Here is a 288,358-nt window from a genome sequence, read left to right on the forward strand (position 1 = left end):
ACAGGAAATGCAGCCTGACTCATCTACCCCGTGATCAGATGAACTCCCCGAAAAAGTGCAGGTGGCTGCACCACAAAGGCACATTAGCCAAGGTGCAGAATGTGCTCCTGACCAAAGGGCAGATAACGGCAGCTATAATTTCCTCCACTGATATAATGTTAAAAAAGCAGTATTTCTGACAGATCTGGCATATGGCTGAGGTTGGAAAGTCAAGCAGTCATTTTCTTTCTCTCTCTTATCTCACTCAGGGGAAATCTGTAATATGCACAAAGCCTTGATTTATTTTTTACACTCTGGCATATTACTGGAAAATAATTACAAAGCAAAATTTCATGAAAACCAGAAGATATTCAGGCCTGTTTGCTGTATAAGTTATACCTAGACTGTGATTCTTACTGAAGATATTTGTTTCCTGTGTTCTTTTCTGCTGCCAAGTTCAGCCATATATCACTTTTATGTATCTGAAGGCCATGGTGTAATGCAATATGAAGCTATGAATGGGATAAAGTTTCATATTCTCCATTGATTTTCCATTGTATCCATTATCTTTAATGCTGGAATGCAGGTTAGTGCGAGTGCCGGAAGCCTCCGCACCTCTGTGCTGGCTGCTGCCCTATGAAAACCATCCCTGGGGGGCAGATAAAATCAGCTGCAAGCTGCAGAGAGGAGACAGGAGTTCCCCAAAGTGTCCAGCTTAATGGGGGAAGCCATAGGAGAGAGGGAGGAGATAAACTTGGGGATGGGGACATGAGAGGGGCTGGGAGGAAACCAGAGAAGGGCTGGAAGGGAAAGCAGAGGAAGGAGAGAATGGGAGCAGGACCTACTGCAAGGTTTTCTATCAGTGGAAAATGCTTTTTGCATGCTTAACAAAGAAGGAAGAGAAAGAGATTTGTGGATTGTGATGGTGCTGCAAAGCCCCACAGGCACTGCCAGCACCACTGCCCAGGAGAGCAGAAAACAGCAGGCACCAGGGCTCAAGTGCCACTGCTCCACAGTGCCAGATCATGTGGAGACCAAGCTGAGGGTTCAGCTGCTCACCCCGTGGGTCAGCATGGGCAGGGAGTGTGTTCCCAGGCAGCACTGGAGCTTGCCACCATGGCAGGTCAAGCAAGGCTGATGAGTGGGACAGGAGGATGCAGCTGGATGGGGAAAACGGGATGCTCCGGAGGCTTGTCACCCAGCTGGGCCCAATTGGGACTAGATGTTAACACTAACTCTCTAACAGGCTTCTCAAATCACATTTTTAAGGCCATGTGTTAACAGAAAACAACTGTTCAAATTTAGCAAGTTCCAGCAGCACTTTCACCCTTGTTCCGTCTGGGCCGCAGGAGTACGAAACGCCACCGCCACTTCATTTTTCATCCCTCTCACAAAGGGGTAGAGCTGTTAGTCATGCAAGTGGTTGCCTTGGACGATCCCACACAAGCAATGCCAGCAGGATTTCTCCATGTGTGACTAACTGCTCCTCCTGGGAGGCCAGAGATTCACACCAGGAAGGTAAAGGACCTCCTTTTTTCTGTAATCTTAACTCTGCAGTCACTGCTGCTGCTGCTGTAAAGTGTTTTTAAGATGAAAATCCTTCTTCAGGGCAGGTGACCTGCTCGTCTCCGTCTGGCCTTTACTGTTCCGGCTACTTTTGTTGAAATCTGTGACTAATTCATGACCGATGAAACCAAGCTGTGACCAATACAAAAAATCTTTGTTAAAACCCTGCCAGGTTAATCAGCAGGCATTCCTCAGGAGTGTTGATCAGAAAGAGCTAGCTCTGAATTCTAAGTAATCCCATGGGACAACATTTCTGGAAGGAGCATGTCACCCAGCTTACTTTGAAGCACATCCACCACGGACAACATACCTTGTGTCACCTACAACTGGTTGGGACATTTGTGCAACTTTTCCTTCAATTATTTGTCCTGGTAGAGAAGAGGCTCAAGCTGACATGGAGCAAAACCTTTCAAGCTGGTTCAAGAAAAATCTGGTACCCTGTTTAGTGTGAGCTGAGCTCTCGTGTATGTACGTGCATGTGCTGCACAGCAGGACCCCTTTTCTCATTTAAACAGGCAATTAAAGCCTACTTTGGCACTTAGCACATGACATCAACTTGCAGTACTTAACCTGCCTAGCACAGTGTGTATTTAATTTGATAAAGGGGCAACTAATAAAGATCTTGGAAGGCTGGTTAAAGTTCATTAAGCCTTTCCCTTCAAGGTATACTTCCCTCCAGTGTAAAACCTCGCATCTTTTTTTCTTTTCCTTTAAAGCTATGTTGTATCCTGCCACCAGAAAAAGGTGCCTGTGTCACATCCCGACAGGGTATATTTAAAGTCTCACTGTCAAAGTCATGGCAGGCCTTGGTTCTTTGCCCAGGAATGTGCAGAAAGAAAAATAAAAGCCCTTTTCCCTGAGTGTGGGGCGAGGAGTGCGGTGTGTGTTGGTGCAGGCAGGCTCCTGGGAGGGCAATGGGCTTCTGTCACACTGAGCTGCATTCATCCTCCTTCTCCTGGGCCATCCATGATTCCAGATGGATTTCATAAACAGATGAGGAGGCTCCTCTGAGTTCTCTGCTTTAATGAAGCCCGTATGGCTGACTCATGTAATAAGTATTTAATCATGCTGATGAAAATCGTTTTTAAAACTTCCACCACACACAGCGCCATTCCCTGCGCAGCCGTGGGGCTGATAACAGTGCAGCCAAGGCACCTCCATCTTCCACAGCCTCTCCAGGTGCCTGCCTTGGCTTTCACCAAGGACTTTCAAATGTGTGTGTGCACTGTGCATTGCCACCCTCTGACAAGGGCCCGTTCGTCTCTGAAAATACTCCTCAAATCACCCACTGAAGTGCCACAAAAGGAGGGCCTTTTTAAGCCCCACGTTCCCCATGCAGCTGTTTCAGAGGTCACTCAAGGGTTAACACTTTGGTGTTTATATCTTCTTATTAGTTTCTGTTTGTGCTCACAAGTGCCCATGCATTAAAAATTTGCTGAGCTTAAGTGGTCTCCATTTGTAAACAGAGAAATGCCACAAAGCCTTGCAAATACTGAGTCATCTTGGGTGGAAATTGTTCTTGTCAGCAGAAGTCATGACTGATGCCAAGAAGGACATGGGCCTTCATCATTCCCAGACATGGACCTAAAGGAACGTAAGACCATCATGTGGCAGCCAGTAGTCCAGACAAATTCAGTATATTTTAAGTTAGCTCAGAAAAGTCAGGGCTCCTCCTCCTCCATTCAAGGTTGGATTCATATTCCTGATTGTCCTTTTACAACTCTCATCAGCATTCAGCAGCAACATTCTTCTGAGAGCTCTGGGAAAAGGAAGATGAGTTCCATACTGTCTTGCACAGTATCCCAGCCACAGACAGAGAGAGGAAACCCTTGTTTGATCACATGAAATTTTGTGGATCAATCCAAATTTGTTGAATTAATTTTAAGTGTTGTGGGCAAGGCGACATGAGGAGCTCTGATTTGCCAGATAATGTTTTCCAAACTGTAGAAATGTTGAAATCTGAAGGTGTGCTTGCAGTATTCTACCAGTTCCAAGGCTGCTCACATCGTGACAGGGAAAATTATTTTCTGTCATGAGACCAGACAAAATCTCCACTTTGTGTCATTACCAGTTTCCTTTTGTAAGCAAATTATTTTCCAAGTTCCTGAAATGTAGCAGTGTTGATGGATTCAGAAGCTGGGTTTATAATAAATTCCATCCCTTCATTTTACAGTAGCTTTTTTTATTTTTCATTTCTAAACATGTAGATGTATTGAAAAGATACCAGTCTAGGCTGAACAGAAAGTTGACTGTGATCTCATCCAGTTGTAAAGAGTGTGCCCAGGAATTACCCCATGCTTTCTGAGATGCCCCTCGTGCATAGTAGTTGCTGCTATAGATAGCTGTGCTTCAGTGGTTGGTATTTAAACCTTCAAAATTGGGAAGTTTTTGTGACTGGAAGGTCTTGAAAAGACTGGGAAATCTTCTGGTTGTGTTTGACTCACATTTCTCTGGCACCAAGATTTACACAGCTCCAAGTAATGGGAGCATTACGGTATTTAGAGGCTTGATAACGAAATCCAGAGTTCACTTTACATAAACCCTTCATCCTTCCATTCATGGTCTTATGAATTTTGGTGCAGCAGCACCAGACCCTGAAAGTGCAGAAATTCTGTATCTCACTTCAGAGCACCTAATGCAGATGTTGTGACCCTTCAGAAGAGCACCTTAAACAGAAAAGCACTGGAACAGTGGAGAAGTCTCAGTTTCCTTGTTTATGACTTCAAACTCCAGAGCTAAAGGACACCAAAGAGACAGTTTAATGCCCATAAATCTTGCAGTATGAACTGATTCATGACTCAGACAAAGCGCCCAAGCCCCTAAGAGTCAGGAGAACAACCCTTTAAAATACAGTTTGCTACTATTGCTGGAAACTTTAACCCGCTGGCTTCACACTCAGGAGGTTTAAGCTGCAAATGGCAGGAGAGGATTTATGTGCTCCTCTGAACAAAATACATCAGCGTAGGAAAACTTGACCCGACAGTTTTGAGCCGTGCCTGTCATAAATAACCAATTGATTGGCTGGGCTGCAAAGCCATTAGCAGGCGTGAGGAGCCTGCTGAGACTCAGACACGGCGTAAAATGCTGGAGGTGCCAGAAAATGGACACGGCCATCAGCTACGCGGTCACCGCCCAGCAGAACTGCTCGGGAGGGCTGGTGAAAAACGGAGCAGCTTTTATCTCCCCCATTCCACAGCACCCTGGAAGAGGGATCCAGTCTGTGCATGGGATCCAGGATGTGGTGGGCCAAGGGGGAAGAGAAGAGAGATAAAATGACCACCTTGTGCTTGAGCAGTAAATCATCTGGAGGAGCAGAAGTATTTCAAATGAAGTTGGAGATCATGACTTGACAGGTTGCAGATGAGCCTTTTCTGCTGTAAATTACCACAGCTGCCAAGTGGCACTGGAAGGCCTGAGCTAGCAGGGCTTTCCACCCCCAGAAAAGTGGCAGCAGTTACAGCAGAAGGGAATTTGATGACTCAGATCACAGATGTCAGGAGAGAGGGCCAGAGGTCACTTTAACCTCTGAGAAGGGGTCATTTTTACCTTTTCCCTCGCAAAGAATGCATGTGATGCTCCCATCTTCACTCTCACTGCCACAGACACACTTTCTGGACTTGGATTGATCTTTTTGCCCTGTCCCACCCTGATGGCAAGGGAAAAGGTGAGAGCAGTGGATGTCCCATGGAGCAATGCCTGCCAAATTTTTCAATCTGGAGAAGAGCAGGCAGTAGGAAGCAGAGCAGACATGATGCTGGTCTACTCCAGACACTCATTTACACTTGAGACGCTGAAAATGAATAGGAATCTAGGTGTGAATTTAGGAATCTGGGTGTAAATGACTACATAAACAGCAGGGTAATGATGAAGCAGAGCCAGCTCCTCAGCAAGGCTGCGGTTCTGGGCATTATCCCCAGACAAGCAAAGGTGGGACCTTATTCCTGTATCAAATGTGAGATGAGAAGTGATGACTGGCAGGTGAAAGGCCGGAAGGAGGAATGTGGATATGTGAAATTCACACAGAATCACTAGGTTGGAAGAGACCTTCAAGATCACTGAGTCCAAGATTTGAGTCGAGTCCAATTCCATTCAGCCTGATCCTGCTCAGAGTCTCAAGTGCTTTCCCTGCTCAAGGAGATGAGTGGGACAGCTCTCAAGGACCAGCTCCTGAGGTAGGTATCTCCTCTGTCCTGGCACTGACATCACTCAAATCCATTGGCTCTTCCAGAACCAGGGGATTCCTCCACTACGTAGGACTCAGTTTCCATGGACAGTTTTTCTTTCTTTTAGATTCTTTTTTCTCTTCAGGGAGCAAATCCCCACAAGAGAGGATCCAAATTGTTTGATTGGTTCCAAATAATGGTATTTACACAATATGCAAACATTCACTGGCCAAGTATTGATGTGCTATACAGGTGGCTTCCTGGTGGCTCCTAAAACACCAATGGTAAAAACCAGGAGCAGATTCAGCTGCTTAAAGGAATCTGGCCCATTCCTATGAGCTAGAGACCTGTGCAAGTGTGACTGAGCCTTGAGTCTAACTGACTAAACTCAGATTTTATTTTAACACCCTGCTAACTCAGTAACTTCTCCCCTCATTTTAATGCCACATGAGGTTATTGATCCCCATCCCTGGAAGTGTTCAAGGTCAGGCTGGATTGGGGTTTCAGCAACCTGTCTATTGCAAGGTGTCCCTGAACTTTGTGTCTCTAAAACACAGAGGAAAGTGCTGCCAAATATTTTGAATTTATTACTCTTTTGTTGTTGCTGTTGGTTCTTTTTTGAACTGAAATCAGCTTTAGTCAAAGGATTGGTGGCAAGAAACTGTTGAGATCTTGCTTCTGTTTTGCAAGTAGTAGCTCCTTAGAATTCATGAACTTGTATAAGTTAGGGAGATAACAATTATAATCTTTAAAAAGAACAAGACCTCATCAGCACCTCATCTCTGACAGGAGACAGTAATAAATGCTTTGGAAACAAGTATCAAAAAGGGAAGAGCAGTGGTCCCACCCACCCAGCCCAGAGTAGTTCAGGGTCTTTTGAAGACAGCTGCTGTATCCAAATGGCTTCTGCAGTGAACAGGCACAGTTTGTAATCCTGTGTAATCCTTTCCTTGGAAAGCTTTAGCCACCACACCACCATTAGTGAGGTGTTCTGCAGTGCCCTGAAGCCTCTTAGATAAGAAAGCAGTGGGACAGGTACTGATCTCTTCTCTCTGGTCACCAGTGTCAGGACCCGAGGGAATGGCTGGAAGGGAAGGTTTAGGTTGGATTGTCCTGGACTGTGCAGGCCAGGAGCTGGACTCCATGGTCCTTGTGAGCCCCTTCCACCCCAGGATGTACCTATAATTCTATGACAGTTCCTTTTGCTGCCTTTAACTTTGCTCTCAGGCAAGTGCTTTAGGCACCATCTGCTCCTGGTTTTATGGGATAAAGTGGATAGCAGCTCCATATTCACTTCCTAACCACTGAGGGCTCAATCCACATCCCCTCCTTGCTCGCTTCTCTCCAAGTGTCCTACTCTCTTTGAACTGCCCAGTTTTTGGAAGCCTAACACTACATTTTGGACAAATGTTTTGCTACAGGAGAGAAAGTACTTGCTTTTGGAAGTGTCATTTTAGTGCACGCAGCACAAATGTTTATAAATACATACCTGCACACAGACAGGGCACTTGTCAAAACACATTCAAAGGATACCTAGGTTCTTTCATGTATTACATACTCAGAGTGAAAATAACCAGCTATATTTAACCCAGATCCAAGCCCAGACTAAATTATTTCAAAGGTCAATTAAAGAACAGAAAATCTAGCTAGCTAGTAGATAAAAAAGCTCCCATTCATCTGCCGTTCCAAGAGCTTTCACAGAACTAAAGCACAGGATGAGAAACTGTAATTAGTTACCATTTCATATAAAAATCATTGACAACTCCAAGTTTCTATACCTGCCAAGACCTGAATTCAGATGACTGCATTTGGCCTACAGCAGTTGATGGAAACTCCATCACTCACCACGCTGATGCAGTTGTTTGGAAACCAACGGCTCTTGGCAGAGAAAACACATTTCAGCTTCTGTTGAATGACTACACATATGAGGAGCAGGAGATGAGACAGACCAATAACCACTGCTCAGATTCAGACTATGTTTTGCCTGGGGCTTAAAGTTCAGGTCTGAGGCCAAGTGCAGGCTAGGATTTAGCCTGCAATGTAATCCTGGAATCACACGGTCTTTCCTCCTCAGGTGCTGGCCTGGGTGGCAGAGACCTGGGGGTGTTTTCTCCCTCGCCATGGTGAGTCTGTTGGTTTGGCAGGCACTGCTGTGCTCGCTGCATTCCTGTTCTTTGGCCCCATGTGAGTCAGTTCTGGAAAACTCTTATTTGACCACAACTGGAAAAGAAAGAGAGAGAAAAAAAAAACAAAACAACGAAGCCAAAACCCACAGATCAAATCTGTAGGATGGGTTTGAACCACAGAGCCCAGTTTTTTACCCTGACAGGCTGCATGATCTCAGCACAGACATAACCACAAACAGCCCAAGGAAGCACTCGGGGAGCTGAGCCCCTGCTCCCATCAGCCAGCCCGAGCCAGCAGGCGATAACAGCCCAACCAAGAGAGCAATGAATGCAGCCAGCCAAATCCCTGAAGAAACTCTGGGATTTGCTCTCTCTGGCTGATTGGAAAAGCTGTTTCCAGAGCTCAAGTCAACACCTTCCTTCAACCTCAGAACACCTCCTTGGGTAAACATTATCACCTTCCAGGTTTGGGCCCTACTCAGAACGGGATCACTCCACATGGGAATCATATTTAGCACAGATCACGGTTTAAAACGCCATCAGAAATATCTGCGAGGGCGTTCATGTTTCAGCTTTGCCATCAGCCCTAAGGTGAGAACACCCCAGAGTGGATTTGTGATGCGCAGCAGAACATTGGTGCAATAAAGAATGATGGCCCAGCTCCATTTCTTGTGGGGTCTGCAACTTCCCAACGTGTCTGACACATTGGGAACCCACGCGCGACGGTGATGGAAAACTCGGAAAGCGAATGGAAGCAAAGAAAAGCCCTTGGTGTAACTTTACAGTGTGTGAAAGACTTAAAGCAAGACACACAACCAGATGCCACAAGGAAACTACTTTCAATTAGTTCTGCTTTGTGTTATACCTACTGATGAAAAATAAAAACAAATCCACTCTGTCAACAGCTCTATCTATAGCATAATCCTTAAATGAACTCATCCGTCAAACTGGTCTCCTCTGGCAAAACATATTACAATCCCTGTTTCTCAGCTGTGGGAATCAATCATCTGTTTCCAAGACCAATTGGTCAACATCTTAAGAACCCAATATATTTTTATTGCACTGAACAAGCCGGTCACAAGGCACCAACCTCACCACACCACCTATGTACAAAGGCCTCATGTATTAGCAAATTCAGCAATTCCAGGGGAGCTACTCCCCTGTCAAGGTTACACAGCAAACATGCCTGACCTGGAATAAAAAGCAAACCTCAGCCTTTTTGTCCCAGCAGGATCCATGGGATGTGCTGCTGCTCACAGTAAGACAAGGCAGGAACACCGAAGAACAAACCAGATTTTTTCTGGGTGGACAGTTCAGAGTGTGATGTTTGAACCAGGAGATCAGAGGTAGGGACGTGAATTTTTAAGCCAAAGCTGATGGTTCCATTGAAGCAGCAGCAGAGTCACCCCACCAAAGCACTGGCAGCATTCAATAGCATTTGCAGTGTTTCTCAGTGGTGAATGTTCCCCATCCTCCGTGCAGGAGCCTGAAGAAGGGGTCTCTTCCCAGCACTCCAAAGGTTCCTACAGCCCAAGAGGACACCCTCCTCCCAACAAAGGGATGCTGTGGCAGAGAGACCAACTCTCGTTCCTGTGTTATCCATGAGAATACAAAGGCACAGCCATACTCCATCCTGGATGTACAAAGGGATGTAGTTGTGGGGTTTCCCAAGGTTTCAGTGCCCAACCTCCCTTGCCAGGCCAAAGGGTAGAATTGGCCAAGCTGATATGATATGGGAGAGCAACTTTTCCATAGGCACATAGTGATAGGACAAGGGGGAATGGCTTTGAAACAAAAGAGGTGAGACTTAAAATAGATATTGGGAAGAAATTCTTGACTGTGTGAGTGATGAGGCCCTGGCACAGGGTGCCCAGAGAAGCTGTGGCTGCCCCATCCCTGGGAGGTTCCAGGCCAGTTTGGATGGGGCTTGGAGCAACCTGGGATAGTGCAAGGTGTCCCTGCCTGTGGCAGAGGGTTGGATTGAGAGGAGCTTTAATGTCCCTTCCAACCCAAACCATTCTGTGATACGAGCTGTGCTCTGCATGAGCCGCATCAGGATGGAATGGTTGGAGAACAACTTCAGCCATGCTTACCAGAGACTGAAATGCACCACAAAGTCATTCTTGAAATCCCATTTCCCAGCAGGACTCACTCCTGTCAGCAGACACTTATGCAATTGGTGCTCTCGGCCTCACAACATTGGCTGATAGAAAATATTTACTAAAAGTGAAATATAAACTGAGGTGTTTCTCACAGAGTCGTTGGCTTAGACAGGCAAACTGCAGCAGTGGTTTTACCTGCTCATTATGTACTTGTATTTTAACTAATGAAGTGGGAATTTCTATGAAGTTCACTGGGGATCCTTTAAAATAACATTACACAGACACGAGTGCAGACAACTAAGGAATTTTGAGCAAAGCAGACATATCAAGGACACCCTGGTCTGACTGTTCCAGCAACAGTACCAGATACTCTTGGCATTGCAGGAGCAGCAATATCTGACTGATTATGCACTGCTTCAAGATAAACTTCCATCATTTCCCATAGATTTCAGTCCCCTGGAATATTTGAGAAATTTTTGCTTCTGGGTTTGAAATGTTTTGATGCAAGCCTTCACAAGAAGCCAAACCTATAAGAAAGGTAGCATTTTCCTGAATCCTGGGGTTCAATCAGAGTGGCAGAGGACTCTCTCCACCACCAAGCAGATCTTGCAGAGGTCTGTTGTTGCTTAGCTTGGATCTACAGGAAAAGTGCACAGACAAATAACTCTGAAAACAGGAAGCTGGCCAAGTGATGAGGTTTTAAGAAAAAAAAAATTAAAAGTAGAGAAAAATAACATTTTACCCACATTTTCAACAATATTGGAGTTTATGAAAAGACTGGGCTACCAGAAGGCTGGAGAAAAGCAAGGTGTGTCCACAATGTGGCAACCTACCTTTTCCTGGATGGAGACTGACCATGGCCAAACTCAAGGGAACTGTGTGCCCACTCCAGCAGGTGCTACACCTCCAGGGAAACACTGACATGGGCCATTGGTGTACACAGATTTCAATAAATTACACTGCAGAAAGCAGCAAAAGCAATAGGACTCACAGCTTGGTGTGGATTTTGACAGCTCAGAAATATGTGCCCAGGGCTCCCAGACCCAGCTAGTCCTGGAGTTGGGCCTGGCAGCCTGAGGAGGAGGAGGAAGGGAGGAATTTAAGCTGAAATCAAAGCCAGACGTCCCCAAAGAACAAAGCCGTGGCTCCGGATGCGCGTACACCGGGGGAATCTTTGGGCAGACAGGTGCCTGGCACACAGGGACAGACAGGGAATTTTGTCAGCCAAACATCTCCTGTACCCCTTCCCCTGGGAGGAAAGAAGAGTTGCCAGCAGAGCTGGCCAAAAAACAAAGCGAACAAGCGGAACACGGATCTCTGGAGAGTTAAATAATCCTCACACAGCAAAAAGGAACGAAACCTCGCGGCTGTGGCTGCTGAAGGCACGAGTGCTGCAGAACCGGCCTCAGGGGAGTTCAGCTGTGTTCATCTTCCCTAAACCCAAAACCAACCCCCCAAATCCCCTGGCATCACCATGGGGAAGCAGCCTTGGTATCTTTCCTCTGTCAGAGGACACAGACACAAAGCTCCCTGCAAGCAGCAGGAGGGGTGCTGAGCTCTGCCCTGTGCTCCCTTCTCTGCACAAGGCCCTGCTGGAATCCCCTGCCCTGCACCTGAGGCAGTGAGGCACCTGCCTCTCATGCCCTCACTGGCTCTTCATTCACAATTCGTATGAAAAGGGAGCTGAAAGGCCTCACCAAATCCAAGCATCCAAGCCCCTGAGCCAGCATTGAGCACCTTGAGGTTTTTTGCAATAATATATTGAGTGCACATTGGTTGTGCTCTTGTATTTGTCAGATCCACTCTACAATCATGAGAAGTAAAAGGATTTTTTTGTTTTAAAAGATTAAATTCTGGCTGCAGTTGCAACCTTAAAGCAGACAGTCTCTATATGATCAGGCAGGGCTAATTCTTTTCATTCCTACCAAAGTGGTGAAAACTGGTGATGTGGCACAGTTCTCCTGCTTACCCAGGGACTCTGGAGTCAGATTTTGGAACTGACAGGTGATCATAAAAGAAAACTGACTGAAAAACAACTGTATCAATCAGACACTTGAATTCTAAAGAAGATAATCTGTTCTGTCCAAGGAAAGGTGAAAATTATTCTGAGTATCTTCAGAAAGAAAAAAATATATTTATTGAGAGAGGCAAGACACAAAAACTAACATTAAATCCAGTCACTGCTGGTCACTTCCCAAAATCTCCAGGGGAAGGGAGCAGATGCCCAGGGCAGATGAAGGCCTGGCTGCAGGGCTGGGGCTGCTCTGGACTTTTCCCACCGTGACGGTGCCAGGGGCCAGGGCAATGTTTCTCTACCTCAAAACCTTTGTTTTGGTGAGTTTTGAGCATAACCAAAGCAGCACAATCCAAGGGAAACTGTGCAATCCTCAAGAACAGCTTGGATATAGAAGAGGGCAGGGTCTGAGTGTGTCACCAAAGTGCTAGCCCGGAGCACAGAGCTCTAAGGGCACCTGATGAGCCCAGTCCAAGCCAAAGGATGGCTTTGGTGTGACCTGGGGTCACCCACTGGGCACTCCTGGGTATGAGCTGTCCTCCCAGCCCTGCATGTTTTCTCCTGCTCTGCTTTAAATGATGGAGAGGCTGGGGGCTCTCCCCAGCAAGAGATGGCACTGCAGAGCCCTTGCCCTCACTGCTGGGACATTTGTGCTCCTGATCCCTGCATCCTGCTGTCCTTGGGGAGCTGCCCTGAACACTTGTGCCCTTCACATCCTTGGGATGGTGATTACCCCAGGCCCAGCACCGAGACAAGCTATAAATATTCCTCCAACCTTCCCCCATCACTCAATCCCCTGGCACCCCAGCAGTGGCCACAGCCTCTGGGGAGCAGCCCAGAGTCCCAGGCTGGTGTGGGGGGCACCAGCTGCTTTCCCCTCCCAGCGGGATGCCCGCGGATGCTCAAAGCCCCAGGGGTGACGGGGCATCCCACAGGCTTTCCCAGAGGCACCAGCAGATTAGCAGCTCTGTTTTTCAAGCTGATCCTCTCCCACCCCCCTCCAAATTCATTCAACTTACAAGAATTTAAGAGAACTTGGCAGGACAGGCAGGATCTAAATATAAACCCCGGTGGCCATTTCGTCAAACAAGCCCCGATGAGCAAATGGCCTCTGTACCTGGAATGTGGGTTCGTGGAAGTGACAGGTCAGCAAAGCAGCTGCCTCTTTCCTCCCAGCACAATGGGGATAGCAGAGATGCCATCAGCACGAGTTTTCCTACCCTGCTGTGCACTAAAAAAATTATTCTTGGAACATTATGGCATGGGGGAGTAAAAATAGATATGCAGGTTCAGCATACGGCTCTCTTCGCTCCTTGTGATTCCACCTTGTTTTGCAGAGAATAGAAGGAAAAACAGTTGTGCCACCCTGTTAAACTCTGCTTTCACTTGCTGCTTTCCAGGCTTGTTTTAGAAATCCTTCCAGCAACCCGGGTGTCTCTGTGGTGTCAATTAAACCAGACAAGATGAGTCTTTAACCAGACCAGCCTGGGTGGGAAAAGTCAAAAACTTGCTGCAACATCCTCAGGTGAAGCTCAGTTTTGCTTGTCACTGTTGGCAGCAATAGTCACCATGTGGAAAAGGAAGTTGGGAGCAAGGTTGGGATCTCTCCTCTTAGAGATCCATCCCTGAGCCCCACACATGTCCCCACACCAAGGCTGGGTGGAAGACAGCTCCCACAGCTGCTCTCCAAAGATTTTTTGGCTCAGTGAAGCTCAGTAGAGACCAAAGCAGCTGGAGCTGCTGGGATGCATCAAAAGCCCTGTGGCTGCTCTGCCCATGCAATGTGCCCGTCACAGAGGGTTGTGATGGCCAGCTTTGGTCCCCAGAGGAGTGACAGTGGTTAAATAATCCCAGTGTTAATGTTGGTGGAGTCATTTCAGGGATGCAGCCTGGGAGGGGCCATGCTGGTGCTCAGAGCATCTCCCACCCACTGAGCCACCTCCTGTGGCTTTTTCGGATCCCTGGGGACAGGAGAGTGTTTATGGCCAGCTCAGAAGGGGCTGGGTGACAGGCTGTGACCTCAGGCTCTCCTCTGGTTTCCTTGAAGGAGGAGGACCAGGCTCCAAGATGGGTCACCACAATGGGACCATGGTGGGGGTGAGGGGAAACCAGGCAAGGATCCCAGGGTGGCACAGGCAGCTGTTTCACAGAGGGTGACAGAGCACAGGGGCTGGTGTCCCCTCCCAACCCACAGACTCCCTGCACAGCAGGGATGGTGCCATGTCCTTTTGAATGGACACTGCTTTTGCGTTGGCAAAATGCCACAATTTCAAGAGACAGCCCAACAAATCCTTCCTCACCTTGCTCCCTCCTCCCCTCCCCTCTCAGCCACCTTCCTCCTTCCCTGGGGAATGGAAGGGCTGGGGAATTTTCCTGCCTTGCTGATCTTTAGCCTTGGCCTCCTTGCAGCTGCAGCAACCCACAGCAGTTCTGTGGCTGCTCCAGAACCAGCCTGGTTGTGTCAGAGCCCAGCCTGGCCAGAAGAACCCGGATCCTGAAGATTCCAGCAATCACTGAAAGCCCCTGGCATTTGGGCTCCTAAACACTTTCTGAGCTACAGGATGCCACCAGGAAAGGGGACTGACACTCATCTGCTCATGCCCTTTATCATCACTCTTCCCTGGGATGGAACAGGACAACAAAGAGTTTGTAAATTCACCAAATTACCAACAAAACCTCATGTGTTTTTCCAGGTAACATTTCCAGCTTTTTCAGTCAAGCACATTCCCTCTGCAGCATAGAGAGGGATTTCAATCCTCAGTTTCCCAAGAGGTCATTTAACAGCAAGCTGGAAGGAGTGGAGAGATGACAGGGAATTTTAATAGAAGGCAAATTAATCTCTTTATAAGTCACTTCCAAATTGATTTATATAGCCAAGGCTGCTCCACTACTTTCACAGTGGAAAAACCCCTTAAGAAAACACCTTCAAAAGACGGATCCAACTCTCCTTGAAGCCAGGAGAGGCAAATTATGCAAGTCAAGACTGGGGCTAAAATGTGCACTAAATCCACAAAACACTCAAAATCACCATTCAATAGGTTGTTCCACAGTCCCCTGAATTCCAAATGCTGGAGCCTAATGGATAATGCTGAGCTATCAAAACATGAATGTACATGGAGTTTCTTTATTCTCAGCATTACGACTTAATTTCTCAGCATTAATGTTCATTTCAAAGCAAGGAATTTTGCTTGGCCTCCCCTGGGACCCCTAAAACCCTGGTGTTTGTATTCCACCCCTGCAGCGGGAGCATGGGGTGGCAGGGAAGTGCTAAAGCCAAATGTTTCCCCCTTTGCAGATGCTGGAGAATGTGCGGCGACACCTCTGCTCAAAGGAACGGCCTTGTTTAGATAAGCCGTGGCAAACACAAGGCACAGGCCCTGTAGGAACAGCTTGAGGGGCTGGGAGAAGGTGGAATATCGACTTTCAGAATTTGTGGGTGGAAAAAAAAAATCAAATCTGTCCATGGTTTCCATGCAGTTTCAGCCTGAGGCTTTGCATCCCCTGGGGAAATGGGGAAATCCTTGGCTTGCGACCCACCAAACTGAACTGTCAGATTAAGGAATGGAAAGACAGAAGTCTTTGGCTACCCAGGCCAAGACAATGTCTCTCCACCATCATCAGAGAAATCTCCCCTTGGAAAAGGACCAGATGAATGTTCCCATTGCTCAGATGATTCCAGAATGTACAATTTGCAAACAGCAAAGGAAATTGTGCCAGCAGATACCAAAAGGAAAACGGTACCATTTCAACAGCAACTTTTGAACTGGGTCCAGCAGTGACATTCTGAGGAGCACCTTGTTGTGGCATGGTGTCCCTTGAGACGTGGGCCTTTCTCCCTAATCCCATCTGGTGATCATTTGTGCCTCGTTGCCCTTGATGGTATCACTGGTTGTGTAACAGCTGAGGCTGTTCTTGCTCATCCCCACCTCAAGTCCTTGGGAAGTGCTGTGCTGGCAGATGGCAACCCCAAAGTGCTCCTTTTGTACTTCACTGGTGTCTGAGCCCACCAAATCCAAAGCAGACTAATTTCATGTGACAGGGTTAATGAATAAACATGAAATCACATAATGAAAGGGTTCTTAGCTCTCCACCTTTCCATTCCACTACTGTCTGGCAAACTGCTGTCTGCAAGCAGGACCTCACTGTGCTGCACTGCTCCCCAGAAGAGCACGCATCTAGGAGGGGAAAAAGAACCAAAATTCTGAAGATGCAGCAATTTGGGGGCATAAATTCCACATACTACTGCTGAGATAAATGTGTGCAGTGACCCGGCACTCAAACTTGTTGATAACATCAAATGGGCAGTGAAGGCCATAACCCCCTGCTGGACCTGGGCAGAGGAAGGGACTGAGGGAGAGTTGAGTCTCAAATCCTTTCTATTGACCTCAGCTTTCCCTGTTTGAGCAAAGCCACCTCCAGACAGATCTTCCATCTGCACCTCTCACCCACCCCATGGGATTTCACCAAAGCTCCCTGCACCTCTGCAAGTGCTGAAGAACTTGGTCAGCCCCTGCTCAGTGAGCAACTAATTCCCCTGCCAAACCCAAAGCTCAGGGTGAGGAGCCTCCTATGACCAGACAATGAGCAGCAATTGAAATGCACCAAGAGGAGGAGGTTGGTGTTATTCCAGAAGTTTGCCCCAGTGCCATGCACACATGGGTTGGCAGGGATCCCCTTGGCACAGCTTCTGCCCAGGCCCTGTACCCATCAATATGCAGCTGATTCTGCCTCACTGCTTTGGTCCAAAGGATCAAATATTGATTATTATATTTGGAGAAAGAGAAGTGGATTGTCATGGTGTGAACTGAGAAGTGAATAAACCCCACATGTTCACTCATCTTTCCCTTTAACAAGGATGGAAGTTGTTCATCAAAATGGGGAGCAAAACATTAAAAGTGAGTCCCACGAGCCATCCCAGTGGCAGACCTGTAGGAAGCTGTAAATCAGAGGCTCTTTAACCCCTTCCTACAGGATCCACGAGCTGCACAAACCCAGCTGGGGAAATGCTACACTAAAGCCCCACTATTCAGCCCAAAGCACAGTGAATCAGCCAAGCGTGACCAGAGGTGAGAATAAGGCCTGAGATTTTCAAGGCCCTCAACTCCAGCCTGACAGGTTCTGTGCTGTCACAACCACATCCCAAATATTTTCTCCATCCCTGCATGTAAATCCCACTATCAAATGGAGCTACCTGGGAGGGAGGAGAAGGGGCTCCCAGGAACCCTGTCTCACTTTGGTCTGTGGAGTGGTGAGATGGGCTCCTGAAAGGCAACAAACTGGAACAACCACCCCGAGCCTCCAGGGCTCGTTAACTCTCCTTGGCCACATCTGGGATCTGCTACACGATGCACGGAGCAGGAATTTCCACCCTGTCTCCAGAACACTAGTCCTGCACCCCGGGCTGATCAGGCACCACACCAACCTCCCCGTTCATTGCAGATACCTGGTGACTTCAATTAAATCATGCCTGAAATCTGAAATGTAAATCAGGTGGGGAAGGCATTAATGGCAGCAATGTAAAGGCTCCCTGCAAACCTCCCAAAATGAACTGTCCTGACCTTGGCTGGGCTGACAATGAAAGTGTGACATCATGTGCAAACGAGCTCTAAATTCAAACCAGGTGCCGGGAGCTGCTGCCTGGCGTCGTGCGGCTGCCCTGAGTGCGAGCAGGGATGCTGGGGGCAGGAGAAAGGCTGAGCAAGGACAGGACACGCTCAGCAGCAAAACAGCCAGAGCAGCACAGGACAGAATTCTGCACTGCAATGAAAATGCTGGGATTTGTGCTCTTTGGTGCCAGTTCCACTTGGGGCTAGCAGTGTTAAGTAGTTGCTGATATTCATGTCCAGGTGTGTGAGTGTTCCTACAGCTCTGGAATCAAGCCAGCAGCACAATAATGAGCGTTTTTTCCATGTTTGCTTATAGTCAGGACTGCCTTGGACCTTGCCATGTGCTTGGAGCTGCACTCACAGGACACAGCTATTGGAGAGCACGGTGACTTACAGCCACAAAGCACATCCACACTTCAGAGCCCCTCCTGGCCAGCCACTGCTCCTCTGCTGCTGCCCCTAGGGAAATGGCCTGCTCCCCATGACTGACCCTCACCTTGCTGAACAAGAAGGCCCTTCCCAAAGGGTCTCCAAGAGCAGTTTCTCACCCCATTATGCACTGCCAGGCCAGCTACCCACCCTTTCCCCACATCCCAGAGGCAGTGCTGGCACAGAGCTGTGCAGGCACAGCCCCCGAGATAAACTCTGCTGGTTCCTGTTCACAGGGGGGACCAGATCAGCGCAGAAGAAGCAGGTTTGCTGTCCATGAACCAATTCCTGGGAGGACAATAACTGCATTTCTCATTTTTTTTGCATCCTGGTGTTTTGGAGAGCACAGTCCAAAGAGTAAAATCCATCACTGGGAGCAGACTGGCCCAGGAGGGGCACCTGGGAACATTTCAAGATGTGCTGCAGAGCATCACCTGCACAACAGAGTGGGGATCACACACAACTGTGTAGAGAGTAAACTGTTCTTTATTTCTTGCTGGTCATTTTTTGGAACATGCCCTGGCTGTTCCACAATGATCCTGAGGCAAAAAGAACTCAGAAAATCTGTTGTACAACACACAGGTTTGACGTGAGCTGGACAATTTTTTCATCCAAAGCATTATTAATTTCTTTTGGGAATTCCATTTCCACATGAAGCGTGGCTGAGTGAACACTGCTGAAGCACACAAATACCAAGACCACCACCACAAACAGCAGAAATTACACAGCACTTTTATAATACTGAAAATTCTCTCCCACTGGCAGTTAAGAGTAAACATGTCCAAAGGTTTCTTTGTATGGAGAGCAGCTACAATGAACAGTCTCAGCATCAAAATCAACTGGAAAACAATGATTTCAGGTAAAGTGTTAAATGAAATCTAACTAGGAAAGGAGTTCTACAATAATCCTAGTTTTGAGCACTCTTGTTTGGCAGTCTCCTTCCTGCCAGGCTGGTTACAAAAACCACTCTTCACACCCAGCTTACCACAGTCCAGCTGAAACTTGAGCAGCCTCCAAATGGACAAGGAATGGAAATAGGAAAAAAAGAGAAAATAAATCAAAGTACACCAATTAAATTTCATCTCTCACATTGTTCTTCCTGCTCAGCTGGGGAAAGGGAACATTTCCAAGTGAGTTCAGAAATGCTGTGGGTCCCTTCATCCATTCCTGTCAAGTCTTCAGTGAAGAAGGCTGGAAAATGCTGATGACAGGCAATAAAGTAGAATCACTGAAATTCATAAATCTGAAAATTTGGAAGAAAAAGTATCTGTAGGCAAGAATAATGAAGAAAATATTTTCAGCATTTAAATTAACTGTTTCAGACTGGAGGCCTCTTCTGCTCAAAAACTTCATGGAAGTGCACAATTGTAGAAAAACCCTTGAGAGACACAATGTGCAGCACAGCCATGGGAGATGAGAAGGATAAATTATTCTGTTTTTCATTGTGGACAACACTCATACCTTCTAAATTTGGGAACAAAAATTCTTTTTCTGCCCCTCTCTTCCTCCCTCCATATTTTAAGTTATGAACTACAGAAACTCTGAACTAGCAGCTTTTCTAGTTCTTTTTCAGATGAAAGGTAACAGGCATTCTGTAAACCCCTGTGCTCTCCTTTCTGCACCACAGCCAAAATGTAATAATAGAGCTCAGCAGAGCTGTGAATTGCTTCCATTCATCCTCATCAAGTATTTACTTCATACACTGGAATTCATCATTCCAAAGTCTACCTATCAGGAGAGTCAGTCTATAGCCAGGCTAGTTAGGATAATACCCAAGGATTAAAAACAATACTGTAGTGATTTCTGCAGCACCACAGGAATCCACTGTAAAATTAACACTGTATTTCAGGTATTTTTGCAGTCACATTTTCAAGATGATGCACACAAACCAAACAGCCTGAGGGCAACAGAGCATTACACTGCACAGTAAGACTCAGCTTTTCCAGGGAAAGGAGGGAAGAGCAAAAGCTTAGCAAAGCTTTGCCAACTTTCTGTCCCTTCACAGATAATCTAAGTATTCAGACTTAAACGTTATTGGTTAGAGTTTAAAATAAAAGTGACTGCAGTAATGACCTGCCAGTACTACTCAACAGTATGTTACAAGAGCAGATAATAAATGAGAAACAATTTCCATAAAATTTCTAATAAATACGCTCCCTAAATTCTAGTGTCTGACAAAAATCCCTGAGTTAATTCTCATCAGTGTAAGGTCTCCTGTTTTACAAAGAAGTTTTGGTTCAGTCAGGCAGAAAATCACTTCCTGATGTGCAGCTGTCAGTGCTGACTCAAGGTACACTTTCACAATATATATATTTATTTCCACAGCAGTGCCAGATATTCCATGAGCATCTGAATCCTTGCAATGTAACAAAGTCTTTGAGACTCAGCTATCAGAGAGCAGCCACAGGCAGGAAGGCACCTACACCTGGTTAGCAGGAGTTTAAATTGGAAAAATAAAGTCAAGTTCATCTTTTAGGCAGGTAACATTACATCTTGTGGTCACATTGATTTTCTGCAGGGTAACCATGCTGACAGGAGCTGCTGACAGGAGCCACTGCCAGTGCCACAGGAGGGGCTGGGAACTCCCAGCCAGGAGTGGATGTGGTGTTTCTGGTGCTGCCGAACTATCACATGGCTCACCTGAAGTCAAGAAACCTCTGCTAGAAACTTTATTATAAAAATAACTGCAGTCTTTTCCAGGGATCTTTTTCTACCAAGTTTCTGAGTTAGTTCCCTGGTTTCACCACATGTGTTTGTATCGAAATTAAACTCCTAGGCAGAAGGATACTTCCAAGCAAAAAGGATTTCTGAAGCAGTACTAACCTGCACCATCTAGGTGCCTTCAGGCCATGCATCAAAACTGAAAAGTAACTTCTGAGAGAGCCAACTGATCTGCTGTCATGAGAAATCCTGGTCTGTCAGCTCAGGACTAGAGAAGGTGATTCCAACTCTGCTATTTGCTGTTCCTCCCCATTAGACAGGAGAGAATCAAGCACATTCAGTCAGCCTTTGCTTCCTTAGGGCATGAAATCTCTGAAGAGATAAGGCCACTTTAGGGCCATCAGATCCCACCTGATAGAAGCAAATGCTAAAAATCTCACCTTGGTCTCAGCCACTGCTTTCAATCTACTAAAATATGGAACTTTTCTTGTGGGTACCCAAGACCATCTCAAAAAAAGCCCTGTTGGTGTTGAAAACTGCATTCTCATTCAGGGGTCTAAAAAAAAAGGAATTATAAAAGACTACATAGAAGTTCATAGACATCTGAGGTAAAATTAGGGTTCCATAAAAATGAAATTTCCCCTTGTTTTCAACTGATGCAGATTTTCATCTTCTAAGACCAAATCTTCTCTGAGACAGAAATGAACATAAAATATAGAACCACTTTAGTTCAAACATGAAACATTTGTAAAAATGGGAAGAGAGAAAAAGAGAATAGTCACTTGGAGGAATACTGAGGTTCTTTGAGTACTACTCAAAAGCAGATATAAACTGAAAAATTTACTATTATTAACTGCAAAATGAAAACACCAAAATGAAACGCTACTAAAAGCTATTATGCTTGATGGGCAAAGCTTGTTAATTTGAAAATTACATCAGGATGATTCAAGTGTGCTGATATAGAAAAACTGTATTTTAAAAAACAATTAACAAATATTATCATGACATGCCCATTAAACTGAGCTAAGGCAGTTGGTCTCTGGATCCATCTTAGGATAAATTAGGGTAAACACTTGGAATCAACAAGTTCTTAATGTGAACTGGCTGAAATTTTGGAAATTAAGCAACAGCAGTCTTTCAAGGATTAGGACAATGTGCATTATCTTATGTGTATATGTCACATTATGCAGAAAAAGACTGATGTAATGTCTATTCACCTTGCTGTCTTGAAAGGACAAGTTATTTCAAGTTTCTGCTTTGTTCACCATGTGCCCTAAACTATTTTTGCATCGCAGATATTCTCAAGACCTTTTTATCTGTCATTTTTACATCATCAAAAAGTCATATTTTAGAATGGCAAAGAAGAATTGTCCAGTAACTGAAGAGAGTGACTCAAAATTAAAGAAGGATCATCAGTAATGGAGCTGAAAAGAACATTACTTCTTCCACTGGCTGCTTTGGTCAGTGTTCCTTTAGGATGCCCAGCACTCATTGCAGCAGTGTTGGCACCTCTCTGGTTCTTGCTGTCCTCCTGAAGCTCAGTTCAGACAGTGCCAATAGCTGTTATTGAGCAACCCAATTGAAAATTATTAGAACCAAACTGAGAAGGCCAAGACAAATGCCAAAAATAACCAAGGCACATGCCTGTGAAGAAAGAAAAGCAAAAATTAATGTTCTGCTGAAAAAAGCATTTTACATGTCCAAGGCTTATGAGAATCCAAAAGAACAGGTATAAATAGTATCTTAAAATTATCTGTAATGTTTCAAATTACTCAGTCTTCAAACACAAAGTATCTGCTTAGTGGGAAGCTAAACCAAGCCTGGGAGTTTCACTGGGAGCTCCTGGATGAGTCTGGTTTCCCTGCTTACACTATTCAGCTGCACAAAAAATAATTTGCCCTTTACAACTCTAAACAAATTGAGAAACTGATTCATATTTTACTCAAAATACAATTAAAATTACAATGGATTTCTTACATTTTTGAATAGTCAGATGATAACAAAAGTGCTTAAACTGCAGCTTGCTGATTTATAACAAGCCCCCAAATCTGCTGGAACTAGTCATGACTTTAGACAGTCAGAGGGCATCATTATTAGATTTTCTTTCAGATTCCCCATTTTGTCAATACAAGAGCAGCCCCATGAATCATAAGAATGGCAAAAAGACTGTGTATAAACAGCTTGTCAGCATTTTGGCTGCTGCCATGAAGCTGCTCCACTGAGCAATGGTTAAAATGAAGACATTTAGTTGCAGTGCAAAAAGCAGGCTCCTGCACAAACTCCAACCCAGATCTTAACCTACTACAACAAAAGAGAAATCACAGAGGAGAAAAAAAAAGTGCAAAAAGGAAGAGAAAAAAAAAAGAAAGAAAAAAAAATTTACAAAGTCTTTTATAGAAAACAAGCACAAAACAGGAAAAAACTGAGCAGAAACTGGATTAAAAGTCAACATCTGAAAACTATAGAGAAAAGCACATACTCAGATCAATGGTCCAGTACTTGGACACACTGCCTGCCAAAAACCTCTGGTGAAGAAGGAGTTTCAGAAAGACCAGAGCTACCAGGAAGGATGAAAGAAAATGCTCAGAGATTTTGCGAGCTGCAATGAAAACAAGAGCTCTGCCCCTCGCATTGTGTGCTCCACTGTGTATTAAAATGCATTCAAAATGAGCCTCTTTAAATATTATTAGTGCAAATGAAAAAATAGAAAACATACCCCAAGTTTCTGTGGTGATATAAAGTCCTCTCTGTTAAGTTTAAGATAAAATAGTCCAGGATATACAAAAAGCAGGCATGTTGATGTGGTTGAGCCTTTAAAAACCAGAAAGTAAGATTTTGTTTAGAGAAGACTGAAGTACATTGCAGAATCATATATGAATTTCTTGAAGTTAAAATAAAAACCAAGACAACCAACCACCACAAGAACTTACCAACCACTCCAAATACATTTTTAATGTCTGGCACGTACATTGCAAACAGAACAACAACTGCATTCAGTGTTAAGGTGACAAGGATATGGCAAATCCACGACCCAGGAATATGAGAGAAAAATACCATCAACACAGCTTTCCTTGCCTACACAATACAAAGACAAACATTGTGTGGGTAAATACATACAGACACACACATATTTTTTGATCTTATCTCAATTTCATAACCTTAAGAATTACATCATTCCAGATGTGAAAGAACCTTTTAAAAATCAAAATGCCAGAAGCTTAGTAATAGCTTAATGCTTTGTCTTTCTGTAGTGTAGAATGTAATTTATTACTGTATTAAAGCAAGATTTATCACATGGCCATTAGTCTTAAGAAATTACTGGTCCTTTCCTTTTTTGGAGAGACAAAAGAAGGCCTGGGGGATAGTGCTTTGTTTCTTTGAAAATGCCTGGTAGCAAATGTCAGCATGTTGCAAACAGATACATAATCTATACAGTGCTTCCATACACAGAGTTTTACCTGCACAATTTTTGGTCCTAAATGAATGAATTTCAATTCTACCACAGTATTGATAAGCTAAACTAGGATTTTGGGGTTTTTTTTGTGAAATAGGTCTGTATGTGTTTTTAATTTACAACTAAATTGAGTTTCAAGTATAAGTGTGTTTGTGTGTGGGTGCGTGCATGTAGAAAGGAAAAACCAAGTCAGCAAAACTCAATTTAAGAGAAAAAAAAAATCAAACTAAATAAACTTTGGAAGTTCTGAATTCTCTAAATTAAAAACAATGCTGTGGGCTAGTTTTAATCTGAAATCTGTCTCAAGAGCACAAATTAGCTTAGTGGTTAGTTGTTATTTTGGAGCTTTCATGGAACATATGCAAATATGTGGTCTTTGATCAATCACTTGACAAGTGAATAAGATACACAAGACTAGATGTGACTCAAGAATTGCAGTCTGCAAAACATTAGTGACCAGTGCTCACTGCCAGCTCCAGAGCTCTCAGGAATACTCACTGGGAAATGGATTAGAGGGACTGTCAGGAGCACAGAAAACAGAATGGCTGCTCTCACAGTCATGATGACGGTATCATGGGGCAGGTACCTGGAGTAACCTTGTAGCAGCTCAGAGTCCACTCTGTCTGAAAACAAGACAAATTAATTGCTTTCTTAATCACTAGAAAGCAAAGGTAATTAGCAAGGAATATTAAGGTGAGATTCAAATGGATCTATCTGCTTGGGGGACACAGATACACTAGGATGCAAAATCTTCAGGGAAATGAGAAACTTCAGGAGGCATGACCAGGCAGAGCCCCTGCTGAAGCAAAAGATGCCTAAAGAAAAGACACAAACATGAAGGAAACAGCATAAATAAAAAAAAAGAGGAAATTTAACAGCAAAACTCAGAGCACTGAGAGTGGTCTGCTACCCTGATTTTTTTTTATTTATTTTTTTTTAATCTTAACTCTGCTTTTTTGGACTTCAGAATGGACTGAAATTTTCAAAGTCTGGTCATCCTGTGAAGTTTCAAATTCACAGAAAACAGAAGAAACCATCTGAACCACAGAGAGATGAAACACACCTCATTTCAAAGAGGAAACTCTTCTTTTGTTTCCAATTTAAAATAAAATGTTTTACATTTTCTCAGACTGGTGTTTTAGGAACAGGGAACAGACTTTCTCTGTTTAAAGAAGTAAGTTAATTAAAGAAGACAACCAAAAAGTGAAAAGGAGAAGCAGCTTCCAAGGGGAAAAAAACAAACCAACCAAACAAAACAATTCTCTTACAGAGACACCCACCCTTGATTCCAGCATTTCAGGCTCCTGAGTCTTAGAGTTACTAAAAGAAATCAAGCCTGCAGAAAACCAAAAGCATTCCCAGTGAAACAGACTGAAAGGCCTCAGACAAGACAGGGTCTGGTCCCAAAGAAATCATGGCAGTAAAGGTAATAGGAACTGGGATGGCTTCCAGGACTATTTTTCTTTCCTCTTTTTTTTCCCCCTCTTCTTATTAAGATTTCATCTGGACAGATGATTACCCTGCACTGCCTACTGAACCTTTCTGAGCTGCACTTAAATTTATATTCTCCAACAAACCTCATGGAGACAGTCAGGAAACAGCAATAGTGGCCAGTAGACTATTAGGGCCTTTGAGACCACCTCCCCCCCATATAATTTTTCTAAGGTTTCTGGATATCTAGGGAATATTTTCAGACATGCTTACACTTGGGGGTAAAAGGTACAGAAGTCCCTAAAAATCTGGAACTATTAGATGCTGAAAGCCAATATTCATGGTGTTTTGTCAGCCACCATCTCATCCTCACAATCAAGAATTATAAAACACTTGAAAGGAGAGAAAATCCTACTCAGAACTTTCATCTTGCTGTACGAATTTTTATTCATTCCAATCAATGAAGATTAGCATGTGATCATCTCATAATAATGAGTTTCCAGAAGATATCAGAAGGATCCTCATGGATGACTGCGATGCATTTATGTGACAGCACTGGTATGAAACTACAACAGAATCAGCAAGTAGAGGAAATTCAATAAACCAGTTGTGTTATCATTGCTGTATGAAACAGACACTCACCTACCTCTGCCAGGGCTGTGATGGACCTTTAAAAAAGGCCACTGTGTAGATAAGGGGTCTGAAATCTTTCTGTGCACTTGGGAAGTACAAGAATGCCAGACAGAAGAAGTCATCTATGTTTAAACTCTACTAAAAATCTGTACCCAGAAGTATTTACAAGTGCAAATGTAGAGTAATTAAATTGGTACTGCAGCACACTGTCACCTAAACTCTATGGCAAATGAAAATGCCTGTAGAATTTGGTAGGCCAAGTGTGATACCCCACCCACTCTTTTGATTGGTAACAAAAAGGTACAGCTACTTCATCAAATATCAACATTTCTAAGAAATGTGCACTTCTTGCTTCAGTTCATGTATCAAACAGACACATTTCTGGCTCAGGAACTGCATGTGCTGGAAAACCCAGCTCAAAGCCTATCCTTTTGATTTTCTAAAATCTGAGGGTTCAAGTGTACTAATGCCTGAAGCATCTCAAGCAGAAGACATTAACCATTTATCATGAACCTTTGTTCTAAGGAATATTTGAAGAATACTCTTACCATAAAATGTCAGGTACCCAAAGAGAGCAGACATGAAGTAAATTAGGAAACTCAGACCAATTCCTGTGACAGTTACGTTCTGCATTCTCCTTTTGGATGGACTAAAATGGAAAAAGAAAAGGAAATCGGTGTTGTATTTGTATTGAGGATGATTAAACACAGCACAATCTATATAGTACCTTGCCTTTCATAAGGAAGTATTGGCTTAATTTAAGGCCACTGAGTATTTGCTGAGGTCTGTGCTCTCACTGATATTTAGGGGATTTAAAAGTATTTTTAATCTGGTAATTAAAAGGACACTTTTCAAGCAGACAATTTAACACTGACACCATCTTGTATGGAATTCAGACATTCCAGTGTTTCTTTTAAAAGAAAATTGGGATTTACACAGGATGATGCCTATTCAGAGCCAGGAACAGAATCTGTCAAAAACCCTCATTGGATCAGATATGGCCAAATGCAGATTAAGTTACTGCCATAAAAACTGACTATTAAAGTACCTTAGCAAATTACCTTTTTTTTTTCTCCAATTGTCCAAGGCAGGACAATATCCTGACATTGATGATGGAACCGCATTTGCTACTTTTCTCCCCTTTAAGAGAGAAAGAGCCAGTAGAGACTAAAACTCTACATTTCCCAAAACCATGAAAGCTCCTCATTCTGCAGTGTTTGATGGCACTGACTTAAAAATAAAAATTACTCAGGATAAATTTGGGGAAAGTATTGCAAAGAATGGTTATAATTATATTTCAATATTGCATGTGTTCATACATTACCTTTGGAGCTCACAATAGATTGGCAAGACTGAGGTATGGCACAGGAAAGAGAAGGCCATAGTTGGTATTGCATAAGCACTCTGAAAGAAAACATCTTGTAAGTTGCTTGCTGTTATTACTGGTTGGAAAAGTATCTGTATGAACTCAGAATTCAGTTCAAGTGTTGGAAGTCAGTGGAAATATTTCCAGATGAATACTTTGAGATAAATCTTCACAAGGCAGAAACTGCATCTCTGAATCAGTTCACAAAAATTCAACCTTTTCAAGTCACGTAAGTTCAAGTGGACATAGCTCAGTTTCATCATCAGGAGAAGTCATGCTGCCTATAAGCCAAAAACTGGAAGATTCTTTTTTGACTATACTGAAGCCAAGTACTTATGTAGAAAGAGCAGGATGTGTCCCAGAGCCAATGCATCATTTGTGAAATTCTCTAAGAAGTTTTCCAAATTCTAATATCCATGGCTATCTATCAAATTACTGATTCCTTCACCCTGACCTCACCATTGCATTACTCCTTCAGAAAAATTTGGATAAAACAGAAAATATAACATGCTTTGGCATCTTAAATTTTAAGACAGTTATGTAATTAAAGATGCAGCCACACAATTAGTAGTGTATTATTCTAAAAATCTGTAATAAAAGAGATGAGTCATCTAGTACAGCTTACTGTAATTGCCAAGTAGAATAAGATGAACTACTACAAACACTTTTGTGCTGAAATAAGCAGGCCTGCACTGGTAAGGACATGCCACTTTTTATTGAAAAAGCTAATTTTAAAAAAAGAAGCAGAGATGAGTCCCAAGATTCTTCAAAGCACAAAAGGCCAGAATCTCACAGTTGACATTTCTGGTCAAAGCACCATTTTTTCTTTGATCTACAGGTAACATTTGTCTGATGTTTGCATTGCCCAAGCCTTTTTTTTTTCCCCCTTTTTCTTGGGGGAAGTAGGATGGACTTTTTTTTTTACAGACAAATGCTGCCACATCCATCCTGAATCTCTCTACAGGGCTATCCCGGATTTACCTTTTTCCTTTCCTTTTCACCCCACAGAGACCAGGGCTCTACATGGCATCTCCTCTTCTGCAAGTTTTAATGGGTGGTTACTTGACTTAAACGTCACATTAACTAACAAATACCAGAGCTGGCACCCAACAGATGCACAAGATTGCATCAGGCCTGAAGAATCCACTTCAGGTAAGGGAAAACTAAGGTTAGGTCCAGGCAGTGTCAGTGCTCTACCCTGCCAGGAATTAAGAGCACACAGCCAAGTAGCACCAACTTCCAGCTGAGGGCACATTAAGTTGGCTTGATCTGATTGCATGATGAGGCTGACCACTACTCCATCTGTTATACTTTCTTCTTTGGTCATATTTCCAAAATATTTTCATAAATGCTAACTTGGACAGTCAGGCCTCATACAGAAAAAAAAAAAAAGTGAGACTGGATAACACTTGGCAGCAGGTACAGAAAATATTTCAGCAGCCCATAACGAGTTTTATACAAGGACAGCTTACCCTAGGTAAGGTTTAAACCCCAATTTTTTAAAAACCACCACCCCCCTTTAAGTTTGTGTATTGTTAATAGAGATTACCTCTTTTGAAAGATGAAAGAGCTTTGCTTTACAATCCCCAGTAGAATTGGAAACCTGCAAAACATAAATGAAAAAAAGAAAAAAGGCATAATGAAAGAATAAGCCCAAACCACAGACATGAAACTTTTCAGATTGTGATGATTAATAAAAGAAGGAATTTAAATTGCAAGCCATTCTGAAAGTGTTAATGTAAAAAAAGAATTACAGTTTACTAGTAAAATTAGAACTTCAAACCAGCATGCACTTTACCTGTAAAGTCTCTACGGCACTACTCAGAGGTAGAGGACAAGGGATCGACCATTTTTTAATCATAACCTGCAGAGACAGCATATTTCATGTATGAATGATATCCTAAAAATCAGTTTTCAATTTAGATACACATAGCTGAAGTATCAGCCTGTTGGAACACACAGCAGGGAGCTACACCCCCAGTAAATTACCAGGCCTGCCTGGCAGACAGGCCACCAGAAGGAGACTGGACAGAAAAGCCTGTCAGTGCCATTCCACCCAGCTGCTCACCCTGCACAGCTGGCAGCCTTATGGCCCAGGGATCTGGAGGTGGGGCACTGCAATGGGCTCTGACATGAGCTGAAATACAACCAGCCCTCCCCAGCCACTCTCCCTGGGCTCCACACCAAGGGCCTCCCGGCTGCAATTGCTGCTGCGTTAGCGATCCCAGGCTCGCGCCCGGAGCGCACAAGCCCTCAACAGAGATAGAGCAGAGCCTAGGGCTAATCTTAAAAGGCAGAAACATATGGTTTGGACTAGAAAGCAAAGGAAAAACAATAAATGCAATTATTGTCCCAGAATGTCATTGGGCCTTCAGCTACACCCTGCTGGTTTAGGGACTGCCAAGTAACAGGGCTGAAAATCAAAGGGAAATTAAACTAAGAAATGTTACCTCCTTTTTCAGGAGCCCAGTTTAAAATGATAGTTGCATTTCTCTCCTCACCCTAATTAATTTCCTATTGTAGTTGCCTGGCTTTAGAGGTTATAATTCTTTTGAAGCCTAGAGCAAATAATTAAAAACTTAATTAAAGACTCAGATTCACGAGAAGAATAACATGCAAGGGAGCTCTTCTCCTGGCTCAGAGAACTGTGCTTTGCATGCTGCCAAGTGGTGTTTCCGAGAGGATTAGATGCTCCCTCTTGTCACCAGTGCCAGGAGAGGCAAACAAATGTTACCTCTGGCCAAAATGTGGGGAAAGAAAACTGTGGGTACAGGGCAGGCTGAGTGCACTGTGGCAGTAACACATTTTAAACTGCACAAGAGCAGCTCACTCTAGGTATGGAACTAGGTGGGAGCCTGCTCAACAGCAGCCTGCAAACACCAAACACTAAAATATTATTTGGGCCTGGGTTGTATTTAAAGGCACCCAGACAGAGGAAGGCTTTGAAGGCTCCAAAGCAGTCAGCTTTGTGGGAACTCCCCCACTCCAGTCTAAAGCTGGAATAGGCACTGCAAAGGAACATGGAGCTGGAGGGCAAGGTTGGGGAAAGTAAAATGTGCCTGGCAGTGGTGAGGGGAAGTTTTCCTGCAAGCTAAAGAGCAAAGATATATATAAACATTGCAGAGGGAGGAGCGGACAAGCCAAACCTAAAAGGCTGGAGAACATTTTTCTAAAATAAATGTAAGACAGATTAAGAGCAGACTGAAGTGGAAATAAAAGAAGACAAAATAAAATGTACTAGGTGTGTTTAAAAGATCCGTATTTATATTTTCCCACCTGTTTAATTATTCAAATGTATTTGGGTTGAAATCTAATGAGTTTTCCCAACAGGAAAGGATTTTTAAGCTGGCAGCACAGCCCAGTGATCTGAGCAGTTGTACAGGCACCACAACCCTCCTCTAGAACTTTAAGTCTATTTAATTTAAACATTCTTTTGAGTGTAACAAATGTTTGGTTTTAAGTGAAAAGAATTTAAAAATCAAGAGAGATTCTAGTGGAGAAAGGGTATTTTAAGCCCACACCAAAAACGCTGGTAAAGATAAAGTGTTCTCAGTGATTTTTGCTATCCTGCAGAGGGAAAAGAAGAATGCCTTTATTCCAGCAGTACTGACAGCACTCAGCAAAGGAGCTGTCTGTGCAAAACATCATTCATTGCATATGGCAGGTTCCCAATCTGCAACATGTTTTGTTCTGGGAACATAAACAAGAGATTTAGATAAACACCATCAGCAATCATTAACACCTCTGCTGAACAAGCTACCAATAACGCTGTCTCCACACACACAGAAAAAATACAAGCCTGTCTTTACGCTTCACCAATATTCAATAGAGCAAGAGAGGAGGTAATAATAAAAAAATTTCTTTTCCCTGAGTATTCAAGTCAGGGAAATATTCAACTGAGCAACAAAAGTGCTCAGGACCTCAGAGAATCTGGCTTTGAATTAATAGTTACACACACTTGTTTTTCTCCTAGATCAGCTCATCTCACTGTTTGCAGTATTTTTGCAAGTAAAGCCTAGAACCAGTTTTTTGGCTTTAAAGGAAGAGCTATTGAGGCATAGAGAGGACATTTGAGACCCAGAACAAAGAAGTCTCCAGGCCTTTGCTCAGTGCACTCCCTGACCAGACTGACCAAGACGTCTCTTTTCTGCAGGCTGCAGTAAAATTGTGGCTTGCTGGCAAAAAGCTGAACAGATGGTGTGCACTTGAAAAGGCACAGAATTACTGTATATGCAAAATATAATTATATCAGTTCCATATGACTAACACAGTTCTCTTCTGGAACAAATTAAAACATATCTGCCACACAGAAATTAACAGTGTGCAAACTAAAACACCATTTCAACAGCACATATCACCCACTTCAAAGCAATTAGATATGAAAACGAAACCATATTTAATGCCTTTGACTTTCAGGGCCTGAACAAGTCAAAGGGAATATTCTGTCAAAGGTATTGGTTTTCTGGAAATATCCATAATGGCTTTTAAAAATTTTGACCTGAGTTAGATTTACTGTGGCTGCTGCTTTGCCATTTAACAAGAAAGAGTAAGCACTCAAACTTAACCATTTCATAAAAAATCCAGCAGTCTGTACTACTTCATTAGCACTTTCTACCCACTTTTTTGATAGAGAATCACAAACTAAAATCTAGTTTAACTCATCCCAACTTGGCATGGCTGCACACAACTCTTACTTACACATTTGCTTTTTCAGAGACTGAAGTTGTTTTCAAATGCATCCACCCATTACAGCAGCTTTCCTCAGAGATCCATACACATTCCCTTTGAAATCCAGGAGCTGAACAGGTTTTAAAAGCCTTGCAACTTGCTTCAGCCAAAGGCCTATGTCAGCATTATAGCTAGTGCTTTTCTTTACCTTTTTTTTTCCTTTTTTTTTTTTCTTTTAAAGATAAATTTTAGGAGAGAGGTCAAAAGTTAAGGTAATTTATAAATATTACAAATGAATTTCCATTAACTCTGGAGAAGCTGTGGCTGCTTCTCAGTGTTCAGCTTAAGAAGAATACTTCCCAAGGTCCTACAAACACTGCAGCTCTCCAGGGATACCCTAGGGAGATGTTTTGACAGCTTTGAAGTTTGGTTTTATCACATGGTTTAGTTCCTAATGGATTGCCTTGGTCTCCTGGATGGCATGTTTGTTCAACTTGCCTTCAACTCTGTTTATCCCTTTGTAAAACAGGTATTAAATGCAAGTCAATGCAAGCCAGAATGACAGGGCAGAGGGGGAACATTTTTGCCAGGCTCCCAAATAAGATTCAAATAGATGACAGAGTGACAGTAGCTCAGTTGTAGCACATATTACACATATGCATTAATACACTTTTTCCCTGTAAAAAAGAAAAAAAGTGCAACTTAAAGGCAAATTTTCTCTCTTAGATCTGCCTAGCAGGTCTCACTTTTGATATTTGGAAACATCTACCTCACAGGGGCCTTGAGAGGGTGAACATCAGGGTCAAAAACCCCCATATGGCTCAGAGAAAAGAACTTTTCCTTTCAGCTGGAAAGGAGAATAAGGTCATTGACGTATTAATGAATCTTGTAAACTGCCTTAATGAAGTTCTAGTTTTCTTTGCCTTTTTCTGAACTCTGTCACTCCATTATACATGTAAATTTAATTTATTTTGGAGTATATTAAATTTTCTGCTGCACTAGTTGCAGTAAGTAATAGTTAGAAGTTAAGAAAACAGAATTCCATTCCTCTGCTAGTAGGGAAACACAAATATATGTGCCAGCTCCCTTTGCTGCACCATCAGAAAAAAAAAAAAAAAAGGAATTGTTATATTTACCAGCCCAAAATATAATTATTTTAACTCTTTTCACATGCTTGGAAGTTCATACACATTTCCCAGCCTCAGCAAAACAAATGCAATCTGTCCAAGCAAGCACATACTGAACTTGAAGAAAATTCTAAATTTCACATAAAAAATTGAGGGGGAGGGGAAGACAATTAATTTCAAAACAGGCCTATGAAAACATTCAAACAATAAGGAAAAAAAAAAGGTAAACTGTGCAAAGATTTTTAACTTACCACAAGAGTAAAGTACACCGTAAAGAAAAATGATAAACTACTTGTGTAGCCAAGAAAGCCTGTAAAATAACAGTAAAAATAAAAGGGAATTTATAAGGAAAGTGATCCTAATGTACAGCTAAAGCTTTACATTTTAGGCATGTTTTCTATTACAGTGCTTGGTATCTGGGGCTTAGGACTCAGAATAACAACATTCCAACTGCCTGTCACAGATCATTTATGTAGTTTTGTAGGGCAGAATTAGAACTGGCTTACCACTAATGGCATGCTGTAAGTAAATGCAGCTCTTTAATGTTCTGCTGTAAAGATTTTATTTTAGTATTGCAGACAAAATACTACTGCAACCCAAGTAATAGGTTAACTAGGCAGGGCTGGAAGGCAGAACACACTACAACTTAAGTAATCACCACCACCAGCAGCCCCCCGCCAGTTTAAATAAATAAATAACCCATTAAGGTTTTAAAGTCTTCAGCTGTAATTGCTACTAAAGTAGAATAATATTCGCTTCTCTCCTTTAATTACTCACCAATTTTAGGAAGAAGGGCAAGAGGAAAAACAATGCAGACTGAAGTAAGCAGCAGCAGCAGTCTCCCATCGAGGTACCAAGACCTGTTGGAAATTTGATTTAAGACTGATACAAAGCTCAGGAGTCCTAAAAATATGTTTAATTTAGAACTGAGATCTTAGACAAAGCAACCACTAGGACAAGAAGAAAACAATTTCCTATCTCACATGCTATTTACATGAATTTGTACTCGTAGTTTCTACACTGATATAAAACAGCACTCCCAGATAATGACAGAGGAGAGCATCATTCTGTAAGAAACCAGCATTGCAAGCACTGTTCCACAGGCAAGTGTCTGCATGGGTCAGGGGCCTGATGTGTGCCAATTAATATTTCTCATCAGCACAATATGCAAATCCCTGCCTTGATTCACAGCAATGGTCAGAGGGAAGGGTATTTCATACTTTACAGATTTCCAGCAGAAGTACTTACATAGCAGTGTGTATCTAAAACTGGACTACAATGAGCTGCATATTTACACACCTGAAGAAACAGCAACATCATTTCCCACTCACTGCTGAGCTTCCCTTCCTTGCATACATCCATGAAAGATGTAAAGGACAGAAGGGATAAAAATTATGCTGATGAAATCTGGTAGAATGTTTATACATAAAACCACACACATTAAAAAAGCACTGTAGAGGCACATGAAGTCCTCACACATTTAAAATCTATTTGAAGCATCAAAATCCCATGTCTGAAGTGAGGAAAGCACAGATGGATAAGTTGTTAAGTAACAGAAACATCTTGAGGGTGGCTGCCCCGACTTGGCAATAACCATATCCTGTACTGATAAACATCTTGCACATCAGCCTCCAACTTTACCACCTATAAACACCTTGACTTTTGACCTTCCAGTTTATTTAGTCCAGGATATGGTTAGCACCTAATAAACAGGCAGCACCTCAAGTTATCATGAGGGAAGTACCATAACACCTGTGTTAAAGAAGAATCATCATACAGGTATATTAACTACTGCTATACATCATTGACAGACATTTGTATCACTTGTTTGAAAAGAAGATGTAATGTAAGTAAACAGAGAAATTTCAAGGTTAAGGGCATCTTCACTGTATCAAACCCAAAGCAACCATTAGGTGACAATGACTATAATAAAAACAAGTCAAAATACATCATTCTTCAAAAAGTATATTATTAGTTATGTCTGCTACTGCTAGAGTGAAGAAGCAACTTTGCCAAGATTGGCTTCTTGCTGTAGCATTTATTCTTCACATTGTTATTATTTAGCATTCATATATTTTTAAACTTTTCCTTTCTTTCCAGTCTGGTGGATGTTCAGATTAGGAGGAACAACATCATGGCAGAAAACATAAGGATCATGCATGATGTGTAGATGTGGAACCCCTGTTTAAATCTCCTGACTCTAAACAGGCAGCAAACCCACAGCTGCCACCAAGGTTCACAAGCTCAGCAGAACAGACAGAAAATTATTTTGGTTACTTTATGGTAAATGAAGAAATGTTTCTGGGTGAGGGGAGGAGCAGAGAGGAAAACAGCAGTGAGGAAATGAAGGAGAAAAAGTAATTTTGTACATTGCTTCATTTTGGAATATCAATTTTTATACTTAAAAAAAACCTCAAATTGCATAGTGGACTGGTTATTGGAAAATGTGTCCATTTTCTCCTCAAAGTACTGCTGTAAAAATACACTTATTTTCCAAAGGCAGAATAAATGTTTTGATAGTGCCTTTAAAATCAATCTGATCTGTAAATTTAATCCTCCATGATAAAAGCATTCAAAATATGAAATACAGAATATAAATCCTTGACTCTGCTGAAAAAGCTTTGGCATGCAGATGTTTCTATTCCCACCCCCATTTTTTTAACTAAAAGCAGACATTTATAAATTGCTTTAATTTCATTCCTGAATTCAACAGAACAAGATACTCATATGTTCTAAATTAGGATCATACTCTCAGTTCATATCAATTATACAACACACAAGCAAGACAACTTAATTGCATCAATCACATCCTCTGACAGGGTCATTAAACGTTAACAGAGGGCTCACAAATTACAACTTTTTAACACAATCCTCATTTGAAACTATGTTCATGTCATCAAAACTATGTGGAATTCTTGTTATGCAGACAAAAACATCTCCACTCAATATTAATAAGTGTTCATATTGTATGGTTTTGTTTTTTAAAAAGGCATGAGGATGTGTTAGACTGGCTCTGAGCCTTTCAAACACATGCACACCTGCTAACCTCTATCTATAAAAATAATTTAATGCACAGAACATTCTTTAAATGGCTTTCCCAAATGTACAGCTCAGAAGGGTTTATGCATATAAAATACTTTCACAGATAGTTTAACTGACACTTTTGATACATTCTAACTACAGTTAAGATAAATTCTGCACCAAATGAAAGTGTATCAGATGCCATAATGACTTAACAAAAACAGGACAGTTGTGCAATCCCATCTGGAAACAAGTGGTCCAGGTAAAAAAGTTGAATCAAACTATTCAATATTTATGCCCTTTGAATAAATAAGCTGCTTCTTAGGCTTGGTATTTGATTACCTGTTTTTGTTGAACAATTTCCTACAATTTAAAATGTCTGTTAGTAAAAATGTACACTCAATATCTGCAAAAAAATACACAGAAACAAAAGATTGTGATATACCACAGCCATTAATATGGCAAAAGAAATTAAATATAGATGTAGGCATGCATATGTGCATGTTCCTGGAATACTGCTTGACCACTGCACTTGAACAATTTGCTAGGACAAATACTAGAGGAGGGAAATTGTGTAAAATAAACATTGATTACGCAAGAACTCAAATTTACAGAGGCAGAAATTGGATGAGACCAGGCTGCCAATCACCTAAGTACTGGAGCTGTGGTTAGGATTCCTAATCTCAGCTCTTTCTAAATGCCAAGCTGAACTTCATTCCCATCTCCAACTGTAATTTCAGCTAAGGAAGAAGTGTGGGTGTTGGCAGAGCTGACAGATGACTGAGGATTACAACAGCTCAGGTGATTTGTAATAAGCAATTCAACACTGTAACCTGTCTGAGAGCTCACATCAGATCCAAGGTAGGACCCAGACAGACAAAGCTGTTGGGAGCATTATCCCACAGGCACCTTAATGAAGAAGTTTTCACAGTGCCTTTTTCAGACAGAACAACCCTTTGAGCAGCACAGGGTACCTCCAGGTTCTACCTACAAGGAGTTTTCTTAAGCTGTTTGTTTCAAAGTGTATCTTTGCTGAAAGAAAAGTCACTTTGCATAAAGAGAACTGACATAAAATTAAAACCAGTTGTAAGAGATGTTAGATGCTGAATTTGGGGTTGGACAGATTGGAACACATGCAGCAGATACAGCAGCAGCTCATCACCACTGTGTATGGAGAGTGAGGTTGAAGTATGAGCTTGAAGGAGAAGGTTACAGCACCCAAATGAAAGGCTGGTGACTACCACAGCTGGAAGAGATGCATTAGCAGAGTAAAAATAACATATATACATAAAATGTAATAGTTTAGGAAAAAAGAGAAAACTGACAAAAAACCCTACTAAAACTGTGAAGGCCAGGAGGGCAGAAAGACAGAAAGCAAGATTACAGCCACAATTAACTTTTCAAACTCATTATAAAATCCAGAAGTTGTAAGTGATAAAATGGAAAATCAACTAAAGTACCCTTTAAAAAACTGATTTCCTACTTAAAATTCACCCACCACATCCAGGAATAATACAAGCATCACACAGCCTTGAGACAATTTCACCACATTTCAATCCAGAGCAAGTTTTCAGCTCAAAACATCTGAAAATAGCAGTTTGGAAAAACAGTAATGCACTCCAAGATACACTGTTATGAATGACAGCAACACTGGAACAACTCAAACAAGATATTTCAGTGCTGAAGCTGCAGTGTTTGCCTCAGATTTCTTGTGACAGTTCTGATGGAAATGTGAGGGACACACTCCTTACAAACAGCTTTACAGCTCAACTGCAAAAAATAACTTCTTTACTGGGAGCCAACTTTAGGAATTATAAACCAAGTCTGGAAACCTGGCATTTTTCCCAAGACAAGTCCAATTACTAGAGCAAGACAACAAAATATTTCAATATAAATGCCTGCCATTTTTTGTACTGTGATTTTGAATTATGTGAAGTGCAAACATGACAGCAGTGGAAATGTTTCTTCTCCTCTCCCTCCCAGTACCTTCCTGCTCCCCCTTTTAAAATATTACAGAAGGAAGAACTCCTGTAGATGGAGTTTTGCCACTGACTTTAAGGTCATAGGACGGGAAATTGCCATGAGGAAAGAATCATGCTTAGTGCGTGTGTGCTGCAAAAGACTCGCCAAATACATTTCATATTCCAACAACTCATGTAAATGACTATTTATTTGCACATGTAAGATCAGAGAAGTGTCAGTAGCCATCTCTTTCAGCAGTGCTGAGCCCCTTTTTTCTTCACAACGAACACAGAACACACAAGCAATTTTCCTTACCCACTCTCGGCTCCGCTCAAAAGCCCCGCAACAGCCCCAGGAAGTTCAGACTTCACAATTAACAGATAAGATGACATAGCTGCAAACAGAAGCAGGACAGATTTAGCAGAGGAACAGCAGCATCTCAGCCAGCACGGCTGGACCAGCAGGGTTACGCCTGGAACATCTCAGCTCCGCGTGAGACACCGCGGCACCAGAACCAGAATTTATTTTCTCATATACTTCCTTTAAAAATAGCTGCAAGTATTGCACTGATGTCAGCTAATGCCTCCAAAGAGACTCTTACAATGTGAGTCTTGAAACAAGGAAAACATAATCCAAAGGACAAAAAGGCAAAATAATATAATATACAGGTCTGCCCTTCTACCTGGGAATATAGACCTACAGGCCAGAGATGGACTATAAGGCTGCAGCACTCCTCCTTCCTCTTTATGAGACATTATTCACAATGACAGTAAATAATATTTGTTTCTCTCAATACACTAGAGTTTTAAAATACTCTGTTTTGATAGTTGTTCAATTGCTGTTGTACTAAATAAATATAAGACAGAAATTCAAACACAAGTATATGACTTTAGGGGTTTTTTTATATACTGCAAGGTTTCGTCCTCAGAGCTAAGAGGTTTATCAGTGACAGATCCCTGCTTCTCATGATAAATCCATCACCACCAAGATCCCAACAATAATTACAAGTGAAGAACTGTACAGGAACTGTGAAGCAGAACAGAAATTATTAGCTACTCTTACAGGAGTATTGACTTGGAATTAATTTTTTAAAATTTTATTCAGCAGAAAGCAATCCAAAACCTCCTTCACAGCATCACTTTTCTCCTTCACTAAAAACTGTGATCAAACGAATGCATGAGAGGGTTTTTAAATCCCAATTTATACTAGTCTGATACCTTCACATACTGTTCATGTTTTTTTATGTAACCAGCAGAGAATTACTCAAAAAATCAGACTTTACAAACAGCTTCAATGAGCATCAAAGCCTATGTGAAACTAATTTCCATCCTGCAGCAGCAAGTAATTTTAGTAATGTGTCAGTAAAAGCTTAATTATATTCAATCCCCGACAAAAATTCATCTGTTTTACTCAGATTTTACTGTTCTGTATTCAGTAATTCTTTAGAATTTTACCACAGTCTATTTATTCATGCTTTAAAATTAAAACATACATTTTGAAAAGGCAAACCAGTAAACTTTCATAAGCTGATATTTAAATAAGTTAGTGTGGGTTTTATTATTAAACAATTTTTTTGAATCTTAAAAGAAAAGACATGTGGACTCAGACACTGCTGTACTACAGAAGTTACTGTTAAATTTTGAAGAAAGGGTAAGGTGGTCCCTATAAAGAAGGAGAATTTTATTAATACAAACTGACATCTACCTACCACAAGGTTAAATTAAAACCATTTGGTAAGTCACTAAATAATAATAATATTCACTTCTTCATAATTAAAACCTCTGGTTTTTTTCAAATATTTATGTATATTTAGTGACATGTAGCTGTTGATTATGTGTGCTGAGGTATTTATCTGCTGTCCTGATTTACTCTCCTCCAACAGAATGTAGGTTCAACCAGAGAAAATTACAGCATGAGTATTTCTAAGTCACTAGAATCTGTAAGTAAATTAACCCAATTTTTCATGCTAAGTTGCAGGCAGCTGCATATTTCATTCTAATTTTTAAAAAAAACTAAGTGGGGGAGAAGGGAAAGGAAAATTCCTCTAAATTGCAATTCAACCTTATTTATCCATTAGCCTTCTCTCCTGTATGATACTTTATACACAAGCAGGTCAGAATTTTCATATACTTATGTCCTTCAGAAAGATTTCAAACTAGCTTTTTTGCAGTCTCCACTGCAGAAACCTTCAAATTAATTTCCAGATCAGATTTCCTCCAATATGCAATCTGTCACTCTGCCCTTGCATTCCTATTAGCCTCTGGCTAATCACTTGATCGCTTATCCTTTGTTGCTCACTCTTTGTTTTTGAGGAGTCCTATTTCACTGAATTCCACTCCTAAGGAGGGAGCCAGTCCTGTACTGAGAAACTGGTGCATGCTGAACATTTGTATGCATCTTTCTTCCTCTCTCTGGGCATATGGGAAACAATCTCACATACTAGAATATTTTATATTCTCTTGTTTGTACTACAAGATGAATAATGAATATTAAATAATTTTATTTATATCTTAAAACATGCTTAAATATGCTTAAACAAGACCTGAATATTTTGCATGCATCTGAGCAGGATGCCCATACTTAACACAGTTTAAAAAGCCAAATTCTGCATTTAGTTCTTTTGCAAACAATTTTAATTCTCCTCAGGAGAAACAACTCCTTGTAGCTTTACTTGGCATGAAGACACGAACCACAGTGTAACTGCAACACACTACAAAGTGAGCACAGAACATGGTTGGTTTGTTTGTTTTTTTAAAGATGAAACTAAAACAAGGAAAACTAGAACAATGTGACAGTCTTTTTCTACGTGAGGAATCGAGAGCATGGAATGTGACAGACAAAATGTCACATACCCTTTGCTCCAAATACCAATGTGTACCTCAGTTCCCTGACACCCCAAAGCCACGTCAGGGTGTGCTGTACAAATCAAACCTCAGCTCTCCTTGGCAGCCTTAATGTGCAACGGAAGGAAGAGATTACACAGCCACGAGACCGAGCTGTGACACAAGCGAACACAACAAAAAGCACACCCTTGTGCTCTGATTTACCCCACTGTGAAATACTGACTCCTGTTCCAGCAGAGGGACACAGGTTTCCTACAGAACAATCTGTGTGCAATGGCCTAGCCTGAGGCTGCAGCAATAGGGGGAATGTCACAAGGGCTGAACTAGAACTACTTGCTTCACATGGTCACTTCCTAATTTTCAGGCTCTGAATTTGCATTTATTATGCTAGTTTTAGGTAATTTTCAGTATGCATGAAGAGCTACTTGATGGGGAACAGTTCTGAACTTCTCAACAGGCCTTTACACACCAGAACTCAGCAGAAATCTTAATTATTTGCTTATTATTCTGTAGACTTACACTGTGTTGAACGCAGTAAGAAATATTGCTCTTAAAATACCTATCACTTTGCCATCATCTGAAAACTTGGTATTAGCTCTTTGACAGAAAAAACAAAAAGTTTTATTAAAATATGAAATAGAACAATTGCTTTACACTTCCATTACTACAGCCTGCAGTGCCAGCATGAGCTGTGCCTCTCTATAAATACACACAGCATGCATACATTATTCAGAATGTCTGTGCTGTGCTACTAATATTGCTTAACAATGAGCACATGTGCCCTTATCTGAGAAAAGGTTGTTTAAATAGTCCCCAGAACACCTCTTCTGAGGTAGCCCAAACTTAAAATAGGTGGGTGGATGTTTGGTTAGCAGAAAAAAAGTGTAACTTTTCCTTATTATCCTATCCAAAAAGAGACCAAGTGCTGAAGTCCACAGCAAGGATGTCAGAGAATGTAAAATAAAACTTATAAGTAAACATAGAATTTATGGTGATAAATCCCTTCAAATCATTTCATTGAAGGGACTGACTCTTCTGGTTAGCTTTTCCTCATCTACCACTGTAGATGATCATATTAGAGCCCTATAAAGATGTCTTGCCTTTTTAAGCACTGTGCAAAGATGGAAACAAGCTCCCCTCCAAACTTCCCACAGGAGAAGAGAGGGCAGGTATTGGTTTTAATATTTCCTCTTAGTGGAAGCTTAAAAAAAGAATGTTGGGATAATTTATTTGGTTTTAAATACAGATGTAGAATGGAGTGTGTGACAGAAGATGTAATCCTTGTTCATATGGAAAAATTCTAAGAACTGAAACAGGCTGTCAATTTCTTTGTCTTCCTACTATGGAGACCCACCCTGATGAATTTCTGCTCCCCTGCTTCCTTTTCCTTCTAGCTTTAGCTTTTACTTGAATTAGTCTGGAACTTACCTATGGCAAGCTTAAAAAATAAATTAAAAATCCTTCTTATTGTACACGGAACACACAGATTTATTTTGGTAAAAATTCATTAGGTATAAGTGTACATTTATGCTAAAAGAATAGAAAAGTTTCCTACACAGCTCATCACATATTCCATTCTGTAGTACAGCTGCAGGCTGGTATTTCTTTTTTTTTTTTTTTTCCTATTACTTAAAGCAAGCTTAATATTCTTTACAATATAAAACTTCCCAAGAACCGTTCACTGCAATAGGAAAACACAGGAACATGGGTCATCAATTGTTAAATTAGTACAGGAGCTGACAAACCTGCCCTTAATTAAGGCAGCTCTGCACTGGAAATCCTCACTTTGAATCAGTCAGGATAATTAGGCTTTCAGGTCAAAAGTAAACCACACTGTGAAAACAAACATTCATGTTTGTTTGAAAACAGAATTAGATTTCCCATACTTAAAGGAACCACAGTAATTTCTTAAGGTATTAAGGATGCAGGTCTCAGCATGTAAGAAGCTGCATTTTATTTTATTCCTCCGTGATTTGCACCATTCATTCATTTTCAAAGTTTCTGGAGTATATTTCTCACTGATTACACAAAGGTTATTCCCATCTGCCCCCTCAGTCTGAAAAAACATTTGCTTTATTTAAGTTTGAAACAAGTTTTGCAAACACGTTTAGAACTAAACTGCAGAACAGATGAACTTGGGAAGAGGGAGGAAAAATAAAGAAAAACACAAAGGAAAATAATTTGCAATTAAAAAATGCCCAATTAGTTTAACAAAAGTGGGTTTTTAGTCTCTGCACACCACCTCTAGGCAGGCACTCACAGAAAGCACACACATATATATATATATAAATATATATATATATATATTTACATGGGGGGGAGGTAAAAATATTTCACTTTTTACCTCAGAAAAACAAAGGGGAGGGGATGTGGAACCCAGCAGGAGAAGCTGGAGGTTCCTGAGATGTCGGGCTGCTGGTGGCTCTCCCGGGAAGGCAGCCCAGGCCAGCAGAGGGTGGTGCTGCTTCTTTAAAATATCTGCTTCACACAGCGGCTACGCCTCTCGATTGATTCCGGGATGCTTGAAAAATACAAACCATGCGATTGTAAATACATATTTAGGGTGTCTTACACTCACAGCAGGGTCTCTGTGTATTGTGTACAGTCTGTCACCCTGACTGTATTAACAGGCCATAAAATCTACAGAGCAGCATCACCCATTGGTATAAATCCTGTTGCTCCCAGTCACTGCCTGCAGCATTCCGGCAGTGCTGAGGATAAAAATCGCTCCAGGGATACTGAACGAGCTTTTTTCCTCGTTACTGATTCCTACAAAGGAGAAAAGTGTGTACCTTTGAGGACACATTATCTCCAGACTATGGAAACAAAAAAATCAAAAAGCACCAGTTATAGAAATCACACTGAATTAAACCATATTTATATGAGAAAACAAATAATTATTTGTAAAATTAAGACAGCTGTCAGGAAAGTTTAGTTCCAAAGAATGACTGCAATGGCAACCTGGGTACAAGCCAAGGCAGGTTATCTGAAGAAACTGAAAAAAAATATATTGCAAAAATCCTCACAGAGACCACCTAAGCTACGTGGTGGTACTGCAGGTTCTACTGCAGCACTTAATCCCACTGCTAATAAATTTTAAATGATTAAACTCCTGTTCTCAGCACTCAGGACTGATGTTTGTGTGCAGCACAGCCACCAGGCCCTCTGGACCCAGCCATATCTCAGCCAGCAGTGACCTTCAGCTGATGGCAGCCCCAGCCCTGGGAAGCACGCTGGAAAACTCCGCATGCTTCCTGCTAGACCTCAGCGCTGGGACTTGTTAAGTGTTGGCAATGGGCTGAGAGCTGCTCTTGTGCAATACTTTATTGTGTTTGTCTCCATTTTTCCACCAGCCCTTCTCTAACTTTATTACACGTGCTTTAGGAGTCCTAAAGATTTTCTCTTGGCTACACAGCTGTGGACTGTCCTCCTTTTCAGTCACATCCACAGAAAGGACAATTATAGAAGGAGAAATTGCTGTCCTACTTCTTCCCCTGCTTCAGAAAGCACCTAGGAAGTTCACAAAACTTCCCTGGCAGGGGAGAGGGAAGGGCTGAGTGATTCCCAGCCATGGCTTTGGCCCACTGTGCCTCATCCATCACTTCCTAGAAGCACAACACCATTAAACAATAGCAGGGAATCCATCCAACTCCAGCTGCTCCTGGGAAGGATGGCATGAAGAGCCAGCAGAGCCACGGAGCTCAGCATTTCCAGCAGCAGCCTCCCTCTCTCCTTGTGTATCTCCCGGCCTGCAATTCCTCAAGGGCTCTCTCCCTTCTTTGAGGGCACCTGACACAATCTGGGACCCTTCAAGATCCTCTTCTTTACAGCAGGTGAGAAATGGACATTGGGAAGATCCCTCCAGAGAAAGATGTGTGTGCCAGGAAAGGGTTGGGAGGAGCAGATGAACAAAGCTGAACAGCCTGGGAAGTGCAGTTTGGCAATTCCCTTTTCCATGTGCTCTTTGCACCCACACACACCAACCAGCCCTTTCAGGAACAAGGCAGTACATGTGAAACTAAGCACTGGTTGTTTACATAAAAGGGCTGCTGGAATGGGTCAAAAAACTGAGAAATGGAATGTAAAAATTAGTAGCACTGGTCATCCCATTCAATCTTTTGTTTTCCCTCATTGACAAATACCTATATTGCAAGAAGAAGAACCTACTCATTACAAGGAAAGCAAGGCAAATGTTCTCCAAGTTCAGTCAATTTAAGCCCTACATACCCTACGGAGTCTTTTGAGTTATGGTATTAAAATTACTCTAATTTACACTTGGATATTGAAAAGTTAACTCAGTGTCCTGGTGCATCCTTAGTTAATCTTGGCACTTTAATGGATTTTGGTATTTGATTTTCGTTATGTGGATTAATTAAATGCCTCCCAAAGGGCAATTAGAAGTCTGCAGGAAAAGTTGAGTACTCATGTTAGAGATGCATGTTAAAATTCCAAACAATGTACTTGAAATCAATTTTTTTTAACCTTAATTTGACCAATCAATGCTTTCCTGAATCTGTATAAAAATGTTTATGTTTTTCCTTGGGTATCCTGGTAATAGAAAAAGTCAATTCCCCTCTCTACACAAATCCCTAAGTATGCAATTAGAATGTCAAATTTAAATTTTCACATTAAGCTTTCTTTTAAAAAAAACATGAAGATGACAAATTGGAAAGTATAACTATTAAAATTATTACTAAAATGTTCTCTCCACCACAAATTAATGTAAGTCACTTCTGCACTTAAAACTATTTATAGAAGAGATCAGAGCAAACTTTAAAAAAAGCCCAGACTAGATGCAGATAGCGACAATAACCCTGATAAAGTTGCTTAATCACAAGCCATCTTTCTTTATCTCATGCTCTCTAATCACTTCTGAAATAAGATACCGTATGATGCAACCCAGGTCTGATGATGGAAGAGGTAACACAAAACAATTTTATTTTTAGCCTTCTTCTGAAAGCAAAGATGTTGACAGAGTCTGGATATTTGCCCAACAGGCATAGTGCTCCTGGTTCCTTCAGCCAGACAGGAAAACACAAAGAGGGGAACACACAACAGCAGAGCCCAGGTTTTACACTAAATCCCAGCATGGATCCCATTCAGGATGGGATCAAACTACACTTCACAGTTTTCACATGTAAAATCTGCAGAAGGACCAGAAAGACAAGAAAAATTCTTTTCTTTCCATGCATCTTTTTTTTTTTTTTAGGAGCCTGTCAGCCTGCACAGCCAGTACAGTCACCTTCAGAACTGGTTCCTGACATGGGGCACTTGGATTCCATGCACTGGTTTGGGGCTCTAGAGTTACTGAGCTGAATTTTATTAAGAATGGCACAGAGGAATTTATGAACTGTGATAAGGAAGAAATGAGAGTGATATTTCCTTTGACAAGAGTCCTGTACATGATCCCAGAATCTCCAGAACCTGCTCTGTGTATCCCTCCTTCTCTTGTACTGTTTATTTAGAGGTCTGCTCAAATGGGAAAGGAAATGAAAAGCTTTGTTCATTGCTACAGAACATCCTCTAAAACCTGTATGAATAAATAGTCCTTAATCTTGGAATTGCTATGGTCACTCCTGCCTAAAACTAATGCTTGGATTTTTAAAGCCATTTCATTTGGGCAGCCTTTATTATATTGGAACTTTTAGTATAAGAAAATATTCCAAGTTTATCATGAAAGCAGAGTTATCTAGTTCTAGGTGTTTACACAGTGACAAAAACCAGCAGTCATTGAATTATCCAGACTTGACAGGCAATCTTTTAGGAAAGAAGAACAGCAACAGAATGCTATTTCCTTCTGGTTGATGTATGTGAACATGGGTATCTGCCTGGTGGTAGGGAAAAAGCAGGGAGCTTTCAGATAATCCCTTCATTTACGACAAAGCATCCAAAACATTTACAATAAGAGAAAAATTGAAATTGTTCTATTAGACTTCAAATTGTTCTGTCTACTTTCAGACAAATAATTTCTAAATACTTAGTGACTATCAAGCATGTGAGCATGCCTGAGTAAAAGTTCAAGTACAGGAACAGGGAGTGTTATTTTATTACGCCATGTAGCAAGAAAGACAAAATATGAACAGTGGAAGTCGACAGCCCACATCATGTTAAGTCAGGAAGATAAACAACTCCCCCCAAAAAACAAGATATTGAGCTAAAAAAAGAAAGCTCCCATTAATGCAGAACACATGAAACATCATAGCTAAGTAAACATTCACTTGCTGCACAAATCACTAAAATGCATAAGCAGGTTCCAACAGAGAAACCCAAAACACATGAGCTGACAAAATGCAGCTACCAGATATAAATGTCGAGAACAGCAGAGAGGAGATGCTGCTTCCTGAGCCCCTTTCAATGAGCAGTGCAGCTCTAATGGATGTGCTCCCATCCTGGCATGCAGAAACAGGCAGGGAATCCAACCCCCAGAATTCCTCCATCTATCCCACAAATACAGCCCTTCTGCTTAGCACCATCACAAAAGCCTCTCCCTTAAATTTTCTGTCCTTTCAATCAGTTTCTTAAAAACACTTTAATTATTGCTTTTGGTGCTCCTGGAGCTTTGAAGCCTGTCACACAGTTAATATTGAGCATATGAAGTCTCTTACCTCCAATATTCTGGATAATTATTGTAGTTGCAACAAGGACCTATAAAAAAATTTATTTCTTTAGAAAGGGTAAGGATAACTAAAATCATATGTCTATAGCAGGCATAAACCACATGTGTATTATCTTAAACACACCAGATGTAGCAGTGATAACTAGTTCTGAAAGGAAGGGAATCTTCTCCATAGTGAGGAGTTTAACACATGGAAACCAGTACAATCTAAAATGAACATGGAAACAAAAATCCTTCCTGAAAATATCATATTTTTATTCTGAGATAAAGCAGGAGTAATTATGCAGTGAAGCTGCTGTGCAGAAGAAAAGGTTTTTAAATGACCAAAAACATAAGTGAATTTTAACTGATATCAGGTGAATACAAATGAAAATTACCATTTATCTCTGAAAACACAGACAACAGAGATTTTTAAACTTGTAACACAGATAGACTTTTCCTTAGCACTTGTGATTATTCATACTGGACTGATATGGAAGCAAAAATTATCACAGGCTATTAAAATATTTGTCTGAATAAAAAAAAAAAATAATTTCCAACTGAAAAAAAAACAACCTAGAAGTGGCTATAAAGCTTTTCCAATGTTTTCTTTTGAGTTTAGTTCTAAAATACCATGATCATCAGCTTCAGTTTTCTTTCTACCCACTATTCTTCTTGATATAGGACATTTCCTAAGTGAGTGCTGCCATCAAGTCAACTTGGAAAAAAGTAATTTCAGATTTTAAGTTAATTCAAAGTCAGTTCAAAACTCACCAAGGAAAGGAAAAAAAAAGCATGGAATTTGCCAGAGATGGAAACAAATAGTTCACATCTTTGGAAAGGGAGAATCAGCAATCTTCCAACAGTAGAATATTTCCATTCTTACAAATCTCAGAAAAATACATTTGAAAGGAAATCACCAGGTTGAGTAATTGCTCTACTTCAAGAGTAGTTAACCAATAGTTTACTCACACTAAGCTGCCAGTTCAAGCAAGGTTCTACACTGGCCTGGCAGTATCATTCCCTATGAGGGAGAAGTAAGTACTGCTGCAGAGAAAAAAAAAACAAACCAAAAAAAAAGTCATCTGTGCCTGACTGTAGTGAGAAGTATTCAGGGACAGATGGGGATTCAGATTGGTGTGGTGAAGTAGAAAAGCCTCAAAATCAACAAGATCAGTTAAAATCAAGGCATTCAAGAAGGAAACCTCAAATACATGACTTAAGAGTTACTGGATTGCAAAGAGAAAACAGTCTGAGATAACACAATTGGAAGCAGCAAAGCCTGTCTTGCAGGCAAGTTTTAAGAAAAGTGTATCAATATCAAAGATGCTTCAAGCAACAAAGACAACTGTTCCAGAAAACATCAGTTCACCAGGAAAGCTTGGTGAACTTTTGATTATTTTATCAAAGGAACAGCTTCCCACCATAGATATATTCCAGCGCTCTCCATGCACGCTGAAAAGGTCAGATATTTTTGAGCATGGATTACTTAAACTGCAAATTATGAAACAGTATATTAAGAAGAATTAAAAACAAAAAATACAGATGTTGACTATGATGTGAAGCTGTTAAATCTCCTTCACATAAGCTTTTAAATAACAGATTAGACAAGCATCTGCCAAGAATGGTTTATGCATGTTCAGCCCTGCTTCAGGGCAGAGTAAGTCACGTTTTAGTTTCTTCTTAAGCTCTACATTTCTATGACTTTTTCAAGTCATAATTGTGATATGTTATAGCATAGTTATAGCTCATGGCTAAAGTGTACAGAATAGCTCCTGTAAAAAAATAACTGTCTTATACCCTGCTATTGTCAAGGTTTATTATCTCTTGAGGTTGATCACTTCTTGATTTGATCAATAAATATTGATCCTCGGACTATACTCATCTGCTTATTAATGCTAATGGAAGCCTTACAAACACCTGATCGCTCAGGTTTAATTCTCACTGACATTTAGATATAAGAAAGCAGCCTCTAGCCTGTTAAGCCAAACTAATTTTTAAAAAATTGCATTCTTTCAGTAAAACATTAAAATCATATTTGTGTGCAGTAAAAACTCATTTTCAGTAAGGTGTAACTGGAACGTAGAGCATAGAATTCATAACATTAAATGTGCTGTATTCACATGCAGTATTTATGTGCACCCACTGTTACTGCATAACATCACTATTAGGAAAAAGATTCAGAACACACTACCAAAAAAAATAATAGCTAATATTTTGATTACCCTTATATCACAAATGGTTAAGTTTGATGGTGGTTTTGTTTGCTTCTGTTTGTTGGTTTGGTTTTTTGAGATTTTGTGGGGTTTTTTTTAATCATGAAATAAAACAAGTAAGAAACAGTCATGTGACGAGCTTATTAAACAAAAGGAAACAACATTCATTATATGTACTCTTAGTTATTCCTGTTGTGGAAATGACAAGAAAAGCCATCCCTTATCTTAGATCCCTATTAAATGCTGAAACACCAACAGCAAATCCAACACTTACCTGTCTCTTAACACTTTTACAACAGAAGTAGGACTCCATCAAATCTGAACCCTGAGCCAATCTGACAACAATGCCAGTGAGCAGATTTGTACAGACAACTAAAAGTGAATACTGACTGGAAAGCAGCACAAAATCCTGCATTTAGGGAATATAAATTTAACTAAAGTTGAGCTTCCACAGAGTAGGCACATGAATTGAAACCAAGTGAAAAGCTCCAGGATGTGATGGATTTTTCAGCACACTACAAGCATCAGTAATACACTACTTATTTCATTTATGTCTCTTTCCTGTGCAAAGAACAGTTGCATATCGGATGCATGAGACCAAGAAGAAAAACAGAGGTGAAAAAGAATACTCACCCTTCCAGCTGATCCAAATGCAAACAGGCCAAGGTCTTCATAAGAAGTGACAGCTGTTGGTAAGGGGAAAAAAAAAGAGCTAAAATAACATGAAAAGCTTGAAAGCTATATTTTTGGCCCTTTTTTTCCCCTTTTCAAATTAATAAAATTCAGAATTAAAAGAATATTTTATAGTATTTTTTTACTTACAAAATATCTTTTATATACATCTGTGCTCCTGCTACAAAATATGGCTCTATGCTCAAACATTCAGAGACTCTTCAGAAACTCAATTTAGTATTTGCAGCTGCAGTATTTAAAATATAACAGTAGTACATTAATGGCAAATTGGCTTCTCCCAAAGATTTTCTTTGTAGGTGAAGAATTATGAAATTAGCATTAGCAATTAGATATAAGATATTTCCATATTTTATTTCTTAAAACAGCAGGTTTTTTAAAATTAGGATGACAACAGAGGATATATCTTCATCTTTCTACAAATACAAACATTACCATCTTTCCAGCTTTTAAGAACTAGGCCCTATGCATTTTCAAGAGAGGTGAAGGTAGACACTTTTTGGTTGAAATCTATTATTTAAAAAACCCAAAAGAAAACCCAAAGCAAAACAAAAATCCTGCCCTTACTTGCACCCCACTTACATAATTACATTAAAACAGCCTGTGGTTTCCTGTATAATTTTGCTGTGAGCTGAAGCTCACATTGCTGGTAACTCAAAACAATCCCTTCTCAGAGAGAAGGAAGTCATATTAAAGTCTTTCATTGTTATTCTGTATTTTGTTATTAGAAACTCAAGCAGTATCAAAAAGATGAAAGTTTTCTGAGAAACACCACTCACTTTCTTGGGATATAATAAAACAGCTGTGAATGCCTCAGAGGGTAAAATTAATCTCAAACCCACATAATTCTGTTGTCAGGACACTGGGTTTCTCTTCCTTGGTTCTGTTTGGTACAATACTGCTCCTGCTCCTGTCACATCTTAATTGAGGGTGCAGCTTTGCAAGCTGAGCTTTTCACACCTGAGTGAAGCCCTGTTCCCTGAAGTAAATGACACAGGACATGGGAGACACAGGCAGCTCACAGAGATCAGATGACAGGACTGGAGCCTAAGACTTGCCCAAGCTTAGGTGATTTTATTTCACTGAAGTTCTGCACACAATTAGATCAGTGCTCCAGAGGGGGAAAGAACAAAGCAAAAACAAAAACCAAAACTAACAAAATTTCATAAATTTCCTCATATGATTTTCTCAAGGGCAATGTTTCCCCATTTTGCTCTACTACAGTCACCAGCACACTATGACAATATAAATGAAATAACAAAATTAAATGAGCCAGAGTCAGTACTTGGCATAAACCTGGACTATCTCTAGCAGATATAATTAAACTAAAAATATGTCTTACTAGATTTTATCCTAATTAGTGTTTTTCCTAATTTCCATTTATAAAGTAGCTGATCACAAGGGAGGAAAAAAAGCATTTTAAGTAGCCATCTTCACTGCCATTAAAAAAAAACCAGAACAGTAAAATAGTAAACATATTTAAGAGCAAGTTGTTTTCACCATGTGGTAATAAATATACAGCACACATGTATGAGGAGTTATCAGCAAAGAGAACAAAATTTTCCACACAATTCCAAAAGATCAATATGAAACCTTAGAGTATTTTTTGTAGTAACTGTTTCTATAATCAGTTTAGTCCTGTGAACATTGGGAAGCCCTATTACTCGATCACATTACTTCTGTACTTTCAAGAATATATGGAACAAAATATTTATTTAGTGCAATTTATATAAAGATAAACAAGTTCTGCCTGATCAGCTTAATTTTTATCGTTATTAACACTCTATGGAAATTATCCCTTCGCATGTGAAGGGGCAAGTATAGTACCAGCAATATTTGTGACTAACTCCTAAAATGAAAAGAAAAAAACAGCCACAAAACTTCAAAGTGCATCCCACTTAAATTCCCAATTCCTCTGCTTTACAAAGTAAGCTTAGTCTTTATCAGCCCAAAACAACACAGGTCATACTGAATTAACACTAGGACAAACACTGACTAAACTAATCTCAGCTGAACACTTGACACTTGGGAATATTTTTTTTGCTAAGCCTTTTGGTCTGCACAAATCACTTGATTTTGTCAAAGTCCAGACCAACGTAACTGAGTAACTGAAGACATTTCTTTATTTTTCAACTGCAACCAAAATGCCTGTGCTCAATAAATCCTGGCCTCTGTCTAAAATGGAATTAGAATTAGTGCTTTCTTTTCAGAAGGTGTTTTATAGGTCATCTCTTTCCTAAATAGTAGTTTACAAAAACTTTCAGCAGTTTCTCTTCATCACCCTTTAAATTTTCCTAGCTTGTTTTAATATAAAAATACTAAATTTTCCCTCCAATTTTTTTCCTTTGGATTAAGTTTAATACTGTAACACTGTTTACAAATTAATATAGACTTTTTAAAGAAAATGTTTAATGACCTGCTTTGGAATCAAACATGCACAGAGATTTTACTTTGTCAAGGTACAACAGGCTGTATTTCCCACTTTTTAAACACAGTGTTTCAGGAAAAACTAATGCTATCTAACATTAATTACTTCAATAACTGACAGAAATTATAGGAAATACAATCTCAACTCTTATTTAAAAAAAATCAAAACACAAAAGGTCATAAATCCAGCAAACTTATCCAGACATAGTTCTGATGCAAGTCAGCATTAGGTGATAACTAATTATTAGTTTCAGACAAGAGAAATTCTTCATCCTGACACTGCAGCTGTATGCATTTCAAAAATGCTTTCCTGAGGTGGACTGTTCCCTTTGGACAAGAACTGAGGAGTTAAACCCTTCTTGCATATCAGGCCTCTGAGTTCAGACCATCCAAATTCTTCTTACTTCAATAGACTTAAATCCTTATTTCTCCCCCCCACCATAATTCTTTTGCAAGAATCTCTTCAATTATTTTTTTACTAGACAACAGCTTAATATCACTTAATGCCCATAAAATACAGAACTTTTCAGGCTGAAGTAAGAGGTTAAAAAGGCCAATAAAATTACCCCAAGTCTCCCCTTTTTTCATGTACCTCTCCAGCTACGTGTTTGAGTTTCTGATTCCTTTCTAATAAGCAGCATTCCAAAAGAAGAAAAAAATAACCAAAGACTTAATCCCAAATCATCAAGCAGCCAACAATACCAACCATAAAAGTAACCCTACCTCAGAGGGGTGTTTTTTAAGAATGTATGAAGATCACTCAACAGGTGGGGGCAGGAGCAGCAGATCTAAGAAGAATCAGGAAGCAATCATCTGAGAGACCAAAGGCAGCTAAAGAAAACAAAGCCAAGGAGGAAAGAAGCAGAGGCTTTCTCCCACCACCTTTGAAAAGACAGGAAAACAGATGAGAGGGAAACAATAAGCAGGGAGACTTCCTGCTGTAACATGATCTTTGTGTATGAGAAGTCAAGGAACGACTCAGTTGTTTCAGCAGCAATTAAAAGAAGCAAGAATTAAAATACGAGCAGGTTTGCCTGCAGGTATTAGAATGGACTGTTTGAACTGTCTCAAAGCACTGCAGTTTCCAAGGACTGCAACATGACTTCTCATTCAGCATCAAAAATGCTTTATAAGCTGCATCCATAAAGCAGCATGAGAATAATGATAATCCAATATGATTGAAAAACTTGAAAGGTATCCATTTCAAACCATGGACAAAAATATATGTACTACTCCTAGGAGAATGAAAGGCTGCTATTTTATTGCTCTTAAGCATTCACTGAAAGCAAAAGCACACACTGATGTAGTGAGGTTCAGCCAGCACCAAAATAACTTTGCTGCAGAAATACAGGATCTCTCTGGAAAGATAAGGGAGGCACTTGGGAAAAAATAAAATAAAAAATTTAGAAACCAGTCAGTTTGGCATTGGCTTTGTATAAAAAGACTCAAAATCCTGTTCATAAATGGCAGATTTTAATTGTTATAAACATTACATATTTCAAGGTCAGTCAGTCAGACACCACTGTTAACTGCAATCTTTATACTGGGTGATGTCTCTGTGATAAAACTGAGGAAATATTTCAGAGCTCACTGTTAGATAAATCCTTTTCACTTACCAGTCTGAGTGCACATACTGAGCAGAAGAAACACAGAGTAAGAAGCAAGGCTGGCAACAATCAGCAGCAAGATACTAAAAACCACAAAATATTCACAATTAAGCACTTTTACATTACAATGCATTTCTGTGCTTTCAAAATGCTACACTTGCAAGAACTAAGCTACAAGATTTCCTCATTTTAAGGCTTGTATCTGCTGACTATGGTTCACGTGGTCTCTGATCTTCCCAATACTTGCCAAGTTGCCCTGATGTATGGAATACAGGATATTCATAACCATGGGAGTTCGTGTGTTTGTGTATATGTGCACACACATTCTCCACTGAAGTGAAACCAATGCTTAGGAAATGGTTAAAGTGACAATTCCAGTGACTTTTTCCCCATTACCCACAGGTTAGTATTTGCAACAAGCAAAAGTACAAAAAAAAGCACAAGCTGATTCACAGTTTTCAGCCACATATCCATCCTATTCCACAAGGCCCATTCCTGGAAGTAAAGGAGATTACAGTTTTGGAAGGAAAATATAAATCTGTCAGGAGTAATGGCCAAGAAATTGCCACCCTGTGGCAATTTAATGCAATGTCTTGGTAGGACTTATGTTAGGCCATATCTGAACAACTAAATCAAAAAGGGGAAGGTCTTAACCAACAATTCTGAAAGGCACAAGCTATTTATTTCTTCCTCAGATTTGTACAGGAGTCTCAGTAATCCAGTTTTGTTCAATTTAATCCTACAAAACGAGTTTAAGAATGAATATATGTAAAAACTGAAAACTTACCTAAACCCCATGATCCCTGTGTTGGCCATGGCATAGGATAAGCCAAGTATCCCACTGCCCATGATTGCATTCATTAAGTTAAACACTGAGAAAGCAAAGGAAGAACCACGACTTGAAGAACCCTGTGAAAAGGACAGGAAAAAAAAAGTACAATTAGTGGAAGAGGTGTTTTGATCTTTCCTAAAATGAAATTCAAGGGAGCGGGCAAAAGTCAACTTTTCCTTCTTCAAAATCTCACTTCTCATTCTACAACGACGCACACACGATGTGCACAGGCGATGCCGCCCGGCAGCCCCACAACCTTTGAACGAGCAAAACGAGCACAGCAAGATTTACGGCTCGGAGCAGGCTCTCCCCGCCTGCTCGCAACAGGGGCGAGGGCATATGGCAGCACTTCCAAGCGCTCAGCAAGCAGGGAATCGAAGGGATCAGGAGCACCGATGGGACCAGAGGCTCATCCCCCCTCTCCAGGTGATTATCCCCCTCCCAGGCGCTGCCACCCCGGAGCCGCCCCGCACAGCCCCGTCCCTTGAACCCGCGCTCCCCGAGCTGCTTCTCCTCAGCACCCAGCGCAGCCCCCTCAGGGCGCTCCCTCCCCGCCGCCCCTCACACGCACGCTGCCCGGCGGCGGCGGCAGCAGCGGGGCGGTCTCCCCGTCCTCCTCCTCCTCCTCGTCCTCCTGCCGCCACTCGCGGGCGGAGAGGTACCAGCCGCGGGAGGGCAGGGGCCGGACCTGCCCGGACCCCCAAGGCGGCGCCACCGCCATCGCCCCCCGCGCCCGCCGAGCGCCACCGAGGGGAGCGCCGGGCGCGGGGCCAAAGGGGGCGGGTCCTATCGGGGGCGTGGTCAGCGCTGAGGGGCGGGGCCGTCACGCCCCGTGCCCGCCCCGCTGAGGGGACATGGGGCGGGTCATTGTGAGCGTGACCGTCGCCGTGGCTCCGCCCACCACGGCGCAGCGGCGATGACGCGCGCGCGCGGCGCGCGGGGCCCGACATGAGGTGAGGGCGGGGGTTGGGGGGGGGGAACTGAGCCAGGGGAGAGAGAATTCCCTGAGGGGAGAACGGGATAAACGGGAATCGTGGTGGTGACGGAAGGGATGGCGTCTCTCTATTGGGGAGGTGGCGGCAGGGACCTCCAGCCAGATCCAGCGTTGCGGGCGGCTTTATCCTGTGTGTTTAATCCGGTACCGAGAAGCGGCAGGATGAGAGGACGTGGCCCGAAGTTGCGCCAGGGGAGGCTTAGTTTGGACATCAGAAAACATTTCTTCATAGAAAGGGTGATTAGACATTGGAACGATGTCCAGCAAAGTGGTGGAATCGCTGTCCTGGAGGTGTTTAAGGAAAGACTGGGCGAGGCACCCCGTGCCATGGTGGTGGGTGTTCGGTCACAGGTCGACTCGATGACTCCAGGAGTCTTTTCCAGCCTATTCGATTCTCTCATTCTGAGAACCACGCCACCCATTTCCACCCCCAGGAAAATGTCCCAGGAAAAGCACGGGGGTGCTCAGGCCTCTGGATGAGGGGATTTCTCCTGTGCAGCAGACGTGAGGAATGCAGTGTGTCCTGAAGAAGGTGTGCTCTGCCAAAACCCTGGCTTAGGGAAGTGGCGTGCCTGGGAGATGTAAGGAGCTCCCGGCGAGGAGCTGGGATTTGGGCGGGGCGGGGGATGGGAGCAGGACCAGCTTTGGCAGGGTTTGGGCACAGCAGGTTTGTGAAGGAGAGAGAGCACACAGCTTCTTGTTACCCCGGAGAGAGGCAGGGCTGAGGGAGGCAGGCAAGAGAACCAGTTTCCTTGCAGAGCCTCTCTCTCAAAGCAAGATTTAAAAAAAGTCAGGAGAAATGCCAGACTCCAGCACCATCTAATCCATTGGTTCCTGCTTTGGAGCAGCCATTGCCAAGGCAGAAAATTGGGTCCTTTTGGTCCGTCTCTAGTGGAGGAAACAATTTTGAGAAGTATAAAGCCACTTTTCAAGTTACCATCCCGTGGATGAACCAGGGCGAAGTGGCAGGAACAGACATTACTGATATTTCTCTGGACCTTATGCTGAACATTGCATTTAATTAATGACCTTTCTGGCATGCACCTTATGGAGTAAAGATCGTACAGAGCATGGAACCCCTTACACTGGGGCATGGGAGGCAGAAATCACCAGAGTGATCATGACCACTGTTGCTAATAACTGTTTTCTAGCAACCACTGCTTGGTTATGAATTTTACCAGACACAGGAGGAATCCAACAGGAGTAGGATCAAGACAGTAGAAGTCTTTCCATTTGGCTTTCTGAGATTAATATCACATTTATTAGAACAAAGAGAGGTCATTGTTTTTTGGCAGGAGGGGATTATATCGCTGCTTGAAGTCAGTTAATGTTTGAGTCTAAAGATACACTTGCAAAATAACAGAAATTTGCAGCATATATTTCATAATAAAGAGCTTTACTAAATGATTGTGGATTGTTTGGTACAGATGGAAATTCTGGTTTAAGAGAACAGCAAATCCATGTGATTTGCAGCCTTTTAAATGGAATGATTACATAATGTCTATAAAATGAGTAATTTCTCTTCTAGGACTTTGTGGAGATTGGGATACTATGCCAGACTACTGAAAACTAATCATTTTAGGACAGCTGCATCAAATACATCATTTCCAGCAGTTTGGATGTTATTGGCACAACATTCTGGCAGAATACCTGGGCTCTTTGTAGTAGTTAAAAAAAATACTTTCTTCACAATGCCTGAAACTGCGGAGGATAAAACTAATCCAGAACTGTATTTGCCACATCCTGGAGTGCGTGGGATGACACTGCTCAACAGAGAGGCTTTCAAAAGGACAGTGGTTGTTCCAGCTCTTAAAGTCAAGAAAGAAATTGTGCATAGTGTGCTGAAGTCTCTAAAACAATCAGTACTGCAACGTCCCGGCCTCAAACGGGTGGTGGAGGATCCAGAGGATGAGGACAGTAGATTTGTTATCCTGGATCCTCAGAAAGTTCCGGAATTCTCATTAGGAGAGTCAGAGCAGCAGGTTTTGAAACAGCTCAGTGTCCATCCTGAAGTGACCAAGTACCACCTGGAGCTGACCTATGAGAATTTCAAGTCAGAGGAGATCCTGCGAGCCGTCCTTCCCGAAGGTCAAGAAGTCACCTCTGGATTCAGCCGTGTTGGCCACATTGCTCATTTGAATCTCAGGGATCACCAGCTGCCCTATAGACACTTGATTGGTAGGTGAAACAGCTTCTCTCAGGAAGGTATTTGTGCCATTTGTATATTGCTAAAAAGTTACTGTACTGAGGGATACAGCTCTCTCACAGTTTGGTGCTCCCACTGCACTGAGCCCTGGGCCAGGGTGAAATGCGTGCCCTGGAAAGGCCACAGCTGCAGCCCTGAGTCATTAGAGGGAGGTTGTTCCAACACACACTTACTTTTGTTAATTTAGCTGTAAACAGCAGGTTTGTTATAGCTGTTGCAGAACATTAAAAGGTCCTGGTCCCTTAACCATAATTATCTCTCACCCTCTCTTTCAGGCCAGGTTATAATGGACAAGAATCCAGGAATTAGCTGTGTAGTGAATAAAACCAGTATTATTGACAGCACATACAGGAATTTTGAAATGGAAGTGCTTGCTGGAGAGAACAACCTGGTGACCAAGGTACAGGCCTTTTCCCTCTGGTATTTTAAATTTAATGTGCTAAAACCCAAAGGCTTCTTCTGGAGAGATGTGATGCAGGGATGCTGCTGATCCTTTGCACAGTGCCCTTCCTTACACCTGTCTGAGCCTAAGGGTTGGCTCTTACCTCTGCATTCCTTTGTCCTGGTCTGCCAAGGGCAAACTCAGCCATGGGGATCAGGAAGGCATGTATTATTCCAAGTTCACAGCCTAGATTTAATGATGTGGCTTTGATCTAAGAAAATCCAGTTTCCTAATTTCACCAAACCTTGTCCAGTGGCTGGTACAGAAATTTCAATCTCACCAGCTTTGCAACTTAGGCAACATTTTGCCTTTGCCTTTTTCCTCTCCTGTCAGCAGTAAGACAAGCCTCCTGTCTCCTCTGCTCTGACATTTATCAGGTGTAATCACTGTGTAACTGCCAAGTGTTCTTCACATAGGGTTTCTTGTCTGTAGCTGGAAACTTGGCCCACTGCTTCCACAAAAATATTTTCTCTTATCTGTTAGCAACTTTATATTTTGAAAGGAGAAAACATGAGATTACCAAATAAAAGGCTGAATAGCTTGGTGGAACATCCTGTTCATGCAGAGAGAAGGCTGTTAGATTGTCAAGGCAGCAGTGACAATTGAATATTATGCAGATGGTGTCACCGCACACCTGGCACACCATGTAGCTGCATCCAGGAGCACAGAGACCCTTCAGGGTGTTTCTTGCTGGCAAAGCAAACGTTGTGGTGATCTGGATCCCAAGTTACTGTACTTTGGAATCAGACAATTCCACGTGCTGGTGCAAAGAGAGTATTATCTTGCATCCCATTCTCATCTGAATAAATACTATTCCTTTTCAGGTCTGTTCTTAAGACAGTGGTAATCCCAAAGCTTGGGTTTGGATTAGTTTCCAGACTGTCACCTTGGGAGATGAAATACAGTATTTTTCAAGCTGCAGGACTGGCTCCCAGCGGCTTTGAATTTGGCTGACGGTTCCTGTTCTTAGGCCTATCATTCTCAGACGCTTATTTACTGTGTGCACTCCACAAAGGAGGGCTTGAGGCATCTTTCCAAGGTCTGCTTTCAATAGAGGAGTTGTCAGCCAGCCACAAAGCTCTTGAAAACCCTCAGGTTTTTTTAGGGTCATTTTAAGTTGCTGCTTTATTTCCACCTGGTGATTGAGACCTGCATAAAGCCAGCCGTTGGGATTGACACTGGGGACACGGCTCTTTCTGATGAGTTGATCTGTTGATTTAAGATCTGTTTATTTGATTGCTTAGTTGATGTGTTTATTTAAGATTCCTGTGTGCTACCAGTGGGACAGTGCTGATGTACATGTTATCTTTTGATAAGGCACCTTGGTTTTTCATTTTCTTAGTTAGTGATAATGCTTAAATCTGCCAGGCATTTGAACACAGAGGCTTAAGCAAACCTTTTGGACTTCCAGGTCAAAGAAAATAACATTGCCTATGAACTGGACTTTTCCAAAGTGTACTGGAACCCGCGCCTGTCCACAGAGCACAGCCGTATAGTGGAGCTGCTGAAGGCCGGCGACGTCCTCTTCGACGTCTTTGCTGGCATCGGACCTTTCGCCATCCCAGCAGCCAAGAGAAAGTGCCGAGTGTTTGCCAACGACCTCAACCCCGAGTCCTACACCTGGCTCCTGCACAACTGCAAGCTCAACAGAGTGGACACCAAGATAAAGGCGTTCAACATGGACGGCAGGGACTTCCTGCGGGGGCCGGTGAGGGAGGAGCTCAGCAAAGAGCTCCCGCTCCTGAAAGAAGAACAGAAAACCGCTTTCCACATAGTGATGAATTTGCCAGCTCTGGCTGTGGAGTTTCTGGATGTTTTCAGGCACCTCTTGGTCGGGGAGCCCTGCAGCCCTGCTGGCCTTCCCACTGTGCACTGCTACGGGTTCTCCAAACACAGCAACCCAGCCAGAGACATTCAGGAGCGAGCAGAAGCTGTGCTGGGAACCTCCTTGGCTGGACGCTGTTCCACTTTCCTGGTCAGGAACGTGGCGCCCAACAAGGAGATGCTGTGCCTCAGTTTCCAGATCCCAGCAGATGTGCTCTACAAGAGGCCCTGTCCTGACGAAGGTAAGGAGCAAACCTCCCACGTGGCGTTGGGATTTCAGGCTGCACCTTGTGCTGCCTCAGGCTGGTCAGCCCCATGGGCCACCCCAGGCGTGTGACAGCGGTGTGGATGTGGCAGGCAGGACGAGCGCCTGCACGTGTGCAGCAGCTGCAGGGCTTTCTTGCTTTGGTAACAGCAGCCTGCTCCTCTGATCCCAGCACGAGCCTCCCCAGAAAAATGGACTGGACAGGATCACCCCACAGGCCATAAACCAGACCTTTATGCCTCAAGTTGTGCGCTGGGGGAGGATGGGGTCTCAGTGACCCTTGTGGGTCCCTCCAGTGCAGGATATTCAGTGGATCTGTGATCTAATGCCAAGCACACATCTCTGTTAGCTCAGTCCTTCAGAACTAGAGCTGCATTTTTGCCCAGATCAGTACACTTCCAAGGGACTGGTCCCAGCTCTGACCTTCTTATGCTCACACAGATTCAGTGAGGCCTAGAGTCACCACATCAGCAGAATCAGGTTCTGTACCTGGTTCAATTTAATTGAGACATAGATACCCTTAGAGATCTTCAGTACTGAATTTGGTTGTTTTGTGGGTTTGGTTTTTTATTTATAATTGTTCATTTGTTCTTAAAGTACTTGTAGAAACTGGTTGGTTTCAGTGGTCTTGGGCTTTGCACTACATGACAAAGACAGCAGAGGAAAGCTCTCAGCCTGCAGTTACACGAACTGGAGGAAAGGAGATTTATATAAAGCTTTAATGCCATGAATTATTTTTATGCTGTTGTTGGGTAGCACTGAAAGGTAGGTCAAAATGTAGCTCCATACAGGTTTTTTGGAAGTCTTTTTTGGCATTCGGTAAAGACCCCCCTTTATTGCTATAGGAGTTTTCATTTGTGACTGTTAATCCTGATTTAAACTCTCATCTCTTCTTATTAAATCCCTTAACAGAGCTTCCTGCTCCAGAGCTTGTGATTCGGTCAGTCTGTTTACTGTACGTTAAATAACTTACTTTTTCTAACCTTTTCCAGCAAAACCAGCCTCGAAACGTCTGTGTACCAGCCAAGATTCTTCAGAAGAGAAGCTACTGAGTTGAAGACCAGAGCTGTGGTGACTACCTTAATTTGTGTAAAGGATATTTGGGGTTTTATTCCATAAGTTATAAGGAGCAGACCTGTGTTCCCCTCAAGTTGCAGCTTTCCTCTGCGAGTCTTGCTTCCTGCAGTCACCTTTTTTTCTCATTGTGGGATCGATTGAAATTGTTATTACTACAAAAAATTAAAACTTTATTCTCTTATAATAAATGTGTTTTGGTACTTCCCTGCTCTCTGTTGTTTCATATTCTGTGCTAACTCAGTGACAGGGCCTGGGGTTGTTTAGTAGCATTTTGATAATGCGCAAGTTGTGGGGAAGAACAATTTTTTATGTCTTGTCGGGTCTAGGAAGGTGACTTACATAACCCCTGCCCTGGATTCTCCAACAAATGTTTTGGTTTGAGAATATTGGATTATAGTTAGCAGATGCATAGCTCTTGAGTAAGCAAGGTAACCTTTCAAAAGCTTAATTTGAGATACCAAAAGGCAAAATAGCCCAATATCCTGAGGTTTTGAGTAAAAAATGCTTTTTACCACCAAGATTTAGTTAGGGATTAGTTGACTCCTACTTCGTGTTTGCCCATGGTCAGAGCCAGAAAGACTTTAATGTCTTTTGCACATTTGCAGATGAAGTTCATGCTTGCATTGCAGTTCCAGGCTGAAACCAGCACCTGAAAAACAGTTCTGTCCTGAAACCGTGTCCTCCTGTGGCTTTTGTGACTTTGCCCTCTCCCAGCTCTCCCTACCTCTGCCTGCTCCCCTGCTGCAGTCCCTGGATGATCTTTGTGGCTGGCTGCTTGTACTCTGTAGGGATTTGAAAAGCCTCTGTCTTTGATTTCCTTTTCTTACCCATCCAAACTATTGTTGGGCAATGTCAACCACAAATAGTTTATTTGGCCAGAGAACTCGGCTCGCCCTCTCAGTTTCAGATATTTTCCCTCAGCCCAAGCTCTGAGCTCACGCCCAGCAACCAGATGTCTGTCACCCTCCTGGCCCTGCTGCTGTGGCTCCAGCCCTGAGCCTGCAGCCTGCTGCATTTTTGGTTCTCACCCAAACACCACCAAGGGCCATGGATTTGTTTTGCTCGTGGCTCCGTGTGACAGCCTTTCCTTCCCTTGGCTGCGCAGCCGGTGTTTGGAGCGAGCCCTCGCAGCCTGGTTCCTGCAGGATCACATTTATCAATCCCCAGGGAGGCCATCCTGGCTCTCCTGGGTATCCTGATTCCTCCCTGGCCCGCACTGAGCCCGAGCACTCCTGCTCAAGCCTTTAACACCAGTCCCTGCAGCTCCAACCTGGGAGTGCTCTCCTCCCAGGCACTGCTGTGCTGGGATTCTGCCCCTGTGTCCTGACCCCTCTGCTGCTCTCCAGCTGCTGCCCTCTCCATAAACATCTGAAGGTGGCTCCTGTTCTCCGGAGCCCACCACAAACACTGCCAGAGCCATAAGGCTCTCCACCACTCTGGAATGGTGCAGCCACCCTGGGATCATTGCCTGACACAGACTGCAGGTCCCTGGGACTCCACATTGCTTCACAGCCCCAATTTAGGGCTTGGCACCACTGCACCAACAGAAACCAGGCTTTGATCACCATTTCTGGGTCAGGCCTGTAAAATACGTAACTGATTTTCATTAAAGCGTCCCAGGGCAGGGAAGGGTTTGAAATGGTAGAAGTTTTTTTCCCTTAAGGACTGAATGCAAGCGTTATTCCAGCAGCAGAACTTCAGTTTAGATGCCAGTCTAGCAGATATATCACTGTACTCATAACCAGGGGGTTTCCAGCTGTCTGTGAAGCTGCCAGTTCTGTGTACAAGAAATGACATAATAAATGTTATTCAGGCCAAGTTAATGAGTGTATTGAAATTAGAAATATTAATATGCATATGCAGTTCTGCATTCCTTAGGGCATGACCTGGGGCTTTACAAAGTGAATATAAAGAGATCATTGGTGAGGTGCATCTTTGCCAGTCTGGGTGAGCCTGAGAAAGGGGAGAGAGGAGGGAAGGATCTGATCTCTTCCACACCTCTGCCTTCTGTAACATTCCTTGTCAGCAGCTGTTCTGAGCACAACCAAGGGGATTTCAAAGGGCAATGGAAATTTTGCCATCTCCCCCCATTTTCTTTAATAAGAAAACAGCAAGTCTGGAACAGATTTTATTCTTCTCTTTATTACAGCATAAAAAAAATACATCCATCAAGTGCACTCCTCAGAGCAGGATTCAATAGGTATGAGCAGGTGGCCTATAAAACATGGTCCAAGGTGGCTGTCCTGAGCAGGTTCCCATCTCCTGCAGTTGGTTAATGTTCCATTACAAGGAGCAGGCAAAGGAATACAAAAATGATCACATCAGGTAGCAGGGATCATCCCCAAAGCCAAAGGGATGTTCCCACCTGAAGAAGCTCCTGAGTTTATGACAAAAATTTGCAAATGGAGATAAGCAGCAAAAAACAAACATAAAAAAGCAAAACAAACAAACAAACCCCAAAAGGGAACCCCACAATTGTGACTACTTCAGTGACTTTGCCTTGTATCAAGGTTTCTTAGATGGCTTCTGGAGCACCTCAGCTGAAAGCCCTTGAGCTAAAGATTTGTTTTCCAAGCAAAGGTAAGAACCAAGTGACACACGGAGGAAGGATCCCACACAAGAGTTGTGTCAGCATATTTCCAGAGTTTCTCATCTCATCTAGCTGGCAGGAGGAAAAACCCACTTGTCTAAACTGGGGAAACTAGTTTTATGGGAAGAAAATGTAGGCTTGAATATTGACACTAAATGTTATAATCAAAATGGCATTTAAATGCTTGTGCAAATAAAACCCTGCAATAAGAGTAAAACCACAAACTTTATTAAAGTCTGGCTTTATTTAAAAAAAATTTACAAGTGTATTTCTTTAAGCCTCAAACGTACACAGCTGAGTTATTCACATCTTCCATTAGATGTGGCTTATTGCTTCAGCCTCCCTCAGCAAAGTGCCACATGACCAACGAGCTTCCCCCTCCACAAGAATGTATCTACCATTTCACAAAGCTCTCGTGAAGACGGGGTTTGTTTTCTCCCTTGAACACTTAAACGCAGCTGGTTTTGCACCAGAGGGGTGCACAGGGCAGTGAGTGCAGCCTGGCCGACGCAGATGGCAGCGATCCTGCCCCACCTTTGCTGGCTTGGGTCGCTCCTTGCCCCGCTGGGTGTCCCTTGGCCACAGGCTGCTGCTCCCTGGCTAACTGGGGTGCCAGAAGAGCCCGCTGAAAGCGTCCTGCAGGGCCCGGTGACAAGCCAGGGAGGACGCGTAGCCCCCAGCCAGGTCCTGCGGAGAGGCAGCTCGAACGTGGGTGAGGTACCTGCAGCAAAGAGCGGCGTTATTTTAGAGCAGAGGAAACACATCCAACACCCTGTAGTTCACAGGACAGCGAGGCTGAGGCTACTTTTTAGGAGAAAGCAAGGAGATGGAACTGCCCACTGCCCGCTGGACACATCAGGATAAAACCTGCATGAGCTGAAGCAATGACACCTTCAGGCAGGCTGCCCCAACCAGTGCTTTGGTGGCACAGGGTTGAGGGCGCCCAGGGGTTTGTGCTCTTCTGTGCTCGCTCTGGGGGTGGTTCATCTCCCCACTCCCACAGGTCCTGCCAACACCAGATACCACCAGAAGCTTTCCTGCACTCCCACAGAAACAGGAGTGTTTCAGCTCTGCTACTTAATGCCAGACACCCACCAAGCTGACGGCACCAGTTGCTCTGATGACCACAAGACTTCCTTTGCTTGCTACCTGTGCCTGGAGCCCACTGACCCTGGGAATTAGATCTGTGGGAGGCCACCATCATTTTGGCTAAAGAAGATTCTAAATTTCCCCATTAATCATCACCCATTTGCAGAGCCATTTAATTCTACCCCAAACCTTCCAGAGCGATGAGTTGACATGGAAGTAGGAGTTGACATGGAAGTAGGAGTTGACACGGAAACACAAACACGCTGCCTGTGCTGGCACTGCCACTCTTGGCTGCCCTTGGCTCCTTCCAACGGCTCCACCCCAGCTACACACACCGAGAGCTCCTGTTAAAGGATGGCTTCATCCCACACTGCAACCCCACAGCTCTTGCACCCCATGAGACAAGTACAAGACAGATTCCCCACTAGTTTTGCACCAAACCCCATCAAACAGACAGATCGCCAGCCCAGCAAGACCAGCCCGAGAATCATCTCCAATCCTGAGCACCAGACACAAGCCCATGAACACAAAGTGCTTTCCACAGGGGCCACACTTCAGCTGCTGTTTTGATTCCTCACTTGGTACATGTTGCTCCTGGGAAGGTTGAGTCACTCCACCCCTGGCTTGGCAATCCAAGCATAAACTTGCAAAATGCACACAGCCTTTTTATAATGTTATCCTGAGAAACCTAAAACAGCTGCACTTTTGGCAGGAAAATACAGGACCACCAGTAAAATATCCAAAACAGTTGCATCTTTTAATTTATGACTGTACACTGTTTCCATAAAGAGTATATAAAACAGGTCAGATTTTATAGGTAAGACATAATAAACAGTCATACCCATTGATGCCATAAAAGCACAGAAAAAGATATTACTGAGAAATGATTAATTACAGTTTTAAAAACTGTATTTCTTGTACCTAATAACCACAATGCACAGACATGAGCAATGATTCTGAGGGATTCTTGGTGAGATGCTGAAGCTGAGACTGAATTTACCTCCTGTGAGGTGTTTTGAGGTGTTTTGTACCAAGCTGTGACAGAATCTGGCTCTCACTGCCAGACACTGGTTCCCATCAGCACAGACACAGGCAGGAACATGAAATAATAATAAAATAAACCCTCTTAATAGTGCTCAGTCCAAAAGAATCCACAAATACAGCAACAAAGCTGGTCCCATCTCTAAATTTGCAAGGGGGGGTTGTCTGCAGAGAGCTCCTGGTTTGTGGCACAAGACATTTTATGGGTTTTAATTTTTTTTTTAACATTGTTGATACTTGTCCCTCAATATTTTAAGAGGAAGATCTCATCCTTCCCAAAGGACTTTTAAAACTGCTGTGGGAAACAGGAGCTCCTTTCCCCAGCCAGGAATGATGGGCACTGACAACAACAAATAATTTCCTTCAAAACACTGGTGTGAAACTACCTCTACCCTCCAAACCAGAGAGTCTTATAAAAATCAGATTCCATCTTGGATTTCACTTCTATCATATTTATTTCATTGCACAACTTCATTGGAAACCCTCATGCATGAAACAGTCCAGTGAAAACGGGATTATTTTACATTTTAATATTAACAAAGGTTGGTTGTGTCTTTCTCATTACTTTTCTTATCTTCTCTTACTTATATATCACTGAAAGGAGAAAAACAGAGTCTATTGTTTCCCTTTTTCTACAATATCTGAAATTGGAGAGTTAGTTTCATAAGACAGCCTGACTTCCAGCCACTGCAGAACTTGTAGTTAATTGGAAGGTGATCTCTGAAGCAATACAAAATCACTGCCAAACGGGCTCCCATTGACTTTTACTGCACAACCTGCCCTAATTCTCCTTATTCCTGTGAAACGAGCATGGCTTGCTGCTGGCTGTCAAGTGAGGTCTTTATTTTCTTGTTAAGTATCTGAACTTACTGCTCTTGACCCATTTAATTACTGTGGTACACCAGGCAATTGCAAAGAATCTGCCACGCTGAAGCCACACAATGAGAAGCGAATGTGTTTTGCCGGCTTTTCCACACCGGTCCCCATCTGTGCTGCCTGATTCCAGCCATCCCCTCCACAGGAGAATCTCTCTGAACTGGATTCCTGGGGTTTCTGGCAGAGGTCAGCACATCTTTTCATGTACACCTTTACAACAGCAGCAGGAAGAAGCGCTTGCCAAGTTTTATTTCCAAAAAGCCGAGCTCCGTTAGGTATTGGGACCTGGAGGTAATTGCTCTCACTAGTTAGCAAATTCCAGCACACTGGGTCTGTTTTTCATAGGTTTATTTTAAGTACCTGTAAATCTTATAAGCAGAAACCAGGAAAAAGAGGTTTGCTTTTTCTGGTGCACAGTTTTTTAATGTAACTTGTTTTTACTGAGGGCAGACTAAACTCTAAACTTGAAGTTAAAAAAAGCCTGCACTATTATTTTTGAGCGGGGCTAAAGGGCTGTGTGTTCCCTGGCCCACCATTTCACACTTCCCATTCCCAGCAATGCCTATGCTCTGCTTCAGGCTCTGCCCAAACAAGCCTCCTTTCCTTGGCTGCAGCCTTTGGATGTTGATCTTCCCCGTTAACCTTTCACGTCAGTTAAAACACGTCGTATTTCGTTCTTCATGAGCCTTGGGGGGCTCATTCCTGACCTCCAGTTTCTCATCACCATGGAGGGGGTGGGAGGAAAAAAAAAAACCAAAAAAACCCTCCTGTTTTCAAGGAAAGAGGTGTAATTCACACTCGGTGTGGAGGCTCAGAATCAAGCTGGTTGTTCCTGGGAGGGGGTTTTCTTCATGTTTTCTCTTTTCCCGAGGCTGTGTCACAATCACTTGACCAGGAGGGGCCAGGGCTGTGAGAGCTACATGGGCTCAGTGTGGCAGCGGATGCCATCCCCCTGTGCCTTCCCAGCACAGCCCAGGAGCCCCAGTCCCCCTGGCACTGCTGCTGCTGAGAGCCAGAGGACCCAACAGCAGCTCAGCAATGCCCAGGGCCACTGGCAAACATCTCCTCACTGCTCAGCAGGGTGGTCTCGTCCCAGAGAAATTCAGGAAGGATGTCAGAAACAATCAGAAAGAATGGAGAAACAGCACAATCAAACCTGGCTAAAATAAACACCAACCAAAAACCAAACAAAGCTTAAAACCCCTACCTAAAAAAAAACCAGAAATAACCAAACATACAACCAACAAGCCCAAACCACCCCACAGTATGTCTCTCCACCCACCCAACTGAAAGTATCAGGGCTAGGGATTGTTTCACACAATCTTCCCTGCTACCCAAGATAAATACACTGCCAGGGGTGTTTCTGCAGATGCAACACTTATGCATTACATATGGAATAACTGTGTATTTGGCATAGAGAAATTTTTTTCTTTTACCTATTAGGTATTTTATGGGAGTGAAGAAAAGAAAAATCATTCACAAGTTGACAGGGAAAAATAAAAAAGAAATAATTTAATTTGATTCCACAGAGTAGATTTATTGCTCATCTGATTATCTGCAGTATCCAAGACAGAAAGTAATGGGGCAGACATTAGATCTGGGAAATTTTCCAGATTCATCATTTAAATAATAAATAGTGGTTGCATAAAGCAAGCAGAATACTCTGGTCTGGAAAACTGTGTGAAGCATTAGCAAGGCAGTAGCATAGGCTGCTGCATTCCTGAGCCGTTCTGGAGACAGCATTTCCATTAGATTTACCAATCCCTAGGATGAGCTGTTGCTGTGTTACTCAGAGTGAGCTGCAGAGACTGGGTCTGGTCAGAGGAGAGAGACATGTAAGGAACTGGACTGAGTCTGCCCTGGATCTGCTCAGGAATGTGTGGCCTGGGTTATTCTCTGAGCAGGTACAAACTGAGCTCCTCTGCTCAGCTCTGTTTTCCTTTCAACACAGTTGGTCCATGCAGCCAAACAGAATTTGTTTATAAAATGAGCCAAGTTCATTGCTGTTCTCCATTAAATAGTCCCAGGAAATGCATTTGGGAACAGGCCTTCACTGGGTGTTATTCAAATACAGTGTGGTTCTCCCTCTCTCAGACTAATATGACTAAGGCAGGGCAAAAACACAAGGCACAAAGCTGCTCCTCAAATCCAGAACAGCAATTCATCATTCCAGGGAGTACCTACAAGCCTAATCTTCAAATTAAAAAACAAAGAAAGAAACAAACAGACTTTCATCCATTTTAGCAGACACTATCTGTGCAATATGATTGTATTTAGATGTTAAACCCACCAGCAATATTGGTATCAGAAGTTCCTGCTGAACCCCAGCCAACACAGCCTGCTCTGACACAGAATTCAAGTTTAATGCAGCCATGAGCTCAGCAAGGGATCCTCATGAGCCCAACCCAATCCCTCCTTGCCTGAGGTCACACTGCCAGCCCTGACAGCAGCTGGGCACCTGCCACCAGCCTCTCCTCTTCTCCACCCTCCAGACCACACAGAGAAAATGGGAGAAAATCTATTTAATAGGTTAAATCACTGAAGGAGTTCTGTTACTTTTTTGGTGGTTTTTTCTATGTTTCTCTGTATACAATTGCAGCAATCAGTGTGGCTGTCAAAACAGGGCTATGCATGATGAAGTCCAAATATGACAGATCCCAGAGCAGAGAGAGGAAATACATTTTCACCCAGATTATGGCATCTTATGCACTGAACACAGCCCATAGTGCAGGGGTACAAGGAAAAGTCACTCTAAATACCACAGCAGAGTTCTGGCTACTAAAAAATCCTGCCAAAGACAAGTGGTCCAGCACAGACACTGCCCCTGCAGCTCCAGCAATCCCACCTACAGACAGCAGTGCTGTGCACATTCAGTTTAGTAAGCCAGGCTGTTTTGTTATTATTAATAACCCTGTGCTGCTTTTGGAGGGCTTAGTGAGCAGAAATTGCTCTCTGAGGTGTCAGATGAATGCCAGACCCTTCTCCATGCCACAGATTTGCTCAGCCCATTTCACTCACCCAGGGACCTGCTGCAGAGCCATCACTTACTCATCACAATTCCAATTTCCAGCAAGGAAATTTAGTGCCTTCATCTTTCTGCAAAAGCAGATGCCTTCTGTCTCTAATGGATCTCTTTTTGTTACAGTTAAGGATGAAGAAAAAAATGTAATTGAGAGTTTACACATCTAGAACTTTTATTTCTCCACTTTAGGTTTTCTGAGTGAAGAACTATGCTCTACCAGAAATAAACTTTCCCAGTAGAAAAGATAGGAAATGCCCCTGCCCAGCAAATCAATAGAAGAAATACAGGACTCCAAGTGATTCTTTCTAACCTCTTTCAGCTGCTTTTTCTAAACAGCAATTTGTTTCAAACAGGGTCAGTTTTCTCAGGGCAGGAGTGTGTGTAACTACGTGTGGTGAAACAAAGTACTTTAAAATTAAAACAAAACAGGTCTGTCTCAGCACACTTCAGCTAAGATGGAACAGGACAGAGTTCTGCTACCAGACACCAAAAGAGGCGAAAAAAAGCCTCAAAATGTGATATTAGCTATGAAACAGCTGTCACTGATAAAGCCAGTTCTGACTCCAAAGGTAGAAATTAGTGATGAGTTATTCCCCCCTTTCTTCTCCCTTAAAATGTCCTTTATATAAGGGGCAAACATTTTGGATCCTGGAAACCCAAACCTTGGGGCTCAGTGCTCCCTCCCAGTCAGCTGCTGCAGTAACCAATAAAGACATTTCTGAGGGTTTAATGTAAAAACTACAACACTTTTATTTGATGTTTCACATAAACTGTTTCCTCTGTTAATGGTGAAAACCATTACCTGTAAGATATATATCTAATGACCCATCTCAGAGAGTTTATTACAGATTACCTGTGAACTGGTGAGTGCAGTTGTGAACCCTGGAATAGAAAAACCTTTAAATGCAAAGACCCAAAGTCACAGAAGACCTCCTTGGTGGGAGATTTTCCCATACTACCTTCCCTAAAAACTTCCTCTTTTTGTGATGAAATCCAGAGACCAAACATTTCCACTGAAAAGCTAATACACTGGGGAGTGGAATGGAGGAAACATTCCTCATGACAGCTACCTCAAAATATACCTTCAGTGCTCCTCATAAAAACCCCAGCTCTTCTACTGGCAAAGAAAAGAATTTTAAAGGAAGAAAAGTCTTAGAGACCACCTGGTTCTCCATCATTTTCCCAGCACTGCAATTCTACTGCTGCCCTGGTTTTTAAATAGATGTGAGACCAGACTCAAGTACTTGCATTTATTTAACACATAAACATTTGCTTTTGGAGTAACTGAGCAGCCAGTGCTGTTGCCTTGAGGTAAGATGAAAAGCTACAGAGAAATTGAGATCAAAGGAAAAGGAGAAATGCCTTCCGCCTCCCAGAAACTGATATAATTTTAAAAGTGGATGTTTTAAAGTGCAAAGACAGGAAACTAACGATGAAAAAGGTTTTATAGAATAAAGGAAGCTTTGTACTCCTCTGCCCTGATATGCATTTTGCACATTTCCTCTGCTGCAGGCTGGATGCAGCCCTGGGACAGGACCTGCAGGCACTGCCAAAAAAACGAGGTTTGGACAATTCCAGTCCCACTGCAGGGCCTTACCCAAGAAGGCACCACCTTGATATAACTATTTCATGCAGAAAAGTCTATAAACTGCAAGTACAATGGACTACAGACTTTGAGACTATCAACTTAAAGCACTGTCAATTGTAAATCTAAAAACTACTTGGAAAAGGGACATAAACCCCTTAAATGGTGCAAGCTGACCTATTCCCACCTTTAAAAGGAACTGTAAATCCATTTACACCTTAGATGTTACAAATGTTAACAAGTTAAATAAACCTCCTCTTTTCACTGAGGAGTTATAGAAGCTAGAGATTCACATTCAACAAGAATTCCCATGTGTAAATCCAGTGCATGTTTGAAAAACACATTTTGCCCCTCATATAAGCCCATAATTCACAGTGGATGTCTGCATATTCCCTTTGATAACAATCAAATGCTACATTTAATCAGCTTCTCTTAGCATTTGATCAGGCAGCATCACTTCAGATGAAGTATAACAGTTCCAGGCTTAGAAAATGTGAATACCAGTGCAAGAGAGCAGCCAATGGTGTCTTTGGAGCACTCAGTGATTATGAGCTAATGTGGGAAATCTTGAACACAGTTTCAAAAGTTAAAGTGATGACAAAGGTCATCCTGTTTTGGTGGGTTTTTTTAAGTTGAAAAGGAAAACAAACAGTCCTGAAGCTGCTCAAGTACATCACAACCCCACTAAGGAAGCCTTAGAGAAAGGAGGCATATCCTCAGCAGGTCTAAGGCAACATGGGTTACAGGTTTCTGTGCCATTGCAGGGTGGCTCCAAGACAAGGATTATCTGACAGTTCTCCTCATTTTAGCACATGACTGCCTATTTTAAAATAAAAACAGGAAATGGAAAGCAGAACCTGCAAATACACAAATCCTTTGCAAGCAAAGGAAAACTAAAGGCTATGCAAGTTCTTTTTGGTCATGTGTTTCAACTCTATAAAGGATATTTTGCACAAATTCTATGCCGACTTCTCTTTCTTCACTTGTTGGGGGGCTTCCTCACGTCTCACTTTCCTCCCAGTAAAATATTTACTTGTTTGGATGGCTCCACACATGTCAGAGAAGAGCCATCACTGACTGTGCTGTGTAAAGAGTTTGCTTCTTGTTGCTCACCACGCACCTCCACACCATACATTCCTGCCAGCTCCAAAATATGCACAGGCATTACTGTTTGGATTTATTTTTTTTTTTCCTTTAAACTGCAAGGATTTCTGCTTCAATTCCTTCCCAAATAGCTGCTTGGATTCCTTACCCCCATGCACTTAGCTGTAACAAGAGGTTAGTGTTTATTTCTAGAAGCCTTGCTCACAGGAAGCCTTCCTTCAGCGCCAGTGACTTCCGTAACTCCAGAGGGGCTGGGAGCGCTCTCGGATGAGCGGGGGCACCTGGTCCCCCATTTGTCATCTTCCTGAGGTCACCCGCCAGCTGTCTGTCCTCTCAACACCCGGCCTCAGCACCGCGCTCAAGGCATTCTCCCTCGCTCGGGTTTCCAGGTCTGCACTTCCAGATACAGTAAATCAATCAGCCCCCGCAGAAAGTGCTCAAACAACTGCAAGTGAAGCATTTTAACACCCTTGAGCGGCCCCGCTGTGCACAAGGACACTGCGGTGCCCGCTGGAGCGGCACAGCGCTGCTCTGCAAGACTGCCTTGGATTACACTCGGGAGCGCTGCAGAACTGCAGCTACATTTAGTCTGTGACTAAATCGGGCTCCGCTCGTACTTGACCCCGGGAAGAATGTCGTTGAACACAAGGGCCTTTGCTCAGCTGTGATGTTGGGTTTTTTTTTCCTTTTCAATGGCTAAAACAACCATTAAGCCAGCATTTCTGTAATTGCAAAGCAGCTCTCTTTTTAACGTGTTGTGGAAATGTTCTGGCATAGGCTGATCTCCAAATTCTTCATCTTTCCCTCTGTCCTCCAATTCCACTCTTCCTCCCACACATTGTGTTTAGGACAAAGGGCACAAGACGAACGTGGATGTGTTTAAATATTTATTATAACTCTGAGGAAGTTAACCACTGTTCTGTAACTTTCTACCTAAGTCAAGACTGCTTTCATAGGCTCATCTTCTTTTATGTAAGGACAGGGTAAGTTCAGTTTTAAAGACACCACTGCATCTTTCCCCAGGGCTGGGGAAACACTTCCCTGGGCTGGACTCTAGGAATACAGCATCCCTTCTGCAGGCAAGAAGGGAGAACACAGCTTTTATTCTGATAGACAGTTCTTTTGGACACACAAGCTCTTCTTTTAGGATAAAATTCCTTCCTGTTTCTCCTGCTTTGCCTTTTTTCCCATGTTCCATGCACCCCACTGAGCACCATGAATCCCCCAGCACACAGCCAGAGATCCATATTGATGAACTGGGGCTTTGGGAGAGCTACATGAAAGAGATTCCTCCAGCACCAGCTTCCATGTAAATTATGCATCTGTAGACAAAGTGAGCCCTTTCTGAACAGAGCACTCAGTCAGGAACACCTACAGAAGGAGGATGGAGATGCACAGACACCTTTTTCTCCCTCTTTTTAGCACATTTTGCTTGACACACAGTTCTGAGGCAACAGACAAGGACAGTTCTGATTGTACCATAGAATCATAGAATGATTTGGGATGGAAGAGACATTAGAGATCATCCACTTCCAACCCCCCTGCCACGGACACAGGGAAGCCACCCACAAGCTCAGGACACAACTGCAGAGTCCAAGGTGGCTCCAAGCAGACAGGAGTACTGGTAAGGACTTTGATTTTAGCCCCAGGAGTACTGGTAAGGACTTTGATTTCAGGCCCAAAGCTGGAAAATGAAGCAGCAGAATGCTTTTAAAGTTTTTCTTGCATTTAAGGACTTGCTTTAGTCCCAGCAGGGAAGAACAGAGCCCCTGGATCACTCATGTATCAGGCATGGCAACAGGCTTTGCTCCCAAATCACTGCTGATGGAAAAAACCATATGAACAAAGAAAAAGTGGTTATAACCTCAGCTTTGAAATACAGTTTCCCCAGTCAGAAGGTCAGTTCTGTTTTCACTGTGACACAGCATCCTCTGTTCTGAGTAGCAATGAATTCACATCATATGGCAATTCCAGTTTAATATGACTCAAAATAACACAAGAATTTCTGGAGGGTTTTTAGCCGCTGATACTGATCAGATAAGTAAGCTGCCAAACCTAACAATTATCTCAAATGAAAAACTACAAACTCTCAGTTATTCATTTCAGATAATAAGAACCCAAAGTTATTTTCTTTAGGCAGAATGTGGAAAGTGTAATTGTTGAAAGCAAATATTGCAGTTTGAATGACAGTACTTAAAGCAGATGAGATTGTTCAGGTCAAAAGAAGGTGAAAACCAGGTGGATTTCTCTTGCAGCTGACTTGTGCTCTAATGAGCCCCTCGGCCGCCTCAGGTTCTGCCTGCTGCTGGTCAGGTCAGCATTTCAGGCTGATGCTGAGGATCATGTTTACAGCTCTCAGCCAGGCTGGCGTTTGCTCCTCAGGAAGGCCTGGAAGAGGTGGGAGGGAGCAAAGAGGGCAGGAGCTCGGAGAGGGGCTTGCCTCACCACCACGGACGGGTGAAGGATGAGAAGTGTCTGCCCCAGGCTGGTGCAGCCTTTGGGCTGAGCTCTCAAACCCCAACTGCAGAGGAGCTGCACAGCCCCACTCTGGCACAGGGCAGCCACAGCTCCCACAGGTGGGGGAGGAGGGAAAAGTTGCCCTGTTCTCCTGAAAATATTTTTTACAGAGGAATGAAGGGGGAAAAAACCACTCCTTCAATCCTAGGCAATTTCTTCCTATCTGTCAGCGTATGGTAGAAGCTATTATTATTTGGCTTAAATATAAAGCATCATTAAGACCATTTTTCTGTTTTAACAGCTTAACAATTCTATTGTGAAATCTGGGTGAAATTCTCTGGATTTTATTGTCCTTCTCTATTGTGCCCTGGTAAAATTTCTAGAGGGGAAAAATGCAGTGATGATAGGAGATCTTTCTTTTACTCTCCTAAAAAGACAATGAGTTAAGTGTCTAAATTGAATCATTCTTTATATGATTTCTGTTGAATTAATTTTATTTTTCTGTTGCTTTCAGTCTAATCCAATATCCTGAGACAGGAGAAGAACAGATATCAAACAGGAGTGTGCTGAGTTAGACAGAACCCTTTAGTATCACTTGGGAGAGAAAATACCAACAGACTTGTTACAGAGCAGTGACATCCACAACTGCTGAAATTCTCCATGGATTATTTGTTAACAACTCCACTCAACTTGCAAACTCTATCCCCAAAATCTGTCTCCAAAAAAGTTGTGCCTACTGACTGAACTGATTCTGCAACTGGTGCAGAAAGTGCCTTTTTAAACATTCACAAAAAGTGCCCAGAAATTAGTGGGGATCACTAATAAAAATGATATTTAATAAATTCTCCTGCTGAGGAGAGCTCTCAGGATAACACTAGGTGGCAGAAGGCTCTGTCACATTGAAGACACCTGCAGACAGATACACTCCCAAAGCTACTTGAGCTTGATTTTAGAAAAGCTAAGGGGAAAACAGTTGAAAGCAAAACAGTTCTAAGATCCCATTTTCCATCCACTCTTCCGGTTCTAATTCTGGCTCTGATATCCCCAGTGCACATTATTTCACCATTTAAGCTATGCCAGAATGTGAATGCCTCTTTTAAACCTGGACGTTCAATCACATCGTACTCAATTCAGATGAAATTCTGTATGTGACAGGGGATTCTATTAAGCTTTTATGTTATTAAAAAGAAATTCACTGTTCAAATAAATAAATGGCCACTAGGACAAGTACACAATGAAAACATACACTGTGAGTTACCTTGAAGCAAACTTGAAACCCAGCCTGGAGTGCTATACATTTCTGCAAACACACTTCTGCAGCTGAAAGAAAATCAACAACCTACAAACTCATTCAAAACTGCTCAAGACTCAATGTGGAAAAGATCTGATAAAAATGCCAGCTGCTCCCTCATGGAGATGCATTTTCAGGAATACTTTTGTAACTACATACAAAATTCAACTGCTTGTTTCTAGATTTACGTATTTAACCCTTTAAAAAAACATCTATGCTCCATTTTCCTTTATTCTGGCCACTCTCTTTTCAACTCCTCTAAGTTCCTCTCTCATTCTGTATAAATCAAATACGTAAGGAAACAAAGAAGTGTCCCTGCCCTGGTGATGTCAGGAGGAAGCTGCAAACACACAGAGGGAAAGCGAAAGCCAAGCACTGTCTAAATGCAGAAAACCAAACGGCAGCAGGGGGAGAATGACACTTGTGTTTCCTTAGACATGTAAGTTTGAGCTGACTGAAGATTTCTCTGAGATGCCCATGGCTGCACTGCTTTTCCACTTGCCAAGCAGTAACACCCCAGACTTACAGCACTTGAGGGGTCCTTCCCAAGTGTGGCTGGTGCCAGCTCAGAGCTCAGTGCATTGTAGAGGGTTATTTTGCACCTCTAGCCATGGAGGCTGTTTGTGTTTAAATATAGCATGTTTTATCATTCACAGTTGTCAGCAGTGGAAATTGTCATCTAAGCAGGAAAAGATGCTGTTGAAGAAACAGGACAGGGTGGTTAGAAAGTAAAAATTATTTTGGCCGTGACAACTCCTCTCACTGCCCAATTTGAGGGTAAGGGATCACACCACCCATTGCAAATTGCTGCCTGAGAGTCAGAAAAATCAATAGTAGGTAGGAAAGCCAACTTGCCAAGGCTAGAGCCACTGCCAGCAGATTATTAATGCATCTGTCCGCATTCTTTAATGTTTCCTAAGAAGCAACTATGTTAACTGAAAAGGTGCGACGTGTCACCAGCCCTTCTCTTCTCTCCTCTTCATTTTCTCTCTATATTAAAACCTTGGCTACCAAAGAAAACAATCATGCTTCACCTCATCTTTTCCCAGCTTTTCTGAAGTTCAGTTTCTGCTCTAGAGCAATATATACAGTCTAAGTACTACCCCTGACAAGCTGTTTGACAGCCCTAAGTTGCACATCTATTTTACTCCCTGAGCCTTGGAGTTGGTAGGGCTTAGATGGGAAATGGAGGCCAATTAAAATAAACACAGACAATATCAACGAATTCTTCAGAAAGGCACAAGACAAGCAAAATGAAACACTACTGGCTTTTGCCCACAGTTAGAATTCAGCTCATCTCACAGGCTGAACGCTCTGGCTGAGGTCCAGAAAGACACTTAAGCACATGTCTTATTTTAAGCATGTGAGCAGCCTCATTGATTTTTCACTCATGCCAGGAAGAATATTCAATGCGCTTAAAGTTAAGCACATTGTTAAGTGCCTTTCTGGACCAAGGCCAGGCTATTTAGCCCTTGCAAGAGTTAGTCTAGAGAACATTTACCATTATTTTACTTCTCAAGACTTTCTTTGAGATAAAGTTTTATGGTGTATGAAAATATTTCATTCATACGAGCAGTGACTGGTTCACAGAACCTTCAGGGACCAAGTATTCTTCCCCTTCCCACATCTTCTAAAGTAGTAACTGGAAGGATTAAAGATACATAAGCAAATACACCGATAAAGAAAATTAGTTTTGAAAGGAAAGCCAGCAGTCTCACTGATCTGGAGAGCAAAATGAGCCCCACACTGAAAAGCTGACAGACATATTAATTTTCAGTGAAAACTAATAAAGTCATTTGTCAAAGTCCCATTCCAATACCGAGTCCTGTGCAGGAACTTTGAAAAGCAAGCTAATTGTTGACTGAAATTAATTATCACAATAAGCACACATTCAATTCCATTTTCCCTTCTTCCTTTTCATTGAGTTAAATACAAAATTCAAGGAAAGGCCTGTTAGTGCTTCCTCAAGATGACCTCACCACATCAGAGCACTTTAGAGATCAAAGGCACGACAAACACTTTGCTCTTTGCTACAACAAAGTGATGCCCGTTTGCTATGTTTGCTACAGACAATTGGATTTTTATCTGGTTGGTGTTATCCAAGCTCAGTACCATGCCCTGAGTAAGAGCTAGAGAAAGGTGTTTAACAGTACAGCTAAGGAAAGCTGAACTGGGTCAGACTTGCTCCCTCCAGCCCAGCCATCCTTCTCCAGGAGCCTGACCATTCCAGTGGGACCAGCAGGACACTGACAATTTGCTCCTCTTTTATGAGCAGATATATCTTTGTACTTCAGTATTTAAACTCAGTGCTGGAAGTACACAATTGACAGGGGGATACACAAACAGAAATGCAGTTTAGCACTCGATCACCTCTGAAATCTCAGGTGACACAGCTGTACCACTCATCTCTCATGTCTCACACCAATGCAGCTCCCCTGATTTCATGCCACCAAGCCCTCATCTGATGGCAACTCCAGCCTCAGCATCCAACACTCCACTTTAGAAGCTGGTGGAGCAACCTCTGAGACCTCTGGAAAAAGGAACTGAGGAACTGAGATTATGAAGGCAGCCTGCAGACAAACAAAACACTTCCTAGTGGATTCTGCTGTAGAAGTCATCATTTTGAAATAAATAATATCTTTATCTAAAAATATCCTTTTACATATCTTTTTGCTGAGATTATTTGGTGAAATTTTCTCACCTTGCCATGCAATCAGAGCAGGACAGTGACACTGAGAAGGTTGAGGCTGGAAGGCACATAGGGAGCCCACCTGGTCCAGCCTCCCTGCTCAGCAGGGTCAGCTCAGGCAGGTTGCTCAGGGTTGTGTCCAGTCAAGTTTTAGTATCTCCAAGGAGGAACACTCCACCAACTGCCTGGACAACCTATCCCAGTGTTTGACCTCCCTTGCAGTAAATGCATTCCAGTGGAATTCCATGTATTTCCATTTGTGTCCCTGACATCTTGTGCTCTCACTGGGAATCACTGAGGAGAGCCTGGCTCTGTCTCCTTCACTCCCTGCCCTCCACACACACATCAACAAGGTCCTCCCAAGCCTTTTCCTCTCCAGATGGAAGGTTCCCTCAGCTTCACCTCACACAACTGACACCCCAATGCCTGCTTGCTCCAGCATGTCCATGTCTGTGTCCCTCACCAGTGCTGAGCAGAGCTCACCACCACCTCCCTCTGCCTCCTGGTGACACTGCCTGGCACAGCCCAGGAAGCTGGTGGCTTTTCTTCCCCACAAGGACAGGCTGCTGGCTCCTGGCCACCCTGGGCTGCTCCAGGCCCTTCTCCAGGAGCTGCTTTCCCAGCAGCTCGGCCCGTGCTGGCACATGGGGTTATCCCAGCCCAGGTGCAGCACCCTGCATTTCTCTCAGACTGCTGTGACACCGTTTCTCCAGGCTGATGAGGTTCCTCTGAAGGGCAGCACAACCTTCTGGTGCACGAGCTGCTCCTCTGGCCTGTGCCTCACCTGCACACCTGCTGAGGAGGGAGCACTCCTTCACAGCCAGGCAGGAAAGAAACTGCTGGTCCCAGTATCGACTCCTGGGGTGAACACTGCCTCCTGCTTTGCTTCCAAACCCACAGATAACAGGTTTGTTAATGATATTAGATTGTATTGGTTTCACCAGTTTCCATTGTTTAATTTAGGTGGTTAAATGAGTGTACTATTTTAATATATGCAAGAATTGATTCTGTTTCTGAACAGTATCTGCTGGTTCAACTTGTCCTTAAAAGTGAACTTTCTTCAAGAAAACTTCAAAAATAATTTATGATTTTAGAGGGAGAGACAGACTTCTCTTTTTGAGCTGCTTTAGTATGTAACTAACCCAAATAGTGGATTTCCTAAAAAAAATCATTTCTGCAGACAAAATTGCCCCTTCACTTGAAGAATCCAGAGCAACAAGAAAGCTGTATTCCAGAACTGGGATTACAGCCAGTTTATGATGGATAAACATTGAATGCTTATGGCATAATTATAATGTCACAGCATTTGCTGCCAGAATTACAAAAAATATTCTTAAAATGATGCTCTAAATAGAATGGTGTTTAGTTTAGCTAAACTGAAAGCACACTCCAAGAAATGCGAAAAAACAAACACCATGATTCCAAATCTCAATTATGCATACTAAGGGCTTGTTTTAATAAAAGTATATTTAGTGGCTGAATAAAGTTTCTCAAAAAATAATTTTAAAGATAATGAATTCCCGATGTCCAAAAAAGTGTCACATGCAATTTCATCACTGAGTCATGTAAACTAACCTCAGATTTAACCAAATGCAACTGTGATCAATATTGTGTCAATCTGAAAGTATCTGGGGTTTAAGGCAACAAAAGCAGATGCAAGGATGAGTAAAAATTTGGAACCCACAAACAGAACAGAGTTCTTGGCTACTGAAAGGTCTGGAACAGTTATACTGACAGGGAGAAGCCAAAAGAATGAGAAGTTTTGACAGTATTGCCACATTTAGCAGGAAGAGTGTCAAGTGCAGGAAGAATAAAAGGGAGATAATTTGCTACCATTGCACATTATTTAACTTTTTTCTTTTAAAGATGGCATCCTCCACTCAAGGCAGGGACTGCTCCACACAACTCTGAACTGTTGTACAGTGTCTAGGGATGGGCTTGCAATTCTGTTCCTAGGCACTTTTGTAAGGCAAAACCCAGCAATAAACAACCAGAAAACCCAGCCACATAAAATATAAATACTGTCAGATTTACCTGTAACAGTTACTGAACAGTGAGACATAAGAAAGCCAGTTATATATAGTAGATTTGGGCCACGAAAGAAAAGGACATTTGAACTGATTCTACCTTCACTGTGAAACAAAACTGAAGGGTTGTGCATGACCTGCCCACCAGTGCTCTGCCATCCATCACAACCTCACAAGAAGGTGACAGAGAATAAAACATTGTCTACATCAATCCCTTTTTATTATTTATTCTATTTATTATCTCTTGTAACACTTGTTACGAGTTGCAGTGGAAAAACCCATGAACCAAAACCAAAAACGGGGCTGAGAGGGGAAAAGGTGTCAGTGTGGAGAAAAGGGGAGTTTTATTGCTCCAAACAATAACCCCTACCATGACAGCCTCCCTGGCTCCTTCTCCACTGACAGGAAATTTTTGTAAAAGAATCATGTGGTGCTGGAACACAAAACTGCAGAGGTTCATATATGAGACAGGCTATAGGTGTGACATGGGACCAGCAAACAAAGTCAAAAGCCCAGTCCTCTCCTCTGCCTTCCAAATACTAAAATCTTAGAATGTGACAGAAACCTGTTGATTCTGACAGAGTTTAAATTATGCCAATACAAAGCCAAAGAAGCAGAACACCTAACATTGGCAGAAAAATAAGAAGCCCTGGACTTCCCTGCTTCACAAAGTCTCCTGAAAGTTTTTATCTCCACAAAACCTAGGCAGAAAATCCTAGAGGACCACAGAGGGGCAATGGATTTATGAGGTCTGAGAATCCCCAAACAAAGAGGTACTTGAGCTAGTCGGTTTTATTATTTTATCCCTGAAAGCTTAAATAATAAAAAAGTTAAAAATAAAAATAAAGCTGAGCAAGCACCTACTAGAAAAGCAGTGTCAGTATTGTCCTTTAGGCATGTTTCTCTCCACGCCTCTGGAACGTTGTCTGGCATTTGACATAATTGGGAGGAAGAATTTTCTCCCCTGGCAAAGTCAATTAACTTCACTGTATTTGAATCATCTGTCACAGCTGAATCTGCTCCCTTCTTCAAGTCTGACACAAGCTCCTACACCTACTTGACAGATCAAACAGCTTATATAGAAATTACTGTGCTTTAAAGGGAAGTTCCATGACTATGTCAAGTCAAAAGCTGCAAGACAAGAGGTGAGTGATTATTCTATTAGTATACACTCCCCTGGAATATTAAAATACAGTCAAACTTTGTACTGAAGTTTAACCTCTTTCATGCAATTTGCTATTTCATTATGAAACTCCTTTAGTCTTCAATCATCAGAAACATCTGTAGAAAATTAAAGCAAGTCTTTTTCCTGCTCTGTGTTCTTGAACTGCTTAATTTCTCATACTATTAAGATATATAAGCTCCCTGCTGTAACAAGAAATGTAAGAAACATTAAGGGCCATTGCTTTAACATAAAACCTTTAACAGGTTTATGCATTGAGTGTTATAACCAACCTTTTTTTCTTAAGACTACATAAAAAATTAGTGCTCTGTGAAACATCATTCAATGTGATGTCACTAGATTGCATGTCATGCTGCTCTTTGGCATCATAAGTCAATTGCCAGATCTCATCACATTTTATAGGTATTATAGCTCAAACCCATCTCCCATTAGCTCCAATTTAATATTTGCTGTACATCAATGTATAAACCTCGCAATTAAAGGCAGCAGAGAAGGGTAACACACACAATGTGCTTAATGCAGCTCTCCAGTTAAAACGTGAACACAAAGCAGCGTGGTGGGTAATGCCTTCTTTACTGAAATGCCTTTCCTTGTAATCAACTCTTGAAAGCAGCCAGACCAGTAATGCAGCTCTCCCAGGTGGCAGCCAGGAACTGGATGCATAACTGGGAAACAACATCAAGGTCTCTGTGGACCTATGCTCCACAGTTTTATGTCTCTGAGCAGCAATGAAGAGCACATCACAGAAAAAAAATATCACTTCTATTTGGGCACAGACCTGTTCTAAAGTAAAACACCAAAGGTACTCAGACGCTCTGTTGAAAAAGGAGGTTTGCTCCAATAAAATCTCTTTCCTGCCAGAATCAAGCTGATGTTTGTATTGAGCTGGTGGAGCAGTGCTTCACCTCTGACAGGCTGTTGATGTGATTGAAGGGCAGAGAGCACAGGACTGTATTGATCTCTCAGCAGCAGGGCCAGCTCTCTTTGAGCTCACTTTGAAGTAGCCCCATACAAGTGCTGCATTATCTGCCTTGCGAGCGCTGTGCAGGTTTTCAAAGGCTTAAATAATATTATGGCACATAAATCTACTAAAGGCTAACCTGATGCCCTTTGTGAGTGAGAACTTCTTGTACTACAAAGGTTCTACCAGTTGGAGCAATGGAAGAGCAAAAACCACACGGGAAGCAGAGCTGGCTCTTCCCAGACCACCTCTGTGCTACTCCAACACAGGCTGGAGCCCACGTGAGCCTGGGCTGCCCAAAAAGCATCTTAAATAGAACCCCACACACAAACTTTCCCACAAGTTTTGTAGGATTTTCCTGAAACTCTTTATGGAGGTTAAATCTGTATCAATGCAAACTCCTCGTTTTTTGTACAGAAGACATTCTATTTTTTCAGGGAAAATCATCTGGTAATACTTTCAGAGGAGTCCTGTGGAAGTGTCCTCATCTTTCTGAGTTAGCTATCCTTCTGCATCAGAATTAATATATATATATATTACATATTAAATGCACTGCCACTGAAAATATTCTACACTGACCTACGGACTGATTCAATATTGATCTCAAATTGCTTTATCCCAAGAACTAACACACCCCAATGAAAAGCTCACGCTCACCTTTAGCTTTACAACAAAAACTGGCAGTAATTTGCTTTTTAAAGTACCATATTCAAATTAGTTTTCATAGGTGCTATGCAAAAAAAAAATATTTAAGCATGATTTACACTGATAGACCTTAGGAAATAAATGCAAATGGGGATTCATCATCCAAAGAGGTATTTTCCCTGCAGGGATCTCATTTTATCCTAGTGATACTCAAGAACTTTCATCTACAATTTGAAAGAAAATATAGAATTCACCCATTGCAGAATGTACATCTGTCAAAAAAATCTGAGGGGGCTGGGGAAATGGATAAATGATTCAGACTAATCTGTAGCACTTACTAACATGGACTTTTTCCAGCTAGACACGGCTTAATAGCAAAGGTCACACAGCCAGGAGCTACGAACAGTTCACACAAGCACAGCACCACAAATTAATTAACACTGGAAACATGGAAATAGAAACAACATAGATAATGGTGGCTTACAAAACCTGAGCTCTGCTTTCTTCTGGAGGTAAGGAGGTGGGTACAGACACAAAGTAGTATCGAGCAGGGGAATTCAGAATTCACCCTGGTTTTCTGCAGTGAGTTCTCTGAGTGTTACCTTTTCTTTTCTGGGGCAAAACACTGAGCTTCAGCTGCACTTGCTGAAAAAAAATCACTGCCCTGCCAGACCTACAGAACACCTAATAATACAAGAGCAATAACAGCAAGGAGTTACCACATTGTAAATATAAAATGATCCATAACAATATCTGCATACACACACAGGCATGCACAAATATATGTATCAATAAAATAATTCCAGCAGAAACAACAGCTTCCCTGGGTGCACAGATCTTCCCCTCAAAGCAGTTACTTCTGGTGCCCCTCTGCTTGGAAAAATTAATGGTACCACAGCAGTTTCTTCACCACTTTGTCAGGAAGCAGAGTTTTGGGGAGCTCTCATTCTCCCTTATATCTACCCTCACTATGTGGCAGCTATTCTGGGAGCACCCAAACCTTTTATCAGAGGAAAAGCAAATTTCTTGGAAACAGCTCATTAAGAGAGAATTTAACCAATGAATATATGTATAGGCTGGAGAAAAGGTGAAGGGAATTAAGGAAAATGCCTGCTTATTTAGATGTCACTTTCCTATTCAAGAAATCCTACTAAATTTAGCATGTCTTCTTAATGTTTTTTGGTTTGGTTTTTGGGTTTTTTTACATCAGAAGTAATTTGAAGCCTCTCCTTTATTTGTATTTCTTGCTTTTCATATTGTTTTTGCTTTCTCAAGGAAACTGGCAGCTGAAATGGTGTTCTAAAAACAAGTCACAAACATTTAGCAGTGTTGCCATTTCAAACACCAGGCTCAGCTGAAACTGCCGTGTGGTAAGACGATGCTGTTTCAGCTGCTGGAGCCCTCAAAGGACAAAAAAAATGCTGAATAAAACCAAAATATAAGTCATGAGTCAACAAAAACTCTGGGATTTGTTGCAAATAACATCCTTCAAAGCAGCCCAAAATAGAGGATGCACTGCTCTTTGGAGACACCAGGAGACTGTAGTATCACCTCCACCCAGCCACTCCAGTTTACGTGGCTCTCTCTACTGGAAGCAGCAAATACTTCCCAGAACCCTCATGCTGATATGCCAAATCAGATAGTTCTATTTTTCAGATAACCAAAGCACCAGTGGGAGAAAGAAGAAAAAAAACCAAACACTTCACATGTGCATGAAGGAAGGCGTGAAATGGACCCATACACGAGCACTGAAATCCCATCTATTGGCTAGCCCCATTCATAGTCTTCTAAGGAGATAAAAAGAGCATTAAAAGAAAATACATTGATTTTCTTTTCTTTTTCTGGTCTTCAATTCCCAGGGCAGACAGCCTGTAAAACCTGCTGCTGCAGTACATATAGGCAGCTGATCTGAGCAGAGAGCTCCAGGCAAGTTTTCAGCTTTTGTTTCGAAATACAGGAAAATCAACCAGCAGCCAACAGCTCCCAGAAAAGCCAAATGTCCATGAACTCAGGGGATGAAGAGCCTGCAGCACCAGCACAGGGCTCCAGTGCCCATCCTCTGTCCTACAGGTAGCTGCATTCCTTTGCTCCATTTGCAAACATCCCTGAGCCATGTGAGCACACTCCTCAATGATATGGAAGAACCTGTGAGCACACACAGTTCATCCTCTGTGCTGCAAAAGAAAGTATCCACCCAGACTGCCCAAGGGCAGGAACATTAAAGGCACTTCTGTAAGGTCTAATCTGTTCCCACTGAAGCCACTACAAATTCCGGTGCCAGGGCTAGGAGCAGAACTGGACCTGCGTGGAGCTTTTATTTATTTTTAAACCTACCACCCTCAGCACACAAACAAGTTCAATGGGAATTTTTCAGAGTAGTGTTTTGACACCAGAGCCAAAAACTAGTCATGAAATATGTGACTTCCTAGAGCTCTTTGGAGAAGGCAGGGAAGGAGTCTGGAGGTGTTAACTGTGAGAACTTGTGAAAATGGTGAGGCAGGAGCTGCACTGAGCTGTCCTTGCTGTCATCTCCAGGGTGTGTTATGACACTGTCATTGCACTGATGTTTCTAGAACTGGACAGCACCAATTTTGTATGTTCTTCTGCTAGTCCAAGCTTTTCCAAAGCCTCAATAAATTGAGTAAATACAGCAGACCTAAAAAATCTATAGAGCACTTCTGGGTGAGAAAAAAGGAGAGGTAATAAATGCAAAATACAAAAATAACAACTTCAGTAACTGCTCTTAGACAAAAGATCAAGAAGGATCCTATGGCCCAAACTGCTCAAGGCAAGACACTGCTCAGTCACAGCAGACTCCTGAAAACAAACTCACCACTGCACTCTCACCTTCCCAACAATACTTGCCTTGCATCTGGGGAGAAAAAGAGCAGGATGCACCTACATCACAGAACAAGGGAAAAAATAAAAAGGCAATATATAGTTTCCATATTTCAGATTGTTTGCAGACTCTGTATCTGTAGGACTTTTCATTCCAAACTAAACTGTGTGCTGAAGAGAGTCTGGAACAGCAGAGCCTTTATGCTTCCAAGTTTTGAGATGGCCTCAGAGTGCAAAATCTCTTCTCTCTCGTTTCTGGAATAGTTTTTGACAATTAGTAGAATCAATGACCACAGAGCAAGAAGTCTGCCCAATCCATCAGGGCCTAAATGTGAAAAGAGGGGGAAGAGAGAGAGAGAGAGAACCTTCTAATGACAGGAAGGGGAGAAGAGGTGTAGAATTTTTTTGGCTTTATTCAGGAGCATTTCCTCATGAATTCTGGAAGAGAGTCAGAAAATAAAGATAGCAGCCAGCACTCACCTCCTGCATCTTTTTAAGGGAGAACTAGACAAATGCAACAGTAGCAAATAAAGGAAACCATAAGTAACCTTCTCTATGCAAGGCAGACACCACCCCAGTAGAGAGGGCTGGCACAAACCCAAGGTATAGAGGCTGCTTGGTAAATTCTCAATAAATATTAAAAACACAAGTATGCTGATATCGGCATTTTTTCCAAAGTTGATGGAAAAATTGCAGCATGGGTCGATGCTCCTGAGAACAGAGGAGTCAGTAAGATTCCCAGGTTTAGAGGAAAGAACAAAGAGATGGAGAAACTATTATCTTGAATCTCAACTAATGTCAACAGATTCCAGAGACGAGAGAAAAGCGCTGCACTGGAGCCAGGACCTTTTCCATCTTTCCAGAAAGGCTCACCCAGCTTTCAGAAGTGGAGAGCAGAGGTGCCTGGACTCCAGGCTACTGGAATGATGCCAGCAAGACATGGGACCTCCTTGTTCTACAGGTTTCACCCTCTTCTCTCTCCTCATCACAGGTATATCCATTGTCCCTATCAAGTCTACAAGGACAGAGAAGGAAAGAAAAGAAGCTACTGTGTTTTCCACAGAAGGCAGTTCTCATGCTCTCTGGTTTTATATATATAATTTTTCTATGCATGTATATTCCTCTGCAGAGGAATAGTGGAGACCAAGTGCACAACCATCACCAGATATCATTAGGATGTTAAAGAGTCTGAAGAATTTGCTCACCATTAGCATCATCTTAGAAGAAACACCACGAGGGCAAGAGCTGACTTGATCCCTAAACAAAACAAGCTATACCTGTAAAAAATCTGGATTGATGGGTCATTAAAAGCAGTGACTAAAATACCTTTTTATTTATTTAATTTTTTTTAAAAAAAGAAATACATAAAATACAGAATAACACAACCACTTCCCAGATGAAACTAACCAAGCATGATATAGCAAGTGTATTACATCAACCTCCATAATAAATCTAACCTGCTAGTATTTTCAACACTATATTTGTTCTTGCACACTTTCAAATTACTCCAACACTATTTTAAACAAATCCTTTCACTGAAGAAAATGTCAATATATCAAAACTATTTTTTAAACTAATGAGTTTCCTTTTTCACAAAGCAATTACTTCAAGTACTGAAAAGGTTTCCATGGCATCCTCCACTTTCAGCTGACAAATATCAACAATAGCTGTATTTAAAACAAACAAACTGAAACGCCCAAATCAGCAGTGTTTGACTCAAGGAAAAACATTAAATATTTTCAAGCAGAAGCATTGAAAAACTTATTCCTACCGAAAGAAAAAAGTATGTACGCACACCTGCTTTTCTATCAATCTAAGCAGGAAACCATTTCACTGCTGCATCATAAGTAGAAGAAAAGTGCTTATTAAAACATTAATCACAGTCCATTATATTCTGACTCCATGCCAGAAGTTCCCATTACATCACTGAAAATATCTATTAACCAAAACCTGATTCTGACAAGTTACAGAAGTGTAGTGTTTAGGATTTAGTAATGTAAAAGTCAGTTTCAGAAGAACAGTTACACAATTGATTTTGCAGTGGCAAGCAACTATAATTAATTGTTTTTGTGACATTTATTACTGCAGTGGGGTTGATTTAACTGGTGTTTCTACTGTAAAATTATTAAAAAATTATTTCAAACTTCATCTACTTTTATTAAACACATTTATTGTGAAGCTATTTAATACCTGGGGCTGGCTAAACAATTTTAAAACGTGCTGGATATACCAGTACAAGTTAAACTGTATTGTCGTGTGTAAATATGGGCCTTGTTTAGAACCACGTCTCACAGGAAATTATGCCAAATGAAAACCATCTCCTCTTCTCCTCTCCCTCTGAAAAGGATTTATGATTTCACATTTAATACCAGTTAAAGAAACAAAAATATGGTGGCGTTACCTTCAAGCCCGAGCAATAGTTCAGCTGTGAAGTCCCAGTATGTTCAAACCTCTGCTTTGTTATTAGAAACACAGCCAAACTCAAATGCTTCAATTTGGAACAGGCAGAAGTGAACAACCCAATTCTTTCTGGAAGCCTGGCGCTACATGCCTTGTTTACCTAGAACAGTTTTCAAATAATACTAGCAAGGCTTTAAAACCAAAGCCATGAAATTGGTTCCTAAATGTGTGTACATAATCTCCAGCCAACCATTTTAATTGTGGGTACTTTCCTCAACCCCCTGTAAGCAGCACTACTAACAAAAAACAAATCAGAAATAGCTATAAGGCATGATAGGAAACCCATATTATGTATTTTTCCCCCTTGACACAACATATATCAGTCTCTAACTTCAAAAGGCACCTGAGATAATAACCTTTAACTTGTCCTTGGACATTTTCCAATTTTAAAGATCCAAAGAATTTCAGTCAAGGTACTTTTGGGGTCCCCCCTCCATATCCAACCACTTCCTCTTCAATACAGCAACTCTGGTCTCAGTTACCCCTAAAATCTCTGCTCTTCTACCAAGTGTGACAGCCATCAGGGGCAGATGCACAAACTGCTGGAATGGAAGGAGCCAGAAACTCCAATTCTTATGGGCATGGAAGACTTGGATGTTTTGGGTTTTGTTTTTTTTTAAGGAAACTGGGAAAAATACAGAAGTGAACACACCTGTGATGGGATACCATTACCTCTTAAGAAAAGTTCTCTGGCTCCACTTTTCCCTCCAGTGTGATCTAATCTGAGGGACCAGAGGGTCAGTATAAAAGTAAGAAAACAGAGACTGCCAGCCCAACCCTTAAAAATCATGTCATCCATCATAATCAGGATTGAGAGCAGTTACATACAGAGGATAAAGTTTATCAATGGAATTACTGACTTTGGCAACTGACCTGCTCCTGCAGGAAGAGACCCCTCATTCCTACCACTAAGCACTCTTCAGAGAAGCTTTAAGCATTAGAGACTCCTTCAGCAAAGCTGTCTGAAGGGGGTTAAAGAGTCAGAAACTACTGCTTCAAAAGCTGCAGAAAGCTTCAAGCAAGACACCCCCCCCCATGCTTCCTTCTGCTGTTTAAGGAAACGCATAACTCATCTTTTCTGCCATTTGATACCTGAACAGAATTTTCATTCAGAATGCTGCTTTACAACCGTATTGGTGTCAGAGTCAAGATGATGCATCATTTCTGGCTTTCTTTTCCTCTTTATGGGTCTATTTTGCTGGCTGTCTCTGGCTAAATATTTTCATTTTGCGTAATTAAAACAGTGTTGAAGGGCTTAGGAAGCCTCTCCCTCTTTCCACACTTCCTTTCTGAATTTTTATTGCAATGAATTTTTGCAAATGCTTCAGAAGGCAAATTCAAATAAGATGCTCATCACCTTTCTATTCCAACAACATCCGAGACCAAATAGTTTAAGATTACTATATCCAAATAGACCCTTCAGGAGAAAATGCCAGGGTTTTCTTAGACTGCCATGAGCAAGTCCTTGTTGTGCCATCTCTCCTGACAGCCAAGCAGAGAGCAGGAGCAATGCCCAGATGTTGATGAGGAGGAGGAGCTCAGCAATGCGCTTCCATGAGCTCCCATACGCTCCATCAGGCAGACTTTGCTCCCCATGGCTGTGTTCCTGCCTCTGTACCCTAACACTGGGCTTAAAGAAAGCATCTCGGGGCTCTGTCCCAGGAAGAACTACAAAAACTGAGGCCCTGCTGTTATTGAAGTGAGAGATAATCAGGACAGATGTCTCCTGCACGTGCAAAACATATTGTTTTTCTTGTGGCAGCCACATGATTCCCAGTGCAATTATCCATCTGGCTGAGGAGCCAGAGAAATACTCAAAAAGGGCAACATGATGGAGTGCAGGAGAAGCAAGGGAGGAAAAATGGAAAGAAAAGCAAAATATTGGGCACAAAACCCACTGATCTCAAATTCACCATGTAATTTCAGAGATGCAACAGAAGTCCTAAAACTTCTACCAAAATCCAGCAGCTAAGGAGGAAAGCCTGTGGACATACAAGGTCACAAGAGAACCAGACATCAGCAGCAATAGCAATGCAGGGGATGGAGGGAAGGATGAAAGCAAAGAAGGGCTTTCAATAACAGATAAGAACTGTCACAGACAATCAGGTCTTTTTAAGTGGCTGGTAGTAACAAGGCTTTGATTTGCTGAGATACAAAGAGCACGGAAAATAGGGCATTTGGCCCACACAATTGCTGGATGCCTCCTGACACATTATAATCCATCAGCAGACAGCTTTGCCTGACACCTTTCAGCTGCCCACTTAGCAGCACTGCCTCCACACCTGCAGTGACAACTCAGGGTTTGCCTCCTACAAATTCTCAATAATAAAGCAAATATTACCAAACTGATTTTTTGAAGCAATTTTAAATATTTACTGCTTGCTCCCATAGCAGTTTGCAGACAAAATGCATTAAGACTCTGATTTTTATTTTTTTTTCCATCTTCATATTGTAAGTATTTTAATAAATGTATGATTTAGCGTTCGGCAAGCCCACACTACAGAAAGACTATTCTGGAATAAATGGTATAATTACATTTCCTACAGCGACCTTGTAATCTCACGAGTATTTATTCTAGACTAAACAGCCTTACTCAGCTGCCCTGTGTCTGATTGTCGATGAAAGAAGCTTGTTTGACAACTGCTTCGAGCAGAAACATATTTTTTCCATGATTGCATGAAAAAGTAAAAAAACATCACCAGACCGGTATTCCGAGCACAGAGACTCATGTTAGATCGATGAGTTAATTTTGAAGCCAAACGCCAACAAAAACAATCACCATGGACATTCTGCTGTCAGGGCCAGCTTTTGAGGTTAATTTAGTGGTACACACACAGCTACAGCCAGCTTTACATATAAGAAACTGCGTGGTATATGCAGGCTTCCTTCTTTGTTTCTTTATATATTTTCCATATTCTCTGCTTTTATAACCCTCCTGAGACCTTTTACAGTTACAGAACCCACACTATACCCGCAGGTGGGCGGGCAGGAAGTAAAACTCTCCATTTCATAAGCAGTCCAATTTTAATATATTCAATTGCTAATGACCTTGACAGAAGAGCTCCATGCAAAACACCATATTCTGCGGGGTGTCGTTTGAAATGCTCATAGACTGTTTTGCCAGAAAGCTGATTCCTTAAACAGTAAGATTTCAGACTTACTGAAGGCTGCACTCCTTGATTTTCATTCAGCTGGAAAAATTGGTGCTAATCTACCTCCCCTATATTAAATTTGCGTCCTTCCAAAATCCTCAAATGAAGGCTGTAGTATTTCTGTGGAAGTCTACAGCAATACCAGACAGTTTCTATATCAAACCAGGTTAAGATGGCTTACAGGCAGTTCTGTTGCCCTGTTCCCTCCTGCCCTGAGACAGAACACTTAGCCATATTCACAATTCCAAAAAAGGGCACCCACACAGTACTTGTTTTGCCACCCACAGGTTTTTATTCAATTATTCATGATCAAATGAACAAAAAATAAAAGGCTGTATGGAAACGTAGCTGAGTCTTTAAAGCAATAATCACTCCTTACCTGCCAATTCTCATTCATTAGATATCCAATGCAAAACGCTTTGCAGCAGACAAATCTCTACTGAGAATCAGGCCCTGCAACAGGAGACTCTGGGAAATTCAGACCATATGCCTTGGTAGCCAAGAGAATTCCTGCAAGGAGTGCAGCCCTCTATGTGCCCTCCAAAGTAAGACAAGCTTCCCTTGCTCTTAGTCAATCTTTTGACTCTGACTACTGAGCTTATTGAGAGACTAGATTCCATTAAAAGGAGCAGAATGAATTCAGTGTTCAAAACCAACAGGCCAAAGCAGATCAAATCAGCCCTTCATTTGTGGCTTTTCTCCTTTTCCAAGATTCAAGAAATATCTGCATACCCCAGTGACAGAGCAGATGTGAAAAATCACCTGCTATGACTTTTAAAGCCCAGTGGTCCTGTCACCCATTCAAAATCAATTCTCAGTTATTTCACTGCCTCAAACCCTACACAGACACTGACAGGGTTCTAGCAGAAGCTAATCCAGCCAAAGACCAGCTCAGCTATGCTGTAAGAATAGTTTGGAGACTATCCTGACTATTGCCTCACTTTAAAAAAAAAAATCGCAATGACTGACAGCAAAGAAGTTACACTAGTCATTTCTAGATTAAGTGCCAGAACTCTACATGTGTTTCAAATTACACTACAACACTGTACAACAAAGAAATATGCAGAAATTTTCCACTTGAAGTGAAGGTTAAAAATTAAACACTAACAAAGCTTCTAACAGATATGAAACCCAACCTCATCTTAATGCGAAATTTAAAATGCCTGAACTGTCCTTCACTAGGAAAAAAGGAATGAACCAATTCAGTTGTTCATAAGAAAAAGCAGTGGGCTAAAACATGTTCATTGTATGTACAGATTTTCACAACATTCCCACTCTTCTTCACTACTTAGCCCCTCAACTCTTAAAATGACATTCTGTTAAGATTTACCTTTTAATTTATCAAAGTATATTACCTATCCTCATTAGAGTACTGTTCACTATTGAGCTTCATTTTCTGCATCTTATTTAAACAAAACATTTATCAGGGTGCTCCTAACAATGTGGTTTTACATGAAAACAAGTTGATAGATCAAAGGGAAGTCACAGTTTTCCCCAAAGAAAATATTTTTGGAGCAAAACTGATTTTTTATATACACATACATACATATATATACATATATATATATATATATATATATATATTCAGGCTGTATCTCTCCAAAGCTAAGTAGACAAACAAATTTTATTTTAAGCAGCCCAGGCTTGACTTGATTACAAGGTCTGCTGCAAAGAAAAATTTTTCACCTGACTTGTAAATTATCTCTATTTTATGAGAATGATGAGGATACAACTGGCATTGTATTGAGTATGATCCACTTTGGATTACAAGAGACTGTTTCTAATCCTTGAGTCATGAAGCTTGCATATCTTTACCCGAAATGCTAATCACATAAGCAGATTTTCAATTTATAGTCAGTTTTTAAGTAGCTTGTGTATGGCTCTTCACAGCTGTAAAACTTGGTGGCCGCTGTGTGGCCACTCCTGTTAGACAGACTTACAATTACTGCCAGGAATGTCTTTACATTCTTCAGGACCTCCAAAAAAAAACATCATTTAGATCCTCAGGGGCTTTTTTTTGTTTTGTTTTTCCTTTAGAATCAAAACTACATATCAAACATACATTTTTAAAGCAACTACTTTCCATCCCCATCCTGGGTTATTCTTTCTCTACTTGGCATGTCAGTTTGTTATATTTTTCATTTCTTTTGTTTTCCAGTAAGAAAAATGCAGACCTCCAACCACACAAATTCAGCATGCTCAGCTAAAACATTAGGAAGAATAAAAAAATAAAATTAAGAGAGACAAGCCTTTTTTGCCCATCTAAGAAAATGTCCAAAAACTGGCAGCAAGTGCCCGAGCATCCAGGTGCTCCTCATGTTCTCTTGCAGCCACACAAAAGGCAACTCAACAGATTTGCTCCAATTTGAACCAAAAGGTGACACTTCCCATTTCAGTCCAAACAAACAGTTTGTGGTGACAGCAGAAGTGCCAGTAGAGCCCTTGATAAGGCAGGGATCTCTCTCCAAATACATCAATAGGTTCCTCTCAGCTCCATGCAGAAACCATTTCCCATCCCATGTCACCGAGCACTTTGGTAACTGAGAGCAGTGACAACGCCACACAGACCCAGGGCTGTTTGTCTTCGGGGAGGGACAGGCAGCTGCAGAAGCTGCCCCCCAGGATGGGCATGTTCCAGTCATCCAAAACCCCATTTTCCTCCAACGGCAGCACCACATGTTTGGGAGATGCTCTCACACATCCTCTCCCCTTTTCCAAGTCACGTTTCTGACAGCTGAGACAGGCATGAGCTGGTCCTCGAGTCTGAACAACCAAAGTGACCTTCATGGGGAGCTAAATACAAACCCTTACACATTATATCAATCACTTGTTTTGGCAAAAAAAAAAAAAAATCATCTAAATCTTTGTTATTCTCAGATTTCCAACACCCCAACAAAAAATGCATAAGGATGTAAATGCTTTTCTGCAGTACTTAAGAAAAAATAAGAAAATTTACATCCCCAAGGGAAACTGAAAACAAATCGGTAAGAACAATTTGAACATAAATTTCCTGTTTTGCAAAATATGCAAACTCCACACAGAAGAGAAGTGGAAAAATGCAAAATCAAGTTTATGGTCTGCTCATGAAGTTTTTTGAAAAGCCTAATAAGCAAATAATACAAGTAACCTTAAAAAACATTTTTTTCAATTAGAAAAGATTCCTTACGAATGTTCTACATGACCCCTAACTATTCATCCTTTTTCTTGCTCTTTGCTAAAACCTTCTTGCCAGCTGTGTCCTTCATTACAGCAACTCACGAAGAAAAAGAAAAAAATGCTGAAACCCAAAACACGTCTTGCAGAAATCAGGAGGTTAAGGAATATTCAAAAAACACTTTCTACTCAGTGTTTTGAAGATATAAAAACCATATCTTTAAGAAAAAAAGGTCAAAAAATTATGCTCCCTGAAGTGAATTCAAAGTCATGAGGTTGACCATTGTCTTTGCAATAGTTCTGGCTCCAGAAACTCAGACAACAGCCTGCACATTTCAGGGAATTATTTAGAAGCAATAAATACCAGGTTACGAAGTTATTAACAGGAAAATGAAAAGAGGGAGAAACTAAAATTTAAAAAAAAAAGAAAAAATAAAACCAACTAAATATATTCAGAATCATAGAATGGTTTGGGTTAGAAGGGACCTTAAAGACCATGTAGTTCTAACCCCCCTGCCATGGGTAGGGATGCCACCCACTAGGCCAGGTGGCTCCAAGCCCCATCCAGCCTGGCCTTTAATAAGTGCAAATGAACAGGAAACTAAAAATCTTTAGCTGGAGAGGTTTACATTGTGCCCAGCTCTTCTGCCTGAGCCAGGCAGCTGTATGCAGCTGCCTGAAAAGCCCCAAAGCAGGGACAGAGGCACATTAGTTAAGCATTCATCATCAACAGGAAATGCGCATGAGTTCATATAAACACAGAAACACAAATATATAAAGCAACGGCCCTGCACGGTTTAAGGTATTTCAGACACCCCATGGAATAGGGTTAGAGCTGTACTGGCTGGGAAGCCACAGCATGGATGTATTTGTTTTGGAATGGCAAACAGCCTCGGGACTCAGAAGAACTCTCTTCTGGTGGGCACCACCAACCCACCCAGCCAGCCGCGAGCTCCCCTTGCTGCCGCAGCCACCCCGCAGCCCTCAGCTCCTGCAGCACCTCCAGAGCCAAGCCCAACAAGCCCGGCCGTTCCTGCTCACAGGAGGAAAATGGCACATTTAAATGTGTCTCCAAGGAAAGACCAGGCACTGTTAGCAAACCCTGCTCTGAATCCACTCCCACGTGGATGCTGCAACACAACTGCAGGGTTTAAAGGGTTTTGTTCTGCAGAGTGTTGGGCTGCCTCAGAACCAGTTCCACTGCATGCAATGGACACAGTGACAGTGCTCCTGATGGATTTGGACACCAGCACTCATTGGGCAAAGGGAATCCTCCCTGCACAAGCCATCTTTTTCTTGTTTCTGACGAGGCTGAGGGGGCCTCCAAGCCCTCCTCACACTGGAGGTCCCTCACAGCTGTGCTCCATCCAAACAGGTGGTGAAGGCTGAACCAGGCTCTGCCCAAGTTTAAACTCCTAATTAATACTTGGTCACAGAAGCTTGATACCAGATCAGGAGAACACAGAAACAGTAAAAATGGAGACAGCCTCAATTCCAGACAGCCTTCAGTTTTCTGAAGCACCATTAGGTTGCTTATTTACCTTACTAAATCTACCTACCTCTGTCATTTCCTGGATGAGAGACAACTTCTCCCATGCCAGTGAACTGGATGGGATTCCTGTTTGGATTTCAGTGGTCTCTGAAACTGCACGCTAAATTGCCTCAACTTTCTTCAGCACTTTGTGGCTTCAGTTTTCCCAGTTTGCACAGCCAAACATAAACTGTTATTTTTCAAACTCTTTCTTGCCTTGCCAGCCTGCACATTCATTCTGCCACACAGTTTTCCAGGCACTGGAAGTGCTGATGACCTTGTGGGTCAGGCCATGATGAGCTGAGTGACACTCCTCCAGTAACTACAGTTTTCAGGTGGTATTTAAGCTACAAACACATCTCTAGAGAGCAGACACATCACTTTTGGACTTCCTAACCTCCCTTTCCCAGGCACAGAAGGCTCCCAAGCTCCCCTCCAAACCTGGCTGCACACCACGATGCCGCCAAGCTGCTGGACCAACCCTGCATTATATTTTTTGACAAAGTTAAGCTCTGTGCTTCATTTCTCACAAACACAGTTTGCCTGTAGACAGCAGCCGACAAGTAAATCTACCCTTTTCCATGGCAAACAGCCCAACTTTAATATTTTTACTGGCTTACAGCTGGGTAAATTAAGCCCCAGATTTTTATTTATTTATTTTTTAATACCGTGCAACTGAAAATGAACAGCTACTTCACTATGACTGCCAAGGACAACCTTAAAAACACTAATGCAATCCAGTCCAGCTCTCAATAGATCTATAAAGGCAAGAGGACCAAAAACTTCAGCTTATCCACCCAAACAAAATGTTGGTTGGGCAGGAAGTCTAATATTTCGTTAAGATCCCTAAAATAAAAAATAAAAATAAAAAAAAGATCCCTGGCAATCTGAGGATGGTAACAATACCAGCTATAATGCCAGGAAATGGGAATTAAAATGCGCTGATTTACTTACCCCAGCCTTCCCAACATTTCAGGCTCTGGAACTTGTGGTCCATATGTCTCCACTTGCAGAGGCTGATATTCATACAAAGTTTCCTCTAACTTCTGAATGGGAGCTAATGAAATATGCTGACCCTGTTGAGAAAAAGGGAGAAAAAAAAGGAAAAAAAAAAAAAAGTAAATATTTCTACGTAAGGCATATGGGTCAAGGTTTTGTTTTGACTTTTTTTATATCCAATATAAGAACAAGCATTAACTTGGTCCAGACAAACATCTTCCCACTAAGAACATACTGTTCACTGTTATCACTCACTTCTTCATGATTTACATTTTTTTTTACTGGGACCTACAGATTGGAAGTGGTGTTTCATCAGCTGTAATTGTTTGGAGAAGAAGGAAGGGGGGAAATTTTATTCAGGGCAAGTTTACCATTAGAGAGTACAGCTGCTTCCAGTGTCACTAGCAAAATTATTATTAAGCACTAATTTCATTTATCTGAAGTACTATCAAACAAATGTCTCTGAACAACCCTACTTGATTCTGTAATCAATGATTTCCTGAAAGCCCTAATTAGAAAGGGAAGCCACTTTCCTTTCTCTCCACAGGCTCTGTAAGCTCCCATATATAATGGCTCTCAAGATAGACTTTTACAGAGCAATACAATTAATTCATTCAGCAAATTCCCATTTGTTTCATAACTAAAAATACAGAAAGACACAAACATTAAGCTTTCACTCCAGATGGTACTTTTGCAAGCCCTTCAGACCACTGAGAAGCAGCGAGACATTTCCACATCCCTCCCCTCCAAGTCCCTATCACTCGGAGCTCTCACAAAACAGGAGACTTGTGGCTGGGATGGAGGGGGTCAGGAGGATATGAGATAGAGCCAAAGTTAACAGATGTTGCTGCCTGACATTCTACACTGATTTGTTGATCTTTCACACAGTTTCAATTTTCTACTGTATTCTATGGTGCTCACAAAAATTAGCAGCAGCAGCAAAAAGACAGAGCGCCGTGAGCTGCCCCAAAACAGCCTGGCTTTCCCTGTAGAAATTGAGCTTCCCATCTGCAGAATGCAGGAATTTAGCAAAGTAGTAGTATTGTTTTTGTAGACATTTTGTCTGAAACAGGAGATGGGAAGCTTTCCACGGTGTAATGCTGTGCATAACCCTGGCTCCCACTGGTGATCTCTTGCTGAGCTGAGCTTCCCTGGGGCCACTCCTTCGAGCATCTACTCCCTCAAGTGGAAAATACAGGCTCCTAATGTGGGACACTGGGTTAAAATTAACTAAAGAGGGGAATGAAAAAGTCTGTAGAAGGGGATAGCTATTAATTAAATTTGTGGTTGAAGACAGTGACCTTTCTGAATTTGGAGCAGAGATATTTTTGTTTAGGGAGTTGCAGAAAATAGCTAAGAAAACTGAAGACGTAAGTCCTTGAGAAGTGTTATCGTGGATCTAAGCCGATCCCTATGGAAATATCAGCGGCTCAAGTTTTCCATTGAAACAGCCCTGTGTGTGTGATGAAAACAGAGAGTTTTAGGCTTTTTCTGCACCACCTGGGGGACTGGAGAGGTTGCTGCTGACACTGGTATGGGGACAGTGTCCTGGAGATGAGATGTGAAGGAAGTTCTCCAGTCAGCCATGCACCACTCCAGCTCTCATGGTCAGCACATTTATTTCAGGGCTACAAACTATTGCTGCAACATTAAAAGAAGGCTACTACACATTTTAAATAAAGTAGGAAAAGAAGGATTAAAAATTCAGCTTTAATCCCACTTTATAATATTTTAGGACATAAAAGCAGGGATTTCTATTTTCCTGGAAGTTGTCAATTTACAATCTACTCAAGTTAATTAAAATATAATATTTTGTAGCTACATTTATGTGGGCCTCTCACACCCATTGCAAGAGGTTAATGCTTAAATAAGACTCCCAGATCTGAATTTTTAGCAACATCTTTGTCTCTAACCAAATCAAATGGAAAGTCATACCAATGTTTTACATGCGTACAACCTCATCTGGTGAGTGAAGAGTCTCACTCTTTCCAAATCCAAATTTTGTTCCAGCCATAGAAAAGGAATTTCAGTTTTGGGCAAAGATCAAAACCATGGGAAATACTTTGGGAAATTAGCTCTGTGCAGAAAAAGGGAGAATCTCAGATTGCCGGCATCCCATCCCTTGGGGACACCACCAGAACAGCTGCTCAGTGTCAGCAGAGATGCCACTGGTGCCTTCCTGACACTTTGTTAATGAGAGTGACTTCTGCCAACATTGGCCAAGAGACACGGGAAGGCTCCTGACACATGGACTGGGCTCATCACTGCTCTCCTTGCCCACCACCATCTATCCTGCTACAGATGTCCACCTCTGGAAGCTCCTGGGAGGACAGGTTGAATATGTTTCATGTGTCTTCCCCTCTTTGTGGGGTTCCCAAGGTGCCTGAGGTCATAGGGGATCACGATGGTCGTTATCTCTCAGATGACCGAGCAGGAACTATAAGGGAGCTGCCCATGAATGGTGGGAAGGCTGACTGGTGAGCACCCCAGGGGTATGGGGGGGTACACAGGTCATGGGGAAAGACCTTTCTGTGTCGAATTGTGTCACCAACTCACTGTGGTGTCCTGGAGAGCAGCAGAAAGTCAGAAGAGGAGCTTCATTATAGAAACTGTCCACCCTTGAGCTGGTCTGACATCATGTCCAGCACAGACCAGGACATTCTGTGTTCCTGTATGAAGCCAAAGGACTGGCAGTTCAGCCAAAATACCTTTTTTTGAAAGGCATCCAATCTAGACTTATTTCAGATCACAGAGGTACAGGCACATCCCCTAGGTAAGTTGTTGCAATAGTTAATTACCTTCACCATTAAATACTGGCAGCTCATTTCTGGTTCATGAGATTGACTCTCTCCTATGTCCTGCTCACCTCCCTCATGGGCCAAGGTGCAAGTATTAGGAACCAGGATGTACTTTTGCATGGCAAAACAACTGCACTGGTTTGTGTGCAGCCAGCAGATCTGCACCTCAAGGAGATTATGCAGCTGTATGAGACAGCTCATTTGTTTTCATTTCCCAAAATCACAACTTTAGCTGACAGGCTTTGGCAACGTGGATTACATTCCACTTAGCAATGGGTAAAAAGCCCCATGATCAGCTGCTGTTCCTGCCCTATGGCTGTCTGGCCTTTAGGCTCCTGAGCTTACAGACTTTCAAACTGTTTAGCCCTGCACAGGTTAGTGAGGTCCCACAGCTGGGTATGGCCCAGACTGGTGCAAAAGGCTGGGATGCAAACCAAAACCATTGCCTTTCCTATTTCCACTGCTGTTGGGATAAGCTGACTCACAAAAAAATCCTTGTTGAAGTTAAAAGGCTCAATTTGACCACTATTATCTCAGTTAAAAGCCATTTGACCAGAAGCATCCCACTTTTGTCTCTCTGTCCCAAGTGGTCCCTAACCACTTCATAACAGACTGGTAATAAAAGGGAAGCTGCTGTGTGACTTCAGAGACGCCACAACAGACAATAACTGTTACTTTGGACTTACACAGCACTTTTACAGATCCAAAACCCATTTCTAATCTATGAGGTAAGACTTTTAAATTTCCTGTATTCCACCTAGACAGTCAGCCTTACCTCTTTCCAGCATTAGAAAGCATTTATCAGCATGCTGAAACCAAAATGAAAGCAGTGGGGCCAAGGCTCTGCTTCTGCATTGCTTTCTCCTGACAAACCTAAAATCTGATGTGGTCATGGGTAAGTATTTCTAATTCCCCTTGGATACTGTAATGTTTGTGTAAAAGTAGCTGACAGTATCCAAATGAAGACAGAAAAGGCTTCCAAGAACACAGACAACACTTTTTCCTGCCTCCTCTCCCTCCCGCCCCAATCTTCGCGGCATACGAGTGTTTTCCCTGGGATTATTTTAGGCACCGGAGCAGTCTATTACATATTGGAATGTATGGAACCACAAAACATGCTGCTAATTAGGAGGAAGGCATTTGCTTATCCTTAGGACTTTGTTTATATAAAAGCCTGCACAGCTATGGATTTGTGAGCAACTGACATTCTATTCATGTGCTGTATGGGTTCAGATGAGAGACATACAGGATTAAATTGGGAGGGAGGTTGAATAATGTCTTTGTATTAGAAGTAAAACTCACTGGCTGATAGACTGTTTGAGACAGCTCTCAGCTGAAAAAGAAACAAAAGCAGTGGCCAGTTTTGGTTTCAGATTGTGATACAACATGGCTTTGATAAAAGAAAAGCCGTGGATTAAACACAAAGAACTGCCCTTGCAGTAACAAGGAGCTTACTTTAAACAAAAACAACACTCTTTCAGGAACAATCATGGCTATTAGAACATCAAAATTCTAGTGTATCAGTGCACCTTTCACACAGGTTTGGGGAGGGAGTCTTGGCAGATGCCAGGTACATCAGTATTTGCCTGCTAGCAGAAAGAGATTATTTTAGCACAGAGTACAGAAATAGCAGCCCAAGTTGCAGCATTCACACTTCTTCCCGTCCTGCCCTCTTCTCCCTATACCTGTGTCCAAAATGACACTGCCTTCCTTCACCTCCTTCCCTCGGGAACAAAAAGAAACAACTGACAGCCTTCCCAGAAATCTTTCAAGAGCTGAGAAGGAGGAGAAAGGAGACTGACACCAAAAATGCACTAGTAGGGGAAAGAGGAGGAACAGCTATGCCACAAAAACATCTCCAGGCAAGAGACAGAAGCCAGAGACTGGGGTCAGTAAAACTTGTCCAGACAAGGCAAGTTTCTGTACTAGCAGCAGCTGGACTAGCTGCTGGAGCCAATCTTTTTGCTTTTTTAATTTCTCTCTTCTTAGGAACTTACTAGCTCTGCTATCACCCCACTTCCACAGCACACGTCAGAGAACAGAAATAGTGACATTCACACTAAGTCTCATTAAGTCAGTTTGCAGCAATGTTATTTTTATTTAACCCTTTTCACTGTCAGGTCACTCTCCTGAAGCTGGTGAAAGGAGACAAGGAGGAACCAATGGCTGTGGGATGCCAGGACATGATGCTGCTAAAACACATCCCCAGCACTGCTTCCATTGTACATGGCAGGACAGAGAGGTTAACAAAGCCCCTTTTAAACACACCATCATCTGAGCGTGCAATTACCCAAATGCTTTCAAGTGAACATCAAAACAAAACTATAAATTCCATTAATTTTTCAGTATAAGCACTCTTATGAAATTATTTTACTGTTAAACTCGTAACAATTCAGGTTAACACAATTTCTTACAGATATCAATGCAAATATCTTTGGCAATGTGGTGTGAGCCACAAGCTGGGTTGTTGTGGGCTTTTTCTCCCCCTCCAATTTCCACCCTTTCAATTCACTATTGACAAATCCACGTCAGCAATGCTAATGTGGCTTTCTGATTCTGGTTAACTATTTTGACTACAGTAATACCCAGGAAAAGGAGAATGAAACTGATAGATTTGGAGGGCTCAGTTAATATTATTTTAACCTTTACACTCTGTCTTCCACAGTCTTTTAAAATAAACACAAAGTATGTCAAACTAAAATGCATAATTCTATTCATTGGTCTAAAATTCCTGTGCCAGTGAAGCTTTTTCAAAGACTTAAATATCAACTGTTCTCTCTCTGCTCTTGAAAAAACAACAACAAATTTAATTTATTTACTTGAAAAGTAAAAGATTATGAGGATATCTCAGAAGCGAAACTGAAAGAACAAATGATCTGACAGAAAGCTACAGAACCAACATTAAGATTTTCTGTTGATCTCAAAACCAAAATCTGACCACAAATGGCAAGATCAGAGACACATGATTATCAACCCCCCTTCTCTGTGTGGTAGATGATTTCAGATGCCTAATAACAATCTCCCTAAATTTAGACCTTTTTTTTTCCCCTCCACAGTAACTTTGATTTTCAAATACCAAAACAGATTTAAAAGATGTGCTTTCTTTAGGAATGACAGAAGTAAGGCAGGAGATCAACAGCACTGAAGAAGCTATTAACAAAGACAGTCAGATATATGCGATTTGTTCCACAAACAGGTACCTGGGAAATTAACCATGGAATAACATGGGTTAAATCACACCATTAGTTCTACTTTCCTCCAAAATTTTCCTTTACAACTTTCTGACATAAGTAATTACCTGACCAGACTTATCTTTAAGCTCCTGCCAAAAAGCCCCATTTCTCTAATCTCCCAGAAGAAAGCCTGTGTCCATCTAACAAGCCGAAATACAATTCTGCTGGGTCAGAGCCAGAGCAGGATTTAGTGCCTGCTCTCTTCACAGAAAAGCCTGGTGCCCTTTCCTCATGCCCATGGAGCGCAGAGCCTGCTTGGGGCTGTCCTCTCCAGCACTGCCTGCTGCAGCCCAGGCAGGATTCAGGGGATAGTCTGCATGTTTGCTGCAACAAGTCACTCTCTTGTTTTCAGCGGAGACCCCGGAGTTCTGGCAGGATCTGCCAAGCTTTCCTCAAAATTCCCACCACTGTTTAAAGGATAACCCAGTACACAAGATAGCATTATTTTAGGGAATAAAGAACTAAAACACAACATCATTTTCACGTCACTAACAAGCCCACGGGTCACACTCCTGGTTTTCAGCACTGGTTTTTCAATTTTGCTCCCAACTCTGTCTCAACTCCTAAGAAATTAGTTCTGTGCATGGCTCAATTGCTTCTGCTCCTTTTGCTCTGTCCCCAGGGCTTCTACCCTGCACTTGGTGCCTGTCTGGCCACCTTCAGCTGGACTGAAGAGCCATGCCATGAGCTGGGGGCCACTTGGACACCCTGAGAATGCCAGCTGCATTTGCAAACCCTCTCTATCAGCTCATGTATTTTTTTTTTCCTACAGCAACTTTTACAGGGCTCTACACAGCCCTTCTCAGGGTACAGCTGCAGCTTCTTCCCATTTTCAGAGAAATGTTTAATTATACAGGTGACCTAAAGTTCATGTTCTGTTCAGTTTGTTTCACCAGTCCTCAGTGTGCTATGTTGGTAATATAGCACTAAACAGAACTGAACAAACTTTTGTTGCATCTCTACCATCAGACTTTTGGAGCCTTGGTCATTTTGGTTTGGCTATCAACAAAGCACAGTATCAACTATCAACAATAGGCAGTCTAATTACAGGATTTAAGGCTTTAATATAACATTGTTTTAAATACACACATTAAAGACCTAATTTTTCAAGGGGCATGAAGTAGAAATAAATGACAAATGCCACTTTGTGTATCATGAACACAGAGAGGGACAGACACAGCAGTGGAGGTCAGAGCACAAAGCATCGCTCATCATCCAGCAACAACTGCCTGAGTCTCGGCACAAGTGAATCTATGGTGCTCCTACTTTGCTGAACTAAAACTGTGTGTTACACTGATATGATCTCCCTATTATGCAAGAAAATTATCTAGGATTTCCTGGAGAACAGTGGAAACTGTAAAAACCAGCTGCTGTGTTGGAAGAACAGCAGCTAATAAAGAACCATACATCACTGTACTCCACTATCTGCTCCTTCCTGGGATTCTCTAAAGCAGCTTCCCCCATCCAAACAGCCACAGCTCCACAATACTGCTTTTGAGGAATGCAAAGCCTGATGGATGATTTTAAAAGAAACACTGCTTAAAGTAACAAAGCCAAACAGAAAGCTGACCTCAGACTGTAGAAGATGAGAAACTCTGCATGTGTGTGTGTATGGAAGTCAGAGCCATATTCTCTGTTTTACTCAGCATCCAGCCTAGACCCAGATAAATGGTGATAAAGATGCAGAAGATCACATTCAGTATGGATTATGTCTGTCTGATAAAGGGAAGAAATAAAGTGAGATTCCTTGAATAGCTAGATTTTAAGGAGGGACTGCTAAAGGTTGATGATTGTCTGGCAAGAGAAAGCAAGGAAGTTTTTATAGCAACAGAGACCAAAAAAAAAGAGTAAAATATTAAGAAAAGGACAATAAAGGCAGATGAAAGGAAAAGCATGAATAGAATAGAAAAACAGGAAGGGTGAATTATTAGAAACAGGCAAAAAGATAAAAAGAAGGAATTTAGAAAAACTGAAGCCAAAATTTAAAAAACAAAGAAAGTATCAGACGTTAGCAGTACGTGATATACCTTTACAATATTTGTGGGCTGTATTTATTACAACATTTTAAATGAAAACTGAAAACTGTTATCAATGTACTTAGAAATAATTACTTAGAGTAAAAGTGGTTTATTTCTAGCCTTTTTCCATTTCCATGCAGGGCACACAAGTAAGTGTGAACCAACTATTCCAGGGCAGGAGGGAACCCACTGCAAACATAACACACACTTCATGGCACTGCTTTGAAAATGCACATTAATTCTCTCAAACTAAACAAAAAAAAAAAACTCCCTAGAGCAGAAGAAACTGCATTTTTAATCTGCACAAAATTTACTCTTTTGTCCTTCCAGAGAGGTTCAGTTTCTTTCCATGCAAGTTTCCATCTGTGTTTTAAGTGGGTATAACAAACCAGTGCTTCAATCTGAACCACAGACACATGACAGCTTTTCAAGTTGCGTGTACTTACTTCCCATGGCACCTGAATTTTACCTATCCTTTGGAGAGGATTCACAGAACTTCACAGGACCCAGAAGCCTATTTGTAAGCCTTACCTGATCCTGAGAGAGGTGCAAAAAGTCCTCCTACGAATGAACTACCGTGGCCTGATGCATTGCCCTGGTTTCAGTGGCTACAGCTTCCTAACTCCTTGAAACACAACCAGAAATATCTAAGGCATCTTTAACACAAAGAAAAAGGAATGGTTCCTGCCATGAAAAATCTACAATCTTAGAGAAAACAGAAGCTGACAGCAAAAAGCAATAAAATTGCATGACAATTTCACTCAGTCCCTGAAAAACTGTATTTATCTGTTTACAAAATAAAGAGATGCCTCATCTCTTTTATCTTGTTCACTGGCTCTGCTGGGAACCCTTTTGCTACAACACTTGTATTCAAATTTAAAAAAAGCAAGTGTTGCCACGGATTCTGAAAGAGGAGACTGCTGCGAAAGCAACTGCAGCACAAACATCGCATTTCGAGCAAGTTGGAGAGGCTGCCTGAGTGTTTCCTGCTATAGGCTTACAACAGTTTTGCCTTAAAAACAACACTTCCATTGTACTAGGGAAGACTCCTGTATGCTCTGGCACAAGAACTGGAAGAAGACACATCAGCAGAGTGCCCTGACATTTATTAATATCCAACAGGGGAAAGCCATTGCTCAAAGGCAGCGTGCTGGGGATCAGGGATTGCACTGACATCCCATGCCATGGCCACTGGCTGCTGCTTGGGAAACACAAACAAGCTGCAATCCCAGAGAAAAGGAAGCTCCAAGAACAAGCATCAAGAACATTTGTTAATCAAAGGACTAATCATATAGGGAGGTCTTAATTTCTTTGAATTTCACATATTATTTCCAATCAGTAAAATATGTACCAGGCTCTCCACAGATGATGCAAATGCTTACCCTGGCTCAGGGCAGCTGCTGCCTTGAGAAACAAACCAACATAAGCTGATCATTTGAATCAATTTAAAATTTTTAGTATTGGACCAAATAAAGCACAGTAGAGCTTACTACACAGCTTTATAAGCCATGCTGAACATCTTTGTGCACTCAAAAACTATTATTTAATTAACTTTACCTGTAAGCTTGGGGAGGGGGGAAGGGTGCACGAGGGGGGAAGAAAAGAAAATAAAATACAAACTCCTTTCCTCCTAAACTCTGAAAATAGTTCAGGGTCCAAATCCCTATACAAGAAGTAATAAAAATAGTTTGGTTTCTGGTAGCAATAACAAAAATGAGGGCAAGATTAATTCTTACACTTTTATGGCAAACAATCTAAAGCAGATGTTTGAGAATAAAAGCGAGATGTCAAAGTAGTTAAAAAGTGCTTTTCAAACTCAAACACAACAAGACAACTTACAGCTTTATGTGCTTATATAAAACTCTAAATCATCTCAATCAGCTTCCACCCTTCACCCTTCTCTAGTCTATGAAGCTTCACAATTACCAAAAATGTTATATTCAAGTCTAAACCACCAGAGATTGGTGTCTCCTGAACAAAAGCACATGCAAGTGAGCTTTGCTGATTAGAGATCAGCTCCTGAATCTAGGGCCTTATGAAGAGAAATAGGTTTCCATGGGTTGTATATCCAGGATCTCTGGAATAAAGTCCCTGTTTTCTAGACACAGAGCACACTGTAAAGGTACCTAAAAAAAGTTTAGACTGTATCTACATTTCTGCTAGAAAAATGCAGCTTTGAGACAGAGATCAAACTTCACATTCTAAGGTCAAAATCAACATAAGCATTCCTCAGAATCAGACTTCAAATGGATATTTGAAGTTATCCGTACTTTCTTGTTTGCAAGTTCAAAGAATTGCTGATCACAAAGCAAATTTTAAGATATTAAATCCTTCAAGTAGAGACTTCACAAAAGACGATGTGTGTATGCAGGAGAATTGAGTCCCTCCACATGTAACACGGCAGAAGCCTGTGGAAAGCAACCCTAAGCACACCCTTTTCCAATGAAACTGCCCTTTATTGTGAACACTGTGTTAACTTAAAACACCGTTCACTTAAATGTGCTTTCCAAAAGGCCTCAAGCAGGATGATACTGATTTAAATAAAGAAAATTAGGCAAGTTTTTGCACTCGAGCTTCCCACACAACGAGGATTTGCCAAGCCTTTCCAGCTTAATCAGCGCTACAATCGCCCCGGTATATAAAGAGACTGACTCAGCGCACACAAACACTTCCAGACTCACCAGCAAGAGCTGATTTTTTGGCTGATCACAGCAAACTGCCTCCTAAGCTGGCCAGCCCCAGTGTCCATCTACCTGGAAGCCATCCATCCAGCCACACTGGGCTACTGTGCATCTGCATCGCTGCTCCACTTCATTCCATGAAACACAAACCCGACGCTACAGCCATCGCAGTAACTGATACCGTATCACTCAAGTCAATGGGAGCAAATCAGAAACTCTACACTACATACGAATAATAATAGGTTTTTGTGTTTCCTTTCCCAAGTGCTGACAGTTTGGAAGGTTATTTTCCCCACCACCACCACGGCTGGACTACAACCACATTAATTTCAGCGTGCCAAGGCAAGCTGTTCAAGAAGCTTTCACGGCACATTTGGCTTAATAATCCAGGGTGGGGTTTTGGGGGTTTGCTTTCAATTGTCCAAGGTTTGACAAGAAAAAGAAAGTTAAGTTTAAGATGTATAACTCTCTGGAAAATTATATTTTCAGCAAAAGATGGCAAGCTTTAAAAAAAGGTTTAACAAACAAATTTAAATCACCCTTTAAATCACCAGCAGCCTAAATAACTTGGCCCTAGCTCCGGACATAAACTTTTATCAATGGTAGTTGACTGAGAAAACCATGTTTTCTCCTTCAGTTTCACATTAATCTCAGGGCACAGTTAAAACATGATACTTCATCAGCTTTTTTCTCCCACATCTCCTGTTCACAGCCGTTGCTGTGTTGGCTGAAGCATTTATTGTCAGGACAGGGAGCACTGACCAAGAGGAACTACTACAAGGAACAAAAGCCTGCCAGAGCCTAAAGCAGCTCACCTAACCCCCAGCCCAGCTACTCCAGCAGCTGCACTGGTCTGTTCCAGGGTATTAGCACAAGTAAGGAGCTGCAGTGACTGTTTGCTATCAAGTCAAAGAAATTCAGACTTTGTTTAATCTTTTCTATCTCAGATCTAGACCAATACTAAGAGGCAGCCCTCAAGCGCTACAAAGAGCATTCTATAATTTATACAATAGTTAAGTCACAGCAAACCAGCAGCCTGGCCAGGATTATGCTTCACTGGATGTACCTACATTTGCTTCTGTAAAGGGTTACAGTTTGTTTTTAATTATTCATAATGTTCTACAATGTACTTGGATGCATATACTGTATATACACACAGCAGTTTGAGTAAAATAAACACACCTCAGTACTTAGCTGATTGCAGTGCACACATAGGGCCATTTTTAATGAGATGCTCTTTGTGTGCATGGAGGTTTCTGTTCTGTGTACACACAGATACACCCAGATGCAAATAATCCAGGAGCTGCAAATAATCCACATGAGCTAAACACTTTTAAAGACTATCATAGAATGTTTGCACAACTCTGTAATGCCCCAATGATGCACATTTGCACATGGGAATTTATTTAGAGGCATGTCAAGCTAAAAAATTTATTTGCCATCAGAACATTTTATCATACTCCTACCTGGGGCTTAGACCCAGAGTTCAGCAAAATTGATTCAGCTTAGGAAACCACCCAGCTCTGAGCACACAAAGAGCCACTCGAAGCCAAAGGAGCAGACACATTCCGATTACTTTGTCTGGATCGTGGCCTACAAGTCCAGCCCAACAAAGCCAAGCAAGCCTAAACCTGATGGCGTAAACTGAGCCCATCCGCTGCGCTGCAATTACCTATGGCAATAAACACCACGCTCTAGGAAGCAGAGGCTTGCACAAACAGGCCTCCAGAGGAACAACCAGCACCCTCACAACCCCAGCCTCCACTCCTCGTCCTTGCAAGGACTGCTCCAACAGCTGGGAAGTCGAGCAGGTTGTACCCAGGTATTAAACACCAGCATGTGCCACTGCACAGATCCACCACGAAACACAGATGGGCCCTAAGGACTGAACATGGACCGAGGCACAGAGCTGAGAGTTAAACCAAGAGGAGAACAGGCTTGTTTCATTTCAAAGCACATGCTGAAGGGTTTTCTGGGTCAAAGCCAGAGTGATCCATATCTTATGAGATCAAGCACCTCCGTCAGGCTTGTATCAAAAATTTATATGACTATTTCAGCAATACCATTAGCCCACAAGGGTAGACTTTACCTCAATACCTGAGGTGCGTGCAGCCAGATGAATTTTACCAGGCTAATCCACATGCCTGATGCATTTCCAAAGCAAAAACCTACCAGTATTGGTGTGAGGTTTTTTTACCAATTTAAATGGATGTTTGACCATCGTTTTCTTAATGAAGGTGTGCATCAGAAGACTAATACAATATTATTAGGATAGATTTTAAGAAGTGTATCTGGCTTCCAAGTAATATCTTAAGATTAGTTATTTATTATATAAATCACCTTAAGCTCATTATCTGGGCCCCAATCCCATGGGCCAAACAAGCTGAGAAAATAGCCCCACTAGGACTATTAGGACTATACTTAATGGGGTCCATTATCCATACCAGATAGATCAAACCTCTTTAAAAAGTTAACCTACAGAGAAAGTTTCCAAATTTCTCTAGTCATGCATTTAAAACTTTAAACGGACGAGAGTAAGGAACTATAAATCATGCAGACACACATATTTAGATATCTGTATAATTTTTAAAAGTGGACTAGAATTCTAACAGCTTACTGCAATAAGTGTTGAATTGTCCATAATCATGTTGGTGTCTTTTTAGAATAATTCTTATCTTAGATTTTAACACTTCTCTTCTTAATTAAAAAAAAAATTTGTAAAATGCACTGCAGACAAACCACAATCCCTGTAAACTGATGTTCAGGGGCATCACTTTATTCATGGGGTGCACCTCAACTTATCAATACAATACAAGAAAACTTGCTTTCTTTCCAAATGCACACCAGATTTCTCTAATCTGTGCATTTACCAAACTGCATAAACAGAGAACTGGTAGTTTGATGCAATCAGCATAGTGCCATTTAAAGCACAGCACATCACAGCACCCTTAAGTCTTTTTGGAAATACCTCTGCTGCTCAGCAGCACCAGCTTTCCACCAGTTGCTGCTCCACATGCTATTGCCAATCAGCTGCATTTGCTGTAGCGCATTCCAAAGTTTACTAATTAATCTCTGCACTAAACCCCAGTGATGGCCGGTTGCCATTTGAAATGATCATCATCTTTTATTTAAAGACATAGCAACCGTATGGCCAAACTCAGACCTTATTTGTAAAAAAGAGGTGTGCCAAATTTCAGGTAATTAAATCCAGTATCGTTGTGGGGTTTTCTTTAACCTGGACAGAGGCAATTATTAATTATTTGAGGATGTTTATATTAGACACACTCAGTTATTTCAATGTTAACTGTCAGGAAATGGGCACACTCTTGCTTTCTGAGCTCAGAGCCACATTCAGAGCAGAGGGTACAAGACACAAACTACGACAAAAGAGACCATTTATTTCTTGCAAAACAGCCTACATGCTTTGAAGCAGTGTGTTTTAAGGATTCCAGCTTATTGCTACATTTCAGATGAGGTTTTAAACAGTGGTTTCAGGCAGTCCAACCTCTCACACCATTGTTCCAGGCTGCTCCCATTCAGCGGTGCGTACTGGCTCCATGACCTTCACCATGACCTCTACAAAAGCAGTTGTGCATTTCACTGTGGTGTAAATCCTCACAGACAAGTCAAACCTGTTCTTTTTGGCATCCAGCCCTTCAGATGAATACTCTGCAGAGATTTATTATGAAAGGGGAATGAAGGGGCATTATTGCACAACATTCATCCCTCACATACAGCTAAGTTCTATCTCTTACAATTTCTAAAGACTTTTAAATAAACAGATTGTCTTAATTACACAAATCCCTCTTGCCTCTCACCAATTTTCTGTAATTAAAATTTGCTGTTGTTTACAAAAAGGTAGACATGCCCAGGAAAAAACATGTGTGTGAAGGTGTTTTACATTATTATTAATAAGTAATATTCATACTTCCTGTTACTCTACACAAGGGATTAGTGTTTCCTAGCATACCATTCACTTACAACACTGAAGTATTATTCCACATTGTAGAAACACACATTGCCCTAAAAGGGTCCATTAATTATTTTTTAATGCCATGAAGTTGCTGCAGGATATTAGACTGTCTCCATAAGAAATACACTCCTACGGTAAAATGATGAATGATGGAGTTTGCAGGTTTTTAATTAGATTTCAGAGCAGTAAGAATTTACAAAGTTATTCTCCATGGCCTTAGCTTAATACTTTGTGTGACCTTATGCAAATAATTAAAAAGAGATTCAAGATTCCATTAATCAGAAAATATAAAAGCACAAAAGAATACTGAAAGGGGTAGATTTTATAAACTCAGTGAGTCCACCAAAGTGGTCAGAGTAGTAACCCTCATTCACATCATCCACACTCCTTCAGGTTTTCAAACTGATCCTTCAGCAAAACACATCCTGCTAAGGAAGGGGGAAACCATAACAATAAAAACACCCAGCCTAAGTTGCATTGATATTCCAATCCAAAAATCATGTTGCAACTAGCTACAGTCTCTTGGCATTAACCACAACTGAAGCATTTTGACTGAAGCTCACATTCCCTGATCCAGATCTCGGAGCTCCCCTCAAAAGCTCCCTCCCACCACTGTCAGCTGTCGTGGCCAGTTGACAATGCACACACACATCCCTTCCACTGCAGAAAGAAAGACCTGCTGTGTGTGTCTCTCCCTGTCACCCACCAGCCATGGCAGGTAGGGGTTCTCTATCCCCTTCCTCTCTAAGTGTCAGCTGCTCATTCCTCAGCTTTCCGGCTTCCTTTTCTGCCAGCAAAACCAAAGACAACAGAATGCACAACAGCAAAAACTTCCCTGTGCAAAAAATATAAGAAAACACAGCCTCCTCCCACGTTTCCCAGGTACAGACTGCACTTTCACAGCTCCAGAGCTGCAGGCAGAAGTTTCTCCAAACAGAACATACAGCAGTGGTTCTTACCGTCTAAATTCACTTTCCTCTGTAGGTCCACCTCCACCAGAGTCCACTCCATTTCTAAGTCTGAGGCTACCAGTGAGATGGACTGAAAACAATAGAAGGTGAGCCAGCTGAATTTAACAACAAAGTATCTGCAGTTCTAAAGGAGCTTTCTTCCTTCAGTATTTTTTGAAAAGCTGCAGTTGCTATGTACTTCGCCTCTTCATAAATAAACTAAATAAAAATTTAAGTACAGCTACATTTATGTTTTGCTCTTCATAACAAACAAAATAACCCTGTTCCTTCCAATATTTCATTCAGGATTTAAAAAAATTAAATCCAAAGATTTTTCAGTTAGATGACAGAGAGACAATGCCAATGTTACACTGGGCACCTACAGCTCAAATTGGTTACAATTTAAAAGAAACAAACAGCTAAATGGGTACAACACTCTTCAAGAATATTTATATTACTTTAAAAGTGACACATCTGTTTAATTTTGTATTTCGAATGCACTTAACTATCCAGACACAAAACAGGCTAAAAATTAGCACACAGCAAATGCTGTACACAACACTATCAATGAAACTAAACTGACACAACATTAAGTTTTAATAGAAATTGCACCTTGAGGATTGGGATGGGGGGTTTTACCCCATATTCCAGACAGATTTTTAGAAGTGCCTGATATGAGATAAATTCTTGGCCTAACCCTGTCTAGGTTTCAGATTCTACCTAAACAGGAATTCAATGTGGCATCATCCCACCAAGTGGCAGATTAAGGTGCATAAGTGAAACCAAATGGGTAAAGTCAAAAAAAGGATGAAACTCTCACTGCAATCCCCTTTATGTTCTCCCATTAGTTCTCAAGCCAAGCCCTCTTTTTCTCCCCCATAACAAAAGAAAATCCTAATCATGTTTTCTTGTAAACAACCACAAAGGGGAATGCTTGGTATGCAGGCAAGGCCAAGATAGTGCCACCCCTTCAGAAAGGCAGAAAATTCTTCAAATATTTACTAATCGATCCTTCCAACTTCGCTTGTCTGAACCCAAAGGGCTATCACAGGGAGCCATTACAAACTGGAATCTATGTGGCTTTTTTGCTTTATGCCAGCCATGTAGCACAGGTACCAAACACAGGTACCAAACACAGGCAGCCCCAGCCCCGGAGTGCCTAAGGATGGTGAGGATGAAGTGCCCACATCCCACCCCTTCAGATCTGTCAGCACTTCCCCACAGCCCAGACCAGCAGCTCCTGGTTACTGGAGCACTGTCTCTGACTGACTTGCAGAGGATCACGTTTCTGTGCTCTCTCTATGCCTTGGAGAAGGGAATGATGCTCTATTTATTTATGCCTCTCTTTCAAGAGATGAAACAGGAGAATGGGCCTCAGACCTAAATATATATATATACGCTGCTTTCCTCCTGTGAACAGCCCTCACTTTTAACTTGTTCCTCCCTCCAAACTACTTACCTTTCCAAAGTCCTCCAATTCCACATGCACCACCTTTAAATGTACCAGCTGTGTCCTGCAGGATCTACCTCACTTGCCCAGAATAATACAAGGATCATTATTCTTACATAAAACCACCATTTCATTTTCTACTAATCATGGCAAATGTTGCAAGTTCCAGTCTCCTGGCCCCCATCCAGCTAATTTAGATAGATGGTTCCACATGTGCTCTCTGTCCTTCCATTTCCTGCCCATACCAAGGCACACATTTGTCTAAGTGAGTCAAAGCAGCTTTCTCTGTAGTCACAATATTCTTTAGTACTTTATATTTTAAAAAAGAAGCCTGCATAAAACACAGCCTATTACCATGCTGTTACTGACTTTGCAAGAGACACAGGATTTTACTGCTTTGCAACACATTCATGGAGTGTAATGGGTCCCAAGCTACACTCGAGCCTTGCATTTCCCCCAAATACAGAAGTTATCTGTGCAGCAACTGTGTTCAGGCAAAGCAAAACAATCAACTAAACTAGTCAATTCTCTACTTCAATATACTCCATTATCCATGATTTTTGCCCTTAAAATAAAAACTTCAACAAACTCAAAATATTAAGAGGAATGAGGATAAGCCAAACTTCCAGAGACCACAGCACTTCTTCATTAAGGTAATTTGTTTCCTTACTAGTCAATGCTATTAATATTCCTTTCCAGAGACAATCACTACACATATATGGGGACATCCACCTTTTGATGTCCAACACCAACTGCCTCAAACAATATTCCTTCTTCTCATCCTCTGCACCTGAACAAACATTTTTAAGGAAAATTACTTTTGAAGTCTCCCTACAAAACATTGTCTCTTTGATCCAACTATCTCTTTCTTCAAGCACCCTAGGATGATACAGATGCACCTTGGATGGCAATGGTGACTGTTGAAAACTAGAGCCCTCAAGAGTTCCTTTGAAATACATCTTAACTTTTAAATGAATTTTTGATTTACAAATGTGCCCTATGAAAGCTCAAAATTTGAATTCTCAAGACCCTGTAGCAAACATTCATCTATTTGCTGTGTGCACTTACGCAAGAGCTGAAGTGCAGAAAAGGTGGCACATGCACAAATGCGCAGCACAGCCCCAACCAACACGCTGGTGATTTTTTATTTTGTAAGAAATCAATATATTAGTAATTAATTTATCAGTAAGGCTGATAATTATATTTTTTTAAAAAAACCTGAAGATGCTGCAGGAAACAAGTCCTGCCTGTTCGCTCCTGCCTACAGCCAGTACCGTGGTTAGCACACGTGTGTGGGTGTCACATTGGGAGCCACACAAGTGCACACACACCACCCCAGCTGACCTTAGAGACTGGGATTCTTACACAGGAACTGATTATGATGGATGAGTACCAGAATCCCCAAGTCCCCAAATCTTTCTATCACAGAACTCTCCTCTAATTCCCAAGTTTGTGCAGAAACCACTCAGGCTACAAACTCCCATCCCACTCACACCCAGCTTTCTGCCAAATCTGGCCCAAATCTCCCCCCTCCGAGTGATGGTGCCACATCCCCCACACGTTCTCCCTAAAGCACCTCAACATCCAAGTCCCCACATCCTCCTCTATCCATCTCCTCTGCTGCCTTGTGCTTCCCCACCCCTAGCAGCCCTGATTCCATTGCTCCAGCACGGCACCATTGCTGCTGCCAGCACTTGTTACTGATTGCCCTGCCATATTTCTTCCAGAAACTGCCTCCCACTATGAACATCCCTCGTCCTCCTCTTGGCTCTCCTTGTATGACCAAGTATGCCAAGAATTTCAGAAAAGCCGGTTGTAGGCTGTGCTTACCCAAAATTTGTCTGAAGGTGGCCCTGAGAACCAGGAACGAAGAAAATAGAGGCATACGGGAGATCTTTTAACTGTGCTGTGAGATCAACACACTCCACATCAACAAATAGATTCTAGTTCATTGAGAAATGTAATAATCAGGCTGTGAGTTAAGTCTGTACACATGTGCCTTAATAGGCAAGTCTCTCAAAGCAAGACAAACAGACACAGCCCAAGTGAGTGCTGATTCAGAGGAATCTGCAAAGCCATTATCCCTGCTCTGCCATTCCAGGTCACCAGTGTTCCTCCAGGTACACAACAGAGAGGATGAAGGAATGACAGAACTGCTTTGATCAGCAGCAACAGAAGAATGGATTAGAAGACGACATGTGATGTTCTCACAGATGGGGACAACTGCTAAGGAAAAAAAAAGGATCACGGCAGAAAGGTCACACATACTTCTATGCATGCACATATACAAATGTACTACAGCTTCCCTAAATGGCTTCAAATACTTCATTGATTTTACTACAGTTCTCTAAATGTTCTTGCTGCTCTCTTTAAAAAGTCTTCAACTGAATGTCATTTCACATCCAGTCTGTAAGAGTGGAGACAGTCTACCAAACATTTGCAGAAGAAATCAATGTTTTTATTGTTAAATGACAATTAAGGTGCCTGAACTATTTTTTTTTTTAAGACCTAAATTCTAAAATATTTAGTTCTGTCAAGTCTACTTTACATAGTCAACTTCAAGGACATAAGAAGCTCCTACAAAGAGGTAGAGAACAGCCTACTTTTGGCATGCACCTAGGGAGAAAGTGAGCTTGTATCAGGTCAAGGAAACACAGTGAATTTCCAATAAAATGCAAGGGCAGAAAGCGCTACCAGAGGCTGCCAGGAGAATGCAGAGCCCCCCTCTCCAGTGGTTCTTCAGAACAGGTTACAACAGGTCCCTGACACAAAGTACCCCTGGCTCTGCCTCATGGCAAGGGGAAGGACCCCATGACCTCTCAAGACCTCCAACCAGCACCATGATTATACAATTTCACAAGTACCCACTGCAATATTGGCATCACAGCTTCTCTTCTTATTAATTTTTCTTCCATTATTTAAAATTCCACCCTTACAGAGGAACTTTGTCCACTCACATTTTTTGATCATCTCATTCAAGACATAATGTTTATACTCACAATTTTGGACAAGTTATTTCTTTCTGCTTCACTCCAGCATTACTTTCTTATGCATTTACTTTTAAACAGTGCATCAAACAGCACTGTTTAACAACATTTTGCATTTAAAGTGTGGTTCGATAACTTTGCTACACTCATTTAGCACAGACTCTAATATTTAATGTTTATGATGTTTGCGACTCTTGGCCAAAGTACAGCATCAAAAGAGCATGTATGCACTGAATTGTATCTTGTTAAAAAGAACAGCAGCACTGAAAAAAGTTATATTGGAACAATCTATAAATGTGTTTACATTATATGAATGATTTGCTGTTCCTTCACAAGGCATGTAGGAAGTCAGCACTTCTCAAATGTGTAAAGTATTTCCATGTGCTTAAAGCACGATCTTTCCAAAACAAACAATGATTGAGAAATTTTTTATTATTCTTTATTTCCCTGCCAGCTGTTTTTTTTGACTCTCCTCTCAGCCACCTTCTTTCTTTCAGTCAGATCTCTCCTTATTGCTCACAGTAACACCTACTCAAGCAAAGGTACATTCAGAGCTGTAAGACTCAGAAACAGGAGGATCTCAGGCTGATGTAAATGGCATTTTCTTTAGATTACTCCACAACGTGTCTTTGTGCTATCTTAGCTAGTGGCAGGTCTGGCTGCTGCTTGGGATGGAATCTGGGTACCCTACATTAGAGCCTGAAGCCCATTCCCCTGCTGTTCTGTCTCAGTGCCTGCTCCCATACAGGCAAGAAGGCAAATGACAACCTGGCTGATGTCTTCCAGCAGCCTCCTTTTCCCTGTGAGCCTTTTCATGGGACGAGAACATGCTGCATGTCACAGAGGTGTCCTCTGAAAACTGATGGGGAAGAGTCAGGCATGCAAGTAAGCTCTTGGACAACTCCAAAAATCAAACAGGACACTAAAAATCACAAGCAAAACAAAACAAAATGAAAACCCAAACCAACCCAAACAAAAAAAAAATACAACAAAGAAACAACACATAAAAAAAAAAAAAAAAAAGAAATAAAATAATTAGAAAACTTCCTAACCCTAAGAACAGCTCAATTCCAATAGATCTGCTCCACTGCTGGCCACAGACACTTTAACTAGCAAGCAAGCACATTGGTCATGCCATTCACTCCTGTACAATTAACACTGTTGGCACTATTTCATTTACTAAATTCCAGTCATTACAGCTGTGCAAACTTATGGGTCTAATTTGTATTTATACTAATATGTGTACATAAACATGTGCTGCTTTAGCCATGTAAAGGAGCCTTAAAGCAAATGAACAAATATTATTTTAAGAGAGCAGTATCAGAGCCCAACCATAAAAAAGAATCAAGTCAAGCAGTTCTGATTATGTCTGTCCACCAAACAGCTTAATTTCAACTACAGCATATTTCCTAAGGCATTCCAAACTAAAATCCTGCAGAGAGCTATGGGGAGACATAGCACTGCATTTTCAAAATACAGTCTCCTTTTCCAAGAGCATTACTGTGTAAATGAAGGGAGGGGAAATAACAAATACCGTCATTTACTTTGCTTTTTTTCCTCCAGAAACATTTCTTACCAACATAAGGAACAAAATTCATTAAGTCAACATCATGTGCTGAATGTTTATGCACTTTGATATAACAGTAATTACTTAGTAAGGCCAGAACCCAATTAATATTTTAGACTTCAGTCCATGGGCTGGAGTGCACAGGAAGCATTCTGATGATAGATCACTTAAATAAAGTTTATCTGGCATACACTTCAAAACCAAAGTTCAGAAACTCAAAGCACTGTTCGGCATGTACGTGCTTGACTCTTAACAAAACATCTTTATTTAAACAGAGAGCTACAGATTTAGTATGACAAATGTATTTACTGCTGCTAATCATTCTCCATCAAGCTACTCGGAAGTTGCAGTCATATTGTATTTATAAACTTATGAGATTTAAGGGAACAGTAGGTGGGTCACAGGACTGTGGACCACTTTTTAAATCCAGAATGTCAGTCCTAACCTGACATATCACCCAGCATGTTTGATGTCCCTCAGTTTATATATTTGAATTCTATATCCATGTATTGTCAGAAATGGTAGAGATCCAGCAGCCACAATTTATTTTTCCTCTCTTCTTTTCAAAAATAGTATCCTTCTTAGAAAATCAATGCTTATTGTTAAAAGCAAGACACTGTTACTGATGACAAAAATTCAATGCTAAAGCAATATGCTATATACATTCTGACTAGGAATCAGGAAATGGTGCTTAGCAACTGCAGAATCCCACCTGTCCCAGGGCTACAAGCACCCCCTGTGAACCTCTGCTCCAGGGAAGCTGCTTGGCAGGAACACTGCCTCCCTGAGCACCTCCATCCAGAGACACTCTGGAAAGTGCTGTGACTCCCCTGACTGGGGCATTTGGGTTTCCTCTGGAAAGGGATTCTGCTTCGTGGCACTGACACTGAGCCAAAAGAGTCTGAGCTGGCACCACACACAGACACAGAGATACAGAATGCTCAGTGCCACTGGAACTTTTACCTTTATGTGCATGTTGTTTAAACAAATATGTCTTTCCCAAAAGGATCTATATGCCTAAAGACACTAGTTATTTCTGAAAATAGGTGGTGTGATTTTGCTGTGATTCTAAACACCACGAGTTGCACAGAGGGAAATATTCCACCCAGCTGTAAAAGAGAAATGTGCATGGTATGAGCCAAAAGAAGATTAAAAACAAAATACCAATTAAATTCAAACTGGCATTCATCTCAAAGAAATCAATTCCATCTGAAGAGTTTCAGTCTGAAGATAGACCAGCTGAGCTAACAGTGAAGGAAGCCTTGATTGCTTTATTTTATAACTTGAAGCAAAAAGTAAAAGCACACAAAAAAACCCACCACAACCCCTCCTCACACACTGAAACACGCTGCACCAAAACCAACACACCAACCAACCAAACCAGTGCAGTAAGAATTGGCAGAGTAAGGACCCCTCAGGAGCTGCAGAAGAGCTGTAGCCTAAACCACGGTTGTGACATGCACCTCACTTACCTCAGAGTACCTGGCATATGTCTAAGCAACTTTGAAGGAGCTCAATTGATTAAAAAGGTATTTTGACAGACTTTTTTGGGTTTGGAACAGGATTTTGGATAATTGCTCCATGAGCTATAAAAGAAGCAGACTGAAAAACAGGAGCAGCCGCTGAGCAGTTGTTTTCACAGGAAGCAATATTGCAGGAAAACGCAATAATAAAGAACAGTTAATTTGACCTGAGCTGATGAGGTCAATGTTTTAAAAGAAATAGCTCCACATAAAGTAAAATAAGAAGGTTATTTCCCATCAGAATAACGCTGCAAGTGTAACACTGCACAAAATCTCTTCCTTGACACTTGTTATGTGCAGCTTAGTGGTAACACACATTCCTGAGGTGTCCTAGACATCCTGTGTCTGACACAAATCCATTCCTCTGAAATATTGGTTCTATGACTGCTCCCTCCTGCAAGCTCTGGCTGCTCCAGGCTGCACACTGCTCTCCCCAGCATCCAGCTACTAATAACCTGAAACTGCAAGAACTGGAATAAATCTGGGCAATATTCAGAGCCACAAAGTTAAATATAACACCGCTGCTGTGATTTGGACAGGGAAGCAGTAGCTGGAGCAGATATTTCACTCTTAATTCACTGCCATTCAGGGGTGCTGTTGACAGGAGATGGAGCCCAGCTCAGCAGAAGAGCCACGAGCTTAGGAATTCAGTAGGGCTGGATCCTATTCCTTCTTCCTCCACTGCCCTGCTGTCTAATCCTGGGTGAGAACATCCCCTCTGGGCATCTGGATCCCCTCCCTCCCTGACACATCTATTTAAACAGCAAATTCACTGGGGTAGGGACCATCTTGGTAATGATAAAGCATGTACAGCACCCCGCACTAATAGTTCTATTAATAAATATTCCCACTGCTATTAAGTAATAAAACAAAAATGATGGTATGAATTGGAAGGTCATTGATGCATTACATTAATTCTGAGGTATCTGGGTATAAAATGCAAGGCAAACTCTCCCAAGCAGAAGCAAGCTGGGGGACACCTATGTTTTTTTCCAGCATTTTTGGGCTATACAATTAGAGGTAATTAAATTTTTAACTGCATGAGATTACTCCAAGAATACCACCACTGGAGGCTAAATGTCCTGGGAAGCTGGGGGAAGGGAGAAAAGAAACATTACAGAATTGGAAGGAACAGAAAAGGGACAGACAGCCAGCCTGAAATGTGCTGGAGATTGCATGAGCTGAGCCAGTCCAAGGCACTTCAATTTTCTACAAATATGGAAACAGCTGGGCCACAGACTCAAAGATTCCATGTTCCCAGTTCAACAAATTCAATAAGAGTTAAATACATCCATGCTTCTATGCATTTTTAACCACGATGGTGAGGTAAAGCACAGACCTAGGAAAGCCTTCTACAGTTCTATAAACACCAGAGACATAAGAAGGAAACAAAATCCATGTAACACAATTAATTCCTGTTGCATTTGTAAACTGCCATTTCTCTGCAATACATACGAGCATCTCTTTTACACCTTAAAATGAGCTCCACTTTAAAGCTACCTGACAACCAGAAATGACCATTTCATTCACCAAGAAACTGAAAAATGGTTCTCCTACCAGACCTTAGATTTGTTTTACACCTCCTGGCAAACCCTACAAATGCTGGAAACATCACTCATTTCTGACAAACTTTGGTCTTTTTGACAGCTACTGAAGTCTGAGGTACCACAATTGACAGGAAATCTCATTTTTAGCACTACTGCAACAATTAAGATTACTAGAGTTTCTTTTGTGGCTTTATCCTGATTTGATATTAGATTTAATAAGACTTTTTTAAATATTCAGATGTGCTGAAAGTATGTTTCTTAGTATGAGGAGCATGCTAAGGAAAAGAGCCTGGCAGCACTGTCTCCCCCCACCCACAGAGGTAAATCAAACGGATTGATTCGGAATGTAAGCTTTGTGCACAGAGGATAGAATTTACTGACAAAGTTAAAGAGCAGACTACAGAGGAAAAACTGCTTCCACTTGAAAGGAGGAAAAAAAGAATTTCAGGAGAGAAAAAGTAAAGGAGACCCTGTCCCCATGAGCTAATTGTCTGTCTCATGCTATAGGGGATGCTCTTGCTTAGCTTACAAGTGAAAGACATTCCCTCCTCCCCCTGCAAGCAGAGGAACTCACAGCACTAATATGACACCTTAAATGAGCCAACTTCCTTCAGCATTGCCCAGGAGACTAGAATGGACATGCTCCTAACTCAGACACCAAGAAACGCGTCTGATTAGCAGTCGGGCAGAAGAACATCTCTGACCAAGGAAAAACACTCATGTTCAAGCAGAAAAAAAACCCAGTGGATTGCCACAAGTGGCATATTTTCATAGCCTTTGTGTAAACACCAGCTCCAGATCAGCCAGCATCTCAGCTAGTTCTATCTGGCTTCCCTTCTTCTGAAACAAAATTAAGGAAAACACCCATCAGAAAAGGTCAGTGGCCAAACTATTAGGAAAAAATAAAAGGCATGGGGAAGGACATACATAGTAATTCACTAAATGTGCACTGCTAAGCCTCTGAGAGTGGGCACAATCCAGACTTTTCACAGAAATGTACTGAATTTGCAGAACTGTTGTGCCAGAGCATTAATTAGAATTTTATTTCTTACGAAATTCTCAATACTCCCCTACAGCTACCCCCACCAATAGGAGTGGTGTGAACCCCATGGTTTAGAGGGAAACAAAGCCAAAGCAGCTACAAAGAGCACAACAAAAACTCCACCCACTTCACGTGGACACCTACGCAAAATGAGAGGACTGAGCGTCTCAGGTTCTTAGAAAAACACTCAGCCTGGCAAACAAGCATGTCCTAAGGTGAGTGCCAGGTGGGAATTCACCTTACACTGACACTAGAACACACCTTCATGGATCATGTGCAATGAGCAGAACTGCTTCTCACAAAACTAACTCTGCTCCAAAGCCAGCAAATTTGCATTTGATAACTACAGTAACTTTCCAAGCCTGCACCCCAATCCTAATCTGAAAACATCAAGAATTTGATATTTCATTACATTCCAGAGCCAATTTTAACAGTGAGGCCAATTAACCAGCAGAACATTGTGTGAACTTTAGTTCTTATTCATTCCTTCAGTTCCTATTTAGATGGTATTTGTTTAACTAAGGTTACTGGTTCTTGCTACATTAAATGCTGTTCTGCTCAGATTTGGCATGTTCTGTGCTAAGGAGGTACTTGGTGTAAATTGAGTCATACCTGAACCATCTCCTAAACCAGAGGCAGAATGCAGCACACAGAGCAGATCTTTCTGCCTCTGAGTGGACTTTTGTGGCTCTTCTTTGCCTACTTTCTGTTTTTTGCACTCAAAATGCAGCCAGCAGAACTCTGCAGTCCACGACTCTTCCCAATATTGCATTCAGAAGGAGAAGTCCTTTCCTATTTATTGCTGCACTACTCACATACCCAAGGCCCCCCCCACACACATGCTGTGGCTAAGGGTCAAACTGGTTTACTTTCTTAGCTAAACTTCCAAATCCTCTTCCCAGAGCCTGTTATTTACTCCTCTGTTGCTCATTTTGCATTTAGCTGTATCAAAACACATTTCATTCAAATGAGGCCAGTTTGTCAAAGCGACCCTGTAAACTGCCAATTTGCACGTCATCCACAGAAATTCAACATATGCTTCCAAGCACTGAGCTGCCTCCTAGCAGAACACCCACAGAAACATTCCCAGGCTGTGGAACCAACTTCTTCAAAAATTACAAAGTTAGACAGTTCATTCATTTATTGTGCAGAGTATCAATATTGTTTTTATTGTGAAATATAATTTCTGTTTATTTTTTTTTAAATAATGTCATGTAATAAATAAATCAAGCACCTGTAAAGGAAATAAGGAAACATTCATCTTTCTAAACAAAACCCGCAATTTTGTTGGTGTAAAATTTTTGATGCAATCCATTTTCCATAAATAGTAGTCACCAACTCCAAATGCTTCTTTCTATCCTTAACTTTACCGTTTAAAAACATTAATAAAAATAAGTCCAGTTAAACTGTTCTTTTTCAATTTAGGACTAAGATCAGTCAGGGTGAGGTATTTTTTGTTTCCTGGGATTGAACAAATTAAATTATGTGTCTATTCACATTTTCTGAACACTGATGAATTAGCAATTAGTTATCTGGCATGTCCCCTGTTATTCCAAACATTAGGATTTAAATGTCCTGCTGCTGGAAATCTCTTCACCCAAGTCTTTCACCATTCCTGGATGAACTTTACTTAGGGCTGCAGATCTCAAATGTCCACTTCCACATACTGCACTTAATATTAATTTTTAAATGAATTAGAAATACTTCCACTGTCCTCCTCACATACATAAGCCAATCTTCCTTTTCCCACAGAAAGGCCACAGCTTCAAAAAATTTTGACAAATATTTTAAGAGAGAAAAAGGCATTCAGAGAAAGAATTTTTTTAAACAGAACAACAGGCATTTTCTGTCCACTGGCTTTTCTACACAGATTGTGAGACAGAAAATATCTCCCCCACACTGCTGTATTTTAAAAGAAGTAGGAAGAAGATAAATTTACACCACAGGAAAACAAGAAAACAATCCGCACAGCTTTGCAAAAACTTACACTGCTTTTGGAAAAATAAGCTGCAAATGCTTCCACACTGTGAATACTTTGAGAGATAATGAACGCAGCACAAATATGCACGGCAAAAATAAATCAATTACTAATAGGAAACTAGCTTGATGCACAGATTTTTGCTTTGCTGACTTCTTCATTTGTTAAGGAAAGAAGAGTATTGGTTATTTTCAAGACATTCAGTTTACCATTATTAATTCTAAAATACAAAACCTAAAAAAGTACAGAGATTTAAAACAATACAAAGCAGAAAACCAGTAAGGTGCAGAAAAGACCAGCCACTCATGCTCCCACCCCCAGCTTTACATCTATGTGCACAGGCTGGTGTGTATTCGTACCATGTCATGACACAGAACAGGAATGCTGAAAGATCTTCAGCTGCCACCTCAATGGTGACACATTTGCAAAAATACCTGCTGCTTTCTAGAGCCAAATAGCAATGAAAATCTTTAACAACTCCTTAACCTTGGCATCATTTCCTAGATTGTCTGTCTCATACTCACAGATTACTCCAGTGCTCAAAATAAATCTGAAGAAAGTGCAGATAATTTTTGAACTTGCAAAATTTCAACTTTCAGAATTGGTACACAAACGAGAAAAACAATTCAAGGACACCACAACTCCACAGGGAGAGAGGTATAGTTTGTTTTTTGACAACTAAGTAATGAAAATGTTCCATATATTTGTGACGACCCTTCTGGGTGGTTCATCATAATATTTCAGCTAGCAGGGTGATGAAATTCTTCAATTAATTCCTAATTACTTATTCAATTGGAAGAGAACAGTCTATTTCATGTAACATGCAACTCAGGTTTAAATGACCTCTGAATTTCATATGAGGAAATCCTTGATCTTCTGAAAGGCATTAAAAAAATACAAACAAGCAAATCTTACCATTTTGATGCCAGTGGAAAACGTGACTGGTTTGACAGGTTTGGGTTTTTCCAGCTGCATTTCTAGCTGAGTAGATCTGTCCTTATGCTGAGCTAAGAGCAGAGAGGCAGGAAGATCAGAGCTTTCCTGTAAACATATGAGGAATAAATTTGAGCCCAAAACAAGTATTAATTAACACTGATATTCTTCCAAACTGCAAGCTGTAACTGCCAGGCCATCACTAGAACAGCAGAATGCCAAGTATCCTCTCCCTCAGAAACATTTACAGAAAAAGATCGTTTTCTGTAATAAGAAAAAGCTGCAGCAACCCCATAAATCAGAGTAACCTGCAAACAACCATTTTTATAGAATCCACATTAAAGACAATATAACAGGCTCCTTATTCCAACTGGCCAATGCAAGAATATTTATTAAAATAAAAAAAAATTAGAACTTAATCAGAGAAGGAATAATACTGAGTAGTATAACTTGGATCAGATGTTTATCTAAGACACATTCTTTCTACCAATGAACTCAGACCAGTTTGAAATTGTTTCCCATTAGATTTCACCTGAGGCCGTTTGGAAATGATCCTTGCTCTGCTTTGCACAATGGAACTATTGTAAGTGCAACCAACAGCATATTTATTTTCTCCTTCAGCAACTTATTTTTAGGGAAGCTGGCCAATTTTTAAGCATATATATATATATATATATATATATAGATATGTATGTATATGTATGTATATGTATATATAAAAAGTAGTAAAATAAGTAGTTAAGCAAAAGAATTACTTAAACTGTCAGAACAGAATGATTATTAACACACATATATGTAAGTGCATTTTTGAGAGAGTCAGAAAATTATTGGCTAAGTAATTTTCTAAGAGACTAATGTTACTATCCACATGCACACAGAAATCCTTGAGAATTCCTGGCTGTAATTACCATGAAGTTGAGAGCAGGGAAGAAGTGCAGACAGATTCTTCCTGGACTGCTCTAGCACAGTATTTTTTTCTGAAGACCCTCACACGTAACATTTACTTCTGTTTCAAAAAGCCAAGCAAATACTGAACCATGAACTATATTTGTTACCCACAAAACCACAGATTTTATTAACAGGACTGTGATTTTTTAAATTATTCAATTCAAGGCAAGAAGTTGGATGTTTTTAATGCCATAAGATGCCTTATTGTTTTCATGGTACCTAGAAAAATCCTCTGAAGTGATCATGAAGAATAGTCACGTTGTACACTGACTTTTCCTATCACTCTCCATCTTTTTCCCTCTCTATATTTTATTACACTCCTTTTGTCTTACCACTAAAATGCAAGACAAAAGCAGAAAAATCTCACACGACAAGATCTGGTCCAGAATCACGAATACAACAAGTAAGGCACAGGTTCCTACTTGCATTTCTGTGATCAGCTGGGAGGAAGGGAGGGAAGATGCTAAAAACCTAAATTGTAGAGACATCTAATTTCTGTACAACTGGGAGAAAATCTGGACTACAAATGCACTAGTTTAGTGCTTCTTTCAAGTGCTGTACATCTCTAACCAGCAAGCAGCAGCATGTGCTGCCAGCTGTCAGCAGAGGTTAAGGATGTTGAATTCTTTCAATCACCAGATTTAACACGTTGGGGAAGAAGGGAAGAGTGGAAAGCATTCTCTTGTTCATTTTGTCATTCACATTCCTCAAATGCTCACTGCATTTCTAATAAAATGATTCAAGGAAGCCAATTTTTAACCAACTTCTCAAGAGCTCACACAATGATCAGTAACCAGATTACACAACTGTGGGAAACCCACACTGTGCCAGCAAGGCACCACATCCTGATTGTTTGTCCTTTTGAATATGCACAGAACCCTTCTGTTAACTATTAACACACGTGGAAGTTCCAACCCTGTGTTTATCCATACCAGCAATTTTCTGTATGGGAAAACAAACTGTCTACACTATGAACAAAGCTGGTTGTACGCAACAATTTCTGGAAGATTTGTCTCAAAACCCTTGAGGTCCTGGTAAAAGTGTGGATATGACGTCTTTAACGCCTTTGCCTGACTCCAAGCTATGCCACAGTCCAGGGAAAACCTGCTCCTCTGCCACGTGCTGCAATCCCATTGTGCTCATGCCTGGGAAATATGGGCTGTTGAAGAGGAGAGTGCAAGTGCCATGGCACACAAGACATCGAAGAGATCATCTTAGAATCCTCTGCATACATGTGAGGAAGCTTGTACAGTACATAAAAAAATACTTTGATATTTTACTCAGACTGGATTATCCAAGACTACTGAAGGTTTAAAAAAATCCCCAAACAAAAGCCCAAAATAAAACACTCGTATAGCTTTTTCAGCATAAAGTGCATTTGAGACTGCAAGTCTTAATTACAACAGGGTATTTTCCTTTAAAAGTGAGAGTTTTTATTGTAAAAGAGGTGACCTACAATGAAGGTAACATAGAAATTGCCTAATTAGTACTGGGAGGCCAAAAGGACCAAACTGCTTTTCCAGTGGGCTGCAGAGCCTGTGTCCCCCCTGAAGACTTGCTGACCTCTCCAGCACTTCACACTGGCCTTCTCCTCCCTGATTCCAGCCAGGGATGGGTTCATGGAGCCTTGGCCCCAAGGTCCAGCCCTTCCTGCATGAGCCCCTGCACTCCCCAGGCTGGCCAGAAGCCAGGGCCCACTGCACAACATTTTAAATACCAAACATTTCTGTGCCTCTGGACTACCTAAATTATCAGCTCTTTGAGGATGATACAGCATTCTCAAACACTCTTGTACACAACTGAGACCTTTACTCCACGTGAAAGCACCATAAGTAACACATATAATGACTTAGATGATGAGGGAGAAGGAGCACCTCTTTCCATAAGGAAAGGATGAGGGCATTGGGATTGCTCAGCCTAGAAAAGAGAAGGCTTTGGGGTGACCTAACTGTGGCTTTCCAGTACCTGAAGGGAGCTGGAAAGAGATGGAGAGAGACTATTTACAACAGCCTGGAGTGGCAGGACAAGGGGGAATGGCTTCAAGCTGACAGAGGGCAGGTTTAAATTAGACGGTGGACAAGTTCTTTACCAAGGGTGGTGAGGCCCTGGCACAGGTTGCACAGAGAAGCTGTGGATGCCCCAACACTGTGAATGTTCAAGGCCAGGTTGGATGAGGCTTTGAGCAATCTGCTCTAGTGGAAGTTGTCTCTCCCCATGGCAGGGGGTTGGCACTGGATGGTCTCCAAGGACCCTTCTAACCCAAGCATTTCTATGATTCTATGAGATTTGCAGCTGTGTAAGATTTCATCACCAAAGGTAAAATTCATTTCTTGACAAGGAAAACACCCAACATCTCCACTTGTACAACACAAAAAATGTGTCTTAAATTTTTTCTTGCTGCCCAGTGGCCGATGAAAACTTGGAAAAAAAAAATACCAAGATCCATTAGGTCTGGGCTGTAGGATGACCACACCAGGTGATCTGTCCAAAGGAGAAGATTCAAAACCATTGTCAGGTTTCCACCTTCCCCTGCTCTCACAATCCTGCAGACTCAGTGGTAGTAACCACTGGTATCTCTGTAGCCAGAAATTAATCCTTTTTGGTGTAGTACTGAAGCAGCAACTACAGATATAAGATTATTTTTTTAAAGTTAATTCTTTACACTGCTGCTGCTTATGCTTGGCTCTTGCTCATGATCAGTTTCATTTTCAGATTTGCAGCACAGAGTTAGAGGGATTTCAGAGACCATAGGAAATGTTTATTTTAACAACCCCCGGTTTTCTAGAGACTTTGTAAGTCATTATACAAACACTTCAGTGTTGGTTTTATAAACCTTTATTACAAAACAAGTTTTGGCTCAAATTTAAGTTGACACTGCCCCTTCAGAAACAGAGACACAACTTGAAACTGTCCAGTTTCCTCCCTCAGCCTTTAAAAATCACCTTTATGTTGTTTTTAGAATATTAAGATATGTTTTAATAGCTATACATATGCAATCACAGTTAAAAGTACTTATCTTAGTCATGTTTTAAGGCTTATTTGTAGCTATTCTTTCTGCAAGCCACCTGGTGAAGGTTTCCAGTAAAACCAAATGCTGTGTTAGAAACAACTCTGGTCAGTTAGGAGTGTGTCTTAGAGCAGGGTTTTAAAAAGTCAGAAACTCAAAATCCGTATTCTGAGGTATTAAATTCAAATTCACAATGCTGTTTTTACTGATTTATCCACCATTCCTAACTGGGTGGATAAATTGGGTGAACACATTTACCTTTAAGGTGAAAACAGACTGCTGGATGGATACAGCCTTGACCTTTTTTTAAAGAACCTTTCTGCTCATCTCTGCTTTTGTCTACAAAAGGAAAACCAATAACAGGTTGCCAGGAATCCTGGCTTGAAGAAAGGCATCTCTTCAGGAGGCCCTGAAACTCCTAAACTTCACTTAGATCCTCTCTCCATGTCAGTGCCTTCTGTACTGGCCCAAAGAGGAACACTACTTTTTCAGGAGAAGTAGAAAAGCATCTGAATAAGAACTGAGACCATAAAGCAGAAATTAACACTGTGTTAGTGTGAGGTGCACTGTTATAAGACAGAAAACATGATTTAGATATGCCAAGCAGCTTTAAACCACACTGACACAGCTGAACACATATATGCATGCATATGTACTTCACTTTTCTAGTTTCCCGCAAGGTTACACAGACTGTGTGTACACACTGTCCTCATGGGTGTTAAACCTGTGAATGTGTGTGTATGCATGTCTGTACACACACTTGTATTGAAAAAATTGAGACATGAACCTTGTTTAAGTAACACATTTAATGAGTTTCTCTATGCCCACACATTATTGCACTTCAGATATAGAAACAGTAAATTAATTGAGACTACCACGATTTACAAAAGTAGTCTGAGTTTTCCTGTTTGTCTGTACAAGCTTCACGCACTTCAAAAGGAGCAACTTGTACAGGGGAAATTCCAGTAAGAGAACACAACTCACTCAAGGTAAGTAAACTTTTTGTTGTAGTTTTTGCACACAAAGGCACCACCAATCATGCTCTGAATGAGAAAGGGCTGACCAATGCTTGGATAACTCATGAGGTTCCTGTCCCCTGCTCTCCACCATCTCCACTGCAGAGGTGACTGAGTCTAGAAGCACCTCCTGATGACCTCTTCACTTCCACACACCAGCCCATTTCAGCCACTACTCAGAACTGCTTAACAAGCCAACAGTGGTAGAGTCCAATTAAGCCTACAAATCCCAGAAGCATTCTTATTCCAGCCCCTAGCTTATCAAAACCAGAGTGGTTTGTAACATCGAAATAAGTAACAGGTGAGAAAATGAAAACATAAACCACACAAAACAGGGAAACAGGGACAGATCTGTTAATTTCATGTAGTTAGCAGTGATAGAGATGAATGTCAATGCTACTGAGCACTCAAAGCCTATGGTTTTGTTACTCACCAGGTCATCCAGGAGTGCCTGTTTATTCTTCCTTTTTATCATCTGTTGTAGCTGCTCTTCCTTCTGGATGAACAGCCGCCTTTGTTCGCTTTCCTGCCGCTCTACCTCCAGAGCCTCCTCCAGCTCTTCCTGCTCCCGTGTCTGAAAGGGAAATCAGAAATCAGCTCACAGCAGCCCCACAGCTCCACTGCCCCCCAGGGGACCCCGGGCATGCCATGCAAAGGGAAAGCAGAATTTTTAGTGTCTTTTAAAGCAGAATTTTAAGGTGATTACGGATGATTATTCTACCTCCTCATTGTTCAGCGTGAAGTTAAAATTTTTAACTTGCTGCTCACTGGAGTCTGGATCTGACTGCTTACATGTTTGAGAATGGGTTTTCTCTACACTTTCACTCTAAAGTGAGCCCCTCTCAGCTCCCACACATCCAATAACTCAGTGATGTAAGTAGGGTGAACAAAACGATCCCACAATATTGTTCCTGATCATGCCACTCATCAGCTGCATCTTTGCAAAGCACACTCTGTTTATTAGTGCTGTAGAAGAAAAATGAGAAATTAAAAATATGTGAACATTAATAGAGAAGCCTATAACTTTAAGTATTTTAAGCATTAACTGTGAAAATGTCATGTTTTCAGAAAATAAGGAATTCTTCCTATAACCTGATTTATGTGACATGAGATGAAAAGAAAGATTACTAGTACAAAATGTCAAGTTTTTGTTAGAAATCTATTTCTTGGCAAGTCTTTTTTTAACCTGCAAACTATTAGGTAATCTGTACTTGAAAATCACAGTGAAAGAATAAAAAAAACAGAAGAGGGCTCAAGAGACAGAGGAAAATAAGAGGATTAAACTATTCTGTAAATAAGGTGGATCAAAAATATGTCAGTTTGGTTGCAAGAAGGTACAAGGAAAAACATGCAGGAAACATTTTCCAAATCTTCTCCATCAAATATAATAAAGCAAAGGGAGATGCAGTAAAAATGGCAAGATAATTAAAATTTTATAAACTTAAATGGATAATTTATTGATGAAAGGAGTTTCAGCAGAACATCATAGGGGAAAACACTGATCTCTTCTCTGTGGTGCCCAGTGACAAGACTCGAGGGAATGGCCTAACATTGTGACAGGGGAGGTTTAGGTTGGATATATATAAATATATATATAGGATATATAGAGAATATATAGGATATATATGCACCAAGCCTGACAGAGTTCAAGGAGTGTTTTGACAATGCTCTCAGGCACAGGGTGTGACTCTTGGGGGTTGTGCTGTGCAGGGCCAAGAGCTGGACTCAATAATCCTTGTGGGTCCCTTCCAACTCAGCTTATTCTGTGATTCTGTGATCACTGAGGCCAAGACCATAGTAAAGTTTGTTCTAATCAAAGTTATATCATAAAGCACAGCTAACTAATAAAAGCCAGAATATACAAAAAAAAAAAGTCTCTTTACGAGATAGATCAAGCCAGTGGGTCCCAGTGAGGCCCAGCTGCCCCTGGATGCAAGAGCTGACAGATCTCATCACCTGCCACTGAGCCAAAAGAAGCTGCTTCCATTTTGTAACTGGTGCAGTGATACTGATAAAAAACTGGTCACCAACCAGCAACCACCTGGAACTGGGCTCTCTTTGCATTTAATGAAAGGAAAAAAACAAACAAGAAAATCCCCAAACATCTAACTGAGGTTATGTGTGAGAATTAAGGGATTTAGTTAGTTCAGTCAACAGAACTGAGGAGCCCAGGGTACTTTGAGACATTCCAAGGCTCTTCCACATTTATCTCTAAAGACTGCCTGGAATTTGCACTGAAACAGAAGAAAACTTGTAGGGAAGTGTTGACAGACCTAGTCTGAAGAAACAGCCCAGAAAAATTATGGTCTGAAATAAGTAAACTGATAAACAAACCTAAAACAGAGCAGACTACAGGAAAATGGAAGAATTACCATGTGCCAGATCAAATTCTTTCTGAAAGGAAGACCAAATAGAATAGTAAAATAGAAGAAATTAGTTCAATAGGTAGCAAGGGTTGTGTCCAGACTAAAGATAATCTAAACACAGTCCTAATATGTGAAGGAAAAGATGATGACAGTGAAGCCTGGAGTAAAGTCAAGCCTACAAGTGAAGAAGTAAATAGAAAGTAAAATCACGTTTCACCACATTGAGGAAAAGATAATCAAGAAAACATGCACAAACACATCACAGAATTCAGACAAAACTATTTCAAGACTGCACAAAGCAGCAAGTGAAATTAAACATCTAATGATAAAGTAGGAAGCAACAAGTTACCCTATGGCTGCAGAATTGCAAATATTTAAGGGAGAAACACTGGAAAAGCTGTAGTTCGCTCAGGGTGCAAGGTTTTATAAATAAAAAGTGTGTATAAATATCTGTGTATAAAAAAACAATTTATAACTACAAGAACACCAAGATCTTCACTTTTTTTTTCTAAATTGCAAGAGAAGAACAGTCTTAGAATCAATGTATTTCCAGCAGAGATGGGAAAACAGAGTTTCTTTACAAGAGGCATTAAGATCTCTGCATTCAATTCTGGCCCCTTCTGCTTGCCAAACACAAATTCTAACTGGAGCAGGCAAAGGATAACAAAAACAACAAGAGGGACAGAAGATATCTATGTCCCTCAGAAGCAACCTATTACAGTGGACAGAAAAATTTAAGTCAAGAATGTAAGGACAATGACCAGCCATAAGAAGTTTACAGAAGAAAGTAGGACACCTTTTACCACACATGGAGTAAAGACGTTCCAAAACTTGCTAAGAAGAGCTGGAGAGGAAAAGCAACCCTTCTGCTTTTAGGAGAGGGATAAATTTATGGGCAAGATCATGCAGTTTTTGTAATAACCACTCTGTAAAGTCTATTATTATGTTTCAATTGTTGAAAAATAAATTATGAATGTTTCAAATGTTAAAAAGGAAAAAAAAAGAGAAACGTTTCCAGCTCTCCAGTGAGTCTGGATTCACACAGGCTTGCCCAGCTTCCAGCAACCAGCCTCCAGCACAACAGGACTGTGGAGCACAGCAAACAGAAGTCCTGGGGGCTTGAGTGGGTACAGGGTATTAGAGAGCTGCTTGACAGCATCACACAGCTCCTGCACAGGCTGTCAGAGCCACTTCCTTGAAGGGAAGGTGGGCTGCAGGCAGAGCTGTTCTCACTGTGACCCCAGAGGTTGCAGCTCCATTGTAAAATAAGACATGCAGCCAAAGCTTTGGCAGGTCTCTTCAAGCTCTGAAGCAGAGGATATTGCACAGTGTCAGAGACAGGATAACAGATCAGAGATGGACCCCTAGGGAAATTTCCTTGCCTTTAAAAGGAAGAGGTTCAAACAAACATTTTTCAGATTCCAATCTCCTCCTGTGAAATCCTAGAGCTAAAGAAATCACTCGGAGTTTTGCCACAGACTTCAGGGGAGTGAGGATTTCACCCCTACTGATTTGAAAGCAAGTCCTTAGTGCAACTGGATTACAAACACAAACCCTTGTTATGTCACACTCTGGGCAGACATTTTCCTTCAAGAACTGATAACAATGTGTATTTTTATGCTGAAAAAATATTTAACAGATTAAACTTTTCTTACAGGAATAAATGTATGCAAGTTTATTTTTAAAGAACAAAATGATATGTGAGCCATAATTTAATGAATGAATCTTCAAAGAACCCTGTGTTTTGCATACAGATCATATATACAATATCCCTGACGTTACTGTTATCAGCTCTTGAAGAAAAATTTGAATGTTTGTTTCAACATCTTTCATTTTGAATTTTGCATAAACCAGGCCTGGGCTTCGCCTCAATTTTACAACTCTCTCCTGGGAGCTTCATAATGTCTGAGTCTGGATTCCTTTTTTCCTTCAGATGAGAAAGAAACGATTGTCCTGTGTAGGAATGAACTTCATCTCTCCTGGATATTGTCCAACGACACTGCCAGCACACATGCCGTGGTGATGTATTAGACACAGGCTCTACTGCCTGCCCCTCTTCTCAAGCCCTTCCCAAAATAAAGCATTACTGCATTTCAACTATCAGCTTCAACATTTAAATACAAAGAACTCCACATAGTGCTTGCAGCTTTGATTTGTTTTAAGAAAGAACTCCACAAATCCTTTAATTCTTTAACAAATGAATAAAAATTGTAGGGGAGAGAAGTTAACTAACCAGTTTTAACTTATTCTTCTGAATGACTTCTTTGTTATCCTTTTGATACAGCTCCATTTTCTTTTTGGTGTTCTCCAAGTCCACATTGTTGGTCAAGTTAAATACTGTATAAATATTATAAAGACAGAAAGCAAAAGTATTAGGTCAGCATGCATGACTATGACAAAGAAACACTATTCTTATGCTCTCTATCCCTTCTAGCCAAATATAAACACTGCAGTAACAGAACTTATTTAAACATGCCCTATAAAGACAATCTGCTAAGTCACTGCACTTCAACAAAAGCCAGCAGAGTTTTTGTAGGTTTACACATCTGTAGGGGACTAAAATTTGAATCTTGCATCCCATTTTGTGACACTGGTAATGATATGCGTGAATAATCATCATACTATTCATAAAATATTGATCTTTTCAAGTAGCACTTATAGCTAAGAACATGGTGATTCCTGTAAAATTAAATTAGACCAAACACAGGCATATGAAGACAAGGTTAGAAATTAAGTCACTGTTCCATTTCACAGGGAATTTTTAATGCACAAAGACTCCAGTGATTGTTTGAATTCTCAGGTACACAAAAAAAATTCACAGCTTGATAACTTAAAAGGCTCCAACATACAGTTACCTTTATCATGAGGAATCTGCAGATGCTTGCAGATTAATAGGTCAGCTGACATTCTTTTGATGTCTCTCAATAGTGACAGACTATATCTCATGTAATTATGAGCAAGCAGGGTCGGCCAGCAAGCTCCACGGTTTAGCACAACATTCCCAATTATCTACACATGGCACAGACGATATCTCAAGAAATTGAACAGTTTCTATAATCAACAGCTTGAAAGATGGAGATGGTTTGGATGATTTGTAATTTGATACAATGCCTGAGCCCTTCACCTCTAGGTCACTGGTTCACTTGTGGGTCAAGTGAATTCCAATGGAAGGCCGTTATCACTGGGACGTCTCTTGGTGACCTCCATCCAGAGTGAATGCTGGGCTCATGCCCATGGCCTTAAAGCTTCTGAACACTCAAAGCACAGAGCACTCAAAGTCTGCAAGAGCTCTGTCACGTGGCTACAAGAGCAGTAGAGAAATTTGTGCTGCCATTGATAAATCCTTCACAAGAAACAACCGCACAGCGACTGAGCTACGTCAGAGCCTGTGGAAGGGAAGGAGGTTCTTGTGGAAACACCAGCACGGGACTTCGGAGGTTTTGGTTCAGCTCTCTCTTCCCAGGCTTTTAGGCAACAGGGCCAAGCTAACCTTGGGCACAGCCACCACTGCCAAATCATTTGCACCAGTGAGGCGTCTAGAGAGGAGCAGAAGGAAGCAGCATGAAGCCTGCTGTTACTCATCAGGATAACACACATCTCAGTCTGGAGAACATCATACCCCTTCTTTCATCCTCTCCACAGGTAACACAGCAGAAATGAGCATTTAGCTGGGTTCTAGGCAAACCAAACCAAGAGTAACCCAGACTGCCACACCAGCTGAGAGCAGCAAAGAAAATATCAAGAAATCAAAGCCAAGAGGAAATGGAGATAAGAAGAAACAGGAAGGTCCGAAATGATAGAGCTGTGGGATGCAGCTCAGTTCCACCATTCAGCCCACTACTGCCAAAAGAGGCATTCCTGCGGTTCTGCCCCTCTCCCCAAGCACAAGCCTCACTCTTTCCCCTGCTCTGATTCCAGAACTCCCTTGGATGCTCTGCAGTGTCAACAGAAATTCTCCAGTAACCTGAACTAGCTCAACATAGGGGCAAGGCAAGTGCCAGAGAGGGCACCAGGGAAGTAATAAAAGGGTACAGGTGGGAATAGGAATATTCTCTTTCCAGGAGTACCAAACCACCATATCATCTTACTCTTATTAAAAATACTCAATTTCCTCAAACTGCAACAAAAAAGGGCTCAGCAAGATAAAGTTTAATAACTTCCTAAACTTAACTAAAAAAAAAAAAAATAAAAATAAAAAAGTGTGTTCTATTTATTTTTCCTCTTTTCCAAATAATAAGCAGTATCAAGAGGAATGAATTTCAATTCAGTTTGGCTCCTGAATCCTCAGTTCAGAGGGAAGATCTAAGATGGCTGAGTCTGTGCTTTAAGAATTTCAGAATCAAGACCTGATTGAATTTTTGAACTTTGCTACTGTTCCTGGGCAGACCACTGGGCCTCTGTACTGGAGGTCTCCCACTGGCAAGAAGCAGGAGAATGGGAATAAAGGTTCCTTTCTCCTACACATCACCTGCTGTATCTCCATGCTATAGCTTCAGGCAGCACTTCTCTCTGTGGCCTTGATCTCATCCCAGCTGGAACTTCTGGGCACTGCCATAACCCAAACACGCCATTCAAATTTCAGCTCCTTGGTTTTTGGAAGCCAGCTACCCATCCCAAATGTTTTGGGTTTTTTTCCTCTGCAAAGGCATAATTTTCCTATTTCATATTGTGACAAACACACACTCTTTGGTTGTAGCAACCATTCCTTAGTAAAACATTATTTTAGTCTAAATCTTTAGTATTTAATGGCAATCTGACCACCAAATTTCCAAGCAACAGTTGCCCACTGACAAGAAGTTTTAATATTTGAGTATTAGGGCAGAGAAGAAGTATCATGTGAAAATGCTGGCACACAATCAGCCCAGGGCTCTGCAATGACAGCAGCTGCATGGGAATGTCAGCACTTCCTACAACTTAAATCCACACAGCAGCTCTCGAAACTCTTCAATGACGACACAAGAAAGAAATAGCACATGAGCCATGCTGTGCTAGCAGGATGCCCAGATGCCACCTTCAGGTGCACGAGGAGATGCCAAATTGCCTTTAGGCAATTGTGAATATTTCTCTAAAAATAAATCCAGTAATAAGCTGATGATCTCTGTTTTGCAATTATTGCTGCTTGAAACCTTCAGGGTTTGTTGGGGTTTTTTTGCTTCTTTCTCAGTTCTTTAACAGGTTCAACTGGTCACAATTTGGTCTGTAAAACAAGAAGCTTAAGATTTAAAACCATACTGGGGAAAAGCAGGCATGTTTTAAATATGTGCAGATACCTACCTTTATTGAGAACTGTTTACAAAAATGGGTGTATTTTGCTATTTCATAGGAAGCAACATTTCTATCAAAAAGAATCCGTTTCTGGATCAATGTTTGGGAAATTTTCATCAGCCACCTGCACAGTCACCCTAAAAGCCCACTGTTCTGCTCATGGTGAAAGTGTTTATCCCTCCCTTGTTCTCCTGCTGTGACTGTAACCAAACCACAGCTACAACCCTCTCAGCAGTCAGATGTGCTCACATCATGTTGACTCTGTCTATCTTATTCGGCTTTGTCACCCAAGGATATCGTAGGACATCAGAGATCCAAACTTCCAGCACCCTCAAAAGACCTGAGCAAATTTGTCCCAAAGAACATTGATACACAGCCATCGATGAGGAACATTGTCCTGGTCCTAAGCATCTCCTCCTCAACACTGACTCGTCCACATTTCAAGAGTGGAAATACTTAAGACATTTTGTTGCAAGACTGGAAACAGTAAAAAAGTAAAAAAAAAAGTTTAAAAAGTGTAAAAAAGTAAAACAGTGAAAAGTGCAACAGTGTAATCTGGATCTGTTACATCAACTTCAGTGTCAACAGCTGCCCTTTAGTACATGAAAACAGCATCTTCCCTCCCACAATAAACACCTACCAGCAAAACAAGCTGCTCTTTGACACTGCATGGTTACCAGCGGCTGGCCAGCCAGCCAAAACATCTTTCAACATATTTTCTAATAAATTTTTCATGAGCTTCAAACGTCTTTTCATCAATATTTATAGAATACAAATTCTTGCCATTGTACCCTCACAATTACAGCTGACAAGTCTGTTTTGCAAGGGGCACTAGGGCACAAAAAATAAGATATTATTTCCCTCCCTTGTCCCCTCCACAAATTACTTGGCATTTAAAACCCAATAACTATAAAACCAAAGAATACAGTTGCTAGTACGCAGCATAATAACTTTAACATAGCCAGGACTATGCAGCACTTTATTTGACCTGCTTTGAGTTTTACCAGAAATTAATTTTAAATATACTCCTTAACTTAAAAAAAAAATTAAAAAAAAATTAAAAAAAACCCCAAAAAACTATAGAACTAGAAAGAGTTAAAAATCCCAACTCATGCTACACCTACCCTGAAAAAATATTGGTGCAGAACTGAATATGAGTGGCAAAGCAGATGGCTGGTTTGAAAAGGTTTCAAAGAGAAGACAGACTTATTTTTGTCCATGTTGAAATATAGCATAAGCCGATATAAGAGGCCTGAAGCCCTTCAGGGAAAAGAAACAGAAGCTGTTTTGTATGCAACAATTATTTATCTACTTATCCATCTCACATTGGTTGGTTTATAAAATGACTTGCCTTGAGACATCTGTTAAGTATAACAGGAAGACTATTGTGTTTTTGTGAAACATTTCATTCTATTTAGGTGAAACTCCCAACTTCTAAAATTCAGTCTCTACAGGGAGACTTTCTCTGCTTTTCAAAACAACAACGTTCATTATACAGATCTACAACAAAAGGAAAAATATTTTCCTAGTTTTAAAAAAGAAAATGAGACAAAAAATTTTAATTAAACAGCACAAGAATTTGTCCAGAGACACAGCAGTATGAATGAATATCACTGAACTGCAGGACTAAGTCACTCAAAATCTTCCTGTTTCAGACTAAGACTAAAAATTATTAGCATTAGTTTGTTATGAACAATATTCATCCCATCCTACTACAAACAACTCCTTAATTGTCATCTTCATAATACCCAAGACTGGGAATGGCAGAGTGCTACAGAGGGAGACACAAGCTCATCCTCAGTCTGCCTGGGATGTCCCAGACTACTGTGGCACTGTCCCTTGGTGCTTTTGGTGCCTGAGCCCTGTACTTTTAAAAGGGGTACGAGAGGGGTCAGGGGCAGAAAAGATGGATGAGAATTTAATAGGTCCCTTCCAACCAACATTTGTGTGATTATAATTAAATAATTATCAGAAACAAAAGAAAACCCATAGTTAAACCAGACAAGTCTAGTTAGGTATTAATAATTGTTTCTGTTTATCTTCAGTGGTCTTTTATTTTTCCAGAAAAATTGCATTGTAATGAATGACTGAAATCATTCAGTCCCATCAGTCTAAGAAAGACCATTTTGGCTGAAACAGTGTGCAATCTTTGTTCAGTTGAGATGACTGAAACAGATCTTTGAAAAAGCTGCCCAACTTCCAGTTGGGTTATCACCTTTGTCAGGACCAGCAACACCACTCTCGAGAACACACACAGAGAGGGGGAAAGAACCAAACCACAAAACAATAAACAGCACAACCCACAAGCGATCACAGATAGCAAAACCCTTCCTATCCAAGGATCACTTGTCAGATAAGTGTTCTGAGCAAGACAAGGCACTGGGAGGTGGGTCCTGCTCCAGAGAGCTTTCACACAGGGCTTGGAAAAATAGCTACAGAGATACTTGGGAGAAGAAGAAATACCTGGGGGAAGAATAAAACTTTGCAGAAAAAGCTAGCAAAATTCACATTGTGTCCAGAGAGTGCAACTTGTAGCAACACACTCAGAGGTTTAACCAAGTCCCTCTCATCACATGGGCACAGACCTGACTCACTCAGTTACCTTTATCCACACCTTTCCCAAAGGCAGGTTTTAACCCTTTCACTTTATATTTATTCATTGTGCTAATGACAACAAACTGTATTTACAATGTTCTCAAATTGTCCAACCGATTTTTCTTCTAGGGAAAACTCACTTTAAAATGTGGTTTTTATTTAAAGCCTTGTTTAACACATTTTAGCCTAAAGCATTATTCAGTGGCTACACTCTAAACCACTGCAAAAACCTGTTTTTTATAATAGAAATCTTAAAAGGTTTAAAAACTTAAAAACTCTAATGTTTGTTTGACCTTCCCCCCCTCCACACACACTGCTGCTGTACCCATCCAACTCTTCTATTTCAATAGAAAACGTCTGTAGGTATGAAACTGCTGATATGAAGGGGGAAAATGTGTTTCAGGTGAGGTCAGCAACTCCTGTGTCTCAGTCCATTTCTAGTTTTGGAGCTGACCTGCCTGAAATATTTGGAAAACCTATCAGAATCAGGGTCACGTGAAACACACCTATACAGGACGTTTACATTTTGTTTGTGCTAAGCAACTACTTCATTTAAGCCCCTACAACAACTCCAGGAACAAAACTTTCCAGCAGAGGGAGGAAAGAGAGGTAAAGCTGCACTTTGACTCTCTCACAGAAAAACTGAAAGTTTGGGGCATGGGGAGAGGGGAAATCCAGTTCCCTGGCTCCCTACATTCCAAACCACCACCAGCTACTGCCAGCCTGCTGAATGTTTGCCCCACAAGGCAAAGCTGCCCTGCACATCCTTTCTTTTCCATCTTGCAGCCCAGTTTTCTACATGAGTGAGCAAACAGAGAATTCAGAGACACACAAAAATGAAATAACTCCTCTCAGCAGTAAAGTGTGAAATTATCATAGAGTCAATGACTTTTAATACACTGTTCAATCATACCATTCACAACATGTACTGGAAAATATCAAACCAGACAACTGCTAGGTGGGGAATTCTGCCCAGGACCAAAGCAGGTTTGGGGACAGATGTGCAATGGGCTTTGTCACTAAGGGAGAGTGAACATGGCTTGAACCCTTGCCTAAATTGGTGTTGTTGAATCAAACCTGTCCTCTGGGATCTGTCTGGAGTTGGGATGTCATAAAGGAACTCACTGACAGCAAAAATTAAGGGTCTTCTGACTGCACTTCTTTGCTGCCATCACCCTGGCTGCTACATGAATGAACTAGGATGCAGTTGGACTACCAATTCCTTTCAGTACTCAAGGTGCTCCTCTCAGGTAACTAACTCCAATTCCTAAAACCTCTATCAAGCTTCTTCACTATGCATTTGCAAAGTCAAAACAATTACTGGCCAATTCACTTTTTTTCATAAGGTTATCAAGACCAGCCAGGTTTCTGCTGCTTCTAAACCAAGTTCCCAGTACAGGATTTGGAGCCATTTGCAATGTAACCTCCTAATCCCAAGAGCTGTAGAATCATAACATCCTTCAAAAATTCATGAGGTTCAGATAATTCCAGGCAAACCTTCAACTCCCTTGTTACAGATGTTAAAAAGTCCTGCAACAGCAGTTAAATGGGAAACAGTATTTAATGCTACATGAAAAAAAGCAGTTTTGCTTCCCATGAGCACACAGATTCTTCCAGGATCCTCTGGCCATTCTTTCTATTCATTCCCTCCTTCCCCCATACCATTCCAAAAAATACACAAACAAAGCTACACCCACATCATCTCCTCCAGATATTTGGACCCATGTGAGTGTGACTGGTGTTTCCCAGCCACACGATTTGGCTTCCTAGCTTCAGCCTCCTGATGCCAACAAAAACATGATACATTGCTCACAGCAGTAAGTGTATTGGATACATTTCTACAAAACACCACAGTGCAAAAATGAGCAAAGGCTCCTTTGAGAAAACTGAAGGAAAAGTGTCATCTCCATGGTTTCCTTCAAATCACATTCATTGCCCCTCCTGCATGCTCTAAGTCACCTCTTCTTCCTCCAGGTCAAAAAAAAAAGAAAAGCCTCAGAAGCTCAAAAAAGCCAAGAACAAACCATTTAGGAGTCACTCCTTTGAACACATCCTTGTTTTTCTAAGCAAAACCCATCACTCCACCATAAATCACAAGTCACCCTAACTAAGAAGAAAATAAACTCTGTTGATAACATTGTCCCTTCCCCAAAGGGCAAAGTTCTGCTTCAGCTAATCCAAAGAGAAAGAAATCAACGTCTGTTCCTAAACCTTCTACTTCTGCACAGCAACATAAAATGCTACCACAGTGGTATGTAAGGTCATCAGCTTCAAAGCAGCTTCAACTACTGTACTTCCAGAAGCAAAAATGATGAAAGACACCATATGGCTTCTGTCATGGTAGATAAAGCTAATGGAGGCATATAATGAAAATTTCAATTTCTCCTCTCTTTGTTTAATCTTTGCCAGTGCAGCATGGACAGTCCCCTGCAAGTCTTTCTTTTCCAGCTTGCTTACTCTTTGGATTGTGCTTTTTCCTCTGGCAGATAAAATGTTTTACTTAACAATGTCCTACAGTTCAGCAAATATGATTAAAATCCAGAAAAAAAGTAATTAGATAAAGATCTGATACTATGATAAATCATATTACAGAAAATGATCTTAGATATTCTCATAGGCAGCTGAGTCAGAAGATAAAAGCCTAGGGTCTCATAAACACAGCACATCAAAAACGCAATCATTAAGACTTACCAATTTCTTCTATTTCTTCCAAGAAATCATTATATTCATCTAGGGTGGGAAAGTCTTCCTCTCTTTTATTGTATCTTTGAGAGAAGAGAAAAGTATTTATAAAGCACAGAAAGATGCAATTTCCATTCAACAAGACTTTTGCTGCAAGCTGATTAAGCATTGATCTAGTTTTATCTACTGTGTGTTTTGTGACTCCCAAACTGACCAGAATCTTTAATGGGAGACAGAAGTGCCTGTTCCAAAGGAAAGGAGGCAGCCTGGAAGAAATCAGCCTATCTTTGCCTATTGTTTGCCAATTCCTTTTCCAGGGTTACAGGTAAACATGAGCACAGAGGCCAAGGTAGAGTAACTCCCAGCCAACCTCTTAAAGGCAGAGGCAACAGTAACACCCACAGAAAAAAAGCTTTTCTAAAAAAGGGAGTTTGGCTTTGTGCCAAAAACAGAAAGCCTATGTCAGCAGCAAACCAAAAATGCTACACAATTATCTCATTTCATATCAATAACCATCCCAGCACTCACATTCACCTCTTCAGAGCTCAAGAAAGTAGAAAGATGAAGGGACAACTGGCTTAGAACATGGACAGCTTTTGAAATGCAGACTTTCTTCCCAAGAAAAAAAGCTGAGATTCTGCCTGATCTGTGGACCGTGACACACAGGAATACAAAAATCCCAAGAATTGAGCCCACATTCCAATTTGAGAGTATTTTTTCTGCCTCCTAAAAACTAGTCTGGAAAACCCAACTGGGCCAAGCATTTTGCAGCATTTTCTCTTCTAGCTAAACTTTATTCCATGTTTAGTGAACCACGTTGACATATTCCAGTTTGACTTCTGTTAACTTCAGTAAACCTTAAAATCCAACAGCAAAATTATTACTGCTTTGCACATCAGCATCTTGATATTCAGTGGCACAGTTTCCCCACATCTCACCAGCATCACATGATTCATTACTATTGTACCAAGTTCTAGATAAAAGCTGACAAGTTTATAATTTACCTATAAGTTCACTTAGGCATACACAACTCTCTCTGGGTTGCTACATTTATCAGATTTTCCTCTATCAAAACACCAACTGGCTTATTTTCCTTATAAAATGCTGCTTACTGGCCACAAGGAGTGAGATGCAATTTCAGACCTCATTTATCTCAAGTTCCAGACCTTTCAGATCTGCATGACAGACGGGTAACACCAGGCTTGTAAGGAACCATTTCCACTAACAATTGCTGTGTGGTACAAAAAAACAATGTGAACTTTCTTTCGCCCATTTTGATTTTGAAGGGAACTGGCCTTCAACTCTCAAAACAGGTCCCCAGGGAACAAAACAATCAAGGTCCTGTTTCTTGTTCTACTGCCATGCTCAACCCCTCAATATCTAATCATCTCCATTTTGGAGCCAAGTCTTTGCCAAAGAAGGCCACATAGAAACACCCAACATTTTCTAATGCTAAGCAGGAATCCCTCAAGGCTAAATTGAGAATTCAGCTCTCAATTGTTGCACAAAATCAGATTCTCTGAAATCCCTCCATGATAAATGGAGTCAAGTTTTATGGTTTGCCACTTTAAAAAAAAAAAGAAAAATCTCCTCTGTACTACCGAATAAGTAAATTTTTAAAAATTTTTGATCCATGAAGTACATCCACTTTCTGCTCTTTTAAACGGTGACACTCACATTTTCAGCACTTTCTTCCGGATTTCCACTTCCTTGTCAACAGCAGGATCCTCAAAGAGCTGTACCCTGAAGTTACTCTTCCTCAGGGGGGTGTCACACTCATGGCAGTTCCCAGCCCCTCTCACAAACAGCAGCTCCACACAGCTCTCACATCTGTGGGAGAAAGGAAGGGGTACAAAGGCACACAGATGTTAAACTGAAACATAGGACTGCCCCCCTTTTTTGCTGTTAGCAGAGCACATCTCCCCTGGATTTCACTCTTTCTGCAGCCCCCACCAGCAGCAGGAGGCCAGGGCTCTCCAGCCTGGCTGAGCAGAAGAAGCTCAGCAGCACAAACACATTGATTCTCCCTGCCCAAACAGCTCCAGCTCTTTGCTGGGACCAAACATTAATCCAAACAAAATGATGGGGTCTGTATCAAGGGGAAGCTTGTTTACTGACACCAGCAAACCCATGGACCACACTGCAATATCCTTATTTACTCTAAGCACCACCTCCCTGGACAAAAAACCCTGTTTATTTTCTTGATGCTGCAGTGCAAGGAAAATTCAGTCCAAGCATGGATACAAATCCTGCCTGCAGACTTCCAAGCATCTGCCAGTCCTTTCACAGAGGAACTGCTACAACAAACCTGAGCTAAACTCCAGTCCAGCAAAGCTAAAACAATCAAAACCGTTTCAGTCAGCAACTAGCTTTATGTAGCTCACCTGTGCCTTCTGGTAATACTTTTAAAATTGCATATAAAATAAACTTTACACAGAGGCTGCACGGAAATAAACCAAAAATTCCTTTCTGTTTTTATTTCTTTTGACCTAATGAAGACTTCAGATTTTAACAAGATACTTGCTGACCAGTCAGTTGGCATTTAATAAAGGAAGAACACATAACAAGAAAGCTGATTTTAAGAAAAAAGTACTTGGGTAGTAATAATGTGCAAATTTCTAGCAGAGGACAGCACCTGCTGCAGTCATTTCCTACTGCTGGGGAGGCAAAGGGGAACCTATTTATAGCTTTGCTATATTGAAGCCAAAACAGTTGTACATTAAGGGCTAAGCCATGTTTTACCTTCACAAACCCAGCACAAAAGCTAAACAAGTTAAGAGAAACACTGACATGGTTGAGAAAGATCTTAAACAAAACTTTCACACTGCTGACCTATCCCCAACTAAACTGGTTCCAGTCCTTACAGAGGCAGAGATGAGGAGACCCAACCAGTTTTACCCAGCTTCTGTTTTCAAGATTAGAAGGTGAAAAAGAAACACAATTGTATCTCACAATTTAAAAGAAAAAAAAAATATCTATTTTTTTTTATGGTTAACACATGGAGAACTACAGCTCCAACCTGCATCTTGCACAGCAGCTGCCAATGCTGAAGAGCAAACTTGAATTTACTTGGGTGTTTTCCTGCTCCAGAATTCCTTTCGTTAGAAAACAAAGTGTATTTATAAATAGAAATTATCTAGGTAGGGAAAGATCAAACTTCATTAGTACACTAAGCTTGAAATTTGAAAGTTGTTGGAACACATACTCAATAAAATAATGAGAAATTAATATAATGTACATAATGAAAGCAATTTATGTCCCTACTACAGGAGGAGCAAGAGTAAATGCAAGAGAGCAGGCAAGGAAGGGAAAGGGTTTTCTCCTTCCTCCCCCAACCTGTCCGTGCATGCAGGAGCCCAACACAAGGACAGCTTCACTGTCTCCTTCGTTCTGGCAGCTCGTGCTGTTTGTGTCTCTCTCAACACAGCAGCCAAAGCACAGAAAAGTCCCTGCCTCCTTCCCAAGACATAGAATAGGGAGTGTGAAACGACAGAACTCAGCAGGTGGATCCAAGTGCAGGTGTTTGTATTGGTTTTTTATCACAGCATTGCCTAAGGACCAACAGAACAGGGGCTCCATGTGCAGGATATTATTCACAGACAGTAGCACCTGAAACTACTTCACTCCCCCCTTCCTTAAATCAAAGATATTTCAAGTTTGCACATGACTTGACTATGGAAAAAATCGCTCCTTGGAAAAGCACTTCATACAAGTGCTTCAATGCCTTCCCCAACTGAAACCACCGTTTCTAAGGCTGCAAAACAGCTTTCCATACATAAAAAGATGAGTCAACACCTCACTATGGGAATCCCACATCAGGTGATCGCAGTCTCACTCACTCATGCACATCCACCCTTATATTTATTTGGAGATAATTCCTTCTGAATTCAAAGGGGGCTGCTGTATGGGACAAGTCAAGGGCAGAGCTGGACTCTGTCCATACCCTGCCTCCTCTCCCATCCCCAGACAGATTTAATATACACAGATCCTAAGCTTCCCTCCAAACAGATCTGGCCTCACAAACAGCAGCCACTCCGCCACCAATGGCAATGTTCAGTCACACATTTCCATCTGATTCTTCAGGAAGGGAAAAAAAGCCATTTCCCAAACCCTGCTCAAAGGAATTCCTCCTGGTTTCGCTGCAAACCGCTAATGTCAGAGCGTGTGTCATTACCAGAAGGCAGATTGTTATAAAGATGGATTTAATTAATTCTTTCACGTCTTGAAATAAAGATTTCAAAATGCGACTTGAGAAAAAATTACCTTGCACTGTAAAATTTAAATATACATTATTTTTTTCACATGGATTATTTAGTTAGTTAGTTATTAAAGATATGTAGCAATTTCTGTGATTTCACCAAAGGTACCCAACTCATTCAATAGCACAGAGGGGCACCCCAACACCACTGGTATTAGCTGGTATTAGTGAGCTCCCCATGTCGCACACATCACATCCTTTCAGGAGATCCTTCCACTTCTTTCCAAATCCAGCTCTACCCCACTGGCTGTACTGTAAGGACAGGTGTCTGTGGAAGCAGGACACCATTCTGTACATCTTTAATTGGCCAACAAATTATAGGTGGCTTTCTCCAAATGAGCAAAGCACCAAGGCACTTGTTAAACTCACCTTCAAATCTGGGCCAAAACAGATGGCCCTGTGTTTTCTTAAATTAGAAGCCTTAAATAGGCAATTTTTCATTTGCATGTGTATTATGTATGCAGATATGCTACACACATAAACTAATGATGACAAAGTATTCCTGTTTTAAAAAATCACATCCATACCTTTGTTAAATACTGAGATTGTCTGAAGACAACAGCTCCACCTGAGATCTAAACAAACAGGGAGTGATGTTGCTGCTTCTCCTCCTCACACCAAGGTTGAACATCCTCTGTAATCTGTATTCTACTTCACACACCCACTAAAACATTTCATTTCCTTTTGGATTTGAGTTTGTGTCTTGAGAACATGTAATCAGGATGAAGTTGTCCATAGAAAATGCCCGAGGACATACAACAGGGACAACTATCAGTAATGTCAACCAGGAACAATAAAGTCTCCCGGTCTTTGACACCAATAAATATTAGAATGCTCATTTTCATTTCATGGACAGTGCTTTTATCTGTTGTTCTTCTTTTTCATTCCCATGAAATGTTAAACAAAAGGCCCAGTCTCTGAGCAGTCTAGAACACCACATTTTTGGGGACAGCAAACAATAAAGCATCTACATGGTTTGGCACCACTGCACAAACAGCACTACAGGCCCTCATGTTCAAGGACTTCTGGATCGTACTAAAAATGCTTTTGGTACATTGCAGAAAACAAGCAGAGGTTCCTCCCCAGAAAGCTGTTAAGATATTTATCAACTAAATTATACTTACTGGGAACTAAGTGTTTGTTTTGGACAGACTGTCTTCAAAGGGTACAAGATTTGTGCCCAATCCTGCATTCCTCACACATGCACACATTCACCTCATGCAGGGATGATGGCAGATAAGGAATCAACCCTCTGGGACACTGAAGGATGAAAATGGCTCACTACGTGAGCACAGCTTGATGGTGCTGCTCACTTTTTTAGCTCGGCTGGCAAGGGAGCAAACAAAACAGATTAAAGGAACAGCTATTTTCACAAGCAGGAACACAATATAGTCTCTCAAAATTTTAGATTCTGCTGAGCTTTACAAAAATTTGCAGGACCTTAGATATGTAGCCATTAATCATTTCAGCAAAAAAAATCTTTATGGCTTTTGCTGTTGACTAGGAGAATTACAGAATGAGTTACTACCCGTCTTTACAAAGTCTATTTTTAGTTGATACACTCATTAAACAGTATTAAATACTTAAATTTTATAAACCACTCTTCCTTCAGCTTTTGTAACCAAGATGTTTCTGTTATTTAAAGTAACAAAACAAATTATCCTCTCTACTATGGAAGAAACAGTTTCGATTAAAAAATAATAATAGAGTCTTCATAGCCAAGACTTGAACCTCAAACAAGAGAAGTGGAAAGAATCAGCAAAAATGATGTGTTTTCACTTGTTCCTCAATTTTGATGTCAGAGGGAAATTTACTTACAGAACTGGAATGACTTGATTTATGGGGACAGAATATTAAAAAACAAAACACACACATGAGAAAGCTTACAGAATGACACCTAGTTTTTTTAAATCAAAGATGCTTCTAGAAACATTGCTGGGCTTCTTGCTTAGCTTGGATTAGACAACTTGATATTCTCAAGCAGTGATTCTTGAACTGAGACAAGAACAGCCCAATTTGGGGGGAGCAGCTGTCCAACCTGTTTATTTCACAACCCTCAGTACATTTAACAAGTCACAGTGGTTTCCGCTACACAGCCAAGAGCTCATCAACGATTTGCAATCGGCCACTGCAGCTTTATTTTCTGGGCTGATGGACTCACAGACACAGCCTAGAAGGCAGGTTCTTCCTGGAGTCTGCAGCAACCATGACCTCTGTGATCCCAGAGAGTCAAAAGAACTCAACTAAAGCCATTTTTTCTCATGTTACAGGATACAGACCAAAAGCAGAGGAAAGAGAAGCATGACTTCAGTGACACCCAGCGCTTCTGAGAGCCTCAGAATAAAGGAGCTTAAGAGATCAGTAAGGAGTTAGGGATAAAAATCAGACTTTTCCTTTTCACACCTCAGCTTCAGGAATCCATAAATCCTTATTCAAAGCCTTGCAGTAGCTGCTGCCTGTGTTTTTTGGGCCATCTCTTCCCTGACTGCCAAACACAAGAGGGAGTTGGGAGAAGATGGTACCAATTACTCTCTCACTCCTTCCTGTCAAATTCTGCTAAGTTCTACCAATGGGGATTTTGCTTTTCTTACCTTGTGAGGAGACAACTTCAGAATGCTCTCAAAACCTTATCTGGCCAAAAAAAACCCCACACAATGGGTCTTGTCTTCAACTGGTAAATAAACAGGACTCACAGACAGCCCACGTGCCATGCAGAGACTACAGCTCATCAAGGAAAAGGACACAGCTTTCAGGCAGGAACCACGACTCTATCAGATTCCAATGAAAAGTGCTCAATGCAGATGAGAATTCTGGGGTTTTAAACACTGCTGATAAGCTATCTGCAGTTGTCTGCAGCTCCCTTCTCTTCAGCCCAGTCACACACACTGTGACACAAAATCTTGGAGATTGCTTTGCTAACGTTTCGTTTTTTCTCAAAGTATCAGGACTCCATAGAGCTGATCTGAACCCCTTCCTTTAAGCAAGAAAGCAAAAGCAAAAAGAGACTCTGGTGCTCTGCCTATATCTGTGTTATGTCAATTCTCAGCGTCATCTGCCAAGCTGCTGAGAACGCAATCCTCCTTCTAGACCATTTATATCTTTTGGGAAAAGGATGCACGCACACCACTTCTGTTTCATTTTTGTTTTGTCAGACAAGTTCTGCTCCGTATTGCAGAAAAGAGGAGGTTAAATGAGCCCAGACATCTCACAAAATTTAGGAGACATTCAGGCACTGTTAACCCTATTTTCCAAATTCCAAATGTACTCATATGTACTACTCTGCTGTACAACCAGTTCATCTCAGCTGCACCAGAAATAAAGCAGACCAGGTAGTGGCTGAAAAACATCCTTGACTGGCATTTCAAAAGGAAAAAAAAAAAAGACATACTGAGTCAATTAATAATAAACAAACATTTCCACCACCCATTGTGTTTCAACATCTCTACTAGAGAACCATTTCAAGGGGCTCAGACCTGACAAGAGAATTTGCAGCAAGCTAAAACTTAAATTACTTTTATCCAGTACAGATGAGCATTTCTTTTTTCCCTAGAGAAAAAAAATTAGAGAAGCTTTTATGTTATTAATGCTCAATAGTATAGAAAATATATTTCTATGGGTATTTAAATAAAAGTTCTTTCTGACATAGTGCTGCCTAGTTAATTAAGGACACAATCATAAAAACATGTCTAACAGCACCATTCTGCCAATTTGGTCAAACAACAGGCCAGTACTTGACAGGCCAATTCTTGACACTTCAAGAGCAGCTGTGTGGCATTGAGAAATAAGTGCTTTCACAATGACTAGGCACACCAAAACCGACCCAGAATTTACTCAGTGTACCAGAACAACTACTTCAAATCCATTATGGTCTACTGGGCAAACACATGCACTAAAATAATAATTCAACTGTGTCAATAACCTTTCTTATTATGCTTTATTCTCCTTCAATGAGAACTCTGCAAGTTTTCAGAGTTCTCAGCAAATGTCAAATTAAGTAGTTATCAGGATCAACAGCTGCCCACAGCACACCTGAACTTAAGCCACAATTACGAAATTTTCCATGTCTGTCCAAATTGCCGAAATTGCACTTTTTTAGACACAATCCAGCTCAATGTCACCCATTGTCTCACAAGACATTAACAAGCGTGAGATCTCACACCAGACTCCACATGGGATATGTTGCTCTCTTCTCCTTCCACATCCATTCCTTACTTTGTGATAAAGTCCTGCACCCTGGTGTGGGCTGAGCTGCCCCCAGAGCTGACAGCTCTTACTAACTCCAGTACTCTGAGTATTCACTTACTCTATCACACCAAACACCTACATAAGCCAGAAACCACATAGACATAAAACATAGACAACAAAAAATAAACACTTGGGAGTGCAAAAATAGTCAAGACACATCTTTTACTTGATCTGAAACAAGTTCTCCCTTCTGTCCTGTATTTTCAATGTATTTTACAGCACAACAAGAGCATGTGGGAACAAGACATGGAAATGCAGTTTTATGGTAAAGGGGGGAAAACGTTAAAAGGTATTTGTGGCATGATGGGATATCCTGATGACATTACTGAGGGCTTGTCATGAGACACTCCCATATTTCATGTCTAATCTCAGAGGAAGAAGATAAAATTGATAAGACACATCTGTCAGATAGCCTGGCGCATGACCAAGGTTTTCCAAAATACAACAGTGGTTTGGGGTCTCCAGGGGAAACTTGCAAGGCTTTAAAAGTCTCTCAAAATCAAAATCTTGACCCATCTTTTGCAAAGATACTGTTGAGTGACCTACGAATGTTGGCTCATCTCTCCCGGCTATTGGGAGGAACAAAGCCAAATTCCTGCCAAGAACACAGACTTGTGTTTGACTCGAAGCATGAAAAGTACACAGTCCAGTTTCCTCAAGCTATTCAAACACAGAGACAGTGTGGGTGTATGTACACACCATTAAAAACAACTGAAAAAACAGCCTGGTGGAGCAATAATTGCATCACCCATGTCCTGGATAGCTCTGAAACCCCTATCAGTGCTCAAAACACAAAGTGTAACAAAGTGATGTCCACCCTACCACTAAACTTGCTTGGTTCAAAATGACTGAAAGAACAAGTTGCCATGACCAAGTGGGAGCTCCTGCATAAATCTTAGTTTATGATACAATAAAATCAACTGGGTTTGTTCTATTTATTTACAAATGAATGGCCAAACTGATAGGTTAAGACATCATCTGCCATTCTGATAAGCAGCAGAAGTCCCAACAACCCTGAGTTTATATATATTCAGCTTAGGAACACACAAACTGTATCCCCTAGATGTTAAGTCAGCCAGAGAAGCTGTTATAACCTGCACTGCTGTGCACTGTCCTTCCCCTGCTGCCCTCTCCCACAGGCCAGGATAACATTTGTGCAGCCACACAGTTATTTTTGGGTTATTTTCAGCCAGATAAACCCTCCCCCACTGGGTGCACCACATATGCAGGTTACAGTTTGAAGGACTAAGATCCCAGGCCAAAAGTATAAGGAGAGAAAAGACCCAAAAAGTGTCTGCCATTATTTCAGGGTACCCTACAAGTTGCTTGATCAACACACCTCTGAAAAGCTGAGTCAATGAACAGTTAAAACACAAGCAATGCAATAACAAGTAGGGTAGCAGACAGAGGTAAATACTATTTTTCAGAATTGCTAAAAATAAGACAGCCAAAAGACCATGACAAATTATTTCAGAATATTTTACACAAAGCACACAAGATTACTTTACAGCCAAGTCCTTCCACAAAAGAAACGGAAGTCAACGCAACTGAAAAAAATTCATACATTTGAAACAAGTCACAGAGTCACTGTGAGCTCATCACTTAAAGAGCATCAAGTAGAGAAAGTGACAGGCCTACCCCAATTAAAATCCCCTCGTGGTCCCTGTGGTGCAGCCAGGAGAAGGCACATGGAACCAAAGGGGGCAGCAGAAGAACTGCTGGTGTTTGAAAGAGTCGCCAGCAGGATGTGAGCTTTAACCTGAAGTGACCAGGGTAGTTCTGGTCAGTCACACTCAAAACAGATGAGCTCATCCTATAAATGCACGAAAGGACAACTAGGTAACCACAAGATTGGGAAGATTGGCTTTTCAGGAAAAACAGCAAAAAAAGCTACTGAGTCCAGCCAGTAGAGTAAACTTCATAGTGGGAACTGCACTTCTCATCAGTCAGAACAGTGGAGGTCTGGAATCAGAATCAACAGAGTAATAGGACAAAAAAGTAGTTAAAAAAAAAAAAAATTAACTTTATTTAGTTTTATAAAGCTTTTTAAGTTAGCAAGAGGAGAATTTGATGACCTGATTGTCTTCAATATGTAACCAGATCTGGTAAAGAAAATGTCTCCAACCTTATCCACCATCCTGGTTATGAGCTCTAACAACTAAAACCCTGGAACAACAATAGCTAAGGAAATAAAATAAAAAAGGAGAGAGAAAAGCTAAAACTATGTGCATCTTAGAACAGCGGGGCTATGCTTGTCTTCCTTTAAAATTTTTTTTCAGTATTCAATCATCTGCTCCTTCTGTTCATAACAGTAATCACTCTCAGCCATCAGTCTAAAGCAGTTTTCCCAAATTAAGCAGAGATTAACATTCTTCTATCAGAAAGCAAGTAATTTATCTTGTGTGGCACAACCCATAATACATATATATATCAGAGACCCAAACTTGATTCACTTGGATCAATTATTTTACATTGTGGAAAGAGAAAAGGTAAGATCACACCATTCTGTTTGCCCTTAAAAGCCAATACAACACCCAGAAGAAACTGGAGTAAGATTCCTCAGCTTGTCCTACTTCAGATAGAACATGCAATTTGTTATGGAGATATATTCTACTAGCATGTAAAAAAATCCTTTCTGCAGCAAAAGGTGATGGTCATGACTCAACAAATCATCCTTCCCTCCTCTCCAGTCCAATACAGCCTCAGGAAACTAAGTGCTTTTCAAGGCTGCTGCCTTTTCAGTGAGATACACCAAAAGCACCAGTACCTTTGAATACTAAGGAGTCAGTAGTACTTCAGCTGCTGAGATCACATGAGTTTTCTTGACTAATGTAGGTAATTTTACACCATATCACAATTCCTCACTAAAACTGCAACTGATTAAGACATTATTTATTCCCTGCACTAAAGCACCATTTAAAATGACTTGCTAAATCTCTGTTGGCTTTACGACTGCAATTTGAATATCTGGACGTCAGAGAAGGAAGAATGATCTCTATGAACTCCTTTAATACCTCACAGAGCAGAGCCCACATTATTCCGAACATTAAGCCACAGGAAAACAAAAGATGCAACTCAGTAACACTTTATTGCTATCTTTCATCCAAATTCAGACTTAATCCTTCAAGAAATAAGACTAGGCAAGTATGTTTTAAAAAGAAATGTTCTGGCAAATCTACTTTCTTTTTTAACCTAAAGAAAGAAAGTTAAAGGAGATGTAAAGAATGAACCCAAAACCAAGTAAAGCATTTATTGTTGCAATGGGTCTCTTATTTTGGAGTGCCTGTGCTACCTTGTGCCCGAAGCTCATTTACATCAGATCATTTCCCAGCACTTTTGATCCACTGATTATCTTTAGCATCACAGGCACCTTCTGGGACTCTGTGCCTGCACTCCCTGAAACTGCACCACTGACAAACCCAAGTTCCCTGAATTACAGGTTTAGCTTTCATTTCTGTAGCCCAATAGATTTTTATTGCACTTTCTTTAAATGCTTCTTTCTCAACCTTAATTTTCCCCATTAAAAGTGCAAAGACGATATTCATTAGAAAAACTCCACAGTAGCAATTCAGTTTCCCCGCCTCCCTGGTCTCATTTGGGAATCTCCCACTTCCTACCAATTTTTAAGGGTCATTCCTCACTTCATTTTCACATAATCCCCAAACAACCATTATCACATCTTTTCTCAGCATGAGATAAAATATAGACTGTGCTTCATAAACAGTAGAGACCTTAAGATTACATTCTTGGTGGGACACAGCATGATAAATATTTCAGGGATGTCTTGAAATATCCTACAATATGCAACACGTGGCCAGTGAAACCAATCTCAAAAAAACAAGTATATTTTGACTTATTAGGAAAAAAAAAAAAGAAAAAGGAAAAACACACCAAAACCTCCTTCCCCCATCCCATCCTGGCCATTGAGCAGGTCAGATTTCAATTTCCTTTTTAAGGGTGGCAGAAACCTTGACCTACTTAAAGCATGGCAGGGAACATTTCTGCATTTTAAATTTAATCATTGCAAAAAATGCTTTTAAGTCGAGCTCAAAAATAAATGGCAACTACTGTTCTAGAGCATTAAACCACTTGGTGAATGTCATGCAAATGCTTTGAAGCTAAATTGTAAGGTCATATTCAATGCAACTACTTTTAGGTATTAAAAATAAGAGGAATATGTCAGACCATCAGCTGTGCTGGCATCTCAATCATTTCCTACAAATTGTAGGGAATAAAAACCTAGCCCTACTCCAGTGATGTTGGAGGGAGTTTCATAGGTTATCAAACACAAAGGACAAAGTGAGCAAACACATTACTCACCACTGCAAAGACTTAACACGAGCTGTTCTCTCAAAGTTGCAGCACATTTCAAAGAATATTATCACAATGAAAATCCTTCAGTGTTTGTTAGTAGGGAAAGCAACCAGGAGAATCAGTTGCACGGAGGGAGCAAGAAGCGAGACAATTTACATTAACAAAGGATCAAAAAGACAAAAGCGAAAAAGTTTTAACAAAATACATACTGTTCTTGTTAGTATTTCTCTCAGTACCCATTCTGCCACAAACCACACAAAGCAGAACACCCCAGTGAAGCTTCTCAGCAGCGGATGCAGACGCTGGGACAAGAGGGAAGAGGACACACAGCTGCCTCCCCACACTGATGAGATGATCATGATCAAACTGTTGTCAAATGATTTGAAGTCAGATAAATATCCACAAATCTGCTCTTCATTATGTGAAGTTCCTCCCATGTACAGCAAATTCAGAGCACAGATTGTTGGGATTTTGTGTGTGGCTTGTTTTTATTTGTGGAAATAACCTAGAAGAGTATTTTTGAATGGCTGTTTTAGCATAAACCCACCTGCCACCCTACGTGGGACCGGTCTAACTCATTTTGCAGAGTATTTTTGTTCATTCCTATCTCTGTGTAATGTTAATGGGAAAGAAAAGAGTTCTTAATTTCCATTCACTGCTTCAGCTGCAAATATCACACTGACAACCACACCCCACCATTATCCATATGCTTTGTGCCACCAGAGCCCACTGCTCCCCCTGATTAACTGAAGAGCCCTTGAAACTAAATAAGGAAAAGGAAAACTGGCCCAAGATTCAGATGATCAGTTTCAGACAATATCTGAGCTGATCTGTTTTATCCAAACATCAGCTGAGGAGCACAATGCTGCAGGTTCTCTCATAATAAACCACACTGCTCCATAATTATACGGGATCTGTACACATATCCAAAAGCAGCATTTATTTAGGCTCACAACTGTATTAAAGGCCATGTGCAAAGAACATTGCTCCTGGCTAGACAGGAATATAGTATTTGTATATGTATAGTATTTTCCCCATCCATATAAATCACACAGAATAAATGCTTGGTATTATCTAATGGCACTAAAGCAGTCAAATTAGAACAAATCAAGGGAAAACACCCCTGAGCACACAACTCTAGGAAGTTTGAAATACAGGATTTTATGCTTTTTATATGCTCCTAGTCTCAATCAAATTGTAAGCTTCTACACAATAATGAAAAGGATTTTTTCACAACTACCCACTCAAAAAATAAAAATTAAAACCTAACACATCTATTTTACATTATTTTTTGATTCTACAAATCCTTTCACAGAAAGCAATAGCCACTAGCAAAATCCATGATGACCAATAGTTGAGAGATCCAGTGAAGATAACTATAACCTGAAGACAAAATAAAGCAAAGGATGAGTTTTTCAGAACGCAATGACCCCTCCAATTCCCGACATTTTGGGGTGCACACATAACACTGACCACCTGTAACTTTCTTGACCAAAGCAAGCTGCACATGTACAAAATATTTAATTCTCTCCACCCAAAAAATGAATCACTAAGGAGACACCACACTGAAAATCTACTCTCATCATTTTATGATGTTATTTTACATTCCTGCTATTTATAACACATTTTTGTTAATTTCTCTAAAGCTCTCGGATTCTTGTGAACTTCAGCTACTTCCTTAACTTTTAAAGGTCAATTCATGCTGCTTCCACTCCCTAAAACCACATGCAACGTTTTGGAGAGATGTGCAAGGCATGCCATAGTTTACCAGTATTTTCTCCAAGAAACATTAGGATGTTACAGAATAGTGATCACCTTCTCTACTCTCACAAAGCACATAAGCCAAGTTTACTAATAAAAATTAAACAAAAGGGATCCAAAGACAAGGAAAAGATGGATTACTTGTAGATAATGAAGATTGCACCCTGGCTATTGCACATAACAATTAAAGCCTCAAAAGAATCCTGTTATGGACACAGGCTGTAGTTCATGAGTCACAGTGCCATTGTGCAACTCAGGTATCTGAAAAGCAACTACAGCTCAACTGAAAAAGCCATTTACAGCCTACCCAGGGCAGAAAACACCATACTGGGTGTTTTCCTTGGAAAACCCTGTAAAACGAGTTTGGTGACACCCACTGCAGCACAACCTGAATCCAATGCACAAAGTTAACCAGTTTAACAAAATTCCCTGGTGAAAAAACATGCTACAATTGGTCATGGAAATGAGAAAGATCAGGTCACATTCCAATAACTGAAACAAACAGAGAAAGAACTGCCCTGTCTGTACAGGTGAAGCAGAACCTGCTGCCCTGCCACCAACACCAGCTCTCAGTTAACTGGGGCAGGGGGATGTCAGCCCCAAAACTGGACCATTAACATACATTAATTAGCTGGCAAACAAGCATTGCCCAGATCATTAGAAATAAGTAAATGTGTAAATTAATTCAGAGATCCTAGGGATATAATATTCTTTCCCCTCCTTTCAGGAGGCATTCCAATGGCTCTTTATGCTCAGTGTCATATCTCAACCACTACAACATGCTGAGCCTTCAAAACCATTTTGTATTAAAAAATAGAATACATGACTCAGACGGTTTTAAGACACAGATGCTTACTCAAAAAAAATACTCCACCCCAAAATATCACCTTCACAGCAACATATATTACAGCTTCCAGAACTGACAAGTCTGTAAAACTTTCAAGCGATAGAACTGAGACGTGTGAAATACTGTGGTTTCTGCAGAAATCAGTATTATTAAACACTGAAACTTCCTTGCTGACCAGCCTTTAAGTAATTTTAAGGCAAGGGAATGCCAAGATGATCAGTTTTCACCTTTTATCTGAAAGTGTTCTCATGGAACAAAGACTCTCCCCCACAAAGGAGTATTTCCTGCTGGTCATTCCCTCTTATCTGGTTGCTGGAGACCTTGAGATACTGACTGGAGCACTCTCACTTCTCAGGGCAGCTGCACTTAAACCACACAGATACAATCACACTCCACTGCTGCCCAGGCCATACAGGTGGAATTAAATCTCAGTCAAATTCTCACAGGCTTTAAATAATAAACTGTTAAAACTGTGGGAACGTGCACAGTGGAGGCAGCTTAAACATAATACGGTTTAATTGCATAAAGATGGGAATGCACTAATAAGATAATGTATGTTTAGGTTCTGCCAGCGAGTCAGCAATTGTCACTCTGGGCACAAAGTCTGACAGTTCAAACTGGCACCAGCACCTGCCTCTTACCCCACCTACACAGCAGTGAACAGTGAAAGACAAACCCATGTGATTTCTGCTCAGCAGCTTCTATCAAAACCAGATCCAAGTGAGGCTAAACAGTCTATTAAATGGCCAGGCCATACGAGGTTCTTTGGTTTTGATAATACACAATTAAGCCACTTTTCACATGCCCAAAATACCCATTTAACAGGCATGTTAACACTCAAGACTTCATCATCGATAAGCTGAAAGTACATGGCTGAACAACAGCTCGCAGCTTGTACATTCTCACACGCAATATGTCAAAATGTGAATATGTTCAGGTCTTTTTTACTATGAAATGGCCTAATCCTTCAGTCAGTGACTACTGGGAGAGGTGAACGGGCTTCAAGGCACTCTGGGAATTGAGGTCTCAAGGAAGAAGGGGAAACAAGCCCTCAGTATTTGGTAGGCTTCAAGGAGGTCATGGATTCAGCTCCATACACTTATTTGAACAGTCTCACAGGTATCACCAGTAAACAAAAAGCCTGTTCGTTGCTGTTTGCAAAACCAGGCCCCTAAAGATTGACCTACTGAAAGCAAACAAAAAACCCACTACACAGAAAGAAGAAAAGAAAAAAAAAACAGAATACAGACACTTGAGAAAACACTTATTACATGCACTGGATAAATCCCATATAACTGGAGTTTTTGCTTTCCCTAGCAACACTGCATGGGTCCAGGACAGCCCAACATCCCCCTCTGCAAGCAGCCCCAGCACTGAGGACATCCTTACACCACATATTTTAGACAACTCACCAGGGGCTACTTTTCACTTGCTCTTTGCTACAGACAAATACTCTCCAGTCTTTGCTCAAAAACAAATGCTATAAAAACTAATTATTAGCTTTTAGATGAACATTAGGCTACTTACATTTAGATTAGTAAAACGAAACGTGAACACTCATCCAGGAAAGGGAGAGCCTAAACTTGACATAAAACTCACTACAACAGACCACAACCTGCTCTGTTCCACTCCCAATACCTTCAACAATCTTTCCACTGCTAAAACCAAAAGGTTTCCCCTTCCTGCTCTGCAGGAATAACTTGTCAACCATCAAAGTCACATGCAGCAGAAAAGCGAGGGCAAGAACTGCATTGCCCAAGGGCTGGTCCAAGGCATGGAGCCTTTCACTCCCTGTTCTGGAGTCAAAAGTGTACATATTTGGGCAAAGTACCAAAAGTGCAGACACTCACTTCTGCTTGGCCTCCCTGAAGATCACCTTGCTGCAAAGGTCACAGAGCAGAAATGCTTCCTCTGTGTTTCACAGGCTGCTGATGCCACCTGGGGAAAACTGCGTCAAGCCAGTCACTCCCAGAGCATTAAGGAAAACCGGTTACAAGACAAAAGCCTTCCTCAGTTCTGAGGAGTGTTTACAAATGTGATGAATGCCAGTGTGTCCTAGCATGCCAGCTTGAAAATAAGTCAAGCACCTGGCCCTTAGCACAAAAGGCTGACTCACCTGTACAGCATCTATTCCGCTTTGAAAAGACCCCAAGTTTAACACTCTTGGGGACACAAAGTACTTTCATGACACTGACAGGAGAGTGACTTTTCCTGCCCTTCTCTCCCCCTGCACACACCAGCGCAGACAGAAGTTGTGGGAGGCCTTTCCAAGCCAGGGGACAAGAAAGATGGGGACAAAGATGACTTGCATACATGTGAGCTCTCTGATACTGTACAAACACCCCCTGACACCAGACTGCCTCCTCTGTTCCCAGGGGAGAGTGAAAAAAAAAACACCAGAGAGATAAGGAGACACGAATATTTAAATCTATGCTCCACAGAGTTTTATCTCCAGCGTTATTTCCCATCCTGGAGCTCCACTGAAAACTTATGCATTAAACTGGGTAAGTACTTCAGCATGAGACAATGTATCAACTAACTCAGAAGGAAATTGTTTCTTGTTCCTACTTTATCTTCACCTTCCCCGACCAATTCTGTTTACCTTTCAGACTACAACTCATTCAGACATTTTTCCCTTCCTTGCAGAGAACTGTGAGCTGGGACTCATGAAAAGTCTTCTGGCTACTACCAATGTAAACAATCTTTAAAAAAAAAAAAAAAAAAAGAGCGAAAAGAGAAAAAGCAGCTTGGGGAGAACAGCCATAACACAGTAAATATTAAACTTGCTCCGCTGTCACTCCTACTTTCTTCCAAAGAGATTTTGCTTTGTATAACCTTCACTTTCATTTATGTAGAGAAGAAAAATAGGCCAAACAAAACCCACCATTCTTATGAAGCACCACATTGTGCACCCCCCTGAGTAATCTCTCACACCAGCTCTTCATTCACCTGGTGACAATGTTACAACCCCACTGTGAACCAAATCCCTGCACAAGTTCAGAAAGGACCATGAAAAGATCTAAAGGAGAAGAGATAGGAAAACTCTTGCCCCACTTCAAGAAGAAAGTTGTCTCCTCCCCAACATAGCTCTTTTCCAATTGCAACACTTTCAGTAATCCACAAGCAATCCTTTTATTTTCAGAAGCAAACTTTACATAACATGAAGAGGCAGTTCCTTGCCATTTGTTTAAGTGAAATCCAAATCCAAGCTATACCGTGTTTGAGCAAAAGACAAACGGAGCCTCTGCAAGCTCAGGTTGTCAACTAGAACAAACATTTTAACTCCCACAGCAGGTACTGGGGAAATTGTGTGGGATCATTTGAGATCAAAGCTTTTTCTGCATGGCTGACACACACCCACATGGGCACTTCAGGCTGCAGGAATGTTACCAGGACAGCACTCTGCCAGCACAGCACCGAACTTATCAACAAAAACACATGCAGGTACCTCATACAGATTTATATATTTATTTTTGCTGGTATCAAATATGACTACTACAAGTGCAAGGTCAAGTCTAGTCCTACAGTAGTTTATCCTATTTCAGATCTGCCCTGCAATCTCCACAACACCACACGTGCCCAGGAGCAGTACAAGAAGCTAATTCAGATGATAACTAGTCTAAAACCCTAAAAGGAATCACCTTCCTGAACTGATTCACCATTCAGTGCCAAAAAAAGGGTTGGAACACAAGGATGGGACAGGCATGTGACACAGGGAACACCTGGATTTTAATTAGCTGAAGTAACCAGGGAGGCTCAAGTGGAAGTCAACACACACCTGCAGCTGGTAATTTTTAGTTGTTTTCTTAACCACACCACTTCTCTTCCTGTTGTCTTTATACATAAAAGGCATCACCAGTGATGTCTGATAATGTCCAAAGCATAAAAATATTTTACACCAACCTGGCCAGTAACAAAGCTCATTTGTGCTGGAAGCAGAGTGTGGGGAGAGCCATAACATTTTGGGCCCAAGCAATAATAATACCAGTGGAAAGGGTACGACCACAGATGCCTGGCAAAGGTAAATATCATTACACAAAATTTAAGACCTTGAGAGGTATCCCTGCACATGGCAGGGGGATTTGGTACTATATGACTTCAAGGTCCATTCCAACTCCTTAACACTCTGTGATAAAATAAACTGTAAAAATTTATTTGTAAAATAAATTTGTAAAAATTTATTGTAAAATAAATTCCAAAACTACACTGCAAAGAAAAGCTAAAGTATAATTTCCTTAACTAATGCAAATACCCTTTCCTGGAATGCCCAGCAGCTACTCATGGGATTGGCACATTCTAAATTTAACACTTTACATTAGGAGGCTTTCAAAAGGCTGGTTTTGTTTGCTGGGGAAGCAGGCTGTGTATTTGAAGATGAAGTGTTGATGGAAAAGAAGTTCTGCATTCCCCTTTGAGCATATTTAAAAATGTAGAGACCCCATAAAACCATTATGATTTTTCTCATGAGTAAGATGAGGCAGCACTTTTTTAATACCACAGGAGAAATACATAGGCATAAAAAGTTTTATATCAAGAATGCTAAACAAAAGGAAGAAATCAATAATCCTCTTATTCATTGCATATGCTTGATTTGTCCAAAAAGTAATGGATTAAAATACAGTGATTATAGCATAAAACACATCCTGCAAGATTAAAAATACCATTCTGTGTCAATAATAGTACCCTACCATATATACAGAGGAACCACACTAAGCCTGAGCCCTTATTCTGAAATTTTCTAACTTCTGGGTACTAAACTCTAAAACAAATCTTGGAATGTAGCTTTTATGCACTATCTATATATTCCTCAACAGATTCCAGGTAACAATACTGGAATTATCCTCAAAGAATCTGGAAAAAAATTCTACAGATATTAGGGAAAAAAATAAACAGAATTTTATTAATGTAGTTGCTCCAAACTTGCAAAAAAAAAAACCAACCCAAAAACACTCTCTCATAATGAAATGAAGTTGGACTGGTGTATTTACTACAATCCCTAGTCAAAAGCTGATCTAGTCAAACCAAAGACTGGCAAGAAAAAGGTCTGGTATCACTCAGAAGAAGATGAGAGCCAGCCATTTAAGACCTTTGAACTGATCATATTTAAAGGCAAAGATGACACAAACCTACACCTCTCCCTCATCTCACTGACCTTCAGCTTCTACTGTAAATAGTCCAAGCCAAATATGAGAAGTGACTGTATTAGGACAAACTCCAAGTCTGGTGCTATCAACATATCTTAAATAAACTGTGTGTCTGTGTTAAGTAAACTTCTTAAAAGAAAAACAACTGTCAGAAAAACTGATGTACATTATTTAGAAGTGAAAATAAATAGTAGGGATTTGATCCTAAAAGTAATCATCACATGCGGATTTTTATTATTTCTTTGTGAGTGAGGCTACACTGACACTCAAGCAGCTGATAAACTGAGCCAGTCTTTTGAAACAACAGCCTTGTTAACACAGTTCCTTCATCCGCTCTTCTGTTGTACTGTTCTGCGTTCCAAATGACTAGGAAATTGGAATTCAAAGTAGAAAATTGATTTTTTTGTAATTAGACATCATAAATTCAGTAAATATGGATATCAGTCCACAGTGGAAGTGTCTATCACTGATACAGAGCTGGCACTGCCCAGTGAAGTCTCCAGAACAGACCACCACAGCAAACATTTACTTTCCTACTTCAGGACATGAATTTAGGACATCATTTAGGAAAGCATTCAAAAGGTAAAAAAGCAGTGTTCTTGCAGGGCCATGTACTAGGGAACAATCCAGAGCAGGGATTACAACCCAGCACACCACAGGCACCGCAGGGTGTGCTGCATTTCCCACAGCTTCCTTCCCCTTCCTTCCCCTGGGCTGAGGCTCCCTTGGCAGCAGGGCAGAGCTGGCTGAGGGCAGGAATGGCATCATCCCTGCCCCATTCCTGACTGTGCTCTCAGGGACTGCCCCCAAGCCTGTGCCAATGCTGGCAGTGCCAAAGAACTGCTCCAGAGCTGCACCTCCCAGGAAACGCCAGCCCAACAGCTTCTCTTGGTCTGCACCGAGGAAAGACCACCAAGGTCAACAAGTTCTAAGTCTCACTGAAGGTTGAATAAAAATGTAGGACTTGTTCACACACCTGAAACAGTTCAGGATATCCATAACATACTCAGCATATTGTTTTCATTGGCAAAGCTGCTAAAAAGTGCTTTAAAAGTTGGATTAAAAATACATACGGAAAAACATCCTGCTGATGTAATGCTCCAAGCAAATCAATGCAAGAAAATAAGAACTGTCAAAAGAAACCAGGATACAAACATGTGCCATGCAAGTACAGCTTCCTCCTGGTACTCAACTAAGATTTCTTTTCAAGGAATTTAATAGATGAAACAAAAAATTGCACATTGCCAATAATGGTATTCTTATACCCATCCCCTCTTTCTACGTTACTCTTTGTATTATTACAAAGGCAATACTATGTGTAGTAGAGAATGTTTCTGGTAATTAAATTTGGTTTCTCCACTCAGTGGCATCACATTATATGTGGCCTTTTTCCGCAATTAACATCCAAAACACAAATTAAATATTTATGGGTAAATGTCAATTATGATTATGAGAAGCAATAAAAGGACCATAAATTAAATAATGCAGATAGAACAATAAAGTATTTTCACATGACCAAAACAATGTTTCAGTGTTAATGCTTTCTTATTCTAATTGAAAATGTAATTACATACTCATAGGTGTCATTATTGCATAAAATTTGGTAAACAATACCATTTTTTCAGCATTATCATTCACTCCCAGTAAGAAAAAGCCAAGCTAGCCTGGTTGCTCCTTCCAGCAGTGCAAAGTTATTGGAAGCTTTATAGGTATCTTCAGTTTGAGACTGTCCAGAGCACAGTAGGATATTTTCACAGCTATTCCTAAACTATTACCATCTTCTGTAATTAATTATCCACAATACCATGTTTTGTGCAGTATTACCAGCTCTCCCACATACCCAAAATATTTTCCCACTATTGTACTTTTTAACTAAGGAACTAACCCCAGACTTGCTAAGAAATTTAAAATAAATAAATAAATTAAACAATTTTTTTAAAAAATTCAAATACTCCAATATGACACAGGGACAACCACCATGTTTTTTTAAGGTCATTGCTTCTGTTTGCTGAGGCTGATTTTTATTAAAAAGAAATAAAGGTCTGAAATAAAACAGTTTTACCAAACTACCAAAAGCAGCCAAAAGTCATCAGTGACAACTTAAGGAATTGTAAATTACGTGGGACACGCTGTTCATAAACAAATCAGATTTATGGTTATGTTCAGTTGTTCCTGTTACCTGAAATTAGAATTAGAAGCTCATTAAAAATGAATACATTTCAGAGAACGCAGAGGCACAGCATTATATTGATGAAAGCTTCATTAAATTTTCAATGAGAGAGCTGCTTCTATATTTGTGGAGGAAGGACACAGTAGGAAGAAGTTGGGATAATTCTCCTTCAAGGAATTTTGCATTTTTCTACTCTCCCTAGAAATCAAACAGATTTTAAAACAAAATGTTGAACTAATTAAGTGTAAGAGAAAGTGATTGTGGTCCATTGTATTCAAGGAATGATCACTTTCAGCATTTGTCTTGTATACGTTTGCTAATTCTACAACTCCAGAAGAAAGAAACCAGGAGAGCAAAATCAGGCCCATATAAAATACAGGCTCTGTATTTCATCTGCACGCAATGGCACAGTGACATATTTTAGAACATTCATTTTAAATAAACAGAGTATTGGAAATTAAGTTTTACCTAGCAAAAAGTAAGAGAACTTCTCATGCAAGCAGAAATGTAAATCTATTTATCAAAGTCATGCACTAATGTGTTCTTACTGCAGAGACTGAAGCCAAGAAACAAACCTGTGACAGAAAGCAAACTACAGCCAAGCCCACTACCCAACCACATTTCTCATATTATCATTGGCAAGTCAGACAATTAAAATCTCCACATGTAACACAGGCTACATGAAAGAAGGCAGAATCAAAAACACGAAAGTGAAAATTCAAGCAGTCTGATCCCTCTTGTGGTCGTGCACCACAATATAAATTTATTATATCTCCACATTGTGCTAGCCAGTTTCCTTTGGAAAAAAGGCTTATGCAATCAAACTGCTGCTCAGCTCCTCCCCTCAAAATCCATTACCTTATGTCAACTAAGCCAGGCCGTGGGGTAGAGGCCTCAATGTCATGTTATTCCTCTAACAACCTGCATATGATATATGCATATGATATATGCATATGATATATGGCCTGGGCATTACATGTTTCCCTTACAGTTAATGTGCATTACCTGCCAGGCACCAGGATGAGGGGTTGCTCTTTCCAGTTTGTTAGGATCCCACCTCTTTCAGCCTTTTGGATAGGCAACACTCAGCTAACACACACAGGCAATGCCAGTTTATCCTCAGACTTTGTTTATTCTGCCCTGCTCAAATCCTGCTTCGACACGTTTACTGTTTTTCTCCCTCTCTCCAGTTTTCTTTGGCATGCACAGTCAGCATTAAATAACTGACCTTCTCAAAACCACCATGAGGTAGCATTATCCCCACATTACCAGATAAGGAAATTAAGCCACCATAATTAATGCTTGAAGCATGCCCAAATTTCACATTCCTGATTTGAGAGCGATTAGCATTAGTGCTCTGTAGGATTTCCTCTGCTCAAAGCCCAGCTCCCAGGGAGGGCAAGAGGAATTGCACAGAGCCTGCACTTCCACAGGGGCATCCCATGGGCACAGCAGAGCCCCTACAAAACACTGCACTCCAGGAACTTGGCCAACTCCACCCAACTCCAACACTCGGGTGCTGCTCCAGCCCATTGAGGGAACACAGGATCTGAATGCTCCTCTGCACCTTTCCTTCTTCTCCTGGCCAACACTTTCATATCCAGGTGTCCTGGGGGTGACTTGGCTAATTTCCATTTAGACACCTACAGCCTTTCACCACAATGTTAAAGCACACACACTCACAATCCTCATCTCTGACATTCCCATGCCTTCATCCTCCAAGAACTTCACATCTTCCTATGCTCATGACTCCTTCTCTCAACTTCTCATGTAGTCATGTCCCTTTCTTCAAGCAAGTCTCCCTTGTGACCTTTGCAGCTTCCTTTACTGCCATACAGTCAGACTGGGAGTCAGCCTCCCCTTTCAACCACCTCAGCATTTCAGTTTCCCCAGAGCCATGAGGTGCTTCCCAGTCATCACACCTTCTCTGCAGAAGAGAGGGTTCCCTTCCAAAATCTGTCAGCCAGCAGCAAAGGTTCACCCACAGACCCCATGCAATCTGAGCTCCCTAACTTCATCACAGGAAACAAATCTCTTAGGGGCTGCTTCACTCACACATCACTGAGATCCTGCCCATGTGAAGGCAGCTGATTCTGCACACACCTCCTGTACTGTGTTTTCCCCAAATCCAGGCAGACAGAATAGAAATCAAGGGTTTGTTTAGCAAAATTTTGTTGCAAGAGTAGAAGTTAAAAAGTTGAAGGAAATACAGCACTTCTACACTAAGCTCAGCAGAGAAGTATCTCCCTACCTCCTGAATTCCTCCAAGCCTGCTCAGCTGACGATGTTTAGCAACATCCCATCACCCTGGCATTGCCCTCAGTCTTGTTAACCTCACTCTCTCCCTTTACAGAACACCACCATATCCCAAAACTAAAGGTAACTTTTCATTCTTTTCCTAAAACAAGGGATCTTGGGGATTTAAAGGCGGCCTCCCATTTCTAATTCACAGCACATCAAACTACACAATTGCCACCAACAGTCTTTCCTGTTGCTGTCCAGGGTGTGTAAGGACTATTTTTCCAGTCTGTTAAAGCCTACAGACACTACTCCCAGAACACTCTGGACTCTTCTGTTTACACAAGGCTATTCATATACTCACAGTAAAAATTACCTAGCCACTAGTTACACCTACAGGTTGCTCAGCTTCTAATCCCCACAAAGATACCTTTTTTTCTTTTTACACATAAACACATGACACCCTGCAAGTAAGACAAAGAAGTTAAACATTTGTCTGTCTGTACTTGTCTGGAACCAGAGATCTTCCTCCTTCACCCTGGCTCCGAGGGTAGCTCTTGCAATACATCTAATCCCAGTGCCAGACTTTCCTGCCCAGTTAGACCCAACACTTCCCATTCTGGCTCAGCAGCCTGAAGGTGTCAACATTGGCCAAACCACTCCCTTGCCTTTTGCTGTCTAGGAACATCAGTCCTCTGCCACCCTGGCAGAGTCTGGCAGTCTGGCCACACTTCTCAGAACTAATAAAAAACTGAAGAGCACAACATTCTTGGGAACTTTCACCTCAACACTCCTTCTTAAGAGGAAACCAACAAAATACATTTCCTCTCACTCTGTCCCATCCCACTATTTCCTAACTCTCAGCAGAGCCACTTATCTTGTCTAAAATGTTAAAGAAGTTGTCATGCTTACATTAAGCCCAGGACTCTGCAAATGCTTACACATAATCTAACCTTACTGCCAGCCATGGAGGCAGGACTGTGTGGGCACAGCAAAAATCACTACCTCATGTTTCTCAATTCAAAGCCAAAATATTTATCAGACAGATGACTTCCTCATTGTTTCTTTGTGACAGAGCCATCCTGTTCTCACTGATCTGAACTTAACCACATTCCACACAAAAAAAACCCTGCAAGAATTTCTTTATATATTCTCTTCCCCCACGTGTTATATTCAAAACAAGAACAACTTTACATCATTTTTAGAGCATCAAAAAATGCTTTTAGCTATGACAAAGTTTAATTTTGTCACATATAGTAGCAGTTCCTGATAAGATCTTTTCTCAGATCTGGTATCGCCAAAATTAATTATTGCAAAATATTTTTTAAAAAAGAGAAACCAGGTAAATGTCTTTACAAAATTCAGATCACTGTTAGGACTACTAGCTGTGACTTTAATTGCAGCCAGAGCAGTCTGTGAGGAAACATCCACTGTTCCCTGCATATCATCAAACCAAAAGAGGGAACCAGCAATGTGAAACTGAAGTGTTCCCAGTGCAAGCTCAGCACAGTGCCTGTCCCACAGTCTGTTACTTTCAGGGAATTTTTTTCCTTATTTCCTCACCAGGTATGAACAATGGAGTACTCAATTCAACATCCAAAATGTTGACCTGGCTTTTCTTCAAATTTTACCTTCAGCTGTCCAGTAGGGAGAACAACCAACCAAAGAGCATGCACACAAACACAACTCCTGAGTACCCCAACAGGGCACTTCTGGGTCTGCCCTGCTGTGAATTTACGGCTACCAAGTCACATGTGCTTTCTAAAACAACTCAGGAATCTATTTGCTTAATTTCATAAATATTAAACCTATGCATATGGCTTATTAACATCTGACAGCTAATGGAACCACACAGAAGCGAGCCCATTGTCCTTTTTCCTCACAAACCCACAGAATTATTAGCTGCAATTAAAATGAAGTCAATGCAATTAAAAGAAAAATGAAAGAAAAACCTGCCTAATACAAAACTGTTTAAACAGCTCCTGTGTCTGCCTTCTTTTTGAGAAGCACTTGTTTTCAGTACAGAGATTTATCACATCTGTGTCAGATTATTACCATATTCACCCCTAACAGGGTGAGCATTTACCCAATGCAGAAGGGGCCAAGCATGTTGGAAGACTCCTCAAGCTGGGCACCCAAAACCATTTCCAGGACCACTGAATGGCTGGGGTTGGAAGGGACCTTAAAGATCATCTCATTCCAGCCCCCTGCCATGGGCAGAGACACCTTCCACTGGAACAGATTGCTCAGAGCTCCATCCAGTCTGTTCTTGAACACTTCCAGGGATGGGGCAGCCACAGCTTCTCTGGGTGACCTACGCCAGAGCCTCACCTCCCCCACAGTAAAGAGCTTTTTTCTAATAACTGATCTAAACCTGCTCTCTTTAAGCATGAAGCCATCCCCCCTGTCCTGTCACTGCATGCTCTTGTAAAGTCTCCAATCCATGCTGCAGATTTAAACAGACTGAATTTTCAGAACCAAGGAAAAATAATTTACTTTTCCATTTACTGACTGGAGAGACAGGATATAAACAACAGCTTTCCTTTTGCCAAGGTCACAAGGAGCAGAACCGTAACTTAAATTTCCAGAAAGTACTTACAGGGAATGAAGAGCAGAGCTCTGTGAGCTTTGCTAAGCAGACAAGAAGTATTACCAAGCAGACATGGCAATTGATAGCTCAACAGAGAAAAGAGAAGATTTTCTTAATATGCCAGTTTTAAAACAAAAGAATTAAACTGAGGCATTAACACCACTTCATCAGAAGTATCAAGACCATGACTCAGAGCCAAAAGTAAAAGCAAATATTCACTGTCAAAACTGGATGGCAGAAGGAAATAACCTCTTGGGTATTTCAGCAATGATTTAATCACCTCCCATGACTAACTTGTAGAGACTTTGGAAGACTAATGGGATGGAACTGGATCCAAAGAGCATCTAATCCCAATTAATAAAACCAGGAATAACTCCAAAAAGACAAAGAAGAAAGATGACCTAGATTCTTTATTCCCTAAGAAGTCAGGAAAAAGCTTTCTTTCAGAGGGAATACATCCCACTTAACATAAAAAAAAAATAAAATAAAATTTGCTTCTTCCTCTGAGGCAGCAGACAGGCTTTGATTGTGCAATTACTACAACCAAGCATCAGTTAAAGTCTCATAGTAGATCTGACAAAATAAGTAAGGACCTCCCTGATGTGTCCCACAAGTCACACAAAAGAAACTGAGAGAATTCTCTCAGAGGTGGAAATTATTGGGAGTGAAATATATTTACATAGCTTTCATTACTTATCTCCCCCCCAAAGCAAAGTAGGCCCTTTCAGGACCACACTAAATTCCTGTTCTGGTTGAGATTTTCAACTGCATGGAGTCCCAATCTGCTTTAATCCACCAAGATTATTCATGTTTTTCATACAAACAAGGATCTACCATCCAGGAACCTAAACTGAGGTGTGATATGGTAATAACAGCAAAAAACCAAGCCTCAGAGACAAAACAGAACACTTGCTCTCCCAGATAAGCCAACTTTTAAAGCTTCACAAAATGGTTAAAAAAGCTAAATTAGCATTGTGTCATAAGAAGGTCTTTCCTTCCACCCTATTCCTAACTCATTTTAGACACAGATTCCTACAGATGACCTCTGATGTCTGACTAACCATTCACAAACCCCTTCAACTTGCTAGTTCTGTACAAACAGTATTATAAACAGTATTAACTGACAAAAAAAGTTCCTTTTCTGCCAGGTTAGCAAATTAGATCAGCTCCTTCAAGGGTCTGGTAAGCACCAAAGCTTGGTGGCTTTTTTCCTTGTGCCTGCTGCCAGTTCACAAATTTTGACACTTCCATGGCTGAACCATCACATTCATACTTGTTTGTGCTCCAAAGCCCACACACCACTTTTTTTGGTCTAAAAATCAGATCTATCACAGCCAACCTTTATGTTTAGAAATGACAGCCCTGAATCATTGTCCTTGTATATCTTGAATTCAAGGTATTTTCTTTAGGAAAAAAAAGCTTGCCAAATAAAATTCAAATGCATATTTAAGCCCCCTAATTCCCACATGCTCAGATTAAAAGGTACAGGTCTGACAGATCTTCACTGCTTACCTCTAGTTTAGACTTCTTCACTTAAATTCACTTGGCTGAAATAAAGTTTTATGCTATTTTCCACAGTCTCCAGGGTTTCCCCCCATCCTAGAAGAAAGGCATTTTTCTTGAACCACACTGCTGAGAAAAATGCAGCAGGAAGCCAAGCCATCCTTTCACTTGGAAGGGGTTTAAACAAGAAGATTCCAAACTGTTTTCCAACAAGTCCAGCCCCACACACTGGCATGAGACCCCACTCCCCTGAATTCACCAGGGATGTTACTACTTCTACCTCCCAGGGAATTTGACAGCCACAAAACTCCAAAAGCTTCTGACATTAAAATAAATATGTAAATAATGTAACCTCTGTTTCCTCATCTTTGCAGCCATTAACACTGTAATTAGAGCTCTCCAAGGATGCACTTCCCCCCTAATGAATCCCTGGAAAAAACCTAACAGGGTGCAGGGCAGATTAGAGAATCCCCAGAACACAACTTGGTGAATTGATGTCTCCCCTGAGCAGCACAAAGCTGGGCCTAGAGACAGTAAGCTTTTTCACACTGTCTTCCTTTTGAAGCCTTATTAACAAATTAAATGAGAAATAAATACATCTCCCTCTGGAAACAGGAGTAAAAAAACCCTACATTTTAGTAGGGAGCCCAGACACCTTTCCATAAGTCTCTTGAAGACAGGAAAGAGACCAGAAAAAGCTTATAATAAAGTAAGTTCATCAGCTACTGTCTAAGATTGTGGCAGTACATGAGCAAGCCCAAAACCAACAAACCGGCAGCAGCTGAAATTGAACTTCCCGGTTTTCTGCGGAGGCTGCTCTGGTCCTGAGCCCTTGTCTCACAGAGATGTCAAGCTTGGAAATGACACTTTGCCAAGACAGCACAACAGCTGGCATGACATTGGGGAAGAAAAGGAGTTTCTTTGCTTTTGCTGGTCTGCAGACACCCACATTTCCTCCCTCTACAAGCCAGGATGGCTCACAGGTAGCTGGAGCACCAGGACTGACTCCTAAGGAACAGCTTTACATACCAGTTTCTTTCCTGCTCCCTATAAAAGGCAGTGGGATAACAAAGGTGAACCAGCAGTCACAATTAACTGCCTTTTTTTTACCTAACAGTTTTGTATCTCCTTGTTGGAGACCATATGGTCCAAGTTTACAGCCAAGAATAAATCTTTTTACCCACTGTAACAACCTTAACGTTTTTTCAGGTTTGGGTGGATGCATTTCCTTTCCTCTTTATGTAAGTAATTCAGTGGGATATGCTTAACCTGCCTCCTAAAACTCAACACAGGCCATGAAATCCAAGCAGGCGGAGTAAAAGATAATTCATGGTCTCAAGTGAAGCCAGGTGGATTACAACTCCATTGGCAAGCACGCACACAGCATCTGCATGCTTAGAAAAGACTCCAGGAATTGTCTGAATAACCAAAAATTGTCATGCATACACAACAGATTTTGAATATAATTCTTGAGTGAACTCCTAAAAAGAAAGCAAAGCCATCAGTGCACCTTAGAAACTAATGCATTACAGGACTTTAATCAAGCATTGCTCCATAATTAGACACACTTTTCTCTGCACAAAAGTTTCTTTAAAGCCAAGTATCTGATGCCTTGAATCTCTGTTATACTTAAGAAAATAAACTTTAAAAGACATTCATTATTCTTGAACTAAGCATTTCCTTACTAAGTCCCATCCTAGAACAACTTTTAACTGCTAATTTATCATCCTCCCTCCCAATGACAGGGAAGATTTATAGTGGAAAAGGCTTATTTAACATTACTCTGATGCCAAAAACACATGGTGTTACACTTTTGGCGATATTGATCAAGAAGCAATAACCAAGGAAAACAAACTACTAAGAAATAAACCCCAAAAAACCCATTCTCACAATTGTTAGGTTTGGCAAGATTCTAGGAATAAACTGCAGTGGAATCCCAACCTGAAAGTTGTTTCTAAAAGATCAAATGATTGATTTCATCCTCTTGCAGCCACCTGCCTACCCCTTATCTCCAGTGCAGCACTGCTGTGCTTATCAGCACTCTGATCCCACTGATCTGCCACGAGCACATTCCAGAGCCCCACTGCCCATGGGAGAACTGACCATGCAAACGTGCAGCATTAGGAGAAAGCCACTGAGTTTTCTAACACAGGGTCAAGCCACTGACACGGGAAGAGACGCAAAGGATGAGAAAGGAGAAATGCTACCTGCATGCTGCTGCCAAAATCCAGAACCAATCTGATGGCAGGGTCAAGGTCACAGTAAGAACAGAGATGGGAGGCCAGCACAAGGACTCTCACATAAGGCATCTACCTCAGATGTGATTTAAATTAATGAAGTGAGGAAGAGGAGAAGAATGAACAGCCAAACCTCCAAATCCACAGGATTTTATAGCAAGAAGAACCTTCACTGCAGTCATCTGTCAAAAAAGAAAGAAAAAACAGGACACCTGTTTGCCCAACAAGTTCTCAGATAGTCTGAGGTGATTTTTTTCTATGTAAGAGGTGAGAAGAAAAAAAAAAAAGAAGGGGGGAAATAAACCATGATAAAAGAAATGGCTCTTCTAATTTAATTCTAATTGGAGGACAAGAACCACCTAAGAATATGAAAGTGGAAACAACCTGATTGACGGAAGGCATAAGAAGATAACTCTCACAGTTCTTCAGAAGGGAAAGCAGAGTCACAAAATTAATAAAATGAACTCATGGTAAAACCACACACAAGCTTTCTGAAACCCAGATTAAACAAAGATCTGAAGCTTACTGACAAATCAGCTAAATAAAGGCACTTCAATATTTTAAAATCCAAGATATTTTACACAAGTGCAAATCACATCACTGCAGGTCACTTCATTAAGTAAACAGCACACTTGACAGAATAGGAAAGGTCAGGGCTTTAGGAAAGAAACTACCAGGAGGCAGCACTGAAGGTAAAATGAAAATATTGCTTCAGAATGCCTGCAATGCAAGAAAGCGCAGCTGAAGCAGGAGCACATTAACCCACTATTCAATGAGAGGGAAAATCTCTAACAGATGATGCCAAAGCACTTGGGGCATTTTCTGCATCAATCTCCACTCAGTAAGATGGATTAGCTGGCTAATGTAACTCACAGCACAGCAGAAGGAGCAGGAGCCCAGGCTAGAACTGGGAAATGCATTACAGCAACTGCTCCAAACCTCCCGAGCCAGCAAACCATGGCTCTGAATTTTCCATGCAGATTTATCGGCACCCTTCAAACAAAAAGCACCATAAAGGCAATGTGCTTCTGCAGACAGCTTAATGAGCTTCCATAAACCCATCGACGTGTAGTCCATAAACCTGTGGACTATATCCAGGGGTTACAGCATTAGGAGTACTTCAAGGTTTTCAAATCTGCTAGATGTAATATTTACCCTTTGCAAACTGACAAAAAAAGTTTTAGATCATCTCTGCTCTCTGCATTGAGTTCCAACAACCTAGAGAAGGACTAAAAGCATCTGCCTCTAAAGAGCAGGAAACAAGTACACAAGAAAGCACAGACCAGAGTCAGGTTTACCATCAGATCCTGGGAAGATGCCAAAATAATCTGAGGAAAAAAAACCTATCTCCTACATATTTCAGATAACAGATGAGATCCAACACACAATTTCTTAGGAACAAATCTTATCAAAGGAATATAATTCCCTCCAATGACACGGTAACAGTACAGGTAATGAAACAGCAACTACAGGCAATATAGTTTTGGTTTAACTGGACTTTTGACACTCTTAAACTGACAGTCATATAATCTAAACCAAAGCAGAACATACTGAAGTAGTCAGAGATGGTTAGAAACCCACACCCAGAGATAAGCTATCATTATTTCAGTCAGAGAGAAAATTGGTAGCAAGCCCATTCATATGGCTCTACTCTTTTCACACTCTCCACTGTTACAGAAAGTAACCAGAGGAAGAGGTTTATTTAGCAATGAACTTATTGCAGGCAGCTTCATATCTTGCTCTGCCTCGCTTGGATTTCTTATGGTCACAAGCAACAATTTCCAATATCTCCCAGACACTTTGTCCATAAACTACACATTGGAAAATATCAGGATTTTAACAAAGAATAATCTCAGACAGTTTCAAAAACTTGGATGGAGAGCCTCAGAATCCAAAGTCATTTGAAGCAAGTGCAAAAGTCACCTGAAGTAACAAGTTGTTTAACAGAGCAAAAAGGTAATAATAATCATCTGCACAATATAACATGGAAAGCAAGTCTGAATTCTGTTCTGCCCACAGATATGCTGTGTGGTAAACTGCTAAAGAATCTGGGGCTTATGCTCAACATGAATCAAACATATCACTGCAAAAGAAATAAATACATCAAGATTCATCATCCTGCCTGAATGAAATGAAGATATGAAAAGAACACAAAATAATTTTGATTCTGGCTGTTGTACTAACAACTCAGATGGAACACCATGTCCAGCTCCAATAAAATGCAAACCAAGTGGAAAAGGCCTTAAAAACAACAGTGAGAACAGCCTCAAGTGTAACCAAAAAAAAAAAAAATTAAAAATCACTGAAGAGAGAAGACTGAAGCAATGAGATTTCTTTAGAATGAAAAACAGCAAAGAGAAAGCCTTCAAAACATTCCTACAAAAGAGAAGTAATAAAAAGTTCACAAGCGTATAAAACTGACAGTAGAGTTCAATTTAGATTGGAAATTAGGAGCAGCATATTCAATGGTAAGAACTGCAAAATATCAAAATAGATTGACTAAGGATAAATCTCCATTTGCTTTGGGAGTTAATTAAGTCTTCCTTCCTTGTGAATGAAATATAGTGAATTTTTAAGAACAAGTGTCAATTACCTCCTTTCATTCACAGGTGGGTCATCTGAGCTTCCAGCTTCTAGATGAGTTACTGTGGAAATTTATTAACCATTACTAAGAAACAACTTCCAGCAAGAAGGCTTTGTAACACTGTAGGGAAACAATAATAGGTATACAACCCTGAGAGAGCTCTTGGAAGGAAAACACAGAGGAAAAGTAGCACACTTGAACCACATCGAGATGGAGAGTCCTTAATTACAACAAAAACAACCCCGGAGATCCTACTCTGCAACAGAGATGCAAACAACAAGCACTGGGGGAAGCAGAGACAGCTCTTGTGCAGAAAGAAGGAAGACAAGAACATGAACCCCAAAAACGGTGTCAGCAACAGCACACAGTAAAGCAGAAAACACCATCAATTGCCTCAAGCAAAACTCAGCTACAAAAAACATCCAAATTGAGAACCAAAGCAGGAGAGCAAACTGAGACATGCTGTCCTCTGCTGGAAGCGGCTCTGGAGGAGCCTGAAAGCATATGAGGACCACTTTGATCAAGTCCTTTGATCTTTGGCGAATGCAAGATCGAGGCATCATTTTACACCCGCACAGCTTTGCCTAAACGGGGCTGCTGCCTTTTGGACTCCAGCACTGCTGTCACCAAAGGGACACTCCTGAGGCCACCTCTCCCACACCACCACACCTTTGTGACAAGGAGAGCACTTGCAGGACCACAGAGAACAAGAGCAGAGAACATAATGAAAAGTAACACTTTTTTCCTAAGACAATAAGATAAATCCTTTCTTGTCACTGACTTCCTTCATCCTGTTCACTCAAAACAATGAACCAAGACGAGCAAAAGCTCTTAGACTGCATCTTTTCAACGTAATTCAAGCGGAGTTTAAAATATAAACTTCACAGGAAAGATGATAAGACAAAAATTAAAAATATAGAAAAGGCTCCTACTGCAGTACTGGACTTCTATGGTGTACATCCAGAAAGAAATTAGAGTACAGCCTTTTAACCTTCCACACTAACTAAGGTTGGTCTCCAGATCTGAAAGTGAATGAGTTCAGGCTACTTGTGACCTATATCAGCAAGAGCCAATGCTGGGTACTACCTAAGGGTCGAGTTTTGGGAGAAAAAGGAAAAAAAAAAAAATAATGACTGTTCATGGTGGGGTGAAAAAAAAGCAAAAAAGAATGAGTTAAGACTACCATCAGCACAGGTTCGCAAGAGGATTTTCCAACATTCCAACAAGCACCAAACCTTCAGCAAAGCACTCTTCATTTAGCAGAATTAACACGTTAAAAGAGTACAACGAAACACCTTCTTTCTTTACTACTCGAGCACAGTTTTAAACAAGAAATGTTTAACTCGGTGGGAAATGTATTTTCCCTTGCGTTTCCCGTTTCGCAGCCCGAAGCATCGCAGCTCCGCGGGGCAGGAGCGTGTCCCGAGCTCACGCCGTGTCCCGTGGGTCCCTCCCCGCCTCCCCCCGGAATTTCACCGCAGAGAAGGCAGCGGGGGCAGCGCGTCAAACCCACACCGGCCCCAGCCCCGGCTGACACGAGGAGGAAACGGCGGCACAGACGGGACGGAGCCGCCTCGCAAGCGCCGCTCGGGTCTGGCGGAGCCGGTGTCGCCCCCACCCCCGGACCGGCCCGGGGAGCGACCCCTGCCCCCAGGCCCCGGTGCCCCGCAGAGCAGCCGGGGCTCCGGACCGCGCCCGCTCCCCCCAGCGTCCGGCGCCACTCACAGCGTGTGCCCGCAGACGTTCACCATCAGCTTCAGGGAGGGGTTGCGGTACTTGGTGGTCTTGCACCGCGGGCAGCCCAGGTCGTCCATGGCCGCCTCCCGCTCCCCTCCCTCCTCCCGCCGCGCCTTCCGCCTTCCGGTGCCGCCGCCAAACGGCCCCGCCGCCGCCCAGCGCCGCTCCGCGCGTTCCGCACGCGTCCCGGCCCCGACACCGCCCGCCCGAGCGGCAGCGCCTGCCCGGCGGCGCGGCTGGGGGGGCTGTCCGGGCCCCAGAGCTCCGCGTGTAATAGGGGGAGACGGGGGACGCTTGCCCATGACTAACCAGCAGGAACCACGGAATCGATTACTTCGGGAAAGACCACCGTGTCACCCAGACCACGGCACTAAGTGCCACGTCCAGTCTGCCCTTAAACGCCTCCAGGGATGGTAACTCCACCGCCTCCCTAGACAGCCCATTCCAATGTTTAATCACCCTTTCTCCGGAGAAATTTCACCTAATGTCCAACCTAAACCTCCACAGAGCTTAAGACTCTGTGCTCTCATCCTGTCGCTGGTAGCCCGGGAGCAGAGCCCGATCCCCACCTGGCTACAGCCTCCTTTCAGGGAGCTGCAGACAGTGATAAAGTCACACCTGAGTCTCCTTTTCTCCAGGCGAAACACTCCCAAGTCCCTCAACAGCTCCCCATAGGACTTGCGCTCCAGACCCTTTCCCAGCTCCGCTACGCTTCTCTGGACGCGCTCCAGCACCCCAATGACTTTCTTGAAATGAGGGGCCCAGAAGCGAACATAGCAAAACTCCCTCACCCACCAATACCGACAGCACCGGGAGCGTTTTAACCCTTCCCCTTCCAGGGAAAGCCGCAGGTGACGGAGCCGCCGCTTCCCGGGGGCTCCAGGTGGAGATGGGAGGGGGGCAGCGGAGAGAGCAGCGCGGCCGCTTGATTGACGGTTGCCACGGAGACGCTATAGCCCCGCCCTCCAGGCGCGGCGCAGCCAATGGGAGGTCGCGGCCGGGGCAGCGGTGGGCGGGGCCACATAGTCTTGCGGCGGGTGCGGGAGTCGCGGCGGGGGGAGCGGCGGAGCGCGGCCGGGATACAGCAGCGATCCCGGATGGTCACCGCGGGGCCGGGGGAAACCTGATCGGCTAGAGCAGCAGGAGGAGGAGAGAGATAGGAAGGGGGGAGAGGAGGAGAAGGGAGCGCGGGGGGGGGGAGGGAGGAAGGAAAAAAAGAAACCCGTAAGAAAAGAAAAGAAAAAAAAAAAAAAAAGAAAAAGAAAACAAACCGAAACATGTCTTCTGCCTCCCCCGCCACGGACGACATCGTGATCGCGGTAGAGATCAAGGAGGAAAATGTGATGGAAATGCTCTCCGAAGCCCCCGACGGGCCCGCGCCGCCGCCCCCTCCCGCCGCTGCCCCGTTCCCCATGGAGCATGCAGGCTCCGCCGCCGCCGGCGAGGAGGGAGCCGCGGAACAGGTACTGCTCCATACGGAACTCTTGGCCAGGAATCACCACGCTGCCTCCTCTCCCTCCTCTTCGTCGTCTTCCTCCTCCTCCTCCTCGCAGACCCCCCTGGCTTTCTCCCCGGACCACGTCGCCTGCGTGTGCGAGGCGCTGCAACAAGGTGGGAACCTGGACCGCCTGGCCAGGTTCCTGTGGTCTTTGCCCCAGAGCGATCTGCTACGTGGCAACGAGAGCCTGATGAAAGCCCGGGCGCTGGTGGCTTTTCACCAGGGCATCTACGCCGAGCTCTACAGCATCCTGGAGAGCCACAACTTCGACTCCTCCAACCACCCGCTGCTGCAGGAGCTCTGGTACAAGGCTCGCTACACCGAGGCGGAGCGAGCCCGGGGCAGACCCTTGGGGGCGGTGGACAAGTACAGGTTGCGGAGGAAATACCCCCTGCCCAGGACCATCTGGGACGGCGAGGAGACCGTCTACTGCTTCAAGGAGAAGTCCCGCAACGCTCTGAAGGAGCTCTACAAGCAGAACCGATACCCCTCGCCCGCCGAGAAGCGCAACCTGGCCAAGATCACCGGGCTGTCCCTCACCCAGGTCAGCAACTGGTTCAAGAACCGTAGGCAGCGGGACCGCAACCCTTCCGAGACCCAGTCCAAAAGGTGAGGGAAAACTTTTCCTCCCCGCCCCCTCTCCCGCCTGCCTTTCCCTCTCCCGGCTCTTTCTTCCCTTGCAAACATGGCGCTTACCTTCGGTGCGCCTCGTCCTCCCCTCCTTCCTCCTCCCCGCTCCCTCGTTCCCAACACACCCACCCGGCCCGGGCGTGCGAGGCGGCGCGGGGAAACTTCCCGGACCCGCCGCCCCACGCTCCCGGGGGAGCTCCCGGCACGGGGGAGCCGCGGGGCGGACTCCCGGGCGGGGACGGGCCGGGGGTGTCTGTTCCCCCCGCTCCTTGTTTTTATTCAATTGTCGCGCCTGACAGAGTTAATCATTGACGGCCGGAGGACGCGCGGGGTCCCGGCGCTCCGTCTGTTTTGAAACCTGACTCGGGAGCGGGCCGGGCTCGGGTTTCAGCGGGGGAGCGGGGCCGGTTCCCGGGGCTCCCGGCCCCGCTCCGCCCGCGGCTCGGGCTCGACTCCCCCCGCCCCGCGGCGGGGGCGCGGGCAGGTGGAGGTGACCTCCTCGCTCCCGCCCCCCGCCTTCCTCCGGGAAGGGACGGGAAGGGGGGAGAAAGCGCGGGGAGGAGGGGGGAGGAAGGGAGCGGGGAGAGAAGGAGGGAAAGCGGCCGGCGGAGGGGGCCCCAAGGCATTTCTCAACCAAGGGCGCGATTGTGCCGCCGCGGCCCCTCTCCGCGGGACACATCAAAGGGCGAGGGGGAGGGAGGGGAGAGCGACCGAAAAATGCAGCCGAGGGCGGACCAGTCAGCGAAAAAACCCGGCGCAGCCCCGGGCGGAGGCACAAAGGCCGCCCCCCATCCCTCCGTCCCTCCCCCCGGGCGCCGGGCACGGCCGGAGGTGCCTCCGCCGGCACCGGGGGCAGCGCGGGCCGGGGTCTCCCCCTTCCCCCGGGCCGGGGGCGGCAGGCTGAGCCCGGAGGGTCCCGCGGCGCTTCCCGGCCTTCCCTCACCTCCCAGCGCTTTGCCAAATGGCCGCGGCCGGTCTCACACGTGTGGACACCCCGGGCCGGAGGAGGGGGGCCCAGGCAGTCCCCTTCTGTCGCCGAGGTGGAGGAATTTATTTACAACTCCATAACCCAGTCTGTAAAGTTTCTCCTTTGGCGAGCGTTTGGTTTGATGTGTTCTGTTCTAAGAAACCTCCTCCCTTGGCTTGAATATTCGTTTAAAGTGCCTTGTAAAGGCAAAACACAGAAAAAAATGCTTGTGGAAACTTTTCACATATTTGTGTTAAAGCTAGAAGTCCCCCTCGGTGCAGAGATCCTGGTATGCCGTGGTAATGCAATGTCATCTCTCCATCTTCTCCCATAGCGAGTCTGATGGCAACCCTAGCACAGAAGATGAATCCAGTAAGGGGCGGGAGGATTTATCTCCCCATCCACTCTCCAGCTCATCTGATGGCGTTACCAGCCTCAGCCTTCCCGGCCACATGGAGCCTGTCTACATGCAGCAGCTTGGAAACACTAAAATAGCCTTGAGCTCGTCTGGTGTCTTGTTGAATGGGAACCTCATGTCTGCCAGTACCTCTCCTGTCTTCCTCAACGGTAGCTCATTTCTTCAGGGACCCAACAGCGTCATACTCAATGGACTCAGCGTGGGCACTTCGCAGACTGTTACCTTAAATTCGCCCAAAACCGCATCAAGTGTTGTGAGCAACGGGGTGTCCATCACTGACATACTGTCATCATCGTCGTCAGAAGATGTTAAAGACTTCAAACTCCTTCAGGCTTCAGTCCCCAATGCCACAGCAGCCTTCAGCCCTAGCAACATCCCAGTCACTTTCCCAGGATTGATACCGAGCTCAGAAGTGAAAAGGGAAGGCGTAGAAACTGCTGCTTCCCAGGATGGAGGCTCCGTAGTTACTTTTACTGCTCCTGTCCAAATAAACCAGTATGGCATTGTCCAGATCCCCAATTCAGGAACAAATGGCCAGCTGCTGAACGGAAGCATTGGTTTTTCTTCTCTGCAGCTGCCTCCAGTTTCTGTGGCAGCTTCACAAGGTAAAAGCTTTGCCTCTTGCAGTAAGAGGTATGAGAAAAAGCTGGAAATCAGGCACACTTAGCATTTTTGAAGTTGTGGTCCTTTTCTTCCAAGGTATCAACATTGTATCTCAGCCATGGCTGCACACAGAACATCAAATAATACCGTTTGCCTCCCTTTATAGTGGGTTATGCTCGTGGGCAGACTGTTAGATGAGGCTGAGCTCCTCTGTTAAGAGCATGGAAGGAGGACTGGTAATTTACACCCCTTTCATCATGTTGTTCACAGAAGTCTGTGATGCGAGTCTTCACAAATATCTGCAAATTTTACGTGTTTCAGTAACTCAAAATATTCCCCATTTGCCACTGAATTCTTTTAATGAGAATGTTCACAAAAATGAAAATTATGACAGCTGGAAATTGTTACTGTTGTTTTTCTTGTGGTAGTTGTTTTGGTTTTTTTGTTTTCTTAACGAAGGCATTTCACAAAAATACATTTTGAATTACTGTAGACACAACAAGACCGAGCAGTTGCTTGTACATTTTCTATTCCATAATTAAGAAAGATTAAACTCGAGGGAAACACAGATAACATAACAATAGAAGCACTAGCTTGTAGATATAAAATGTGAGGCTATTTGAATAAAACTGCCCTCAGTCCAAGGGAAATATGTCATCACAGGTTCATGTGCCAAGTGTGCAGGCTCCTCCCCAAGTTTACTTTAGAGTTGGTCTTAACATACCATAGTCTGAATCTTGCAGCTGGCCAGGAGGAATCCCAGGGAGCACAAACCTAGTTCTGGATCCCTTTTTTGAAGCAGGTCAGTTAAAAAGCACAGTTGAATATAGTTGGTACTCATTGGCCACTTTATCTTTGATTATGGAAATGATTAAACTGCAATGATTCTCTCTAGTTTCAGAAGCTGTGAATACAATAATGAAAGTCAAGTTGTGCTCTATGCTTCTTTGAATTTAATGTGTGTAGGGTGTGAATTGCTCTTGCTGAAGCACGGGGAGGAACACTGAAGCTCTGTAACCACATTTCAAATGGGTGCACAATTATAAGGTCCTAAAATGTGGCACTCACAGGCACTGGAAGTTATTGGCACATAGTTTAACCAAGATTAAAGAGAGAAGACATTTAGTCTGAATGCCACCTGTAATTACTAAAGCCACTTAATCTACATGCTCCAAGGCATAAACTAACAGCCAGCAAAGGTGAGAAAGAAAGTTCAGTCCTTTTAAGTATTGTAGAACTATTGTATTTGAAAGTCCTAAGATTCATAATAAGCTCTTCTCTGACCATTTTCCCTACTGTTAAAAATACTGACTGCCCACTGGAGAGTGATCCACCATATCTTTGGTGCACAGAAAAGTTCTGGTTTCTTTGGATGGATAGCTGGTTGCCTATTCCAAGCAGAGCATGCTGCAGGCAATTTCAAGTTAGCCAGTAAATAATACTGACAGTAACTTCAAGTTACCTGCCTTTATTATTCTAGTTTACCCGTATGCATAATATATTCAAAAAAATTGTCATTGATTAACTGAAATTAATAGAGAACTAAAATATTCTCCATGTGAGAAATTCACCTTCGGTGCTGTTATAAAATATTCAGCTGTGTCCAACTGTAGTCTCTCGTAATTAAACTGCTTTTGAGAAAGAGAGGTGTTCCAAGTGGGACTCAGCCCCAAGAGCCAGTATTTCTTACTTTAGGAATTAGCATAATGACAACTGACATGACACATGTCCAGTGAAAACAACTCCAGGTCATTTCTGGCCACTGCTTCTTGCTTTGGTTCACTACAGCACCACACGAGCAGTGCCATGGCTTTCAGCAAGGGCAGGCATGCTGGGTCACTTTCCACAGCCTGGTGGATGTGGTAGGATTAGAATTTTAGAAAAACATGATAAAGCAAGGTGAAAGGGAATAGAGCTGAGTGCTTGAGGATTACCTAGTTAGACCAATAGAAAGGACCATTTTTTCATGTTTTCTGTGCAAGTTGACTCGGGCAGGTTCTGCCCAGCAGTAGTGGATTTCATGTGATGTGTCTCCAGTTCCCACACACAAGCTGTAGTCTGTCACTGAACTATCTTTAATAGCTTTTCATGCTTCTATTCTTAGGTTGAAATTGAGTGGTGGCAACTAGTGAAGGCCAAAGCACATTCATTTTAGTCACATGGCTGGGGACTGTTTGCCCCTTAATGAGAGTCTGAAAGATACCTAATCTAATATACCAAAAGCTTTTTTTTTTTTAAACTTTCTAGAACCAACTTCTATTAACAGCATTGATTTCTTTACACCAAGTTTTCTCTCACCTGCTACAAAAATTGCTTTTCAGTGTTGCATGAAATATTAGTGTATGTGTATATTGCAAAGATAAAAAAGACTGGTACTGCATAACTCTCTGCTAGCTGTAATCTCTGTTTTCTTTTCTTTGGCTTCCCTTTCCCTAGGTAATGTTTCAGTAAACCCCAGCACATCTGATGGAGGAACTTTTACAACTGAATCTTCAACAGTGCAGCAAGGAAAGGTTTTCTTCAGCCCCCTTGCTCCGAGTGCAGTGGTTTATACCGTTCCCAATTCGGGCCAGGCAGTAGGATCTGTCAAGCAAGAAGGACTGGAAAGAAGCCTGGTGTTTTCTCAGTTGATGCCAGTCAGTCAGAACACGCAACTGAACGTCAACATGTCTTCTGAAAATATATCCAGTGCAGGACTCCAGTCCCTGGCCTCCTCGTTAGTGAATGTAACGCCCTCACATAATTTTTCCCTTACACCACCAACTCTTTTAAATGCTGCAGAACTGAGCTCTGGTATCTCAGAGAGTCAGTCCATGTCTTCACCTGTGACCAGTACCTCTACGGTGATATCTATCAGCAACACTAACTATGCAACCCTCCAGAACTGTCCCCTCATCACCAGTCAGGATCTGTTGTCCATTTCTACAGCACAGCCCGTGCTTGGAGAAATAGTTTCGACAAGTGGAGACCGTGTCAGCCACCCCCCTGCACAAGTGCACCAGGATTTTGGCAGAGAGCACAGGTTGGTTCTGCAAGCTGTACCTGATGTCAAAGAGAATTTCTTACCTAATTCTGAGAGTAAGTCAACTGGCAATTTAATGATGCTGGATTCCAAATCTAAGTATGTTATGAGTAACATGGTTGACACGGTATGTGAAGAACTGGAAACGGACAAAAAAGAACTTGCCAAACTGCAGACAGTTCAGATGGATGAAGTTATGCAAGACTTGTAACTTCTTTCTTTTCTTGCTTTCTGTTTTAATAGATAAGTCTTCTGTTGAGGCCCTAACAAACACCTAGTGGGTGTTTGTGGGTTTTTTGGTTTGGTGGGGTTTTTTTTCATTTAAAGAAACCAGAAGAACATTTAAGTGGTCTGAATCAATGTACAGAGGAATCTCCGGCAATGGAATTAGGTTACCACGCTTGGTTTGCATGCAGTATTCTCTTTTAAGCAGATTAAAGGAGAAAGGAAATAGCCAGGACAAGTACTGAGGAATGGGTACAGGTTTGGCTACCAGATACTCCCCTGAAAATTTAACTAGACTCTCCATAGTACAACATACTCTCAACAGTAAGTATACACTCCTAGCTTCAGACAGAAAACAAAAATCTCACTCCAGAATAGTAGAAACAATGCAGACATATTTTTCTGTTTACTTCTAGTCCATGGGCATTGAGAGATTTCTAAGGAGCTCTAGACGATACCTCTCTGGCTACTTTTATGTTGTTTGAGGTTAAGAAACAAAACAAAATCATAATATTGTTACTGGTATGTTTGCTTTTTTTCCAGCAGACTTGCATTCAAACCAAAAATCTCACATCAATCATGTACAGGTTTTTAAATGCTACAGCTAGCATTTTGTCAGTGCACCAGAAAAGGCATCATTTGAAACTCGAATTATGCAATTCAGAAGCTTTCTATCCAGTATGAATGTAAATATTGTTTCAGTTCTTATAAAGGAGACTTTTTTTTTAATTAGTACAATGGATTTTATTTATGGTTTATGTTCCCTTTCACTTTAGACACAATGCATTGAAAAGGAAAACGTTTTCTGGCTGTTTAATTTATTTTATTGTTTGAGCAGGAAGTAAGCGTAGTTATTTCTGACAAGGTTTTACTTTTTTGTAGTTTTTTTTCAAGCAATAGACTGTAAAAGTAAAATGTTAATCACACTGAAACTAGAAAATTAATTCCCAGTCTCACAAACCCAGGAGGTCACTGTTTCTACCCCCTCTGTTTTTGTGTTCAGGGGTTTTTTTGTTTGTTTTGTTAGTAATTTGCGAATTAGTTGAACCCTTTTGTGTATTTTTTACAGAATTCCACGTGCCTTTCTTCCTAGTGGCCTTATCTTTGTTACTAAAGCACAGTGGCAGGAGGAATAAAAACACTGATTTGCAAATATCCGTCCTCAGGGCCAAATCTTGATGCCTTACTTCTGCAAGCAGACCTGCTGACTCGGGTGCCCCTGCTTGCACGAGTAAGAAGAGGTCTAAGAGTCTTTTGGACTTTGTGGGTGATTTTGGACATCATGACATTTCCTGGCAGTGCAGAGAGCCAAGGATGGGTCCTTCTGCACCACATCAGCAGGACAGGAGAGGTCTGCAGAGGGACCACAGGCTTGTGCCGAGGAGAAGCTCGTGGCTCCAGCCTGAGGCAGATGAGCAGGAAAGGTTGGATGGACAGGCCAGGGAAGGGAACCCCATGTTCACACAGGCCCTTTGGCCAACCAGCCCATGTGGGAGGGCTGCAGCTGTCCCATGCAGGAGTGCAGTTGAGTCTGTATTTATATATATCCTCCCAGGAGAAGCAGCCTGGGGGATGATGGTGGGAACTGCAGCAGCCGTGGTCAGTGCCTGGCTGGGGATGGGTGTCCACACCTTTCTCCCTGGGGACAGCAGAAGCAGGTGGGCTCTGGGCAGGTGGAACAGAACTCCTCCAGAGGAGTTTCTGTAGCATGGAAAAGCACATCCTTTAAGCTTTAAAATAATAAGAAGAATTCAGATGTACAAAAATGACATGCTGTTAATCCTTGTGGGTTTGGTTTTGTTATATTTTATCCTAACGTGAATATATACAGTAACTAAAGCAAGTGTTCATCCTCAGCAGGGGCCTGGTCTGAAGCCTTTGGAAGGCGATGGGCAATGTTTTCATAAGCTTCTGTGGGCTCTGAATCAGGGTCAGCACAAAACAAGATCACTTGTAAAGGACAAAAAAAAAAAAATGGAAAGGAAAGATAATTAAGGTGGCATATCCCAGTGTGTTTGTCTTGGTTTTAACTGGTTTCATGGAAAGCCTTTGGGGAATGAAGGTTTTTCCGTGCGCCGTGAGCACGGCATCGGCATTCTCATTGTAGTTTTGCACTATATTGCGTATTTTGCGAGGTTTTCTGTGGAACCTTGAGACTCAGCTCGGTTGGTGAGCCCTGGAGTCCATTCTGTGAGCCCGAGTCTCCAGAGCTGCAGGGAAAAGTGCAGGAAAAGGGAAGAAGGAGTGTGCAAGGGGAGCATTTGCAGCTGTACGGAGTTGCTGGAGCTCTGCAGGCAGGAGCAGCTCATCAGCAGTTGGCTGTCCCCACGTGCTCCCAGGCAAATAGGGTGTTTGAGGCAAGTGCTTTAAAGCAGAGATTATCACAAGCAGGACATGGAGCTGTATGTTCCCCTGGCACAACTTTCCCTGACGTTCCCGGGAGCTCCGCGTGAGCAGGGAATCCGATAGTCCGGAGTTCTCCCAGCAGCTCTGCTTGTTTATCTGTTTGCTGGGCCCCAGCATGAGCAATCTGTTTCCCACCTCTTCTTCACCTATGTAACTAAGATGGTGATGACAGTAGCAGTAGCTGTATATGCTTTGCATGAAATCATTCAGCCATTTGGAAAATTAGAAATACCCTGTATCACGGTCATTTTAATGGAGAACGTGTACTTGGCTCTGAAGGAGTTGATGGTGGATTAATACTTGGTCTGTGAAGCTCAGACTATATTTGGAGGCAAGCTAGGGAATATTTCAGAGCAGTTGTTGGTGTGATCATCTCTCATAACTGAAGAGACTGTGGTGTTACAGCAGTACCTGTTACTTTATTTTTAATTTTTCCTTCTTTGCATTCGTTGTGTTACTGAGGCTCTGAGTTCCATGGCTTTGTTGCACAGTTAATGTGATAAACTGTGTATGTTGTTACAGTGGCACGTTTCTTGGAGTGTCTGGTACTTCTAATAGGAGACTTCCCACTCTTCAGTGGGAGTGGAAGATGTACATAAAAGCAGTGTTTTGGGACAAAGTAAGATTAATCTAGTCTTCCAGATATCAAGTAACTTCTTATTATCTTTTACTCTTTCTTTCTTTCTCCCACTGAAAATAAGTGTCATTCCCTCCAGATAACGTAGTTATAACCTCATGTTTTCTGCAGGTACATATGCACAATATAAAGACTCATTGCACGGTACAGTGTGTTTAAAATAGAAATTTAAATAAGTAGTTTTATTCCTTACAAGGGTAAGTTTTTATTTTGTGGCCCTCAGGCAGGCAGGCTCACTGCTCTCAATAGACAGTACTCAAAGCCCCAAAAAGTGTCCAGGGCCAGTTCTTTGGCTGCTGTAAATAAGGCATTGCTCCACAGATTCCCAAACTAAGGATTTTTACGTGGTGTTTAGGGGATTTGGATGCTGGTCTCCCACACATGGGAAGGCAGTGAGTGTCCAAGCCCCACAAACAACCCTTATTATCACATTCTGTTGTTTAAATGGAAGGTATGTCTACCTGGCATACACATTCCTTCTCTTCCCTCCCTCTCTGTTATGGATGAGAATAAAACATCATTTCAACTTCACATATGTTTGTAACTTCTAAGTCCACTGGAAGTCTTACAGAAAACATTGCCAAATTCTGCTGCTTTACTAGTCCCAGACTCAGCTTTGAAAACTATGCCTGAAGTTCAAGCAAATTCTTACAAAGCACGATGTTAAAAACCCCTCTCTTTACTACTTTTGATTAAAGCTGCTTCTGTTGCACCCAGAGTTTTGCAGAAAACCAGAAACACGATGAACTGAATGCTCTGTGTGGACTACTTGCAGCATCATCCCTGTGGTCATACCTACAAGGACATTTCAGCAATGTAAATCACAGACTTCTATTGGCCAGGTCCTCAGCTGGGCTAAACTAGCACGTTTCCATTGACTTTAATGTCCTTTCATGCCAGCTGGGAATATGGTCCATTCATTTCACTGGGACGGATTTGGCCCAGTACAGAGTGGCGGCACAAACCAGAGCACAAGGCTGACACTTGGGTAGAACCAAACAGTCTATCAAAGCATATACCTCTTCCCATTTACTGCTTTCCCCTACCTGTGGATTCAGGAAGACTCATTCAGAAGGTGACTTCACCCAGAAGTGAGGCTGGAACTGTCGTTACTACTCTCAGTCTGAGATTGATGACAATAATGGACAGGTTCTGACTTCAAATCATGCAAAATCACCTCAGTGATGATTTTCAGTTAAATAAATCAAGGTGGAATTTGGCCCTGTGTGCACAGGAGCTTTTCATGTGCGTAGATTTCCAGTGTCTGTGCACTTTTCTTAGCAAGGGCAGATGAACAAGAGGGTGTATCTCTCCAGTATCATGTGAAATATGCGTGCCAGGCTCTGGGGATGTGAACTGTCCAGAGCTTGTGGTCAAGAAGAATGTCAAATCATCAAAAAGAATAGTCATTTTATAATTCTGAAAACAAAAATAATGGTATTTTTAAAAGCAAGGATGCCTGAAGTCTTCCTGTATCTCCTAGCAGTTATTATCTTGAAGGATTTTTTGTACCTTAGTTGTATGTTTCATATAATTTAAAAATTTGCTTCTTAAATTTCTGAACTCAAGGAGGGGGTGAATCTTCTGGCTTTCAGGATTCACATTCAGAGGATGTTTGTTGTTTTGCTGCATGTACTGTTTGTCCAGAACTAACCAGTTATTTCTCCAATATGGGTTTTATTGTGCCTTACAACAAATATTAAATTTAAGCGGAATGTATGTGTTAGAGGAGGGAATAATCAAGAAGACTTTACTGCACTGTTAGGTGATGCTGCCCCAGAGTGTATCATCAAACATATCTGTGCTTAATTACCCAACCAAAGAGATCTAAAGTATGTATGTTTGTTGTACTGTAATAGGGGTTTGTGCCTGGACAATTAAGTGTTTTATTTGTATTCTGAGATGATGTGAACTTATTTTTCTAAACACTATACTGAATAAACTTTATATTTATACACATCTTGTGTAAATATTTCTGTTTGGATGTTATGTGAGGGCTTTGAATTTTGAGTTGGAAAAGCAATCTGAAGTAGAAACTTGGCTTCTAATGACTCATCATGAAAGGTGATGGCAAGTAGGAACGCCTGTGCTTGCCAGGGATTTGATGTAAACCCTGTTTAAGCAAGAATGAGACTTTCTGTTGACTTGCGAGGGATTTGTCGGAACTCTAAAATGCTAAATTAAAAATCATAAATCTTATACCTCATATTGAACCTCTGTGTCTCAAACCAAGTTTATACCATAATTAGTTAGATACTATTAAAGTCTATTTCCACCTGCTGGTTAGGACTAGTCAGTTTTTACTTGTGGTTCCCATGACACTGGCATGTTTTCTGTCAGGGGCTTTTTTGGGATAGGTGTATTCCTACTTGCTAAATTCCTGTTTGTTGAAATTTTTCTCTAAAATGTTTCACATAGTGTCAGACTTGGTTTTGGCAGCCTTTTGAGAACAGCTTGAAATGTTATGTTCCCCTGATATGAAAGGGTTCAAACACATTACCATATTACTTCAGATCTGTATTCCAAGCACCAGGATTGCCTGGTTACGATTTTGATGCCAAAATGAACGACAGTAAATCCAAATAGACTAATCTGTGCAGGTGGACTTGTTTCCCTCACTGAAGCTATATATACATGAGAGATAATTAACAGGTAATTGCACACGCCAGCAGGAAAACACCTTTCATCCCTAAAACTGTTTAGGCCATAGGAAGCAAGGTGACGTCTGACAGAGTTTTTTTAATAGATATATATATTTTTATAGATAATTTAAAAACATGAAATCCATTATGTTCTGACATTACCTTGGTGTTTTTCACCTTTCCCATTCAGCACAGCTGCTCGCTCCTCACAGCTCAGTGGCAAAGCACAGGGAGTCACCTCCCGGCCTGGGGAGCATCTCCCCTCTCTGCTTGAGGCCAATCCGACTCTGCAGCTGCCAAAATAAATCCACTTACCCAGGAGCATCCCTAAGGTAAAGCAAATTGCCTCGTTGCCCAATTCCCGTTTCCTTCCCAGAAGCTGGGTCCTGTTGGCGGCGCTTCACTTTGCCGTGCCTCGCTTCTCCCTGAGCTGGAGGTGCGTGATGGTGTTTTCCTGCCCTGCAGATCCCAAATTCCAAACTGATCCCGGGGCAGCAGCGCTGTCCCAGCTTTGCTCTCAGCAGGAGCTGAGGATCCAAAGCCATCCTTCGACCTCCTTGGTCCGTGGGTCACGGTGCAGACAGGGTGAGGAGCTCCGGGACCACCGCTGCCGGGCTGGCTCCAGGCAGGCTCTGGGAAGGGATTTCTGGCCATGCAGCTCTGGATGGAGTGCAGGGCTTTGAGAGAAGCGGAAGGTCTCGGCAGTGTATGCAAATGGCCAAATTCTCCCTGAGCAGCCACCCATGAGGTATGCAGGATGAATCATGTCCTAACGGAGCGCATTCCTGCTACTTTGGAGGGCTTCGCAGATGTGTTCCAGGTCACCCTGGGCGAGAAAACCACACACAGCCGCGGTTCCTTCTTCCCTGGCAGCCTCTGCACACATGGAGAAAGGGAGGACAGGACCCTTCTGAGCCCCTGCCTTTCACACAGGACCTGGGGATGCTGGAAGGGAGGAAGGGGGGCTGCCAAGGCAGTAGCTGGGATGGAGCTGATAGTAGGAAGGCTCAGGGAGATGAGTGGTTTCTCTTGATCTAGCAGGGAGACAAGCTGGGAAGGGAGACAATTCTGGAAGACAGCACTTATTATCCTCTATATTTGTCTTGATTTTTCCCTGGTGCTGGATCAGAAGGGGATTTTCCTGCTTCAAGAGGCAGAGGTTGGGTCAGTAAAACAAGATTTTAATATGAATACTCATGGCCTGGAAAGCAGAGGTCTCCTTCCAGGCTGCATCCCCCATTGTGGTGATCTCTGGCTGCAGAAATCTCTGGGCTGGAATCTTAGGCCGGTATATGGATACAGATCATATTTTTAATATAAAAATACATTTTAGAAGGAAAATGATTCCCAGAAATAGGAATTCATCTGCCAAGCAACGTGCACATAACCGATTTCACACTTAGAGGTGCCAGAAAGTTCAGGAATGAGACCAACAATAAAAACCAGCGCACGTGTGAAAAATCTACAGCATTAAAGCCAGATTCAATAAAAATAGCACCTAGTTTATACGCTACGGAAGCTGGCACACGCCTGCAAAAGCTGAAGGAAAGAGATAAAATGTTCAGAAGTTGCAGGCAGTCCAGAGGAACGGAGCAGCCCTGGAGCAGTGCTGATGGTTACTCAATAACTCATGTACGATATTCTCCCGTGTAAGTGCTTTGATTCTTCATCCTGCTACTTCTCAGGCAGAAAGACACAATTTGGAATACTTGAGGCTGATCAATAAGCTTTGTTGTGGCAGCCAAAGTGCTTTGTGATAGACCCTACATTATGAGAGGACTCCCAGAATGTTACACCGCATCATTTTCTTTCCTAGTCTGCAGGCTGACAGGCAGAGAATTCGGTGTTCGTGGTACCCCTTACACTGCCTGTTAACGCAGCCCCTCCCCTGAGGCAGTGCACAGAAATAAAAGCAGGCTGGGAAGGGAGGGGAGGGGAGGTGATGTGCCTGGGGCGATGCAGGCGGTGGGTGGCACAGGCAGGTTGCAAAGCCAGGTCTCTGACTCCCCCTGTTGCTTTGCCCACTGGCTCACGCCACCTCCTCGGGAGCCAAATCCCACCCCGATGCTCCAGCAGCAGGAGGATTTGCTGCTGACACCAAAGCTGAGCTTGCTTCTTTCATTTATTTCTTATATCTACAGCCACCTTCTCACCAATAGCCCTGTTGATAACTGGGCTGTCCCTGGACCAGCATCCCTGAGCCCCCAAGCATCCAGCCTCCAAAAAACTGTCCTTGTTGGGATTGTTAGCTCAGGGTGAGGCACATGCAGGCCCTGGAGGACTCCAGAGCCACCCACTTCCAGAGCAAGGCAATCTGAGAAAGGTTTCACTCATCTCACACCAAGACCAAGGAACTGAGGGGGAAAAATGCTCAGGGGAATGAGGAAGGGTTAGTCCAGAGCCTGAGCTGTGCATGCTCTTGCATGTCCTAAGTCAGTGGTTTCTTAAAAGCATATGTTTAGAACAAATGACAATTTAGACATTACTCATGTCCTAGGGAGATGCTGGGGATTTTGCTATTTACTGCTGCTTAATCAAACCAAGGCAGGCCAGGGAATCAGAAGGCAGTTGTGAAAGACAACACTCAATACAATCCCGAGCACATTTACAATGCACATGCAAATATAGACATTGTCTGTATTAAAAAAACATTATCTGTTGTATTGTATACATGCAGGTGGAAGCAAGCACTGACCAGATTAAGACTAAAAAAAAATCTTTGTTTTCTGGTCCACTATGAAGTTGTGCAAGAAGTGCAGCCTCTTCTCCCTCTTGCAGGCAATATATATTAGAGCCTGTCCCAAAAACTGCCCTACAGACAGGTTCAGGTTTCTGAATTGCTGCTGCTAAGTGTGTTGTCCACTTGCTCAGAGCCTGTGGCAGAAGAGCAGCAGAGGCAGTGGGGGCTGACTGCCCTGTCAGTGCTGCTCTTGGAGGGGAGGCAGGCACAAGCAGTATCAGTAAGAGAGAGAGCTGCAAGCTCTAGGGAAGTGACACCACCTGCATGTGGAAGGATTTAGGCACGTCACACTCCCCTCTGTGGGGAGTCACATCAGCTTCTGAGGGCTGCTATAGCACTTCTCCTCCTCTTCCCTACTAATGTAGTGGTGTTCTCCCCAGAGCTCCAAAACATTGAGGTGTTTTTACCTCTTATGTCACCCTTAGGGTTTGGTGTCCCTCAGATTTGCCAAGAAAGCAGCTAACTCCAGGCCAGAAAAGTAAGACTCACTTTTACACATCTGCCCACCAGGACAAGGACAGGGTGCAAAACCACAGCAGGCCCAGCCTCCAGGTCAGTGAGCACAGAGGGGCTTCACCTGAGCCCCTATGGCATCTTCCCCATGTTTTGTTTTCTTCTTGTGACCTCCCCAGGACCTGCCAGATAAATTCCAAGGGAGCTGTTCAGGGGAAAATGCTCTCATTTGCCATCTTCCCCTCAACCCTGCAGACCTCTTGATATGAGGCAGGACCCAGGATTTCCAAAAACAGCAGTACCTGGCAGCAGGCTGTTGACAGCAGCCTATTTCGAGGTCTGGCTTTATCAGGGAGGGCCTGGAAGCGCTCCCAGGAGCACAGGGCATGCTGCACATTCCAGGCAGCTGTCTTGCACTGACCAGCAGTGCTGCAGGTGCCTGGTCTGAGGACAGAGATCACACAGCCAGCCCTCCATGGCTCCAGGACAGTTCAGTGGCCCAGTACAGATGTGCCAGGAGGACATTTGGCACCTCCTGCTACACTCAGCAGTCTCAGTAAACCCCTTCTGGCCTCAGTTTCTTGTAGCTACTGTGTTTTTTCCTCTTGTGCAAACCAAAGGCAAAGTTAACCTGAGCCTCAAACCAGGAGAGCTTCATCACATTCCTTTAGAAAAGTCAGCCCCAGCAAATAAAACCACTTGACCAGCTGTTTGTTTGTTACCCAATAATGGCAGCAAGCATTGCTTACCTGTACCTAGTGACAAGTGCTCCTGTTCCTTCCAGATTTCTTCACCAAAATCTGAATATTTTTCACTTAATCAGTTTGGGTTACGAAAGCAAGTCTTGTTATAGATGAATGATGCTCATGACAAACAAGGAATAGTCATTTGCTGATGGCCTGCAGGACCAGACCCTCAGATTAAAGTACAGGGTGGAGCCTATTTCTCTTCAGCTCTTAACTATTCTCAATTATTATGGGCTTTTTAGAAGCCATAATAAATGAATGTGAACTAAGCAGCTGTTTTGAACATACTCATAACATTGGAAAGCAGTAGGAGAGCTATATCTAAGCCCAGAACACTCCTGCTCAAATTTTATCAGAACCATGTCCAGTGAAAGAAGTGCCTCCTGTCCTGCAAGCTCCACTTCCAGCACAGGCACCACAAGATCCCACATTTCAGGATCCTGTGAAACTTGTGCAGAATCATCAGTTTATCTGTATTTAATAGGCACACCCTCTTCCAACATCCAAGATGTCCCTGCAAACACAGCCTAAAGCCACGCTCAGTAGAAACCCTTGCTCAAGAGACCGTGGTGTTTTTGACCTGGAACCACAAGACAATCACAGTTTCAGAACCATTTCCCACCCATCCTACAAAGACTTTTCCCAGATCACATTTCCCCAGCTCATCAGAGCATGGAGCAGCACCAAAGGCTGGCAGAGGCCAAGCTGTGTCACATCTGATGGCTCTTCCCTTTCCAAGCAGAGCATCACGTCATCAAAGGAAACGAGGCTGGCACGACGTCGTTTGATAATCCCGCTTTACAGCCGGAAGAAATCAAATCCCAACAAGTCTGTCAGTAATGATATATCCCAGGTAATGCAGGATTGGAACCTCCTGGCCTCAGGTCTCACATTGCTTAAGCAATGCTCTGATTTGTCAACTTTCACAATTTACAGGCTTTGCAATATTTAGTAGATGGTGAGAGAGGGGAAGTAGGCAAAGGGGTTATGGCCACAACTTCCTGCTCAACTTCATTCTTAAGTTCCTGGTTTTAAAATATAGAAATAAATCTGGAGATGTTGAAGGTCCCCAAGACACAATACATATAAATTTGGGTGTATCACATCTATCTATCTGCATTTTATCTTAAATCTGGTGTTGCCTCATGCTCTCCAAGCCTTTGGGTCTGAGAGCACTGTATGCAACAAGACACTTCAGGAAAATAAACAAGGGTATAAAATAGGTGTAGTTTTAGAAATAAAATTAATAAATGGTCTACAAATTCAAGAGAATATATTCCAAAGCTGCCTCTGGGGCCCAAATTTCCATAAACTTAAAATTATGCTTCTGAATTAATTTTCTAGACTATTGCAGTATAATCAGTAAAGCTAATAGCTGATTTTTAAAATAAAACAACTCTGTATAACTCAAGTTAGAGACACATTTCACTGACCTAAAAACAACCCCTCAAAAATGACATAAAAATGCATTTCCTAAAATCAGCACTGTAAAAGCAGTTCTGTTTTTAAGGAATTCAAGCAAATTCATTCTACATCCCTGTATAACACAGGATTTCCAGAGCATCCTGCTCCTGGCAGCACAGATCATTCCATGGCAGGTTACTGGAGATCCCTGCTCCACACCACACCTCGCTACATGTCTGCATACAAACTGCATTTTGGTGTACCTGTAATTATCACAAAGCAAATGGCTCCCAGTTGAAACAAATGGTTTTCAGCTCAGTTATCACCCATAGCAAGGACCAGAGGAACCTTCAAGGGCTGTGGGGAAGGAGGCAGAAAAGAGAGAAACCTTCTTGATGTGCCTTTTTTTAGCTGCCACCCTCAGCTCTGGCACAAGAGAAATCTGAAATGTTTGTTCTCCCAGACAAACTAAATCAATTTTGGGATTTTTATTTCTTGTAAATTAACAAGGTGTTGCAAGAAGAGAAATCACTGGGCTGCTCAGCTCATTCTGCCTCTTAAAGTTTTGGCCTAAAACAGAAATTTGAAAGGCTAATAGTGGTCTTCCTTCAGTCCTGACTATAATGGGTGTTTAAATGTTCCAAATACTTATATTTTTGCAAAATAACAGGAAGCACAAAGAGAAAGATTGGTTATACTTTATTTTTCAAGCCCTACTCAGGGACAGCTTGGACTGTAACTATCCCAAGATTAGCTGATGTTAACCACTTGGAACCAAAAGTCCAGTCCCTAAAAATCTGGATATACATTTCCCCATCAGTACAACAGCAACAGCATTTCCCTCCTCTGTGGCAAGAGGTACAGCCAGGCTGGGGTTTCCCCATCTGGAATGGCACAGGCAAAATACTGAGGCCAGACCCTACCAATCAAACATATTCATTTATATAAAATATATATTTAAATGGATAATCTATATTTACATATGTTAAATATTATGGTTTCATATGTAACACATATTATATTATATATACATAATATGTATAATGGATTGTTGGATGCTATGAAACTTTCAGCTTACACAGATGACTGCTCGGAATTGTCCTGGGTGCTCAATCTCTCCTTGAGCTGTGCCAATGCCTCCCACCTCCTGCACACTGGTACCAGGAGCAGGGCACAGCAGTAGAACTCTGCCCTTCCCTTTGAGGAGCCCTTTGCCTCCCCACTTCAGTAGCATTTGACCAATTCTGTTCCTCTTCAGCCTTTGTACAGAGAAGGGAAAGCCATTTTTCACAGGAACATGGAATGGTTCGGGTTGGAAGGGACCTTAAAACTCATCTCATTCCATAGGTGGGAACACTTTCCATGTGACCAGGTGGCTCCAAGCCCCATCCAACCTGGCCTTGAGCACTTCCATCAATGAGGCAGCCACAGCTTCTCATTTTGCTTGATTCAGGAGGACAACTCTTTATCTGTGGTGATATAGCCAAGGCTGGAAATTTCTTTACCTCCTGGCAATGCATTTGAAGAGCCATTCCTTAAATAAACTGTGCCTTTCATTGTCTGTCTCCCAAACCCACCAGCACAGCTCTGCATCCTTTAACATTGTCCCCTTTCCTGGGCTCCCAGTGAGTGTCACTGACCCACCCAACAGATCTGTCACAACTTTTCTGAGCAGCCACTTCTACCAGCAAATACATCATCACACTCACAAATCACTGCCTGGAAAGTCTGTGTGGTATGTGGCTTAATTTTCTTTTCCATAATATGAAATCCAATCTGAAATGCACAGATTAGTTTACTAATCTGTGTAAATCCTATTAATAGCACTTACGCTGCTGTGCTCCCATTCACATTCTAACAAATCTGTTTGGACTGGCTTGGTTTCCCCTCATCTTCTGCAAGATCTTCACACCTGGTTGCAGTCACGTCTTCACAAAATAGCTGGCCACAAATGGAAACTTGTGCTTTGCACTCATCTCTCATATTTTAATTTGTGTTCCATGGTCCATCATGTTCAGGATCAAAGCATTAGTGCTGTAAATCACCATGGTGCCATTGAAGCTAAAGGGATTATACAAAGGATCACACAGCTCCAGTGGGGAAGGGCAGAGCTTGTACCCTCCTCTCCCCCAGCATCGCTGGCTTCTGCGCCTGCTCCAGCTGCATCCTGCCCCTCACAGCTCCATTGGCACCCCAGGGCTCCATCCTGCCCTGGACACCTGGCCCAAAACTGGCCCAAACACCAGCAAAGGACCTGCTTGCAGGGAGGAGGTGATGGACCATCTCTGCAGCCACTGGATGTGTTCACAGCAGCCCCACACACATCCCCACGTCACCCGTGGGTTTAGGGTGGCACACCTGGCACCTGGGCTTGTGCCTGCCAGGAGGAGCAGCCTCACTGGCATCTGGGTGGGCTAAAATCCCCTCAGCTCAATGTGGACTCTCAAAGAGAATGCAGCCTCTGTTCTGCTGTAGAATAAGCCATTCTCTGTTTGAAACAACATTTACTTTTCCTATAGTGGACTCCAGTGGCTCCCCATGTCACAGTCACAATGAGAGGGGTCAGAACCAGGAGAGGAGAGCAGGGCTGGCATGCCTGGCTCCAGCTTCTTAATCAAGCTGAGCATTAATTAGCTAATCCACCCCCACGCTGCTGTCCCTTGTGCTTTGTTTCACCACTGTACTGAAGTCCTTGTAACCAAGCACCTTCCACAGCCTCAGCCCATCCCTCAGCAGGCCAGCTCCATGCAGAGCCAGGGCCATGCTGTTCCCTTGAGCTGAGGAGTCCTCACCCTTGGGCCAGGCTGGAATTTGCCCAAACCAGCCTTTGAGAAGGTCTCTGAGCTGCTGTCACTCCTGACTTGTGCCCTTGCACTCTTCCAGCACCTGCTGATGCATTCCACACCATGTGCCAGGGAGGAGAGCATGGATGCAGGTTAGGAAGACACCCTGCCAGGAAAGAAGCTCCCCAGAACTTACCAGATGGGAGGTTTTAATGGAGAACAGAACATGGAAACTCTCAGGTGATGAAGGGAAAAATATCTACTCTAGAGCATCAAAAGGAAAGGATTTGAGTTAAAACTGCTTTTACACAAGTTCACAGTAGGAGAAGCCCACTCGTGATCTCCCTGCCAAGGGATCCCTGCTCCTTGTACGAGTCTGTTGGCTGCATCATCCCCACCTTCCAGCTTTCCCCAGTTCCCGGAGGCAAGCTCTGAAGTGCTTTCACTAACCTCCATAAAAAGGCCAGACCTACTGTGCCAAGACAGTTCCAGTACAACCCTGGATACATTTCCAGTGTTTTTTCTACCAGAGTGTGAAACAAATTATTAACATAAAAGATTTTTGTATCTTCTCTTTCCTTCCCTACAGCTGAACTGCCTCTAACCACCCATCCAAAAGCACCTGGATTTTCTCTCATCACTGTAGGAACTTATCAAGGTCATTAATGGTTCACTCTCTTCTAGTTTCCCCTGAAATGATTTTAAAGTTTTAATTAGCTGAATAATTCCTGGTGGTTTACTAGAGTGTTAGCTCAGGAATTGTTTGTAATACCTTGGTTTTCTGGAAGAAATATTTTAAAAGCGTTACCCATGCTCAAGAAATTTTCCCCAAACTCTCTTTTACAAGGGGTTCTTCCTTGGTACCTGTGTTAAAGCTTGCCTGTAAAACACTTATTTGTTTACAGACCTGTAATCCCTTGGTTAAAGTTCCAGTTGTGAGATATTAAAATGCCACAGAGAAAAAAAAACTAAACAAAAAAAATTAAAAAAACAACAACAAAAAAAGAGAGAGACAACCAGCCAAATACAACATGTGGCCAGACAGAATCAGAAGCTCTGGCTGCAGAACAAACCTGAGAACCATCAGGAAAACCAGCCCAGCCACTGTGGTAATGGTTCACCAGCAAAAGGAATGTAGAAAATAAAATGGGGGGTAGATCCCCCCTCCCTCCTCTGCCTTACCCCCAAAAGGCCATCTGACAGGGCTGATGCCTCCGGCACATGCAAATGTGCCACTCGGGAAGGGCAAACAGGCACTCGCTGGACAGGAATTTTTCCTTTGGTGTCCTGCCTGCCCCACCCTCTGCAGGCAGACCTTAGGAAAAGTGGTGCTTAAAATACTAAAGGGTGAGATAAGAAAGGGGAACAGCCCATCTCAGCCCTTTGTGTTTCCACAAGGCCCCTTTGTAAAATGAGTGATTTCAATCACCCTTGTGCAGAGAGCATCATGTGCTGGAGACCTTGTCCCAATATCAAGCTCGTGTGTGCTCACAGCCAGTCTGTGCTCATTTACTCCCCTGAAACAGCTCTTTCCTCTTGGATGTGGCTCTAGGGGACAGTCACCATCCCTCTCTCACCCTGCCTTTACTGCACAGCCTGACCGAGCCCTGCCAGGGGTTGGCCTGCAAAGAATTCCTTGTCCCCATGTCAAAACCTGCACCACACTCATCATCAGCTGGGACACGGCACACCCTGCAAGAGCCCCTCTGGTTTTCTGCACACAAGGAGCTCATAATTCACCTTCTCCTTCCTGCTGCTCACAGTCCTTGAATGAACATCCAGGAGAGCTCAGCTCTGCCAGGAAGGTACATCCAAAATGTGAACTTAATTCACAGCTGCTCTTCAAACCCTGCCCAGGGACACACTCATGAGCTCTGCTTGCTTGTTCTCAGGCACTGTCAGGGCTTTCTGCCCCTGCCTGTCCCCAGGACAAAGGTTTCTGCCTCTCTGTGGTCTTGGCAGAAGTAGTGATGTGTCCTCCCCATGGTCACTGCTGCACCAATGCACTCTGCAGGAGCAGGTGACTTCAGCCAGGACATCAGATCACAAATGTGGTTACAGAGGGTTCTGCTACAGGGGGGGACAAAGATCTTTTAGAAGGATAAGGTGGATAAGCAAGAGAAGTCACCTCTGAAACCTCATGAAGGCTAAAATTCAGCCTTTGCAGCCTGGCTCATCCCAGCTTTTGGCTTCAGAAATTCAGAGTTCAGTTTCCGCTACAAATTTGTAGTGCTTGATTTCTGCAGCTTGCTGCACCTCCTGCTTCCACACACCAGGATGTCAAGGGAATACTGGCATTGACTGGTGTAATTGTGCTCTGGGGGCAGCATAATTGCTGCACATTTTCCTCCACATCAGCCCTCCAAACCCTTTTTCACCTCCCTGAAATGTAAGTTTTCTACCACTCTATCTCCAATGCCGAGTTGCACAGGACTCCATCTTTAGGGAAGCATCACAGTGATAAAACTCCCTCTCAAATGAATTTTAATGGAAGTATTTATAATTAATATTGGAAGCTGTGTAAAGGATCACAGGTCCTGGCCCTTGATGTCTCCCAGTCCTCCATGCACAAACACAAGTGAGCTGCCAACACACTCCTCAAAGCTGCATCCTGCAGCTCGGTCATCCTGTTGAGGTCTACATGCTTGAGAAGAAATTATAGGAGTGCCAGCAGCAGCCATGATCACGTTGTCTTTAAAGCAGAGGAATGCTTTGGAAAGTGATTGTGTACAAAAATAATCATAAAAGCCCCCAAAGCCTCCGTGCCATCCTCATGGTCAGCCTAACAACTTCTCCAAGCACCCACCTGTAACAACTGATGATAAAGATAAGCTTCTACTACCACAGCCTTACCTCAAGAAGTGCAACCCCATGAGCATCCACAGATGTGCTTTGGGAGTTCAGTGGAATTGCTAGAAACCTCCCAGAATTGATGGAACTTCACTTGAACATGAGAAAAAGGGGAGGGGAGAAAAACACAGTCAGTAGATTAGACACTGTGATGTGATCCACTCAGGACACAAAGGACACTAAAATAGAACTCAGGTCTGATGAAGCCAAGAGAGAACAAAGCTGGGTGTAATTAACCTACAAGATTCACTGGCTCAAATTGTCACAGAGGCTGACAGCTTGTCCCTGTTTCTTGGTTTGAAAAGACAGGTGTCTGCTAAGGAAGGCAGGAACCTCCCTTGAAATGGAAAAAATTTAAACCCCCCTCTCTTCAAATTACTATAATCTTGAAATCAAGGGGGTCTCAGGAAAAGATATGGGAATAGGAATAACAGTCCTTTACTAGGAAAATAAAAATGCAATAGTACCAAAGACACCACTGACAGAGCTGGGATACAACCTGACACCCTGTTGGTCAGGGTGTTGGTAGCTGTCCATGAAAAGGTGGCTGCAGTCCCCCTGCAGTGACAGATGTGGTTCTCTTGAAGCAGTGATCCTGTGGAAGGGTGTAGTTTTCCTCTGAAGGTCCAGTGGTGTAGATGGGTCCGGTATTTCCTCTGGGAATCCAGTGGAGAAAGGCTCCTGTGGTGTTCCCAGTCTCAGATTATATCCAGGTAGGAATGCTGGGCTCCTCCCCCTGGGTGGAGCATCTCCCAAAGGGATGATGTCATTTTATCAGTCCTGCAGTGAGACTCAATGGCCCATGAACAGGAGAGATCCCCCTGGAGGGAGGATGGGTGGGGAAGAGATAAAGAACACTGCCCCACCTGGTTTTAACAGCTGGCCCATTAACAGAAGAGATCCCCCAGTTATGAGGGATGGGTCATGAAAGAGATAAAGAACACTGCCCCACCTGGTTTTAACAACTGGTAATAGAATACATATTTTTGGTTACATCTTGCATTGCAACCAAAGACACCCTGAAAGTGTGGAAAGATATATTTTTATACACAGATCTGAGCAGATATAAATATATGTGTATAACTGTGTTCTCTCAGGGCTGAAAAGGACTTGACAGCACCATTCAGTCTTTCCCCCAGCTCCAAGACAAGATCAAATAGATGTCAGTATTTTCTGACAGATGTTTGTCTAGACCTGTTTTTAAACAGAGAATCTCCCACCTCCCCAGGCAATTTATTCCAACACTTCCTTTTCTTCTTCAGCTGCATACACACACGCACAGGTATCTTTATCTCAGAAGGTGAGCGGAGCAGCCTCTGATGACTTGCACATCAAAAGGTTTTGTGAAGTCATTTCTCATGGCAAGACCTTTCTTGTGAATGACATAGGAGCCCAAAAGATCCCTTTGTGACCTGAGGTGACAGGCTGGGCTTGGGGGACCAGCAGATGGGGCAAGGGGAGCAAATGGGGAAGGAGGGGGAAATTCAGTTTTTTCCTTATTAACCCGTCAGATTCATCTGCTGCTAAGAGGGACCAACTGTGTACATTCCATTCTTGGACTCAGATGTTAAGTTCCTCTCTTTTTTGATAGAATAAATACATTTTTGGCTTCTTCAGCAGGCAGCTCAGAAGGGAGGCTGTCCTGTCAAACTTCAGTGAGGCAAAGGAAGGAATAAGGAATGAGGCTGTGCAGCTGGAATATGTAAATGGCAGGATGGAGAGCAGCACTTTTCCAGCCACTCTGGATATCTATTACCTCCACTTTTGGACTGACAATGCACCAAATGTTTCATTGCCTGGGGCCTTACAAAGCTGACCAGCTTTTATAGCAGAAAGCACTAATGTAGAAAGGCAATTGGGAATTAATTATTTAATGTGGTTCTCATTGGTAGAAAGCTTCCACCCCTCCTGCATCTCAGCTACCATTATACATATGTTGCTTTTCTTCAGACTACAGTGATTAGACAGCAGAGGAAAATGATGGCTAAGTCCTGTTCCCACTTGCAATGAACTCCATTTAAATCAGCAGATTTGCACTCAGTAACCAAGGGCACAGTTTAGACCCATGCATGGAAAACATGGTTTATGATAAAAACCATAAATAGATTGCAGCATCTCCACTTCTGAAAATAAGCCTTCTCATACCTCTGCTCCCAAATTCCCTCTTTGAAAGCCAGAATATTCCCACTTAAAAATTAAAATCCATGTAAGTAGTCCTATTCGTAGGAAATCAGATTGAGTTCCCTTTAATTTGGCTGTTTGGATGCCTCACTGGAGCAGACAGAAAGGTGTATCCCGAATCCACTGCATGTTGGTTCAGCTCCAACTTCTCCTTGATTCTCAAGATAAGCATCTATTTCATTTAGAGCCTTTTTAGTTATGACCTGTGAAGAAGCAAATGTCCTTTTGAAGATCTCCCTGCAACAGCTGCATGCCAGAGACTCCCGGCCAAGTTACTTGAAGAGCTTAAGGATCAGGCCCCATGTATTTAAAAAAATAAAATGCAAAATAAGATTCTGCAGCAGGGACGAGAAGGGGCATGAACTTACCTGTCAGTTGTGATACATGGGAAACTGGTATCTTCTTTCTTGCAGTCACCACTTCCAGAATCAGTCCAGATGAAGCTCCAACAGGATCCTGCTGAAATTCAGTGCAGTGAATTACACCAGGAATTAATTTATCTCAATGTGTCATATTTTTCCAAATACTAATTATATTTGGTTTGCTTTTTTTTTTTTCCTTTTGGCCCTTCAGATGAAAGATATATGGCTGTACAGATGTGCTTTTCTAAGATCCAGTGGCATGAAACCTGAAATGCCCCAGCAAGATTCAGGAGCGAGTTTTAATCACCATGGAAGCACGACACTTTTGAAGGTCTATGAAATTATACACCCAGGTCTGAGAAGAGTAAACTTATCCGTCTGGGCAGATCTGCTGATAAACAGAGACAACTCATTTTCTCCTGGAAAGCTGCATTATATGTTGTTTGAAAAAATAATCAGTTGTTACAGACAGGTTTGTGCTGGGAAGAGGAAGGAGAAAAAAATACAGCGCTGGGAGAGGCTTTCTGTAAGGGAAAAGGAAAGGTAGTGGGAAAATATTCCCTGCAAAATTCAGGAGATGGAAGAGAAGACGGGCTGAGCATCTCTCAGGGCCAGACAGAGCAAGGCTGGCGACGACAGAGGCATATGGAGACCCACCCAGGGCGCAGACAGACCGGAGGACCCCCAGACCTCAGCTTACGCAAGGTGACCTTTCCCCTCTCTAAAATTTCAAAGCTGGCGTTGCCGGCGCTGAACAGACTGTGTGCCATATGTAACATGACCTCAGCTCCGCTCTGCCAAGCCACTGATGGCATCACTAATGAGAGGTGAAAGGTCCCCTCCTCGCAGCCAGCTTGGAAACCCAGCGGGACGGTGGGTGCGGGATGGGCCCCCCAGCACTGGATTGCTGAAGGCAGAACCCCACTGCCCCACAACCCCATATCCCCATGGGGTGCCACTGACCAGCCACAGGGACACACACACACCCGAGAGGGTGATGGTGCTTCTTCCCTTGGTCCAGCTGAAACTGGCACTGTCACACAGCAACGGCAATATTTGTTTGGTACCCGAATGCGGAGCACACAGGCAAACAGAGCCTGGGATGAAAATCCTGTCCCAAATCCAGCTGCCACCCGGGAAGCACCTTGCTCCCAGCATGGATCATGCGTTGGCCAGGTGGGGAGAAGGATTTGTGCTGGGGGATGGCACGGAGGGAGGAGAATCCTCAAAGTGCCTGCCTCGATCCGGTGAGGACCCAAAATGTAATTTATATTTTTTTCCAAGCATTTTGCACAAAAATCGTGACAATAATGTATTGTAGGAAAAAAAAAAAATCAGCCATCACACTTGCTGCCTTTTTTGTTGTTGTTCCTTTTTTAAATAAATGGGTTGGGGATTTTTTTGCAGTTTTCCCAGTGTCCCTGTCCTAGCCATCACCTAAGGCAGGGACAGACGGGACCCACCCGCATGACACCCCTGAACTCTGCCCCAGACTTGTGGGGACGGTCCGTGTGAGGGTGGGTGGGTGTCACAGATGCGGGTGGGGGGTGCGGAACCCGTGTGGGTACGAGCTCACAGGGCTGAGGGAGCGTTCCCACGGCTCGGTGTGAGCACACGGGGGGGGTTCCCCTCCCAGGTGAGGGGCGTTTGCCCAAGGGAGTGCGGGCAGGGTGTTTGTGCCGCTCGGGGAGCTCCACGGGACTGTGCACTCAGGGGAGGGTCGCACACACGGGTGTTGGTGCCCACGGGAGGATTTTGGGGTGTGAGCACACGGAGGGGCGCGGATCGGGGGATGCGCACGTCGGTGGGAGCGCACAAGCGGCGTGTCGGGTGGTGACACACGGGTGGTGACATACGGGGGGTGACACACGGGGGGTGACACAGCGCTGCTGCTGGGGGAGCTGTGGTGTCCCGCACCCCCAGGTCAGCCCCTGCAGGATCGGCCGGGCTGGAGCCGCCTCCCCGAGCGCACGGCGCGGAGAAGGCGCCCGTGGTTTGTTTCGATTCTGCGAGTGACTCATTGCTGGCACATGTGGCACCGCTGAGGTGCAAGGGGGACCCAGCACACATTTCCCCACCCTAGACCGTGCTGCTGCCTCCCCACGCAGGGCCAGACCCCTCGGGGACGGGGCCGGATTTACCCCTCGCTGCTCTTCTGCCGGGGATTCATTTTCACATCGCATCCGGCGCTGAGAGATTCAATTATTCGTTTCAAATATTATTCTGCCCCTCGCCGTCGGCACACCCTCATCTCACAGGGGCGCAGACGAAGCTGCCCACGCGTGTTGGGATATATCCCGCTGCCGGCCGAGGAGGGGCAGCTGGGGCGTGTTTTTCTCCCACGGAGGAGCCGCATCCCGAGGGAACATCCTGCCGGCTGCGGGGAGGCAGCGCCCGAACCCACGGCAGCCCCGCGCCTGCTTTGGCCGCAGCCTAATTCCTTCTGCAGTATCTTGTTTGTAAAAAATCTTTAAAAATCAAGAAAGAGGCAGAAGTTGCAGCTAATTTGCCTCGTGTTACGGCAAACGCTATTACGTTGGGAAAAGAACAATGTCGCGAAAAAGCGAATCGCGGCGCGAATACCGGCGCATCCCTGCGCGCCCGCGGGGTGATCCCACCATCCCTTCCCCCCCTGACGTGGGAGTCCCACCTCCCGTGGTGGGGCTGCAGACCCCCCCGGCGGCACCGAGAGGCTTTGGGGCAGTGCGAGCAGCTGGGGATGGAGGGTGGGGGTCTCCCCTTTGAAAGGGGGGGACTGGAAGTGATGGGGGGAGCTGCGCACCCCGGGTACCCGAGAGCCGTGTCACCGACACGAACTCGCGGGGGGAGAGGCACCGCAGCCCGTGGAGGCTGGAAGGCGAGCCGTGGAAGGCGAGCCGGCAGGCTTCTGTGTAGAAAAGGAGTTAAACCCCGCCGTTGTCCTTTGATTTAGGAAATGGCTCATCCAATTCAGTTCCAGATTATTCAGGGGCAGGCTGCCTCGCTCGCTCCCTCTCTCCCCACACCAGCCCAAACATCTTGAAGTAATCAGCAGCTGAGAACGGAGACGTCCCCCTGGCATCTCAGGTTAAAGAAGGAGGTCCAGGAAAATGTGGTAGAGCCATTACAAGAAACCTGAGATGCATTCATCAGAGACTCCAATTGCCATCGCATTAGGATTGATTAGAGACCAGCAGTACCGTAATGACCCGGAAAGCAGGGCATACGGGGATTATTAATATCAGACTTCTCAAAGGGAAAAAAAAAAAAAAAAAAAGGAAAGGGAAAAAAAGAGAAAAAAAAGAGAGGGAGTTAAAAACGGAAGAAAAGAGGGAAGAATTACGAGGGAAAATTTAAAAAACAAAAGCATATCGCTGGGCTGCTGCTCGGAGGGAGACTTACCTGAGAGGCAGGCACGGGCGAGCAGCACGGAAGAGAATTTATCTGACTTCTGGGGGAAAAAAAGCAAACAAACATGGAAAAAAATCACCTCTGGACCCCCTGAAATCGCCTGCTCCCGTGCACGGCTCCTGCAGAGACTCTCAGCACTGCGACCATGGGGCCAAGGGGCCACGGTTCGGGGGTCCCAGCCAGGGGCTCCCCCACCCGGGCCAAAAGACGCCGGTCCCTGGGCTGGCGACAGCAAGGACAAGTTAAAGAGCCACCGAAGAGGAGCAAAGAGACCTCGGTGGCTCGTCTCCTTCTCAGTTCCCTGCGCCAAAACAAATCAGCCCCTCCTGGTCTCGGTTTAAATGTAGCTCACTGGATAATTAACTCCATCTTTCCAGCCCTGCTTTAACTGTTTATTTAGTGTCACCCCGTATTACCATCACTAGCACTTTCCTCTGAACAGGAGGAGCTGGAGGGTTTCACCTCCCAAAAGGAAATTCTTCGTAGCTTAAAAGAATCGGCATCCAGGAGGTACATTAGCGAAGAGGAAAGGGGGGGACGCGATCTGGGGGTCCCATGGCAAAAGCAGGAGGAAATAAGGGGGGAGGTGGGGGGACAGGGACAGAAAGACGTATCGGCCCTCGGAGAGAAAAAAACAACGCGTGATCACCTCTAATCCTTTGGAAAATGTCCCGGTAAGTGCGCGAAGAAAGAGCCCTTTGTGCCCTGGGGATCGGCCACATCGGGAAGGCCTTACCCTCATCCTTATCCTGCCCCAGCATCCCGGCCCGGCCCTCCTGCGGCAGCCCCGGCCCGGCCTGACCCCGCTGGGTGCGGGGGGACCCCCTCGCCGGGCACCCCCGGGGCGCGGGGCCCGGCCAGGGACACGGCCCCCGCCCCGCGGACACCGGCTTTGTTTTTACAGGTGTCGGGAGGGCAATTTACTAACAAGTAATTAAAGGTCGCACCGGTTTGCAGGCGAGCCGGGCCAGAGGCTCCCGCAAGAGAAGAGCGGTGCATATGGAGAGGGGTTTGTTCTTCCTCATTAAAAAATAGAATAATAAAGGAGGGAGCGGGGGGGGGAGAGAAAGAAAATACAAATCCTTTATTGTTGGGGAATAAGCCGGGAAGCTGGCTGTCTCCCTGCGCCTCGCATTCGGCAGGGAAGGCGGCGCGGATCCGGTATCACGTTGCAGATCCTCACTCGAGATAACGAAATGCGATCTATTTTTCAGAACAGCAAGTGGATGGGAAAGAAGCCTCTACAACACAAACCTCATTGACTTAATGGGTCGGTTTTGGATTTCGCCTTCGAAATGTTCGGCGAGCGGCAGCGTTGTGTTTCTGCCCCGCCGGCTCCCAGCCTCCAGCCCCGGTTCTCATCCCGACGAGAAGCGGCTCCCAAAACCCCGCTCCTGGTTTTATTTTGTTGAGCTATTTGTTTCCTCCAGACCCTCACACTTAAGGAAAAAAAAAGATTAAATTTTACTTTTGATTGGGGAAGAGCTTTATTTCTAAGCTCGGGAGGAGATGGGAGATGTATTTGGTTTACTTTTTTTTTTCTGCTTTGTTTTGATTTTCTGGCGAAATCGAGGAAAAACCCGCAGCGCGTTGCGTGGGCTCCATCTTCATCCCTGCCCTGCGTTTTACAAATACATCAAATAAATAAGGGAATAAATGAATTTCCCGCACAAACAGAACCGATGGGTGTCCGGGCAATGAGGGCGAGCAGCGGAGGCCCCCTCGTTCGGTCGCCACCTCTCCGCGGGTGCGGAGGGGCCAGGCCCCGGCGGCGGGGGCAGCTCCGGGGAGCTCCGGCCGGGCGGGGAGCGGGTGATGCTGCCGGGGTGATGCTGCCGGGGTGATGCTGCCGGGGTGATGCTGCCGGGCTGCTCCTGCTCCTGCGGCAAAGGAAGGACCGAGAGGGGCCGGCGGCAGCTCCGCGCTGTTGTGGCGTTCGGTGGTTTTTCGCTTGTTCGCATCTGCCTTGTTTATGTTTTTATTTTTTGAGGGTCTCGAAACTATCTTTTTGTTGTTGTTGTTGTTGTTGCTTTTGTGATTTTTCAAGGACTAAATGTGATGGGATGTTCTGGAAATACATTTGTCTCTTTTCCTGGTTCAAAATGAAAGGTTCCCAATTTTTAGGAAAGCCAACCCAGGAGATTGAACGAACATTGATGCTCAGCGGTTCTTGCCTGCAGCAACTCCCAGGTAGACCCCGGCGGGTCTGTCCCCTCCTTTTGTGAATTTTGATGAGACGGAAGAATAAAGTCCCGCTCAAGAATGGCGAGGAAGCCTCCGCTCAGCCCTCGCCCGTGTCTGTCAGCTCTTCCGCCGGCCGCATCGGGATCATTTTCTTATTCCCAGCAAGATCGGTGTTTGTTTTCGTCGGCCTTTTACAGGAGGAAAAAAAATAAAAAAGAACAAAAAAAAACCCCCAAAAAACCAAGGAGAACTGAGAGGGCAAGAGAAGCCCGTTCTCGTTACAATGCTCAGGGGCTTCCCCAGTCCCGCTTTGCGTTTCTCTCCTCCTCATCCAGAAGTTACAAACCCTCAGGTCCGTGCTCTTCCCGAGCTGAGCCCCTCATTAGAAAGAAGAAAATAAAATTTAAAATTAATAACGACAGAAACGAGGGATGGGGGAAGCCACCCCCAGGCTGGGCAGGGCGCTGCTCCTCCAGGACGCGGCCGCGGGCGAGTCCATGCCTTATAATTCTGCGCACTTGCTCCAGACTTTAGGGTATTAGTTGATTTTAGAGCCGGGTTTAAGGCTTCGTTCCGGTCCCCACACAGCTGCCTTGTCAATAAGGATCTGTTCCAAGTAGACATTCCTTCTGGGAGGACATTGCAGCTCTTTAAGACTTCATCTGCAACATCATAAGTACTAAAATAAAATGGCAAGGGAAAATTACCAGACACATGGTCATGGGATATGGAAGCGCCCTGACTCCAGCGGACATAGTACAGTCGCTGTACAGACTGGGTGGCAGGGGCTTAATTTAAACAGCTCCGAGACGCGAAGTACGTGGGAAAAACAACAATCCGGATTTAGGAAAATATCGGCCTTTCCCACGTCGTGGCGCGGGCAGATGTTGCGGGCAGCGCCGCCGGCCCCGGCTCCGAGCCCCGCGGCTCCGCGGCCGGGAGCGAGCTCCTCTTCACTTGGAGCAGTGAACTCAAATAAATCCGACTTGCTAGGTCAAATAAATCCGACTGTCTTAGTGAGGACAAACAGGTTTTAAAGAGCCCCGCGATGGCTCTTAGCACCCGCGGAACGAACTCATTCCTGAATCCAAAGCGTTCTGGAGTGTGCTTAAAATACGGGTTTCGACTTATCTAATCAAAGATAAATACAGCCATAAAGACACCCCCAGCCCCCCGCACCCTGCCCTTATCTCACCGCATTGTCCTCACCTCCCTGCTGACAATAGATTATCTTTGCTTAGGGAGCCTAATTGTTTTCTAATTTTTTTAAATAATTGCTCTTGAGCGGGGGTGTGCAAACGGGGATTAGGCTAATTAAAACGCCGCCGGGGGGGTGCAGCGCTGCTGCCCGAGGTCTTCACGGAGCTGCTCCGACCCTCCGGGCCCCCCCCCGCGGGGAACTGGGCAGAGCGAGGGGCAGGAAGGGGCGCACGGGCCTCGCGCGTTATTCAGCTCTTCACTAAACCATTATTTATTCATCCCCAGCTCTAAGGTAATTAAATACGGGCGGCCTTGGCAGGGGACGGCGAGCTGGGGGCAGGAGTTTTGGGGAGGAAAAAAGATGGAAGAAAGAAAGACAAGAGCCCGCCGGCAGCGGCTTCCCCGGAGATGCGCCCGGGGGCGCGGGCGGCGGGGCTCCCCCCACCGCCGCCGGGGCCGCACCCGCGCAGAGGCGGCGGCGGGACGCGCAGCCGCGGCCGGGGCCGTGTCCGGGGCCGTGTCCCCGCCGCCAGGCCCCGCCCGCCCGTGCCGAGGCTCTGCCCGCCGGGCCGGGCTGGGCTGGGCTGGGCTGGCCGGGCTGGGCCGGGCCGGGCCGGGGGTGCCCAATCAGAGCTGCGCGGGGGCTCGGGCGCTTTAAGCGCGGCGGCGGCGGAGCGGGGACAAAGTCCCCCCCGGCGCCGCGACGAGCACCCCCGCTCGCCCGACACACCGCCCTCGGCTGCCGCAGCGCCTCCCCGCTCTGGGGCCGGCACCGGGACCGGCACCGGGATCCGGATCGGCGCTGGGCCCGGGCCCGGAGGGCGCCTACCCCGCGCCCCTCCGCCGCCGCGCTCCCGCGGGGTGCCCGTCGCCTCCTCCTCCTCGTCCTTCTCCTCCTCCTCCTTCTCCTCGTCCTCCTGCGGCCGCCGCCGCGCTCGGCCATGTCGATGCTGCCGTCGTTTGGCTTCACGCAGGAACAGGTCGCCTGCGTCTGCGAGGTGCTGCAGCAAGGGGGGAACCTGGAAAGGCTGGGCCGGTTCCTCTGGTCGCTGCCGGCCTGCGACCACCTGCACAAGAACGAGAGCGTCCTCAAGGCCAAGGCGGTGGTGGCCTTCCACCGCGGCAACTTCCGCGAGCTCTACAAGATCCTGGAGAGCCACCAGTTCTCTCCCCACAACCACCCCAAGCTGCAGCAGCTCTGGCTGAAGGCGCACTACGTGGAAGCCGAGAAGCTGCGGGGCAGACCCTTGGGCGCCGTCGGCAAATACCGCGTCCGCCGAAAATTCCCTTTGCCCCGCACCATCTGGGACGGCGAGGAAACCAGCTACTGCTTCAAGGAGAAATCCCGGGGCGTGCTGCGGGAATGGTACGCCCACAACCCCTACCCGTCCCCCCGGGAGAAGCGGGAGCTGGCGGAAGCCACCGGTCTCACCACCACCCAGGTCAGCAACTGGTTCAAGAACAGGAGGCAACGGGACCGAGCGGCCGAGGCGAAGGAAAGGTACGTGCCACCCCTCCGTTCCCTGCTTTTCTCCCTACTCCACCGTGCGGGACGCGTTTGGGAAGCCCGGGAGCTGCTCCGGGAGCTCGGCCAGTACCCCGAGCCGGACGGGATAGGAGCGATGAAAGCACACGGTTCCCTTCAAATCCTTTTTTTTCTTTTTTTAATTTTTTTCTTTTTTTTTGGCAAACCCCGTTGCGTTTTCCCCTTCCGTGGAAACCCAAGTGAGTTTTTCCACCCGAGATCCACTCGACCTCACCTGCCCTGGGGGAACGAGGAACCCCCACCGTGCTCTTCCAGGCCGCTCCGCCGCCTTTGTTTGCTGCCTGCCTTCCCGGGTAAACCGGGAGCGATGCGGACCCGGAGCCTCCGGGACGCGCTCGGGATGCCGGGTGGTGTGCTGCCGAGGGTCGGGTAGGGTAGCTCCGAGGCTCAGAGGAAAGAGATGCAGCTCCGGGTTGGATGGAGAGGTCGGGGGAAGCAGAAAGAGAACGGGATGAGGGCGCTCTGGCCGGGCCGGGCCGCCGCCCCGTACCGGGGCCACCCCGGCAGGCGACGCGATGGCCTCGGTGCGAGGCGACCGCTCGGCCCGAAGAGGCGGAGAGCCACGGAGGGCATCTCCTTCGGCCACCTCGCCACCGAGCTTCCTGGAGAAAACCCCGCACGCAGCTCGTCCCCGGGCCGCACTTTCATTTTTAATTAAAAAGAAAGAAAAAACGACCCTCAAAAAAATATCTTCATCCAATTTTCCCACCTCAGCTAAATTACCGGGTTGTTCAGTGTACTTATTTGTAGGAGGGGCAAAAGAAATAGGGACGATCGGTTGTGAAATTATTAGGATTATTTTTCCCCCCTTGAGAAGCATCTGCTCCCACGCTGGAACTAAACGCGAAGGATTTATGGTGGGCATTAGCACAATGCCCATCCCCGCCGCCTCATGCCCGCCCTAACATCCCCGTTGTGGGATTATATTTTTGGTTTTTTTTCTCGCCTTTCCGCAGAGAGAACACGGAAAACAACAACGCGGCCACCAACAAACCGAACCAACTCTCGCCTCTGGATGGGAGCAAACCCCTCATGTCCAGCTCCGAGGAAGAGTTTTCTCCTCCCCAAAGCCCGGATCAGAACTCGGTCCTGCTCTTGCAGGGGAACCTCAGCCACGCCAGAAGCTCCGGCTATTCCCTGAGCGGCTTAGCCGCATCCCAGACCCCTCACAGCCTCCAAGGCCACCAGCTCCAGGACTCGCTGCTGGGACCCCTCACGTCCAGCCTGGTGGATCTGGGATCCTAAAGGCCCTCGGCGGGCCGCCGGAGGATCGGGAGAGGAGGTTCTGCTCGGGGACAGAGGCTCTGGGTTGTACATAGAGGACAGCACCCGGTTTTACAGCTCACCCGCTGATTCTTAACGGGACTCTCGGCTCTTTTCACACAACCCCACATCGGCTCTTGCTCCAGTTCCCCCTCAGCGTCTCCCACTATCACCACGATTTTTTAACTTTTGTTTTTCCACGTAGCCAAACGCAGAGAGCGGCAATAACCCTCATCACCCCTTCGAGTTCAGACGAGTTGGTCCCAACGGGAATTACAAAAAAAAAAAAAAAAAAAGGGGAGGGAGGTGGGGAGGAAAGGGAAGAAAAAAGAAAATAAAAATCCCAAGCCCTGCTGGATCCGATTCCACCCAAACAAATCCCAGCGCTGTGGGCGCGGTGGGGCAGGGTCGGCCGGCGCATCCCTGCTGCTGCCTGGCCCGGTCCCCGAGGAGCTGGGACGGGGACAGAGGGAGAGAACCGCTGTACTGAGCCCTGTGTCGGAGTGGAAGAAGGGAGGGGAAGTTACGTTTACATTTTTCATATTTAGCCTTACCAAAAAGATTTCGATGTAGTTTAAATTAAAAAAAAAAAAAAGGAAAAAAAAAGGAAAAAAAAAATTTAAAAAAAAGAAAAAATAAGGTGAAAAAAAATATTAAAAGCTGCAGTATTAGAGTTTTACCAAGTGCCTGTGTCTGACCGCGGCCGTGCGAGGCAGATACTGAGTGGGCTCCCGTGGACCCGCGTTCCCCACCTTTCTCCTCTTCGGTGGTGAAATGCATCGATGTGGCTAAAAATTAGGATAATAATAATAATAAAAGTGGACGGCCATTTCCTCCTAAATTTCCCCGCCAGTTCCCCGTTGCCTTCTCCTGTCTGTGCCCGCTCGTCGCTTCCCTCCTCCGGCTTGCAGAGAGCCCGCGGATGACGCTGCCTGTCTCGAGTATTTGTTACCAAAAATCGCATGTGCTTTCGGGTTTATTTTCTATTGTACCTAAACAGTCTAAATTAAACAACGCTGATGGCAGAACACCCAGGCTGCGCTTTTCTTTGCCGGGGCCAGCCCGTGCCCCTCTGCCCACCCTCACCCCCTCCCCACGGGCTGTTTCGGAGGTTCAGGGCTGCGGGGACGCCGGCGGCTTCGGGAGGGAGCAAGGACGGGGACAGAGGCCCCGTTTAGGCTGCGGTCGCCCCGAGGGAGCGGCCGGGCACCCGGCCGGGAGGGAGCGCCTGGCCCCGCCGCCCGCCCCGTCGGGGCCTCGTTGGTGCCGGTGCTCCCTGTTAGCGTTTTGCATCATTAAGTGCGTGTTTATTTAAATCGCTGCCGTGCTTGTGCTCGGGGTCTTGGGCCATGGAGAAATGTCACCCTCTGCAGGAGGGTCTTGCCCGGCCGGAGCGCTGCGCGTCCCTCCCGCCCGGTCCCCAGCGGGAGCCCGGCCCCGCTCCAGAGCCCCCCGCGGAACCCCCGCCCGCGGCCGGACGGGGCAGCGGATCCGCGCCCACCCCTCTCCCCCTGGGCTGCGGGGGAGCCAGGCCCGGGGCCGGGATACGGGAATGGTTTCCCTCCTCCCTCCGGACGGGCCCCGGCCGCCCCCTCGGGGGAGCCGGCCCAGATCCCGCCGGGCTTCCTGCGCCCACGACCCTTCGGGGGGGCAGGGCCAGGGCCAGGGGGAGCTCCTGCCCTGCCGGGACACGGCGGGGGGAGCAGGGGAGGAGGGCGCAAATCCCGCGCATGGACGCGCAAAACTCGCGGGGGGCGCGCAGCTGCTCCCGCTCCTCTGCGCCGCTGAGGGAGCCGGGACGAGACCCCACCTTGTGGGGGGAGCATGGAGCCCCCTCCCCTCTCCTGGTGTGCAGCGACCCCGACCTCGGCTGCCCGGCTGGGGAAGGGGACAGGGGTGGGTCCTGCTGCGGGACCCGCCGGGACCTCAGGGGACAGGACAGGACGGTCCGTGCCCCCCGGGCCAGGGTCCCCTCTTGTCCCTTTCCGGGGACCTTCATCCCCCTTCCCGGGGCTCTCATCCCGTTCCTCCGCGATCCCTCACAAAGCAGCGCAGCCGCTCCTGTGCCCACGGGCACAAAAGGGGAACCCCCGGGGAAATGAAGGATGTTTTTGGGGTCAGCAGTGCGGGCTCTACGCCTCGAGGATGGATAAGCTCCAGCTCCGTTTTTTTCCCCAAACCATGGGCTCGGTGAAGAGGAAGGATAAATATTGCCCGGGGCTCCAGCCCTGCGCGGCGGGAAAACCAAGCAAGGACTCGCAAACCAGGAGTTGTTTTCAAAGCAAACAGCTCAGAGGCGCTTCCTGCTTGCAGGCAGGGACAGGGCTGATTGTCGAAGGGCTGGGGAAGATTCCATGGGATGCTCCCCTTGCCCAAATCCCCCTTTCCAGCGCACACCTGCAGACCGGGGGTAGTCTCAGGCCCCCCGGCTTCGGAGCCCTACCCACCCCACGGCTCTCCACTTCCCCGAAAGGGAGAGGAACGAGGTTGGCAACAGGCGGGAGGTGGAAAGGAGGGATGGAGGGTGCTGAGGGCATCCCCCTGGAAATAACTTCCTGGCCAGCCGTCAGGAAGGAGCAGGGAGGCCCTGGAGCTGAGCCAGGCACAGGTTGCTGAGCTCTCCTCGATTAGGCTTGACCTCGCAGCAAGCTTTTCACAGCAGAGCCAGCCTGGGGAGGCAGCCTGAGGCTCTTTCTCACTTCGCTCTGCTTTGTATTTCCACCGGCAGGAAGGAGTTAATTCGCCCCCCCACTCCCGTTCACCCCCCAGGACAGATCTCACACTGTGTCCAGGTCAGCCAAAAACGGGGAGGAAACAGAGAACAGCAGAATGATTAATTCTACCTGTTTTTCCCATGAGTGATCACCTGCTTTCAGGGTCATGAATAGCAGGTAGCTCTCTCCGTCTCCAGCTCTGAGAGGCTCATTTGTTTGGTGACAGCTGAGTGACAAGACCTGAAATCCGAGCCCTCAACTTTGCCTGATGTGTGGATAAAACCCTGGATGTTCCCTCAAACATTTCAGGAAATGAAAGTTGTAACGCGATCCCTTGTGCGCCCACATCTCCCCCAGCAACACACAAAAGCTCAAAGGAACCTTCTCGGATTAAATTCAGCCTGGAGAGGATGGAAGGAAAATGGAGAGCAGGCTGAGAAAGCTGGAACTGGCAGACTTTTCTTCAGCACTTATTGGAAATGTCTGTCCAAAGCAGGGATTTAGAAAGGTCAGCTCTACCGTAAGCGCTTCTTCCTCCATCGGAGTCAGACGGGCAGCCCGCTGCTCCCCAGCCCATCTCCACCTTTGGGACAGCCCAGGGAGGGCTGTGGGGAGCACTTAGATTCCCCAAGCAGGAAATTCAGTGTATAAAAGCAAACACCCAAGGAGAAAGCCAGCCCTCTGCTCTCTCCTCGTTTAATGTCCTGGGTCACGCTGAGCCAGCGCCGTCCTAGCCACAAACCACACACGTCTGCTCTGCCCCTGTCCTGCTGCAAGCTCCTGCCCACTACCCTTCCCCACCAGCCCACCCCAGGGGCAGGCAGAGTCCCACTCTGTGCCCCCACAATCCTGGACCACGTGCTGGCAAATCCTCCACAGAAGCTGCTGGTGAGGAGTGGATGCTCGCTCAGCCCATGGATTTAAGCCCAACATTTCCAGTCCTGGCTCCCTAAAGCTTGCACATCCCTAGCTGCAGTTCCAGAAGCCCAGAGTGGCACATTTGTGCTCTGTGTCTTTGCAAACTAGGCCTGAACAGCCAGAGAGTTGGAGTTCCATTTTAAGCACACAGGTTTGGGAATATCAGCAGATGGAATGGGTCCAGGTGTGTGGTACTGCCAGGATTAGGCCAAGGCATCCCAACTCCCTCTCTCTCGGGTAGGTGGTTTTATGGAGCTGCCTGTCACTAGGCAGCCAGTGGCTGCCGGTGCTGTTATCCAGCCTGAAGATAAAGTACCATTTAACAATTGTTTAACTATTCCTGAAGTGCTTCAGGATCTGCAGGCTCCATAAAAGAAACACCACATGGCCCGAGATAACTCTTCACCTCTGAGCTTCTCCCTTGCTCCTGCTTTTCTCCAGATTGCAGCTCATGAATGCTGCACAGGTGGAAAATCTCTCTGTCTGCCCACCCAATGTGCTTTGCTGTCAGTAATTTTGCACCAAGGAAGAGTTTTCTGCGGGGTGATGCTGCTGGAGATTGATCTCAGCACAAGCAGCCTTCAGGGCAGGTGCTGCAGCCTGCCCCATGCCATGAGCAGTAGCAGAACACAGAGCTTGCACATCCTGGCTGTGGCAATCCGTGTCCAAGGATGGATTTTGCTGTTCCTGTTGGGGCTGAAGCTGTTGGGTTTTCTGAGGGCACCAGGTGCTGTGTGGGGAGAGCAGAGGTGGCAGAGGCCGGATCTACAGAAGCTTGGGTACAAAGTAACCTGAGACACTGTCATCCTTCCCAGCTGGATCTGGACACAGTTTTAAATATGGAAATGAGGGAAAATTTGCTTTAATCTTCAGGCAGAGAGAGTGAATTACCAGGCTCCCCAGAGTCACCCCAAGTGCAGCCTCATGCTGCCTGGAAGGAGGGCCCCAGGCTGAGCCCCCATCCCGTGCCACCCTGGCTTTCCTTCCAGCTGGACTTTCCACCAAGTGCAGGAACATTCCCTGTCTCCCTGTGGCTTATAGTGCTCATCCACATCTCCTCAAGTTTTAAACAGAGGTTGAACTTTCTCTGAAGCATGTAATCCCAATCCTAATAATGAGGTTAAAGAGGCAGATTAAGTTCAGTTATGATTTCCTGTTTTCATTTGTCCAGCGCTTTTGGAAAATACCTCTGTGGGCAGAGCAGTTCCTTCTCATCCCTGTCTTAGCTTCTCACCCACAGCTTAGTTCTGCAGGGATAGAGATGCTTTGGTATCTGCTCAGACTCAGATGGATTTCAGCTGTGGTAGAAAAGGCATTGGAAATCCTCATGCCTGCATCTCAGGATGGAAGACATGGGAAAAACTTTTTATTTTTCTGACTTCAGGATGGAAAAGCTTTTAAGATAATAGCTGGAGCATGGATCAGCCCTGTTTTACAGGAGGGGAAACTGAGACCTGGCGAGATGACAGACCTGCTGAAGGTCAGAGCAAGGGCAGGTGATGGGGTGAGAAGGGTGGCTGGTCCTCTGCACTCCCACGCTGCCTCCCTTTATAGTTCCCATAATAAGTCACCGCAGCTTATCATTATGTAACACAATATTCCTAATAATACGAGACAAAACCAATTGACTGAAAAACAATGCCAAATGAGGCTTGTGGCTAACACTCCCTGAAGAAATTGTCTCTTTTCTAGAACTGAAAAAATACCAAACCAAAACCAAAAAAACCCCAAACAAAAAAATCCATGCAAATTAGAAACAATTGAAAAATGAAATCACATCTGTAAACTATCAGGGTTCTTCTCCTGAACCCCAAAGAGAGCTTTTGTCCCCTCACCCCTTCTCCCACTGCCCTGTATGGGGTGGTGGGTGTCACAGGACCTGCATCTCTGTCCATGAGGGCACAGGAGGGATTCTGTGGCAGTGCCAGGGACACTGGCAGACATAGCCTTGGTGCATGCTGCAGTCAAAAGAAGGGCCGCATCATCCTAGACCAAATCAGAGATGTATTTAGGGAATTAAGATCTTCCTATACCTAATGTCCTGGAGCTGGCAGGGAAACATGAAGAGAGTTCAAGAGGGAAAGAACTCCAGTTTATGATCTGCTGTTCTCTTCCTGGGGCAGAGGCACTGGCACAAAGGAGCTGCAGACCTTACCCAGGACTCCTGCCAGGGGCTGCCTGTGTCTCCACAGCCCCACAGCAGCTTCCCTCTGCCCAGCCAGGGCTTTGCTGCCGGAGCAGCACCAAAGGGAGCAGAGCTGGGAATGCTGTGCAGGCTCAGCAATGCTCACTGCAGGGGACAGCTCTGTCACCTGTCGTGGTGGCTTCCATCCCTCTCAGTGAACAGGACCCCTGGGGTTTGCACCATGTGCCTTCTCAGTGGATCTGGGATGGGGATGCTCTGCCCTATTCCAAGCACCCTGTGTGTTCAGTGTTCGTTGGGTGAGCAGTGGGGGAAGCGCGTGGTTCTCTGCTGCTGGGACAGCTCAGGCTGGGACACACTTCGCTGCTGCCTGTGGGAGGGGTGAGGCTCAACTTGAGCCTGGAGAAATCCTCCAACCCTGGAAGTGTTCAGGGCCAGGCTGGACGGGGCTCTGAGCAACCTGGTAGAGTGGAACATGTCTCTGCCCATGGATGGTCTTTAAACTCCCTTCCAACCCAGACCATTCTGTATTTCTGTGATTCTATGAATTGCTATTTTCAGAAGTTCCCCTTGAGGCAACATCTCCCAAAGCCAAAGGAGGTGCTTGGTGAGGAGGTGGGATTATTTCTTGGGGGGAACAAGGTGGGATTATTTCCTGGGGGGAACAGCACAGGGAAAGGCTGTGGGGATGCTGGAGCTGTGCTGTTCCCAGGAGTCACGGTACCTACTGAAGCGGACAGAGATACTCAGAGCAACAAGCTGGCCAAGAGGCTGATGCCACCTGGGGCTGTTCCAGCTGCATCTATCACCCTTGTGTGCAGGATCTGCTTCTGAGCCCTCCAGGTCCCAAGGGTGACTTGGACTGGGTTCAAAAAGCCTTCAGGAGGGCAAAGCCAAGCAGGGCTTGTGGATGGGGAACCGCAGGAGGCTTGCTCAGAGACCCCCACCTGGTCAGCAGCCGGTCACCCCCACCACCCCTCTCCAGTCTGCTCCCACTCAGGGCTGAGTTCAAGCCTGGCAGAGAAGTTTAGGATGGAGGAGAATCAAGCCCCTACACAGTGGTGACCTCCAGGGAGATGTTCAGCAGGCTTGATCAGGGCTCACAGCACACCAAATGTCCAACCAGCTCATCACAGTGGTCTCCTCTAGTTTATGGATGTGTCAAATTTGCCAATCTGCCCTAGGCAAGAAAAAGAGACGATGTTGCATGACCCAAAGGCACCAGTACAAGGAGGATTTGTTAAAATCCTATAAACCAGAAGGAGAAGAGGCAAAAGGGGCCAAAGCTGTGAATAGGACTGAGACATGACATGTTCCCCCAGCAAAGGGCAGTCCAAGGTACATGCCACAGTGGCTTTGCAGCAGCTGCAGGGTTAATTCAAACCTAAAACGTTTTCTGAAGGACAAACCCTGACTTGCATGGTGATTTTTTGTGCCCTGCCCCAGCAACCTCCCAGAAACGCAGCATGGGTGTCTCATGGGTGCGTTCAGCCCCTGCCACTCCGTGCCCTGGGGCAGCACACGAGGGGACTGTCCTGGCAGCAGAGCATCGTGTGGCATGGGAGGGAACTGTCCTCGGATGCCCCGGGATCCGGGTCTGCACCCCCCTCTGCTCCTCCGGATGACGTTTTGGGGGCTTGGCTTTGCTCAGGATGCCTCTCTGTCCTCATCCCTCGCCTCTGCCAGGGTTACGTAGCCACAGCTATTTGGTGGTGGCCTCCACGGAAACCGTATATCCTGCCTCTGCAATCGGAGACCAGGTGCCCACGCAGCTGCCAGATTTGAAAGAGGAGCTGGCAGGAGGGGAAGAGGCCAAAATGGGTGTGCCGAGAAAGGGGGGAGTCACATCCATCCCAAACGGGCCCATCCCATCCCCGTACAGAGAAGGACCACAGCGAGATAGGGGGGGAAAAAAAAACCCTATTTGCAAGAAATTTGCGAGGCGCCGGGGGCTGAGGCCAGATTTCAATTGAACCTCCTGCCCAGTGATCCATGAGGAAGGCTCGGGTGCTCAAACAATGAGCAGGGAAGGGAAGCTGAAATGATGGTCACCAGGAGAACCTGAAACCCGCGGTGGGGAAAACAAATAAATACAGCGAGAGGAGCCTTCCCCATCCCGGCTGAGGCAATCTGTGCTTATGCAACCCTAGCCCAGGGCTCCCTATCTCTGTGTACAATCTGGGCCGATAAGATTGTTCCCTGCTGAAAATCAAAACCGCAGGGATTCCAGGCGGCTCGGCCGGAGTCAGATTGTCCACCTGAACACCGGGGCACTTTCATGTGGAAAAATAATCGCACGGTTATTTAGCTGAAGGAAGGAGAGGGGGGAGAGAGGCTCTGGGCGCGTTTGGAGGTGGCTGCTGGATGTGTGCAGCATGGCAGGGATGCCAGCAAAGGCCACCATCCCAGGGGAGAGATGTCCCCATGGCATGGTAATTGTTGCCTGAAGTAATCATAGAAAAAGCAATGGGCTCTTGTCCAAACCTCGCTGGATTTTAGTCAGAGCAGCGTGGGGTGTTTTAGGGTCCTGGGACTTGCAATTGGCAGCTCTGGTGCAATAAACCCTCAAATAAGAGTCAAATGGGTGACAGTGGAAACAGCCATTGCCACTTTTAAGGTTTTTGGGTGGAGCAGCACATGATTAATGTCTACACTGAGTGGGAGACAGAATACATAAACATCTCCTATACATATACATGTACATAGAGAGATAAATGCACCTGATAGAGCCACTGTGTAGAGCAACTCACCTGATAAGCCGTTCCCAGGAGCAAGATGTGCAGGATTAGATCCTTGTTTGCAGTTATAAAGTAGATAGTGGGGTTTTTTGTCTCTATTGTAGTTCTAAAAGCCGTGTTTTGGGGCATGTGCCTCAGCACCTGGCTGATTAGATCCCACCTGCTCTGAATGTCAGTCCTTTTCTCAAGAAAAAAAATGTTATTTGGGAAAAATGGCAGCAAGGGAATTGCTTGGTGATGCTGAAAATGGAACCTCCTCTCACTCAGATGGGAGTGGGATGCTCGGATCCTGTGCCCTGATGCAGGACAACACATGACCACCTGAACCAGCATTTATGTTTGTTTTATGCATTTAGCACCACATACTGACTGTTCACAAGTTTTAAATGCTACTGAGTGAATATATACAGCAGAAATATCCACTGGGGGGGGGGGTGGTGGATGAGACAGTCTGGGGAGTTGGGCTCCCAATCCCTTGCCAAGTTCCTACACCAAGGGCAAAGATTCTGGCAAAAAGCAGTTCCAAGGGCTATGTGTACTCCTTTGACTCCCACTCAGTTGCTGCAGCTTCACAATTGGCATTTTCCAGGGGAATTTGTGGCTGACTTTCTGTCTCTCCCTGCTGCAAGAAAAACCATGTGAGCTAGGAGGGGATTAGCTCAAGAGCCAGGGTGGGATGGGCTGCACATGTGGCATTATCACCTATCAACAGATAGACTTGGCTAAAAATGAGTAAGAGCCAGTGCTCCCCCTGCTCTGACATCTCCTCATCCCTCAGGTCCCTCCAGTTACAACAATCCTGCTATGAAAGAGAAATCTGTGTAAAACTGTGCTTGCAGCTGGAATATATCCCTTTTATCTTGCAGAGGTGCTGTGTTCCAGGGCCACTGCCAGCCTAGGAAAGGCTGCATGTGCACACACACACACACAAAAACTCACACTCACAGTTTTTTGGGTGACTGATGAGAAACAAAGTCCTTTAGTCCTGCCCATGGGTAGCGTGTCCTGCAGTGGGTGTCCTTCTCCAGGGCTTGGTGTTCCTGGCAAAGCTTATGTGAAATGAAAATGCCTGTAATTTTCTGAAATTCCTTAATCCTGCTTATTTTCTCTCTTTCCCCGAGAGATCGGAAGCCGCAGTGGTCTCCTCAAGCCCACCCACTAATTACAAGACATGAGCTCAACCCACTGCTGGCCAGAAACAACATCCCATGACCAAACACCAGGAACCAGCACTGAGCCCTGGCAGAAAACTGCCTGGGAGTCTGTCACCAAGAGCTTGGCAACGACACACCAGCCAAATCAAAGCAAGAGAGAAGGAAAATACCCATTTTCCTTCCTCCCCCAGTAATCCTGCCCTTCCTAGAGCCACTGCTCCAATGTCTGTGTCCCACTTGTCTATCTCATCCCATGGTGCTTCTTTGCTCAATTTGGCTACCAGTTTTTTCCCCAAATTTGACCCATTTCTCTTTCCAATTTGCTTGAAAAGGTCAAGGCCTTCAGCAGTGCTGGGGAGAATGGGGGTTTCCAGCAGGAGGGTGGCATCTCGCAGAAAAAAATCTCCATGGAGAAATTAGATCAGACAGAGCCCAGAGGAAGCCAGGCTAAAAATAAAGCCTGAAGTCACAGAGGAGTTATAGGATGGGAACAGAGGCTGTGGTGCATCCCTGGTTTTATTCTTAGCAGGCACAACAGCAGGAGAGATGGGTATAAATTTACTGGCATGAATCAGTACAGTTCATGGAAGGATCTTGGGTTTTTAAATGCTGTGTTCATATTCACGGTTTTACTCAGGTTTTTTCAGGTTCTCTGCCCAAATCCCCCAGGTTTGCAGTGGCTTGTGATCAGGCTTTATCCAGGCTACCTCGATTTAATGGGCTGTTTCCCCCCTCCTGCTTTCCCTGTGCACAAGCAACAGGCATGTTCAGCCTCCTGCATCCCAAAAAGCCAGTGCTGCCAGAGTGAGGATGAGGCTTCTGTGCTCCAGATCTTACCCTGCACCAAAACCTTACTGTGCACAGGATTTCCCTGGACACCCTGCTCTGGCATGGCTTAGAAATGATAACCCAAATTCTCCTGCTTGCTGGTGGGTTGTGGGAATTCCAGACACAGAAAGCTCTCAAAATCTTGCACATGCAGGCTTAGATATTGACATAGACACAGGGTTTGGCCTGAGACCTTGGGGAAAGCTTCCAGACTTAGAATCATAAGTAAGAATGTGAGTTTGAATAGAAAGATATAAAGTTGTAAGAAGTTTTAAGGTTTTAAAGTTAAGATATAGAAGTAAATATGAAGGTAATAAGAAATTTAAGGTGTAACAAGTAGCTTTGTGTGTCACTATATGATTGGATGGGACAGTCCATACTGTGACAGGGAGGTATAAAGCAAAACAATTAGTTATTGGTGTGAAAGTAGAAAAATTCTTTTGTGGCATTAGTTTATTGGCTAAATAACCTTTAAAAGACCTTGTGACCTGTAGTCTTCTGACCACTGACCACAAACGTTTGGTGGATAAGGTGAAGACGAGCTCACAACTTCATGAGTCTGTAGAAGAAAAATAATAAATCGTGCTTTGAAAAGTCTCCCTGTGGTCCCGTCTCAAAATCCCAACAGCGGCTGAAGCCAGGAGGGTTGGTGGGATCTCAGCTGGGGGATGCAATGTGCAGTGCCAGGGAGGCTTCTGTGCCCATCTGGGAGCTGGGGGCGCAGAAGTGGGAATAGAGGAGTGTGCAGGTGGGGTTGGCAGAGGGACTGTGGGAGCGGGCTGTGGTTCCTGGGGCTGCAGTGCCACCTGCTGTCACCTCCTGCTCCCGGGAACACCCTCCGAGCCGTGCCCTGCCTCCCCGAGCCTTGAAGAGATGAGGTTAAGCAAGAAATCGGGGAAAAGGCAGCGCTGGGATCACAGGGGTGGAGTGAGATGAGCCCGCGGGGCTCCGTGGGCACAGGGACATCCCAGGAATTCCCTCTTATCTCCTTCTGGATAGTCGGACGTGATTTTAACTTCCTTCTGTGCTTAAATGTGTCCTTCAGGAGCTTTACCCCGAATTACCACCACTTCTTGCTGGCTCTGTGAAGAGCCTGGAATTTCCCCCGTGTCCGTGTGCTGAGGTGGATCAGAGCAGCTGCTCAGTCCCACCTCTCTAATTCAGACTCTCAGCCTAAAAATCTGAGTGTCCCTTCCTGGCTCACACATCATCAGAGGGGAGATTTAGACTGGGTATTAGAAACAAATTCTTCCCTGTGAGGGTGCTGAGGTCCTGCCACAGGGTGCCCAGAGAAGCTGTGGCTTCACATCCCTGGAAATGTTCAAGGCCAGGTTGGACGGAGCTTGGAGCAGCCTGGGACAGTGGAAGGTGTCCCTGCCCATGGCAGGGGGTTGGAACTGGATGATCTTTAATGTCCCTCCCAACCCCTCTGTGATTCTGTAATCATTACCATTAACCTCTCAGTGAGAGAGTCTGTGCCCTGCAGAAAAGCCCAAAAGAGCTGCCACTGCCTCCATTTACGTTGAAAAAGGGATAGAAACATAAAGAAAAAATAATAAAAAAAAGGAGAAAACATTTAAATAAATAATAAAAAAAGACCAGGGACATTCTAGTTGCTGAAAATTAATCATTAGGGGAAAAAAAATGCTCACAAAAGCCAGATCCAGACCGGCTGGGCAGCTTTCAGAAACAACAACAATTAAGTTTGGAGGAAACCAGATACTCGCCATGAAAATTTGCAATTCTTTGTTGAACAAATGTTTCCATGGAAAAGCTGTGTTTACCCTTCACTTGTCCTGTCAGCTCCTGAGCTGGGATGCTGTGCAGCTGGGCAGGCAATGCCCAGAGGACCCAGTAGATATGGGACAGAGCACTGAGCCCGTCTTTGCCTTTTTAATCTTCTACCTGTTTGGGTTAGTGCATGACATGCATTAATTCCTCACAGGCAATCCAGTTTTGGGAAGGAGGGCTGCAAGGGCCTGGTCCCCGGGCAGGGAGCAGCTGCAGCAGGGTATGGCCAGACTGGGATGTGCAAGGGCCAGCGGAGGAGCCTGCTGGGGATTTTAGGAGAAACCTACTGCAAAAGCTCACCAGGTCCAGCCTTGGTGTCCAGAAGTGTGTGGACAAAAACCATGAGACTTTTAGGGGGAAAGACCTCATCTTTGAAAGATTAGCCTCACACTCAAATGATCCAATTTCTTTTTTTTTTTTTTTTTTTTTCTCAGCGATGACACAAAGTAGCAGCACATTTCCACCAGTGCCTGCAATCCCATCCCAGGATCCAGCCAGGAATCTGCAGCTTTCAGAGCCAGGGAGGTGCTGACTGCCTCGACTTTTTCTTACAGCACTGCTGGGACCAGCGGGGGAGAGCAGCCACGGGGAGAGGCTGCATTTGAAACCCACCACTTGGACCCAGACAAAATGAAATGGGGAAAGTAAAAACAGGGGGGAAACTTGGCTGTGGCTGCTCCTTTCACAGGCTCCTTGTGCTGGGTCTCAAGAAGCCAGCCCATGGAGAGGAGCTGGTTTTCTTTCTGCTGTGCTATGTCCTGGGGAGCCAGGAAAGGAGCCAGGGACAGGCTGGATCCTGGAAAGCAGCCCGTGCCCTCTGCCAGCACATGCTGCCAGAGGTGGGAAGCAGGGGGAGCCAGGCATGGGCTCCCCACCTCCTCTGGTGAGGGGTGGCCTGGGAGGAGTGGGGGTATTGCTGGGTACAACCTGTGGCCCCATTTCAGCACTCAGTGATGATTTGGGTGTCCTGTTCCTGCACAGGGAAAGAGGTTTGAGGCCTCCACTGCCCTTTGAACATCTGACTCTCAGCTTTGGTGCATCACATGCTGCTCTTGGCTGCATCCCTCTCTTCCTTGTCCAGTTGCTGTGCTCCCTGCATTGCTGGGAACCCTTCCCTGCTGCTCCACAGCCGTGCCCTCAACATTCCTGTTGGGGACTGTCCCTTGCTCTGTGCAGCTCCAGCTCTGTTTCAGCAGGAGCCTGTCCACAGCAGCTGCATCATTGTCATTTATGGGGCTGTGCTGACAAACACCAGCCAAGTCCCTGGTCGGGACATGCCTTAATCCTCCCCCACACCCATCCTCATGCTCAAGGGTGTGTTTGGGACTCATCTGTCATTCAGGCTCTGCCTGGTCCTCATCCCTGTCCTCTTCCCTGCCTCTCCTTTCCCCCTGAAGATGCTAAGTGCCTCTTCAGCATGCCCAGCTCCAGCATTTTGTCTCAACAGGCCAAGCATTCACTCTGTGCCAAACTGGCAGGCGGCTCACTCTCCTGGCACGTGGCCTCCTTGGCTTTCCATCCAGACTGATTTCTTTTAATTTTATGGCTTTATTTTTCCTCATCTTTAAAATTCACCATTGGTTTTGATTAGGTGGCTGTGGACTTGCAGCCTTTGGGCTTCCAAGAACAGGAAAGGGGAGGTCTGATGTGGTGGGTCTGGTGGCAGCAGTGCCAAGATAAGTGGCATTGCTAAGCTGGGCAGCTTATCTTGCTTTTGAGAGAGGGGAACTGCTCTGAGTCAGGGGCCAAGAGGTTGCCAAGGTATTTTCTTTTATTCCAGCATGCTCCCAGACTCCTCTAGCTCCTGGGTCCCACCATGGAAATGCCACCTTGAGGAGGTGCCAGGGTGAGGAGAGCATTGGTGGCAGAGAAAGAAGATGGGGGCGCGTTCCCAGCCCTAAGAACAGGAATAATGGGGGCAACCACAAAGAAAAAACAAATGTCTGAAATGTGAAAGAAGTTGCTTATGCAGAGGAGCCCTGTGGTCAGCTTGGAGAAAGTGGAGGTCAGCCCCTGCCTGGCTGTGGCTTCCCAGAGGGAGGTTTAGACACACTTTTGATGGCCTCCTGCTTATCTGCAAACTGCTGAGGGTTTCTGCACCCCATGGTCCCATCCACCTGGGACAGCCAGACTCAGAGTCAGTCCTGCACAACCTTTCCTCTGCGAGCTAATTCCTTGGAGGAAAAAAAGAAAAAAAGAGAAATATTTTTCCCTACTGATTTTGTATGACCTGGACCTGGGGGGTTCAGGGAATGGGAACCAATAGGTTTTAGTGGTTTGATTTTCAGTGGTTTCACCTCTGGATATAAATGTTGGAACAAGTGAATGGCTCTGGGTTGACAGGATTTGCAGAGCTGTGTTGGGGCAGTTCCTGGGATAACCAGGGTTTGCTTCCTGGAAGGACATCATTGATTTAGGGTGTCCAGGAGATACATCTTCTCCCCCCAGTCCTGGAGCAGATGTGGCCCCTGCCTCAGAGAGACCATGGGCCAGCACAGAGGCAGGTTGGAGGGATGAACAACTTCTGCTGGGAGCTGAGGAGTGTTTTGGGTGGGACATCTCTTCCTAGGACAGCATCTGCAGCAAACGCTTTTGTCCCCAGGGGAAACGTGAAGAGCAGCCTGCTGTCATCACTGCCACCCAAACAGTTCCTGGGAATCCCAGTCTACACCCTCCATCCTCCCCCACATCAGGGAGAGATGGCAGTGAGAGGAGAACCTGGCTCTGCCCCAGGGCTGAGCCTCACCACAGCAAAACTGAGCCCCACAAACCCTCCATGCTTTGCCAGACCCCAAAATATCCCAGCCCCTCCACCCTGCTGCCGTTCTTTCATTTTATTTTTAGAACCATTGCTCCTGTTAGCTCTTTTCTGTTTGTTTTTGGTTCTTATTATTCCTGGCTTCCCTCACTGTTTTGCCTTCCCTCCTCAGCCCTCATCCGGATGTTTATTCTCACTGCTTGTTTTTCTGCTTTCCCAAGGTGTCTCCTGGTTGTAGCTGGGCAGAGCTCTGTGTTTGGACAGGGCAAGGGCTCTCACGTAGCTGGGCTGGGACCAGACCATCATCTGGAGACTCCAGCCTGGTCCAGGAGGGGAGCAGCCTTGGACACTCTTTGCTCCCAGTAGTGAAGGAATGTGGCAGCTCCTGTTACAGAAGAGCTGGCAGCAGGGTGAAGGAAGTGGGGAAAAAGGAGTTATCCCATCTCTAAGGAGCTCCAGGGGACAATTGTGATGTACCCAAGGTCACTCAGAGGATCTCCAGCAGCCCTGGGAGCTGCCTTACCCACGTGTCCACATCACCTCGCTGCCAGTGCCTCGAGGTGTCTCGAAAACCAGGCTGGACCAGTGCCTCTGCCTACTAAAACTCAGAAAGTTTTCCTTTTAAGGATAAATACACCCAAATCTGGCTCTGTTTCTTCCATGCTCACCACTATTGCATGCATGGATTTTTCTATGTGTTTTCTCTCTGCTCATCTAGAAGTGATTTTCAAGTGTTTTGGGACTCCAGCTAAGACAGGTCCCCATGGAGTAGGTGGAATGGGCTGTTGCTCATGGGCTCACAGGCTAAGAACACCTCTGGCTTTTGCTTTATTTTCTGTCTCACTGGCAGGAAAAGTGATGCAGTGTGAAAAAGGCACTGCAATATCTCACATCAAAGAGCCACAGTGGCTCTGGGTATTTTACTGCTGAATTGCAGATAGCACACACTGCATTTGCTGCCAGAAATGTTCTGGATTCCCTAGTTAAATTATTTATTCCAGTGCAAGGGCACAGATCTTTATGTGTTTTATGCTTTTGGTGATCCTCTGTGTTCCTCTTCCCATCCCACAGCCTTCCTGATACTGAGGTGCCCAGAGCCACACAGCCATGGGACAAGGAAACTCCCTGCGAGGAGATGCTTGTGGATGGGATGAGGACATTCTCTGATCTGGAGGTATTTATTTGAAGAACAACTCAGTCATGAGACCAATGCAATAATCTGGAGCAGCTTTCCACAATTTTGGTACAGTTACAGTGAAATTTGCATCTGAGACATTAAAGGGCTGGTCTGGAACTCTGAACATGGGCACAGGGACTTTTTATTGCTCAACTTCAAAGAGGTTCAATAACGGGAATGAGCTTTCAGGTAGGGAAAAGTTCTTTCTTTCCATGTGCAAAAGCTTGCCAGAGGACACGCAGGCATCCCTGCACACACAGAGTTACAGGGCTCTGGAGAGAGTTAAAACAGAGCAGGCTGAGGAGTTTGCTTCAAAACCAGTATTATTTTTGGAAGGAAAAGTCAGCTGACAAAATGGCCCAAGCTGTCAGGATCTTTTAGCTTGGGGGGGGGGGCGAGGGGGAGAAATCCTAACGAAAAGCACTGAGTTGGCTGAAAGGAACCAAAACATGGCAATTTTTGATCAGCTTGATGCCAAAGCCTGCAGGACTTCCTGAGAGGTGGAGCCTGGGTACTGTGGACATCAAGTCCAGGTCCCATTTCTGTGCATTTTGAGCAGCTGCCCTTGGATCATGCACAGGGATGGGAGCCCCATCCGAGGGCTGCTGGGGACAGGGTGCTTCCCAGTGGGTCTGTCCCCAAGGGCTGGGGCTCCTGAGGGTCACATCCAGGCTGAATTTTATTCAGCAGAAGAAATGTAAACATTTCACTGCACAGGCACGGAGTCCTGTCCCTCCTGCATCAAAACTTGGCAGTAAATCTGAGCTTTCTGCATGTGCAGGGTTTTTTTTCTGGATTTTTGATTCTACAGGCAGAGCTGATCCTTTGTAGCTTGCCTCCTGCTTGGAGTGAAAGCAAGAGTTAGAAAACCATGGGAAACATTTCATTCATGTTGTAACCTCGGGAAATTTGGGCTTTCTGCATTCAAAAAAAGCCTCCAGGAAATCACATGCAGTGTAGGACATCTCTGGCAGTGTGCTCACAGACATCCTTCCCTGCCTTTCCTCAGGACAAAAAAGTCTCATTTGTCTGATTCCCTGGTTTCTCTGCCATCCCTTTTGACTCCATGGCATATGAGCACACGTGCACATGCAGATGTCCATACCAGGGACCTGAATTTTCCCTCATCCCAAGGTGGGAATGCATCGACTGCCATCACTCATTGCAGCTGAGGGCTGCAGAGATATGGCCACACCTGCAGAGAACCAGCTCTGGAAGCCTTATGCTTTTTGTTCTAACCTTTTCCTCCTCTGGTTTCCTGCCCCTCACTGTGGGGTTCAGCCCCTAAAAGGGCATCCCTGCATGCTGGCTCCATGGACACCTTGATCCAAATGGGCCCCTCCATGGCTGCTTCCCATCCTTAAGCAAGACCCACACGTGCCTGTAGATGTTCCACAGACTTTTCATGTCCTGCCTGCTCTGTCCTGCACAGGAGAGAGAGAGCCAGGGCAGGGCTGAGGGCAGAGCCAGCTCCTCTCCTCCCAGGGTATTTCACTAAATGGAAATAAACCCAAGGAAGCAATTCCAGGAGCCCTGTGCCAGCTGTGTTTGTGGAGGCTGGGGAAGCAACAGTGAAGGTACTGTCTTTTCCTGCAGGCACAGTGGGGCTCTGGTCTGGTGAGGAGCAAGGATGTAGTGCCAGAAACCCTGGAAAAATATTCAAATGAAGCCTCAAGGAGGAGTGATGGTGCTGGAAAAGGGCCTGGCAGCTCATCCTGTTTGTGGTATGGGTGAGATGGATGGTTGCATCCTGGCAACACCCAGGCTCAGCTCCACACTTTGCTTCTGACCCCTTTTAATTGTAAAGAGAAATAAAATTAGTCCTTATGGGCCTCTTCCATCTCATGGCTTTTCCTGCCCCTTTAAACATTACCCCATTTTTATTTCCATCATTAACTCTTTGTTGAGATCCTGGGATCCTTCACACCCTGTTGCTCCGGTTTTACCTGGATAACCCCTGCTGGAAAGCTGGGACTGGAGATACCAATTTCCTGCTAATTTTCTGCAGCTCTGCAGTAAACCGGGGCCAAACCACTGGCTCATGCTCTGCTCTGGATCCAAACCCGTGCTAATCCAGCTAACCCAGCTCCAGCCCAGGGATGCAAAGCTGGATGAGCCTTACCTGGGAGGCCCTTGCTGGGATGATTTTTTCCCAGATCAGCCCCTCCCTGGCTGGCTGTTTCCAGAGGGAAGGGGCTGCCAGGCAGCGGGGTCACCCCTGCGGGTGACGGGGTTGTTTTCCTGTGCTTTGGGAGCAGTTCTTGTCCCGGGGCTCAGCCCAGCGCTCTCAGCTCCCGCTGCCGGCGCTGGGAACCGCAGCGTCCTTCGCTGACTGCGGGCAAAGGATTTTAATTACCGGGGCTTTTGGCAAGCCCGGGAGGCAGCAGTGGCCCCGCTGTGCTACCTCCGGGCTGGAGCATGTGCTTCAGGCATTTCCTTAGGCTGGGACGTGTCTGGAGAGTTGCTGGGATCTGTTCCCAGCACAGGGCATGGGTACGAATGTGCAGGGCAGGAGCTGCCTGCGGTGAGCAGTGCAGGGAGGCTGGGACATCTCATATCGCTGAAACATTCCCTCTGCAGCTTTCTGGCCACAGAGCCTCGGCTGTGCCTCGGGGAGGGTGGGATCTGCTGGCAGCAGGGGAAGGGCAGCTGCTGGTGGGGCAGGACGTGACCAGGCTGGTGCCACAGCGCTGACCAGGGACCAGCGACCACACCGAGGAGATGTGCAGGTGAACCCAGGCCAGAGCAGTCTGACAGAGAGACTTCCCAGCAGATGCTGCTTCAATAAACTGTTCTTGTCCCTTTCTCTAGATATGCAGGTTTTTGGAAAGCTTTTTTTCCCAGGCTGGAACGGTGCTCAGGTTAAAGAGAGTCACAGAGATGGTCAGCACAGAGTTGGCCATGGTCACACCTGGTGCCACCTAAACCTTGGGGTGACAGCTTTGCCTGGAACACATTTGCAGACATCCAGCAGCAGCCACAGCACTGCCTGAAATACAGATTTCCTCCCACGTTTTCTCATTCCCATTGGCCTGCCAAGGCTCAGGGACAGACTGCAGATTGGTGTGGCATCACAGACCAGCCTGCCACATTCCCCCTGCACAGGACACACAGGGGAGCGATCAGTCATGATCCCACTTTAATTCCTCTGCAGGGGAACATTTACACCCTCAGGGCACAGCCAGCACCTCCCAGCACCTATAGAGGGAACAGCTGCTCTGAGTTTGCTGCTGGATAAACGACACAGGAGGGACAAAATACAATTCCCTGTATCTCTGACAAATCCTTCTCTGACACATGAGCTCTGACCTACTTTGCAGTGGAGCCAGATGTTTAAATTTATGAATGCAGATATATTTCCCTCAGACCTGGGAAGGAATGTTGCATTGCTGCCAATCTATGTGGCCTCTTGGGCAGTGGAGCTGGATTTCACAAGAAAATACCATTTGTAGTTTGATACTAAAGGTTTTTGAAGGAAAGGAAAAAATGAGATCATGCCATGCCTTTTCAAAGGGAATCCCAATGCTACCAAGGAATGCTCAAATGATAACATTTACATCAAGCTGAAAACTGCTTCTAGGAAAGAATTCCTAACTTGACTTTTCAGAGGGTCATGTTTTCACAGCTTTTGTCTTGGCATTGGTTCTGACTCCTTCCCTGGGATTTCACACTTGTTGGTATCCAAACAGAAGTTTTATGGAACAGGACACAATTTAGCAAATATTTCCTCATTCTCTCAGTAAATCCTTTTTTCAGCCACACAAATGGCAGAGCAGCATCCCCGGGACACTCCTCCCAAAGCAGTGGTGGTGAATTTGGAAAACGGGCACTATTTTGCTGCTGACCTCCTATGAGAGTTTTACTCCTTCAAAGTATGCCAGGTGGTAATACAAGTTTGCAAGAGCACTTTGAAAGTGCCAATATCCTGAAATGCAACTTGAATATGAATCCCACTGACTGTATTTGACGTAGGTCCTTGATTTAGGGTAATTTAATTTGCAGCTTTTTCCTTTATAAGTTACTAGAATAAACTTTTTAGAAGTTATTGTGTTTTCTAAACTGTAAGCCAGTTTAGAACCACCATAAGATGAAGATAGATTTAAATACAGAATAACACATCAAGATACATAATCTTTCTATTTATTTTCAGATTTTAAAAGTACTTATTTATTGTCCACACTTCCCAAATTAAAACAACATAAAGATACTTGGATTAAAGGAAGATATTCAGAAATATTTAAGACACAGATTGTGCAAATTTTGTATTCTGTGGGATGTCTGATGCTGTGTGATGTCAGGGAAAGGCTCTGCCTGTCTTTCAGAGAAGTGCCACTCAGGCACTAATTTATCTGTCAGATTAGCCAAAAGCTTTTCTTGCTGGAAGCAGTGAAGCAGGAGCCCAGTGAACCAAGAGTAAAGGAAAATTCTTGACTTTGCTGTTGTCCAGACGTAACATGAGGAAGGAGTTCCCTCTTGCATCCTCCAATAAATCCATAAGCCTGCAGCCTGTAGCCTGCTGGCAAGGATGCTGTCCTGGAAGGGGATGCATTTGGAGTTTTTACAGCTGCAGTGCATGGGTCATGCACAGATCCTCTCTTTTGGGTGTTTTTTTATGAACTGAAAACGCTTGTAAGTTCATTTAATAATGGATCTTGTCCAGGTGTTAAAATGCCAAGGGCACTAGTGGAGACATGAGGATTACCTGGTTACCCTTTTCCATGGGAGAAGACTTGTCCAGTGCAGGCTTGGCCAGCAGGGCACACACGGAGGATTTTCTGTGTCCAGGCAGTGTGGGCAGGAATTTTCTCCTTTCTGGCTGTCTGGCTGCTGAGCTGACATGAATTTGCCCTGCAGTTTTGGGTTTACACACCTGTAAAGCTTGTCCAAGGCTCGCCCCAGCTCTCTCCATCCCTTTGAGAGCAGCTGCTTTTCTTGCTGCTCCTCTTGCCACAGGAGGATCGAGCACAAGCCAGAGCCGGCTCACATGCCCAAGAGCTGATCTGTTTTCCCCTGACTGTATCATCGGATGTGACACAAGGCTCACGATCCTCCTGTCGCCTCTTGCCACTGCTGTGGTGACAACAGCCCTCACACAGGAGCACCCTCCACCCTCCAGAGCGGCGTAGCTGAGCCTCAATGAGACCAGCTGCACCCAGCCTCACCCCAAAACATTCCCCAGCCACCTGCTCTCCAATCTGCTGCCCACTGCGCCGTCCCTGAGGTGACACTGGCACTGGTGCCGGCAGGATAGCGAGGTTTCCACAAGATGGCATCAAAAGACCTGAGCTTCCTCTCGCTGAGCTCAGATCCCTCAGGGTTTAGGGCTTTCGTGGGATTGCAGCCAGAGCCCTCGCTGGGAAGAGGGAAGAGGCGAGGCTGTGGGATTTGTCCTTTAAGGGTCAGCCGGCTCTGACACACACCACAGCCGTCCTGGGGCTGCAGGGTGTTTGTCCATCACATCTCATCAGGGAGGGCAGGCACGGACAGCAAACACTTGTGGGATCACTAAGGAAATCAGCGCTCAAAAAATCTGCAGCAAGGGGATTGGTGGAGAGGGAAAAATGGGCAATGGGGAATAGCAGCAGGTGCCAAAAACCCTAGGAAGAAATGATCTCCTAGCTCAGGAATGATGTGTCCAGACGAGGCAGGTTTGTTTCTTACAAGGCAGCAAAGTCAGAGAGGGGGGAACACCAAAAACAACCTGTGAGTGAGCCCAGAGGTGCTTCTTTTCACCCAGCTCTAGAACAGCCCCATGGTTTTATTCACCAGGGTGCAAAATGAGGCTTGCCAGCCCTTATCCCACAGATTTCATCCCTGGGGTGTGCCCAAGCTCCTGCTAGGATTTTTGGAGGTGACACTCAGTTCTTCAGCACTCAGGGGCGGGCTGGGCACCGAGAGGATGGGATCGGACCCCCAGGATTTGAGTAAGCACAAAACACGGCTCTGTGCTTTGCTGTGTTGGGACTGTTTTGGCGAGAGGCAGACTCCAGAGGGACGATTAAACCATTTCAGCCCTTGGAGAGATTATAAACCAACCAAACAAACAAAAAAATAAAAAAAAGACAAATCGGTGAGCTCGTCCTTTGGGCAGAAGCAGGAAAGGGGAATCAGTGGAGGCTGTATCCCACAGCCATGGGTCAGACACGGGGTAAAGCCGGGAATTACTGCAGCCTCTGAGAGGTTCGGGCAGTATTTAATAACACGTTGTCCACTCCTGCCACAAATCATCCACGTGTCCTTCTGTGAGAGCCCAGAGGAGGCTGCCCCGCGGATCAGTGTGGTGGCGGCGTGCTGGTTTGCTTTTAAAAATGTTTTTAAACTTCAAAAAGGGACTAATTAAGATAATGAAGCAGCGAATGAAGGCACGGCTGTGGCTGTGCTCAGGGCCCTCGGAGGCTCCCGGCTCTCACACGGTGGAGCTCTTGCTCCGCCGGCAGCGCCCGAGCCCCGCCCGACAGCCGAGAGCTCACTTTTCTCTCAAAAACTCGGGATTTGGCTGTGGGACACGACAGCAAGCACGGCTGTATCCAAACCACCACCCAAATTTAAGGTTTGTGGGCTTTTTGGAGCATGGGAGAGGCTTTAATCAGGTAGAGGCGGGCTGGAGTGGGAGCTGGAGATCAGATCTCACCCAGAACTTTGCCTCAGGTATAGTTGGACCTGTTGGAGTGAGCCCAGAAGATGCTCAGAGGGCTGGAACAGCTCTCCTGCTGAGAGAGATGGGGATGCTCAGCCTGGAGAAGGGAAGGGGAGAACTTACTGGAGACTTCTAATACCCGAAGTGGGCTTATAATAAAGTGGGAAAATAACTTTTTACACCAGCAGGTAGTCACAGGAAAAGTGGGAGCAGTTTTAAATTAAAAGATAATTAGAACTATAAGATATTTGTATTAGATATTAGGAAGGAATTTCCCCTGTGACGATGGTGAGGCCCTGGCACAAGGTACACAGGGAAGATGTGGCTGCCCCATCCCTGGGCGTGTTCAGGACCAGACTGGATGGGGTTTGGAGCCACCTGGTCTGGCAGAAGGTGTCCCTGGCAGGGGGGTTGGAACAAAATAGTCTTTAATATTCCTTTCAACCCAAATGACTACCATTCCATGGTAATTCTGTTACTATCTAAGAAAAAAAATAATTATTGCTATCTAGAGAAAAACAAAATTTAAAGAATTCCAGCAGTTCCAGCTGCTCCTCCAGCCCTCCCGATGGGCTCCCCTCTGTGAGCACAGGGACCCCCTGCTCCTGCTGCCTGTCCCTGCTGTCACCTCAGCTGTGCCAGGCCTTGGGCAGCTCAGGATGGGTTTGGGGAGTGTTTGTGTGATCCCTGCAGTGATGGTTGGTGCCAGCCTGGGGGGCCCTGCCTGGACATTGGGATGGCTCCAGAGACTGACACTGCGTGTGGGGACACAGACACAGCTCTGCTCATCCTTCATCACACACATCTTCCATCCTCATCCACACCAGCATGCTTTCCTGGAGCAGGGGTGTTCTGGAGCCCTTTTCTCCCTGCCACCCTCAGCAGGTCTGAGGTCTCACTGCTTTCCAGCCACAGATTTGTAGCTGCAGGGAGTAGGCTGGGGATCAATGGCACCTTTAAATAGCCTGACCCAAAAGCCTCTCTAAGCAGCTGGCTCTGCCAAGCAGCAATAAAACTGCCTGTCTGTAAGCTTTTCTATCCAAACATTTAATGTTAACATTACCAGATAAACTCTTCCCTTCCCTTCCAAGCAATGGAAGAAGACAATACCTGTCCCATGAGGAAGACTCTGCTGCCATCCACCTGCACAGCAGCTTTCATGGGAGAGGGACATTACAGTCCCACATCCTGCACACCATGGGCCAGCACTGAGCCTGGGAGCACCCTGAAGTATCCCAGGCATTTTTTGAGAGGCTTCTCTGGGAAGCCAATGGAGCAGAAGATTGTGCTTAAGTGCTTCCCTGGCTTGGGGCTTGTATTTACTAATAATCATAATTAAACTCTGCCTCACACACATCTTGTTTAAACTTTATAAGATATGCTTCTGTTTACTGCAACCACCTCTGAGCCACCACTGTCTCACAAATGGCCTGTGAATAATCAGTTATGTGCTATTAATGTTGTATGGCAATGTTCAGTGATAGATGAAATCTACTGGTCTTCAAAGGAAAACCTTGAATAACCCCTTGCAAATCCAAGTGTTTTCAGCCTGCTGCCAAGGCCATGAATATTGCAGATATTACATGTCTTTGTATGGTATTTGTTAAATAATTAAGATGGAGGAAGAGATTTTAGCCTAAATGGCTGCTTGAAGATGCAGCATTAGAGACTTGCAAAATTATTGCTGGAACCCATAAACACAGGTTTGCTTTTGGATCCAGCCTCTTAACACTTTGTATTGGTTAGGCAGCTGTTTCCCAAAGATCAAGTTCGGGTTATAGCTCATCCTACCTGGAGCTGTGAAGAGGCAAAGGATGGAAGAGATAATGAATGGACAGTGGAGTCTTGTTGGACCAAGAAAATCCAAGTGTTCTTGGACATCATCCTCAATGAAGTTTTACACTGTGCAGAAGGTGGTTATAGGCTGGGTTTTAAAAAAATATCCTCAGAATTCCCTGAGCTGGTATAGAGGAAAGTTAATTTTCACAGAATCATTGAATTGTTAAAGTTGGGAAATTGTTAAACCCATCAAATCCAGCTGATAACCCAGCACTGGCATATTCACCAATAAATTATGTCCCAAAGTGCCACATCCACAGTGCCTTCTGAACATGTCAGGGGTGGTGACTCCACCACCGCCCTGTGCTGCCTGTTCCAATGCCTGACCACCCTTTCAGTGAAGAAATTTTTTCTAATATTAAATCTAAGCCTACCCTGGTGCAACTGGAGGCCATTCCCTCTTGTCCTGTCGCTTGTTACCCAAGAGAAGAGCCTGACCTGCACCTGCCTGCACCCTCCTGTCAGGGAGTTGTGGAGAGTAAGAAGGTTCCGCCTGAGCCTCCTTTTCTCCAGGCTGAACAACCCCCTTGACTTATCCCAAACTCCTTGCCCTCCTGTCCCATGCTTCCTGCTGTCTCTCTGGTCCCTTGGTGTCTCCAGGGAAAGCCACACAGGAGCTGCTCAGCTCCACCAGAGTCCTGGAGAAGAGCAGCAGGATGCCAAGCCAAGACCCAGGCTGTGTTTAGCAGGTTTTCATAGAATCACCAAATAGTTTGGGCTGGAAATGATGTTTAAAGGCCATCTAGCCATCCCTCTGCAGCCATCAGGGATACCTACAACTAGACCAGGTTGCTCACAGACCTCTCCAGCCTGCCCTTAAGTGTTTCCAGGAAGGGTCATTCACCAATTCTGGGCAACCCCTGCCTGTGCCTCACCACCCTCACCAAAAACAATTTCTTCCTCATATGTACTCCCCATTAGTTTAAAATCACTACCCTTTGTCTCATTGCCTTTTAAAAAGTCTGTCTCCACCAGTATCTGATGTGTTAAATTCAACAGCAGCAGAATCCTTGTCCTTTGGTGGGTTGCACAGAAAGCTCTGGCTCATGGGATCAGTTGATCTGGCTGGTAGGGCACCCTCACAGCTTCACATTGGGCTCTCAGGTGTGAGGACTGCTGCCAACACCCAGGGGATTTTCACACTTGCTCAGGAGCAGGCAGGAAAAATGAACTCTCTCTGGCAACTCCGTATGGTTTTGTCTTTCCCATCAGCCATCTCCTGGGAGATGGGCTCCATCCTCCCCCACCTGCAGGCTGCTGGGAGAGCAAAAGCAACTTCCATTAACTCCAAATCCTGGTGCAGGGCCAAAACCCAGCTCAGGCCAACCCCTGCTGGTGCTGTAGCCCCTCTAAGCAGGGGAGAAGCCCCCCAAGGGCATCAGCACCCCCAGCCCACTCCACTGCTCAGCCAGGCTTGACTGGTTTTCCCCTGCAGTCACCTTTGGGCCCTGGCAATAATCTCGAAGCATCTGCTCCAAATCATCCTGGATTACAGGAATTAAAAAAAAAACCCAATTAGAGACCCAGGGTCCTGCAAGCACAAATCCGTTTAGCCCTAATCCAAGCTGCTGCCCCTTCCCAAAAGGCAAAGGGATGGTCCTTGGGGGCTGGTTTTTGTGTGCCCCAGCACCACCTCCTCTCCTCAGCCTGAATTTACCCATTTCTGTCCCAGCAGTAGCACCAGGGGACCTGCTCATGTCAGGGGGGAAATGGAACACTTGGCTTTGGGCTCTGAAATCAGCTGCACAGACGTGGGGGGCAGTGCCAACCTCTTCCCCTGGGCACACCCAGAGGGGCTCCTAGAGGACTGTGGATGGAAAGGGGGATGCAAACACACCTGAATGTGCCACAGTGCCTGTCAGGGTCTGGACACCCGGCAGAGGCTCCTCCACGCCTTGCTCACCATCACGTCCATTCCTCTGTGCCACCAAGGCCACCCTCAGGGCTCTGCTGTGCTCTGCACTCAGCAGGGACTGCGACACCTGCAGTCCCATGCTCACTTTGCTGGCAATTCAATGTGGAAATGCTCTTCTGAGACACAGAAATTGGAGTATTTCAGTAGAATGAGAGTAGAGACCGAAAACCCATTAAGAAAATGTCTCCTTTCCTTTGAAATCCTCTATTTCTTTCAGTGCTATTGGGGTCTTCTCCAGCTGGTTAAACCTTTCACCTGCAGCCTTAAACATCTAAGATAAAAAAACATTATCCATGGAGTGTCCCACCATGCCCATAAACTCTGTGAAGAACACATTTTCTTCACTCTGTGAGGAACAATCAATATTGGATCCCTCTCATGTGTGGCGGCCTTTACCTTTGTTTGTAAATTTTACACCCAGATGACACCCATAAGGAAAACAGTCAATGCTTTCATTGTTAATAATTGCATGGGAAAATCTTTGAATTAATAGAGAAGATCTCAGGGGGTTTACATGCTTCTAAGGGATGGGTGACTCTTACAGCAGGAGAGAAACAATGTGGGTTTTTTTGCTTGCTTTTTTTTCTTACCTACAATGCAAGAAAAGGTGCTCACAGCAGAGCTTCCAGACAGGTGATGCTGTGACAACTAGCACCACATCTAGGTGTGCCGAGACATGAGCTGCTCTAGGTGGTAGAGCATTTCACAATTGAAATTCACAATTCAAATTCGTCTTCCTGTGAGCCTCAGTGGCGATTAGATAAACTCCAGAGAGACATGGGGAGAAGACCTTTGCAAGGGTGATGGGAGAGGGCTGAAAAAGAGGAGGAGCAGAAAGGAGGGGACCATGGGGGTTGAAAAGATGCTGAAGCAAAGAGCACACAGACAAGGGAGAGTTTGTGATGAGCAAACACATTGCAGGGCAGAAGGTCCAGCATGAGAACATCCAAGTACTTCCTCCAAGTGCTTCAAACTTGCCCCACATCCTGTTGGTTTTGGGGTCTGGCCCCTCTAATGCCTCAGTGCTGCAGGGATCCCAGTGCCCTGGGGTGGGTGGCACTCTGAGGGTGCGAGGGTGTGGGCTGGGGCTGTGTCAGGGCACAGCTGTCCCATGAGCATGGGCAGTGTCAGGATGTCTGTGTGCTTTGTCATCATGGGACACCAGAGCCATGACTGACCCACCATGTCAGCACAGCCCTCAGCTCACAGACTTCTGTATTCGCTGGCTTTTACTAAAAGCTTTGTTAATTTGGTGTATCCCTGACTCAAAGGTCCATCCTTCCCTGGAACCTCGAGCTTTTATCCTGGGTTGGTAGAAGATGCCAGCTGGATATGATCAGTCCTGGCTTGTTAAGAACAGCACCCATTGAAGGACTCTCCTCGTGAATAAAAGTGAGATAAAAAATGCAGGCAGCTCATTTTTCTAAGCTCAATTTCTGAAACTTCTCTGAGGCAGAAATGAGAGACAGGAATAACACCACACAACACCCAAGGCTGTGTACTTCTTCCATCCCTTGCAAAGATGAAAAAGTTGGCAGTTGAAAATAATCCTAGATTTTTGCATAATGGCTAATTTTCATTTGACTGGGGCTGTGGATGTCCCATCCCTGGCAGTGTTCCAGGCCAGGTTGGACAGGGCTTGGAGCAGCCTGGGATAATGGAAGATGTCCCTGCCTATGGCAGGGGGGTGGAACAGGATGGTCTTTAAGTCCCTTCCAAACCAAACCATTCTATGATTCTATGATTTTATCCACTTTAATGCCCATCACAAGAGTTTCCTTCTAGCTCCAGAAGGGAAGCTGTAGTCCATCTCCCCAAGGTCCAAGGCAGTGAGAGGAACTCTCTGGATTTTCTTTATGCCTGGCAGCACAGCCTCTTCTGGAGATACAATGCAGAATTGCAAGGGTGGAAAAAGACTTCTCTTAGGTTCTTTTGTGCAGCTTGTTACAAAGCTTTTAATGTCCAGGTAATTAAAGCCCTGAGGGTTGTATTCTCATGCTGCTGTAGAAGGATTTGATCTAATGGCCATGGAAGTCAATAAGAACCTTTCTTCTGGCCTTAAGATGTGTTTGGTTGTGGCTTGGCATGACAGTGAGATGTAATGTAGATTTCAGCAATTAATACTGAAGGAAATATTGTTTATTTAATTATGCAACAAATAATTAATTCCATTCTACTAAAGAACAGAAAGCAATTCATTAATCACGCCTACTTTGCAATGTAACGAAGGAATCTTTCTGCTACATCACTCTTGGTGTCTTCTGATACTTTGTGCTGCCAGGCATTTCATGTCTTCTCTGAGCCTTGCCTCACAGCTTAAATAAATATTCTACAAGTGCAAACAAGATCAGCAATGCCAGTGTGAGCAGCTGGGCCAAGGCCGTGGGCCAAGGCACCGTGCTCTCACGTGTGGGTACTTGGAAGGAGAGACTCAGAAGCCTCACAATGACTGGGTCAGTGCTGTAACACAAACAAACCTGAACAGACAAAATGTACCCCTACAACGCCATGGATGTAGTGACACATGGAGGTGATGCGTGAACAGCCAGCTGTAATGCCTGGAAGGCCGTGAGGGCCTTGGCAAGGTGACTTATTCGTGACAAAGCACAGGAAATTGTTAAAAGCAATAAAGATACCGAATGAAAATTGTGCTGCAGTGCTGCTAAGAGCAGCCTTTCTTCTGTCACCCTGTCCCACACAATGTGGGTATGATCCTGCAGCCCCTTGATGCTTCCTGGCTCCACAAACATCCCACTGACTGCAGCAGGACTGCAGGGAGGCTGGGGACTACTGATGGTGACTGTGCAAGATCAGGGCAGCACACGGTGACAGATCAGTCCTGCTTCTGCAGTGCGAGAGCAGAGCAGAGCAGAGCAGAAAAAAAAGGCTTTTTTGATGAAATAGTTGAAGCAGCAGGGATTTACTGAACCAGTGTTACACTGTCCATGCAGCTTGCTCAGTTTGCTGTTGCTAGCAGTTCAGATATTGTCCAAGCTGTCCTGATCATCAGTGCATGAACTCTGAAAACACTTAGCCACTACCAGCTCTGTGCATTATTTCAGCTGGGAGAACCGTGGTAGGTAAAGCAGCGATGATGGATCTAAACGATAATAAAGTCTCCCTGTTGAAAATTTAAAGTGCTATACAACTATTTTTAGTGATCTCTCCGGCTGAGATAATGCAGAAAGCTAACTAGATGTGAACATCCATCTTAAGCAAATTGATTCTTGCAGTTTGCAAACCAAGGTGAACTGTAGAAGGTTAATTTTCATGCTCCAATACAAGAGATATCAGCTCTATGAAAAGTTGTATATGGTACATGTAAAGTAATAATCTATTCAAAGGCTAATGTGGATGCAATGGTTTTTTTCTTCCTCCTCAAGCGTGTTTATTTCCATAATGGACATTTAGTTTAGACAGAACACTAAGAGCTCCCTCCATCACAGCCTCCTCCTTCTCCTCCCTCCGTGTGTGATGTGTGTGATGTGTGTGGGCATGAGGGAGGGAGAAGAATCTGGTTTTGATTCAGGAAAGTGAACGTGCAAGCATTCAAGTATGGCCCAAACCTAAGTTCTTGGGTCAGCATTTTCAAATTCAGGCTTTTAAAATGAGGCAACTGCATTTTGTGGCTTCCTAAATAAAAGAGTTGAGCACCAGCAGCTCTCTCTCTGCAAGGAGATGGAGAGCACTGGTTGCCTTCGCAAGAATGCAGCACATACTGCAAAATGCAACACATATTCCAGGGCTGCTACAGCAAATTCTTTGCTTCTCAGAGCTCATTTATCTCAGAAGGGCTCCACATCCAGCAATGCAGCCTGCTGCCCTGCTCCTCCAAACCCTCAGATGGCAATTAGCAACATCAATAAGTAACAGAACAAATATTTTGTCTCTAAAAAAACAGCCGCAGGCGGAGGAGCTCATTCACTTTACTCTGGGACTGTGCTTAAAAACTCGATTTTTAATATTTCATCTGCTTAAAGCCCCAGTCCTACAAACTCTTAATTTTGAGATGAGACACTTGAAAGCCAATGTGTGATGAAGGAAGGGTGAAAGGCAGGACCTGGTGCTTGTAAACAACCATATCCATCAAGTCTGGTGCACACCAAGGATGATGCTGTGGGGCAGACTTTTAGCAGAGTTCCTGTGGTTTACCTCTTTAGTAAGGAGACAATCATTTTCCATTAGAAGGAAAGCATAAAGAAAATGGCAGGAAACAGCTAAAATACTGTAATAGGAATGTTTATTAGCATTAACTAGCAATAAATTGAAATATTACTGGGGAAAATAGCTTAAAAAAAGTTGAAAAATAATGAGATCCACCAAGGAGCCAGGAGCTTTGTGCTCTTAAGTAGCAACATGGCTCTAGTGCTGCTTCAGGAACCATTCCTTGCAGAAGACATCCCACCACTGGAGCCCTGAAGTCCCTCTGACCCACGAGTGACCTGCCACAGGAGCCTGCCAGGAAACACTCCAGCAGTTTAAGCTTAACAACCAAATTGGTTTGCATCAGTCCTTCAGCACTTGGGGCTCTCAGGGGATAAAAAGGATCACCGACTGAGTGGGAACAATACTCGCAGAAATCAACTCTGGCCTCAGGAGTCTCCTCTCACTCTGCGGTCAATAGGCAGAGACGAGCCTTGGCAGACAGTGAACTTGATTAGAGAGATGATCTTGGTTAAAACTGCCTAGATCTCCTTGCTGCTAAGGACAGAGGGGGAGGAGGGTGGGGCTGGCTCTCCAGGCAACAGAGCCTGATTGACGGGGCTGGATTACTGTGGCAGCGTAACCAGAGTGGGATTAGGTGCCCTGAGTCACCTACCTGAGCACTGCTCTGTCCCACTGAGCACACGGCAGCCCCTGGAGATCAACCCCCTCCATGCCAGTTTTGGGGACATCTGTCCCCAGGCTGGCTCCAGGGACTGGCTGCTGACCTGCACTGGTGGAAGGTGTGGTAGAGAAAGTGGTTGCAAACCAAGGTAATTTTGAAGAACAACCTATAAAGTCTTCAAATTGACTTAAGAAATGACGTGGCCAGAAGAGAAGTTTCCAATATAAATGTCCTGACAGAGATGTTTATGAGAAGGGTTTTTTTTTCCCAGCCTGGGGACACAGTGATTTGCTCCCTGAGGAACGGTTGTGTGTTCTTGTGTTTCTTGAAGGTGTCTGGAAGACACTGGAGCTGTGTGTCCCTGTCTGTGGCTGGTTCACTGCACATTTAATGGGGAGTTACCCTCCCATACAGAGTTCCAAAGAAGAGCTCTCATTCCATCCTCAGTTACCTTGGAATTACAGCTACATGTTATGAAAGCCTTTCAAGAATTGCTTCTGAAGAAGCACATGCATTTCAGTCGGTGAAATTGGGAGGAACGGGATGGCTTTGTCCTGAATGGAACCACCAACGGCATTGAAAAAAGATTCAGACTGGCAAAAGGCTTCCAGATGAAAGAAAACAAGTCCTTCTCTCCTGTTGTAGAACTCTCTGTTGAAATCAACAGGTCTTGAAAAAGAGAAGGTAGTGCTGGGTTAAAACTTGATGCTTGTCCTAGAGAAGCCCCAGATAGTGTGGCATTGGGGTTACTATGGAGTTATTGAATGAGGGCTGAGAAGCTTGTTCTGCTGATCAATACCTGTGTGTGCATGCAGATCTCAGCAGTGGCTGTTTGTCTCTTAGAGGCTCCACTCTGAAACCTTTATCCAGCTTCTGTGGAGTTTTCAAAGGAACTGAACTTCTGAGACCAGTGAAAATAAGATGTGGGTGCTCAGGATAAATAGATGCTTCCATTCTACTCCTACCTCTGGATTAATATAACCTCTCTTCTCACATCTTTGCTTTATACTAGACTGCTAAAAAAACAAAGGAGAAAAAAAAAAAGGGGGTATCAAGAGGAACAGCTTTAAATGGAAATAAAGAGATGTGTCTAAATCCTTTAGGCTGTTTGGGATGTCTCAAGTGATTTAGTCTGGCTGTATCTGTACATTAAAGCATATGAGGGCACTGAGGTTCATCACTTATCCTATTAAAACGTTAGAAGAGTCCCTGGCTCGGGTTTGCCTCAGACCAGGCAGAGCTGTCTCACACGATCCCGAGGGAAGAGCTCAATAGCTGGCATGGCATGCAGAATCATTCCCATGGACACAGCCACCTTCTTGGGAGGGTGAGGGGGCTGAAAATCACTGAGAAGTGACCCCACCAGCAGGGGACAAGTCATTTAATAACACAGAAATGGCAGAGTGTCTTCCTGTTCCAAGACAAGTCTGAACTGTGACAATAAAGAGATAAAACCCTGCCAGGTGTTTTCCAGTCAGGAGCAGGTGCTGGATGAAGGTGAGATAGGGAAAAGAGAGACCACCCCACAACTCTGGTCTCCATATGGACACTCTCCTGATAAGACTGTCCTGGTTGCCTGAAAATGAGCTGCAAATCCAGATTTTGGGGGTAGTGAGCTGCAAGTCTTTTCTGACAGCATTTATTTGGCTGCCCGGTGGGGAGGAAGTCCTGGAAGTGCCACCAAGGCCTCCTTGGGCATTGCTGGAAAGGAGATGCTTTTCCCTCAGCAGCAAGTGGGGAGGGTGAGGGTCCCATCCTGGCCACGCTGGGTGTGAGGGTCACCCACAGAAGTGGTTTTGGCTCAGCACTGTCTGACAATCCCAAGACAAAAGCCAAGTCCCCTGGGTTTTACTGCATACAGTGAGAGAAGAGCCTGTAAAGGGAGAGCACTGGCTGACTGGCACAATTTTTAGGATTTCTGGAACAGAAATAGTGGAAACAGTGGTGAGGGCTGATGCTCTGGGCTGACTCCAGTGGGATGGAATGGCACCAGCTCTGCTAAGTGCAAGGAGAAAATTAACAGTGTGGAGGATTATGGGGCAACAACGCCTCTCTCCCACCTCTGGGAAGAGGTAGAGATGACAAATATGTGAACCCACTTCACTTTTACATGGTTTGAAGCTGGAAATTTCCTTCCAATTTGTATTTCTTGCAGGGGAAAATGTGTGCCAGAGGCCTATGTCACAGATCAGAAGGCAGCAGGTTTAAAATGAGCTTCCTGGGGAATTTCTGCAATTTGGGGAAGTTTAGACTGGATGCAGCTAGTGATGAAGGAAGGAAAGGCTTTTCCTGGCCTTTGACTGGGGATTCTTGCAGCCAGTCCTGACAGAAGGGAGTGTACATCCATGGGCTTTTTCTGTCACCCCGGTGCCAAGAATAAATGCTGCTAGAGTGCAAAGTGCTGTAAGCCTCGGAGGATCTAAGATGAAATGTTTCTTCCCTGGATCCTCAGCTAGGTCTCACCCTCGTGGGGGCACACCAAGGTCAGCCCAGGGTTCAGGCTCCTTTGGGGTGCTGGGGCTGCAGGGTAGCCTTGGGGAAGGGACAAGGGAAAGGACAGGTCAAAGTCTGGCAGCTCCTGCACCCCACAGTGCCCTTTCCCTTTGGCTTCTGACACCTCCATACTCCTCTCCAGCAAACACACGTGGATCTCCTGGAGAAGAAAGAAATAACAGAAAGATGGAAAAGCCAGTGCCTGGTGTTGCTGAGAGGGGGGGCAGACATGGCTGGGGAGTATTACGCTCTCTCTCACGGTATTACCCCTGCAGCGGCCAGGGGTAACTGGATCTGCCAGAGTCTGATCCTCCCAAGCCCTTAATTGGATGCGTGAAACGTCCAAAATGCGGCTCACTCTCCTGCTTCCCACAGCTATGACACACACACACGTTCTTCTTGTCACATAAGCGAGTTTCCCCCTGAACCCAGCCCCCTCCTACATCTCCCAGCACCCAGCTCCAGGCCAGCAGCTAAAGCTGACCTTTTGTACAGGAGCCCTCCCAACCAAGAGAAGTGCTGGTGCTGGTGCAATATTCAATAGGTTTCCAGACACCCCTTTCTTCTGTTCTGCAAAGAAAACACCTTGGTTAGACAAGGGGCAAAAGGCAGTGGCATAACAAATAGGGAACAGACCCTTTTGTGGGGCTGAGCTGTAGGATGGGGATGGGATGAACATTCTGCAAGGCTTGTGCAAACTGGAGCATGAGGATGGGCGTGCAGGGAGCACCTGCATGGATCAGGCAGCAGCTGGGGCAGTACCCCCAGCCTGGAGAGGCTGGTGTGGCTTTTCCAAGGCTCTTGCAACCCCCAGCCTCCCTCCACCCCAGTTTTCCGAGCAAGCAGCAGCAGTCCTCCTCTGCAGTGTGGGACTGGGACAATGCTCCCTGGGTAAGTGGGCCTTCTGTCCCCAGCTGCAACAGAGCCAGGCTCTCCCCCCATCCTGCAAGCTTTTTGCTTTTTGCTTTTTTTTGTTGTTGTTGCAAGAGGTTTCTTTCTGGGTTTGTTTTGTTGGTTTTTGTTTGTTTTTTTTAATTTGGTTTGTTTTGTTTTGTGGTTTTTTTGTTGGTTTTTTTTTTTCTCTTGCAAAATCAATTTACAGACAGCTCACTCATTTTTCCTCCTTGCAAACTTATTAGTTATTCAGTCCCAGCTAGCACTCGTAAGCATCCTTTGTCCCAGGGAGGGCTGGAGACCCCTTCATTAGCAGTGATTACCTCTGAGCAGTTTGACAGCCTCCCAGCCCGCTTACAAGACTTTCCCATTCAGCCCTGCCCGGACTGCCCCGCTTCTCAAAAGAAACGGAAATATTCAAACATTTCTCCCCCCTTCCCAGCTGAAGAGAGGAAAAGCTGTTTCTCTTCTCCACCTTCCCCATTCACTTCACTTTTGATACAATATTTTCCCTCTTTGTTAAACCGGAGAGAGAGAGGTCAAGGCAGACTTTTTAGTGACCCTTTTCGGAGCGTTTTGTTTAATGTAAATACAAACTCCTTCACTCTTACCCGTTTATAATTATTTATTATTTTAAAAACAACCAGAAGCTCGGGAAGGCAACGGCTTGGGCTGATCTTTAGGGGGAAAAAATTGCTGAAAAAGCCGGGGGAAGGACATTCAATAAGGGAAGATAAAGGGCAGTTGGAAAAAAACAAACAAACGTGGGGGACGGGGTGGGGAAACCGCGGGTTTTTATTTTGGGTCTTATTGGTGGAACTAAAAGCTCCGGCGCATCCCCACGGCCCCGGCCCCCGCAGACTCTGGAGGGGAAAAAGCGGAGCTGGGAGACGCTCGGTTCTCCCGTTCTCCCACAGCAAACAAGGTCTGGCAGCGGGGCTGCTCTTCCCACGGGGGCTCCGTGCTCCCTTCCCCGCCCCGGCCACTCTTTCCGAAGGGGTTGGTTTGTTCTCTTGCCGACAGCATCCGCGGGAGGGTCCCTCCACTGCCCACTCGGGAGATCCCGCGTCCTTCATGACACTCAAACCCTTTGTCGAAAGAGACAATATCATCCCCACTGCCTATTGAATAAATTCCAGATGTTTTTTTAGTTGGAAAGAAATCCCACGTTACCAGACGCTGAGGGCATGTGCTCTCCGCTCTCTTTATATTTTTAATTCCCCACAATAAGCGCTGCTACTCTGCCCGCAGAAGCCGACGGAGAAATTAAATCCAATTCACCGATTTCCCGGGGAAGAAAAGAAATAAAGAAAGAACACGCTGTATTTCAGCAGAATCCGTTTTGAGGGAGAACACCACTTTTGCTCCCAAAACAACCTCGTGGGTGGGAAGCGCAGCTCATCCGCGAACCCCAAATCCAAGGTAAAACCCCAGCCTCGTTTGACGCTTAAACAGCACAGCCGGGCTCTTCTTGCACGGCTTAAATCCCGCTGGGTTGAGGAGGCAACAGAGCTCAGGGTTTGGGGTGAAAAGTGCGCTCCGGACCCTCCCGTAGTTGGATACCCTAAAGGCAGGTGGAGATCCCTACTCTGCCCCCGCTCCCCGCCCTGCGATCCGACCCTTCCGTACTCCTAAAATGTAGATTATTTGCCTCTTAAAGCCCACCAGGGAAGGAGCTACCTGTAAATTGACTTGAAAAAACAGCTAAAAAATTCCTGCTACCTGCCCCATCCCTGGAATAGTCTGTAAGGAAAACCAAGGTGCATGCATTTGGGGGGGAAAGGCAGATTTAGGCATGGGGGGGCTGTAAACGCCTTGAATCCGGGTTTTAAATTCAAATTTAGACAGAGGGGGAAAAGTCACTGCCGAGACAGAAATATACCTTCCGATATAGGGCAGCAGGACTGAATTAAACTATCAAGGAGCTGAAATGCCCCTGTGCCCCCTCGGCCGCTGCCCTCGCAGGCAGCTGGAGCAGAGCGGGAGCCGGGGCATCTCCCGCTCCCAGCGCCGCCCGGCTTCCCCCAGTGCCAGGCTTCGGCTGCTAAATAAAACGAGCCAAGCAATCAGCTTACCGGGGAGGCATCTCTCTGAGGACAGAGAAGTAAACGCGATGAGACCGAGAAGACAAAAAAAGCACAGCTCAGGCGATTTAAAGATCAATGTCAAATTGTATAATATAAAATCCTTCTGCTGGGCAAAAAAGCTTAGCGCGCTCCTTGGACCTGGCGTTTGGTCTCCTCCAGCAAAACGGCCGCAAAACAAAGCGAGGGAGGCGGATGGTGGGGACAGCCACAGGCACATCGCAGGCGTCGCGATTTGGGTTAATTTCGCCCGCGTCATGGCCTTTCACTGGCATGGAGAACTGTTAATTCTCCATCTTCTCCTTGCTTTTGCCAGGTGAGGGAGGAAGCTTAGTTCCCCCGGCGAGGCTGTGCCCCAACCATTCTTCTCCCTAATATTATTTTTCCCCCCTCTCGTTCCTCTCAGAAAATTCGCCTCCAATAATCCCCAAAGCTTCAGCCCTTGGGAGAGAAGAAGCTGCGGCGATGCCGCCTCCTTCCTTCCTAGGGGACCCGCATCTCCCGCCAGCCCCGTTCCGGCTCCTCTCGCCTCATCCCGGCTCCTCCCAGCTCCCTGCCCGGCAAAAACATCACCCCCGCTCTCGGGGACCGGCTAGTTCGGCTCCTGCCGAGCTGCTGCTGAAATACCCGTGGCCTCGGAGATCTGCTCTGCGTAAACCGGCAAGCTTGAGACCGACACCGTCATTTCAAAGCAGATGCGAGGGTCGTTCACCAAATATTTTATTATGGTTTTAGGCTGCTTCATACAGTTTCGTCCTGCACATGCTCTACAAGTCACCTGTGCACATAGAGAACAAGCCAAAAATAATAATTAATAATAATAATAATAGAAAAAAATCTACCATAGCAATCATTAAATAAGTAAATAAACATTATATATATATATATATAAAAACCCTTTAAAGTAAAGCAAAACCCAACCAAAAGAACAGCGTCTTTTCAACATGGAACAGCCCCGCGGGATAAGAGCAGGGACTCAGACATTTTGCAACTTGGCGTTCGATTTTTTGATGATTTTTTTTTTTTTTAACGTTTTCTGGGCTTTCTTTAATTATTTCTTTTTAGGCATCAATTCTCCAAATCCTTCCAAATAAAGGCGACAACGATTTTAATGATTTTTTTGTTGTTGTTGCAGTCTGCTGCGGGGCTGGGAGGGAGGAGCGGGCGGGGAGCGCCCCGTACCCCGCGTTCGGCTCCCGTGCCGGGCACCGCCAGCCCCGCTGCTCCGGCCGTGTCGGCAGGCACCGGTGAGCCGGGCCTCCCTCTCGGCCCGCTTTGCCATGGCGGTGCTGTCAGATGTCACATTCACTGTCGCTGGATGTGATGGAGATGGCGGAGGTGGCCGCTTTGCTGGAGAGGCTGGCTGCGGGGCTGGAGGCGGCCCCCACCGCCTCCCCGCCGCTCTCCTCCTCCGCTTGCAGAGAGCGCACCGAGCCCTGCGTTAGGACCTGCTGCTGTAGCCTGCAAGGAAGCGGCACACACGGCATCACCGCCCGCCCTCCGCACCCCGGCACCCTCCGACAGCTCCCTGTGGCCCCCCCAGGGGCTCTCCCGACCGGCACACCCACACCGCTGCCCCCGACCTCCGGCTCGCAGCAGTTACAGCGCTGATAGGAGAGAGGAGAAGCTCGGTGGGCGCCCGGTTCCTCTGCTCTGTCTGAGAAATCGGGTGCCCACCCCAGGGTCAGCCCCGCTCCTCGACTGGCACACCCAGGGGAAAGTTGTCTCCCTCCTCCGCAGCCTGTCCCCAAACCGGGCCTCATCTTAGGGGTCAGTAATGCCCTGCAGCAGCTCCCGGGCGGCGTTTCCCGTCCAGTAGGCCTTACATCTTCCCTTAGCCGATAAAAAAGGGCTCCGGGTGACAGTACCCACGTCCCCGATGCGCGACAGCCCGGCTGAGGGGTGACAAGGGGAATTTTCCCCACCCCGGGATCCTGGGGAGGAGATAAAGGGGGAAGTCTGCTCCCTCCCCTGCTTGCTGGGGCGTCAGCTTGTGTCACCAGCGTTGGGGTAACACTGCTCATTTAGAGCCATGATTTTCTTCTGTAGCGTTTTCTTTTTTTAAATTTATATATACACATATATACATGTTGTATTTCTATTATATATTTATATATATAAAATGGGAAAAAGAACAATATCTCAAAGAATGTGCCCGGATGGCTCCAGTGGAGGAACAGGGCACGGCGGCTGTGGCAGGGCCCGCGGAGGGCATGGCCGGCTCTTCTCAGGATGGACAATCTCAAACCGGTATTTCTATGTCCGGGCAAAACTTTGAAGGGGGTTTGCCTCCCCTCAGCCCTTGAACGTGGCCCTTCTGCAGCCAGCTCCAGCCGGTGGCTCCAGGCTGCCCCTGTCCTGCTCCCCCTGTCCTGCTCCCCCACAGGGCAGCCAAGAGGGAGCCCAGGGCGGGGATCCTGCCCTATTAAATCGAAGTAATTAATAAGCCTTAGAGTTTTCCCGCTGCTCCTGCTTTATCTCTCTGCATTTCCCGGGGAGAAATCTCCCGGGCTCGTTTCCCCCATCCTCTGCTGGCAGTCTCGCACCGCCTCCCCGCAGCCTCCGGCCTCTGCGGGCGAGGGCGAAGCCTCCCAGAGGGGAACCTGTGTCCCGACGGGACGGGCAGCGCCTTCCTTACCTGTTCTTAGCGGCTGCTGCCCTGTCCCTTTGCCTGCGGTTTTTGAACCAGTTGCCCACTTGCGTGGGGGTAAGTCCCGTGGCCTGAGCCAGTTCCCGCTTTTTGCTGGGGTTGGGGTAAGGGTCCTGCAGGTACCACTCCCGCAGCAAATGCCTCGTCCTCTCCTTGAAGCAATGTGTCTTCTGCTCGCCGTCCCAGATGGTGCGGGGCAGCGGGAACTTCTTTCTCACCCGGTACTTGTCCACCGGCCCCAGGGGTCGGCCCCGCAGCTTCTCCGCCTCCTGGTAGTGTGCTTCCAGCCAGAGGGCTTGCAGTTTGGAGTGGGACTCCTTGGTGAACTTGTGGTTCTCCAGGATATGGTAGAGCTCCCGGTAGTTCCCCGTGTGGAAGGCCACGATGGCCCGGGCTCTCAGCACCGACTCGTTCTTGTTGAGCGCCTCGCAGGCCGCGGGGGCCACGGGCAGGGACCAGAGGAAGCGCCCCAGGCGCTCGATGTCCCCGCTCTCCTCCAGGGTCTCGCATACCCCGGCCACCTGCTGCGGGCTGAAATTGAGGATGGGCAGCTGGAACATGGAGGCGGGGCCGGGCTCCGCTCCGCGCTCCAAGCACCCCCGGCGATGCCCGCCGCGCACAGCCCCGCGGCGGGGAAGGGGCAGCGGCCCCGGGCCGCCCCTCGCTCCGCTGCTGCCTCCGCCGGTGCCGGCGGAGCTGCCGCGGGAGGGACGGCGGAGGGTGGAGAGGCGATGGGGACCGCTCGGCAGCTCCGGCGACTGGGGGCGGTGGGCAGGGGCGGGGCGGGGGGGGATGGAGCGAGGAGGAGGGCGGGCGGGGGGTGGGGGGGAGGAGGGAGGGAGGGAATGGAAAAAAAAAAAAAAAAAAAGGAGGAAAAAAGGAGAAGAAGAAAAAAAGGAAACCAGAAAAGGCACAAGCGCAGCTCCCCGCCGCCGCGGCGCTGCTGCGGGAGCGGCTGATTTGCTGCGGGCTCGGCAGATTGGCTCCCGGGTTTCCATGGCGGGGCTGCCACTCACTGTCAGCCGCTGCCAATCACGGCCGAAGGCCCCGCACCGCCCCGCTCCCCGCCCCGCTCCCCGCCCCGCTCCCCGCAGAGCCCCGGCCGCTCCCCGGGGACCGCGACCCCGCCGCCCTGCCCCGCCGACCCGCGCAGGGCAGAGCCGCCCCACCGCCCCGGGGAAGGCAGGCTGAGGGGAGGGGAGAGAAGGGCTCCCGCTTCAGGGTGCTGGATGCAGGTTAGAGGGAGTGGTCCCAGCGACAGGACGGCCGGGACCCCCACATCCTCCCTGGTAAAGCTGCGGGGTCCGGCCAGGTGATGCTCGCACAGAGCTCCGGGCACCCGCGGGAGGAGAGGGGAATAAGGCAAAGCTGAGAAATAGGATAAAAAATTGTCTGCGTTACAATGACAGTGATGCTGGGAGCGCCACTGACAATGGATGCGGAGGGAGGACCGCAGGAACAGCCGAGATTTAGGGAAAAACTCCCCTTCCCCATGTAGGTGACTTCCCATTTCGGTTAAGAAGAGGAATTATCTGCAGAGCCCAGCGCCCTTCCCCGTTCAACCAAAGCGTTATATTTTTTTTTGTTTTGTTTTTTAACATTTAAACCCTTATTTTTTTCGGCTGAATGGTCCTGAATAGACGCCGAGAATAGTCGCGAGGAGTGAGAAGTCATTTGTAGGTCAGGAAAGCGACTTAAAGCAGATTTCGGGAATCTTTTGAAATATTGATCACCTCGTAGTAATCATTCTGCGTGGGTTTTTTTCCCCCTCGGTACCCTGAGAGAGAGACCGCGGGGCTGGGTGCGAGGTGATCTCCGGCTGCCCCTTCGGAGAAGCGGGACCAACTCCAGACGTCTCAGGATGGGATAAAATCACTTTCTGAGCTGCAAGGATACGATTTATTTTCCGTAGAAAATTATCAAGAAGCCACTCTTTGTTCCACAAATAGCTGCTCCGTGGTAATTTCTTCCCGGGAATATTAGGGACTATGTTTGGAAGGGCAGCATATATTTTGAATTAAGCGCAATATGTTCTCCCCTCAGCTCTATGCAATGTATTTTTTTCTAGAATGCTTGTCAAAAAAATCCCTTCTTAATTTGATATCTTGTTATTGTCTCTTCCTCCCCCCTTATTTTTTTTCTCCTATTGTTTTTGTTTTCCTTTCTCCCCTTCTTTAAGAAAGCTCCTTTGCTTGTTTCCTGTAGACCGAAATTAAACAGATTTACATTTTCTCCAATCATTTCTCCACAGAAATGGAGCTGGACTGAGACTCGCTGTCTTTTCTTTAGTATCAAGTACAATTTGTCTTTTGCTTGTGAAGATTTGGTAAATCAGAAGGCAGATAGATAGCGCAGATGGTCGGAGGTGTCGGGTCAGATTATGGTACGCCTCAGTACAGTGCTAAGCTCATTCTGACGGAAAACCCTGATATTATTTTCACAGATCTACACAGTTCACTTGAAAAAAACCCTTCGAGCCATTTACATCATTTATGTGAGGCTCACAGCTAGCGGGATGGAAAAGCTTTCAATACTGCTCATTTTCATAAAACCCGACAGAGCTGGGGAGACATAAAAGCGCACACAAAACTCACGAGTTCAGAGACACTCCACAGAAACTTAAAAAAATATAAGGAGTGACTTTTCTGCTTCACCTTTACCCAAGTTTTATTTGCCGATCTACTTACGGGGGGAAAATAAAGGCGGGGGGGAGAAAAAACTAGAGAAGAGGAGAATATAATGTATAAATATTGCCGAGAGTCCTCTTCCAGCCTTCCGTCCCACCACTGTCCTCTCCGCTAGGGAAAAACAATAATTTGACCAAGTCAGCGAAAGATCCCAAATAACCTTTTCGGGCAGGAATTTAAAAAGCCTCCAGATCTCCTCGGTATGAGCATCGGGTTTCTCCAGCGAGCGGGTGAGAAGGCGGCGACCTCGGCGGCTCCGGGCGCGTCCCCGCGGGCAAGAGCGTCCCCGCCGCCCCCAGCCCAGCCCGCCGAGCCCCCGGCAGCGTCCCAGGACAGGGCTGATGGAGAAAAACCTCTGCTGGGAGAGACGTGGAGGGATAGAAAACCTGTGTTAATGGGTAGCTTATTTAGAACGGCCACATGATGATGGTGATGATAAAGATGATTACTAATGTTACTGAAGTTTTTGTTTGCTTGCTTGTTTTTCCTTTTTATTTTTTTTTCTTATTTTCTATTTTTTAAAATCATGCACATGATCTGGCGAGGGAGTTATATGGGATGCAGCCTAATGACCATGAACAGAGCAAGACAGGCTCCGTAATGAAAGCCAGGACTGTAGGCTAAAGAAATGAATCCTCATTAAGAGCAGCTCGCAGGGGCGAGGGGCTGTCCCCCAGGTCCCCAGCCTTTGTTCCCCAGAAACCTGCCCGGATGGGGCGATGCTGGCAGCACTGCTGGAAGGGGAGAGGGAGAGAAAGAAAAGCGACACCGAAATGGACCCAGGAACCTTTTGTTAACCATTTAAAGGGTCAGCCAAGGCGGAAAACCAGTCTAGCCCCAGTAGTTTTTCACCGTCTTCAGCTGGGAACGGCGGGTTTTGGGAAGTGCCACGATCCGGTGTGACTGAATTGTCCCTCTTCGGGAAAGGTTCTCGAGGCTCCTTGCTTTGTGCCACCAGGGCCGAGAGACATCAGCTTCAAGGGGGGGCCCTCCATCCCTTTCCCAGCTCTCAGGGAATTTTCTCCACGGCCGGCACCACGACAGGTTTCCCCTTGCCCCGCCGCTCCACAAGAGCTCTACCGCAGGAGCGGGCCGGGCCGCGCTTTGCCCCCGGAGCGAGACCCGCAGCGATCGCAGCGGCCCCAGCAGCGACCCCATCCCCGTGGGACGCGATGTCCGAAAAAGCCGAGGTTCCTGCCGTGCCCAAGCTCCTGGCTCAGCCCCCGTGTTTTATTAGAGCTGCGAACGAGCCTGGGGGTGCACTCGGCCGTGCCCTCTTCGTTTCGTCCCTTTCCCCCAGTTTTCTTCTTTCGCCCTCCCTCCTCCCATATCATAGAAACACTACTCTTGCATTAACAGCCGGCAATGATAACTACTTTTATTTAGGTGACAGCTTTGACCCTTGCTACAGGTAGAGTGATGAGCTAACCCTGCAGAGACAAACCCACTGGAGAACAAGAAATAAAACTGTACATGAGAAAATATTTATCAAAAATATGACCAGACATCTGTAGCATCTCGATGGCCTGCGTGGACACAGGAGTTCTGGGCTCAGGATAGGATATACTCCCCTCTCCTCAGAGCCTTAAAGCAAAAACACGCTGAGCAACATATCTGTACATCTTCGCATCAGCACTTGTCAGCTATCCTGGGTCCTAGAATCTCAGTCACTGGGGGTTATTTATCCAGACGGAGATTCCAAATGCAGCAGAGGTGCGAATACATTTTTAAAGCCCTTGATTGGCATTAAGTAGTGTATTAAAAAATACCCTCGGGAAGAAGAAGCCTCACTTTAAAGTCTCGGTAGGATTGTCAGAGATGTGGGAGTTCATTAAGAGATGCTGACCGGGAGAACCGGATCGCAGGCAGTCCCTCGGGCGGATATCTGGGAAACCAGCCGGGATTTTCCGGCCTTGGATGGGTCTCGGCAGGACCCCGGCTGGTGCCGGAGAGCGCTGCGGGACGGGCGGGGCGGGAGGAGCGGGAGGCTCCCTGTGCTCCCCCCGGCTGGCTCTTACCCCGCTCCCCCGGAGCAGGCGGGGGATGCTCAGCCAGAGGACAGTGCCCGCTGTCGCGGACAGAAAAGGTCACTGGAAATGTCAGCGCCCCTCGGGGAGAGGGGAAGGGATTTTCGGGAGCCATCCGGGCTTTGATGGAGGACTTCAAGCTCAGGATGCTGGAGTGGGGGATGCTTGGTAGGGAAACGACCTGTGTTTCGATGTGTTTCACATGCTTGCCTTATTATTTTTAAGAGTGCCATAATTGTTGAAATAACAACTATCAATTGTTTAAATTCTTCCTAAAAATGAAGTTACTTTTAAAACTGTAAGCTGCTTAATATTAGAATGAGTGGGCAGGTTGGATACTCACTTAAGCTCCTCATACCTGTTGAAAACACTGAAGAGTCCCTAAAATGCTGTTGGACTGAAAGAGATGTTCACCCACTTTCTACTCTCACACCATATTCATTAAATCTTTGTTCTTCGGTGTATTATTTAGGTTACTTGTCAAAAGAAGTATCAGGCCATGGCTGGTGTATCTGAAGTTAAAATAAAGATGCACTGAAAACTCCAAATATCTGAATTATTTTGAGATTAGTAAGGAAAGATGTTCCTTTTACAAGCCCCTGGTGAAGGCCATGGCTGCAGACAGAAAGGATCTACAGACCAAGATTAATCTTTAGTTTTCTTTTGGGTGAAACTATGAACCTGGTTTTAAAGTTTCAAATCCTTTGGGGTTTGTTTAGCTGCTGCCTTCACCTGCAGATAAATACACACACTGCCAAATCTCCTTCAATGAGATGTTCCCGTACAATCTTCAGTCTGCTTCCATCAGGATTTCACTGAAAATTTCAACAAAAGCTACAAAATCACAAAATATTCAAATAAATAGAATTGTGTTCCTCTCCTCTCCTCTCCTCTCCTCTCCTCTCCTCTCCTCTCCTCTCCTCTCCTCTCCTCTCCTCTCCTCTCCTCTCCCCTCCTCTCCTCTCCTCTCCCTGGGTCTCCTCTCCCCTCCTCTCCTTTACTCTCCTCTCCCTGCGTCTCCTCTCCTCTCCTCTCCTCTCCTCTCCTCTCCTCTCCTCTCCTCTCCTCTCCTCTCCTCTCCTCTCCTCTCCTCTCCTCTCCTCTCCTCTCATCATCTCCTCTCCTCTCCTCTCCTCTCCTCACCTCTCCTCTCCTCTCCTCTCCTCTCCTCTCCTCTCCTCTCCTCTCCTCTCCTCTCCTCTCCTTTTACATTCGAGTCCTTTAAATATTACAACTTCTCCCAGGATGGGGATGAAGGTTGTCACGGAATTTATTTAGCAGAAAGCAGGAAATGAGGACAATTTGCAGGTTTGGGGGAGGTGAAGAACCACAGTCAGATACACAGAAGTGTCTAAATGTTTCTGGGGCTGCAGCCAGGAGAAATCCCTGGCCTGGGCGCTGGCACTGAGCTGGACTCCAGCCCTTCCTGGAGGTGATTCGCTGTGGTTGAAGTCTGCTCAGGAACTGGAGTATCTCTTTTCTTGGGAGGGAGCTCCTCCACAGCTTTGGGTACCATGTGGGAGTCAGGCACCACGCTGGGCTTGGAAACAGGTTTGGGGCCACGGCTGAAGGTGAGCATCTGCTTGGGTTACAGCATTACAGTGTTGCTTCAAGGAGAAAATTTACCCAGGAGCATGTCCTTCATGAGGACAGGAACCTTCTATCCCTTATCCTGATAAGTCAGGCAGCGACACTTCCCTGCTTTCTTCTGGCCGGGTGTCTCCAGAGACCTCCCCAAACTCGATCACAGGTACTGCTAGAGGCACTGGGTGCCCTGTGCTCTCTGCTGGGTTTCCATCAGCTGGAACAGCCGGCCATCAGGACTGGGGGGAGCCGCCAGAACACAGGAGAGGGGCATGAAGCTCAACGAGAGTCGGCACTGGGGCCGTCCACTAACAGGATGATGGGTTTGGCTGTCTGCCAGCAGTGGGGAGAAGGTTTGGGAGCCTTTTCTGAGCTCTGACTTGACTACGTTTCTTTTCAGAGTAAAGCAACCCATTCATCGCTGATTAGAGATGATACTATGAAAGAGCCCTTCCTTCTTGCCATCGGTTATGAAAGTGGCTGTTTATGGCTTTGGGGTGAGTTGGGGACTTTTTAGAGGGATTCTGCTGGGAAGAGAAAACAAACAAGTCTGAACCAGCGGCATACAAAGCTCCCCTTTCTGCAGCTTCAGAAGGCTTTTTTTTTTTTTTTTTTGGTGGGTACAGAGTGATAACCTCGGCTTGGGAGTCCTTATAATAAATAGATGGGTAAAGGAGCTCCTGGGCCTTGCCAAGCCCCGGTGGGAACATGCCGTAGGGGGAATTAACCGGGAAGTCCCTGCTGGATTTATCCAAAGCCTGTTGAACTGACTGCCCACCTTCCGGGTGAACTGGGGTCCTCGGATCTGTGGGAACCTCAGCCTTCCTTGGCACTGCTACTTCAATTACCGGGACACGGCGAGGTTTTAGTGAGCATCATTGAAGTTACCTGCTATTCTGCTGTTAAATTGCCATTTCGAGAAGTTTAGAGGGTCTTTAAGGAATTGCTTAAGGCAGGATAAAGCTTTGAAGCCATTTCTCCTTGGGAAAACATTGAATGTTTTGGGAAGATGGAGTGGCAAATGCAGAGCCCCAGGGGCATCTAGGAATTAGAGTGTCCCTAGGGAGCAGGGCAAGGAGGCGGCTCTCACCCTCCGGGACAGGCAGGGAAATAGGTGAGAGATGTTCTTGGAAAGGACAGAGCCTCACAGAGCAGAGACCGTAGACAACTGGCTTCCAAAAGAACATTCCTTTCCATATCCCTCTCTTTTTTATTCCCCTTCCTCATGTCTGACCTGAAGCCAGGTAGGTCAGCTATTTCTCTTTGAAGCTGAGTTTCTTGTTGGTTGAATTGTTCTGAAAGCAGCATTGCATCTGACTGATGCCTGGGCTGCAGTTGACAGGGAGAATTTTCTGTGTATCTCTCTTCAGTCCCGTTTCTATTTCTCTATCCTTTCTTCTTTCACTGGCAGATTTCTTTTCCCCCTCTCGAGTTTATACCCTACCCTCAATTTATTTCCCTTTGCTTATTGATAATATTAAATCCATCCTCTGCCTCAATTTGGAGTAAAAAACAACCAAGTGCGGAGGGAAGCATCATGTTCTAGTTTCTTGCACACCGGGACTGTGCATTTTTGCCTTGTGATTCTGCACTTCCATAAACAAACACACACAATTTTATGAGCACAACTTGTGTTGAGGCAAGCGTCGGCATTCCCCAGCATCCTTAGCGTGAATCACTGTTCCGGGATGAGAAGGGAGATGTTTTAATGCCTTTTTGAACTATCTGAGGGTCGGGCCCATGAAGGCTTGAGGGAAGGAGGATTTAGGCTGATCTCCACCTGCTGGTTCAGCAACACGAGTGGGACCTGAAGGGTTGGATAAAGCACGTTACATTCTACAGCTCCTTATTTTTGTGCCACATCCCGATGCGTTTATGTGTGTAATTAACCCCCAGCAGGTTTCCAGACGATGTCCCCTTCTAGAGGCGCTGCCTCCTCTCCCCGCCCGGCCACCGCCCGCCTGCGCGCTGCCCCCGGTAGATGGAGCATCCTCATCGCTTTTCGCCCGAAGCCCTCAGAAATGTTGGTCTTTCCCTCAGAAATGTTGGTCTTTCCCTCAGAAGTCCCGCAGTTCAGGCAAACGGGTGGTCTGGGGGCACGCGCGGCCCGCCGATGTGTCCCTGGGGGAGCGGAGCTCCGCGGCCGCTGGCGACAAGGCCGCCCGGCCGGCGCTGCGTTTGTTCGGCTGGGTTAACGGGCTCAGCTCTTTCTCCCGACCGCCGAAGCTGCTTCGGGCTTGCCCGATTACCCCGGCTGCCAGCACCCCCGGCACGGAGCGCGGTGGGCAGGTGGCACCTGCCGCCCTCCCCGCACCCTTGGCCGGGGCTGAAGTGCACCGGGACGCGGGGGCTGCCCCGCGGGGCGTGGCCGGCGCTCAGGGGCAGCGCCCGCCGGTCAGCGGGGCTTTGGCCCCTTCGTCCTTGGGTGAGTCTCTGGACGGCTCTTTGCTCTTTCCCTTCTGGCAGCGACCGAGACAATGCGGGGCGTTCTGGTCCCTTTCCCAGTGCTGATGGCTCCTCAAAGGCAGAGGGTCCCGGCCCCGCTCTCCGCCCTGAGAAACTCGGGCCCCGTTTCTCACGCCGCCATTTTGTGGCCCTCCTCCGCAGCCCCTGAGGTGTCCCACAGGATTGAAGTTCCCTCCATCATTTTTTCACTTTGAAAAGCGAAAAATAGTTTTAATTTTTAAATCCCAGGACTTTAGGGAGTAATCTGCAGCAAAAGCCTTTTGTCTGGTATGTGCTGGACTAAGAAAATTGTGGCAATCCAATGGGTGCTTCCTTCAGGTCAGCTCATGGGGTTCAGGTCTTCTCCAGGGTTTCCTATAACAGTGTGGTAAAAGAAAGACAGAGGACCATAATCAACACGATGAGAGGCACATTTTAATTTTATTCTATCAACAGAAATAAAAAGTCGCAAAATGTAAGGTCTTACAAATTTCAAGAAGATTCAAACAACCAGTCCCTTTACAGTCATAAACAGTAATAAATAGCATGGGAAAAGCACAGGTTTGCTCTCAAAAGAACCTCCCTAAAAGGAAAATTATTCGTAAGACCCAACTGGAATTAATGCTGTTTCACAACCTACGGCTGGTAGAATCGAGATGTAGATTTTAAGGAAGATATTTACCTCACAGGTTATGGGTATTTTCCACCTTTTAATGAAGAACCTGGCTGTTGCCAGATGGGTTACTGAGAAGTGGCATTATTAATGTTAGTGCTATAAAGGCTTGAGGCCATGTCAGGCAGTTTGCTTGTGGGTTCTGTACCAATGCAATCTTCTAATAGTTAAAACTTTTTTTTCTGTGATCGAATTCTGTATAATTACATAAATGCCATGCAAAAATGCACAATAATACTTTTCTCCTGGTAGCGTTCTGAATAGCCCCGCTAGAAAGAATAGATGCACTCTGAAGCTGGTTTACCCAGGTGCGTGTGTTACATATTTATATTTAACAAAAATATCAGCCTCATAGGAGAGTTTCCTCTGAATCTGTCATCCTGAGTTGGCTGATGGTTTGATGCTACTTTTCTGCAGTATGTCCAAGAATAAGTCATTGCTACAGTCATATCCTGGAAGACATCAGATGTCAAAAGTTTGTTGCAGACTGGTGTTACCTACTGTTTTTAAAATCTGCAAACACCGTATATATTACCAGTGCAATTGAATCTCTCAGCCCTTTCTGCTAGTGACACCTGTATCCTCTTAATTCACAGCACAGAATAGCGTTTGACATTTGCACTTACACTACTTCATTTTAGCAATACCAGAATAACAAGTATTTTACATATGCATGCTTTCTGAAGCACTATTTTCTGCAACTTTACCCTTTTCATAATTTTGTTGTAAAACTACAGTAAAAGAAAATAAACACTTTAATTCTCTCTACAAAAGTATTAGTACTATTCTATAAAAATATTCAAAAGATAAAATTATTTGTATTTTTATGTGATAATAGTTTCTATCTAATAATATACAGCTATACAGTCTGTCCTATCCATGAAATATGTGTTGCAATTTATAAAACAATAAATAAAATTTCTTTGCCCCAGTATCTTTTAGTTTTTATGGGAAGGTTGAGAAAACCAGGTAAGAAACACTGTTAAAATGTTTCTATAGAACAACTTCTTAATACATGCTCCAAACTGTATTTTCTTTTTCATAGTAAGGAATTACTTTGGATTTTTTTTCACATGGTGTGAAAGCAAAAATATTCTGCCTTGATCTGTGGCTTGAGGTGGCATTTCCCAATATTTTTCCTAGTATTTTCAGAAGATTTTTTATTTGCTACCTTAAGTGTTTCCAGGCACTAGGAACTAGGATTTCAATCTTTTAAATACATTTGGTAAAACTATTATCTCTTTCTCGGAGTTTTTATCACAGCCTGTGCTAATCCAGTCACTTGGATTAGGTGTTCTGATCCTCCCTTAACTATGAGACAAATTCATTTCTGCCAAACACCCAGCGTTTTAAACGCTGCCTCCGCCCCCTCCCGCTCCCACAGCCTCAGTGCTGCAGGATGTAGCCTTAATGCCAATTTAGTTAAATTCTGCAGTTGTTTTCTGTTCCACTTTATCCTGGATTAGGATCTCATCCTCATCACCAATTTGTCGTGGCTTTGCTTCTCTCGCAGTGTGATGGGGAAGCCACTGTGGGACAGTTAAAGCCCGGACAACTTCACTCACTGTTGATGCACCTGAGCCAACGCGCTGTGTCCAGAGTGTTCTGATGAGGGGTGTTTGAATCCCTTTTAGAGATCACCTCCCATCTCTTTAAAAACTCATAACTGAATTTCTGCACACAGCAGCACGGAACAAACAGAATAAAGAATTTATAACAATCCGTTTTCCATTTGATGAGAATTCTGTCTTTAAGCACACTTGGCATTCATACACCTTTGATTTAAATGGACTTGGTGGTTGTACAGGAGGAGTGTGCAGGATGCTGAAGGAATTTTTCCATCAGCAGCACTGCAGTCCATAGGCTTAGTAACTAGCTGGGGTTCAGGCTACACATTTTATATACAAACATCTTTCCTTGTGTTCTTCATTGCCTTCTAAGAACATTAAGCCTCTCAAACAGAACTGCTCCAGAAGCAACGCTTTACCTAAATTATAAATCTCATTTTTTCCTAACTGTGGTTTAGACTCTTAGTAGTCCCTTAGCACCATTAGTGAGAAATTTGGTTCCACTAGATAGTAATTCAAATGCAATTAAAACTACATTTCTCCCTTTTATATTAAAATGTGTGGTATTGTCTTGCAATTTTGACTTGTTTATTCTATCAACAAGGCTTTTGACTGTGTAAATCCTTGATTTACATTTTTCTTTTGAAGTTTAAACAATGAGTGACAAGGTTTTGATCAACTTGGACAAAATTCTGGTCAAGCTTGGTAGGTCATTATATCATATATTTTTTATTAACAATTAGTTATGCATTGCATGCAATGATATTTTTTGCTTTAAACAGTTATATTAACTTCAAATAAATGTATAATATTAAGCTTTTGTTCTTTGTCTGCAAAATGTTTTGTTAGCTGGGAGGTTGTGGAGAGGGGTCTTGACAGCTATTTAATAGTAAACATTCTATTTAAATATTTTGCTAAAATAATTATTAATCAGAGTTTGTGCAATTAATGCTGCATAGCACATGTTTGTTTCACAGCTCCACTCATATATATGTTTATAATGAAGGGTTAATTTTCTTCTTAAGCTTCCCAGATAGAAAAAACTCGTAGTACTAAGAAAGATGTGGATCATCGGATAAATTGTGAGTAGTGGTAAATTATCGTTTTATTGGACGCTGAACACTGATTTTGTTTCATTAATCCTGGGATATGTTCTGTGTCTCGGGGGCGGAAGCAGGATAAACAATGGAAGCTGTCCCGTGTCCTGCTCTCACCCTGCCTCATCTTTAGCCATCAATACTTGCTCATTCTCCCCAGCAGACTTTGCTTTTGCTCTCGACTTTTAGCTGAGGCTGTTCAGCTGCCTCATGGACAGCCAGTTTCATGCTGCGCCATTTCCTGCTCTGACTCTGCAGCTCCTCACAGTCACTGGCAGCCCTTTTATTCAGCTGTGCTTGCTCAATACATCTGCCACTTGCCTCCCTTTCTTCATGTTTTTTGTTCTTTCCAGATTTGGACCTCTGCCTCACTACATCTTCTCTCTTTCTGTTTTCTTAAAATAATGAAAGTTTTCTCAGTTGCTACTACATACTCAAGCCTGGTTCTTCTTTTTTTGCAATCAAGCAGCTGGTTACTTTATTTGAAATTCAAAACAGTAAACCCAAAGAGAAAGTCTTGCTCTGCACCAATTTTATTCTCCCTCAGGGCTTACAGACAACACAATACTATGGACTTATGTCTGGACTGATATTTTTTAACCATGCTACTATATGGAATCACTCATGAGAATGTCTTAAGAATAGTTCTCTACCACAAACAATCTGAGAACATCTGTGCTCACCTCTGGTAGTTCATAGGTAGATATTCAAGCACATAACCTCCATATATAAAAAAAACCAAAAAATTCTTGTCTAATTGGTGTTCTTTTTGATTATAACATTCCTAATAATTTTCACTGATGTGTCCAAGCAAGTACTTATTCATTAAGAAGATTATCCCAATTAAATTGAAGCATCTTAAACATGAAAACATCTGTAACACTAAATCTGGAACACCTTGTATTCTGGTTTAACTCTTCAGTCGCACAACTGAACCTTTGAGATGAGGCTTTTCTTAACATTTATGCAGGTTTAGGGTAAATGCTCTTGGGGAAAATCTGAAGGCTGTGTAGTAACATGGCATAGCTGCTTTTGTGTTCAATTCAGAGATACCTAAATATGTGTAAACACATAGCCAGCACTCAGGCTTTTAGCACTATGGGTTAAGTCTTTCAAAAACTTAGCAAAAAATAGTAACACTGATGTAATTTTGTCTCTGTGTATTACTTGGCAGATGAACAGCTGTAGCATTCAACTTTGGTCTTTCGGTGTGAGATTCATCAGGCTATTTGGCTACAGCCCCTTTCTTACCAGTGGAGGGATATAGGCACTTTTTAGGGTGTGATTTACTTATCCTGAAGAAACAGTTTAAAGTGGGTCAGATAAAGTATACTTTAAAAGTGTCAGCTTGCCTCAGCTGGGTGTAGCTGCAGCCATGGGTGTGTTCTGAAGGAGTCTCTGCACTAATATTGGGTGAGATGGATCTCACCCGCCAGGTGCTTGTGAAAGCACAGGGTGAGTTGGACAGCTCACAGAAGTGCTTATCTGTAAGGAATACTAAATGAGATGTGAAGTGTGTATTTTGTTAATACTCTTATGTTACATTTTGGTAAATCTCAGAAAGTCGTCTACAGGGTTCTGCCACATCCAGCTGTTTATTTACAGAAATGAAGCCATGTCACTTGTCCAATATTTATGCTTCATGCTAAGTAAAGGCAAGTTACTGACTTTAGATATTGAAAATATTAAGGGACTGAAGATAGGATAGGATATCCTAGTTATTAAAGGATAACCCAAGTTATTAAATTACATTGAGAAATTTTTGCTTTTCACTGACTGATGTTTCTCTGTGAGATGTAGTTTATTTTGTGCTATAAATGCAGATGCTGTTGAAAATTAAGTATATAGCAAGTAGTGCAAAACCAGAGCCAGACTTCAGGATGAACTGAAGTTCCAGAGCAGTAATTCCAACAACTCAGGACCCATCTTGCATCACTAAGATGCTCTTCCCATTTGAATAGATAGATGAGAGAAGGGCAGGATGTGATTGACTTCTGTGTAGGGCCACCTACTCTGGCATTTTGTGTTTCAGGGCAGCAGTGATAGCAAGGGATGATTTAGCACTGATAAATCTGTAATCTTGCATAGAAAAAATGAATTAAAGAATGCAGAGAAAAAAAATTCACCAAGTTGTGCTTATTGCATTGCAAGATGAGCATACATGAGATGAGTTTTCACAGCTTTTACTCATGAAGAGAACACTGATCATGTTCAACAACATGAGTTCTCCTCTGACCACTCATTCAGAAAGCGTTATCAGCTGTCTGCTGTTGGAAGAGGCAGAATTAAGAGTTTGCCTTAAGAATCTCCACAAATATCATAGTCCTTGAGAACCTTTCATTATAATGCACTTTTAAATTAATTAACCTGTGTCCTATATTAATTTATCATACATTACACATTCCTACATTGAGTAAAATTCCTTTTTATTTTAATTTTTCTGTTTTCCACTAACTGCTTATATGCCTTTTGGGGTGTTTTTCTTTTTCCTTTATTGTAGTCAACTTTCCCACTCAGAACATTTGACTTTCTGGGCTTCTGCAAAAGAATACAAATGTTTGAAAGAGGGTCCTGGCTCTGGCTAGGAGTGAGTGAGTGAGCAGTGCATGGTTTGGAGTGTTTCAGTGGGAACACTGAGCTGGGGAATACTGCTAATAGTTACTTCAGTTCTTTTCAGACTGGGATTCAGAAACAGCACAGATCATGGCAGTCTCACAATATTAGATGATAATTAAGGTACTCACCACACAGCTGGAAATCCCTATGTTTTGACTCAGTTTGTTGTTGCCTTGCTTAATTGCAGGCTGTCCACTCACCTGGCATTATGGAGATTAAGTTTTTTGGAAGGTATTTTTAATAATTCTGAATGCAGACTTTATTTCATGGATTTGTAGAAAATGCATGGATATACTTTAAAATTTATTTTTAAATTTCAGTGTACACTACAAAAATCACAGAAAAAAAGAATAAAATTTCTTGGTTGGAGGAAAATATAAAAAAAGGCAACGAGGCATTTGATGATTTGCAAAAGCAGAATGAGAGCTGCAAGAAGATCTGTAATGTGTGAGTATAAAAGAGCCTGAACTCTGAGCTGTGGCTGGCATTAAGGAAGTCAGTGAGGAAGGAAGAGAAAAACGTGTGTGTGTGTGTTCTGACAGCAATGATATTAAAGAAAACTTTCATATTCTCTTCTTTTTTTTAAACTAAAAATCTTTAGGTATAAAAATTACAGTATTACCCATCCACTGAAGAAGAATTATAGAAAAGCAGACTACATTTAATTTTGGGTTGTTTTTTTATTAAAACCACCATTTTCAGAAGATCACAGGTACTATCTTTGCACCATACTAAAGTATTCATGTAGTAAGGTAATAGAAACATAATTTTTCTACACTTGGATGCATCTGAGTTTTGTCAAATTTGACCAATATTAAACATAATGTTAAAAAAAAGACTTCCTAAAATGGAACACCTTTCTTTTCTTTCTTCACAACATGTTTCATGTTACTTTTTGTTCTATACATATTTTCACTCAAGATTAAATACTCCATACACACATGCATGTGCTTCTGCTGGCAGATTCCAGTATCACTTTTGCTCCAGACTGCAAAATTTGTCTTCTGGGCACAATCTTTTGATGAATGCAATGTTCTGCCATTCAGTTTTTCTCACATAAATGTTTGCATCAGATAATTAGTTTAAGTTTTAAGTGCTGATCGCTTTTGGATCTTAGTAATTAGAAGCTTTTCAAGACACAATTTAGCTACAAGGAGTTTTAGCTCCCTGACACAAAATTTTTAAAAATTAAAACCTCAGGTATTTGCAAGGGTAGCTGAACAGGCAAATCTATATTTGACAATACAGAGAGTTTGTTCCAGGTGATAAAAACCCATCAGAGTGTTCCATTTCTTCACAATCTGACTAGTTCCTCAGCAGCTGGAGTGAGGATTTGTTGGCAAATTCTGTTTTGTTTTCTTGCAATTCTGTATCTAAAGGTAAGTACTTCAATAAAAATATCTATGACACACATTTGAAATTTTTTTTTTTTTACAGTGTGAATGGAGAGTGTGGGCGTTTCTGAGAATAAAGAAGGAAGTAAAGATGGGATTGGGATCCTTTCTAGGTTTATTTTGAACTCTCAGAAAGAAAAAGAAAGAATGGAATCATTAGTGAATAAAGTGGATGTAGTGGCTGGCTTATTTGAATGAATTGCTGTTCAATACTGATTTGTAGCTTTACCATTAAGAGTTGATAAAAGATCTGACCTTGGTAAAAAAATTCTATTTTTCCATTACATTAAGTTCTTGCCTCCAATGTTGTATAAAATAAACACTTGCACAGGTTTATGAAGCTATCCACACTGCTTCCTTTGATATCTGTTTGAATCTGCAAATCTGTTTGCAAATGACAAACTGTTAAGTGATGCAAATGAAGGAGTAAAAAATTAAGGGTAGAACTAAGGATCTGATCTAAATTTTAATCATTGGATTCAATGGGTTTTGGCTCAAGTCCTACAAAGAATAATTAATGGCATTAGTGTAAAGAGACTGAAAATGAGAAGTGACTCATTAATGAATACATGTATTCATAGAAGGACAATGCTTGCAGAAGAGTAGAGACTTTGTGTCTTAAATTATTGGAAATGTCATTTAACGACAGACTGAAAACTGCAATAAACAAGCCTTGGCTATAAGATCAGACAATTAGAACACTTACACAGTAGAATCACCCCAAACTTCTAAAATTTATTCTAGTTGACACTCCATCTATACTGAACATGATTCTAATGTTGGTTTTGTAAATTCAGATACTGTTTTGGAGTCACAATCACCCTCACAGCTGACTAATTGCCAGTGATAGAGCTCAGTAGGGCTCTCAGGGAAACAACGTTTTGTCTGGGTTACAAGACATTATGAGTATATTGAAGCAGATTTGAAGACTTTGAACAAAATACAAGGTTCTTATATTCAGCAAGTCTAGTGAAAATATGATATATGGGATAGATGTATTGGGATAATACTGTGTTTTCTGAAAAAAATCCATATTGGTCAACGTATAAAAGACCTGAAGACAGAAAATGACCCAAATCAAACATATTTTTAGACAAGTGATGACATTTTGCTAATATTTAGTTTCTTGAAGGAGACAGACTAGAAAAGTTGATCCAAGAGCAGTAGGAAGTAGTGAAATGCTGCTTTTGGAACCTATTTCAATTCTCTTGTTTCTCCTACAGTTTTTGAATTTGGATGCAAGGATGGTGGGGTTTCATGGAAATAGAAAATAATTTCAAAAAAGCCACATGAACTCAGAATGCTGTTAGTTAGGAAAAGAAATTATTGTCTTTTGGAAAAGAAAATTGTCCCACTAGCCAAACTGCAGGATAATTTTACTCCTTTCAGAGTGGTGTGGATAAAGATCTTTCCTATACCCTGGCTGATGAAAGGAAGGACAAATAAATGTGATGGCTATCAAGGGCATCCATGAGACAGTTAGCAAACAAGTAAATGAGCTGCTTGAATCCTGCATACCTGGTTGCGTTCACAAACCAATGTTCTTGTACCACATGTTTTTCCCATGTCCACAGAACAGATGTGAATGAAAAATGTAACTCACAACACGGCTTGTACTCTGCACTTGCACTCTGATTAATAAAATCTCTATGAATTTTAAATCTCAGGATGTTTTCCTTTCCTCCAAAGAAGGTAATGGAATTTCCTGAGTAAAAGAACATCACTGTGTCTGGTGTACAAGCACATTTTTATTTAGGTTAGGTTCTGCTTTTGAAAAAATCTGACCCTTTTGAAATTCAACTTTTTGCTGAATTTGCAGTAGATATGGTGAAGTAACATTTTGTAGTTCCACTTTTAATCACCATTGGTGTCCAATAATTTGTGCCAGCAGTGCTGGATGGTTCATGCTTCTTATAACTGTTTTTTTTTTTTCCCAGAGAGAATACCTTCTTTTCAAAAACTTTTTAATATGCCTCTCCTAAAGATCACATCGGAATTTCACTTGAATCACAAACTCTATCTGCCTGTTTTCCTAGTATTCCCATATCCAAGGCAGAGGTATCTCTAATGCCTAGATGTTGAGAAAGTCCTGCTCTTGTCATAAGTATTCTGTGAAGCCGCTCTGCTCTCAGTTTCATCTACAGCATCCTGCTTTAAGAAAGTCACATCGATGCTTTCTGAGCAGGACTTGCTTAGGAAATTGAGGAAATTCTGGGTTTGTAACTGCTGCCTGCATTTAGGTGTGAGATGGGTGCTGATGATGCTGGTGAGAATGAAGTTGTGGGTGTCTCCAGCAAGTAGATACAGCATATCTAAAGGATTTACTGATGCTGATGTGTTGAGGACAAAAAATGTGGATTTAGATACCTCATTACTTAGCAGTAGCTCCAAAAATTCGTGAAGTTCATTCCATTAGTTCCTTAGAAAGTGCTTTGTGATGTTTCTTAATTCTAAATATATATTTTTTTAAATTGAATTTTCAGGTTTAAAATATTAACGAAATAAATATATTCCTCCCAAATCTGTCCCAAGCCAGGACAGCCTGCAAAAGATTTCTGTACTAAAACCATGTATGTTTAACTTTCAAAAGATTTATAAATAATTTGTAAGCTAGCTAAAGTAACTTGTTGTCTTCTTTTCTAGATGTAATTTTACTAAGAAAGACCACTAATATGATTTTGGTTTTTCTTTACTTTGTCCACAGCTGGAAGCCCACCTATACAATTCTTAAAAAGCATGGAGAATATTTGAAAAATGAAATTAAAGCTTTAGAGGAAGCTATAGAAAATGAGAGGTATCTATGATCACATGAGATGAGGTTTCCAGCAATAGTACTGACTCAACTGATCAGCAAAACTAGTGCTGTCTGCATGAAAAAATTGCTGCAAACATTTCAGGAGTTTATAGTCACTTATAAATGAGTCAATAATTAAAATAATTTTTTGTTTACATTACTATGAGATCATATGTTATTTTGAAGTTGCCAAAGAACTATGATAAAATATGAATTCTTGAAAGTTGCTTCCCAAATGCCTATTACAATTTTTCAGAGCATTGTACGATTGCCTACTGTTTCAAGGAAAGCCCAATAAATAAAAACAATTAATGTTTTCAGTAACAGTTACAAGCATTCAGATAACTTTATGCTTTTCTTTTTTTTTTTTTTTTTAATATGAATTGCATAGATTATCAGAATATACAAATCAAGTTTTTGTATACTGTTGTATGTTCTTCAAAATAACCACAAAGCATGCAAATTCAGTCTTGGGTCCTGAAAAATGAGAAAGTGGCTCAGAAAAGCCTGGTGTAAAACCATATTAAGACCAGTTGTGGGCAAGCTTCTAGTCAGCATTAATTGTAAATCCAATTCTGTTCAGTGAGTGGCATCTCAGGTGTTTCATCTTAATTAGTTAGACTCAGTATTTAAAAGAAATTATTAATTGTGTAATGTAGCTGCCTGGAGTCCATGAAATAAAGAACGGACCCTGAGGATTCTCACTGCAATGTTCCAAATGTGCTGTTCCAAGGTAACCCTCCATAGACCTATTGAACAAAGTAAAACTGATCTCCGTTTTCGAGAGGCTGCTCACCTGCACTCCTCTGCCTGTGAGGGGCTGGAGGCTGCTTGGCCCTGTGGTGCAAAAGTCACGGCAGACCCCTCCAGACACCTAAATACCAGTTTAGAGTTGTAAATTTAGGTAATTTAAAACATTGGCTTTGAGTCTTTTGTAATCATTCTTTTTGCCAGTTGTCCAAGACAGCAGAAACAGTATGCCTGAGAGCCTTTAATTAACTCACTTAGTAGCTTATCTTTTTTCTTCCTGTTCAGAGCTCTAAATTTGGTGAAAAATAAGGCTAAATTGGCTTTCTATGAGTATACGATTGAGCCATTTTGGCTTTCACTAATTTGAGCTGACAAGCCAAAGAAGCATTACTTTTAAATTGCTTCTTTAGATAACTAGTTTCAATTCCAACATGAAAGTGTTTGATCTGTTTTCCTGAGCTGAATTATAAGACATCATGACTACAAATCACAAAAGAAATTTAATTCATGTATTTTTCAAAACTGTGCGTCAAATATAGTCTCTCTGCACCGAAGCATTTGATATGTTCAGGTCAGCAAGATGTGCATTCAGCAAATTCTAAATATTTAAATTAGGAAGAAAAATAAGTGTCTTTAGAACTTTATGAGCTGAATGTTCTTTTTAGTCTGGCATTTGGGGGCACTGAGGACATGCTGCTTTAGATGGAAAGATGTTTTTAAAATATGGGCAGATCAGTTTGTGTTTAATTAGGCACTTATAATGGAGGTTTATGAAATGTTCCACATATTTTTGTTGTTATTTGTTTCAAGAACATATAACAATGCATATATGAACTGGAAGTTAATCCTGAAAATAAGTGATATGAAGAAGGAAAAAGTAATAAATTGCTATCCACATAATGCTCAGGGGGTTGTGGGTGCTGTTCTTTTCCTGTTGTAATTAGATTAAAACATTTTCTAATTAATGTGAATAGTGGTGAATTCTTAATAGTCTGTGTTATCTGCATGAACTGGAGGATGTAAATTACTTGGAGAAAATATAAAAACTAGTGATGATTACTCAAGGCTACTAACTATACTGTGTATGGCCATGAATACTATCTGTGGAAAAGTAAATTTTGGGAAAAGAATATAAAGTTTTAGGATTATATTCACAAGCTTGAAATGTACCTGTTCCAACCTATTATTTTACTTAATTATATTATTTAAATTTATTTCTAATGCATTCTAAATTTATTAGCAAATTTATTTTTTTGATCAGTTTTTGTTGTAACATCTATTTAATTAAATATAACTTAATATTTTTCATCCTTCATACCTGGGAAATTTTGTACACTATACAGAAATATTAAGTAAATCAAAAAACTTAGATTCCTGAGACCACCTGTGTAGAAAAGCGAGGTTTGTGTCATTTTCTTTGTGAAGTTTGGGAAATATCAATTCCTAGGTTTGATTCACAGTGTTGACCTACAACTTCTCTCCCCTAAAATTTAACAGTCAGTTTAACAGGAACTCATGCCTGGAGTGTAGTTTGATTTGAAAATGAGAATCTGACTGTGTTTTGCCTTGTGAATTTGTTTTCCTTTTGTAAGAGAAGAAGATTCTAGTATTGAATTTGGATATAAATTTTTCTCCCTCCCTTTGCCTGGCACAGCCAGTGGTCAGCCAGGACTGACAAATGCAGCCTTTCAGTCATGCTGCAATTAAATGATTAAGAGCAGTTTGAGATAAAATGTGTTCCTTAAAGAGAAGTCCCGTGTGCTTTGCAAGCAGTGAGAGCTGTTCTTTAAAGTAGGGGCAGGTTAAGAGGTGGCTTTCTGGCTTTAATTGCTTTTATGCACCATAGTTTTTCCCATAAAGGAATTTCATGTTAATCTTTAGGTGTAGTAATAACTTAATATTTTTAAATTTGCCTCTCCATTGTTGACATAAGCTTTTCCCGCATTAATTGAAGTTGCCTACTTCAGTAATTCATAGCTATGTGCTCACATGATGTCAGTGAAGTTGCATTTAGTGTAATGTTTATTTACAGGGCAGCCCCACAAGAAGCTGAGCATTCTGGCTCTTTGCCACTTAAACATCTAAGTGTTTGCTTAACCTTAAGTATGAATAGTTCTGTTGTTTCAGTGTGACTGATGTGTGTGTTTAAGGCTTCCCTGAGTCAGACAGAGATTACTCAGCATCTCCTTGGAAGCAGCTACAGTGGTGCACCAGGCTGCTCTGTATATGGGAGGTTTGGCCAAATTCTCTTCTACTGTAACTTTGATCCAGCTCCACCAAAATGGATGGAATTATGCCAACATGCACCAGCAGAGACTTTGGCCTGCAGTGAGTTTCATGATAATTAAACAGGGAAAAACACATTTGTCATCTTCCAGGCTGCCTTTGAATATGGTATGGTCTACATTCCCTTCAGAACAGGGAGGTTTGGCTGGTTTTTACATCATGACTATTCTTTGTTACATACAGCATAATCTTCCTTGAATATAGCTGGAAGATAAAAAAGTAAAGCCAAATATTAACATATTAAATATAATCCAACTTTTCTTCCTATGATAACAGCAAATTAACTGAGTGGATGCCATGAATTTATAGGCTTTTTTTCCATATAAACAATGATTTCCTGTGAAAAAAAATAAATTACATGTATTTTTACAGGAAAATATATGAGGATTCCATAACCCAGTTTAGAGAGATCTTGGAGGAACACCACAAAAAATATACAGAAATTGCTCTTGCCAAGAAGTATTACCAAAAAAGGGAAGAAGTTGAAGAAATCCAAGAGAGAGTTTTGAAACGCCTTGAAAAATACAAATGGAAAGAAGATACTTGCTTGAATACTCTGGGTACTGCTATTGTCAATGCTTTTATAATAAAGCTTTTTGGCAGTGCACTGCATATTAAAGGTGCCATACAGAAAACCTCTAACTTTCCAAACTTTCCTTTAAACTAGTAAAATCTGTTCTCTTTGTTACACCATTTTTGGGAAAAAAAAATCAGTAGCAGATAAGAATTTAGTTTATACATACTAATATTTCTTCCTCCAACTCATAAATGTAATGGGGAGAGATTTGTCATTGAACTTTTTGGGGTAAAAAAGTTCTAAGATTTTTTTAAATCGAGCCTCTCAAAAGTTTAAATTTAATTTTCATCCCTTTTTAATGCTGTTTTTAATGCCATTACTGTTATACTGCAATTTTTGTTATCTATACTAAGCCAAGATAAAAGCTCTTGATCTATTAATTTATCTTGTATTTTTTAAGAAAACTGGTTTGTTAGTTAATGATCTGAAAGTAAATTTTATTTTTGCAGAGGCTGTTCCTTTTATATCCGTAAATGATTGGGCTGTACACATGTATCCTTTATTTCTAGTGTTTGTTCAGTTGACAAGAAAAAAGTTTTATATTTACCTTTCACGGTTTTCTGTTAGAAAATAAAGTAATTATTTATATATTTATATATAAATATATTTTTATATTTGTGTATTTGTATATTTATATGTTTATATATTTATATATTTGTATATTTGTATATTTATATACTTACGTTTAGCGTGTCAGCATTGGCATTTCTCTGTGAGAAAATGGAAGGTCAAATCCAACTATTCAGTTAAAATTTATGGGAGCATTTTGGGGAAAGAAAACAAAATTTCATTTAATAACATATCCATCAAAGCTCTTCATTTAGGAGAAGCTTAATTGAATTTAGAGTTGAAGATTTGCCAAGGAAATGCAGATTTATCAGAGCTTCCTGCACCTCTAGCATTTGTGTTATGGCATAGAGAGGTCAGGGATCTGATGGCACCCCTTGCTCAAAAAAATATATTGTTGTAAAATATATTCCATGACATGGAAGTGCATCTATGAGGAAAAAAACACAGGAAACCTTGCAGCTCACTGAAGCTGCTGTGCAGGAAACCATCAAAGTGGAAAAAGAAGCAGAAGAATTACAAATGAAAATTGACTGCTTAAAAAAGGCAACTGTACATTAATTTTATTTTATATAAATACATGTTATATATGTGTTCATCCATAGCACCGTTACATTTTCTGAAACATCAAAAAAGGTATCATCACATAAGTTTTCTGAGAGAAAAGAATGTAAAGGTTCTTAAAGCTTGCTTTCTGCTGACCTCAGTTTGTGCCACAGTTTCTGCTGTCACCGTGTCACGATGACTTTGGTGTCAGCTCAGGAGGATACACTTGAAACTAGATCAGGGCCACTCCTCAGTGAGCCCCAGGGCCTGAGTGTGCAGCTTTCACAGGTCCTGCTGGGTTTTTAAGGGTTTGTATTTAACTAAATATGCTTTACAATAGGAATAATGGAAATTCCTTCTCTCCTTATATTTTTTCCCCAAAATACATGCATGGGTATATAGTACCCAGCAGTAAAACTGGCTGATTGACTAGGAGAAGCACTGATTCCAAAGGGGAATCTTAAAAAAAAACCAAAAAACAAAGGGATTTTATCAGTACAGAATTTGGACCTGCTCCTCTGTAAAGTCTCTTCTAAGCCTGAGTAGCCCAATCTTGTAAAGGTTTAGCAACTTTTTATGGCATTGCATCTGGGTGCTTTTACCTGGATCAGATGATAAAGGACTCCATTTACTGCCTGGGGCTGATAGCAGCACGTTTTGCACAGGTGGTTTTTCTGTTTATATTCTGTGATCCTGTTTGACACTCCTGGTTCCAGACTGAAGTTCCCAATGTGGTTTGTGCTGTGTAAACATACAGGAAGAAGGGATGTGGTGAATTTGTTTATAGCTATGACGGAGACCATGTAAAGAGCTCCAGGTTCTGACATTTAGACCCATGCTCTAAAACTTCTCTGTTTATTCTGGTTGTTACAGATTGATTGACAAAGAATGTTGCCTCTTTTTAACCTTGTTCTCCTTATTTCTTCAGAACCTCTTGGCTACAAAAACTACTACTGAGCACTGATTCATCGAGTTTAGAAAATTTTTGCAGCACATAGCTAAAATAGTGCAAGTTTTGTAAATCTTTATGCCATTTGTTATTTATCTTTTAAGACCTTCAAAGAGACTAAAGAAGATCAAAATAATTCTGAAAAGATTGAAGGAAAAAACCAGAAAAGTAATGAGAAGCTAGAAGAGTTTACAGAAAGGTACACTTCAAAATTATTTTTCCCCTTACTTTTATTCAGAGAACTACCTCAGAATTTACACAAAGACTGCTATAAAACACAGACTGTTGTTAAATAAGAACTGTCAAGCTTCTCTAATCCTGGTCATGTGATTTAATTATGTAATTAAAACAGTTCTATATTTCTGGGGGTTAAGATAGTGACAGCTTTTGATTCTTGAAAGCTCAGTGTATCCGGAAACATGCTATAAAAATATTCTGCAGAAGCATTTTGTCCTCACTACTGCTGAGAGATCTGTGTGAGTAGTTTTGAATGCAACTACAGTGGCTGTGCAGTGAGAGATAAAATAACATTAACTCTACTAAATATATATTTGCAAAAGGAGTCAGGATTCCACATGTCAGTTGTCTTCACCTCTGAACTACTTAAGAAATTTAACTCTTAATTTAGTTCTTAAAAACAAGCATGAGTGAAAGTTTCATAGACAGGATTAATGGCTTAGTAAATTAGTCAGCGATCATTTACAGCTGGGACTCACTTTAATTTGAGCTCAATTACAATGACTGAAAATCACCATGAGGACTATCTTGCACTTCTCTGGAGCCTTTGTGAATGTTGAAAAATTTCCTGTTGAGCTGACACTTTTAGACCAAAATCCATTTTAAAGCAAAAATATGTCTGAAAGATTTGGTGTGATTTTATATTATGGTGTGCTTGAAAAAGAATCCTCTTAGGGCTTTAAATAGGCATTTAGCGGAACATAGTTATAAAAAAGTGTATTTTAGTAATTCCTAAGATTCTTTTCACAGGGACCTTTTAAGTCTAAAGATCTTCTTACAGACCTATGAATCATTCAGATGATCATTTATTTGTGATGTAGCCTTTGCACCCATTTAACCTTCTCACGTAAGATTTTTGTAATTGGCAAGAACAGAAACATGGGTAAGCAAGAAATCCCCTTAGTTTTAAGACAAGGTAAAAAAAGTTGGGAAGCACTCTCTTTGAATTTTCAAATAAACCCATGTGTGTTCAGTCTGCAGAACACAAAATACCAGTTAAAGACATGCTGTAAGAGGCAGAAAACCATGCACTGGGTGTGGAGGTGTAAGAATTCCTCAGTGAGGCTCCTCATGGTAAGGAATCCATAGGGTGCACTGCCAGACCTGCCATTTGTACATTTCTTTTCTTGTCATGGAGTCTCCTTGTACCTTCACCTGAAGCTGTGTATGTTCCACAACAGAAATGCTTGTAGAAAATGGCATAAAATTGGTCTCTTAATATCTTTATTTGACATTAGTGTATTAAAAAAAGTCTTCACTAGAAAGCGTGCAAGTGACTGCTTAAGTAACTATTTTTTTGGTATTTAATTGGTGTTAAAAAGGTGTGTATTATGAAGATGTGAAAAAAACCAAAAAAACCCCAAAACCTCTGGAAAAAAAAAACAAACCAAACAACCCCAGGCAGAAACTGTGTATTGAGAAAATGAGCCATAGGAAATAAAACCTTTGCAGACTCAAAGCAATGTACAAAAATACAACAGCAGAATGTGGCTACCAAAGGCAGGGGTTTCTTTTGAGCTGTCCTGTAGCCACGAGCAAAAAGATCTTTGTGAAGGAAGGAGATATCTTCATCTTCTGCCACAAAAGAAGAAATAAAAAGGAATAGTACTGTGAATCTCCATGAGCTGGTCCAGACCAGCATGAAACCAGCAGCATCAAGGGAAAGAATTAAAGAGAACAGTGAAAGCACTGGACAGAACAATGTACAGATTAATACCCATGAAAAGCTTTAGAAGCAAGCTTGGAAGCCAATTAATAGGTTCTGATATGTATGTTCTGCTCTGGGCAGCAGGGTGGGAACTGTTCCTTTAAAAAGCTTGGAATGCTATTGTTTGGATCACTTAGGTCTGGCCAGTTGTTTTTTAGGAGTGTAAAATGCAGATTCCTCTGCTCTTACCAGCTCATGTCTCTGATTCACAGCTCACCAGTTACACTGACAAATATCACTGTTTAATTTCCAGAGAGCTCTCATCAATCACCGAACAGCACTGAACTCTTTTGAAGCCCTGGTCTTGATTTCTCAATTAGACATTCTATTTATTACATAGAAAGGCTGGTATCTTGAACTGCATTATGGCATATATAGTGTTCATTCTCTCTGCTTTTGTAAAATGGTTGGGAGAGATTTAATTCCATGACTCTGTAATTCTTTATTTCTTTTGCCTTCCAGTTTAGTCATGTATTAATTCCATCTCTTACTTTCCAAGTGAGAGCTTTTTGCTACATCTTCACATAAAGGAGATTCCATGGTGGATTATTGCATTTCTTTCAGCATCTTTGCATCAGAAGTGATTGACTTTTACTAATAGATATTTGATTATATTAATCTTTTTATTAATATAAATATTAGAAAACTACTTATGAAGTTGCTCTGGATTTCTAATGTAAACATTTATGAAGAGCCAACTCAAGAGAATGCTCCTGATGAGAATACTGAACATGGTTTCAATAGCTGTAAATACCACAGAAGCAGATATGATTCTTCATATGTATAATGACATACACTTGATTCCTGTAGTGGAAATTAATATTAATCCTTGGGTTTCTTTATGCTACAAAGAAGAAAAATACTACCAATGAAATGGCAATTTATTTTGGTTTAAGAATATCTGTTTTTCTCTTTACATTTTAAGAAATGCCTGCAGTATGGATCAAGGAAAAGAGTTTTTATCTACTCAGATGTCTATTAGTGAAGCAGAAAAAGAAGACAAATGATTATTCTTGTTGCTGCAATTTGGATTGTTTTGAGCTTTGTGATGCAGTTTTATTTTTCTTCCAGGAGTATTAATTAATGTCAGAGAAGATGTGCATGGTTTATATTTCAGTAGTGCTTTTGTGGAGGGAAGGGAACAGGTGTACTGCATATGCATAGAGTTTAACTGCAGGCTCTTTTGGAAGGTTTTCTTACTTGAAGAATGAATATCTTAAGAATTTCTGATTTTGGTTTGTAAACCTGCCTTTGAAACATTATTCTGTATAGATATGCATTGTAAGAGGATTTTTTATTTAATGGAGAGTAAGTCTTTAGAACTATAGAGTTGTTTGGTAGGCTTTTGTCACCCCAGGACAGCTTTACAGAAGCACAAGGAATCTGACTCCAGGAACTTTTAAAAACAGAGTTTGACATACTGAGTTCTGAAAAAAACCAAACCTACCAACCAAAAGCCCCCCAACCACAACCCTCCCCATATTTATGGCAGTCTAACTGATGACCTCAGCCATAGTAGCCTTGTTCAACTGATCTTTGAATGATGATTGTGGTAAAATGAGCCATTTGGAACAAAGTGAAACAGTTTTTGCCAGAGTTCTGTGGTGCTTTTGATTTCTCCTTGCTTTTGAGCTCCTTGCATCTGAATTTAAAGACACAACAGCCACACACATCTTGTTTTCTGTAGTATTCATTCTTGACACAGGTTTATCTAGAACTAATGTAAAGATTTACTTTGGTTTTTAGTTTTTTAAATGGTGGATGTTTTGTACAGTTTGTTCAGTCTCAGTCCAGCACAGCACAGTCCTTTTCATCAGAGATACTTGGCTGAGGTGCTTTCAGAGTTTTATGTGAGCACAGTTCACACAGTTCAGTGCTTCTCACTGGTATTTTTTCCTTGGTGTTGCTAATTTTACTCCACACTATCTTAAAAAGTGTATCCTACATTTTATCTTATTTTTGTTTATGGAGGATTTCAAGAAGAACGAAAAGACTGACTCAGTTCTTCATTTGTTTTGAAGAGCATTGTTCAGTCAGCTACAAACCAGATGTTATAGCTAGAAGCAGAGAGGCACTAAGCAGGAATGCCAGAGAGAAAATAAAATAGAACTCATTATTCTAAAAAATAGTAAATGTTCCTCTGCCAAACAGCCACTTTACTCTTCATTGTTCCGCTAACCTTTGTCTTTCTGCACTGTAAAGGGCTATTTACCCCACACAGATAATTACCCCACAAGTAAAAACACTTGCTGCAGTTTTCTCTTTTGTGTATGTGTAGTGTGAGTATTCCAGACAATCTCAGAGAGAGAAAGTGGTTTTAAATGTGAAAATGTGATTTCAGAACTACAATAAGGAGGCACTTTAATCAAAATGTAAAACTCCACAATACTTATACTTTTCTTTGATTCTGACAAAATTTAAGCCATCAATGTTCTTATGATTGGCTCATTACTGCTTTGTGGCCTTTTTTTTAGAGAAATTCTCTCTCTGATACTTAAAGAAAATCTAACCCAGTAGCCTGGGTGTAGCCTATCAACTACTGATGCTGAAAGTGGTAGAATTTCCTTGACAACATCCAATGCCTGTGAGAATTCCACTTATTTAAAGCAGTTATATTTTATGATTTCTTTTCTTATGCAATGATTAATTTAATTTTTTTTAATTTTAAATTTGTTTAGGGTGTTTGAAGAGCGTGAACAGCCATCTATGCCAAAGAAGAAACATCAGCTGTACAGAGCATTGCCTGTCCCTTGCGTTTCTCAGAAATCTGTCCAGTCTGTAGGGAGTTTTAGGTTTCAGAAAGGACCAGAAACAGGTGTAGTGTGTTAAATGACTTCAGTGAGCATTTTGTGTTATTTTTGTGCTAAAGAATGGGTAAGTGATGATAAAAAAAATCTAGTGAACTGCTCGACTACTTATAGTTGAAGCCAGACTTTCAGTGGAAGTTGGGTGCTTACCGTTTTTTGTTTTGGAAATCTTGTGTCTGATTTCTCCCTTGTCTGTGCAATGAGTAAAGTAATATGACAGATACTCCTAATGCATGGTGTCAGAAACATCTGAAAATAATTCAATTTACCTTTAGCACTGTTTGCATTAGTACAGTAAATATTAAACTACTGTTATTTGTTTGATACTTTCATATTTTGTGATAAATTTCTTTTTGCTCTCTATTAAAAGGAAAATTTATAAGATTTGTTTGCAAGTTCTGTTTAACAATGCCATGCTTTGGATGCTTAATCTTACTGACAATATTATGTAATATTTGTAAATTTAGGGAGAGAAGAAAAAGAGAAACCAGTGGCCACCAGCAGTTCTTCCAGCCTTACAAAAAATTTATCACAGGTGTGTTGCTCTCCCACTGGTAAAAAGATGAAGTTATATAATCTGTTTTATGTGGTTGCTTAAATTTAAAACACTTCAAATATATCTCATGGTATTATGTCTTACATAAAACCTGTTAGCACTATAAGTTGCTAATCATGATAATCTGAAATTGCTTGGTAATCACAGCAAAAATCTTTCTTTGGTGACTTTTCATTCTGAAAATATCTATGTTCTTACAAAGTGCATTCTAATGCCAAAATCGAGGTGGCCCATCTTACCAATTTATTTTGTATAACAGTTTTTAGCATTTAAAATAACCTCTATAGATTATGTATGTAGCAAATGTTTGGAACTCTAAAGGAGGATCAGAATCTTCTGTTACTGATGAATCATGAGCCATAATGAAGGATTTCATAAAGGACTGAGTTTACAGGACAGCCCATAGTTAACAGCTCCATTCTGAGGTTTAACCAGAAGCAGAAGTCTGGGCTGAGAGGAACAAAACCATGAACAACATTCCTTGGTGCACTGCAGGAGCCTACAACTCCATTTTCTATCTCTCACCCATAAGGATATAGTTACTATGACATTTTTGAAATGGTAGAGTGAATTGCAGCTTTATTTACATTGCAATATTTTTTATTCAAATACCATAAACTAATCCAGAAGAAAGCTGGAGGTACAACTTGCAAAGTTGTGAAAACCACTAATAGTTTCATGGAGTGCAAGATCATTCATAGAAGCAATAGATTGTTAAAGTATTAGATGGAGAAATCAGAGGAGGTAAGGCCGTGAGGGGTAGAAGAGTTTGCTACTGTATTTGCTGTGCAGGAGCTTGGGGAAGTTTCTATCTCTAAACCATCTTTCAAAGGGACATCTCACTGGATCTGTTTAAAAATCAAAATTTAATGAACAACAAAATTCAGATAAAAAAAGTTAGCATAACTGGTTGTGGTTTTCTTAAGAATTTCAAGGGAACAGAGGAATGAGGTGAGTAAATCACTAAATGCTTTAGAGTGAAGCCTGTGTGAGAAGACAAAGCTTTCATTACAAGAGACAAGATGAAGGACAGTGACAGGACTGAGTGGGACAAGACCAGAAGAAATTTCAAGCAATTCTGATTTGTGAGTGGCTTAGGGAGTTTGGCATGATGAGGATGACAGAAGGGCTGTTGCCAGGGTAATCTAGAGATGAGGCTGGGAGTCTGGGACCTAGAATTGCACTTAGACAATTGTAGGAAGCAGTAAGTCAAGGTTAAGAGAACTTTAAGAAAGGGTGATGGCAACAAGGAAAAGAAGATGGAATCTGAGGAAAAATAAAAAGATTGGAAGAAAGAAGGTTGCTATGCTTCAGAAAAGGTGTGCTGTACACTGCAGGAGTTGAGTGCCAGGCAGATTCTGCAGAACCAGCTCTTTTGTCCCTTACCTTGAATAGAATTGAGTTTGATACATTTTGTTAATTAAAAAATAAACAAGAACTCCCTGTAAAATAATGTGTTCTTTGATGCTGAAATGTAGATTCCTCACCCTAACCTAAAGGCACAAATGCATGCTACATAGAAGAGAGATGTCTTCTGCTCCAATGAAAAATCTGTGAAGTGGGAGTATTTCCA

At 43.6% G+C, this 288,358-nt stretch overlaps 7 protein-coding genes and 3 long non-coding RNA genes across 13 annotated transcripts in view; 6 read left to right on the top strand and 4 right to left on the bottom strand.

The window, feature by feature from the left end:
• Positions 1 to 1,299: 1,299 nt before the first annotated feature.
• On the top strand, positions 1,300 to 3,076 carry LOC148184044 (uncharacterized). Its single transcript, XR_015772967.1, has 2 exons — positions 1,300 to 1,497; positions 1,588 to 3,076. It is a non-coding gene; the product is annotated as an uncharacterized LOC148184044 (long non-coding RNA).
• Positions 3,077 to 17,618: 14,542 nt separating this feature from the next.
• On the top strand, positions 17,619 to 19,088 carry LOC148184045 (uncharacterized). The gene is made up of 2 exons (XR_015772898.1): positions 17,619 to 17,796; positions 17,873 to 19,088. It is a non-coding gene; the product is annotated as an uncharacterized LOC148184045 (long non-coding RNA).
• On the bottom strand, positions 18,454 to 56,271 carry SLC38A6 (solute carrier family 38 member 6). Of its 3 annotated transcripts, none has more exons than XM_005520369.3 (16): positions 56,090 to 56,271; positions 55,474 to 55,595; positions 54,696 to 54,769; positions 50,596 to 50,648; positions 47,757 to 47,796; positions 38,624 to 38,702; positions 34,103 to 34,185; positions 33,577 to 33,635; positions 29,329 to 29,394; positions 29,080 to 29,133; positions 27,489 to 27,568; positions 26,713 to 26,813; positions 24,599 to 24,723; positions 23,577 to 23,721; positions 23,363 to 23,457; positions 18,454 to 22,290 (listed from the first exon to the last, which is right to left on the bottom strand). In XM_005520369.3, the coding sequence occupies exons 1-16, from the start codon at positions 56,237 to 56,239 to the stop codon at positions 22,210 to 22,212; spliced, it is 1,407 nt and encodes a 468-aa protein (XP_005520426.1). In that variant the 5' UTR covers positions 56,240 to 56,271; the 3' UTR covers positions 18,454 to 22,209. The 3 variants fall into 3 exon arrangements, with proteins under 3 accessions (XP_005520426.1, XP_087913698.1, XP_087913697.1); XM_088057572.1 differs by lacking the exon at positions 56,090 to 56,271 and adding an exon at positions 55,712 to 55,910; XM_088057571.1 differs by lacking the exon at positions 23,577 to 23,721.
• Positions 56,272 to 56,397: 126 nt separating this feature from the next.
• Positions 56,398 to 62,530, top strand: TRMT5 (tRNA methyltransferase 5). Of its 2 annotated transcripts, none has more exons than XM_005520048.3 (5): positions 56,398 to 56,471; positions 58,041 to 58,690; positions 58,994 to 59,118; positions 60,572 to 61,226; positions 62,242 to 62,530. In XM_005520048.3, the coding sequence occupies exons 1-5, from the start codon at positions 56,467 to 56,469 to the stop codon at positions 62,304 to 62,306; spliced, it is 1,500 nt and encodes a 499-aa protein (XP_005520105.2). In that variant the 5' UTR covers positions 56,398 to 56,466; the 3' UTR covers positions 62,307 to 62,530. The 2 variants fall into 2 exon arrangements, with proteins under 2 accessions (XP_005520105.2, XP_087913696.1); XM_088057570.1 differs by lacking the exon at positions 56,398 to 56,471 and adding an exon at positions 56,644 to 57,044.
• A 1,917-nt stretch (positions 62,531 to 64,447) lies between these two features.
• On the bottom strand, positions 64,448 to 181,320 carry MNAT1 (MNAT1 component of CDK activating kinase). Its single transcript, XM_005520046.3, has 8 exons — positions 181,195 to 181,320; positions 147,256 to 147,408; positions 145,588 to 145,661; positions 137,270 to 137,373; positions 133,104 to 133,244; positions 127,682 to 127,807; positions 98,975 to 99,096; positions 64,448 to 65,637 (listed from the first exon to the last, which is right to left on the bottom strand). The coding sequence occupies exons 1-8, from the start codon at positions 181,281 to 181,283 to the stop codon at positions 65,517 to 65,519; spliced, it is 930 nt and encodes a 309-aa protein (XP_005520103.1). The 5' UTR covers positions 181,284 to 181,320; the 3' UTR covers positions 64,448 to 65,516.
• A 955-nt stretch (positions 181,321 to 182,275) lies between these two features.
• Positions 182,276 to 193,571, top strand: SIX4 (SIX homeobox 4). The gene is made up of 3 exons (XM_005520044.3): positions 182,276 to 183,313; positions 184,636 to 185,324; positions 187,759 to 193,571. Exons 1-3 carry the CDS (start codon positions 182,484 to 182,486, stop codon positions 188,553 to 188,555), a joined length of 2,316 nt encoding a protein of 771 aa, XP_005520101.1. The 5' UTR covers positions 182,276 to 182,483; the 3' UTR covers positions 188,556 to 193,571.
• A 16,033-nt stretch (positions 193,572 to 209,604) lies between these two features.
• LOC148184046 (uncharacterized) lies at positions 209,605 to 212,028 on the bottom strand. The gene is made up of 3 exons (XR_015772935.1): positions 211,900 to 212,028; positions 211,155 to 211,203; positions 209,605 to 210,998 (listed from the first exon to the last, which is right to left on the bottom strand). It is a non-coding gene; the product is annotated as an uncharacterized LOC148184046 (long non-coding RNA).
• Positions 212,029 to 215,269: 3,241 nt separating this feature from the next.
• On the top strand, positions 215,270 to 218,386 carry SIX1 (SIX homeobox 1). Its single transcript, XM_014249795.2, has 2 exons — positions 215,270 to 216,048; positions 217,050 to 218,386. The coding sequence occupies exons 1-2, from the start codon at positions 215,489 to 215,491 to the stop codon at positions 217,336 to 217,338; spliced, it is 849 nt and encodes a 282-aa protein (XP_014105270.1). The 5' UTR covers positions 215,270 to 215,488; the 3' UTR covers positions 217,339 to 218,386.
• Positions 218,387 to 255,230: 36,844 nt separating this feature from the next.
• Positions 255,231 to 257,504, bottom strand: SIX6 (SIX homeobox 6). The gene is made up of 2 exons (XM_005520043.2): positions 256,906 to 257,504; positions 255,231 to 255,728 (listed from the first exon to the last, which is right to left on the bottom strand). The coding sequence occupies exons 1-2, from the start codon at positions 257,475 to 257,477 to the stop codon at positions 255,560 to 255,562; spliced, it is 741 nt and encodes a 246-aa protein (XP_005520100.1). The 5' UTR covers positions 257,478 to 257,504; the 3' UTR covers positions 255,231 to 255,559.
• Positions 257,505 to 268,557: 11,053 nt separating this feature from the next.
• Positions 268,558 to 288,358, top strand: part of C7H14orf39 (chromosome 7 C14orf39 homolog) — a 25,127-nt gene continuing 5,326 nt past the window's right edge. Inside the window, exons 1-10 of the mRNA XM_005520042.1 lie at positions 268,558 to 268,606; positions 268,927 to 268,983; positions 271,935 to 272,061; positions 275,713 to 275,802; positions 279,211 to 279,398; positions 279,865 to 279,907; positions 280,408 to 280,528; positions 281,582 to 281,676; positions 286,101 to 286,237; positions 286,697 to 286,764. Of these exons, the coding sequence (XP_005520099.1) occupies positions 268,558 to 268,606; positions 268,927 to 268,983; positions 271,935 to 272,061; positions 275,713 to 275,802; positions 279,211 to 279,398; positions 279,865 to 279,907; positions 280,408 to 280,528; positions 281,582 to 281,676; positions 286,101 to 286,237; positions 286,697 to 286,764 (975 nt within the window). The remainder of the gene's footprint in view (positions 268,607 to 268,926; positions 268,984 to 271,934; positions 272,062 to 275,712; positions 275,803 to 279,210; positions 279,399 to 279,864; positions 279,908 to 280,407; positions 280,529 to 281,581; positions 281,677 to 286,100; positions 286,238 to 286,696; positions 286,765 to 288,358) is intronic.

The sequence above is a fragment of the Pseudopodoces humilis genome, chromosome 7, assembly GCF_049639895.1.
Source record: "Pseudopodoces humilis isolate 2021_Gansu_Grassland_sample_001 chromosome 7, ASM4963989v1, whole genome shotgun sequence".
NCBI classification, from domain to species: domain Eukaryota; kingdom Metazoa; phylum Chordata; class Aves; order Passeriformes; family Paridae; genus Pseudopodoces; species Pseudopodoces humilis.

Excerpts from the sequence above, each read along its gene's own strand:
- SLC38A6 (XM_005520369.3), bottom strand. The coding sequence starts at position 56,239 with ATGGCGGTGGCGCCGCCTTGGGGGTCCGGGCAGGTCCGGCCCCTGCCC. Across the intron at positions 24,724-26,712 it reads TGGGTACCTGACATTTTATG|ACAGAGTGGACTCTGAGCTG; the intron begins GTAAGAGTATTC and ends TCTTGTTTTCAG. Across the intron at positions 23,722-24,598 it reads TCCCTCTAATCCATTTCCCA|GCAAGGAAAGCTGTGTTGAT; the intron begins GTGAGTATTCCT and ends TGTATTGTGTAG.
- TRMT5 (XM_005520048.3), top strand. Across the intron at positions 58,691-58,993 it reads GCCCTATAGACACTTGATTG|GCCAGGTTATAATGGACAAG; the intron begins GTAGGTGAAACA and ends CCTCTCTTTCAG. Across the intron at positions 59,119-60,571 it reads AGAACAACCTGGTGACCAAG|GTCAAAGAAAATAACATTGC; the intron begins GTACAGGCCTTT and ends TTGGACTTCCAG.
- MNAT1 (XM_005520046.3), bottom strand. The coding sequence starts at position 181,283 with ATGGACGACCTGGGCTGCCCGCGGTGCAAGACCACCAAGTACCGCAAC. Across the intron at positions 147,409-181,194 it reads AACGTCTGCGGGCACACGCT|ATGTGAGAGCTGTGTGGAGC; the intron begins GTGAGTGGCGCC and ends TTTCTCCCACAG. Across the intron at positions 99,097-127,681 it reads TTTCCACTGGCATCAAAATG|GGTCAGCATATTTCATTAGC; the intron begins GTAAGATTTGCT and ends TTTTCTCAACAG.
- SIX4 (XM_005520044.3), top strand. The coding sequence starts at position 182,484 with ATGTCTTCTGCCTCCCCCGCCACGGACGACATCGTGATCGCGGTAGAG. Across the intron at positions 183,314-184,635 it reads TCCGAGACCCAGTCCAAAAG|CGAGTCTGATGGCAACCCTA; the intron begins GTGAGGGAAAAC and ends CTTCTCCCATAG. Across the intron at positions 185,325-187,758 it reads TTCTGTGGCAGCTTCACAAG|GTAATGTTTCAGTAAACCCC; the intron begins GTAAAAGCTTTG and ends CCCTTTCCCTAG.
- SIX1 (XM_014249795.2), top strand. The coding sequence starts at position 215,489 with ATGTCGATGCTGCCGTCGTTTGGCTTCACGCAGGAACAGGTCGCCTGC. Across the intron at positions 216,049-217,049 it reads GCGGCCGAGGCGAAGGAAAG|AGAGAACACGGAAAACAACA; the intron begins GTACGTGCCACC and ends GCCTTTCCGCAG.
- SIX6 (XM_005520043.2), bottom strand. The coding sequence starts at position 257,477 with ATGTTCCAGCTGCCCATCCTCAATTTCAGCCCGCAGCAGGTGGCCGGG. Across the intron at positions 255,729-256,905 it reads GCAGCAGCCGCTAAGAACAG|GCTACAGCAGCAGGTCCTAA; the intron begins GTAAGGAAGGCG and ends GCTTCCTTGCAG.